The sequence below is a fragment of the Rhinolophus sinicus genome, linkage group LG12 (assembly GCF_036562045.2).
Source record: "Rhinolophus sinicus isolate RSC01 linkage group LG12, ASM3656204v1, whole genome shotgun sequence".
Classification (NCBI taxonomy): Eukaryota; Metazoa; Chordata; class Mammalia; order Chiroptera; family Rhinolophidae; genus Rhinolophus; species Rhinolophus sinicus.
Genome location: NC_133761.1, coordinates 23,739,039 through 23,981,048, shown reverse-complemented (window position 1 = coordinate 23,981,048; position 242,010 = coordinate 23,739,039). Strand labels below are relative to the sequence as shown.

Below are 242,010 nucleotides of genomic sequence, written 5' to 3'. Positions count from 1 at the left end.
CAGAGCATAGTAAGAGCCCCAACGCAGTGGAGGTGGTCGGGTTGGATCTTTTCAATTAGGTTAGCTAGAGAAGACTCAGATGGGAATTAGGGTGGTTAGAGAGGACTCAGGGTAACAGTTTAGCTGAGAGTTGTAGTAAGAGATGGAGGTGACCAAAATTAGAGTCTGGGTGAAAACATACCTGGTGGAACCCACAGCAAAAACAAAGGCCATGACACAGAAAGGACTTGGTGTGTTTCAAAAATGGAATACTGAAGAGTGAGGTTCAAGACTTTGAGAAGGGCCAGGTCATGATTAAGATAAGGAATGTGGATTTTATCGTAAGGGCTCTGAAATCTCCTTTGCTAATTATGTCTCATCTTTCAGGTCTCTTCATTTTGTAGTGCCTTGGGGTCTTTTACCTCTTCTCTATCTAGGCCATTGCCCTAAGTGTCCAACCTAAGGGCTTTAAATGAAATCTGCGCATTGACAACTCCCAAAGTATAACCCTATCCAGACTCGTAGTTAACCGCAGACTCACATATCTTCAATTGCCTACCCGACATCTCCACGTTATCATGTCTAAAACCAAACTCCCCCATGTAGCTCGTCAAAAGCTGCAACTTTGACACTCTTCTCCAGCTCAGTGAATGCCAACTCCATCTGTCTAGTTGCTCAGACCCCAAACCTGGGAGCCATCTTGACTTTTTCTTACACTCTATTTTGAATCCACCAACCAATCCTTAGGTTCTAACCTTCAAAGCAGATCCATATCCAATCAGTTTAAACCACCTCCAAAGTTAATCCCTAATCCAACCACCTTTATCTCTTGCTTTGATTTTTGGAATAGCCTCTTTACTGATCGCCTTGCTTCCCCTCTTTTCTTCCTGTAATTTATTCTCCATACAGCAGCCAGAGTGACTTTTAAAAGTCAAATTATGCTCAAAACCCTCCAAGCCTTGTTATCTCACTCAGAGTAAAAGATATATCATAAAATGTCATAAAAAGCCCTGGATCATCTGGACCTGTCTGACTTTTCTCTTCCTCTTGCTTACTCTCCCCCAATCCTAAGTAACCACTAGTCTTTCTGTCTTGTAGATTTCCCTATTCATAACTTTCATGTGAATGGAATTATATCTTATGTGGTCTTTTGTCTGACTTTTACACTTACTGTTTTCAAGGTTCATCCAAGTTGTAGAATGAACAAGTACTTAATTCCTTTTTATGACCAAATAGTATTCCGTTTCATGAATATACCACATATTGTTTACCCATTCATCCATTGATGAGCATTTGAGTTGTTTCTATGTTTTGGCTGCTATGAATAATGCTGCTATAAACATTCGTGTACACGTTTTTATGTGGACATATGTTTTCCATTATCTTGGGTATATACCCAGAGGTGGAATTGCTGGGTTATATAGTAACTCGATGTTTAATTGCTCAAGAAACTGCAAGACAGTACTCTGATTTTGCAAGACGTTACCACTAGGGGAAACTAGGTAAAAGGTACACAGAATCTCCCTGTATTGTTTCTTACACCTGCATGGGAATCCATGATCTCAGAATAAAACTTCAATTTTAAAAAATGATTCCTAGATTTTGGACTTATGAAACTGGATACCTACTGGTGACTAGAATATGGGGCTTGTGGGGGAGAAAGGCAAAGGAATATGTATGGGTGCTAAAATTAGGAATTCTATTTTAGACAGAATAAGATCCCTGTTAGATATGTAAGAGGTGATATCTAGAATGCAAGTAGAGACACTATTTTGGATCAGCTAATCACTTACCATGCATGTAACCTTATAAAAGATATTTTCAAAGATTTGGGAGTATGATATGGTCTGGCCATTATACCATTTACAGTATTGTTGGGAAGGTAAGGCAGAATTCCCATGAAGCAGAGAATACATAATAGTATAGGCTGCTAAATTGTGGGGAATAGTCCTTGTAACCTGTAACAGCTGAGAAATGATAATCTGAAGTTTCCAGGAAGCCCAGACACTAAAGTTATCATAGAATATAGGAAAAGAGGAAGTTAGAGAAATAGCAAGAACTGAGGCTTCACGCAAAAGTGAGCTTTGACAGATGAAGGAAAGAAGCAGGTAGCAGTATGGAAACTTGCCAAAAAGGAACAGAGAGCATCTTTAAGAAGCAGAGAGAAATAAGATGCAATTTAATTTGGCAAACATTTTAAACTTTTATCATATGAAAAGTGCTAAGCTAGGTGTTAATGGGAATATATAATCAGAGCTAGTTACTGGCCACAGAAGCTTTCTGTCTAATAGGTGACAATTATCCATTCATTTGTTCAATATAAATTGAATACTGACAATGTGCTAGGCTCTGTTCTAGGTTCTGGGAATTCAGTGGTAGAGAAAACAAACCACCTTCTCTATAGAAGCTTATATTCAGGTGGAAGGAGACAAATAAAAAATAAAAATATATACTTTTTTAGTTGGTAGTAAGTGCTATGCAGAACAATATGCAAAGTAAAAGAGAATGATGGGGAAAGTTTGCTGATTTATATAAAGTGGTCAGGGAAGGCCTGTCTGATAAGGTAGAATTTGAAAAGAGACATGAAGCAAGTGAGGGAGCCTGTGGCTCACCAGAGGAAGAAAATTACAGGTGAAGGAACATTAAGTATAAAAGTGCTGAAGCAAAAGTGTGCTTTTTGTTTGATATCCTTGAGGAAAAGCAAGGAGTCTAGAAATTCAAGAGCTGATTAGCAAGAGGAAGTGTGGTCTAGAAGATGAGTTCAGAGGGAGTGATGGGCCAGATGATGTCATGCTTTGTAGGCCACGGTAAGGACTTGGGTTGTATTCTGAATGAGGTGGGAAGCTATTGGAGGGTTTTGAGCAGAGAAGTCACATACTCAGAGTTATGCTTTAAAAGATCACTTTGAGGGATTGGGGGAAAGGAGACAAGCATTAACAAAGAGACCAGTTTATTAATAGACTATTGAAATAATTCAAGGAAGAGATGATAGGGGCTTAGAAAAGAGAAGTAGCAATGAAAGAGTTGTGAACAGAAGTGAAATTCTAAATGTATTTTGAATGCAGAGCTAGCAATATTTGCTAATGATTAGATGAGAGAAGGGCCAAAGGTCTAAAAGAACTGAGAGACGATTTGCTAAGACAAGGAAGGGTGTGATAGATACATGTTTTAGAGGCGAGAAACCAAAGTTTAGTTTGGGACATATTATGTTTGGGATGCCTGTTGGATAGCTAAGTGGAGATATTGATTAGGCAGTGGTACATATGAGTCTGGAATTGAAGAGAAAGGTAAGAGCTGGAGGTAGAAATTAGATCTTGTCAATGTGTTGAAGAAATTTAGACCCATGGGACTAAATGAGATCAGAGAATGAGGGCGATGGGAAGGGATGAGCAGGGCTAAATGTTAGGCACTTCAGCGTGTGGAGGTTAGGACAGTGCAGATCAAGTAAGGAAGCTGGAGGAGTGGCCAGTAGGTGGAGGAGAGAAGAGGAGGAGCAAGAGAAATTAGTGTTTCAGGCACCAAAGGAGGAGAGTGGTCCAAGCAACACGGAGCAATGGACTATGTCAAATGATGCTGTTAGTTCAAGATGACAACTGAGTTTTGCCTGTCAGCTTTGAAAATGTGAAGGTTATTGATGACCTGGATAAGAGCAGTTTCAGTCAGCAGCAGATGAAAAAGTCTGTTTGGAGAGAGCTCAAGAGATGGGAAGAAAGGAAGTGAAACAACATATGTAAACAGATCTTTTGAGGAATTTTACAAGAAAAGGGAAGCAGTGAAATACAATGAAAGATATGGCGTCTAGGGAGGGTGTTTTAAAGGATGTGTGTATGCTGAGAGACATGATATAATACTTATGTAAATAACTGTAATGGAAAGATAAAGTATTATGCGAAGCTGCAAGGAACATGGGAAGATCGTGGGGTCCCAGTCAGACTGTGCTCAAACAGAGATTGATTCTCAGTGAGTGTAGAAAACAGGCAGGAAGCTTGACAGATTGTATGTCTTTTGTATTGGGTCTGCTGACTTTCACAACACATATGGAAAAGAGTATTGCATGTGGTTCAGGAACAATTTGAACCCTGTAGAGACATAAAAACAGGAAAGTATAAGAAGTATTTGAGAAAGACAACTCGGGAAGTTAGCTGAAGATTGAATGCTATCAGGGAGGATATACTAGAAAAGAAAGACCAGAGCCAAATAGTAGAAAGCTTATGTGAGGAATTTGGCATTTATCTGAGGTTATGAAGAGCCTTAAAGTATTTTTTGAGTATGAGAGTGAATAATCTTATCTGTGTTTCAGGAAGGTAACCCTGACAATGGCGTGGACTGTGATTGTATAGATGAAATGCAGCCAGGCTGTGGAAGGTCTTCCAAACCATGCTGGGAAACTTGGATTTGGTCAGATAGGCAATGGGAGCCACTCATTAAGTTCTTAAAAAGAAAAAGACATGAAAACAGTGGTGTTTTGTCCTTTAAAATTAAACTGGAAATGATTTACAAGATGGATTAAAGTGGTGACAGATTGGAAACTCTGCTGATTTGCCTGGCTTTTCTTCTGGAATTTTCCTTGCTGGTTTGTGAAAATATCTTGTTTCTTTTTATAAGAGAGATTTAGTCCCGAATATGGAAAATCTGACTTTTTTGCTTTAGTCTCTTTCTAGTGTTTTAGTTAAAAAGAGATATTACAGGAGGAAGGACAGATAAGAGCTCACCTGCTAGTATGTAGGTGGTGTCAGATGAAGACTTTGATTCTCACACATGCATCAAGTATTATTGAATGCTTTCCATTCGCTGATCACCAGCTCAGGCTCTGGGGAAACAAAGAAAGGAAACTAATCCCAGGCACAAGGAGTGTGCAGTTTAATGGGGGCAGCAAGCATATAAAAAGTACAATAATTATAGCACAATATGGGAGACTCTATGCACAGAGGGCAGCTTGGCGTCCAGGGGAGGAAGTGACTTGCTGCCAGAGAAAGCTGGAGCTTCATGGAGAAGGCAACCTTTGACTACCTCTACCTGAATAGATCTTCAGCTGCCTAAGAAAAGGTGAAAGGATGTTTCAGGCAGAGGGAAGCAAGCACAAGCACACAGGCTTAGCCTTGAGAAAAAGCACAGGGTCATTGGTGACTTTGAGAAGGTCTCTGTGCCTAGAGAGTAGCATGTGTGATATCGAGTGGCAGGACATGTAAGGGTCAGTTGTCAAGGGTGCGGTGGACTATGCTGAGAAGTTTGAATTCTGTCCTGCAGGCCAGTTTTCCTCGTGACTCTTTTCCGTACATCCTTCTCTGACTTTCTAGTTCAGGCTATGATGATCTCTCACTCAGACTATTGCGATGGTCTTCCAAAGGGTCTCCCTATCCGTGGTCCTGCACCTGTCTACCTGTCCTCCACCCTGTTGTCTGGGTGACCTATAAGGTCTGACAATTAAGTTCACAAACTTGTTGCAATGATACTAACCTATTTTGATATCAGAGGGATTATTCATTATGAATTTGTACCAACTGGACAAACAGTTGACCAAGTTTACTATTTGGAAGCGCTGAAAAGGCTGTGTGAAAAAGTTAGACAGCCTGAACTTTTCGCCAACAATTCATGGCTCTTACATCACGACAATGCACCAGCTCACATGGCACTGTCTGTGAGGGAGCTTTTAGCCAGTAAACAAATAACTGTATTGGAACACCCTCCCTACTCACCTGATCTGATCCCCAATGACTTCTTTCTTTACCTGAAAAATAAAAGAAATACTGATAGGAAAACATTTTGATGACATTCAGGACATCAAGGGTAATACGATGACAGCTCTGATGGCCATTCCAGAAAAATAGTTCCAAAATTGCTTTGAAGGGTGGACTAGGCACTGGCGTCAGTGCACAGCTTCCCAAAGGGAGTACTTCGAAGGTGACCATAGTTATATTCAGCAATGCAGTATGTAGCACTTTTTCTAGGATGAGTTCGCAAACTTAATTGTCCGACTTCGTAAATGAACATCTGTGCTGTGATGAGTTGAATCGTGCCATTCAAATTTATCTGTTGAAGTCCTTAACCCCCAGTACTTTAGAATGTAACTGTATTTGGAAATAAGATCTTGAAAGAGGTAATTAAGTTAAAATGAGGTTATTCGATGGTCCCTAATCCAATATGACTGGTATCATAATAAGAAATTAGAACACAAACATGTACAGAGGAAAGACCATGTGAAGACACAAGAAGATGATAGCCATCCATAAGCCAAGGAGAGACCTTAGAAGAAACAACCCTGCCAGCACCTTGATCTTGGACTTCTAGCCTCCAGAACTGTGAGAAAATAAATTTCTGTTGACCACTTCTTCCCTTTTTAAGACCCAGATGAAGCGTCGTCTTCCCTATTTTGTGTTTCCCATTAGCAGAGCATATTTGAAGTAATCACTCCCTCCTGCCTGTCTCTGCTGGTGACAAACTTTCATCTCAGAGCCTGTAACATTTGAGCCCATTTTTAAAAATGTGTTTCCCCCTACTAGACTTTAGACATATTGAGTAAAGGACTATGAATATTCATCTTTATGCTCCCAATTCCTATCTCAGTTCCTGGCATATAACAAGTACCCTAGAAATGCTCTAGAAATGCATAGAGCCTGGATATCCAGATCTGCATGTGCTTGAAAGAAATTCTTCCATATTTTGCAATAGTGTACTGTCAGTTTTTAGAATGCTCATGTCTGCTAATTAGCTCTCTTGGATATTTCTAAATACCACTAAATAACATTATTCTTAATCTAATCACCCTTTTAATATACTGGATGCAGACGTCTATTGCATTTTTTTAAAAATATTTTATTGGGGAAGGGGAACAGGACTTTATTGGGGAACAGTGTGTACTTCCAGGACTTTTTTCCAAGTCAAGTTGTTGTCCTTTCAATCTTAGCTGTGAAGGATGCCATTCAGCTTCAAGTTGTTGTCCTTTCAGTCTTAGTTGTGGAGGGCGCAGCTCAGCTCCAGGTCCAGTTGCCCTTGCTAGTTGCGGGGGCGCAGCCCACTGAGCCGGCAACCTTGTGGTTGTGAGGATGCACTCCAACCAACTGAGCCATTCGGAAGCTCAGCGGCAGCTCAGCTCAAGGTCCCGTGTTCAATCTTAGTTGCAGGGGGCACTGCCCACCATCCCTTGCGGGACTCGAGGGATTGAACTGGCAACCTTGTGGTTGAGAGCCCACTGGCCCATGTGGGAATCAAACCGGCAGCCTTCGGGGTTAGGAGCATGGAGCTCTAACTGCCTGAGCCACTGGGCCAGCCCCTATTGCATTTTAATATGTCTGCTTTCTTTAGTTATATTTCCAGTTCATTTATTTAACACATTTATTTGGTCCCTACTCCGTGCCAGATACAGTGCTAGGTTCTGAGAGTAAGAAAACAACTAAAATGCTGTTCCTGCATAAAAGAACTCATGGTTAGGTGGAAGAGACAGATACATAAACCAATTAAGCTGCAGTGTGGTAAGTACAATGATAGAGGTGTGTATTCGGTATTAATGGAATGGTTTAATTAGATGGAAAGCATGAACACGTCTTACATCTAGGTATTTGCTAGGTTCTTTTTTGTTTGCTTGTTTACTTTTGTAAAATGATTATTCCTTCTTGGAGTATGTATCTTTAGCAGGTGACTTTTTCCTGACCTTACAGCCTTGCTCTGGAGGGACCTTATTGGAACTCTTTACGTACTGATTACACCTAATGCCTGTGTGACAATTTCCAGAAGCCTCAGTCCTGCTGTCATCCTCATTAAAGAATCACACGGAGAGAAGGCGCCTTCAGAGGACTTAAATTCCCTTCTTTCTTCACTTACCACCTCATATAAAGCTAGGATTGACAGGTAATTCTACTCAATTCTGGGACCTTGTAATATGTGAAGTGAAGGATATTGGGCAGAGGGAACCATCACTGCTCTTTCTCATCTGTCCCCAGCGCTAGGCCCTGGAATGTGGCTACCCCATTCATTAGGGGAAAGGCGCAATTCCCAATAGTTGGGAGTATCTGAGAGGAATCTGAAAGAATTGTGATGAATCTGAGTTGACAAGCTAACGTAAACCACTAGCCACTTCAGAAGATAAAATACCATGTAAATGTTCACATACTTCTAATTCTCTGTGTCTTTAATACAATATTCTGTGTCTGTATTATCTGTCTTTAAAAATTCCTGCAGTCCAAGTAAACACTCTGCCTGATTACCAGACCAACATGGTTGGTTAACGTACTTACTGATAGAAATACAGTGATACTGACATGCAGTACAGACTTCTAATAATGACAATTACCACTTGAACACATTCTCTTGTGTGATAACAAATAGCTTCAATTATCTGAGTTAAAATCTTATTTAGCATTTATTTGAAGATTTTGATGTGAAAAATATGGGCTCTTTAAGAAAGGAATTTGAAAATAAATGTTCCATGTTACTTTAAGTTATGCATCTCAAGCCAATGCTAGGATTTACTGGCTATGAGGGAATTAAGCTAGTATTGTATGCAAGTCAAGTTTCTTCTGATCTAGCCAAAAAATAAAAAGTAAATATTGAGATGATGTAGGGAGCCAAGCAGAATTTTAGCCTGGAACTCAAGTAGGAAAACAGGGTGTTCCAGGGACTCCAGAGGCTCAAGGCAGAGCAGTAAACTAGGAAGAAGAGTAATGCTGTTCATACCTGTAGTATATCCTCTGTCAGGTTGTGTTTACTTATCTATTTACACGACTGTCTCTTCCACTAAACTACGAGCTCTATAAGGTCAGGGATGAGTTGTATTTATATCTATACCCAGGCACCTTTTGGAGGAAATAAAGAAAAGGGAAAGAAGACCTGTAGGGAGCCCCAAAGAGGAATAACAACTGGGATTCATGGGAAGGCACTTGAAAATTTTAATATGATCAAACTAACCAGATGATAAGAGACTATCGATATGGTTAGAGAAGTCTCGCATGACTTTGCTATCTAGAATAGCTTCCCTCAACATTTCATCACCTGTTTATTTTCCTCCTAGTGCTTATCCCAATCTATAATGGCTTTATTTATTTGTTTACTGGTTTATACCTTTCTCACCTCAAGGTAATTCTGTGAAGGTGGGAACCTAATCTGAGGTTTTGCTCATTACTGCCCAATAACTTGTTTGTTGCACAATAACTCTTTGCTTTGAATGAATGTGATTTAGGTCAAATGAATACATCTGTGTCCTGAAAATTTCTTACATGATAAAAAAAAACTTACTTAAATACCAGGATACAGTGGGCACATGGGGAAGTAGAATCATTGACAAAAGAAGGCACATGAAAAATGCTTTGCTCCCTGGTATTTGATCTCTGAAAGGGAGAGCTCTCCTTTTTATTCTCCTAAGTGACAATGGAAAATTAACTCAATGTCAGTGAAAAAACAGATCTGGTATTCTTATCTTTGAAGGCTTTGTGGAGTCCCAAAGATAGCAGATGAGGGAGTTGTCACAGTTGTTAAACACCACTTATTTAACAATAGTGTTCTGTGCCTGCCACTTGACAAAAACTGAGTGCAGCCACAAGATACAAAGAGGCCAAAGAGAAAGACTGTAAAGCAGCAACAGGTAAAAAGCAGAGCATCTTTTCTGTAGTAGCCGGAAAAAATCAGTGTAGTAGCTGTGCTCCTTTATTTTTCATTTCCTTTTTTGATTTTTAAAATAATTTCTTAAAAAATTTTTTTTTAAATTTTCTCTTTTTCACTTGCTATTTTTCTTAAGGCATTGTCTGTCGTATTTATTTGCTCTTCTATTTCTATGGGTTCATCTTTGTGAAATTACTTTTTTTTCTTTTATTTGTATTTCTTATCTGAGTTCTGTCACCTCAATGCCAAGCTTTTGTAAGTCTGATTTACCATGTTTTTCATACCTTGATTCATTTTCTTCGTGTCTTTTAGGCTTGTTCTGAAATGGTAGGTTACAGTTTGTAGGGATGTTAGATTGCTCCGTATTCTTTTTTCTTATAATAATTTTGTATTGGATTTTCCCCTACATGCTCTCCTTGTGCTCCTTTCTCTGGGAAATTGGTGGGTTTTTCTTTTTTTCTTTTTCTGAACTTTTACAGTGAGGTGGATGGAGATAGGCTTTTCTGACTTCAGCACGCTCCCTCTTCTGTTGTTTTCGTGCAGTAGTCAAAACCTTTGTAGCTCGCTTGGATTCCCTGGCCCAGTCTCCCACCCCCTAGACCTTTTCTTCACTTTGTCTGTCCCACTCGTCCAGGTGCTGCTGAGATTTTATTCCACTCGCAGCAAATTCTCCTCCTTGTTGTGGGGCCAAGGTCCAGTTCTCAGCACCGGCAAGTCACAGACGTGCTCTGCTGCTTTGGCCCCTGCCGTCCTGTCGGCTGGAGCGTCGCCCCACGCAGGCTGCAGGTTGCTGAGCCCGGAGCGGCCCGCGTGATCGCGGCGGCCGAGCGCACCTGCCCGCACCTGCTGCCTGCCACACCTGAGCTCACCTGTCCGCGCCTATCGCCGCGCGTGGGCTACGTGGCTGCGGCCCGCTGGCTTCCTTCTTGCGCACAGACTCTGAGAATCTGCGACTGGTGGGGGTTTGGCCCCACCCACCTGTATTTTGGCGTTCCTTAGCTTCGTTGTACATTTTACCCAGGCGTTTTGGCTGCGCCAAAGAGTTGCTCTGTTTTTGTCGTTGTTTGCTTGTTTTTGTTTTGTAGGAATTCAGAGATTTAAATCTTGAGCTCTGCCATCTCTTCCGAATCTCAGTCAACTGCACTTAAAGCTGGAAGAAAACCTTGGGCTAAGCAAATATGTCCTTCCACTCAGGCTCTTTGAATTAAAGATCGGTCCTAAATATTTATAAATGTACTGCTGCAATTTATCCCTATCACTACTCCCTATACGTGTACGTAGCAGCTTATTTCTTTTCTAACCAGGTCTGTTCAGTGCAGCTTTGCCCTCACTCTCCATGACTGATTTGTATAATCTCCCTAACATGGAAACATGACCATGTCCCTCCCCTATTCCTACGGAATCAATCCTGAACTCTTTGGCAGGGCACGCAAGACCCACCGGAACCGGGGCCTTTCTCTTGTCTGACCTCCTGTGCATTCATACTACTGGACTGTTTGTGATCACACACGTATATGACATCGTTTCAAGACAGTGCTTTTGTGCATCTTACTGCTTTTGCCTGAAATGCCTTCCCAGTTTTCTTCTGGCTGATTCTTATGGAACGTTTCAAACTTAATTGACCTCCTCTGGGATCTCACAGCATCTTGTACTTCCTGTCATTTACCAGGTAAGATATATAGGATCTGCTGAAGAGTCTGTCTCCTCCACTTGACAATAAACTGGGAACCGTATCTTTTTCACCTTTGGGCCCCCGCATCATGTACAGTGCCTTGCACATAAATAATAGAACATTTTCACTGCTTCTTGCTTCTACCTGTTTTTTTCCTGAGTCATTGTACCTGCTCATTTTTTTTTTTTTAATTTACTTCCATGGTACATTAAAAGAAAGAAATGATCAAATTTCTCTCTCCGGTTCAGGTACTGAGTTCCAGATCATCTATTCAACTGTTTGGGTAACATCTGCACTTCCATGTCTCCCAGGAATCCAAAATCAAGATCCGGCTCTCCACTAGTGTCCCGTTTCTCCATCAAGAGCACCTTGTTGATCACGCCAGAAAACTGAAGTCACGTCAACTCATTCTGTTTTGTAAACTCCCCAAACATCAAAGCCTTATTGATTCCACCAAGCCTATCTCAGATCCATCCTTTTCTCTCATTATCCACTGTCACTGCACCGGTGGAGGCCTTATCATCTCTCACCTGAAGCCATTTAAAATAGATTCCTAATTGTATTCCTGTATCCATGCTTGACTTTCTTTAATCTGCTTTACATACAACAGACAACATTACCCTTTGAAAATGAAAACCTAATCATACTGTCTGTCCTCTGCTTAAAACTAATCAATGGCATTTCATTGTTCTTAGCACGAAGTTTGAAAATCCTTAAATTGGCCTCTAAGTTCCTGTTTACCCTTTTGCTCACTGGCTTCAAATTTCTCAAATTCAGCCAATTCCTTCATATCACCCAGTTACACTCTTTCCTCTGCCTCCTCCCTCCATCCTCCTTCCCCCTTACCAGGACAAACTCATACCTTAATTTAATATGGTAAATATTTTTTCTGTTCTTCTTTATAGTTATATTACTTACAGGTGCAACACTAAACGACATAGTTTAGTTTTGCTTTTTTTTGAACTTTACCTAAATGAAATCACATTGTATGTATCCTTTTGCAACTTATATTTTATATTCAGCATTATGTTTAAAGAATTCATCCAGGTTGATGAGTGTGTAGTTTGTATCCTTTCATTGCTCTATAATATACCACATTTTCTTAAAATCCGTTCTGGGGTCAATGAACTTTAGCATTGTTTCCACTTTGGGGCTGTAATGAACTATGAATGATGCTGCTTTGAATCTTCTTATATATTTATCCTGCTCTACCTGTGCACCCATTTCTTCAAGGTATGTACTTGCGAACTTTGCTAGGTAACACCAAACAGTTTTCTAAAATGGGCATTCAAGATTACATGCCTATCAGGAGCGTATGAGAGCTATTGTTGCTACACATCTTTGCTGACCCTTTTTAATTCATGCCAAGCTGATAGAAGTATATTTTGCACACACTTTTTATTATAACTTGATGCTTTAAAAAATAACAACATAGCAATATATGGTCAATTGTTTACAAAGATGGCCACAACAATATCTCCCACCCACATGCCCTTCTGTAATGTGATTTTGTAACTCCTCCATTAAAAAGACTGGCGGCTTCTGCTTTCACTCTCTTGGGATCCAGCTGCTATAAAAAAAGGCACAGGCTAGACTACAGAATGATGAGAGACTACGTAGACAGAGGCCAAGCCAGTTATTACACCTACTGTAGTGAAGGTACCAGACATAAGTGAAGCCATCTTTGACATTCCAGCCTCAGTCAAACTGTCAGCTGAATACAGTTGCATGAGTGAATACTATGTACAGAAATAATAAATGGCTGTTATTGTAAGCCACTAAGTTGTAGAGATTTTGTTATAAAGCTATAGATAACTGAATCAGTATACCCAATTTAAATACCTCTAGTTTTTAAATTGTACAGGTTGTCGCACTCTGCTTCACTGATGGCAATCAGTTGAAATTTCAGGAGATTGGAAGCCTCAGTAGCACAGATTTTTGAAATCTGGAGAACAATGGAGAGTTTCTAAGTTCTTATTTTTCTTGGAAAAAAAAAAGAAAGAAAGAAAAAACAGCTACTAAGCTACTAGTTTAGGGTTGGGATTATTTCATAAAAGAAAGGGCAGTTCAAAGTCCTGATAGTAGAAAGAGCATAATCTCAAAATAGAGGATAATTCTTAAATACATTTAACTTTATGAAAAACTCACTAAGCACTTCTTAATTTTCATTTTGCCATGGACTGGTTAGAAACATCGTTTGGGAGACTAGCTCAAAGAAGGAAAAAAATAACACTAATACTTAAAATTACACAGGGACAGAAAATGTCATACATATTCTTCCTCAGTAGAAAACTACCTAGATTTCTCAATGAAATTATCTTAAAAGTTGGGAGGAATGGAACATCTAGAGTTCTGAGTCAAGTTAGGCTTCCTTCACGGGTAGAGTTTCTCCAGATGGAGGTGCTTATTTAATTTCAGTCTCAGGGGCCATATCCCAGCTTTATTGATATTGAATACTGGGAGCATGGCCTACGAATCAACTTTATAAACAGTATCCTCAAGGAAGACTTATATACCTAAAATTGAAGAAACATTGTCTCTTAAAAGTTCTCTCTCTGACGTGGTGGGTGGTTCATAGCAATAACATAAAAATTCATCAAGATGTATACTTAACTTGTATACTTTATATAAATTGCACTGCAGTAGTAAAAAGTAAGAAGAAACAAAAAATACGAGGAATTATACATTGCTTTAGCAAAATAAATACACCTATTATTTAGTACATGTTAATTAACACTTGCCATAATTTATGTTTCTGTTTTTCTGACGCAGATTACTTTGCATTTTTATGAGCAAATTTAGGCACTGGTCATTTTAGAAACAATATTTTACATACTTTTGGTTTGCAATATACTAGTTTGTAGTCAAATTTATTTGTCTGAAAAAGAAGCCATCATTTTGTTTTGTTTGATAGAGGTAAAATTCATTATTTTAGATTTTAATAATTTTGTATTTCTTCAGGAATTTCATGTTTCAAGTAAATGGTACTTTTAAAATGCTGTATCTTTGTTTTGTGAATATGAAAAAATGAAAATTTCTGTACAAAGGAAGGAATGAAGGGAGAAAGGGAGGAAAAAAAGGAGGGAGGGAAGAAGAAATGGAAGGGAAGAAGGAAAGAAAATGGAAGAAGCCAGTGCCCTAAGGACAAAATATTCTTGCCCATTCTCTCAAAACAAATCCCCTCAAATGGCGTAAGGTATTTTGCATGTTTTGACTGTTAGTTATATCTCTAGTTGTTTATTCTCTGATTCCCATCTAGAACAACCTTCTTAATTGCATAATAGCTTATCGTAACACTTTACATTTGAAAATATTTTGTTGTTTGTACTAGTGTATATCTATAAGCTTTATTATTAATGTCATTATTGTACTTTAAAATACATGACTTGCTGTGTTGGAAAGAGAGAAGCAGGGACTCACGGTAGGGGCAGAGCAGCACCTTTAAGAATTTGTGGCCTCTCATTTTGATGCCTGATTTATCACACACCTTCACAATTTTACTAGTGTCAGAAGGAGGCCTGTTTTCTCTTGGAATGCTACATTCTTGGGGGATGAAGTGTTCAGAGTCTTAACACTGTATTGGAGTGTCTCGTGAGTATTTAGCATCTGGATACAGCCGTCATCACAGTAATGAGAGATAGAACAGGCCAGAACCGACTCTGTCCAGTGGAAAAGCAGGATCAACACCAAATCTACTATGGCTTTTTCCAGTGTTGCAAAAATAATGGGTCAACAAGGCACCTATACGGAATACTTCTGCAGCCTTACATTTAATTTATGTTATTGTCACCCAACCTACATACAGTTAGGAAGTTACTCTAATAATTAATGATATGACTATAAAAATTTAGAGGATTATGAACCTTAATTTTCACAGTAACAGTTTCAGACAGTTATTGTAAACTCTGTTTTTCTCATACACATTTAATAGTATCTTTTTAAAATCATAGTGCTAAAAATAATAAAAGGATTTCTCAAATATGATAAATAACCCACGTTTGCTTACAATGATTTCTTTGGTATTATCAAGAAAGACAAACTGCTAAACTAGACGGGCCATATAACTATTTTGTATTCATAAAAAAAACAAACCTTTTTGTTGTTTTCATTATATAAATCACACATATAAAAATTATATGTAATAAAAAGATTGAAAAGTTCAGATAGGCTTAGAATAAATAATTAAAATCTCTGGTAGGACCACCACTTAAAAATAACCTTCGTTAACATTTGTATGTAGAGCTACATCAAGAGTGAGATTGCTATGGGTCACTGCATTTATTTAGAACACACAATGTACTAGACCTTGCTTTATAACTATGAGCTCACCTAATTCAAAGAACAATTGTATTATGTGGTGCTATTATAAACTCTATTTTACAGAAAAGAAAGCTGAGAAAGAGAGTTATTAAACAATTTGCCCAAGTCACCGTACAAGTAGGTGGCCAAGCTGGAATTTGAGGACATGCAGTCTGATTTTGGAGTCTGTATTCTTAGTCACTTGCTAAAATTACACCTACCAATATATTTTTGAAACAGCTTTAAGGAGCTTTAACTGACATATAATAAACCACACGTATTTAAAATATATATTTTGATACGTTTTTTTTTAAACCATCTTAACTATTTTTAAGTGTACAATTCAGTGGTGGTCCATATATTTACCCTGATGTGCAACAGATCTCCAGAACTTTTCCCCTTGCAAACTGAAACCCTATATCCATTAGATAACACCTCCTCATTTCCTCCTCCCTGCAGCCTGTGGTAACTGCTATTCTACTCTGTTGCTATGAATCTGACTACTTTAGGTACCTCATATAGATGAAATAATATAGTATTTACCCTTTTGTGATTGGCTTATTTCACTTAGCATAATGTCCTCAAGGTTCATCCATGTTGTAACATATAACAAGATTTGCTTCCTTTTTAAGGCTGAATAATATTTCAGTGTATATAAAGATCACGTATGGTTTATGCATTCATCTGTCAATGATATATTGGTTACTGCCATTTCTTGACTATTTTGAATAATGCTGCTATAAACGTAAAAGTATGAATATCTGCTTGAGATCTTGCTTTCAATATTTTTGGCTATATACCCAGAAGTGGGATTGCTGGATCACATGGCAATTCTATTTTAATTTTTTGAGGAACTGCCATAGTGTTTTCCATGGCAGTTGTACCATTTTACATTCCTAACAGTGCACAAAGATTCCATTTTCTCTACATCCTTGCCAACACTTGTTATTTTCTGTTTGTTTTTGTTTTTTCTTATAGACATTCTAATGGGTATAAGGTGATATCTCATTATAGTTTTGATTTGCATTTGATTAGTGATGTTGAACATCTTTTCGTGGTTCTTGGTCACTTGTGTGTTATCTTTGGAGAAATTTCTAGTGAAGTCCTCTGTCCACTTTTTAATTGAATTATTTGTATTTTTGTTGTTGAGTTGTAGGAGTTTTTTAAAATATATTCTGGATATTAACCCCCAATATATTTTTTAATAAACATGGAATAATAGTTTTCAAACTGTTTTGCAAGGTTTTAATATATTTTGAATATATTAAATATTACTTTGCTAAAAGATCTATATTCTGTCACACAATAATTTTTTAAGGGGGGAGGAAAGAGACTTTTCACTTTATACTCTTTTGTGCCTTTAGAATTTTGTGTCTTATAAATATATCAATAATTTAATTAAAATTAAAGATATGTCTACTCTATGACCGAGCAATTATACTCCTTGGTATATTCCCAAGAGAAATGAATGCATATGTCCACCAAAAAACATGTACAAGAATATTCATAGCTTTTCTCTTCACAAACAAAATCTTACAACAACCCAAATGTCCATCGACAAGAGAATGATTATATAAACTGAAGTATATTTGTTTAATGGAATACCACATAGCGTTAAAAAAAACAAAAAACAAAGCAAAACTATGATATAATCCATCAGGGACATAGTGTTCAGCTAAAGGATTTAACAGGGAAGAGTAAGTACTGGGTAGTTCTATTTATTTCAAGCTCAAAAACAGGCAACATGAATCAATGGTCATAGAAGTCAGAATAATGACTATTTCAAGCAAGGGTGAGGCAGGAAGGGCTAGGAGATTGGAATGGGAGGATACTGACTGGGAAGAGGGGTAAATTCTCATCAGGAGTGTTCTGTATCTAGAGGTGGGTGGGGTGGTTAAATGAATATATACCATGTAAAATATACACATGCAATGGATATGTACATATGCAAAATCAATTGAGCTGTATACTGTAAATTAGTGTATTTTACTGTCTACATGTTGATATATTTTTAAGTATTTATAAAGCATGACAGGGCGGCCAGATGGCTCAGTTGGTTAGAGCACGAGCTCTGAACAACAGGGTTGCCAGTTCAATTCCCATACAGGCCAGTGAGCTGCACCCTCCACAACTAGATTGAAGACAATGAGCTGCTGCTGAGCTTCCAGAGGGGCGACAGGGTGGCTCAACTGCTTAGAGCGCAGGCTCTCAACAAGGTTGCTGGTTCAATTCCCACATGGGATGGTGGGCTATGCCCCCTGCAACTAAAGATTGAAAATAGCAGTAGACTTGGAGCTGAGCTGCATCCTCCACAACTAGATTGAAGGACAATGACTTAGAGCTGATGGGCCCTGGAGAAACACACTTTCCCCTAATATTCCCCAATAAAAAATTAAAAAAAAAAAAAGCATGACAAGTATATATTGCTAATTTTAAAAAAGGAAATAATTTTTACAAATCTCATCCAAATGTCAAATGATCTCACCCTTTACATGGATATAAGCCACTGCAACTCCACACTAAGAGTCAATAAGGGGAAAAAGCAATAGGGAAAAATACTAAGAATTTCTTTAAACTAAAGGAAAAGTTTGAAGCAACTATTGATTGTAAGAATAAAATTCTGATTAAACCAATTATAAAACCAAAACAAAACCAGAATTTTCTATCATGAACTTAATGCCTCAAAGACTATAATTCAATGCTTCAGCCCACAAGAGGCAAAAGGTTCTTTCACAAATTTATTAAACATCTTTTAGAAATGTAAATGAATAAGATGGAACTTAGATTGACATTTTATCAGAGGACACATGGTAACCAGGAGAATTCGGTTTGTGGAAAAGTGGCAGCTAGAAATGGAAGTGACGTGGGCAATATTAAGTAAATAAGATTTATCTGGTCCACAGAGATGCAGAACAGTGATATTTGTAGGTAAAAGGATAGAAGAACCAGGTAATTAAGAGAAAAAGAGGCAAAGAAGAGACAAGGTTCTAGGCATCCGGAATATTTACAAGTGAATTTAAAAAGGCATCTAATAGTCTAATTTTTAATGATCCCTCTATTGTAGATGTCCTATGCTATTAGTATTTTAACTTTTTGCTATTATAAATTAAACTACTGATCATATTTATTGATTTCATAATAGTTTCGGTATTAGTTTCCTGAGTCAGCTGTCACAAATCACCACAAACTTGGTGGGTAAAAATAACAAATTTATCCTCTCATAGTTCTAGAGGCTAAAAATCTGAAATATGGCTGGGCCACACCAGTCCTAGAACCGTAAGGGAGATAATTTTCCTTGCGTTTTGTGGCTTCTGGTGGCTGCTGGCATTCCATAACTGTGACTGCACCATTCCAATGTCTGCCTCTGTTCTGTGGTCACATTGCCTCCTCATCTTCTGTGTGATCTCCCTTTGCCTTAATCTTACAAGGACACTTATCATTGGATTTAGGGCCCACCCAGATAATAAGAATAATCTTATCATCTCAACATTCTTCTAGATTCGCATTAGCAAGACCCCTTTTCCTTATAACATCACATGCAGAAGTTCTGGGGGATTAGGAAATGGACATAGCTTTTGGTGGGCCACCATTCGACCCGCTACAGTTTCATTAAGATAAGTTCCTAAAATCAATTTTTAGCTCAGGCTATGGAAAATTTAAATTTTTTAAATAAATATTTATCTAAATGTTTTTAGATAAATATTTCCAAATTGTAATTTAGAATGACTTTGAAATGTGCTTTAACATTCTTAAACATACATGTATTATGTGTGTGTTTGCATACATACCATGCAAAAACATGTATATTCCATACAAATAAGAAAAGAGAAAATTAGAGGTTGGGGAGAAAATACAAACAGAATAGTGGGGGCTGTCAGAGTTGTCCTCCCTGACAATTTAAGTTCTATCCATGGTGATTTTAATAAAACATACTCCATTATTTTAGGCCTGGAGATGTAGCCAAACTTGTGTGGTTTTTATTTATTTGATTATCTCTGTCTTGTGTCTGTCTGGAAACATGTTTTATTTTCAAATCTTTCCATTTTTGTGTAACATGATTGATCTTTGATTATGAGATACTATTTTTCATTAACAAGAAACATTTTTTTTTCTATTTTCTTCAATTGTCACATAACCTTTACAATGTAGAGCATAATCTTTTGAACTTTTAAAGTCACTTGATGAATAAGCTAATAAAAGCTTTATGCAAGAATGTATGTGTGTGTGTGTATGTATCCTGTTGGGAGGTAGAATACCGTCAGGATTGGGTATTTCTTTTCTTAAATACAATTGAAAAGTTCACCAAAAAGGAACTATGTCAGGATAAAAGTCATTTTCAAGAGTATTTGGGTAATAATCATGGAATTGCATTTTTAAAACTTCAAATAACAATAAAGTTTCTTGACAGAGGGTCAATTTGCAGAACTAACACATCCAGTTCAGTGTGACTCCTTTAAAGCTGGAGGCTTATTTCAGGGATGTGACTGTTGCTCAAAGTCAGGATTTGAACATCTCTCTTAAAACTGCTTTTACCTTGTAGATTAAAATTGATAAAAATAAATCAGATTCATTTATTTGGTAAACCCCTTATATTTCGTCCAAAATTTTAATTTATTTTTAAGTTGGACTATCTGTTGGACATGGTTCTGAAAAACATTTGTCTGGTTCCAAACATCAAATCCACTTTCATGGAAAAAAAATTCACCACCAGAGAGGATAACCAGTATGTTGCTACATTTTCCAAAAATTATTTAGGCAATATCATTAGAATAACTATATGGCCTCCTGAGAAGCTTACTTTGAGAGAGAGAGAGAGAGAGAGAGAGAGAGAGAGAGAGAACAGTCAGAAGTGTTATTTGTGGTAGGTTTTCATAAATATCCTGACACATTGCTACAAAAGTAACACAACAGTGTTATGGGATACTAGTTTTTATGAGGAAGAAGCCACACTCAAAATTTTTCTAGTCGAAACTTCTAACTTTACACAGGAAAGGTGAAATTCAAGAAACTTAAACAAGTTGCAGGAGGGAAACTGCATTCTTAGTTGGTGATGGAATTATGGAGGTTCAAGTTTTTAAATTTGATTTTAGGGACATTTTTTAAAAACTGCAATATGGTATAGATGCAGTTGCGAATTGGGAAGTCGCTAGTGAAGTTCAACCTGTAGATGTGTTTACATCGGGTAGAAAATTTTAAATACCTGTCTGTGGGGCAATAATTCTTGACTTCAGATTAGCAACAGGTATTAGTCATGAATGAAACACACAGCCTTTGGATAAGGTGGCCAGATTTAACAAATAAAAATTTGCATTTCAGATTAAATAATGCTTAAGTTTTTACTATGTCTCAAACATTGCATGAGATATATTCATGCTTAAAATATTAATTTATTTGGAATTCAAATTTAACTGGGTGTCCTATGTTTTATCTGGCAAACCTAGCTTTGGAGCATATAGGCATACATATCAAAATATCATACATATTTTGATTCTGGCCTAACAGCCAGGTGTAGCAGAAATATTTACTATTCACTAAATAGCCTTATGTTCTCCCATATTTTGCAGCTTCCTTGAAGTTAGGCAGAGCCATATGACTAGTTTTGGGCAATGTGTCATGGTTAGAGTGATGTGTGTCAGTTGATATATATATATGTGTGTGTATATATATATATATATATATATATATATTCATGGGATGTGGAGTGCAGGATAGGGAATAGAGTCAATGGAATTGCAAGAGCTATATATGATATCAGAGGGGTAGTAGATTGCGGGAAGGGAATTATCACTTTGTGAGGGGTGTAATGTCTAACTGTTACATTGTTTTGTATACCTGAAACTAATAAAAAAAAAAATGTAGAGGCCAGGAAAAGTAAGAAAAGCTAAAAAACAAACAAACCAAAAAACAATGGCCAGTTACACAGGAGGAAAAAACAGTGTACGATGCCTCTTAAGCCAAAACAAACTTTTTCAAGAAATAGGTTTGATCAATTATTGTCAAATGTTGCTCTGGGAAAGGTACAATAAGCTGAAGACTAAGGATAGACCCCTGGATTTAGCAAGAATTAGTGACCTTGAAGATTGTATTTTCAGTGGAATTGAGAAACAAAAGCCTGGTTACAGGGGGTTAAAAATAGGAATAGGAGGAAAGACAGTGAAGATGGTGAGAATAGATGCTTTTAAGATGTTTTTCTATAAAAGGGAAGAATAGGAAAAGAAGGTAACTTACAGGAAAAGGCACAAAGGATTTCTTTAAGGAGGCAGACATTATAGTGTATTGAAGGAAATGACCCAATAGAGAGGGAATGATTGAGAAGGCCTAATTATTCTTTGTCATAGATGCCTAACAACAAGTACTCAGTAAATGCTGGCCATTCTGATTATTTTATGCTACTTTTAAAATCAAATCTTCAAAATTATAAAATCATCTGTTTACTTTCTTGAATTTTTTATTTCTAGTAAGTTGCCAGGTAATCTCGCCAATCTACCCAAAATTTAATGTCTATAAATATTTCTGTGAAAAATAATAAGTATACTGTTTCTTATGACCATGTGAAAACAAAATTACACACATTTTTGGGAGAGAAGAGTTCATGTGGGCTAGTCTATGCATCTGAATATAAACCTGTTATTTCCACAAAATAATTTAGAATTATGATAAGGTTTATTATCACACAAAACAAAGAAATCAAAACGATAACACACGGAACGAAGAATAAATTCAATGGAACTGTTGCAAAGTATTAAGCACAATTTGAGTGTTCAGATAAAAACTCTCTTTTTTAAAAAGTAACTGTGGTGATTGGGTAACTAATCAGGGTGCCTGGGATTAGACCTAATACTTTAGTAAATCTAGGATAGAGACAGAGGTTATGGTGTATAGTTTTTGCTATTTTGAACCAAAGAGACAAAAGTGAACTTCTTTACTTGTAAAATTGTTCAATTTATGTGTGAGGAAAAGCCATGACTATAACCAATCAGAGCCTTTGTCCAAGTAAAAGATTACAGGGAATTATTGTCAGATGCTGGATTTTTTTCCTTCCAGAGAAATGACAACCCCATACCTTGAAAATTTCAAGAGCAGTCTTCCAAAACCCCTATAAAATATTAAACTAACACACTTGCAATTTTAGTACTAATCAGGAAATGCAGAAATTGCAGGACTCATAGTTATATTAACTTAAGTTCACAGGGCACACGTGTAGGACTTTTTATTCCAAAGCAGCCTAGATTGAGGAGTTAATGTTTCTTTGGGGACTGAACACTCGCTTTTTCTATCTTCTCTGAATTAAGATTTCAAAACGAAAATAAGTGTTTGCATACTTCATTTAAAGTATAAATTTCTTAGCATTGCCAAGATGTCTGGCTGACCTCTGATTTTCTATCAATGTTCAAGGGAGGGTATTACATGAGAAATCATCTTGAAGCAAATTCAAAGACCATGTCATGTACTAGGGCTTTTATATTTTTTTATATGTGTACTGCAATAATTTCATTTTCTGACTAGGTTCCATAACATGGTTCCATCTGTTAAAAATAGAAAAGTATTTAATTTCTAAGAGCCAACCTCCAGTTTTTCACTTTTTATGCTACAACTTTAACGTTGAACAGAAAAGAATCATGCAGACAATGTAACATTTGATTTACTTATTTTTTTCATTAAAACTTTCCTCATGCTGTGTTTATTTTTTTAATTGTCCAAATATTTTTTATTGGTTTAAATATTCTGGAAAATATGATTTGGGAGCTGATAAAATGCTTCTGAAAGCCAGGATGGCATGTCAACTTACCAATGTAAAAATGGGCATAACTAAAATATCCCTAAGTTTCAGATTTTTCAATTGAGAAAAAATACATTCCTTTTAAGAAATATGGAGAATCAACCAATGTGATTTTTCGTATGGGGACAGTCTGAGGAATACATCTCAGAATTGTCCATCCAAGGGATGGAAGAGTGGAGTATTTCTTTAGTGATTCTTGTCTTAATGCCCTCATACTTCCAGGTGTGTGTGTGAGTCAAAATTTAGCTGAGCGCCCGGATTCCCACAGACATTACAGCAAAAATTCCATGATGCAGATGCCAGAAAATTGCAGTGGATGTGAGGTGCTGTCATGTAATGCCTGTATACACCTGGTTGTCATAATAACACCTAAGCTAGAAGTACATTAAGAGAATGTGAGGTGGGGTGCAAGAGGCACCTGAATACCCTCATAATGACTTTTGGAAAAATAACATAGCATAATCACCAATAGATGTGGTAACTTGCAAATAGATGGTTAAGGTGATACAGGAATCCCCAAGATTTATAAAGGTGACTATAAGTAAGAATACTTATGTCTAATTAATTATATTTAAATAAAGAAATGACAGCCTATAGTTAAAGAATGCAGCCCATGTTTTCAAATATGCATGGAGCCTATTAAGAGGAAAGGAAAAAAGTGCTATAGAAGTTTTGTGTTCCTTCAATATAGTTACAAAACATTATCTTCTAAGAACTGGTCAAATATCTACTCTGTCCAGCAGCATGGTCTTTAGTGAAGAAGGACATCAGGCAATCACAGCTTAACAGCGCTAACTAGGAATATCATCTAACTACCTTTATCTACTCTGCTTCCATGTTCAACAAACCGCCTTCCGATTCTACTGAAGCTTTCTCATCAGTAGGTCTACAGGTATAAAACGGACTCGTTTTCAACCTGAGTATTTGTGTTCTCTTCATAGTCATATTTATCATTGTAAGTTTAAACACTGGACCAGGGTGTATATGGTGGGTAGTAATAGATGAAGAAGGCTGAGCATAGTTAAGATATTGTTTTAAAAAAATATCAAGCATGGATGTGACAAGGAAACTAAGATGATATGACAGGAAGAGGATTACATTAAGTTCTAGTAAAAAAACAAACAAACAGGTGAGTGAACGTTTCTGGTAGAACAATAAATGGCTTACAAGGAGTAGACAATGTAAAGAGTGCTGACTCTTCTTCCTGGCTCTGTGGACAAAGTGAAGGAAGTTTGGGAGACAATACAGTTTTCAATGAATGGGAGACAGAGTGTTCGACAAAAGTTTCCAGACTATAGCTTGGCTATTTTGACAATAGAAAGGGGCACTACAGGATATTATAGACCAAATTATACTAAATTTTCAATTGGAGTGTAGTGTAATGGTGCCTTCCACCTCAGCAAAATTGCTTCCCCCAGTTGGTGATTTGATTTGATCCATTGTCAAAAGTCTTTGGAGATTGGAAATAAGTGCAATTGCAAAGCATTTGGTAAACACAAATTAATATGAAACTCAACATTCGCAACTTTCCAGCAAATGTCTCTGAAATAAGTGGTGTAGTTTGTGTAAAATTTCATAGAGTGGTTTCTTGGTATATTGAAATGTTTTTCTCTTGTTAGTGATGCTTTCATTGTTGGCTTGATTCACTTGATATTGATGATCTACATGTAATAAAATTTAAGCAGAGAAACTTAATACAGTCTGAATTAGAAACCACAGCTTCTTTGGGACCTATTGTATCATGTTGCAGCATAACATTCTAATATACATAATTTCCTAAATCGTACATTGACTTCAGGGAGAACTTAAATATTCAGCTCAATTTCTCTTAAGTGTCCAGAATATAGTTAACAATATAATGTCCTTCATGCAGAAGGTAGAAGAGTTACCCTCCACACCCGGGTTTGCCAGATGAGCCAGAAAATGAGGCAACTATTTGAAAAAGCTCCCTGGCAGAGTTGTTTTCAGTACATTTTGATTGGGATACGCAAGGAAGAAGAATCAACATTTCCTGAATGCCTACCCTCTTATAGAATTCTAACACACTTTAATCACTAAAACTAATCTGCAAGTACGAAGGTATTCATTATTCCCGTTTCATTTTTAAGGAAACTAAGCTTAGAGGTGCTGCTGAAGTTAACACATCTGTGGTGGAACTGAGACGAGAATACAGCCTGGTCTTCATTGTATTCATACTTGTATACTTGACCAAGGGTGTCGCATCCAGCGCAACACAGGCAGTGAGGGAACGAGAAGGGGTGGCAAAGGATTAAGAAAGAAACAGAAATCTAGAAATGTATGCAATAGGGGCCAATGGTCTCATAGCCTCAAAGGACTGAGAGCCCCGAATTGGGCCACCCTGTGGCTTTTATCGATGTACATACAAGGAAGTAGCATTGTTTTCTCCACGGTCTGTGAGTCTCATACATCATACCAGAAAACTGATTTAAACCAATCACCCTTGCTTGCAAGCAGCCAGAATCGAAAGTCCCATGATGTCTTAATGTGGCATATGCCTCCCCAGGGACAAAAACTTTATGCTGAAACTTATTGATAAGAATAGAAAGAGAACTGATGTTATCACACCACTGAATCAATTCCCAAGCAGGTTGTGGGAAGGAATACAGCCACAAAAGCAGAGGCTCTCCTTAGATAGGGGAACGTGGGGGACTGTGACGACCTCTATCGACCCCATGAGTTCTCCTGGTGGTCTCCACATGACTGTGCCTGGCTTAGGTCATTCCCCCCATGGGGAATCTTACCCGTCATTGGCTATCCAGCCATATTTTGGGGCCAAACATGGAGACATAAGATGTAAGCACAAAGGTGAAGCAAAGTCCCTGAAAGGATCTGTCTCACAGACTCTCCTTTCTTTAGGGGTAGGTTTAAGGGGACAGATGGGTAGGCTGCTGCGTGGCAACAGAAGGGTCTATGTTCAAATCTATGAATGTGAGAGATCTCTGCACAAATGGGTATCTACCATCATAGGTATTTTAGCATCATTCCTTTAGATGATTCTTTCAGTGTTGTCAAAGTAGACATGCACATAAGAAGGGACAAAAATCTCTGCTGTTTCCTTAAAGATAAGAAGGGGGTTAACAGACCGGTCTTTGCTCTCTGAGTGACAAGAGGTATGTGGTTTCAGGAACCAAGCTCTTACATGTTCACCAACTGTAAACACCTGAATGTCAGACGCCATGACTTGGACTTGCAATTTCTAATTTATACCTGGCTTAAAACAATCTTGCCCAGAATCAAGCTAGGGTCATAGTAGGTTATGTTTTAGTTGCTGAATTTTTTTTACTTCCTCTAAATGCTGAAGACTCAAGCCCCAAATTATTTCAATTGTTTATTAAATAAACCAATGCTCACTCTAAGACAGTCCTTTATTTATTTGATATAAATAAATGAAGAAAACATTTGGCAAATGCTCACTCTTACAGTGAGTTGGGTTTGGCTTTTTCACTGAGTGGCGAAGGAGTTGGATAAGAATATTTTCAGTTGGCAGTAAAGAGAAGGAAGAATTCTCCATTTGCTTCTTGACGTTGTGAGTTTAAGGAATGCTTTTTTGCTGTTATCCTGACAGACTAACAAATCAAGATAAGCAATAAGGGGTAACCTACAGTTTTCAGTGGGAGACCATGGGTAAAAAGACAAGAATATTTTCATTCCCAGAAAGGTAAAATCTGTCAGTAGAAAGAAGGAGAACTCTTATTTTGAGACTAAAGGATAAAATGTTAACTTCGTATAGCTTCACGGGCAAACAGATTATAATTCAATTTAACTTCGTGAAAGAGTTAATAAAATATGAGAACAAACTAAGATAACTACTTCAAATGAAAAACTGAGAAGTTCCTTTATAAAGGGGTGTAGTATGCAGACTCTCAAACAGCCCCCAGTGGCCCCTGCCTCTTGGTGTTCTCATTCTAATCCCTTCCCACTGAGTGTGGGTTAGACTTTTAATGAACAGAATATTGTGGGACTAATCGTATATGTCATATAAGGCAGTGTGGTCTCTCTCTCAGATCATTCACTCTGAGGGAAGCCAGTTGCCCTGTCGTGAGCATCTCTGGTGAGGTCCACATGGCAAGAAACTGAGGCCTCTTGCCAATAGCCATGTGAGTGAGCTTGGAAGTGGATCTTCCAGCCCCAGCTGACAGCGTGAGTGCAGCCTCCTCAGAGATTGAACCAGACCCATCCAACTAAGCTGCTCCCCGATTCCTGGTCCTGAAAAACTGTGTCAGATAATAAATGTTCATTATTTTAAGTCACTGCCTTTTGGGATCTTTTGTTGTGCAACAGAGATAGCTAATACAAGGGGGCAAGAATGAAGATATGGAAGTCTCGCCTGGAAAAGACAGGGCCACGAATTCATTTCACTACAAAGACGAGACCGGACTATATCATGTTTGCGTAGGTCCGTTAAGGCAAAGAGAAGCACATATATAGTGGAGGTCTGTAGAGTCAGCATGTCAAGGCTTAAGGATTGGAGAGCCCACAAAACTGACGCACTTTGGAAAAGTATGTACCTAAGAATTTAACCCCAAAGTTTACTAGAGGATGCAGGTTAATTTTCCCTCAATGAAGGCAGCTACAGAGAAGCTAGAATTACCTCACCGTTTTGGACTCTATAAGGTGTGTGACGTGGAAGTTGTCCTAGTTATTAGAATTCAGTCAATTAAATAGGCATGCTTGCTACCCTCGAGGAACTTATATTTTCAAATGGACAAGTTGACATGGACAAACATATAAAAGGGGGGAACTCTAAATTCTAAATGCATGTTCCTCTTCCTCCTCATCCTTCTCTGCCTCCAGCACAGCTCAGGCTCTCAGCACCTCATGTCTAGCACTTAATTGCTACCAGGTTGTTTCTTGTACGTTAGCCTTGCTTCTTCAGCTAGACTGTAGGCTGCCGAAGCAAAGGATCATGTCTCGTTCAATAATCCTCCTTCAACCACAAGTTCTTCTTATTTGAAATGTGAGTATATGTGGACTTATTTCTGTATACCTTCCCTGAAACCACAAAAATTTTGGATCACTATACATGAATCATTTCAACTTGCCACCATCTTGGTTCTTGTGAGATTCAAAGCCTTCTGGGTTATTTGTTTCTACCCTCTTCTGCCTCTCTATATTGTTGGTTACATTCTCTCCAATTTTTGCAGTTATATTATTATTTCCTTTATACTACGGGCATTATAATGTGGTGCAAGAAATATGCTAGCTATAAGATAGACATGGACCCTTATTTCCTGTCATTTGCTACCCATGGAGCCTGCACAACATTAAGAAAAAGTAATTGAACAATAGTGCACTTCAGCTGAGGCAGCTCTGGAAATTTGAAGGCAGTACCCGTGATGGGTCATGATATTCCCCAATGAAGGATCCTATTTTTTGTTCTGATCTATGCAGTAAGTGATATTTCACACCAAAAAAGACGTCATAAGATCTTCCCACACAGACGCTTTTCAGGACAGAAGGAGGCGCTCACATAAAAGGATACAAACAAAGAACACAAGTGTTAGAGAGACAGAAAAATGAAGTATCTTTACAGCAAGCAGCTAGCAATTGTCATAGCATAGTGAAGGGAAGCAAGACCTTAAAACTTGGTATCTAAAGATATTCATTTGAAAATTTAAAAAAGACATTACCACATATTTTAAATGACTCACTAAATTCTATAAAATGACTAACTCCTTCTAATCTGTTAGGTGTCCATTTAAAGCTGTTTCTTCTAGGAATCCCTCCCATGTAGTCCCATAGTCCTTTGTTCCCATAGCATAAATTAGAGTAATTTAATATTTAATTGTCCATTTCCATCTGGTAAATTGTGGGATTTTAATGAGAGCAGGGATCTGTCTTTTGTGATTTTGTACCTCCAGGGTCTATCTCAGTGCCTTACACACTGAATGGTCCCCCAAATACTTTTGTAATGATAGAGGTATAAATATATGGAGGTAAAGGAGCATTTAAAGAAAAAAATAAAGTTTTCATATATGTGCGTCCTTCAAAAAGATAGAGAAAACATCGGAAAGAAATTAAATCAACATATAAGCTTATTCAAGCATGTCTGATGACAAAAAAATTCTGCTAAGAGCACAAACATTTATTATTTTTCATTAGTTTCTTCATTTATTTATGACCTTCCTCCTATATACTCCACAATGCCAGATGTTACCTTTCCTATTTGACCTCTGGAGCCATACTGGAATCCTTTCCCTAGGTTTGGCCCTGGCAGAGAGACTGGACATTCCTGGACACACTCTCTTTCCTATCTCTTGCTTTGAAGGACATAAAGTATTTAGATAAGAAATAATGTGTATGACTTGTTTACAGGAAAACTTAGAGCATAGCTTGGTTGTAGCAGTGCTTTCAACCTCAACTTTGGATTCACTGAGGATCTCAATAAAATAAGGATTCTTGTGCTCTGTCAGTGCCTTCCAGCCAGACAACCAGGAGCACACCTATAGTTGAAGGAGGTTGGGCTTATTGATGCAAAGAGGGAGACCACACACCTTGGAGAACCACGTGGTGTCTCAGTAAGAGGGTGTTAAAAAATATACAATGGATTATTACTCAGCCATAAAAAAGAATGAAATTTTACCATTTGTGACAACATGGATGGGCCTAGAGGGTTTTCTGCTAAGTGAAATAAGTCAGACAGAGAAAGACAAATACCATATGATTTTTCTTATATGTGGAATCTAAAGAACAAGATAAATGCACAGAAATAGACTCATAAATGCAGAGAACAAACTGATGGTTGTCAGAGCGGAGGGCAGTTGGGGAGCTGGGTGAGAAAGATGAAAGGATTAAGAAATACAAATTGGTAGTTACAAGATAGTCACAGGGATGTACAGTACAGCATAGAGAATACAGTTAATAGTGTTTCGATCACTATGTAGTGCCAGGTGAATAATAGACTAATTGGGGGGATCACTGCATAAACTATATAAATGTCTAACCACTATGCTGTACACCTGAAACTAATATAAAATAATAGTGAATGTCAACTATAACTGAAAAAAATAAATAATGAAAAAAATAAAACTCTCACTAAAAATAATACAAAAAAAACTTATTACAATATTTGGGTATGTGTTAATGATTTTGGAGAGGATCCAAGAAAGCAGGGCTTTGCTCTGGAATAGTTACTGTCAAAAAGCAGGAGTAATTCTGTGATTGGGTACCTACATAATTCTTACCTAGAGGATGGAAAGAACCAAACAATGTTGTAACTCTTAGGCACAGCCGGAGGAATGAGTCGCAGGAGACCAAGATTGGTCTATTAGAATGTGTTGGGCATGTTTGAGCTGCCAGTCAGGCTAGAGCAGAGGGAAAAGATCCTACCCTCCTCGAGCAAAGAGGGGTATGGAGTATTATAGGAGGTGAGTAAACGAGGTTGTTCCCTCTTCAATGACAAAGGGTTACGGAACATGACCAAGTCCTCCAGCTCCATCCCCTGGCCCCAGGTGACCCAGATCTGCCCAGGCCAGCTGATCACAGACCCCTAGGAGATAAAGCAAGACAGGATCAAGACAAGATGGCTTTTAAGATAAGGTTTCTGCTCCTGGCCTAAATATGGCTTACCAGGAACTGTAATTATTAGTAAAGAATCAGCAATCAATCATACCAGCCAGGGCAGGGGATATTTGGCCATTTTCGTGTTTGGACAATGGACCTGTTGTTGTCTTCACTGATACTTGATTAGGAATTGGTCACCATGGTCACAAAATGGCTTTGTCTGATATTGGTGTTCTGTGAAACTGGTTGTGTTCAACATGGGAACACCGTGGCATAGCTGTGAATGCCAGGACAACTCCTGGAGGGCAGGGACTGCTTTTAAATTCGTCATACGCAGTGAGAGAAACTGATTCACTGGTGGACAAGAAATCTGTATTTCTAATAAGATGCCTAGGTGAATCTGATTGATGGAATCTGAGGATCCGGACTTCAGAAACACTACTATGGTAGGAAATAAGGCTGAACAATAGGAGCGAACCGGACAGAGATCCCTGAAAAACAGGCTATTAAGTTTGAACATAATCCTTCCAGCAACAGCAACCATTAAAGGCATAGGATCAAAGAAGCAGCATTGCAAAGCAGGGTCCAGGAAGGTTTTTCAGTTGATAGTTAATAGAACAGTTAGATAGATGTAAGCAATGGGGTCACAGGCTGGGGATGAGCAAGGAGAATACAAGCAAACAGACTCCCAGCTAGGAAACTCATACAAGGGTCTGATTCTGACAGGACTATAAAGTGGATTAAAATACTGGCAGTTGGAATGGAAAGAAAGTATTGGATGTGAAAGACATTAAATTAGAATCTGAAATCCATTTACTGAAAGCCTAGAGAGCAAGGATTTATCTTCCTATTCTTAGGTCCTAGATCTGTGCTTGGGGGCACAGTGTGCACCCAGGAACTATCTAAGGATTGAATCAATTAGGCAATGAATAGGATTATGTAGTATCTCACAGGATTGGGGAAGAGCATCAAGAGTGATCTGGAGACATTTTGGAAGGAAATATTCCTTCAGAAAAAGGAGCATTCAGTTTGGTTGAGTCTCTGTGACGGCAAAACTTCCAAGAGGAGACATCTAGCCAAAAGTTAGCAATGTGGGTTTGGAATTTGAATTCAAGAAAGAGGTTAAGGTAGGGGTGCAGGATGAATAAACGGGAGAATTGAAGTCATTGGAGAACATGGAATTTCTAAGGCTGGGGAGGTGAAAATGGAAGACAGAGTCAGCCTCCTCTTGGATTGGCATGGCAATTATTGTTTTCTACCCTGGAAGATGAGTTGCCTCTGGGGGAAAATATTTATATCTATTTTGGGAATACAGTGTAGGTCTTATGAGTTAGCAGGCAGGTTTTCCAGTACATTTCTGTCCCAAACAAGTTGTAATTTTTAAATGTATTTAACTTCTCTAAGTTAAAATTTCCTGATCTGGAAAAAGGAGATAATAAATGTAAAGCCAAGATCTTAAAGATGGGTCTAGAAAGGAAATTTACTGTATTTTGCTGTGTATAATGCACACTTTATTGCCCAAATTTGTGAGGGAAGAATAAGGATGCACATTCTACACGGGTAGTACTAATTTCATATCTATATAAATGTCTTTAATTATTTTATTTACGTTTATGAGTTAAAAGTGTAACTCTAGAAATCAATAATGATATCCGTGTGCAAACCAATACCCTGGAATAGGATAATCGGTTTTGTTGAACTTAAGATGAACTTGCAACAACAAAGAGTTCTTGGCCTTCTATGATGCATAAATATCATAAATTTGTTACCGGTACATAAAATTTCTTGTACCTTGTATCTGTTCTTGTGTTTTGTAATTATTTGCTACATAAAATTTATTGTACCATAATATGTTAAAAAATAAATGCTAAAATCCCTTTACAATACAACAAAAAACCCAAGTACCTAAATGTAAACAAATTAAAATTTGAATTAAAAAACTGAAACGAAAGATTTTTTCCCCCCTGAAATTTGGGCTAAAAACGTGGGTGCGCATTATACACGGGAGCGTACTATACATGGCAAAATACGGTAAATGCAAATATTTCATGGAAATGTATGAGTGATGACATACAGTAAGTATGGTGAATCTTTAGCTTGCTGTTTAAGATTTTTCAGACTTCCCAAAACATGACGTTATGCGTAGGAGTGACCGTCTTCAGTGACTATGCCCTTTCATGTCACAGGACAAAGAGCAAGAATTTAAACTTACCCAGTTGCTACTAAGAGTGGCACTTTTCAAGCATTCTCTAGAAACTGAGTAAGTAGAAAAAAAGAGGCAAAATCCTTTTGACTTGACAAGATAATATATCCGACCACTAATTATGTTGTTAAACCAAAGTAAATATATTTGAGATAGATCTTGCCGAGACCATTCTGAGTTTTGTAAAAACGTATTTCCCAGGCAGCGCACTTAAAACATGTCTTTCTCATTAACATCTAACAAAAAGGTGGCGCTGCTCTATACAAAAGCTCACCAGACCCTTAACTATTACCTGTATATTTTGTAAAATAAATGTCTTGACAATATCACTGAGAATCAGGAAAAAAAAATACCCAGGCTTTATTGAAAAAATTTGAGATTTACAAAAAAAAAATATTTAAAATACAATGCAGAGCACAACACAGGGTATTAGAGTACTTGTGAATCTACAAAGATTCCGATGATATACTAGAGGTTGGAAATACAGAAGCCTGAAGCATCTTTTCCATAATTAATTCATACACAGTCTTTGTCTTGCTTATCATACTGTCCATCTGCACATTCTAAAATTAAGACTTTTTTTTTCTTTAGACAAATTTTCACTTCCCATCTTCTTCACAGTAAGCCAGCCTACCGAGTTTACTGCAACAATTTGTGTAATCTATGGGAAAAGAGCACTGCAAAGCAGCGTCCAGGAAGAGATCCAGGTTTTAATTCAGGCTCTATCCTAATCATAAAAATGGAAGAACTAAACATTAAACGAACTATGCCAAAATATGTGTAATCTTGCTTAAGTGGTAAAAGAGATCCAGTAAGGCTAATATCATTCGTTTCACTTTATGCATAAGGAAAACTGAGGCTCAGAAAAGTTCAATTACCCATCCAAGGTCATTGACTAGCAACTAAGATATAAACATTGAAACTAACTTTGAAGTCCCCAGTTTTTTCCATTATATCAACTCCCATGACTAGATACTATTCGTGTTTCTTGGTTGTTGTTTGATACTGTAGTTATGGAAAAGCTACTACAAGTTAATAACCTCTTTTAGGATGTCAGGGGACATATTTATATAGATAATTTTAATAATTCACAGTATGAGTTAGATGTAAAGTACAGAAATCTGAAAGTATGTGTTCTCAGTGAGTGTATTTTAACAATATTGGAATAAATTATAATTAGCTACACTGTTCAATTTGGTCCTTAAAGCTTAAGGACAATTTCTTTTCTTTAGAGAAAAAAAACTTGAATTGCGACATTGATCAGTATCTATACCTTGTTTTCATTCATTAGCCTCCATTATTTTTCCTAGGGGCTGCATTTCCAATGCTGTTGAAAGATTTTAGATTTCCCGGTATTGCATTTTTCCAGGCTAAGTCTTTGATAGTCTCAGTCAAAATTCAATTGATGTCGTGGGTTGACTTTTTTCCCCTAACTTTTTATTGAAACAGTCTATTTCTCTGGAATACGTTAAGGCTGTTCTTACCCATTTCCTGCTGGGTGGGACTTTTTTTTGGCCATGCTGTTTGCTTAAACTATGAAGCCATTTCAAGTGGACGTGTTTTATCATCCTTTTTTCCTCCTTTAGAGGAACCTCCCTCTAATTTAAGGTTGTTAATAACCTCACCAAAGTGACATTTACAACATTTACTTCTTTATTTTTCTCATTGGAAACACAGAATGAAAGACAGTGGTTTTATAGCACTAGTGCTCCTTCCAACCTATTGAAACAGAAGCTATAAAGAATTGTTGATTATGTGTCTTTTCAATAAAATTGTCATAAAAAGGGAGTTATTTTAAAAATAAATATGAAGCTAATAATTTTAAAAAATACATGAAAAAATAGCTAGTATTAAATAAAACTAATCATGTCTTAAAATATAGCTCATCCATTTGAAGGTGAAAAATCAAAATGCCATTTCCTGAAGTTACTTTTGGAGAGGAAAAAGCATTGGGATTCAATCACTTAAATGAGTATTTAGACATATGCCTTATTATTGCCTCCTCCTCATTATTATCAAAGCAATTTATTCACAACAAAAATGTGGCATGTGTACCCATTTATATGTCATCATATAATCAAAGCAAGTGACATGCTCTTCTGGAACTTATTAATGAGGCACAATAAAATGACAGGAACTATATTAAGCCAACAAATACATTGGATCGTTGAAGGTGAAGGAAAAAAATGGACATCCTTTCCCTTTCACAGATGCAAATTTGAATGCTGTTTTGTAAAATTATTCCAATATTTCCTGCTCCATTAGGAAGGAGTCTCCCATTTTGAAATTCCCCTGAGAAGGTATCTTGACGTATTCTTAGCAAATGACCATTAGTTGCATTCCAGCATGATGCTAATGAAACCTTCTTCCACCATACCTGTTGCTCTAGCCAGCTGTCCTTCTAATGTGTCCCAATGTTCTAGGTTTATGAGGTCAGAGTGTGGGAGGGTCAGCCATTCTGATAAAACAACTCACAATGTATGTGACACTGATGTGAGTTAGCACTGTCCTCTCACACCATGTATGTAACATATAATCATCCTTTATTTTTTAAAAAAACTGAAGAGAAAGTACTGGATTGGTCATCATTAAACTGAGCTTCTAGTTTTAATTCAATTTCTAACTTATGAAGCAACAATTGAAAGTCTCTTAGTTTCTTTTGGTCTCAGTTTCCCAAACAGTAAAAAGAACTTTTAGGCTATACAAGTCTCTAAGATGTCTTACAGATTTGAAACTTTAACAAGCCATCTCCCCGCCCCAGAATCTGTATTTAATGACAGAAATCAACTGGAATAATTCTAAATTTATTAAGTAAAACACTGAGCAGCAGCAAGGGGTCTGGAGTCTTCTATCTGCTGAGAGATGTTTTGAAATTCTGTAAATTGCATGACCCTTTCTAAAAATCAGAGCATCATACAATTCCCTTTATCTCATTAGCATATGTGCCATGAGAATGAGTATAATTCCTAGTTATAAAACTGCTTGTAATGCTTCAAAATCAACTTTAGTGAACCTGCAATACATAGCTACCTATTAGAATGGCTAAATATGTCTTCTAAACAAACACACTGAGAGAGCTGCTACTTTGAAGAAAGAACAAAAAAATCAAGTGAAAAAACATTTCTTTTAAAGAAGGCCATATGTTTCTCTCATCTATTTTTAAAATTAACAAAAGAGAATATTAACTTAAGTCAATAAATTTAACAATGAGAAAGGAGAGGCAGAGATTAGAGAGGAAGCAAAAGTGAAAATGGAGAAAGAGAAAAAGAGGAAAAGAAAAGATATTCACAGAGGCCGAGAAACAGGCAGATAAGCCAAGAAGACAAGATTAACAAGATCAGTAAAAGTCTCGAAGAAGTTAAGTAGAAAGTCAAAAACAGACAGCACTCAGCAAATGGAACATGAGTCATTCTAAAAGAAAGGTTTTCATGGAGAAATAGCTTAATCAATGGCTTATAATGAAATGGATTTCGTAAAGTGATTAGCTTTAAGTAATGATGGGCATATGGAGGATGATAACCTCTTAGTATTTACCTCTGAGCCAATTGAAGAGGAATTCAGTGATTTCCCAATGTTAGTTATTTCAATTAAAAAATTAACTTCTTGAATGGGTCTTCCCTACACTATTACAAAATGACAGGGACTAAAAGTTGATGCCTCCTCTAGAAAGAGGATGAGAAAAATTTAAGACAGACTAGAAACACAATTTTTAAAAAGTATTTTCTTCTCCATGAGAAAAATAAATCAGTTATAATTTTTCATGGGAATGATTTCTTTACAAATCTTTTAGGTAATGTATAACAACTGTTAACATCATTTTTTTCATATTGTTAATTCAAAGTAGAATATTTCTGATATTAAGGAATTAATTGCTCACTTTTTAGGTATAGATGACAGCATAATTATTATATTTTTAAAAATCCTTATCAATCAGAGATATAGTAGATACGTATGAGTGAAATGACATGATTAATGTAATTTGACCAAAGATGTGTGTTTATAGATGAAAACAAGTGTCAAAATATTGATAGTAACTAAATCTGGGAAATGGGTACATAGCAGTTCATTGTACTTTCTATTTTTGTGTATATTTGAAATTTTCTATAACAAAAAAGTAAAGCCTCTTTCCTTTACTGAGTCAACTATATATAAACTATTCATTTGTTCAGAAGTAGCTCAAAGGAATGTATACTATCAGTTTCAGGGCATCACAAAAGACTCTTAGGGAATTTTTGTTACAGAAATTTCTTTGGTTCCTACTTTTTTTTTTCCTTGCAATAACTTCTACAACCTTATTTTTCAAAATCATCTAAGTTTTATTTTCAGAATTGCTGAACTGTGTTTTTATAAATTTCCACTTCAGAAACACAGGAAGTCTTAAGAAATGGATGAGAACCAGGTACTTAGTGTACAATTTTCCATTGTGTTTTATTTAGCCTAAGTCTCAGATTCTAAATGCAGAAGTGGAAGTATCTTTCTGCCTTGGGTAAAGATGTCTCAATTGTTCCATGAGAAACCTGGAGAAAGAGTTGCATTTGGAAGCCATGCTTTGGCTATCACCTGAGACTGGTATCCTAGGAGTGCTGTGTACTCAGTTTCCTGGAGAAGAATGCTTGCCTCTTACTCACACACTGCTTTATTTGCAAGTACAAGTCTCAGAGGAGACCACTTGTCTACCCAGCTGCAGAATGTGTATGTGATTATTGTATCTGTTTCCATGACAACTGAACTATAACCGATAAACTACACACACCCCAAACAGATTAAAATTGACTTAGAAAAACTATGCACGTTTATTACAAAATGTATGCTAAAACATCTTTCTCCTGTACCTCCTCTATTTAAAATGATAGCTTATGAAGTAGAATTTTCATAGAAATCATTCTCCCTAACGGAGTTTGTGGTAGTAGCATGATTATTGCTGAGTAAATCCTTAAAATGGTATAAAATAATCCTTAAAATGGTATAAAATAACTGACAGCAGATAGGAGAGTGGCTTACATACATATATGTTAAACATATATGCATAAGGGTAATGATATAGATATGAAAAACTGTAAGAGTCTTAGAAATCCAGGCCCAAATGTGTTTGAACATGATAAAAATCAATTGATTTCTGTTTTAAGATGATTGATGGTTTCAAAGATTTGTATATACTGACTTGGTAAATTTACACCAAAAGAAACTTAATAATAGATACCACTTATTCAGAATTTACTCATAACAATACAAATCATAGATATGGAGAAGTAACCATCAACAATCTTATAGAACATTAGTTGGTTGAAATGGAGATACACTTTTTTTCCTGAAATGTGACTACCATATCTAAAGAGCTAAAAGTGGTCATTTGGGGAAACTGAAAAATTGTGGAATGATAATTCTCTAGGTGGCATGTGTTTAGCAAAACCTGTTTGTTTGTTTTTTTTGGGGGGATGTCAAGGGTCAGGATTAAGCTCATTTGATAACATCAATAATTTAAAAAATTCCCTAGAAAAATAATTAATGGTAGTGTATACTAAGGGAAAAGAGCAAAACTGGAATTGCAGTTGAAAAATTTTGGATTTTCATCGTGCAGTGAATTTGTTCTCCATTAGGGATTTTGAAAAAACAACCTTCCCAGTTAGCAACAGGATACCTTATAGAGGACATGTCCCATGGAAATTTTGAACAGTTTATTTTGCCATCTTTTAAGTCAAAGGAGAATTGGAAGGTTTGTTTTCCCATTTGTTGCTCTGAAATTTATAGGAAGGGAAAGGAAGGTTCTTTGGGAGAAAGCTGAAACAAAGTTCCAATGTTCTAAATTCTGACTTTGGAAATGACTCATAGCTTCTAAAGTAGGACCTTCTAAAGGTCCATGAGCAGATGTATGGAATGTTCAATGGCCTAGGAATGGTGATAGCTGGACCTTAGTCTAATCTGTTCTGCCATTACCTGGCTGTGGATCTCAGACATTTCTGGCCCACAGTTTTCTCATCTGTCAGATCTCTGTAGGGGGTGCCAAATACTCTGTAATATTCCTTTCAACTCTAATTAAAATCAAGCTGTATGGTACAATGTTTCTGGAGGACTCAATCCCTATACAGAATTCTTTTCTCCCTAATCATCTTCCATTATTGGTCTAGGGGCAACCATGTGTCCAGTTCTAATCAATTAGCTGTTCCTGAATGAGATTCCAGAAAAGCTTTACAATGATAGAGTGGGCTGAAATGTTCCTTTGGGTCTTTTGAACCTGTCCCTTCTTGCCTGTGAAAAATGTGGTGCCTAGAGGTAAGGCAGCCATCTTGTCATCATGAGGTGACGAACTAAACAGTAAGAACAACAGAAGCAGAGACATGGAAAGAATGTGTGACCCTGATGGTTTCTTTGAGAGCTGTACCAACCTTGGACTGCCTGTATCTAGATTTTTGTTATATGAGAAAAGTAAACCCATGGCTTAAGCCATTGTAGTATGGTTTACCATTATTTGCAGTAGAATTTATGCCTAAATGATACAGCTTAATACAACAAATAGAATGAAAATGCTCTAATTGAAGAAGGTTCCATGTGAGGGATACAAAGATGAACACGATGATTGCCTCTCTCAAGATTAAGTAGAAAACAACAGACAAGACCTAAAATAGCCACAATAACAGACAGAATGCATTAGGAAGAGTTACCAATGACATTTTAAGCAAAATGAAGTCACATTTCATTTCAGGGAATGATGTAGGGAAATCAGGAATAGGTATATATATATGTATATATATATGTATATATATATACACATATATGTGTGTGTATATGTATATATACATATATATCTTAGTATTCTTAGAGGTTTATGCTGCCTTCTGATAATTACAGTATTGATAATTAAATTATTAATATAGAATTAGTAATTGGACATTAAGTTATGATCATTTGCTTAATTCTAATGATATAGAGATTATGTTCCTCACACTAAGATGTTATATTGTTTTAGTTTGATTTTAAAACTAAAATTTTAGCAAAATATTGTTTTTATAAAATATCCTTTAAAAGAATTCCACATTTTTGGAATGAAAATGACTATGGTAACCAATTTTCTTTTGCTTTATCAGCTACTGGCTCAGGCAACTACTCCCAGTGCTCTAATAATTTTCTGTTTGAAAAAATACATGCAAAACTCAATGCCTGTCCTCCCGCTTTTTACATACTTTCCTCTACTGTTCTTGATGCTACTCTTACTCTACCCTACGGTCCAAATCTTTTCCCAGCCTATGTAATCTGATAAATGATTCAATATAGATAACAAATGAAAATGGCTTAATGTACTAGTTGCTTTCCCTTAGTGTTTGCTTTTTCATATCATCTAACCCCGTGATCCTAGTCATGATAAATCCTCATTGTATTTCAGGGAAGCTTTAAAAACTAGTACCAAATACCTCGTATCGAAGCCAGTTTGAATTTAATTGGTCGGCAGTGGGATGTAGGTGATGGTAGGTTTAAAAGCATCTCAGGTGTTTCTAACATGCAGACAAGATTAAAACCATCAGTTTAACCTACATTCAATGTACTTGTATATCTATCTACCAGGTACCTGACAGTGTAATTTACTCTAAAAAAGCTACTCTCATTCTTGTGGAATTAGAGAACTAAAGCAAAACTCATTTTGCCCTTCAGTAAACAAAAGGAGTTTACTGAAAGAATACTGGATTTTCTCAAGAAAACCATAGGCAAGGGTGTTTCTATAGAGCTTCAATTCAGTATTAGGCAAGCTGACAGGGACCAGGTAGTGATGCTTTCTCTCAATCTCTCTCACAAACTGCTGTTTCTCTGCAGATTTTTGGTTTATTCTTTTTCCCTCGCAGATGTTTGATTCGTCCTATTCTTTTTGCAATTCAGCTTTCTCTACCACCCCAGTTATGAAGGAAAATACTATGGTTATTTACCCAAGGCCACTACATACATATATTTGTGCCTTATACCTGAAGCTGCATTTGCCTAGAGGACTGCCCTTTTATAGGCAAAGAGGTCCCTCTGGAAGGATACAACCTCACAGGCACATCACCCTGTGGCTGCCTCATAGTTTATTCCCAGCTGTTCCATATAGGAGACAGATCCAGGCGAAGATGCTTTTTTGTTAGACGTACATAGTCGCTGGAGAGAGGATTTACTAGCCCAGCGTGGTGAGGTACCCCAATCCTGATCTACTCGCCTATGTGGCAAGAAGCAGGCTAATAGGACGGAAGCACAGCTGCAGAAAACTCACCCCTGAATGGGGAAGGAGTCACTTATTTTAAAAGGGGATCATTTATGAGGTGGGAAGTTAACTGAAAAGGTGTTTTTGATGCCTCAAAGAGCTAACTTTTGAATATGGGCAATAAGTCTAACATTCAGATGTCTCTCTTAATCTTTCTGTCAGTGGAATAAGCATATATGAAAAACAAAAGGCCATTTCTGATGGTACGTTCTAGGAAAACATCATGGAAGGGATAGGAATTTTATGGACAATGTAGGGCAAGAGGCCAACCCAGACAGACAGAGGTATTATAGTGAAACAAAGGCTTCGAAGTGAGAACGGCAACTATTTCAGATTGATTGGACCATAGGGTTTATAACGCAGTTAGTGGGAGATAAAGTTGGGGTTACATTATGGAGATTTTTGAAAGTCAGGCTGAGGAGAAAGGATTCATTTTAGAAAATGTAAGGCTTTTAAGCAAACGTATATAATCAGACCAGTATTTTAGGAAAATTGATCTCTTTCAAAGTGTCTAGTAATAATTAAAGAGGAGAAGATCTGAAACTAGATGAGTAGATCAAATAAGAAGCAAGACAGGGTGTAATCTAGGTTGATGGCAGTAAGAATAGAAAATAAAGGCAGGGCATTCTTGAGACACATGGAATTTCAGGCAGCATGCCAGGGGCAAGAAGAGAGAAATTTGAAATAGGAAGCATATTCCCAGTGTTCTGGTCATGTAGAGTATGGTAAATCCAGTCCTCTCTACCAAGTTATTTTTTAAAGCACCCTATTGTATTTATTCATTTCACTGCATTCATTCCATCAGTCACTCACTCAACATACATTTATTGAGCACCTGATTTGATCAGACATTATAGCAGAAGGTGGTTCAGATATAATGAATAAGACTGGTCTCTTCTAATGAGGCTATAGACATGAAAACAATGAATGAGAAGACACCGTGAAAAGTGCCACATTACCTCATACGGCTGCTGGGAAGAATAAATGAGATCACGTCTGTAAAATGCTTAGTTAGGCACAGTGCCTGGTACCTAGTAAGCGCTCAATAAATAGCAACTATTATTCCATATAAAATCCCATGAGAGCAAAAAGAAGGAGTGATGAACTGTCTCAGGATATTGAGGACAGCTTCAGAGAGGAGGTGAGATCATGAACCAGGCAAAGACCAAGATGGACATTCTAGATGGAAGGACCCACATAAGAAAAGGTGTGGTGTGTTCTGAGAAGATGGAGAAGTGTGGCCTATGCAGAGTGTGGGATGTGTATTTAGGAGTAGCAGGTAGGTAGGGCATAGATTTTAGATAGCTTTCATGGGCCAGCAAAGTTTACACTACATATTAGGCAATCAGAAGCAATGATTGGATTTCAAACTGTGAGGGGGTGAGCAGATTGCTTATTAAAAAGATCATTCTGGGGACAGTTTGGAAGATGGACTAGGGGTGGGAAGTGAGAAACAGCGAAGAAATCACTAGTCTATTTAAGTTGTCCAGGCAAGTCCTGTTGGTAAGAGCATGAATCAGATGGAATAAAGCGGCAGAAAAAATGATGATGCATTGGGAAAACTCGGGTTTTTTTTTCTTCCTATGCAGGGAAAACACAGGCGTTGCCTACTGTGTGTCTCTTCCCTGTGAGGAGGTTTTTTCCCCACACCAAGCAATTCTCTGTGACACCAGCTGGATGTCCTATGACTTAAAACTCAATTCTAACACTATCTACATGGAGATAGTGTTAGATCCCACAGAGTTAGGGCTCAGTCCCGTAGGACTATTCTCACCCCCACTTCAGATGCCAATGACAAGTAATAGGTCCTCAGGTTACCCACAACTTCTGTCTGACTTGGCCACAAATTGGAGGTCCCCATGCCTTTCTCTTCAGATTCAATTGATTTACTAGAGCGGCTCACTGAATGGAAGGAAACACTCACATTTACCAGTTTATTAAAGGATATGATAAAAAGATACAGATGAACAGCCAGATGAAGACATATATAGGGTGAGGTCTGGGAGACTCCTGAGTACAGGAGCTTCCGTCCTGTGGAGTTGGGGTGCGTCACCCTCCAAGAGTGGATGGGTTCACCAGCCTAGACGTTCTCTGAAACCCATACTATTGGGATTTTATGGAAGTTTCCTTACATAGGCATGACCAACTGTTAACTCTATTTCCAGTTCCTCTCCCCTCTCCGGAGTATTGGATGTGGGTGGAAAATTCAAAGCTTCCAATCATGGCTTCCTCTTTCTGGTGACAGGTCCCATCCAGGAGCCCACACAGAGTCATCTCAATAGAACAAAAGATGCTCCTAGCGCTCTTATCACTTAGGTATTTACAAGGGTTTTTAGGAGCCCTACATCAGGGACGGGGTCAAAGGCAAATATTAGAAGAAGATATGCTCCTAGTGTTATCACATAAGAAATGATTTGCAAGGGTTTCAGGAACTATGTGCCAGGAACTGGGGGCAGAAACCAACACATATTTTCTATTACCTCACAAATGATGACGATTTTTTTATTTTACTTTTACAGCTTTGTTTTGATAAAGCATTTTTGAAACATCTCCAATAATCTATATACTTTTAAAACTCTAAATATTTATGAGATTATGTTTGAAAGCTTTTTTATCTAATTCAAAATGAACTGCATTTTCACCAGTTCACTATTATAATGGTAGTCTCTTCTAAAACATAGAAAAAAACCCCATACTTTAGGAAAAAAAAGAAACTTTCACAGATATAACATCCATTATAACTCCTAGGTTGGATTACTCGCAAATACAATGTGCAAAAATAATCTCATGCAAATTTTAATGTTGTATTCTGTGTAGTCATGACAATGTTTTGTGTAGTCATGACAATATTGCTTATATATTTCAAGATTGTGAAATAGATACATACAGTCAATATGTAAGTATTTTGGTTTGCTGATGAAGGACATCCTTTTCTTGCTGCATTATATGAGAACCAGTCCGATGACGTGGCCATAGCTTATGCATGGACGCACCAGCAGCTTTCCAGGTTGACAAGTTATAAAGTCTCACCTTCCTGACCCCTGGAAAAGGTCACTGGTTAATTTCCAGAACTATCTAAGGTCTTTTATTACTATAATTCTTGTGTAAAGTCTATACCCATTCATTGAAAATCCACTTAACTAAAATTTTCAAATAATGAGATTTTTTTAACACTCCTTGTATGTGAAAACCACCAAGAACTGTAAAATCCTGTATTTTATTTAAAAACAAACTAGAAAACAATTTTTTTAAATTAAAGTTTATTGGGGTGATAATTGTTAGTAAAGTTACATAGGTTTCAAGTGTACAATTCTGTAATAGATGATTGGATAAACAAGATGTGGTATATACACACAACGGAATACTATTCTGCCATAAGAAAAGATGAAATAGTGCCATTGCCAACAGCATGGATGGATCTTGAGATTATCATGCTAAGTGAAATAAGTCAGACCGAAAAAGTGGAGAACCATATGATTTCACTGATATGTGGTATACAAAACCGAAAACAACAAAGGAACAAGACAAACAAATGAAGAAACAAAAATATTTTAAATTGCTACTACTTTAGGGTCTTTTTAAACTAAACTTTTTATTTTGAGATAATTGACACGCACGTGTAAAAAAATAATACAGAGAAATCCCTTGTACCCTTCCTTTCCCAGTTCCCACCAGTGCTAACATTCTGCAAAACTACAATATTATATAACAACCAGCACACTGACATTGATAGAGTGTAGGTCTATTTTTGGGTTCTCTATTCTTTTCCATTGATGTATCCATTTTTTCCTCCATCAGTGCCATACTCTTTTGATTACTACAGCTATATATAATGGGTTCTAACATTGAGAAGAGTGATTCATCATATTTTATTCTTCTATGCCAAGATTGTTTGAGGTATTCTAGGGATTCATTTTAGTGTCTTTCATAATACTTTCTTTGAAAAATTAGAAATCCAGGTATATTACATATGGGAACACTTATTAACCCCAATATTAATTACTAGTATCTCACTCATTAAAATTCTGAAAAAGCAAGAATTTATTCTACTTTTAGTCCTTATTTTAAGGTGAAGTTACCATAAAATAAATTACAAAAGCAAGTTATGGAATCTTCTTTGTATACATTTAAACACCATCTATTCCTATCTATCTGTGTCATGAATGTTTCCGTTCTAACAATTCTGAGATATGTATTCTTTAAAATGATGTTAAATGCTAGAAGTTTTATCATGTTAAATCAATGGGGTGTTCTGTAAAATGCTCTGTTTTATCAACCTTTAGTCATATTTACCTACCTATAACCTTTATAAAGCAATAAATAACTGCAAGCACAGAACTTGAATAAATCCCCAAATCAGCTTGTTGAAATGCAAATTTGTCTTTAAAGAATCTGCTGTACCATTTACCTTTGGGGAAGAAAGGAGAAAAAGACAAACAAAAGCTTCAGTAAATTGACGCTCAGATATTAAATGTACTTAAGTATGGCGGCTCTACTTTTAGTCATGAGAATGCATATTCTCACCAGTGGTTCTCTCTCATAAGTTCCTGTTTTAACCAATAGGTCAGGATACATGAGATAAACCTGCAAACTATTGAATACACTTGCCAATTACTGAATTTCAAAACAATCAGTAATGTAAAATTTTATGCAACTTTTTCTAATCCATGATACTCCTAATTTCTTCTTGATATACAGAGCTTTTATATTTTTCCAGACAATTAAGATATTTATGTTGTCTTTAGCAATAAAACAGGCTTTGAACAGGGTCATCTTTTTTTACTAAAAAAAGGAAAATTCACCTAGCAGAAATCACCGCAGCATATAATTAAAAGAAACAAATACAAAATAAAAATATCACCACCATATGCAATGCTTTCTGTGTAGCTACTGAAGTCTTCAAACAAAAAGAGCTTTTAAAAAATTTTTATTTTCAACCACTTCATTGATACATAATTGGCATAAAACAAACGGCACATGTTTAAAGTGTATTAAAAATATTTAAGTTTTGACACATGCATATCTCTGTGAAACCATCACCACATGCAAGATAGTAAACACATCTGTCTCCCACAAAATTTTTCTTGTGCCTTTTTTATAACCCTTCTTACCTCACCTAACTCAGCCCAGACAACCACTGAGCTGCCTTCTGTCACTATACGTTAGCTTGCATTTTCTAGAATCTTATATAAGTATAAATGGAATCATATAAAGTATATTATTTTGTTGTTGTTTGACTTCTTTCACTCGGAATAATCATTCTGAGATTCATCTATGTTGCTGTATATATAGTAATTCATTAATATATATTCCTAAAGTATGGATGTATCACAATTTGTTTATCCATTCCACTGTTGAAGGGCATTTGGGTGGTTTCCAGTTTGGGGCTATTACAAATAAAACTGCTACGAATATTTGTATGCAAATCTTTGTATGAACATATGTCTTAATTTCTCTTGGGTATATACCTATGAGTGACATGACTGGATCATACAGTAGATGTTTGTTTAACTCTTTAAGAAGCTGTCCAGTTTTTTTTCCAGAGAGGCTGACCCACTTAAATATCCATGAGCGTTGAATGAGAATTCCAGTTGTTCTACATTCTTGCCAATACTTGGTACGGTCAGTTATTTTAATTTTAGCCATTCTGTTAGGCTAATTGTGGTTGTAATTTGCATTTGCCTAATGACTAATGATGTTGAGTATCTTTCCACATGCTTATTTGTTATTCATGTAGCTCATTTGTGATAAGTCTCTTTGCTCTTTTTTTAAAAAATTGAGATGTTTTCTGAGTTTTGGGAGTTCATTAAGTATTCTGGATATAAGTCTTATATCAGATACATGATTTGCAAATATATTCTCCTAGTCTGTGGATTGTGTTTTTATCCTCTTAATAATATCTTTAAAGAACAGAACTTTTAAATTTTGATGAAGTCCCGTTTATTATTTTTTCTCTAATAGATTGTGCTTATGGTGTTCTATTTAAGAAATATTTGTCTAAACCCAAGGCATCAAAGATTTTCTCCTATGTTGTTTTTTAGAAGCTCCATAGTTTTATATTTTTACATTAAATCTATGATACAATTGAGTTAATTTTTGTGTATGGATTATTATTATTTTTTTTTGCATGTGGATATTCAAATGGTCTAGCACCATTTATTGAAAAGATTTTTTTTTTCTCTGTTGAATTGCCTTTACACCTTTGTCAAAAATCAATTGCCTATACATGTGTGGGTCTATCTCTGGGCTCTCAGTTCTGTTTCATTTATCTATTTGTTGTATGCCAATACTGTGCTATCTTAATTGCTATACTTTTATAAGTTTTGAAATCAGATAGTATTTGTTCTCTTAACTTTGTTCTTCTTCAGTTGTTTACCCAGATAACCCAGGTGTTAATGACAGAAAGCAGTTGTTTTTAAATAATGTCTTAGTTATTCTAGTCTGTCCTGAGAAGATGGAGTGAAAAAATCCAGTTCAAGAAGGTTCTGTGGGCGATTTGCTTACAGTTAACATGGTGATGCTTTACCACTGCACTTGTATCTTAGACTTTGTTGAACATACTCGTTAGACAATGTTTTAATTCTTGTGGCTAAAATCCATATTAGTCTAGTTCTTGAAAAATACTAACTGTTGTAGTTTAGATAAGTGAAAAATAAGTGCTGAGTATAACTTCCAAAGGACATCATTGTCTTTTGAGTCCTTGATGCATTTAGAAGGAACCTGGAATGAGTTTTCATGCAAATTTATATTAAAAACTCAGCAGGACTAAGACTATTGTCTAACATGGCATAATATATTTATTTATGAGAATCATATCTAATCTTATTATTCAATTTCCTGTACAATCTTCAATTGTCTTTACCATCTTTTCAGGCTGACCATTTGCTTCAGACCATAGCGAGATATGATAAAACAATTGAATCTATGATTTATTGAGTACTTACTATCACAACTCTGAAAAATTTTTTCCTTCCTTCCTTCCTTCCTTCCTTCCTTCCTTCCTTCCTTCCTTCCTTCCTTCCTTCTTTCCCTCCCTCCCTCCCCACCTCCCTCCTTCCTTCCCTTCTTTCCTTCCTTGCTTTCCTTTTTTCCTTCATTTCTTTCTTCAAAAATGAGATTGTCAATATGCTATACCTCAATTTGGTTGGGAAATTCATGCATAGGAAACTTGCTTGGGACTAGAGCATTATAACGGAGGGCTTGGGCTTTGGATTCAGGCAAACTCATTTTAAATATTGATTTCCCTTTGTGCTAGTTATCTGGCCTTGATTATGTTATCAAATATCTCTAAACCTCAGTTAAGCATCTGGAAATTGGGGGTAATATGGTGTTTGTCTTGTAAGATTTTTAGAAATATTGTTAGATAATGTTTGAAAAACACTTAGGGTATATGAACTTTATGCAGGTATTGTTACACTCTAGATCAGTGGTTCTCTAAGTTGTCTGCATGTTAGAGACCTTTAAAAAATTTCAAAGCTCAGGCTACATCCCTGACCAATTAAATCACAATCTCTTGAGATGGGCACAGGGAACAGTAGGTCATTTTGAAGCTCCCCATGAGAATTCAATGTGCAGACAACGTGGGAACCACCACACTATGTGATTTATATAAATTATCATATTTAATTTTACAACAACTCTCTGAGTTGTGCTTTCATTCCTTTTAACAGATGAGAAAACTGAGGTTCACGTTGAGTATATTCATGAAGGTCATCCAGCATATCCCGCTTAAAAGATTCAAACCCAGCTGTCTGACTTCAAAATTCCTTCTTTTAACTACTTTGCTTATTTATTTAAGCAAAGTTCTTAGAGAATCATAAATTTAACCTCCAAAGTGCACAGAAGTTATATTGCAGAAGTTATATTGCAAATATCTGACCCATAGTTATGCATAAAGCAATAAGAGAATTGGGAACATTTTGTTGCCATTTGTGAGGGAGTCTACCATAACTTATTAATATAATCTTACAAAATCAATGAGGATTCTTTTTTTTTAATTGCAGTTTTTGCAGTTGTTTTTAAACTGTTAAACTTCAATTACTTTTGATTTTTTAAAAAGCTTTTATTTATTTTAAGTGTGTTTTTCCAGGACCCATCAGATCCAAGTCAAGTAGCTGTTTTAATCCAATTGTGGAGGGCACAGCTCACATTGGCCCATGTGGGGATCGAACTGGCATCCCTGGTGTTATGAACATTGCGCTCTAACCAACTGAGCTAACTGGCCGCCCCTAATGAGGATACTTGATCAAGGTTTCATCATCATATATTATGGAATTAACTTTGGTAGATTGCACAGTGGGGCTTGATATGTGCTTAATTTCTTTTCCAGTCTTTGCAGTAGTCAAAGTCCAAAACAACTAGTAAGAGCTTCTACCCAGTGTTTTTCTGAGAATAATTCCCAGATGTTCTGCATGTACAATGGCCAAGATACCCTGATGACTAGTTTCTGGAACAACACTCTGTTTCAACAACACTCCTATGGGCATGTAATTTTTTTCTCTACACACCTAATTTATGACATAGATGACCCAACATCACAGCTCTAGTGGGAACGCTACAACAGGTTTTGGGTAAGTGGCAGATGGCACTGGATATCACCATTAGCTACTGCTCTTCTAGGCTTGTAAACAAGTTACACAAACTGAACCAAAATGGCACTTGTGCATACATGATGACATAATTATGGGTGTAGACTTAATCTTAGAGGAGAATTCCGAAAGAGCTTATGTCAGGACAAATAGTAAAGACACTGCTATAGGGGTATTTTTAGGATTTTTTCACACCCACTGTAATTGCAAAGAACTCAATGTCTTTGACAGTACTTTTATTTTGTGAGAACTTTCTGCTTGACTAGTAGACAATTTCGTTCTTCAGTCTTACCTGGCACTTTGGGGCTAAGGACGTTCCAGACTTCATCAACTGAAACAACAGCAGTTTGTATTCAGTGTAATATAGTGATGTAAACCAAGAAGTTAATAATACTTTGACATTCTGGAAAGTACTTTCTCACCCAATAGCTCCAATACTACCAGATGTTATTTTCCAGGAGGCAATAAAGTACTTCAACAAAGTTGATCTTTTTAATTTGAGGTTTTCTGTTTTTAAAAAGGAAAACAGTTTTTAAAATATTGTTATAAAAATATTGTCAGCCATACAGACTGGTGTAATGAAGAAAGAAATCATCCGAAATCTCACTATGTAGTGATAACCTCTAGGTATGTATAGGTTTCCCTCCTTCCCTTCTTTCCTCTATTTGTCTAAAAACTATGTAATAAATACACATGTATGGGGAAAAAACAAATGTCAGAGAATGGATATAAAATGTAAAACAAAATTCCCTCCTTCATTCTTTTCCATCCCTGAATTAGCTTTTCAAAGGTTAAACGTTTGTTTTTCTGCTATTTTTTTATTTATCAACTATGGATATTATCTGTTGATTCCCAGCTTCAAAGGGGAGAATTTAGTCCACTCATGTTATTTCCTACTAGTTTTTCCTTCCTACCAGTTTTAATAATCATATTATTACTTTGATTTGGTTGGTTACTTACTGACTTTAAATATTATACTGAAATTGCTATTGCCTGTTCCATCAACTGGCAAGTCTGTCCTTTCACTTTTCATGTTAGTAAGATGATACTAACAGCACTATTTAAACTTCCACTTCTCCTGCCCATTTTTTTAAGCTTCAATTTCTGTGCTTTTGCAGTGTCAAGATTCATAATATTTATATTTTGTTCTGCAAAGATTCAAAATCAAGAGACCTGGGTTAAAATCATATTTCCATTACATGCAATCTATGTAATACAATTCCACTAAGCCTTGGGAGTGAGTATGTGACTTACCTTTTTCATTTTCTTAAAGGTGTTTTTTGATGAATAGAAGTTTCTAATTTTGATAAAGTCCAATGTATCATTTTTTCTTTTATGATTATTGTGTTTATATACCAAGAAATTGTTGCCTACTGTATGATTGCAAAGATATTCTTTATGCTTTCTTCTAAGTATTTTATAGTTTTGGTTTTTAAGTTTTCAGTTTATCTCAGGTTAGTTTTTTATATGCTGTGATGTATAGGTCAGGATATATAGATATCCAAGTCTAGCACCATGTATTGATAATATTATTTTCTTTTCCCCATTGAATTTCTAACATCTCAGTCAATTGGCTGAATATATGGGGAAGTTTACTTCTAGGTTCCCTATTCCGTTCAGTCCACCTATGTACCTTTTCCTATGCCAATAGCACACTGCCTACTTACTGTAGCTCCATAATGTCTTAAAATAGGTAGTCTAAGTCCTTCAAATTGTTTTGTTTTTCAAGATTATTTTGGCTATTCTAGGTCCTTTGTGTATTTCCATATACAATTTCATGTGAGGCTGTCAATTTCAACCAAACTCACACACACACACACACACACACACACAAACAAAACAAAACAAAACAAAACAAAACAAAACAAAACAAAACAAAACAAAACAAAACAAAAAACAAAACCACCCCAACACCATTATGAGTTGGAAATAGATCACTTTCAGGTCGAATGACATCTTTACAATATTGCCTGGCAACAATGTGCATGGTGTATTCCTCTATTTATTTAGGTCTTTCTTAATTCCTTTCTGCAGTTTTGTGATTTTTGAAGTAGACATTTTTTATATCATTTCTTAAATTTATTCTTAGGTATTTAATGTTTTTTTGACACTATTATAGAGTATTTATTTTTAAATGTTTTTTTCTATCAGTTTGTTCTCTGAATGAGTTTGTGCTATTTTCCAGTTGTTTGTTGAAACAATATAGAAACACTGACTTTATATCCTACAGCCTTGCTAAATTCACTAGAACTAACAGATTTTTGCAGAATCATGTTCTCTGTGAATAAAGGCAGTTTCATTACTGTTTTTCCCATGTTTATTCCCCATTACTAACTTCTTTATATATTATTATATCCATCTTTTCTTGCAGACTTTTAAACATATTTATCAGTTACTTTAAAGTCTTTCTCTGCCAACTCTAACACTTAAGTCCTTTGTTGAGCTCTGTCTACTGATTATAAGTCGTATTTTCCCATATCTAGTCATTTTTTTTATTGTTATGCTGTGAGTAATACATTGCAGAGTTTCTGGATCGTCCTCTGAAAAGTGTTAATTTTGTTCTAGCAGACAGTTAAAATATAGACAGATCACTTTCAATTTGGGGAAACTTGATTTTTACTTTGTTAGGGTAGATCTATGTTTTAGTTTCTGTGATGTAGTCTTTATTCCTAATTTCACAGAAAGCCCAACGTGTTTACCAAGGTCTTCTAATTTGGCTAAATTTTAACTCCAAAGTGCATCTCACGTATTGTGGGCAGCAGCTAACATCTCTGCTTAGCTCTTGGAGCCTTCTCCTGCTGTGACCTTCTCCTAGGCGTCTTAGATATTCACTGGCACAGTCACCAGTCAAGGCAGCCAACCAACAATTTGAGGTGAGTTTATATGCAGATTTCTGGTTTCTTATTCAGTAGTCCTTCCTTTTTTGGGATTTCCCCTTAGATTTTTAGCTGCTCAGATAATCCTAAACTCAGTTCTCTAAATTCTTAGGCCAATAATACTTCGTTTTCTTCTAGACTTCTATCCTGCCATGCTATACATGATGAACAGTGGGGAGGGCTATTTTTACGGGGTTAAATAGATGCTAAAAATTTTCCTTACTCCTAAGATATATTATTCCCATCCTCAATGGCCTCCACTGGCATATTATCATCAGTCCTAGCATATACACAGATTTCTTCCACTATTGATATTTTTTCAACTGACATAAAGAGCACATGGAAGTATTATTCATTTTTCTTTTTTTCTGTTTTATTAGTTTATTGGGGTGACAATTGTTAGTAAAGTTACATAGGTTTCAGGTGTACAATTCTGTAATACATCATCTACATATAACATTGTGTGTTCACCACCCAAAATCAGTTCTCTTTCCATCACCATTTATTGGATCCCCTTTACCTTCATCTCCCCCCTTGCCCTCTGGTAACCACTAAACTATTATCTGTGTCCATGAGTTTTTGTTTCTTCATTTGTTTGTCTTGCTCTTTTGTTGTTTTCAGTTTTATATTCCACATATCAGTGAAATCATATGGTTCTCTGCTTTTTCTGTCTGACTTATTTCGCTCAACATAATAATCTCATGATCCATCTATGTTGTCACAAATGGCTTTATTTCATCTTTTCTTATGGCAGAATAGTATTCCATTGTGTATATATACCACAACTTCTTTATCCAATCATCTATCAAAGGACACATTGGTTGTTTCCAGGTCTTGGCCACCGTAAATAAACCTACAATGAACATTGGAGCACATATATCTTTATGGATAAATGTTTGCAGAATTTTTGGGTAGATACCCAGGAGAGGGATTGCTGGGTCATATGGTAATTTTATTCTTAATTTTTTGAGGAACCTCCACACTGCCTTCCATAGCAGCTGCACCAATCTGCATTTCCACCAACAGTGTATGAAGGTTCCTTTTAGACCATAGCCTCTCCAACACTTGTTAGTATTTGTCTTGTTGATGATAGCCATTCTAACTAGTGTGAGGTGATATCTCATTGTGGTTTTTATTTGCATTTCTCTGATGATTAGTGATGTTGAACATTTTTTCATATGTCTATTGGCCATTTGTATGTCTTCATTTTTCAATCAGATTTTCACCTTTAGAGAGCCAATTGATATTAATTGTCCATAGTTTTCATTTCCCTTGCAATCTACTTCTTCTTTAGCCTGTGTCATACATTTTACTTTAAACCATTCCATTCAAACTCTTTTTCAAGGGTGACTATTGATATTTTACTAAATCCAAAGACATTTTCCAGGCCTCTTTCTTTTTGACTTCGGCCTTCTTAACATTTCTGTTACACATGGCCATCTTGTTCTTCTGAAACCCACTTAATGGTTAGCTTTGGTCACCTTCTATAACACTGAACTTGCATGATCCTCTTCCATTTGTCAGATAGTCCCTTCTTCAGACTCTTCTCTGTCATAATTCAGTTCTTAACACCTTGACCTTCACTCTCAATTTTCTTTTCCATTTTTGATTGACTGTGTTCTGGCTTAAGCTATTAAATCTATTCTTGATGTGTCACATCCAATATCTTCCAAGTGTATCGTGATATAAAGTATGTCAAGGGTTGACCATAGTTTGGAATATTTTGCTTACGGATTATTTTGAGTGTTTATTATTTTAATATGCATTGTGAAAGAAGGAGCAAACATTTTCCAAATTTATTTGGTGTGAGACTCCTCTAATACAGCATCTCATTTAATAAAACACATTTTGGGAAATACTGCTTAATATTTAATATTGTGAGTGCTTATGTCTCACTTTAATGTAATTTTATGCCAGAAACTGGGCATAGAATATTTCCTTTCGATATTCTACTAACTCAGTAGGTCTAGAAACACGTCTTCATTAACTTTCAACTCAACATCTCCTCTCAATTTTCTTCTCTCCATCACTGTCACCACAATGTTCCAGTTCGTCCCAATTCAAAAACCTCAGCATCATCTTTGGATTTTCCTTTTTCATTTCCTTTACCAGTTCACTCATCTCTTAATCATTCATTAGAGTGTTTTTTGAATTTGTACATACTGTCATCTCCGTAGTCCAAATTCTCATAACTTCATATCTGGAAATCATCTTAACTGGAATTGATTCCCCTTCCAACTTTATTTTTGTCTTATAATTATGTAAAATATTTACATGATTCCAAAGTGAGCTTTATATAACAAGAAATATTCAAAGAAATTCAGCTTCTATTTCTGTCTCTTGCATCCTAATTTAGTTTTTCTCCCTGTTGCAACCATTTGCATGGTTTGTTTCCTTTACTATTTAAAAAAACATTTTTAATAGACTGTAGTATATAGAGCACTTTTAGGTTCCCAACAACATTTAGCAGAAGATACAGAGGTTCCCTGTCTAGTCCTTGCCCTCAAACACACAGTCTCCTTCACTATCAAAATCCTGTACCAGACTAGTACATTCATTACAATCAACGAACTTATGTTGACACATCATTGTCACCCAATGTTCTTAACAAGGTCTACACTCACGGGCAACTATTTTACCAGAGTCTAAATGACTGAGATTTTACTAAAGCTTAACTGACCTGGGGGAAGGGAAATACCCAACGGAGGCTCACTAAAAGACTGAGACCTAATCACAAGACTGTATAATTCTTTCCCCACACCTTACCACTGCATCGCTAGAGCTCCCGTATAATATCAGGAGATTACAGTTAAGAGAAGTACACGTCTCAAATCATGTTTGAGAAGTTCCTATAAAAAGTGGAGAGAAAAGCAAGGACGCTAAAGGAAATGTATAGCCTCTGACACCACAGTTACTGTAAATGGTAAACACAGTCTACTGTTAGCCAGGTAAACATAAAATATGTGTTGTTTGGTAACAATTTGTATGATATATATATATATGTATATGTATATATATACATATATACATGTATATATATATACATATATATGTATATTGTGATATATATATGTGTGTATGATATATATATATATATGGATTGTGATTTTTAATCATATATATATATATGAAGTTATGAATGTGTGCATTGGATTGTGATTAAAAATGTGTGTCTTACTGTGGACCACAATCAAAACACTTGAAATCAATTGGCATAGGGAATCTTTTGATTGTGCTTTCTGAAACCAAATACTACTACTACCTATATACTCATTGCCCATTCAAATACAAAACATTCCAGGCAGCAACAATTCACTGAAGACACGGACAATGTGTGTTCATCAATGCTGCCTTGTTACTTTCATGAATACAATGGGGATTTCACAGGCTGGCACTTCTCAACCAGAACTTACTTAAACTCTTCCAGTCAGCGTAAGTTCTTATGTCCTAGCAACACTTTTCTCTTAGCTAACTTTGGTGCCCCCTGAGCTAGCAAAAGATACCAAAGGAGCGGAAAGCCCTGTGACCCTGACAGACACGTTCATCCTCATCCTACCTGTGCGAGCCCTAGTCTCCGCTTGCAACATTACTGTCTGTGAAGCATGCAGAGCTTTTCAAGTACAAATATAGCACATGACTTATATTTCCTTCAGCCCTGTGCCTCTCGGTAACTTAGTCTCCTTAAGGTACTATCCTTTATTGCTTCCTATGCCTACACTTTCGTGCTTGCTCTTAGAACTCACCTACACAAATCTCACCCATCTGTAAGGTCAAACTCCTCTTAAGTCAAATTCCTTTATGAAATTGTAAATAATCCCATCTAGTCCTCCATTTATTTTATCTGTCTCTAATGTCCAAAGAATTTATTTCCTGAACCATTCTTTTTAACAAAGTCATTTACCATCATGAATTTATTACTTAGTTATATCGCCAAGTATGATTCTTGAGACATCTGTTAAATTACAACTTCCTGAAGTAGATAGTCAGTCCTTTTATACCCCATTTCAGTCAATCAAAAACTGGCCTGCGGAGGTACTTAACTCCTTATTCAATGAATGGATTTATGAATGATTCATACATTAATTCTCCTTTAAGAAAGACATTGTGGGTATATATATGTTAATATCTTCTCCTTTCTATTATTTTTATGAATATGATGAAATATTTAAAAGTTCAGAAAACTAGTAATCCATGAGATGGGACCAGTTCTTCTGACCATGTCTTTCTAGAATTTAAAAATAATGCTGCTAATGTTAATTCTGACAATTTCAACAACATTTAGAAATATGAATAATGGGGTTAGTCAACCTTGTAGTCAGACGATAGACCTTCCTAAGTAAGGCTATTTAGACAATTCCTTCTGCATGAGGAGCTTCTAATTAACTTCTGAACTCATAATTCCCTGGGATTTTGCCACAACATTCACCAATCCAGTTCTTCTCTCAGTGACACATGGATGCCATTCAAAACATTTTTCTAAGTAAAATTTCCTTGTCTTTTTTCCCACCAAAAAAGTATTCTTAACTATAGATGAGGAAAATTAAAAGAATAAATAGTATATAATTGAGTCCCATTCCAGGTACATATTCTTATTACCCAAGTTGGCATACATTTACAACATTAAATAATCAATGTGCCAAGCATTCAACTTTGGAATTCTCTTTAAAAAAAAATAAAAATGCCAGGCTCTTTAAATGTCAGCATCCTTGGAAACATTGACTTATCTTCTAATATATACTAGAATTTCTGTTAGATTTTTGGGTCTATAGATATTTCTTGATTAGTTTTATTTTTTATAGGAAATGTAAGATTCCTGAATACTCCATCAAAAAATCCTGCTATCCCACTGAATCTAGAGTCACTTCTTTTGACTTTAGGTTAAAACTACTGTCCAAGTACCCAAACGACCAAGCAACTCAACTAGTATCTCTGTAAATTTCCACCCACAAATAATTCCGATTAACAGCTCATTTAATTATGTATATTCAAACCCTTACATGGTGTTCCTATATAAACCAATCACTTTTATAGACAATATAATTCTTCCTTCTCAACCCCAATATCTCTGTGGGTTAGAACATGTGTCACTAGCTCAAGTTCACGAGGGTGGTGGCTCTTCTGGGTTTAGCTGAGTTTGGTTGAGCTAGACCTTGTATCCACATGTAATTTTTTTATTCCATTGCCCAGGCTGAAGGAGTAAGCCAGTATCTTGGGGATTCTGTTCTCATTTTGGAGGAAAAAATCAAGAGAATGGGTGCCAAACTACGCAAAACATGCATGCACACTTCAAACTTTTATTGAGAAATTCTACTAGCTAAAGAAAGTAATATGACTTAGGCCAAAGTTACAGGAAAGGAGACAGTGTTCACAGAGAAGCATGGCAAATGTATGAAAGGAAATGAATATTTGTGAAATAATGGAATTCACCACAGCCTGCCTTCTTGTTCACAAATGTTCACCTCCTTTCTGTAAACAAAATGAATCATTCCATCCTAAAGACACCCCAAGATCTCTCTCAATCAAGACATCTAGCTTGAAGTCTAGGATCTTGAGTACACATCATGGCCAAATGTAGCTCCTCTTAAGCCAAAGTCCTATGAACTAAAAGACTAGTAATTTGCACCCCACATACCCATTAAAAATCATGGAACCCACAGTAAACACACTCATTTAGGAAGGGGCTATCTTAGCATTCACTGGTTCACAACATTCTGAAATCCTATTGAGCAATAGTTGTAAGGTCTACTAACCTGAGTGTAGGAAATTTTGCTTAATCAACTTCACTTGTTTCCTGCAGGTAGTTTCATAGTCTAATGTTCTTGATTACTCTTGACTTCACCTTCTGGGAGGTCCTTCCTTTTCCAATATCCTCTTTGGGAGAAATTGCCTTCTTTGGCTGCTGAACATGCCCATAGACAGTTGAGGGCTCAGGGGTAGTTTTATTGTTCAAACAATCACACCTTCTTTGAATTTAAGGCTGGTGGCAAGTTTGGCATTACAGGTCTTTCAAAAACGTTGGTTTCTTTGATATGTTTGTTTCCTGTTAATGCATTCTGCCAATAGCTAGATCCATAATTTAAAGATATTTCTCTAGGCTTAATTACAGATAATTTGCACTCTTTAGGTTTCCATTGGGCCAAATCTATGGTCTCTTTACCATGAGCCATTTTGTACAAGTGAAATGATTTACTAGGGATCACTTGAAAGGAATCAGAGGTCTTAACAAACGGTGTGGTGTCTTTACTCCCAACCCTCCACCTCCCCTTCCTTATTGTTATTATTAATTGGGTATACTTTTACTTAATAGTATGAAACTATGAACTGTTTATATTATGAATGATGACATAAACATTTTATAGGCACTTTATAATATTTTTGCAAAATTATTTTATAGATACTTTATAATTACAATGTTAATTTTGACTGTTCTTGTCTTCTGATCTTTATAATGGGCTGCTAGTGATAATAGATAATATAACTTATTATTTTGCTTGATTTCAAAATTTCTTTGAAATTATCCTTTAAATTGCGTCCATGTTATTATGGTACTTTCATATTCAGAATTTGCTCAAGTTGCTAAATTTCTGATGTGTTTTGAATCCCCTAAAATAATTAGAATTATTCCATGTAAGAAAATGTGCACACAACTGGAAAACAACTAGCCATGCCTTTGACTTGGTCTTTGCACTGAGACTTGTCTTAATTTGCAAATAGTTTACTGACTGAAGAAGAGAAACTGTTGCATCTTTCAAACATGTCTCTGGATTTCTGGATTCTCATTTTTCTTTCTATTGTTATTTGAAAAAAGGCCGATTATTTTCTGAGCTAATCTTTTTTTTTACAATGCCTAATAAGCAATTTTGGGCTACCAACATTCTGTCTTGAAAATTCTCTGCCAAAGTCAGAAGTTTATAGGTGTATTTTCTGCCTTTCAAGTTATCTCAGTTGACAGTTTTACCAAAATTTTCACCATGGCATAGGTGAAAATTGGTAGGTTTTCATTTTTCCAGCCTCCTTTAACATCAAGTCTCTTATAACAGGCATGGTAAAAAATACCATATATTTTAGTTTATTGTCATTGTTGTTACAGTAGTGCCTTGCTTTTAGGTATCAATTTTTTTATTAATCAGCTTTCATTGTGGTGACAAACAATCCTCACATCTCTGTAATTTACAACAACAAATAGTCATGTGTCACTCATGTTAGTGGGCCCGGTTGGGCTTTTTAGGGCTCAGCTTGCATTATGTGTCTTCTCTCTTTGAACCAAGTCTGAAGAGTAGCCACTATTTGATGCGTGTTTTTCTGACTGTGGAAAGCGGGAAGAAGAGGAGAAGCATCAAACCATACAAGTGCTTTTAAAACTTCTGCCCAGATGTGCTGGATGACATATCTGCTCACATCCTATTGGTTAAAGCAAACCACATGACCACGAAAGTTAACCAAAGTTAATGGGTGAGAGGAGCAGGTGCTGACCATAGAACAGGAAGGAAAAGAATAACCATGAACAAAAATTAAAATATACCCACAACAAATGTTCACTGAAGAGAAACTCTATTCCTCCCTGCTGCTAAAGACACTATAAAGAAAACAGTGTCTCTGATCTCAGAAAACAGTCCAGTGGAGAATTCAGCTGAGTAAAGAGGCAATTGAAATGTAATGTGAGGAGTGTAGGGGAACCTTGGCCACCCAACTCAGAATCAAGGCCTTAGGGAAGGCTGCCTGGAGGAAGTGCTAACAGAACTAAGAGCTGGATGGTGGGCAGGAGTTAGACATGTGAACGGAGCCCAGGAGCAGCAGACTGGGAGAGGGTTTCCAGCAGCTCAGCCTACAGGCCAGAGATAACTTGGGGAACCAAAAGACTTCAGTATTGCAGTGTAGAGACCAGTCCTATCGAAGGCACAAAACAATGTTTGAACATTTTATATTCAGAAGATAAATATTGACTTTAAAACTGTGGAGTCACGAGTCCCATAAACAGTCTCCGGAGAGGACACCGCTTGCACTGAAAACTAAAATAGAAGAGAAAAAAAAACAAATCCTGTGCCTTTTGGAGTTGGAATACTCCAGAGAGTGTGGGCATTTATGCTTATACACAGTCAGGGTGAAAGGCAGAGTAGTTTTATTAAACTGCCTTGTGGCCTGACACTTATAGCCCCTCCGGCAGGCTTTGTGGGAGAAATCCTCAGTGTTTAAAACTGAGTTGAATGCTGTTAAGGTGGTAATTATTTTACTATCGTGGCACCATTGGCAAGAGAAAACATGCCTTGAAGTTTATAGTTTATGTATCTGATCAGAAAATATAGTCGCTTCTGTCAATGAACTGCATTAGCCAGATTTTTTCGGAAAAACAAGCGATTGAAATGTAATTTCACTCAATCACTGTTCAGGGGTGTGGCTTTGAGTTTGGTCTCCCCAGTGTGAAGAAATCTGAAGAAAATCCCGAGTTTGTCTCTTAGCACTCTGCCCTGTGGAAGAGTCTAGCACACTTACAACATGGCTAGGACCCGCCGTCCTTTCGAATTGAACAGCTAGGGAATGTTAATACACTGATGATAAGCATAAAAAAAATAACATTTCTGGCTCAGTTTGTACTCAACGTGCCTGTATGTTAAGAGGAGGAATCTTTTAAGTATCAGCCATAAACTGCCTTCAAAACAGAATCTTGTAAAATATGTCTTTGCAAAGTAGGCCAGGATACAGAATTTTGAAATATTCACATTAATTTAAGACAATCTTCTCACTCCCCTTAAGCACCTCTTTAAGATGCCTGTCCCTGTAATGACCAGGCATAAGAAGAGAAGGTGTAGTCAGGAAAAAAAATCTAAAAAGAATCATCAGGAGGGATCAAATGTTGACATAATACTAATGCACTGCATGTGATCTTTTTATTACCAAAAACTGGAAACATGATGATACATCTTCTATTCACCGAGGATTTTATTGGTCTTGCTACAAAATTACCTCTTTTTCTCCTCCCAAGTGCTAATAGCTATCATTTATGGGTTGCTTAAACCAGCCCTCTGGGCACTGTGCTAGTCCATGTATGTACCTTCTGTGATGACAGCAGGTAAACATGTTTCTCTCATCTTACAGATGAAGATGCTGAGACATCACAAACATTAAATAATTTTTTCAAGTTTATCAAGGTAAAGTGGTAGGAAGCAAGATTCAAACCAGATCTCTCTGGCTGTAAGCCATAGTTCTGACCACTCCACAACCCTGCTGTCTGCACCTGAACTTGTTTCTTACACACTGTAAGGCATGGCAGAGAGGAAGCACACTGTTCAAGATGTGAATATAACCCAGCTACCTCTTTCACCCTGTTCACATTTTATCTTCTTTTTCACTTTGTAAAATGAATTTGCTCGTTCAAATGAATCTCTAATTAGATTGATTTCATGCAAGGTGATGAAAGGAAATAAAGCATTTTAGACAAATTGAGGAAGTATCTGGAAATAAGAAAGAGGCGTGGGAGTCATTCAGTTGCCATTCAAATGATTCTGCATAGTTGGTAGTGTAATCTCTTTTGGCTCGTGTTTTCTTTTAGAGCAAGTCTAATATCACAGACCCATACATCAAGTCAGCCTTGCTCACCTCCTCTCTCAAGAATGTTTAGCATAATTTAAAGCTTTAACTAAAAAGAAAAGGTTGAACAACAGTGAGGTTTAGTCATAGCAGACATTTGAATGCAGGTTTTTATTTCCCTGTGTAAGCACACAGAATGTTGTAATAAGGTTACTAAAAGGATCCAATTTACATGAATTTAAAGTCTCTGGTACCAGTACAAACCTTCCTCTTGTCCTCATTCATAATTTATCTACCAGGTAAATCATTTATTTATCAGACTTATCCTTTGGTATTTAGCTACATCTTATGTGAACTTTTTTCCTGTCTACTTGCCCATCTCCATTTACTTACAGAGTTAATTTCTCTTTCTTTTGTGTTCCCAAAGCACTTAGCATATTTCTCTATATAACAGCTTTTACACATAACACTGTATCTTCTTTTACATGTTACACTTTTTTCACTTTAGCAATTTCTTAGGGTCTACATGGATTTATAGATGTTTAATGAGAGCATCTAACAGTGTCCAGCACTGAATAACTGCTGAAAAAATAAACATAACATTTCTATGTCTTTATTTCATATTTGAAAAATGCAGGCTACAGCGTCAATGTAACCTCAAATGTGAGTCTGAATTTTGAGCAAAAGTTGAATTTTCATCTATATGAAACTAAGACTCCTAATTCATTCCTTTTTCTTTTTGATTTGCTCACGTATGCTTTCTCTTGCACTTGTGCACTTTTTTGCTTTTGTCTTTTTGTTTTTTGCTCTCTTTCCTGTTCTCTCTCTCTAACTCTGCCTGCCTTTCATCACTCTGGGTTTAGCTTCCTTCTGTAACAGGCTCCACATTGTGGCAGGGAAAATGGCCACTGGTACCAGGTTCAAACTGGTCAAGCTTAGCAACCTTAGCAGAAAAGGAACTTGTTTCTTCTAGCATTAAAAATGTCATCATCCTGCCTTGGTATATCTTATCTTACTTTTTGCTGGTAATATAATAATATGAATGCAAGTCAGGAGGATATACCTCAAGTATCTGAAACCTAATCTGTTACCTTCTCTAGTGTATTAGCTAAGTTTTTATTGTGATAATGCTGTGTAATAAACCCCCAAAATCTCAGCTCCAGTCTCCAAAGATTCTCCCTGGTTGTTCTAAAAGTGCTGCCAGCAGCTCTCAGGCCACACGCTTTCACATTAATACACTGTATTTGTCCCATTCCTTAACCTTTGATTTGAAGTCTTAGGCAGCATTCCAGTTGTGCTAAATTAGAACCAGTCGTAATTAGCTAATGCTAATTAGTTTAGACCGGAGCCACATGTGTCAGTCACAGAGCTATTTTCCAGAAGCACATGATCTGCTCACAGGGGTGATGGGTGGTTACCTGAAACACAATCAGGGAGACAGAACAAAAAGGTGATCAGAGGCTGCCAGAAGCAGCAAGTGTCCAACACAAAATATCAGGCCTACATTTTAGATTTCTTATTTCAGTTGAAGCTTGTGGTTTAGTCTACTTTGGTCCTAGGAAGAAGGATCAGGCGACAGCCATGATTTGACCTCTTTATTAGTAGATACCACTTCAAAGACTGAACTGAGAACATTTTCAGAATAAAGAAGGAAAGGTGAAACAGAGATAATTAGTAAGGGGTGATGTTTTCCTTACACCAATTGATCTAGTGATAAAAAACAGCTACTTATGTTTAAATTTTTTCCTTTCCTGGAAAGAATATAAGACATTCTGAATTTGAAACATCTGCTGGTACACCATTGTTCCAGTTCTGAAAAACAACAACAATCAAATGTTGGTTATGATAGTGGGGGAAGAGTTACCCAGAAAATTTTTTTCTTCATTAAAAAAAAAATCCAAATATGTATGTAAGAAATTGAGAAGGAGAAATGTTAAATAATATAAGAATTATGGAAGAAATTAATTCCATCTGAATTATCTGATGCATAAATACTTAAGGATGATTCAAGGAACAATTTTAGTGATACTGAAGACAAGATTATTACTACTTCCTGGTCTTACCTGTAGAGTATCTTGGACTCAATGTTTATTAAATGGGCTGCTATGATTTATCAATAAAGAACTTCCTTGTTTTTTTTTTTTTCCTTTTGATATTTGTTTGCAAGATGATTTTGAACTGCTCTGAAGAGTGTGAGTATCTCTCCTGGAAGGTACATCCCTAGAGATACTCTAGGGAAGGCCCACAACTGTCTGCTTGTTTATATTCTAGAGATGAAATGAAATAATATATGAGATGTGATTGAAATAGTCCTGGGTACATGGAAAGTGCTCAAGAAATGGCAGGACCAGTTCTCTTTCTTTGCTGCTGCTATTTCGCCTCATGTCACTTGAATCATTTTTCTATAAGAGCAAATTCTGTGTGTAAGTTGCTGCTCTGAGGATGTGGTGGCAGGAAAAGTGCAGCAACACCTTTGTCTGATCTCAAAGGATGAATGGAGGAGGCAGCTGGTTTCTCACATCTTTGCTGTGACAGCCCTCAGAGCCACCAGAGCCTTATCGGCAGTTGGGCAGTTGGTAGCTTCTGGAGAAAGAGTGCTTGAACATCTCCAGTATGCCCACGTTTTTTCAGGGAATAGTATCCATGTGTCTCAAAGTGAAAATTAAATCCAAACTTCATGCATCATCAAACACTTGCTGTTCCTCTTTGAAAACTTGGCGAATCTGGTGCTCATGAAAACATGGGTTAGTGAAGATCAGTGTGAAAAGCCAAATGACACATGTCTTCTTCCTTCTCTTTGGCTCTTCATTTTCATGGTCCCAATAATTCCCCAACAGAAGAAAAACAAGCAATGAAACAAAAAAGATATACAAATGATGCTAAGAAAGTACAGAGTTATCCCACAGATAATGACGGAAAACTAGTTTAATGCAATACAGCTTGTCTTGACAAATTAAATTCTGATCATTAAATGATAATTTAGAGGTTTACAATTACTACATTTTTACACTATAATTCATTTGAGTAAAAATTTTGTGGTAAGTTTTAACTGCATTATTTATGAAGAGCAGAGACTATTCCACAAAATACTTAATATTCTTTGATTTTTTATTTTATTTTAAAATACCTATAAATAATTTTTTTGAAGATAATGTTCAAACCATCAAGTGGAAACTATAAAAAGTAGTAACGGATATTTTGATATGTATTTATATTTATAGAAATGCAATCAAAATGAGATTTGATTTATTTATTTTTATTATGTTTCAGATTAAACCAGGGTGGAATAGCAGAAGCTGTGGAGTTAAGTTGTCAAATATTTTGAAAGGAGAGCCATCAGGATTTGTAGATGGATTAGACGTAGATGTTAAAAGAGAAAAAAGGAATCAAGGATAACTCTGATGTTTTCAGTTTGGATACCTGGAAAGATGAGTTTATTAGGGACTGAAGTAGGGAAAACCATGGACAGAGCATGTATGAGGTACGAGTGTAGAGAAAAAGAGGAGTTTGCTTGGGGACAGATAAGTCTGAAGTTCGATTCTACTATCTTAAGCAGCTTATTTCCCCACAAACTTATTTTGATTGTCTCTTGGTGTCCAGGGTATGCTATGCCTCAACTCAAACTAACCCATGAAAGAGGTTTTGCTCTTAATTAATAATTTGGTTTTTCACAAATTCCAATAGAACAACAATTTTGTTTCTGAGATTATCTACTTTGAACGATAAACATGTAAGTAGCAACATAATGTGCAATAACTACAAATTATTGTTATCATTATGTATTAAGCACTGTGCTAACTCCTTTACAAATGTTACTAATCTCCACAAACTCTAGGAGATGATACTTTTTCCTATCCAGATGAGAAAAATTTGAGGATTTAAAAGGGCCTGAGGATCACACTGTTAGTACTCAGCACAGCTAGTGAGGTCAGTTTGATTCTAAAGGCCATGGTAAAATATATTAAAATATATTTTATGTATTTATTTCTTTTTGGAAAATGGTAATATTGATTTTCATGCATGTATTCATTAACGATTTTAGTTTTTCATTCTCTCTTACCATTTATAAGCATATTTTAATTCAGTTTTATACTAAATAGAAGCAAGTATTCAAATTAATTAATCAAAAATAATATTTAACATTTATTGTGACCGGTTCCAATTTAAGAATTGACATGGCATCATGCCAACTATACTGAATTGTTATCAGAATGGAAAGTCATAACAATAAGTACTTAAAATATTGTTGAATTAACCGGAAAACACATCAATGATATATACTGAATAACTTCATTTTTTGAAAATCAGGTAAATCAGTAAAATTTTTTAGAAATCTGAAAGTGTGGGTCATTCCAAGAGATGGGTTTAATCGATTACAGACTTTTCATCAGTTTTGCTTAGATTCATAAATTGTAATTTATTGTGTAAAAATTACACAATATAATTTTCAAGAGGGTAAACCTAGTGAACAGGTACTGGGTCTAAATATTAAAATATTAATGTGGTCACATTAGTCCAGCAGGAAATTTCTTAGTAATGAACAATTGCCTGAATGAAAGAAGATTAATCAATTGCCAATTAGCCTTGAAGAAAATGCCAACAGTGGATTTTCCACAGAAAAGATCAGGCTCTCTGGGCTGTCCCGCTCACAAAACAAGACCAGAAGAGGAATCCTGTGGTGCCAAGAGCAAATCTGGATGAATCGTTAGTGGCTGGTCCTTTGACAAGTGTGGTTTCCTGCTCGGGACATTGTACTCCTGGGTCAAGTTTTGACTTCTGCCAGCCGGGCCAGAGACCATCATCAGGTCCTATGGAAGATCTCATGATGTCCCCCTTCTCTAGCATCTTCTTCAGAGAACATTTTATTAAAAGGAGCATCACTAGTGGCGCTGAGGGTTAAACAAAGTAGCAAAAGGGCAGACTGGTTCTTAGGGGAAAGTAAAATCTCACAGCTTTGCCTTGGTGACAGTGGGGGCTATAAACTGATTCTTTAAATAGAATCTTACTTATAGGAAGTTTTCATCTTTTTAAAATACACACTACAGGAGTTGCTTTTTTCCCTGTTTCCCCACAGTGTCTCTGGTAGACAGTATCCAATCAACAGAAATACGGAAAGCTACCCCAAAAAGAAAATAAAGAGGAGCCATGATAATTACCAGTATTCAAGGTGGCCAGGTGAATGAGTGAGGCTGACAGGCTTGATCTGTGTTTTCATCTCTGACTCATTCACTGTCTCTGTGCCTGTGTGGCAGAATTGGTATGACCAGGCAGGCCGCCCAGCTCTCGGAGTGTTTCCATCCTTGTTATCATCTCTTTTTGAATAAAGCCTTTAGTCAAAATTGACTAATGCGTTCTGTGTTTGGTAGCTTGCTGCCTGCCCTTCCCATTCTGCTTGGATAAGGCCAGCCAGAGAACCTTCTAGGTGAGCCAAGGAAGAAGGATGCCTCTCCTTCTCACACACTCCCAACTTGTCAGCTTGAGATAAAATTACCCTGCTATATATTTTGAAAGATTATTTGTTGAGAGGTGAAAAAGTGCTTATACTTTCACTCATTCCTATACGTCCATAATCAGAGAATTAGAGAAGTGTCCAAATTAGATCATTCTTTATCTGGCTCCAGTTAGCATTAATAAACAAACCTCCTTTACCTCTTATGTTCGTGTGCCTGACTCATGCAAGACCTGATGTGATTATGTACATTTCACGAGTATTTTCAAATGGGCTGAATCAATCTTGAAACCAGACTCTCCCCTCCTTCCCAAATTAGTTACATTTGACGTCAACCCTATTCTTTCTTTTCTATCATCAATGGACCAGCTTCCTTCCTCCCTTCATTTCTTGTTGATATTAGCTGCTTTTCTGGTCAGCTATTACTTGGCCTTCTGACGCCTTTTTCTACCAGCTGTTTTCACACTTGACATTTACTTTTTTGAAAACTGAATGCCTTTGCAGAAGCACTGTTTTCTTAATGGTGAATATATTCCCAAAGCAACATACGTTGAGATTCTGGAAATAGTATGCTTTAAAAAAAATAGTAGGCCTATTTGAAACAAGATTTCAGGTGAAATTGTGAGAAAATGAAAAATCAGGTCATCTCTCTTTAAAAAAACACTTCAGAAATTCTTAATAATAACCTAAATTAGTACTAACTAGTAGGTTAATAAGATCCTCTTTGTAAGTTAACATTATTTTCTTTTGTAGTTCATTGAATGTTAACATGGTGTACCTTCACTTTATTCGTAAAAAAAAAGTCTGCTTATTTAATGCATAGAATGCTGATTTCTTTTAGGGTGTTTTAGACTCTGGTTTATTTCCCTATTTCCAGTCTTTATAATTTTCTACAAAGATAAATGACCATTTTTTTTTAATTCTTAATTTAAAAACAGGTCATGAGAGAAAAGTTATGCCAGTGCAACTAATCTTTAGATAGCTAGTGCCAGGAAAGCAACATTCATAATATTGTCCTCACTGGCTTCCCTTTTGGAACTATGGTGCCAGGGAAAATGATTTACTGCCAGCCTGGACTGAGACTTGAGCTTTGTAGAAAAGATTTATTGGCATCGACTTTGCATAAAGCCATAATCATCCCTGAAAAGACATTTGTCACTATAAAACTTTATTTTCAGGTGCCTGACACTTTCCATAAAACTACGCTTCAAGTGGAAAAGTCATTTGGGTTTTCAGATCCATTATTCTAGTATTTCTTGATCATTTAAAGTCTATTACTTCTTGAACTTTTTGGACACATTGAGGTAGTGTTTCTGGGATCTATCGCTAGGTTTCCATGAGGCAGGGAATGTGTGCATTTTAAACAAGTGCCTGAGGAGATTCTGCCGTAAGTAGAAGAATTTGAAAGACACTCTTCGGAAAAGGGGTATGAAATCTTGTGCATAAATTCTGGCTCCACCCTTTAATATGTGTAACCTTGTATACTCATAACTTAGGTGGCCTCTCCACCTCATTTGTTTTCTATGTATATTCTTTACATTTGCTTTAATTGGCCCCGTATACTTTCTGTTCATATACTGGAAGTACATATAAGAAGCAAATGATACAGCTTAGCTCTGTTCTTTTCTCTTCAATTCATGACAATAATCACAAACCCACAAACAAAATTACATGTGTCTGTGCACACAAGCATGCACACTCAGCAGTCAGTCCAGGGTGGAGCAACACTGGGGATAGCAAATTGATCTCTTGATCAGAATGGGACACTTAAAATTCACTTGTAGGAAGCATCGATCAGGCCACAGCCCTGCGAATAGTCAAGGTTAGGAGACATAAACAAGCACCAAGGTTTATAGCGAGATGGACAGTCAGAGAGGTTCTGACTCGGGACACCAGTCTCAAGGAAGACTGAAGCAGCTGAAACATTCCTCAAGTAACAAAGACAGGCCTTCAGAGTTGAACAAAGGGTTTAAAGTGCTTACTGCACTTAAGGCAGCCTGAAATAGCCAACTGTTTACTTTGCCATATTCCTTAACTTGCCAAGAAATTGTGCATAAATTAATTAGTGCATCATCATTTACTCTTATCTGTGCCACAAATCAGAGGAGTTCAAAAAGTTAACCTAAAAGCACTTGTGCATTTCAATTGATTCCAAGTGGAGCGTTATTATAGCAATCGCTTTTTTATAAAATTATTGATAGTGAGTATGTTTTATAATGTGGACCTGTGAACTCTAACTGAGGTCACTTATTTGAAATGTTTAATTTCTGAATTTTATGTGATTATTGCATTCTGCTTCCTCTTTGAAACTCAGAGAGAAAGCTTCTTTTAGTCAGTTTTAGAGAAAATACTGTATATCATGAAATCACCCAAAAGAGAGAAACTACCAAGCAGTAGTACATTTTATCAGAATTATCCGTTTTGGTGTTGGTCCAAGACATAGTGGTTGAATCATTTATTTTAAAATGAGATATATTTAAAGGGGGTTTTGTCTTAGTCATTGTTTTATAAATACCCAAAGAAAATTTTCTGAAGTCTTACAAGTAACAATAAAAATCTGGTAAAGTTGTGCTCTTAATATTCAAATCTTATTTAACCTAATGGATTTAGTAAGGAGACAGATACAAATACATTTATGAATTAACAGTAGAAATTTTACATAAATATCTAGATCATCAACAAGTAGATTTGCTTAGACATTTTAATATGAGGCTAATATTTATTTTGATTACTTAAAATGGATTATTGATTATTAGAAGAGAAATATTCAAATACTAGAGATGAAAAGCATATGGAAAATTTTCTATGATTATCGAAACATAAAAGATGAGCTTGTCCTTTCAAACAATTAATAATCAATTAAATATCCAATATTTGTTGATTGACTGCCTTGGACACACTAGACACGTACATACAAAAGAACTCTCACGTGAAGTCCCAGGGCTGCCGCACTGCTCAGCTCCAGGGGAAGGTGTACACTGTGCACTGTGGGGATGGTGTCCAGTGGAATTAAGTGGGCACACCCAGCCTGTGGGGTTGGATGCAGCTGCCCTTCATGGCCCTTCCTCACTTAGCTTACAATCCATCTGAGTAAGAGAAAGAAGCAGGCTAGATTGGAGACAGATTGAGATACATAGAACAATAGTAGGAAGAAGGTATATATGATAATAGGATGAGAAAGAAGGGAGTAAAATAATTAAGATGGCACATGCCAAAGACATGGGCATGTCGTTTGTTTCTTTTTCCCTCAGGAGGTGATAATGAGCAGATTCTAAAATAACTTGGGCAGCCGAGCCTGTTGTGGAGGACACGCTCTGCGTAACAGGTTGTCTGTGGGCACTGAGAAGCCTGCAGATTCACGAGACTCACTGAGGCCCTGATAAAAATAAAATGATCCAAGAAGAAACTACGACCTTCAGTCATTGGATGAGATTGGGTTTTAGCCATCAAAGAAATTTCAGTTTCAATGTAAAATTACTGATTTGATACGTTACCTTTTATTTCTGTATTTTATTCACATTGATAATTCATAATTCAATGGTGAAAGCTCCTGTCTTATATTTAAATTTTTCCAAGAAAGCTAGGTGGGCATGGGGTGCGTTTTGTTTGGGGAAGGAATTGTGTGTGCAGTGCTACGGATAGGAAGGGGCTCACAAAGTCCAATGCCATGGAAAACATTCCTTGGAAACTTATGAAAGAATGCTGTCAGATGTGACGCTGAGCACGCAGTTGGAGAACGGACAGTGAGTGCTGTAGGTGTTTTACTCATCCTTTAGGCCTTGGCTGAGGAATCACTTCCTCCAGGAAGCCTGTCCCAATCTCTAAGGTTAGGTTACGTGCCTCTCCTGCACTTTCATAACACCCTGTGCTCTATCAGGGCACCCATTACGCTCAGTTGCAATATATGACAAAACAAGAACAACAATCATTTCATTAAACATTTTCCTGAATAAAACACGGCCTTAAACTTTAAGCAATTATCTCCTTTAATAATAACAAGCACTTAGTGAGGTAGGTATTATTATTACCCCCCATTTTAAAAATGAGGAAATAGAGGGAGAAGGAGGTTAAGAAACTGTCCAATGTCAAAGAACTAATACATCACATTGTAAAACTTCAAATCCAGATAGTCTGGCTACAAAGCAGGGAAACTGTCTTTTATACCTGATGCTGGCACAATGCTGCACACTAACATCAAATGGTCATTGAATAAGTAATTGAATAATTTCACAAAAGAGAGAGAGACACAGGAAGACTGGAGCTATAAAGAAAACTTGCTATGGAGAGGGTGGGATTTGAGCTGGGACTTGAAGAATGGGGAAGATTTGGATGAGTTTCTAGGAAAGTGGAGAGCATTAGGCCTGGAGACCTTGAACCAAACAATGAGAATAGGTATGTGGTGTGTTTGTGGGGACAGTGAGATAACAGTCTTAACTATAAAGGAAGAAGTATGTTCGTGGGCATGGAGACTGGATAGGCAGGTGGAGGTCAAATTGTAGATGGCCTCAGAGTCCAGGCAAAGGAATTGAGTAGGAAGCAGAAAGCCACTAAAAGATTGTGTGTATGAGAATGACATAATAAGAGGAGTTCTTAAGTAAAACATTATGCAAAAAAAGCAAGCATCTAGGCACATTGTACAGAATGCCTATTTCAGTTTACTAACAAAATGATTTCAAGGAGGATAGCTTTCCTTTTATTATTTTTACTCAGTCAACTAATGTTCTCTAGACATTAATAAAACTCACGTACATAGATGCTGCTAGTTTAACAAAATGCACATCAAGAAATAGATCTAAAAAACTACTGACTTTAACCACCCTTCGTTCTTGAATTTACCTGTTTATTCATCCAACAAATGTTTATTTGAGTATAATGGAGTCGTGAAGAGTCCAAGCTCTAGAGCCAGATTGCTTGGTTATGGGTCCAGGGTATGTCAGTTATAGGTTGTGGGATCTTGGGGATGCCATAGTTTCTATTGGGGATAGTAATGGTATCTGTTTTATAGAATTGTTGTAAGGAATGAATGAATTCATACATGTAAAATGTTGAGATCAGCACCTGTGACATGTAAATCTTATTTGCGATTTTGTTATAAATATAGTCTCTCTGCTAGATCAATACAAGTCTTCTCCTAAGGACAGACACTAATCCTTTTGACAAACATATTCACCCTTAAAGTTCACCTAAAACGAGTTTTAGCCCTCAAATTAGGGAGAATACACCTTACTATTGGCAATGCCTTGTTCCTAAAAAGAACTTTGATGAAATGAGAGGTGAATATTATTACAATATTAATTTACTGAGAGAATTCGCCCCAGACAGACTACATTCTGCAGTCTAGTGGCATGATACAGATAAGATTTATCTTTCTGGGTAAAAATAGGAAAGAAAAAGAGCAGAATAAAAAGAATCACAGGGAAAAGTGGGGGTTAGTGTTCTTATGCTAACTTGTTGACCCTGATAGCTTTGCCCCAAAACGGGGTGGGAAAGGACGGTGTGTGACGACATGAGACATAGAGGAGGAGGTGTGACAAGACTTACTTTTGGACTCTAAAAGAAGATAAGAATACAATTAATCTACCCTATTTGGAGTTCTTGTTTTCTCTTGTTACTTTCTTTTTCTAGTCTGTCTTTTTCTTTATTGTTATATCTGCCTTTTCCCCATTTTCAACCCTCATTTCATTAAGATGACAATTTCTTTCATTTTTCTTTTTCTGAGGCTCTCTCTTCTCTCTTCTGGGATCCTTATTTCACTATTATCACTCTTTCACATTAATTTAATCTGTCTGATAAGCACCCACCATCCATTTCATTCCGGCAGCATCTTGGGAAACACAGAAATGAGAAAAGGAAAGGCTGTAGTTCCCAAAGTGCTGTCTAGCTGAGTGGATTGGTGGGGGGTAAAGGGTGAAGAGACAGTCAGGGGAAGTGTCCGACTCTGGGCAACGAAAATCCTTGAAAACTGCAATTCATTGGTAGTTAACTTCTCCCTGTGTCTCAGAGAATCTCAATATCTCATTTAAAATACATTGATTCCACACCTAGTGATCTCGATCCTGCAGCTTTAGAAACGATGCTTTGAAATGATCTAGATAGGCATTCTGGTAATCCTAGGGAGAATAGTATACTGCGCAGGTTCCCAGCTACATGTGGCTGGAGGTTTGTATTGTGCCACTGTCTAGACTGCTCTAGGTTCTCTGCTACTTTCTAAAGTTAGAGCCCAGTTCAGCTGTTTTCCACCAACAAACCTAACAGGTTACTGACAAATTGAGCCCTGTTGTGGGGTTGGAGTCCTCGCTGCTGGAGCTCATCAGGGTTTCTCCAATGGATCATTCCAGCACAACAATAAGAGAAGCAAACATTCCTCTGAGCAAACTTACTTTTATTGCCCTCCTAAAATCACCAGTTTTCATGAAAAGGGAAGATTGGCAAGAACGTGGATAATTTAAAGCTCCCAGACACTGAACAACATGATATATCAGCTGTGGTTTAAAGTATCATGATGATGTTTTATTTCCTGGTTTTAGGGTGGAGAGGAACTTTCAGTTATTTTTATAAGCTATTTGAAGTCTGGTCAAGTTTGCTGCCTCCACTACACCAAAGCCTTGGAGAGATTAAGAGATGAATTTCTCGGGGTCAGTCATTCTCCAACATCAGCCTAAATGCCACAAGAGAAATGAGACAAAACCATCCTTGTGAAAGCCAGCGGACTGGTGCCCACGAGGGGATATGGCCACCCCATCTGATTCACCTATTCTTCTGCTTAAGCCTTGGTCCCTTCACTGAAACCTAGAAGTACTAACAATATTGTTTCCTATTTGTGGAGAACCTCTGGGGCAATATGGCAAAATGAAATCAAAATTAAATGGGAGGATCAGATTGGTTTTAAGAAAATAGGATGGTGCAACAGATAACATGAAGCAAGAAGGGAGGTTATCATTCAGAATGCATTTTAGAAGTTGTGCATGTTTCCCGTAGGAAAGGTTCTTTTTTGGATTACTTTGCGTTTGCTTTTCAACATCAGGTATACAGTATTAGATCACTGAGCCATACAAATAGTACAACTAACAGCCCATATTGATAACCAGGGGTGAACAGAAATGTTCTTATACGTTGGGACAAATGACTTGTTATTTGGGGTAATTTCTTAGGGTAGTACAGATCGTTTGGGAACAAGCAATTTCTTCTGTCACTTGATCTTCCCTAGCTTAAGTGGGCTTCCAATTAGAGTATCATTTAGTATGTCTAAAAGAATAAAGCTTGCCTGAAGCCTGAGGACTCTTATTTACAAAACAAAACAACAAAACAAAAACTCCATAGAGTATATTTTTTTCTACATTAGCATGGTAGATCATTTGCAAATCTCTGGTAACTTGACTAAACTATTTGAAAATAATCAAAGTAATCTCATTATTTCTTCATAAAAAAACACACTAAATGTAATTTGGTAAAATGAAATTAAAAGTAAATGGGGGGGATCAAATTGGTTTTCAGAAAATAATATGATGGAATAAATAGAATGAAGCAGGAAGTGTGGTTAACACTCAGAATGCGTTTTAGAAGTTGTGCGTATTTCCTGCAGGAGAGGTGCACTTTTTTGTATTTACTTTGCTTTTTCTTTTAGATACCAGGTACACAGAATTGGATCACTGAGTCATGCATAATATACTTCTTGCATGCTTCATTATGTAGTAGTTCTCTGTAACAAAGAAAAGAAAGGAACAGAACAGTAATATGATTTGCAATATTCCTAAAATAATGATAAAAGAAACACTATTCCTCATATTCCTCAGTCTGGGACTATGGAGTATTTTCTCCTGTTAGTCTCATAATGGGGACATTGAAATGCAAAAATAATAATAATAATAAAATAAAGAAAGAAAGAAAGAAAGAATTTAACAACACATTTCAAAGAGTTTTATCCACTTTGGCTCTGTGTGTTACGTTGAATGAGGTTAGGTTAAGTTAGCCCATGTCTGAATATAAGCATATATAAAGTAGAAACTTTGTGTAGCTCAACCTGCAGTACAAAAAATACCCTGAACTACCATCTCTTAATTTTTTTGAGTGAAAGATATATGCAAATTTAATGGCATTTAAATGGTACACCTGTCTGGTCTCAGACTGTCCCAGTTAATAACAACAACAAAAAGCACGATTGCCCATATGCCCCAACAAACCAACACATTTAGAAAAAGACTGTAACTTGGATGACTTTGCTTATATTCTTCTTGAATAACCAATAACATGCTGCTACTTCATTTACTGAACAAATCTTTGGCGTACCTATTATGTGCTAGGCACTGTTTTAAGCGATGAGGATAGAGCAGTGAACAAAATAGACACAATTTCCTGCCTTGATGATGTGAATGCGGGGAAAAACAGTTGTAGATGAGCTTGGAAAAGCAACATGGGAACAGATAGTGGAGAGCCTTGTAGAAGAGAAGAGGAACTTTGAATTTTACTGTGAGCAAGATGTACAGCTATTGGGTGGTTTTGAGCAGATTGACATGACCTTGTTTAAAGAGAATGAATCTGAGGCAAGGACAGAACCTAGGAGACCCGTTTAGTAAAAGAATCTAAGACAGACTAAAAACGAGAAAGAGTAAATCCCAGTCTCTTTCTCCTACATCACTCTCCCAAACTTATCATCTCTACTAAAACTTCTAACACTGCTCTTTCACATTCTCGGCTGATCCTTATTTCCAATTTCACTGAGAAACCATCAACTCTATACACTCTCACCACCACTTCTTTCTCCTATCTCACATCCATACCCACTTATCCTGCCTTCCCTTTGCCACAACTAATGAACTGTCCATGCTTCCTTTACTTATTCACTAGCCCCATCTCCTCTCAACTACTCAAGGACATCACTCCAGAATCTGTCTCTTCTCTCTGTTGCATCATCATTTTTTTAACGTCTTTTTTGGATTATTCCCATAAGCATAAATATGCTAATACTTTCCAATATTAAAAAAAACAAACACAAAAAAACCTTCTCTGGGCCCCAATCCACCATCCAGTTGTAGCTCTGTTTCCCAACTCCCCTTTACAGTAGAAAGCATACAAAGAATAGATTCCTCTCCTCTGTCCTCTCTTAAAATGCGCTGGTTGGGCTTTCACCCATACCACGCCACCCAAACTGCTATTGAGAAATCAGCAGTGACTTTCACGTTGCTAAATCTAATGGTCAAATGTCAGTTCTCAACCAACTTACTCTATCAGCAGCGGGGACACATTTTATTTGACTTCTGGCACAGCCACTGTCTTGGTGTTTTTGCTGTTTCCATTTCCTTTGCTAGTTTCTCTTAATTGGCCCCTGCATATGGGGCTCAGTTCATGGACCTATTTTCTTCTCTGACTACACTACTATTTTGGGGACCTCTTCTAGTCTCAGGACTTGAAATATCATCTATATGATAAAGACTCCAAATGTTATGCCCTAGTTCTGAACTATCATCAATTTTAGACTTGTCTATCTGTGATTGGCTATCGAATAGTTTTCTCCAGCCTATCAAGTCCAAGCTGACTCCTGATATTTCCTCCAAGCCTCCTGCTCCTTCCAACATCCTCATCTTCGTAAACGGCAACTGAATTCTTTCAGTGATTCATGCCAATACCCTGGAGTCGCTCACACACCCTGCCTGCAATCCAACACCAAATCTACTGTCTTTACTTGAAAAATTTCACAACCTTCTAAATACATCTAGAGTCTGGATAGATTTTCAGTTCTCACTCCCCCACTGCTACCACTCCAGTTCAATTCTCCATTATATTCTGAATAGGTTTTTACAACAGCCACTTAACTGGACTACCTGGTTCTATCCCTTTACTTCCTTATATTCTATTCTCACCCAGTGGCTTCCCATCTCACTTAGAGAAAAAGCCAAAGAACCCACAGTGGCTTAAAAAGTTTGACACAATCTGGCAACAATTTAAAAGACTGAAAAGATTAAGTATTGGAAGTTACAAACACCAAGAGTTTTCATTTTATTTATTTTTAAATTACAGTTTAATTTAATTTTTTAAATCTGCTGCTGAGAGTGCAATGGGTATAATCACTTTAGAGAACAGTATATCGGTATCTAATGAAGAAACTGCATGTTCTGACAGGAATTCTGTTCCTATGTTAATACCCAGAAAAACTCATATATATATATATATATATATATATATATATATATATATATATATAGAAAGTGACATGTACAATATTTTTAATAGAAGCATTGTTTATAACAGCAAAAAAAAAAGGAAACAATCTAACTGTCTATTAACAAGAGATGGATAAATAAATGTTGGTAAGTTTAAACAATAGAACACTATTAAGCAATAAAAATCAAGAAATGAAAGCTACATGTATTAACATGGAGGGCCACACAGAAGCATTCATCCATATTAATGTTTTATTTCCTAAACAGGGTAGTGGGTTCACCGGTGTTTATTACATTAGTCTTATACTCTCTGTCTGTCTGAAATATATCATAATTTTTAAAGGAGGTACATGGGAAATTTGTAGAATGTGGGAAGAGTTTAAAGGGAGAGTTTGTGGTTAAAAGGGAAATAGGGATAAACATATATAGTCATGGCTTGGGGCTGAGGCACTTAATTTCCATCCCCTTCCTCTTCATCCTCACTGTCCTTTTTTTGGTTCAGGTTTTCATCTTTTCAGTAGCCTCCTGTTTGTCCTTCCTCACTAGAGTCTTGTTCCCCAGAATCCAATTTTTTTTTTTTTTTAAGTTCTGGGAGTTTTGTATAAACCCAAATCTGATCATGTCAGTCCTTCTATCTGTAGACCTTAGAAGACTCTTCATTTCCGACAGTGAATATAAGTAAACTTATTAACATTAACATAGAGGGCACTGTGTAATGTGGTCCCAAGCATCCTTAACAATATCTGTTCCCAAATATCCTCATTCACCGCTCTGTATTCTTACTCACAACACCTACTGTGATCGTCCTTTTCTCACGCCTGGAAACCACCAGCAGGAGACAGTTTATGAGACTTCTTTCTAACTTCCATAGAGGCAGCAAGTTCTTCCTTTCTCGGTATTTCTATAGAATTTTGAACATATCTCTTTTACAGCAGTCATATTGTGCAGGATTTTTATCAGGTAGCTATATTTCTGTTTCCCCACATATGAGCTACTAAGTCAGGGATAGTTTTCTTTTTGTTGTTGTTCCATTTTATTTGTTTGTTTGTTTTAAATTTTTACACACCTAGTTCCTACCAAAATGCTAAGTACATAGAGAGAGCTAAATAATTATTTGTAGAATCAATGAAAGAATAAGTGGAGGTTTTATGTAGCAATGTTGTAGGTGATAAGACTAGGTCATGTGAGATATAAACACAGTTTTTAATTCTTAGTTATCGGGTTGCCTCTTCTCATTAATTAAATGCTATTTCAGCTTACACATATCTTCAATGCCTCTTGACTAGTTTCAGGAAAGTTAAAAAGATGCGGGCATTATTTTGTTCATGTTAGTTAAGAGGCGTCAGGAGTAGAGCTGGTCCCATTGCTAGGATAATCCAAAATTATTATAGTGATGGGAACCAGTATATTTGAATTCATTTTTGAAAGTCTGGATTCATGTAACATTAGCTTTTGTTATTAAAAGATATGCAAGATAACGTGGCCACCTTCCATAACCTCCAGATTTGAGCTGATAATACGTGGAGGTTTATAGTATCATTGCAGGGCCACACTAAAGCGAATGGGGACTATATTGGGACTATCACATCTGCACAGGAAAAGATGCTTTCTTTAGTTTTTAACTTTCTAATATCGAATTATTTTACAATTTGAAGAAAAATACTACTGCTTCTACATTGGTTCCCAAGACAATTGAATGTGGTAATTTACATTTTTGAAAACGTATCAGTTTGGACATTTACTCAAAATTGGACAAATTCCACATTTTAGAAATGACTAGCTATTATTTAAGCTCCAACTTCCAAGTAGCTTGAATATTAAGAACTGGTTTTAAAAACCAAACCCACAAAGTACTCCAGGAATTGTAAATCATTCTTCAATTGTCAACCACTAAGGCACTTCAATTTAGAAAAGAATCAAGAGACTTTCCAGTTATTCAAGTCTAAATGTCTTAACCCAGTTTCAGACTGAGGACAAAATACACTAAAGACACAAAAAGTGTAACAGCACTCACTTTTATTTATTTTTTTTTTTTGAGGGAAGCTGTCTTATATGTTCTCAGGTATAAAACTGAGTAACTAGTCAATACTAATAGAGGTGAGAGGGAAGCTGATGATATGAACAGAGCTGAAGGAAAGTTATCTAGATAATCAAAATATCAGACTTGCATTTAGATCCCTGAATAGTTTCCCAAATTTTTTGGAGGTGGTTACTTCTATCTTCTGCATTATTTCTCAAACACATTAGGATACTTTTACCATGTGTGTTTGCATTTTTGTTACTGCTTTTATAATTTACCCTAATTGAATGAAAAATGAGGGCATGAAGTAAACATGGGGGTTCTCAATTCTTTTTCTCCTTTAAACCCACTCCTTAAGTGCAGACTTACCCCCATGCTGAATCTTCTAACACTTTGTAGGAGACCTGGATCTAGCAATCATTCTTTGTGACCTCCAGACAATTGCCAGCCATACTCTTGTATGGGAGAAGTGGAGGGGTTTTGGAAATTGTAAATCAAAAGTTTTGAGAGTATGATCTTTTAGTTCTGCCTATCAAAGTTCCAGCCAAAGCAAAAATTCACCAAAAAAGTTAATTATCAGTTCTACAGTATTATTCTCATTGTTTTGATTTTTTTTCCCTTTATCCTTTTAAGATTCCCTCCATATATCACTTGGGTGAAGTGGCAATTATATGCTCTTTCCATAATTACCAGCTTTAGAAATGACTATTACCTCAGTGTGAATAGTACACATTACTAAACGCACTTTGTGGTAAATTTCAATTTGAAAAACTGGCTTATGATATTAGGACCTTTATTTAATTTAAAATAATTTTAAATTAATGGTAGTTGCTTCTAGACAAGTGAAACTGAAGACCTGAGAAGGAAGAAAAAACAACAACAAATTCTTCACTATAAACACATTTGTACTATTTTAATTTCTTGCCATATAGTTGCAATGCTTATTAAAATTTTTTGCTTCATTAAAATCCCATTTCAAACTATATTATAAAAACTAATTGCAGAATATTTGCTCTGTTAAACAAAGGTAGGAAGAATTAAAAGGCTTATCTAAAAGTTCCAGACATATTAATTAGGAAGAGAATCAAAAGCCAATATTCCAATGTTTCCCTATCCACTTGCTTCTCTTACACACCCCATCTAGAATTGGTTATAGATAAATTTCTGTTTCCAATACCCATCTCAGGAGGACTTGCTTTGTATTTTTATTCCTAAATAGCCAGACAATATTTATTTTATTTAAAGTGTAGTTTAACTTCTCTTGATTACTTTTGTTGTTGTTTGTTGTTGTTTTTTCAAAAAATGGTTTTCCCTAGTGACAACTGAAACTCAAGTGATGATTACAACAAAAGAGATTTTAAGAGTTTTTCCAGAACCAGGGTCATTGGTGATATTTCCATAAATCACACATAATCTCAACACAGACCATCTTACAGAGAAGACTCACTCTAATAAGCTTAATATACAGAGGTTAAAATAGGCCTGTTGTATTTATCTTTCACTGTGCAGCTTACCAAAACCAAATTTCTGTCATCGACAATTATTAATCATCCATATGCCCTGTAGAGCATTTTAATAAAGCATATTATGAACCTGGGTTTGGGGGGATGAGAGAGAGACACAAATGTGATCCCAATTTATGAAAAGAGATGGGGGTCCCTATTGCTCTACCACATCTGTTTGCCACATGTTCATAAATCACATCAATGTATTGAACATTTCTCCTACACCTTCCTGTCATTCTGGTTTTATAGTTCATAATTTTACCTCTTCTCCCCCCCAAACAGAAAAAAATTCTCATTATTTTATTTCAGGCTGGAGAGTGACATTTGACCAAGTTTGAAGTCAAGCAACTGCAGTGAATGTCTGTGGCTCGTGCCCAAGGATCCTCTACTTTCTTGAGATTTGTTCACAGCAGGCAAAACTGGGAGAAAAACTTCTTATTTATTTTAAAGAAGCAGAGAGATAACATGCATGATGACACCAATGGCCACTGCCAAACCAAGAAGAAAGCTGTATTTTGAGTCTGAATCTATGAAATAGAGTTGCCAAAAAGAAATAAAGATGTTTTCCTCTGCAAACAGGGTCCTCAGAAATACCATGCATGCTCCTCTTTTATTTTCATTTTCCAGGGACGCTAACGCATGTCTGCATGTAGCACAGTACTTGTCTCCCAGGAGTTTGCCATCTCTGACAACTATGACATGTAAAGATGGAGCAAAAGGATCCAAGGCTGCATTTTCAGACAGCCTATGTGACCTGTTGGTTTATTTAATGGGGGGACAGGGGGGTTAGTAAGCAAACTTAAGATACAAAGGAAGGCAAATGAGCTATGTGGTATAACATCGATGAGGCTGAGGTCTCTAGTCATTATCTCTGATTAGCTCCCCTGTCTCCTTGCTCCAAATATATAGAGCTGCTGAATAGATTGTAACAATGACAAAAACATGCATATCCATATCTAAGGTTAAAAACGAAAAAAGGAAAACCACCTGGTGCCAGAAATGAACAGAGTCCACTGAAGCCACAGCAAGGAATGGGAGCTGAAGGCAAATGGGCCATGAGGCTACTGGACCTGGACATTCTAAGTTATGAGTTTTTACCTGGGAGTAGACAGTTGGGGAAAAAGAAGTTGAGTCTGCAGTTCTGGGCTTATGGGAAGCTTTAGATGCATTCCCAGTGTAAAACTTAGAGCCTGGAAGGGACTAGACAAGTTCTTTCCACTGAACTGGGAATTTGGTAAGAAAAATGGGCTGCCTGTCCTAGGATGGTTGAATATTAATCATCCTGGAGAAATCTAAACTGATTCTGTGTGGGGACAGAGGGTTGAATTCACATATTAAGCTTGGTAAAGTAATCTTAAGTCAAGAAATTATTGTAAAAACTGGTTGAGAGATGCATTGGACTGGCAGAAGTAGACATAAAACAGTCCACAATAATGACTTCACAACCTGAATTATGACATAGCCTTTGAAAACAATTCAACCTGAAGATAGATTCAAAGTCTAAAATTTGAAGCCCTTTAGGAAACAGACCTCCATGAGAGCCAAGAGTCTCAACCAACAGGAGAATGCACATGTTAAAACCAGTAGAAAACGGAACAGTATGAAAAGAATTTTGCTTTAAATATTTAAAGACATAAATAAGGAAGAAATAAAAATCATAAAATCATAAAATAGCACCTCCTAAAACAGAAGAAGCAGTTTTGAGAAATAAAATCCTAGACACGAAGAACATAATATTTGAAAGAAAAACCTCAATTTATGAACTATACATAATATTAAAACATACATAAAGAAGAAATTAGTAAATTTGAAAAAAGATCTGAGAAATTCGCCTAAAATGCTATGTGTATGCAGTTAAGTAACATGGTACCTAATATCCTGTTATTCCTCAATTTATTAATTAATTATGAATTAATTGGTAAGTAAGTTTTGAGGTGTTAATAAACACCTCAACAATAATTTCAAAAAGGTAAATACATTTTATTACAAATAAAAAAAGTCACATGGTGGATGGAATGAGACTCTCTGACATGTGTCTAATAAATAATACATTTATTATCTCTCCAGAATGAGAGACTGGGGGAGAGGCAATACTCTGAAAATGAAAGAAACCATGAACCTTCATACTCAAAGAGAATAGTAGGGTAATTTTTTTAAAAATCCACATTTAGACACACCATGGTGAAAATTTAGAACATCAAAGATAAATTTTAAAATAAAAAATTAAGATGTATAAAGACTGAAACAGTTTACATTTATCGATTCTTACTGAAATATTACCACAAATATACTTCAGTAAGAAGGAAATTAAATATAAGAGAAAAGAATCAGGTAAAAGAATCAATGATGAGCAAACCAAAAAAATCAGAAGTATGTTGATAAATTCAGGTTTAAATATTTAAGTGTGTGTACATTAAACTAAACTAAAGAATAGCATAGATGATGGGAGGGGAAACATTTTAAGGTCCTTGTCTTATTTCAAGAGAAGGACAGAATTATTGATTCACCTCAAAACTTATTAGGTTAGGTATATATTAGTCAAATAGAATGTATAACTCAGAAACTTACCGAGATGTATTTTTATTATTTATTTTTTTCTCTCTTTTAATTTTATTTTTTATTAATTTCAGGTGCACAAAACAATGTAATAGCTAGTTAGACATTTATCATTTATATCCCTCACACTGTGTCAATCCCCCTCCACCCACCCACTACCCCTCTGACATCGCACACAGCCATTACATTTCCACTGTCTCTATTCCTAATGCTGTACTCCGCTTCTTGTAAATATATATATATATAAACTTGTAGTTAGCATTCATTATTGTTCAGCTTCAGCTTCAGGTGTACAGTGCAGTGATCCGGCATCTACATCTTCCCTGAGGTGGTCTCCCTACAAGATGTATTTTTAAAAGAGAGAGGGCTGGCCCGATGGCTCAGGTGGTTAGAGCTCCATGCTCCTAACTCCGAAGGATGCCAGTTCAATTCCCACATGGGCCAGTGGGCGCTGAGCCACAAGTTTGCCGGTTCAATTCCTCGAGTCCCGCAAGGGATGGTGGGCTGCACCCCCTGCAACTAGCAACAGCAACTGGACCTGGAGCTGACATGCGCCCTCTACAACTAAGACTGAAAGAACAACAACTTCACTTGGAAAAAAAAAAAAAGTCCTGGAAGTACACACTGTTCCCCAATTAAGTCCTGTTCCCCTTCCCCAATAAAATCTTAAAAAAAAAAGAAGAAAAAAAAAAGAGAGAGACAAGGATGGGAATAAACCTGACCAATAGAATAGATGAAACAACCAACCCAACTAAAACAATAGATGAAACAACCACTTATCTGTCTGGGTTTTTTCATTGAGTGTTATAGCTTACAAAAGCACATCAATAAAACCAAGGTATTATAAGCACTTTCAGGAATTATGATGAAGATGAAGTTAGAAGAACTATACATAGGATGTTTTTGAATACGAAATGAGATAACCCACTTAGACAAGATAAACACACAGGAAGGAACAACATGAAAGAGCTCAATAAATGACAGTAGGTATCATTATTATTATGTTTAAACATTAAGAAGTTTAAAGTTCCAAAGTTAATCAGGAGGAGAATCCTGCATCTTCCTTGATAGTAATGTCCAATGTGATTACAAATTAACACTCACTTTATAGGTAATTGGGTTATTTTTAGCAAGAGCCAGAAGGCCGAAACAATAAAACAATTCTGACATTTATCATATAGAAATAATAATGATAAACAGCACAATGAGGTAAAAGAATAAATAAAGTCTTGCAATTGAATTTGAAGGGATTGCAGATTCATTTGAAAGCTGCTACCACTTTTTAAATGGTGGGAGGAAATTCAGCTTTGAGATTATGCTGCAAAAACAATAAACATTTTCCACATTCAAAAGTGCTTTCTTTATTCTTAGAAATCTTACATAACTATATCTCATTTTCACAGAATTTTTCATATTCTACATGATTTAATAATTTTTGAAGACTTGTTTTTTTTTTTTTTCTGTATGATAGAGCTTAAATAATGTCATTCATCACTGGCTTCCCCACATACCTACCATGTACCTTGCACATAGTTGAAATTCATTGAAATTAATTTGTGGATGATAAGATGAAAATAATTCTTCTAAAAATAACCGACATTTGTGAAAAGAGCTGCTTAAATTCAGAAGCACTTTTCCGCTTGTCATAGAGAAAGACACCCATTCTCCTTACCCTTCGTCTTACACCACCAGACAGGAGCCAAGAGTAAGATTTATCAAGACATATATGCTTCCAATTTTTTAAGTTAAAAGCTTTCGGGAGTAGATCCTTTTGACGGGAGCATCAAATATCCCTAGTTTTGAAGGTATCAGACACATTAAGTCACACTGCCCCATTATTCAGCCTTGAAGCTGACTCCTTTGTTCTTTATTCAAGAAGTATATTACTTGACAATAGACACTAGAATCAAGAATTGTAATGGATTTGGTTTCCCTCCAACCACCTACTGTACATACAAAGAAAAAGACAATAGATGTAGAAGATTCAGTGACACACATTCTTATGGAGGCCGTCAGTGTTTAGTCCCATCTGCTCTCTCCCATCCCCAGACGACTTCTGTATGTTTCTCATTACCATGCAGAAGAGGAGTGCGGGACAAATCACTGTCTAAATATTATTCTCCATTAAGCCAAAGACAGCTTTATTTTGAAGAGTGACTTAAAATCTGCACCTTACTATATGTATAGAACTCCTTAAGTGCCAGATGGTTTCATTTCAACATCAAGTTGCTGATCTTCCCATGACACTGCCAGAAGAAAGTTTGGGACACCTCTTCACATGTTTCTTGAAGTAGCCTCTTGATACCAAGGAAGCCTCTCCAGATGTAACCCAGTAAAGATAATACCTTGCAAACCATAAATAAAATGGCCTCCACTAAGCTCACATCAGGAGGCTGTCAGCCTGTAGGAAGGCTTTTTTTTTTCCCTCCAGCAAAACTCAACAAATAAGATAGCAGAGAATTGAAGATAGCAGAGTATAGTTCTGACTCTGCTTACACATTAGAATCATCCCAGATCAACTGAATATGAATTTCTAAGGAAGAGGGGTCAAGACATTGGTATATTTTTAAAAATCTCCTTTGGTGATTCTAATGTTCAGCTAGGCTGAGAACGAATGTTATGGGGCATAATGGCAGGAAGATCGTACTTTCTCCTTAAAATGAAAAATCTGCACATGCTTATGGTTTTTACAAAGATAGTTATAGATAAGCAAAAAGGGGAGGGAAAAAAATCCACGTGTAATCTTGATTTCTAGAGATAACAATTATTAAAACCTTGGTGCATTTTCTTCCAGATTCTTTACTTTGCATGCCTGTGTGAAAACATATGTGAATAATACACTATTTTGTTTCTTGCATTTTCCACTTCACATATCATAATAAATGTTTGGAATCATGGTTGCTTTGAGAAAATGGCTGATAATGTAGGAAAAAAATGGTCAGTGCAATTTAGCCTTTATTTATGTAATACCTGATTCCAAAAAATCTAATTAGAATGACCCTATAAACAGGAAAGCATTAACTACCTTTTTATTGCCTGCCTTCCTTCCCCTCTTCCTTTCTTCCTACTGTCTTTCTTTCCTGCCTGCCTTACTGCCTTTCTTCTTGACTCCCTTAGTTCCTTCCTTCTAGTTTTTGACAAAATTAATTTATGAAAGACATTGAATGTGAAAAAAATTGTAAACGTTGTACATTGCTAGTGGAAATGTAAAATGGTGCAGCTCCTTCAGAAAACAATTTGGCAGTTCCTTAAAAAGTTAAGCACAGAATTACCATATGACATTGTGATTCCATTCCTGAGTGTCTATCTACCCAAGAAAAATAAAAGCACGTCCCCACAAAAAAACTTGTATACAAGTGTTCATAGCAGCAGTATTCATAATAGCCAAAAGTTCAAATAACCCAGATTGCTCTCAACTGATGAAATGATAAATAAAATGTGATGTCTATAACGTGCAATATTATCCATCAATAAAATGAAATTAAGTACTGATACATGCTACCGCATGGATGAGCCTTGAACACATTACACTAAGTGAAGGAAATCAGTCACAAAAGGCCATATTTTGCATGGTTTCATTGATACAAAATATCCAGAATAGGCAAACTTATGGAGACAAAAGGTAGACTAGTGGTTGCTTAAAATGGTGGGGGAGGGATGGAAAATGGGGATTGATTGCTAATTGATACTGGGTTTCTTTTAGTGAGATGAAAATATTCTAAAATTACATTGTGGTGAGGGTTGAACAATGCTATGAATATGCTAAGAAACGTGGAACTGTACACTTTATTTGGGGGAATTGTGTGGTGTGTGAATTATATCTTAATAAAGCTGTTTAAAAAAAAGAGAAACTTCTTTCACATCTCAGTGTTTTAATGTTGATCATTGGTTAATTCTCTTTAAAGAGATTTATCCCCATTAGTTACTCTTCCTTTCCTGTCTCCATATAGCTCTTTTATAAGTAAGCCAATGGGGAACTCTTTACCATATCCTCCAAGAAAAAATAAAGAATTATAATACTGGCTTAATTCTTGTTTAAAAGATGTTTGATACTACAAATCTCAATGTTACTGCAGGCTCAACTTTAAATCCATAGCAAAGGGGGGTTTGAGTGAAATCTGTGTCACTGATGCTGTCAACATTCTTTTGATATTAAACTTGAGTTCTTGGAACATAACACCCAATTAGCTAAGTTTCTGGTTTGTCTTTTTTAGTATCTGCTGAAAAAGTTCTCATTGAAAAATTCCATTCTCATGATTTAGTCTCCTAAAAAAATAAAGGTACATAATAATTTAGATGGGCAATGGGTTGAGAGGTGCAAAAGAAGAAGTTGGGTTGCTAAGACTGCTGTGGGGAGTTAAGAATTTGAGTAGCATTTTGTATCGATAAGGAGGGACATATTAGAGCAGCAAATGCCTACTTCTCCCGACTGTATATTGTAGTTAATTTGATTAAAGTCAGCTTGAGCAACAGTGTAGCACTACGCTGGCCAACTCAATTGTCATTTGACATTACACTTGGACACTTCGAAAGAGCAATTGGGTACTTTTGGGGATTTTTCTTCCCCTTTTGCTTTTAAGTGGTACAAAATAATGTGAATTTTTTCTGGCCAATCATAGACTGATTGAGTATGTACAGTAAGAAGTCAATCACCAGCTAATCTCCCAGGGCAGACATCCCAGAACTGGTGGGTAATGTCCTTAGAATTAAAGTACCAGTCAAAGCCCTCACAAAAGGGGGGTAAAGGGTGCATTAATCTTACCAAAAACTTGAAAGCATTTCCCATCATTTTTTTATTTGAAGTGATTTAAATGAAACTGGGAAGAAAAGGTATTTTAAGGTGTTGTATAGTCTGTGTTAAGATAGAGGGGCCCATATGAAAGTTATATTCACAGTTCACTCAAGAAGGGTCTTCTGTATCAAAAATGAATAGAATAGAAAATACATAATATAATATACTATGACAAATTATTTTTGTCTCTTACAGAGGATATATATACCCTTAACTCAGGCTGTGCCTATTTGTATTTTTTTTTTTTTTTAACAAAGGGCCCTGAAAAACTGGTCCTTGCCAAAATGTAATCCTATAAGTTAGTGGTCCTCAAACTTTAATTGATTTTACTTTTTAGAGCCGTTTTTGTTTACTGAAAACTTGAGCAGAAAGTAAAACGAGTTCCCATATACCTTCTTTCCACTGCCCTACCCTATATACAGTTTCCCTATTATTAACATCTTGCATAACAGTGATGCATTTGCTACAATGGATGAACAAATATTGATACATTATGATTAACTAAAGTCTATAATTTACATTAGGGTTTGTTCCTTGTGTTGTATAGTTCTATGGATTATGAAAAATACATAATGCCATGTATCCACCATTGCAGTATTATACATAATAGTTTCATTGCCCTAAAAATCCTGTTTTCCACCTATTCATCCTTCTTTTTCTCCCTCCAGAGCCCTGTCAATCACAGATCTTTTTACAGTCCCTATAGCTTTGTCTTTTCCAGAATGCCTTATAGTTGAGATCGTACAATAACTAACCTACTCCGATTGACCTCTTTCACTTAGCAACATGCATTAAAGATCCCTCCACTTCTTTTCATGACTTGATAGCTCATTTCTATTTATTGCTGAATAGTACTCCCTTCACTATATGTACCATGGTTTGTTTATCTACTCACTTATTGAAGGACATTTTGATTGCTTCCAAGTTTTGGAAATTATAAATAAGTTTTTAACTCATTTGGATAAATGCCAGAGTGCAGTTGCTGGAACCTACAGTAAGACTATGTTTAGCTTTGTAGGAAACTGCCAAATTTACAAAGTGGCTGTACCATTTTATATTTCTACCAGAAATGAATGAGAATTCCCATTGACCCATATTCTCACCAGTATTTGGTGTTGTCTGTGTTTTGGATTTTAACCATGCTAATAGTTGTATAGTGGTATCTCGTTTTAATTTGCAACTCCTTAAAGACGAATGAAGTTGAGCATCTTCTCATATGCTTATTTGCATCTGTATATCTTCTTTGGTGAGATGCCTGTTCAGATCTTTTCCCCACATTCTAACTGGGTGGTTTGGTTTCTTATTGTTGAGTTCTGGGTATTCTTTATATATTTGTATACCGTCCTTTATCAAGTACGTGTTTTGCAAAGATTTTCTTCCAGTCTCTGGCTTCTCATTCTGTTTTCACCCTCATGCTAGTATACAGCACAATAATAGGCAAGAAGTAGAATCAATAAGTGTTAACTGAATGAACAAATAAAGTAACTAGGGTCCACTTTTTGTCAGCCGTTCCTACTGCTGGCCAAAATTTCTTCTAAGCATATGGAAACCTAATCACAGATGAATGGCTATTTTTAAAAATCCTTTACTTAAAATGCAGAGAGTTTATTGAACAACTGAAAAAATAAAGGTTTGAGTACTGAATGAGCTTCAAATTATCTCAATGCCTACTATTGGGATGCTCAGTAGTGAGGAGAGAGTAACAGCTCATTTGAGAACAAGAAGAATGTATCTTTAAGAACTGTTTCACAGAGGAAACTTTAAAGAGTTTGGAGTAATTTAAATTTCAGTATAAAGCAGGTCACTTGAAAAGCATTTTTTTTTTCTGAACTTTTGGTATAAAACCTAGTTTGGTTTCATTAAGTTTTTCTCCAAAAATCCAATGTTTCCTAAAAGTCAGTTTTTCAAATCTACATACGTAAGTTTAAAACCTGTTGTAACAGTTTGCTTATAAGATGAATACGTCATTAACAATAGGGAGAGAGGCTATTCCCCACTAAAACCTGTTACTGCATTTTGAAAAGGCTATAATAGATGTGACACAAGAGTTGAAAGCAGTGTTTGCCAAAGTATACCACTTGATTTTCAGATGAAAAGATGACTTCTTTTAAAATAGGTTCTCTGGTCAAATTAGTTTTGGAACAGGTTCATTCCTGTTGTAGAGATTATAATGAATATATTATAGCATATGAAAGTCTTAAAAATATGCAATGAAAAAACAAACCCAGATTTTAACCAATTTGGCTATAGAACCTTTTCCTGATTTATTAATTTCCTCTGGTATCAATTACCATCCTATAAAACACACTTTAGGATATAATTTATTAAAACACTTTTCTCCCAAATAAACCAATTTTGGAATTAAAAAAAATTTTTTTTCTGAAAACCAGGCAGGGTAGAGCTGAGCTAATGACTAACTCTTTATGCTTGTTTATTTTTGTGTGTTTTGTGGCAGATTCTGGGGAAGGGAGGTAAAACAGAGACACCAGGCAATCTATAATGAGTAACACAGAATTCCCAATTCTCCTTTTGCCGATATATTTTTAGTATATTTGGTGTCTTTAATGAAACAAATATAAGAAGATTAAGTGAGTGTTGTGGAACTATGGTGGTAAAAGACAAAGACGAATAGACACCACATGCTAGGTTTGGATTTGCATATTGATTTACATTCACCTGGAATATCATATATTTTATCACATATATATTTATATATATATATGATCTTATATCTATACTTTTCCTTCTTCTGACCAAAGAATTGTGGAAGAAAGGATTTCATTTCATATTTGTTTTGCACAGTACATGGGAGTTTAGTGTATATACAGAGGGTGTCAAAAAAATGTATGCATTTTAAGAAAGAAAAAGACCGTATTAAAATTACACTGATGGTAACCACTTTGAGCACCTCTTGTAATTGCAGAAGTCAAACATGACTTGTATTCATCTTTTGTTATTGGTATATTATTATTACAATTTTAATACAGTTTCTTTCCTTTCTTAAAATGTACATACATTCTTTTTTTGGCACCCTTTGTATTTGGTGATAATATCAGCCTCCAGTAAAACGTAGTCAACACATTATTTAAGCACACTTGTAGCAAATAAAATTCAACTTTAATGCTTTCTCATCTGGAAAAGACTTGTATTACATCGTGCTAAAATAAAAACTTCTTTATTTGTTAATGTAGGAGTCACTCTGACTCAGTTTGTTTTCAGAATGATGTCTTTGAAGAAGTATCACAGATTTAACACAAACAGTCCAAAGCAATGGAAGACACATTTAGCACACCTCATAAAAGATAAGTCATGTCGCACAGTGCTTTAGAAGACAGACAGCTAGACAACTGATTTTAAGGTATTAATCAGCATGGAGCACATTAAAATCAGAAGTCTGTCTTGTGTGAGAATAATTAGCCAAGAACCATATGACTTCATTCACATGTGTGATATAAAACTGAAAGCAACAAACAAAAAGACAAACAAACAAAGAAACAAAAATACATAGACACAGACAACAGTTTTGTGGTTACCAGAAGGTAAGGGAGGGTAGGGAGGGTGGTAAATGAGGGTAAAGGGGATCAAATATATGGTGATGGAAGGAGAACTGACTCTGAGTGGTGAGCACACAATGTGATATATAGATGATGTATTATAGAAACCTTGAAATCTATGTAATTTCACTAACCATTAAATTTAAAAAGAAGAAATTAGAGCACTGCATCTTAAAGAGAGTTAAACTGAAATAGAGTGACTGATGTGTTAATCATGTATTGACTGATAATTTTGAAAATGCAGTACTTATCCTGGCATACATAGCCCTTGATAGTTTGGATAAGACAGAGACTCCTCAGGTAACTAATAAAATTATTTTATTTATAATAATTTGCAATTATTTTCATTAAGAAAGAAAAGTGGTATTTTCACACCTATACTATGAATTAGTGTAATTCTTCAGGGAAAGAATTACATTAAGAAAAAAAGAATAAATAAAAATTAAGGTGAATCACTGGTATAGATCAAGTGGTTGAACTAACTGAACTCTCAGGTTCCTTAAAAAACCTTAAGGTAGAAACTCTTATAGCGTCATGAAAAGCACATGATTTCTTGAATTAGACTCTGAGTCTTGCTTCTGGCACTTCCTATTTCTATGACTGAACAGTTTATTTCATTTCTCCGAGTCTCATTTTCCTAATCAATAAGATGGGTCTTCAAAATAAAATACTTCTCTTGAAAGCTACTGAGTGAACATGCAGTGTCTAGAAAAGATCCAAAACCTTCCACTGAGAAAATCATCAAACAAAACAGGTCACCTACGAAGGTATCAGGAACCAGAGTGACATCAGACTTCTCAATACAGGTAACAACACTGGAAGTTAAAAGACAATGTAACAGGCCTCCAAAATACTCAGTAAAAGTTATTTGCAATCAAGAATTCTGTACCTGACCAATCTCTCCATCAAGTATGAGTGCATAATAAACACACCTTCAAATATGCAAGATATAAAAGTTCGAATGGACCCTTTCCAGGAAGTTACTCTAGGATAATTTCCAGAAAACGAGAGTACATCAAGAAAGAAAAGATTATGCTCAGCAAATTTCCTGTTAACCAGGCTCACAAGAAAATGATGTACAACCCAGAAGTCCATTTCATTAATTTTCAATTGGTCAAGTGCCCTGGAACACTGTTTATCATCTGGCTATTGTACTCTTTCCCTAATGGAAAATCTACATAAGAGATATGATCATAATCAGAAGGTTGTTGCTTTGCAAATATGAATCAAAGACAAATTTTCTATGATGGTCAATACATCCATGTCTACTGTCAGGATATAACAGATGCAAAAGCCTTTTGAGGTACTCTCATCCCACTCAGGATAGCGGTAAAGAAATGTCAGAATTCTAATTCAATGCATTATTAGTCTGCACTTAATTGTCACTTTCTTTGTTATGCCATTCTTTCCATTAACTGGATTAAATCTATAGATTAGCCTTTATTGGAAGGGCTCCAAAATGTTCTCACATATTTAGAAAGTATCTTTTTAGAGTGGATTGCTTGTGCACTTCAATGACGGTATGTATGATTCTTACTTCTTTCATTCAAAGAAGATAACTATTTTCAACTCCTTAGAACCTTTCGCCATAGCCCCTTATGTACTGACTACATATGTGCCCTGACAAACTGAATAAAATAAACAAGAATACTCAAATGGAATAATCACAAAAGAAACTTGTAATTAGTAATTTTTCTCAAAATACCTTACTTAGAAGATATTTGATTGCAAGGAACAGAAGCTAGCTCGAGTAAAGAGTGGTAAATTACAGTGATAGATCTAGTATTCTAGAAGCTACACACAACCAAGTCTCTGAATGGGTGACATCATTGGAGGCCTTACCAGCCAGAGATTTTGGACCATTACTGAGCTACACTATCTTTGGAACCCAGCTACACTGCATTCTAGTATTTCACTATTAATATGACTTAACTACACTACATATGACTATTTTTCTATTTTCCAATCTCGTTGATTTTAAAACATGTATAATCTGAAACCAAAATATATCTACATATTCTCCACCTTCAAGTCCTAGCCACTTTTACAATATCACACACATGCACACACACATACTCACACCACATGCACACACTCACGTACATGCACTAACCATTCAAACTCAGTCCCAAAACTGGCCAAGAAAAGCAGAAACAACAAAATTCGGTATAATTTAAAAAAAAGAATACTTTTTGACAGCAATATATATATATAAATATATTTTTTAGAATTGTAGACCAACATTTATTGACATGGAAAGTTGTAAATATTATTTTATTAAATTAAAAAGCAATCTACAAAAAAGCCTATGAGTTATCACATGAATTCATTTATTTATTTATTTAATTTAAATATACAAACATTCATAGAAATTTTTTGTATGCAATTTAATTCTTTACTTCAACTTTATAAGCGGATAATCACTTGTTTTACACTTGCTTATTCTTTTTTTTTTCATTTTTTAAATTAGTTTCAGGTGCATAAGACAAAGTAATACTTAGACGTTTATCATTTATATCCCTCACACTGTGTGAACTCCCTTCCCCCCACCCACTATCCCTCTGACATGTCAGAGCCATTACATTTCCACTGTCTCTATTCCTAACGGACTGCAATATTTTTAAGTCTCAGGTTAGAATGCATTAAACAAAAGTACAGGGTTGAGCCAAGGTTTCTATGTAGTATCATTACATTTAATGTATTCTATAACCATGGATGTTACAACCACTAATCCCAGTCACCTTGACCCTTTGTATCATTAGTCACAGTGAGGACCCTGTTGTAGCATGAATGGATCAATGCAAATCCACCCCAATCACTGAAATACTACCTCAAATTGCATGCTTTACGGTTGGTAAGGGTTAACGTCTTGATTTATAAGGAGTTAATTATAACCACCATTGAAACCAAGATCAAGGGCTGAAATTAAAACGAGCTAAAAGACAATCTAAAAACGTGAAAAGACTAGAGAGCAGAACAGCTGGAAGGGAAATGCTAGTGGGAAGAAAAAGGTAGGAAGAAAAGCCAGTGTTCAGATGGAGGAGGATAAAGGGAGTAGCAAAGTACAGAGATAAAATAAATAAAATATTGTAGATGTACTGTACTTTAAAAAGTTGAGCTAACTTCATATATGCTGTTATATTAAGGCCCTGTTTAAAAAGACAATGATCTGGGAACCATTTTTGAGAATTCCGTTCTCTTTACCTTATAATTGTATGTGGCTCTTGAAACAGAAACAAGGGGACCACATAGCTACACTGAATGACATGAAACGTGTTTCAAATGAGGGACTAATACTTTCAAACATATATAATAGGCAGTTTCTTAATATGGAATGCATGGTCTACCAAATGGTCCATGGATAGAATTCAGAAGATCTATACACTTGGATGGGAAAGATTATACGTATCTTTATTTTTAATAACAGCCAACTAAAATTTAGCGTTGCCTTCAAATAAGAATGTAAATAACAAACTGCAGTAGTATTAGTAGTATCTGGAACTGAATCATGAGTAGATATATATATATATATATATATTTTTTTTTTTCGTAGCACATTATAATTGTTGCAGATAACTTAAACTACCATTTATGCTTATTACTTCTTTGAAATTACACTATTTATTAGACCTGCTCTTGGACATTATCAAATGTATCAATAAACAAAAAACACTTGTACTACTATATCACAAATTTGTTTTCTTTTTAATATTTTCACAACTGTATTCCAATATAATTGGTTTTCTTTGTACTGCTTTGTATTTTACTTTGGGCATCTAAAAACATTATTGTGAGAAATGTTTCACAGGCTTCACTAGATTGCACTAGGAGCCATGGAGCGAAATCTCAAGATTCCTGATCAAAATATCAGTGATATAGTAAAGACTTCCATGTCAATAAAAATAGTTTTTTATTTTATAATACAGATCATTTTAAAAGAATGAGAAAATAACAAACAGTATAAAAGTATAGAAGTAAAAAGTAGGAGTCTCCGAATGCACAGACTTCCACTATCCAGTTCACTGTTTGGTGTGTATCCTTCCTGACATTTTCTATATATATTAAAAATATCTCTTATTATAGAACTTTTTAAAATGTATAAACAGAATCACAACATATGCAATATTCTACAACATGGCTTTTAAATTGAACAATATATTGTGGATATTTCTCAACAAAATTACATACAAATTTACTTCATTTTTAAAATGGTGTCTTTTTTTGTTTCTTTTTTATCTTTCTTAAATTTATTGGGGTGACATTGGTTAGTAAAATTATATATGTTTTAAGTATACAATTATATAATACATCATCTATATATTGCACTCACCACCCAGAGTTCTCCTTCCATCACCATGTTTGACTCCTTTTACCCTTTTCTACCACCCCGCCCTCTTACCCTCTGGTGACGACTAAACTGTTGTTTGTGTCTATGATTTGTTTGTTTGTTTGTCTTGTTCCTTTTTTGCTTTCAGTTTTATATCCCACATGAGTGAAGTCTCGACTTTCTCTCTCTGACTTCACTTTGCACGATAATCTCAAGATTCATCCATGTTGCTGCAAATGGCAGTATTTCATTTTGTCTTATGGCCAAGTAATATACATATATATATATATATTATATATATATATATATATATATATAGTCCACAGTAATATATATATATATACACATATATTCCATATATATATATATATATATATATAGTCCACAGTAATATATATATATATACACATATATATGCATATATGTGTATATATATATATATATATATACACACACACACATATATATGTGTATATATATATATATATATATATATATATATATATATATACATTCCACATCTTATTTATCCAATCATCTATCGAAAAATACTTTGGTTGTTTCCATGTCTTGGCCACCATGAATAATGCTACAATAACATAAGGATACATATATCTACAGATAAATGTTTTCATATTTTTGGGGGTAGATACCCAGAAGAATTGCTGGGTTGTATGATAATTCTATTCTTAATTTTTTGAGGAACCTCCATACTGTTTTCCGTAGTAGCTATACCAATTTACACTCCCACTAGCAGTGTGTGAGGGTTCCTTTTTCTCCACAACCTCTTCAACACTTGTTATTACTTGTCTTGTTGATAATAGACTTTCTAACAGGTGTGAGGTGGTATCTCATCATGGTTTTGACTTGCATTTTCCTAATAGCTAGTGAAGTTGAGCATTTTTTCATATTTGGATGTCTTGGGAGAAGTGTCTGTTCAGATCCTCTGCTGATTTTTTAATTGGATTGTTTGTAGTTCTGTTGTTGAGTTGTATGTGTTTTTTAGATACTTTGGTTATTAGCCCCTTATCGGCAGTATTGTTTGCAAATGTCTTCTCCCATTTGGTTGGTTGCCTCCTTGTTTTGTTGATGGCTTCTTTTGCTGTGCAGAAGCTTTTTAGATTGATATAGTCCCATTCATTTATTATTGCTTTTACATCCCTTGCCTTTGAGGTCAAATTCATAAAATCCTCTCTGAACCAAAGGTCCATAAGTTTAGTACCTATGCTTTCTTCTATGCTATTTATTGTTTGTTAGGTCTTATGTTTAGGCTTTTGATCCATTTTGAGATAGCAGTCTGCCTTCACTCTTCTGCACATGGCTTTCCAGTTTTCCCAGCACAATTTATTGACGAATCTTTCTTTTCTCCATTGTATGTTTTTGGCTCCTTTGTCAAAAATTACCTGCCCATATATATGTGGGTTTATTTCTGGGTTCTCAATTCTATTCCATTAGTCTGTCCGTTTTTCTGCCAATACCATGCTGGTTTGATTATTACCACTTTGTAGTACAAATTGAAGTCAGGAAGTGTGTTACCTCCAGTCTTGGTCTTTTTTTTTATAGGATTGCTTTGGCTATTCGGGGTGTTTTGTGATTCCATACAAATCTGATGTTTTTGTTCTATTTCCTTAAAAAATGTCATTGGGATTTTGATGGGGATTGGATTAAATCTGTACATTGCTTTGGGTGATATGGCCATTTTAACTATGTTGATCCTTCCAATCCATGAACACAAAATATCTTTCCACTTCTTTTGTCTTTTTCAATTTCTTTTAATAATGGCTTATATTTTTCAGCATATCAGTCCTTTCCATCCTTTGTTAAGTTTATTCCTAGGTATTTTATTCTTTTTGTTGCAATTGCAAAAGACATTTTTTGTTTTCATTTCTTTTTTTCTGAAATTTCATTGTTAGTATATAGGAACGCAATGGGTTTTTGTACATTGATTTTGTATCCAGCAACTTTATTCTATTTGTTTATTGTTTCTAATAGTTTTTCGGTGGATTCCTTATAAAGAATCATGCCATCTGCAAAAAGTGACAATTTAATTTCTTCATTCCCAATTTGGATGTCTTTTATTTCTTTCTCTTGCCTGATTGCTCTGGCAAGGATTTCCAATACTATGTTGAATAACAGTGGCATCCCGGTCTTCTTCTTGGTCTTAGAGGAAAAGCTTTCAGTTTTTCACCAGTGTGATATTAGCTGAGGGTTTGCTGTGTATGGCCATTATTGTTTTGAGGTACTTTCCTTCTATAGCCCTTTTATTAAGTGTTTTATTCATAAATGGATGTCATATCTTGTCAAATGCTTTATCTGCAGCTATTGATATGATCATATGATTTTTTATCCTTTATTTTGCTTGTGTGGTGTATCACATTGATCAATTTATGTATGGTGAACCATCCTTGTGCCCCTGAGATGAACCCCACTTGATCATAATTGTGTCATAATATTTCATGATAGTGTTATAGTTCAAATTATGCTATTGGCCTTCTATTAATGGGTATTTAGATATTTTCAAATTGCAATAAACATTTTATTCACAGAGGTGATGTTAAAAGTATTTAATAATCCTTATATCATGGGCACTGATCAATAAAAGTGGATCCCAGCTTTAATGGTAGGGGGAGATTCTAGCAGCCCCCTGCTGAACCAGGCATTAATCTCTTTTCGCTGGGTCACAGGCCCACTGCAGAGGGTAGGGTAGCTAAGGTATTGGATGAGAAATTCAAGGAGGTCAGTGCAGCAACCATTTTCAAAAGGCTTTCTGTGTTTTAACAACCACCACAGCTATAACTTGCCTACTGGTTGAATATAAACTCAGACTATACATATATCTCTGAACATTGATGTGAGTGTATCTATTGGTTAAATGGCTAGAGTGCAATTGCTAGATCAATGAAAATGTATATTTATATTTAGATGAAAAATGCCAAATTGCCTTTTTAAAAAGTACACTAATTTATTCTCCTTCTAACAAACCTTCATCAAATATATCATTTTTTTAAATCTTTGTCTATATGCACACAGAAATTTTAATACTTAATATTATCAAATTTTAATCTTTGCTCATTATGTTTATAGAAATTTGTATTGCTCTTTTATTCTGTGTTTTTTAAAAATTATAAGTGAAGCTGAGTGTCTTCTCATGTTAAATGATTAGTGTGTTATTTTTTGTTGTTGTTGTTTTTTTTTCTGGAGGCCAGCCACTGAGTCCTTTGTCCAGTCTGGTAGTGAGCATTCGTTTGTTTTTTATGGATCTTCAAATTAGAGTTTTAAAAATATGCATTAAAGAAAGTAGCCCTTTGTTTGCCATATTTGTCATGTTTCCTTTTTCCAGTCTTTTTGTATCATTTGGCTTTACTGATTTTTTAAATATAGAGAAAACTTTCATTTCTATGTAGTCAAAATTATCAGTCTTTCCCTTTTGAATTCTGGATCTTGTGTCACTTTTTAAAAGCCTTTCATATTCCAATTTTATTAAAAACAGTCATCTGAGTTTTTTAAAACTACTTTTATGGTTTTAGTTTAAATTTTTTTGATCCATCTGGAATTTATTTTAGTGTAATGAGTGAGGTAGGAATCTAACTTAATTATTTTCCAAATGGTTAGCCAGTTGTCCCAACACTATTTATTGACTAATCAAGTCTTTCCTCCACAGATGATACTAAATTCTCAAATGTACTTGCATTCATTTTTAGATTTTCTGATCTGTTCCATTGATTATTTTATTCCTGTTCCAGTGTCATACTCTTTTAATTACTTTATTATGTTTCTGTTACTCTTTTCTTTCATATTTTTCTCAATAATTTCATCCAATCATCTGCTTAAAAATTTTTAAAATTTTTTTTTTCACATTTCACAAAATCAGTTCTATAACTGGAATCAGAGTGAATTCATAGATTAGAGATAATTGATATCATTACAATAATGAGTCTTTCCATAAAAGAAAGTTATATCTTCCTAATATTGACCTCTTCAGTAGAATTTTATATTTTTCTTTATTTTTTAAGTTTGTCCCTAGATTTTTGATTGTTGATTTCTATTGTAAATTGGATCTTTTATTTCTATATAATTTCAAGCCAACTTTTTATTGTGTATAGGAAAGTTAGTTATTTCTTTGTTTATTTTTTAAACTAGTATGCTTACTGAATTATAATTGTTTCCCATTATTTTACTTTGCTTTTATTGGACCTGCTAGAAAAACAACTGCACCACTGGAAATGCTACCAGTACCTTCTTTCTTGCAATATTTGAATTTTTCAGAATCTTTTATTTCATTTTCTTGTCTAATCTCATTTTTAAAAATAAGAAACATGTCAAAGTAATAGAAAATAGATGGGGAATTTCTCCAGGGATAAAACTGTATCAACATCCTTGGATAAAATAAAATGCTAAGAATAATTCTTCTTGTTCAGGGAAGCTACTTTTCTACATAGTCTTCAACAAATGAATCATTCTTGGTCATATTTTCAAGCTCAGCATACACCTCCTGCCCTATAATTGTTCTAATAATTTTAAAATAAAAACATTGATAGCTGTGGACAGCTATAAATAACCAAAATGGAAGGCATTCACACCATGCTTTCAAAATGCACTTGTTTAGTTTTACTTTGCCAATAACTTAAACCATATGTAAAGGGCAAATTCTCCTGCAGAATCACATTCTACAAGTGGCATGCACAATAAATGATAGCGTTTGACAAGTTTTTACCAGTTTATTTCTTTTTAGAGACAGAAAAGCCAGTTGCTACAACCAGTGTAAAGTGAAAAAACATATACCTTACCAATCCAGGGATTTTTTTTTTTTTTGGCCTGTGTTAAATCATGTTTATACAACAGTAGCTTTGCTGGACAGGTTGCCGTATATCCTCTCCTATTCCCTTTACTCCTGTTACAGAAGCTGTAGAGTCAGTGCATAGTGGTGCTGATTAAATGCCATTTGGTGATGAGGCTGATAACTTTTAGGGGCTTGAAGCTGAAGATATTGATAGACTTGCAGATGTTCTGATTCCCTTGAAGATCAACTTGAGAAACTGAAAGCTGAGCTTCACTGCATTTAAATTCAGGCATCTCAGCTGGGATGCTATTGGGCAGCTATAGGAACAAGATGTGAATAGGAATAATAACACACACACTGATTACCTAAATCACTAACCCCCATGAGGGGGTGGAAGTGAAGGTACCTAAGGGTACTTAGATTTAAAATGTGATTTTTTTCCCCCCACTGGATAAAAAGCAACACCTCTGATGTGCTTATGTGTTCATGGCCCGTTTCCTGTATATTGAATACTTGGGCGTGTATCATAAGCAGAGAGAGATGAGAAGATGAAAGTGAGGCATGTTAGAGGTGAAATGAAGGCAAGGTTATCATTGCTTGAAGGATTTGGAGTTCTCCAGCTTGTTGATTCTACCCAATTTCCAGGTGAACACAAGTGGCTCTTTCCTACACTCATCGTGAAACTGTATTTTCTCCCTTTTAGGATAGAATTAAGTGACTGATTTGTTTATACTCAATATGTTATTTCAATTTCTAGTGAAGATTTAGTCCTTCTCTTTGAGGTTGCTATCTGACTAACTTATGAAAAATGTTAAATGATTAAATTTGGTGAAACTGTAAATGGTCAAGATCCATGTCAGGTGATCCTGTAACCAATTATAAATAGAAAGCTTTTCATAAGAACCAGGAACATAAGAAAAGTGACAGAGATGAGAAAGGACAAAGTTACAGTCTATATTTTGAGTGTCGAAAATGTAAAGGTAAGGTAAGATAAGCAATGATGTTATCTGAGATGGTGCTGGATAGGCAGTTATGTGTGCTGTGGCTATCAGGTTACACTTGATATCAAGTTCTAATAAATTAAAAACAGACAGTCATCCAGACAGTGATTTTCAATTTGTTCAGTTGACTAAGCAACCATCACCCTTGGTACTCTGTCCTTCTAGCCCCAAATAGTTACACATTTATGCCATTATTTGACCAGGAACAATTTTATTATCAGAAACTGGAACTGTATTATAGGAATGAGAGTTTCTGAATCTCAAAAATAGTGCATAAAATTTATAATAAAAGTACATATTTAGGAGGATAAATATTACCTATCCTAGTTACTTAATTTAATGTGAAGGTGAGTAATAATTCTGAATTTAATAATTTCATGTCAAATTATTTTGACGTCTGAGAAAAGATAAGGAAAAGCAGGCAGCAAAATGTTAAAGTGTTCTAGAGAAATTTAACCTGAGAAACACTATTCACTAAACTGAATTCACGGGGATTTTAATAAGGGAAAAAGAAAAGTTGAGATGGAAAGGGTCTTTCTTCATATGTGTTTTTTAGATATGCCCAGTAACTACTCTTTGTATTTATGGTCTACTTTTTTTCGAGGAGCAAAATATTGAAGTAGAAATAAAATGACTCTAGAACTTCTTAGGCAATTTAAAAATTCTATGCTAGTTAATGTTGTTTGTGAAAACCAACCCCATGTTTTTAGTACTGGGAAACTCTGTTGATGCTTTAATGAAGAAATTGAGGACTCATCAACAAATTATCCTAGTCAAATTATCCTACTGTGAAACCTACATCGGATAATTACCCCTCATGCTCAGATCATCTGATTAGTGTTTCAGTCCTCGATCCTTAAATATGAGCAGATAATCAAGATTACTGCACATCTGAAGAAAGGCTTTAACATGGAACATAAAAAAAGCAGAAAAAGTGCCGGTCCGGTGGCTCAGGCAGTTAGAGCTCCATGCTCTTAACACCGAAGGCTGCTGCTTCAATTCCCACATGGGCCAGTGGGCTCTCAACCACAAGGTTGCCAGTTCAATTCCTTGAGTCCTGCAAGGGATGGTGGGCAGCGCCCTCTGCAACTAAAATTGAACATGGCACCTTGAGCTGAGCTGCGGCTGAGCTCACGGATGGCTCAGTTGGTTGGAGTGCATCCTCTCAACCACAAGCTTGCCGGTTCGACTCCTGCAAGGGATGGTGGGCTGTGCCCCCTGCAACTAGCAAACGGCAACTGGACCTGGAGCTGAGCTGCGCCCTCCGCAACTAAGATTGAAAGGACAAAAACTTGACTTGGAAAAAAGGCTTGGAAGTACACACTGTTCCCCAATAAAGTCCTGTTCCCCTTCCCCAATAAAATCTAAAAAAAAAAGTAATAGTAAATCTTATTGCTAAATTTGAAAAAAAAAAAAAAAAAAAGCGGAAAAAAAAGGAGAAAAAAACAACACTTTGGAGGAAACAGAGCCTAGGCAAGAAGAAGAAAGCTTGACAATCATTAGTATCCTGGGAGGTAAGAAGATAGTGCAAATGTGAGATAAGCAAGAGCTCTTAGAAATTCAAAACATAAAAGCAGTTGAAAGTAATAATAGATGGAAATACAGTTTAGCAAATCTCCCAGAGATTATAGCAAAAAGAATAAGAATTGGCAGGTAGAGGAGAAAAAGAATGAAAACTTACATGGAGATTCAGACAATTGGCACAGAGTTCAATGTCTGAATTTGACTTTATGACCAATACATTATAAATTACAATGAAGAAAAATGAGGCAACTATTAACTCCAGGGAAAATGTAAAGATTAATAGTAAGGCAAAGTAATCATAGCTTTTTCAATGGCACAACTTTGAATAGCATTTACTGAGTTATACTAATGTGAATACTGAACAATGATCTAACTAAAATTGTGCTTTAACTGTAGTGGAAGAATAAGAGATGGGAAACAAGTCAGTATGATGGGACAGGGAGAAGAAAGAGAACCACATCCTCAGCTCCAGTCAGATGTCAGTAGTTGATGGCTAATACTGGGGGAAAATAAGTAGCATCACTACTATGTATTTTTAGAGATATGAAAGTAAATAACAAATATAATCTCTAAAAGTAGTGTTTTTCATAATAAAATCTCTATGATCTTTGTAGAAAAATTTACCTCTTTAAATGATGGGTATGCATAACTAATAAAAAGAAAACATTCCTTCATTTTAGATTATTAGAATTTTCTTATGACTAATATTACTTGAGTGTAAATTAAAGTCCTTTTCTATTGAGTTTAAAAGCATTTACATGCAGTAATTCTTAAGTAGAACACAGATTTTTATTATATATAATAATGTCTTCTAATTTGCGTATTGTAAAATTCCATTAACTCATCTTTAAAATCATCTCTTACTTAATGGATTCTGTAACTTTAGGAGCTGGGCATTTTCCCCAACTTAAAATGAAGTTTCAGAGAATGAGAGAAATTTTTAGAATTGCCTAAGATCTCTTAGGAATTTTAGGAGAGTAACAAGATCAGAACATAACATTACCAGTTCTCTGTCATCATGCCACAAAATCATGTTGAATTTTCACAAATATTTAAAAAATAATAAACAAAAAAACCTCCAACAATTTGAGGATCCCAAAAGAAAAAACAAACACAATAATGCTGGCATTATTGTAAACTAATTGTGCATATTTGACAAGGACTCATGAATTCCTGTCAGATACAAAAGTAGAGAAGTCAATTTCCTTCAAAGCTGTGGCAATCCACAATTCAATAAAGACTATCATGAATAAGTATAAAGAGCAGAATGAGCAATAAGATTTAGTGTATAATCACTGAATAAATATGGTCCAAGGCTAATTACCATATAACTGAAAGCAAATCAGTGAAGGGTAGAGAAAGCTACACACACACACACACACACACACACACACACACACACAACAAAACTTTATTCCAATTATTTTCCATCGGTGGAACTGATTATTTCTGGTTTTGATTGGATAGGACCTCAGCTCACCCTTCTATATTTTTATTTTCAGTATTTATTTATTTTTTTGAAGTGACAGGAAACAATCCTTTATAACACATCTACAGTTTACAAAGGACTTTCATTTCACATGATCTCATTTTACCCTCAGAACAATTTGTAAAGTAGAACTTTTGTCACATTTCACAAGTAAGGAACTGCTGCTCAGAAACGATACTATCACTTCACTCTTATTATTGCTTCTCAGGAAAGGCTTTTCCTTCTGTATTTCTCCTTAAATACAGATGATTATAGGCCTCTCCTCTTCTGCTGTATCCTCTCATTAGATGCCCTCATCTATTTTCATGGTTTTAGCCATCACATGTAAACTGACATCCACCAATTCTATCATTCACAGCCCAGATCTTTCCATTGAGCACCTGACTTATATACAGAGGGTGCCCCAAAAAATGTATACATATTTTAAGAAAGGAAAAAACTGTATTAAAATTGTAATACAATAAATGATGTTAACAGTCATTTGATTAACACCATTTTTTGAGCGAACGTCATACTATGCATTGCTACCAGAATTCAATTCAACTTTGAAAAGCAATACATAGATAATATCTCTTAAAATGCGTACATTTTTTGGGCATCCCCGGTACACACAATGCCTGCCTACAATCTCATGTTCATCAACCACGTCTAAAATGAGGAGCACTGCTAGCAGTCCCAGCCCTACAGAGAAAAGCCAGTAGCCACTGCTAGGAGGGAGGAGGCGGGGCTTCAGAGGAGGGACAAAAGCCCCCGGAGCTCAGAGGTATGTAGGTGAACCTTAAACACTAGGCATTTTTGTTTTGACTTTTGATTTTTATTTTAAATCTTTTTATACTAAATCTTAATTTCAGGTTGCTTCAAATCTTTCTTTGAAAGTGAGAGAAGTCAAATATATAAATCTGAATGATGCTTACAGGAATCCTGTATGGTAGACAAGCGAAGTATTTTCAGTCTAATTTTACAATTCAATCACTAGTTCATAGATTTGTTCAAACATTTACTGAGCACTTTTTATGTGCCAGGCATGGTGCAAGGCGCTGGGTATAACAATGATTAAGACAAACTTCCTCCAGGAGCCTACAGTCTAATGGTAAACTACTGAGTAAACTGAGGTACAGAGTGGTAAATGACTTAGCCAGGGAGATAGAATTAACTAGGTACTTGGAAATGGGGGACAAGAGCTGGAGAGAGGGCAGGGTACAACTAACTCATCATAAGTAAACTCCTTTGATGGAAGAGCAAGGCTGCATATAGAAACATATAACAAAATCTACAAGCAAAACGTTAAAATAATTTCCAATTTTCACTGTAATTGAATTCTTGTTGTGCAATCAATTAAGCCACTACATGATAGCATTTCCACACTCGCCCCTACAAACCACCGGTCTGCTCAGACACAATAACCGTAGGTAGCTAGAAATCCAGTTCTAGCACTGGGAATCATACTGAAATTCTTTAATTATATCCAGAAATTTTAAACGCATAACATAGTTATGATAGTTCTACATGTAGAAGTTTGGAAAAAATTCTCCTCTAATTCTCATTCAGAGGATTCTAGTAAGTTATAGATACCACAGAAATTAGAGAATTTGTGTTACTCTCCATATTTTTGGTTGTACACTTAGATATATTTCATAAGTAATCTAAACATTATAGATATATACAAATACATCACATTTAGATGTGTGTGCACACTCATCCAATGTGTATCAGCTAATTGCAGACATGAACCATGTAAGGCAATTTCTTTTGTGATAACGACACATGATCTTTGAAGAAAGGGGCAGAGGCCATGAATAACTATCCATGTCATGCCTGGCCATCTGTTTCAGTGATACGCTTTGTGATGAAGTTATTTCAGTAGGCAGGATGTCTGTTGCATTGACAAAAAGCAGTGAATAATTATTAAAAGAGTTGTTTTTGAATGTGGAAACAATAATTATCCAGGAATCTAAGTAATGAACTACCCAGACACTACTGGCCTTAATGCTGCTGACTGGGAAATCAGGGAACTAACTTCACAGGTGATTTCTGGCTCTGAGAATCAAATGTGATGCATAATTCATTCATCCATACAGGATGTTCCAAAAACACTCAATACAGGAATTCTCAAATCCTATCAGTTGCTCACTTCAAGCAATTCTTCACTTTGTTGTCGAGGATTTTCTTCTTTATCAGGGTGTTCTGAGTGTTAGCTTTGAGATGAGAAGGTCCCTCCACCTTCAGACATTCTATTACTTGAGTGATCCTGTGCCACTTCACGTAAATAAACATCAGCGGGCCCTTTGGTGCTCGGTATTGTACTGTGTACATCTTCTCTGGGAGCTGGAACATCCCATCTGGTTTCTGCTAGAGCTTTAACTGCAATAACAACCTGTTCATGGAAGGCTTGAATGCTACGAATATCTTGATATGTCACATATGCTAGTCTTTCATTTTCTTTGTCTGGTGGTAACGCAAACAACTGCTGAGCAAAATCCTTCATTAACTCATCTAGAGCATCTTTCATGGATGGTAAATCACTAAGTTCCTCCTGCAGCTTTCTCCTGTTGGGGCACTGCTCCAAAATTGCTGAGATCAGATCCTACCCATCTAATAGGTTCATATATATATATATATTTTTTTTTTTTTTTTTTTTTTTTTTTTTTTTTCCCAACGAAGTCGATTGCAAGACATTGGTGTGTCATTACACTCTTTGTTTTTTGTACTCCCAGTTTGGTTGCAACCTTATTTAAGTCAAGAATACTCCCCAGGGGCATTTCTGACAAGATCCATACATTTTGAAGTTAAACCAGGGGTGCATCAGAACAAGTCTTTAGAGCTTTTCTAATGGGCACATATTGTACATTATCTTCTAAACGAATCCTTATTTTGGATGGCAGCAGGCCCCCCACGTTAATGGGGTCTCGGCACCGGAAGCGTACCCGCTCCTCGTTTGTCCGGGTCCAGGCAATCTCCCGCGCCAGCAGCTGCTGTTGACGTGCGCTGCCCAGCCAGCTGCCCCTCAAGCTCGCACCCCCGGGAGCGCTCCCCACTGCCTTCTCCTGCTCGTGTGGATGCCGCCGCCAACCTACGGGCTCCCAGAGCCACGCGGAAGCCGGCTCATGCTCTGCCGAGGTGCATGGGGCACTGCCCACGGCCCAGAGGTATAATGCAGACTGGAGGAGAGCAGGGTGACCAATACTCTTCCTCAGCTCACCCTTTTAGATAAGAATATTATTTACATCTAGTTTATATGAAAGCCTTCCTCTTTAACAAAATATTTAAAGAACAGAAACAAGGGAGTAGATACAGATTTGGCCTCAGACTTCTCATCTGTAAAACTGGGATAATAATAGTACCCATTCCACAGGTTGTTGGGAGGGTTAAATGAAATAATGTACGGAAGCAATTGACATAGTGTTTCAAACCATTTTAAAGGTAAATTCTAATTTTACTGTTTCTGCTTAGTTCTCTATACTGGTCTTCTACTTAGAATCCCTTAATGAAAATATCAATATTTTTAAGTGATGGCAGGGTCCTTAGGTATAGCTTGGAAGGAGAAAATTGAAGGGGAAAAATAAAGAAGAAAAATTACACTGTATAATATATTAAGAGAAACTTTCAATTTGTTGGGTGTGAGGGTCCACACAGGAGGTTTGGGAGTCCTGGACAGGAAGGAAAGGAGTGTAGTGGAAGAATGAAACATATCCAAAGATGGGGAGACGGCACAGTTTAAAACAACCTTCTAATGATTACTTTTCCTTCTTCCATGTTGGGCATATTCCCCCTCCCTAAACGTTTTGTTTAATAAAAAGCTGGCTACTCACCCAACAGTCTTTTGTTAGTGCAGCTTTGGGAAATGAACAGGGGGTTAAGGATACAGACAAAGAGAGGTCACAGAGGCAAGGCAGTGAATGGAGATTGGGACTGGCAGTGAGAGATGGCTGGATCCTGCAAGTCTCTCCCATGCCCCCACCACCCTAAAAAGCACCTGGGAAATTGTGGAGGGTCCTGATTTTCCCAGTGTCTACAGAATAGGGAACTGAGCCAATTTGTCTGAATACCCTAGAAGGCTGGCAAATTTGGCCTTCTCAGTATTAACATCATTAGCTCTCTTTTCCTTCAGCTAAAATAACTTAAAACACAAATACCGATGACAGATGATAGCTAGCAGCAGCAGTTCCCTAAGCAATGACACATAATGAATACGTTTTGATGATGTAGGGGTAATGGATAAAAAAAAGTTCAGAATGTTTAATGTTTTATAAAACTGTTTGACAAGCATTAGCTCAAGCAATTATCATAAAAACTCTGAGGCTGTAGAACCTGTTTTTATTTTTAATGAGAAAAGTAGACTCAGAAATGCTAAGGAACTTGCCCAAAGGACCACAGTGAGTATAGACTTTCCACTACAGTACAAAAAAAATCCAAACCTTAGAGAGGAGGGGAGAGGATAAGTCTGACCTACTTCAAATTTTGCCTGTACCCCTTCTGAACAGATAAATCGACTTAAAAATTGACTATATGCTTAGTATTATTGCAGCTGCCATTTAAAAATATTAATAAATGTAATTTTGGTAATCCAGAATTTTTTTTAAATTTTGCCAAAAATTAATGTACATTCTAAAAGAGGTTACCTTCCAGCATGGTTATTTTATCAATGTTTCTACGAGAAATATTCCCTTCCATGTTGGTTCTTTTTCCTGTGATATTTTAATGAAATAATTATTTTAATAAGCCAAATTCTATAAAATGGAAATCTTTAAGCCAAAATGAAATAGAAGCTGGGCTGTAAATATATCATCATATTATGAAAGTACTCATGGAAGTATGGGGTCTAAACACAAATGAGGCAAAAATTTACTGCAATTTAAAAGCAAATACTCCAGGGAAAGCCAAAAGAAGTTAAACTTAGGAAATGGACCATTAAGGGGAAGAGACAACTACAGTTGATAAGTTATGTGTTCATGATAGAAATATATTGGCTAATACATTCAAAAGTCTATGCATTAATGAATGCCCAATACGTGGCTCTTTATCATGTCTTTGAATTTTGGATTTCTTATAATGACCTTTTGGAAGTACAGTTTTGGTACCAAATTTCTATTTTCCAAGTATGCAATTTTCCCCCATTGGTGATGGTTACTATTTATATGCTTGCTTGGTGTTGAAAAAGCCAACTTTTCCTTGCCTCCTGGTTTCTAGTCATAAGCAAAATGAAAATTCATTGACTGAACACTGTCGGATGGTAATCTTAGTTTTTGCCTGTTTTTTCAGGCTTCCCTTAGTATTTGAGATAATATGGTATCATTTTTATGTTAAATTAATAGCTTTTTTGCTAACATGCTGTAGTTGTGAAAGGTTTCCTGTACTTGTGTTTTACGAAGATTCAGTAAAGGCGCTGTTCTGCCAAAAAAAAATTATGCCAAAAAATTATGAAATAATGGAGCCAAAAACCTGTACAATCACAGCATCTTATTAGCAACAATGTAGAATAAACACAGAGTAGAGTGAGCAACAACTACAGGAGAACCCATTATACTTCTTCCATTAGATTTCATTACCTGGGAACATTCTTCTTTGACAGTTTCATCTGTAATCATTTTATTTACTAGAGTTCAAATAAAAGTGATTTTTAAAAGCTTATCTATAAAAATCTCAAAGTGGCAATTCCATCAAAGAAGACAGCTGGGGTATAGTGGTTAAGCATTGTTCGACTACTTACAAGCACATTACTAACCTTCCTGTACCTCACCATCTTTACTGATAAATGAAGATTAGGATAGTATATATACCTCACAGGATTATTGTGAGGCATACATGAGAACCTGAATGGTAAAAATAGGTCTTGGCACATAGCGACTCAATCAACATTTGCTATTTATTGTTTCTGGTTTTCTCTTTAGCATAATTTTTCATGTTGAATGTATTAGTTAAAATATTTTTAGCTGTAATTTTTAGGCCAAGTTAGCGTGGTCTAAACACGTAGAAGTTTGTTTTCTCACTTAACAAGAAATCTGGATATAGGCAGTTCCCTCAGAGGTTCGACGATGTTGGGTATTAGTCAATGTTTCTGGAATTCTTTTGGTTTCTGTGCCCCCAACCCCTTTCCATGATTACAAGATGCTATGGCATCACATGAGAGCATTCAAAGCAGGAAGGAAGGACACAGGCAGAAAACAGACTTTCTTCTCCCAAGAAGATTTATTTTATGTCTCATTTTCCCAAATTAGGTTGCATGGTCACCTGTAGGCCAATCAAGAATGAGATTCTTATGACTAATAGAGACTAGTAAGAAATTATCCCCTGGGTCTGGTGCTGGGGAATTGTTACCCAATCAAAATTGTGGTTTTGCTTTTGTTTTTAAGGCAGAAGAATGGAAACACATTGACAAGACAAACGACAGGCTGATTTGAGTGTTTTGTTCCAACGCTCCCCTGTGATAAAGCTTGTCTAACCACATAGAGCTGAATTATTACTGGTCTGCTAGTTCTTTGTTATTTCAATACATAGCAGAAGGAAGCCAGGACTCATTTGTTTTTTGCTTCTGCACAACAAAATAAAGAATGGGTCTACAAAAGTGTATAAGGAAATTTAGTATATGTCAATAGGCCCTTTTCCTCAGCGGTGGTTTGTTCATTTTCCCTGAATGATCCAGGCTAATGTTCTCATTCCTAACTGTATTCTATGTTTATCCACACTCACTCAGCATAAGTACAGGCAGACTTTTTGTTTGTTTTATGTGTTTTTAAAATAGATTGGGCAATAAATAATCCCTGTCTAGTATGAATTACATATATAACTGAGAGAAAAGGTTGTTGTTTTTTTCTGATTATGTAAGATATTTTACAACTCTCATTTTTGAAGTTCTGCATCCATCTGATTTCCAAGAGAATTACTCATAAATGAATATTAAATGGGTGGAAATGTAGGTGAAAATTGTATGTAAAAGAAAAGAATGGGAAACCATACTTATTTGGAAATAATGCAATTAGTAAATTTGAGGGTTTAGTTCTTTACTAAGAAATTCAAGGACTTTGAGTACTTTTCATTGTAATAGCCAAATATGAACCTGTCTATTCACAGAGTAAAAATTATGTGAGGTTTATCCTTACGTTTTGTATTTATTGTATTTTTATTCTGTTTTCCACTAGGCAGGAGTTCTACATCAGTATTCTTCATTCTCTTTTACTCGCTGCTGCCTTTATAATGCACACCACGAGTCTCCCAATTTGTTGTGGGTGTCCCTTTACACTAATGGTGTGTAAGGTATCATAGCAGCTGGCAGTGATACAAATATTCATGAGAACATCATGTGATCATTAGTTCATTTTATCCCCATTTGGCTGTTCCAATCCCATGTAGCTAGTACTGTATTACAATATGTTACTCCATGAAACTGGTCCAAAAACACAAGAACACTGTGATAAAGAATTGAAAAATATTTGAGAGGTGTTAACACAGAAACGGGATTTTCTGGTCTGAAAGCTTGTAAATTAAGATGCATGATTTCTTCTCCTAAAAGGTTTCACAAATGATTTCTAGAACATAAGGATTTTTCAGCACTTTTGAGAAAGTAATAACAACTGCAGTTTCTGACCAAAGAATATATTGACCCAACTCTTCTGTGGACTAGGAAACCTATAAGAAGCTATGTCATTCACTCACATGAGAACATGTTGATAAGAAAATGTATGGGCTAGATATCTAGTCAATGGTTTCTTTTAAGAACATAATTCAGTTCAAAACACTCTGCTAAAAATTAAACCAAAACCCATGGATAAGTAACCTTCAATCCAAGGCTTCATTTCTGATGAGGAGAGAACAGAAAAAAAATACGATGGCCATCAGCCCTGAGAAGTGTGGTGACTATATGCAGAGACTGATCTGTGGTCTCCTAGCTTTAATTGGCCTCCTGGGGTATGTAGAATGCTGTGAGTTTGTCACACTTGTAGAGATCTTGGCACAGACTATTTACAGCTGTTTGGAGCCTTAACATACAATAGAAAGGGCCTGCTGGGCCTGGCATTTGCTGACACAGCCTTGGAGTCAATGGAAAAGTCTGGCTTGTCTTTTGAGATCCTCACAGTGAAGGATTTGCAGACTGTAAAGTATACAAAAAGCTAAGAATCAACCTTAGCATAGCCAAAGATCTTCTCGGCAGGGCTCCAGGGAGTCTGGTTAGTATACTTTTTCTGCAGAGCCCTGGAACATTTTCACCTTCTCCACTTGAATAACGTCCTCCACAATAAAAGATTTTTACAATCTTTTGCCTACATTTGCCACACAAAGAGATTACGATAGAAGACCCCACAGCAGAGTTGGTGACTGACTGGCAATCTGTCGGCTGAATCCAATGCACAGGCGTTTTGTTGTTGTTTGGATTCTCATAGTGTTTCATTTTGCTTTGTTTAGTTAATTTTCATTAGTTGCCAACTTTTAAAAATCAGAACAGTTCACGTTAAAAAAAAATTCCAGATTATTTACTTCTCCGGAAAAATCAGATCTGGCACCATAAAGTCTGAGTTCCCATTTAGCAACAGATAACTAGGGCTGGGTAGCAGCAGTTTTGCCCTTTGGAGGGGGCATGGGTCCCCTCTGGAAAGCCTCTTGCATTTACATTCCCTGCCTGGAACTACTAGGCCCTTAAATTAACAACCACTATAAATAGAACATGCCCTTAAAACATGGATTTCAAACATAAAGAACAATGAGGAATAAGGAATATTACACAGGACATAACCACCTTTTAGCTTGCTTATATTTCCTATTTTGCATAAGATTTTTTAAAAAATCAGTAAAACATTATATATATAAATTTAAGCTCCTGTTTATTCTTCCCAAATCTCAATCCTCTTTCTTTTTTTTCTTTTCTCACTCTCTTTTTTTTTTAAAATTCAAGTTTACTAGGGTGACCACTCTTAGTAAAGTTACATAGATTTCAGGTGTACAATTCTGTAACACATCATCTATATATATATCACATTGTGTGTTCACCACACAGACTCAGTTCTCTGTCCATCTCCATATATTTGATCCCCTTTACCTTCATCTACCCCCCCCCACCCTCTGGTAACCATTTAACTATTGTCTGTGTCTATGAGTTTTTGTTTCTCATTTGTTTGTCTTGTTCTTTTGTTGTTTTTGGTTTTATATACCACATATCAATGAAATCATATGGTTCTTGACTTTCTGTCTGACTTATTTTGCTTAGCATAATAATCTCAAGATCCATCCATGTTGTCACAAATGACACTATTTCATCTTTCCTTACCGCTGAATAGTATTCCATTGTGTATATATACCACATCTTTATCCAATTATCTATCAAAGGACACTTTGGTTGTTTCCGTGTTTTGGCCACCGTAAATAAAGCTGCAATGAACATCGGAGCACATATATCTTTACAGATAAATGTTTTCAGATTTTTTTGGGTAGGAGAAACATTGCTGGGTCATATGGTAATTCTATTCTTAATTTTTTGAGGAACCTCCACACTGCCTTCCAATCTGCATTCCCACCAACAGTGTATCTTTCTCTAACTACACAAATAACTATTATTCTGACTTTAGCTTTTTCATTTTCATGCATCCTTTTTTAGTTTTGCAATATAGCTATTGGTGTATTTTTTAAAACTGTACTCTTTTTGCAAAGTTTAATATATGTATCCTTCTGCACCTTGCTTTATTCACTCAAATTTACATTATTGAGATTTATCCAAGCTGAAACAAGTAGCTCTAGTTAGTTCATTTAAACAGATCTATAAGTTGTTTAAATTTATTTTGTGAAATATTTTTTGTCTATACCTCAGTTTATTTAATCCATTTTTCTATTGTTGAAAATTTATGTCATTTACAATTGTTGACTATTTCAGACAATGTTGCTTTGAACATTCTTGTGCAGACTTTCTTGCACACGTGTGCAAGACTTTATGATATACATAGCAAGGAATTCCTGGACCTGGAGGTGTACTTATCCTGTTTTCTTGAATATTGCCAAATTTCTCCCAAATGTTATTTTATATAATTTGCCCTCCTATCAGCAGCATACAACAGCTCCTGATACTCTTTTTTCAAACTAACCCTTGTCACTTTTTCATTTTTTGTCCATTTAGTGGGAGTAAATATTACTTTGTTACTGTTTTAATTGCACTTTCCTTTTTTGCATTGTCTTGATTACTAGTGAGATTGAACCTCTTTTCAAAAAGTCATTGGTTTTTCAAGTTATTGAGATTTACCTGGTGTGGTGTTTCTTTTCTTTTCTTTTCTTTTTTTTTTTGGTCATTTTTCAACTGTTGCTTTATTTTTCTTATTGATTAAGATGGACACTTGATATATTCTAGATACTAAATCTTTTGTTGATTATATGCATTGAAAATATGTTATCCCAGGCTTTGGCTCATTTTTCAATTTTGGTGCCTTTCATATACAGTAAATTTCAATTTTAATATAAAAATTTTCAATACATTAAGTTGTCAATACAATTTAATTTAAAAATTGTCAAACAATACATTTGTGCTTTTTGAACCTTGCATAAGAAATTCTTATTTAAGCCTATGTCATAAGATACTCTTACGTATTTTCTTCTAAAACGTTTGCTTTTCACATTTAGGTCTTTAATCAACTTGGAATTTATCTTTGCACATAAAAACATAACCTTATTTTAGTTTTAAGTATGGATATCCATTTGTCCCAGCATAATTTATTGACCAGTCCTATGCTTTCCCCAAGTTTATAACTCCACGGGTGAATACAGAGGTTTGAGGCTCTCAGTTCTGCTCCATTCATTGGTTTATTTGTCTGTTGTTGTGTCAATATCACACTAAGTTACTATAACTTTAATATTTTTTGATACTTTGTAGGGAAAGTCTCTCCATCTCTGATTATCTTGATTCCAAGTAAGAAAATCATCAGATATTGGAAAATTTATCAAGGATAAGAATAAACTTTTCTAGATAGCTACTTAAAATATATATAGTATTCTTCACAAATTTTAGGAAGATAAACAAATGCGTTCCTATGGATGGACAGCTTTTCCAAGTGAGCTGGGCCCCAGGTTCTAGTCTAACTTAGATTCTCTAGGGGTAACATGGCTTCTTGAAAGTAGAACTGTGCCTCTCACAGTGGTTCTACCCTGTTTCCATAAGTCCAGGCCCTTTCTTGTTTATGAACAATTGTGGGGGATACGGCCGTGCTATCTGAATCTCAGGACTCCTTTTTCAATGTCTATTGCCTTCTCCCCTCTCAGTGACCTACCTCCCCACCCCCAGAAATCCTCCACTTTCTCTATAGGCTTTCTCTCACAAATTTTCAAGTTTATTTATCTTCTAGAAAATGATAGCCTTCAAAAAGATAATAGGTTTAGAATATTGGCCCTTTGCGACCTAAAACTTGTACACCCTACCTTCAGACCCCAGGAAGTCTAGTCCTTAAAAAACATGGTGCGATTCACTGCCTCCCCAGAGACTTCATATCCTGCTCCAAATGCATACTTATCTCTACAGGGCAAGGGTTGTAACAAATTACACCAAGATCTCTACTACGCTGGCTAGCATGGAAAGAAAATAAGCCAGAATTGGGGTGGGAGCTGGAACTGGAGAAACCAACTCAATAGTGAGGTCTGAAGGCACAGTTCAAAAGTCATGATACGTCCTTTATGATATAGGAAGCCATTCTGTCCTATGTTACAATCTATAAATGGGGAAGGGGAGGTTCCAGGAAACAATCAATATTTAAAGTAAGGCACATGTTTATATCTATTCATGTAGAAGACATTAATTAAATTTGTTAAGAGAACAGGTAAACAGTTGAGCCATCATCCACCATCCATATCCAACGAGTTCAACAAGTCAGCCTCAACCCCTTCTGCCATATGCTCCTCAGTCAGTCAGTAAACTCAGCCTTATTATTTCAGTTTTCAACAAGTCTAGAGGCAAGGCGTTCCAAAGTTTTTTACTCAGCAGCTCAAAAAAAATTGTCAAGGACCTGGTATTTTTCCTTCTTTCCCGTCTGCCATCCTCACATGTTGGATCTTGATAACCAAGTTTACTATTTGGAAGTGCTGATAAGGCTACATGAAAAAGTTAAACGACCAGAAGTTTTCACCAACAATTCGTGGCTCTTGCATCACAACAATGCACCAGCTCACACAGCACTGTCTGTGAGGGAGTTTTTAGCCAGTAAACAAACAACTGCATTGGAACACCCTCCCTACTCACCTGATCTGGCCCCAAATGACTTCTTTCTTTACCCAAAGATAAAGGAAATATTGAAAGGAATACATTTTAATGACATTCAGGACATCAAGGGTAATACGATGACAGATCTGATGGCCGTTCCAGAAAAAGTTCCAAAATTGCTTTGAGTGGTGGACGAGATGCTGGCCATCAGTGCATAGCTTCCCAAGGGGAGTACTTCGAAAGTGACTGTAGTGATATTCAGCAATGAGGTATGTAGCACTTTTTCTAGGATGAGTTTGTGAACTTAATTGTCCAACCTTGTATACGGTATAACCCCTCATGCAGCACATTTAAGTGTGTTTCTTTCCTGCTATACTGTATGTTCCTGTCCTGGTCATTGGTGCATGCCTACTGTCAAGCACAGTAATTGGCATATCGTCGGTACCGAGTAAATGTTAGCTACGTTAACAGAGCCCACTATGTGGTTTGTTCCCTGGGGATTCCTCTCAGAAAACAAAACATCACAATCTCTTGAGCACCCCAGTCATCCCCCTCCCTTCTCTCTTTTGTTGTCATCACTTCCATTTACTCTCGCTTCAGCTGCTGCCTCGGAGGTTAAATCTCTGGATTTCTCTAGGTACGGTATTTATAAAGGATAAATATGCTCTCTGTAAGTGAATGCCCCTCAAGACATTTATTTTCTGTACCCATGTTTCAGCATTCCCAATCTCGGAGACAGATCTTTTAACCTAAACATTGCCTCAGAGCTGGCAGATCGTGTCCAGACCCACTGAACTCCGGCTCACTATAAAACTCAATAATTTGCTGTCCTAAAATACGGGCAGCGGGGTACAGGGCCCGTCTGCTGCTGCAAGGAAATGTTATTGGAGAAACTCTAATTCTTAGTGACATATTTCGCATATTTCCCTTAGCTTTATTGTCGCATCAGGCAATAAACTGAAACTGCCTTCAAGTAGTGAAATAAAGTAGCTGGGAAATAAAAGTCATATAGACAGTATACTGGCTGCTATGCGTTTATCTTACTCTTCTTTAAAAATTCAAATCCTATGAGAAGAAATAAACAGAAAAAAAATAGTTACTGTTGTCAATAAAATAGATGCCAATTCCTGATGTAGAGTGACAGTTAAAGGAGAAAAAAATAGAAAACTTGGGACTTTGGGCAAATTATTACAAAGAGACGAAGAATGAGATTTTCAAGCCAATGTGAAGCTAGAGCAATGCCAACATAACTACTGACATTACTGGCTTAGTATCAGTGTATTAACAGCTGTCCTGGTGAGGTTGGCTTTTCGTACTGATATCCAGTTGGCATTTAGTTGAATGCAATAAACAGGAGTGATTAGAGTGGGGAGAAAGGGTGGGGTTGCATCGACGGTCAGACAGAGTAATCTGTGAGATGAATGTAGCTCAGATATTACATCTTGCGAATGTTGGACATAAGTGCAAGAAACGTGTTGTAATCAAGATTTCAGTCCTGTTAACAGGCAGATTTATTGAGGAGCTAATGAAGTTTAAGCTCTAGGCTCCTTTCACTCACACATGTAGGTCACTTCTAAGGACCAGAACCTAATTTGTCTCCATTATCTTTTTTGTTTTAAAGGTTTCCTCCTCTCCAATTATATGAGCTCCAAGCTCTAAAATACCTACATCTTTCCCTGCCAGTCACATTTAATTTTTAAAGCTCTCCCAAAAGATATCAACCAACATTATAATGAAACACTAATTTAAAAGAGAGTGTGAAGGACTACAATTCTGACAAAGAAATAAACCATGTCCTTCAACAAGTATTTATAACCCCTGATGAAGAGGTTTAAGATTCTATGTCTTTAAAGATATTACAGTGTAACTGAGGAATCAAGACATAGGCACATAAAAATAACTATTGCAATTAAAATAGAAAAATGGGAAGTTGTCAATGAACACATATTTATGAACTGTGAACTCTGTGTCAGGTACAGTATTGACACTTGGTATCCAATAGTTTATAGAACAGACATGATCAGCCTTTGTGGAACCCTATAATCGAGTAGAAGAGAAATTTTAAAAGCAAGTAAGTGAATAAATGGATTCATTAAAAGTTGTGAAAAGTTCTCTAAAAGAAACTATCAGGGTTCTAAGACAGAGATTAAAGAAATATCTTTTAGATGGGGCAGTCAGTGAAAGTCTATTTGAGAAAGTGAGAAACCTTAAAGGAGAGAAGAATCAGCCATGAAGAGATGAAAGAAACTATGCTTTGAGCAGACATGGCAAGACCTGAGGTGGGACATAGCTTGGCTGTCTTGGGCAATAGAAAGGAAGCTAGTGTGGGTAAATACAGCAAGAGACATGAGACATGAGATAAGGCAAAAGACCCTGGATATATTTTGCTGGCAGATGGAGACTGGACTTTTGCTATATTACATCTCTTAACTTTTAAAGGGATGGGATTAGAAAACTGACCTTGGTTCTTAGAACACAGCAGTCCAACTAGTACAAGATCTAACCACTGCTTTGCAACAGTTAGTTTATAAAAGTTTCAATAAAGGGAAAAAGGTTAAGTATGTGTTGCTTTTATAAAGTTCTTATATTTCATTTTCTGTCTAAATATATATATATATATATATATATATATATATATATATATCCTTGCTGATTTCGTTTTTATTATGTTAGAAAATGGTGAAAGCCCACCTTTGTAATTGGATGTCAACACTATCATCCACTTGGGTTATAAAAGAATGGGTAAGGCTGTGCTCCACCCCATCTTTGGGAGAAGTTCCCAACCATGTTCACAGACCTTAACCATAGATGCCTCTTATTTTATTTTCCCATCTTAAGATAGGGGAGGAGTACGATAGGAATAGTAATTTCAACTGTCCAGACTTCTAATATAAAGAATGAAATCTTACCAGCTGTGGTCTGAGGCACTGTGTGGGCAAAATTTCATTAGTGTTTAATATTGACTTGGATAAAGATAATAAAAGGAATTGTGGTGAAAACCTTTTGGCTGACTTCTTTCTCTTGGAGTTCTGAATTCCCATTTTATTTTTTTATGAAAGGACCAATCAATTAGGGCTTGACAAAGAGGAGGTGGACAGGGGCTTGATTATACCTGGCCTTCAAGCCAATGGCACGAGATTCGATTTTGATTTAAACGCAATGGAAAGCCATTGAAAAGTCTTAGCTTGGAAAATTATTTGGTCCAGTCCATGTTTTAAGAAGCTGTATATTCAGAGAACAAATTGATGGTTGCCAGACGGGAGGGGGGTTCGGGGGCTGGGTGAAAAACGTGAAGGTATTAAGAAGTACAAATTGCCAGTTATAAAAACAGTCATGGGGATGTAAAATACTGCATAGGAAATATAGTTAATAATATTGTAATAACTATGTATGGTGTCAAGTCAGTACTAGACTTATCGGGAGGATCACTTTGTAAGTTATATGAATGTCTAATCACTATGTTTTACACCTGAAACTAATATAATATTGTATGTCAACTGTAATTGAAATTTTTTTAAAAAAAATTTAAAAAAGAAGTTCTGTTTTAAGAAGAATCATAGACAATAAATTCTATATGTGTGTGCTGATCACAGAGAGGGGAACTTCTGCGTGGTGATAAAACTGGGACTTTAAATGATGGATGAAATTAGATAAGCGGGGAGAGAATAAGCGAGGGTGTTCATGGTATGTGCAATGAAATGAGAAAAGGTTTTGAAGCAGGCTGGCATGAGGAACATAGGGAATATACCCATCTGACTCAGGTTATTAAGTTCTGATCAAATTATAATGGATGGTGTGCATCAGACTTAGGAATATTTAGGTAATAGGAGACTGAAAATATTATATGCATGATACAATGGAAGTAAAGCTTCAGAAACATGAGTTTGGCAGAAATGTGAAGGGAGGATCTATTTGAAAGTGGAAAAGAATGGAAAAAAACTAAATAAGAAAAATCTGAGCAATAAAATACATCTGAAGTAAGATATGTATTTTCTTTTTTAACTTCCAGTTAAAACCTAGATAAGCTTGGCAATGGTGGTGTTTTTCTTTGATTAGCAGGCTAGGGAGAAAGAGCAAGACCAGGATAAATGCAGCTAGAGCTAGGGCCAGCTGTGAGACAGGCCCTAGGGAAGGTGAAGAGTCAAAACCCCACTGAACACGGTACCCTGGGCATGGGTATGAGTCAGTTGTATTTAGCGAATCTAATATAGGAGATGGGGTATGGTGGCTGGTGTCGTGTATATGTGTTGATATCATTGGTCGCTGTTGGAGTCAGGTAAGTGGTCCCAAGCGGGTGGGAGTGGAGGGAAGGCATCAAAAAGAAAGGGGACTGGCAGGCTAGGTTGTTCATTAAAATCCATGGTGGAAGTTAAGGAATAACTTCATCATAATGAAAGTATCCAGGTTGCATTTTGGGTATTCTGACCTCAATAAGTAAAATATCAATTAAATATCCCGCCCGTTGAGGAAAGGGGGCCCCTAACATTACAAGCCTTGGTTCCAGTGGCCTCAGGGCCGGGACTAATCTGAGACTGCTGAATGAAGGGAGGTAGGTGTATAACGCAAAGGGCCCAGGGACCTGCACTCGTGGTCTGGGTTCTCTCTGCCACTTTACTAGTTGGATGACAAGTTGTAAATCTTTCTGAACCTCACTTTCTTTTCCTAAAATGTGTGGCTACTAATACCTAAATGGCACAGTTGCTATGATAATGTTTATAAAAGTGCTTGATACAGAAAATGATTTATTAAAAGGCAGCTTTTTAAAAAATTAATGATATTAGAAAAAATAGCCTGGAACTTGTATCAGTTGTTACCCCAATGGACTATTATATAGCCTGAAATATAATATAACCTGAAAAATTCATTTCCCCAGTGCTATGAGATAAAGAAGTAATAAGAATAAATGAGTATGTATTATATCTCTGCCTACCGGGCCACAAGCGGGCATATACTGATGGTAAATACTAAGGAACATCAGACATAATGGTTCAGAATGTGGAGTGAATCCTTGGTGAGCTGGATCTTTATGTTCACCTCTGGAACATAAAGAACATTGGTGTCTTATGGCATTTTAGAAAAGGCGGCTCAGAGTCCATGGAGAGACTATTATAAGCATCAGCCCTTATTAAAGACATTTGAAAAATGACAGCATCAGGTCACTCACTTGGCAGTTGGTGGGGGGAAAAAGAGGGCCACATTGATGAACGTGCACACAGAAAAGTCAAGTATGCTTATAGGAGAAGAGACTGTAAAAGACATCATGATATGCTACTTTGGGGTATAATGAAAGTAAAATGATGTATAAAAGCAAAGTTATTACAGAAAAGAAGTAGTGGTTATTTAGCAAGTTATATAGTGGAGCTACTGAAAGTTCCTAGAGAATAAAGAAAGGAGAAGAAGCCATTGTCTAAAGGAGAGGTCCTCCCAGGTGTTCTCCTAGGATGTGTTCCCCCACCACTGTAGCACTTAACCACCCCAGAATGCAATTGACCATCTGGTTGTTTCCCCCATGAGTTCACAAGCTCCACAAGAGGAAGTCGGTCTAACGTGTTTAATATTCTTGTTACTATCCCCAGGGTCTAGCACAGTGTTTGGCACATAGTAAATGTTCAATAAATGTTGGATGTTAAATGAATACTCAAGGTGGCATCATAGAATATACTGTGGCAACTCGTGGAAAATGAGGTAAATAAAAGAAATTTCATAGGGAGAAAAAAAGGAACAGGCAGTGCAGCACATAGGCAGATAATGTCTTTTAAAAAAATGCCCATGTTTCATGTCTAAAAAATGGGAAACCAACTTTTTCATCTGTAACCCTGAAGTAAAAGAGAAGAGATAAAAGTGCAATTAATTCTAAGTTGTAGCTGAGTACACTTTAAAATTTAAATTGTAGCCATAGTGGATAGCAATCAGATTCAAGGTCAATTTATGGTGAAAATAGTTGTTTAGTTTATGACTTAAAAAGATATATACCATTGGATATTTTACGTATATGATCTAGTCTTAGAAAAATTTACATGTTAAGGAAAAAGAATCTTCAAGTATAAAATTAAAGTTTAATCAGGAACAGTAAAAACAATATGGCTATTAATTCAGCACTAAAGAAGACAAGACTTAAGGCCCAAAAGCCTCACAGACTAAGTTTGACAAATGTGACCCATGAGAGAGGTAGGATGACCTGGAGGTGTTGGAATTGGATGTACACATCTATTGCTATATGTTACAGCTGGATGATTTAAGAGACCCCAAAGCTAATGAATATCACAAGGAACCAGAAATTCCCTTGATAGCCATGTATACATGTGTAAAATAACAAAGAATCTGAATGCAAGTGCTTGTACTTCATCACTCGGTCTGAAATTCTATCCAATCCATTCAAGTCCAGAGAAATGTGCAGTTTTAGCAAAAATCAGTCCTACTCTTGAAACAAAATATTAATGTTACCACTGATGCACCCACATTTTTAGGCATTCTTCATTTCAGATGTTCTTAATAGAACTCTGACATTGCATCTAATCAATCCATATTAAAGGGCCAGCAATAGGACTTGACATTTCTTCTGGAAAATTACATGTGTTAATATAAAATCTGGGTATTTGCCATAGAGTTATTTTGTATTAAGTGAAAACTGCTGCTTAAGAAAACAAAAAAATTTGCCTGAAGAAAATTTGGAACTTTTATCCAGCTTAATTTGGTACTGAAATTCAAAAAACGAGACAGGATAAATACATTGCTTTTTCTATGCTGATATTTGTGTCAAATGAAATTCCTTTTGCAGTTTGTGTCCTTGTGTTTGCTATGATACAGTTTATCCCATATTAAGTCCAACTTTAAAACAATAAGGTTTTTGAAAGTAATAAAATTTAGCTTGAGGGAAAAATTACCAGTGAAACTTTGGGTGGATGGGGTAATTGGACAATCAGACACAGTACACAGTATCTTTCTAGAAAGACTAGTTATATTGTGGATAGTTTATATATTCTTCTAAGATATAAAATATTATTATATATACCAAGAATAATTGCAACTCTTATTAGTTTCAGCTTGGTACAACACATCATTAATGTTAGAATCATCATTTTTTTATCAGTTTGGACCAAGATGGCAGAGCGGGTAAACACTATGCTTGCCTCCTCTCACGATCACATCTAAATTACAACTAACTACAGAACAGCCACTGAGAATTACCTGAAGTCTAGCTGAGCCGAAGACCTAAGGACATACAGAAGAAGCCACCTAGAGACTGGTAAGAGGGGCAGAGACATGAAATGGACTGGTTCCACACTGGCGTGTGATTGTTAAAAATTGAGAGGGATATCTCATCTACAGAAGTCCCCCATGAGGAGTAAAGGGTCCCAGTTCCATACCAGGCTCCCCAACCCAGGGTTCCAGTGCTGTATAGAGAAGTCCCCCCACAACTTCTGGCTGTGAAAACCAGTGGAGATTGTAACTGAGTGATATGGAAGGCTGCTGGAGTCCAAGGCAATTGTCTTAAAGGGCCTGCACACAGACTTACTTGCTGACGGACTCACTTGCTTGGAGCTCCAGCACTGGGGTAGAAGTTTGAAAGGTGGCAGGGACATATAGGGAGGAACTGAGTTGTCTGGCTTCAGGGTGAGTCCTGGGGGGCAGCTTTCTCCCAGAGAGAAGTGCTGGCAGAAGCCATTGTTTCTTTGTTGAGCCCTCCCCCTCTCCCAGTGTGCAGATGCAGGTTGGCTGCCATATTGGAGTCTCCATCAACTTGCCTAACAATGTCCATCCACCCCACCCTGGTGATTTCCTGAGATTCCCCCCCCCAAACTTGCAAGCCCACTCAAGCCCCTTCCAGTGGCTTTTCTATATACACAGCCTCTCATGGCTCATGCTGTGGACTTTCCTAAAATCTCTCAATGGTTCACAAAACCTAAATAAGCAGCATCCTGCTTCATCATGTCCTGTGACTCTTGCTGAACAGTCCAAATCCTGGTACTAGTGGCAGCTGGCCTCAGTTCACAGCTTGGCCTCTTGAGATACCTCCAACCCCAGTGCAGGTGGCCTCCATATGCAGGTTGCTTTGTGGCTTATGCCAGGTGGCCCTAGGCAGGGCATAGGCTTCTGCTGAACTTAGTCTGTGGTAGAGTCCCTCCTATTGTAGTTGAGCCTTGGTTGCTGTTTACATTGTCAATGAGAGGCTCTACCAGCTCAGGTAACAGGAGAGATTGCACCACTATGCCACACAGGACACCTACTAAATAAGTCCACTTTATGAATACCAGGAGGCATAGCACCCCTACCTAAAACATAGAAACAAACACAGGGAAGAAGCCAAAATCGGGAGAGAAAGAAACATGTCCCAAATGAAAGAACAGAACAAAGCTCCAGGGAATAAACAAACAAACAAAAACAAAAACAAACAAACAAAAAAACTAAACATATGTAGACAAGCAATCTACCAGACACAGAGTTCAAAACACTGGTTATAAGGATGCTCAGTGATCTCAATGAGAACTTCAACAAAGAGACAGGAAACATAAAAATGGGGATAGAAAACATACAAACATAAAGAATACAAAAATGAAATTAAGAATACATTAGAGGGAATCAACAGATTAGATGAAGCAGAGGATTGAATCATCAATTTAGAAGATAAGGTAACAGAAAATGCCCAATCAAAAAGCAAAAAGGAAAACAAAACAAAACACACCATAAATAAAGCTGAAGTGAACATCAGAGCACATATATCTTTATATATAAATGTTTTCAGATATTTTTGGTAGATACCCAGGAGAAGAATTGCTGGGTCGTATGGTAATTCCATTCTTAACTTTTTGAGGAACCTATAGTGGCTGCACCAATCTGCATTACCATATATAAATATGTATCCTTTGCCTAGAAATACATGTAACTTTTTTCTCCTTAGATTATTGCTCAAAATAGAATGCAATTTACTTCAAAATCTTGATTACAACATAATTAGTGATTTTGCTAAAATGGTAAAATAAATTTTGTGACATAGATAATAATTAAAAACTAAAAAGAAAAAAGAAATAAAAAAAAATGAGGATAGTTTAAGGGACCTCTGGGACAATATCAAGCATTCCAATACTCACATTACAAGGGTTCCAGGAGAAGAGAGAGAGCAAGGAGCTGAAAACCTATTTGAACAAATAATGATGGAAAACTTCCCTAAGCTGGTGAAAGAAATAGACATACAAGACCAGGCAGAGCAGAGTCCAAAAGAAGATGAACCCAAACAGGCCCACACCAAGACACATCATAATTAAAATGTCAGAGGTAAAAGGCAAAGAAAGAATCTTAACAGCAGCAAAAGAAAAGCAGTTAGTTACCTACAAGGGAGCTCCCATTAGAATGTCAGTTGATTTCTCAACAGAACCTTTCCAGTCCAGAAGGGATTGGCAGAAAACATTCAAAGTGATGAAAAGAAAGGACCTACAACCAAGTTTACTCTACCCAGCAAAGCTATCATTTAGAATTGAAGGACAGATAAAGAGTTTCCCAGACAAAAAGGAAGCTAAAGGAGTTCATCAACACCAAACCAGTATTACAAGGAATGTTAGAGGGGATTTCTTTAAGATGAAAAAATGTACATAAAAAAATATGAATAGAATGACAATAGCTACATATATGTCAACAATTACTTTAAATGTAAATGGATTTAATGTTCCAATAAAAAACACAGGGAGGCTGAATGAATAACAAAACAAGACATATGCTGCCCACAACAGATCCACTTCAGATCGAAAGACACACACAGACTGAAAGTAAAGGGATGGAAAAAGATACTTCACGAAAAAAAAAAAAAAAAGAAAAATCTGGGGTAGCAATACTAATGCTAGACAAAATAGACTTTAAAACAAAGATTATAACAAGAAACAAGGAACGGCCCAATAATCCCACTTCTGGGTATTTATCTGAAGAAACCCAAGACACTTCTTTGAGGGTAAGTGTGTATCCATATGTTTATTGCAACATTGTTTACAGTGCCAAGATGTGGAGGCAGTCTGGGTGTCCATCAATGAATAAATGGATAAAAAGGAGGTGGTACATATATACAATGGAATACTGCTCGGCCATGGAAGGGAATGGGTTTTTGCTATCTGCAGCGGCATGAATGGACCTGGAGGGTATTGTGATGAGCGAAGTATGTCAGAGAAAGAAAGATAGATGCAATGTGATTTCACTTATATGTGGAATCTAAAGGACAAAATAAACAAACAAACAAAACAGAAATAAACTCATAATACAGAGAACATTTTGATGGTTGCCAGATGGGAGGGATGTTGGGGGTGGGTAAAAAAGGTGAAGGGATTAAGAAGTACAAATTAGTAGTTACAAAATAGTCATGAGGATGTAAAGTAAAGCATAGGGAATATAGTCAATAGTATTGTAATAACTATTTATAGTGCCAGGTGGATACCAGTTGGGATCAGTTCTTAAATTATATAAATGTCTAACCACTGTGCTGTACACCTGAAATTAATATAAAATAATATTGCATGTCAACTGTAATTGAAAAATTAAAAAAGGGAGGAAAAGGTGAAGGAGAATAAGAGGTTCAAATTTCCATGTACAAAACAAATAAGTCTTGGGGATGTCACATGCAGCATGAAGAATAAAGTCAATAATATTATGATGGCGTGGTACAATGTCAGATGGTTGAGTGTATGGTCATCACTTTTTTAGGAATGTAAATGTTGAATAACTATGGTGTACATCTGAAACTAATATTGTGTTAGCTATATTTTAATAAAACTCTGAAAAATTATTATTTTCAAGGTTCGGACATTTAAAAGGCATTGAGTATATGATGTATCCCCTATTTAATAATTACATTACCTAATATACTCTAATTTATATTGGGCAAAAGTTGATTGCTAATACCATTAATTCAATCCAATCTATATTTGCTCACTTTTTATAAGACAAAAACATTAGCTCAAATAAAAATCTCATATTGGCAGAGTCACATTTAATAATAGATTAGATGAACATGAAAGCTCAAAAGTTGTATGCATCAACCGTCCATGCTTTATGACAACTCAGTACTGACTTGCCAGAGAGAGTCTGTTTTGCCAGAACCTCACTAGCTTCTTCTTCTCTATCCAAGTTCTTGAGTTTGATAGCTTCAGGAATTAGCCCTGGATCTTCTCTCTGTGTCTTAGTCACTTAACAGTGCTGTACATAGCATCTCCAGCACAAACCACTCATCCAAACTCCAAATGCCCTTTATATTTTCACTTGGATATCACATGTCCATTTTAGAATCTATTCTCCACAGTTATATTTTTAAAATGTGAATGAAATCGTGCCTTTTTTTCTGGTTAAATTTCTTCAGTGGCTTCCATTTCATTTAGCCTAAAATTCAAATTCCTTACCATGGTCCGAAAGGCCCTGTTTGATGATTTCTTTCTAATTCTTCACATCATCTCCTCATTGCTCGTAGCTATCTTGATTTTCCTTTACTTCCTTGGAGGAACTCTTTCCAGGCCTTTACACTTGTCTCTGGACTGTTCTGCTTTTCCTGCAGCTGTTCCCCCATTCTTGATTTTCCTCAATGTTGGGTCAAGGAACAAAGACCACCCTCGTAGAGGCTTTCTCTGAACCTCTTCCTAAAGTCTCTCTTCCTATGTGCTCTCCTCACCCAGACTTTTTTTTCATCTTAGCACTAATGACAATCTGAAACCATCTTGATATATTTTTCAGTATTTTGAAATCTATAAACACACTTTTGTTCTCCCACCCTGTCTAGTTGCACCCTACTCCATTCAGCTAGAAGCCTCTACCATCTCAGAGATTAGGGTTGCTATAGCATGAATATGAGAAAAAAATGGAATCAGGATTCTGTTTATTTCAGCAATAGCATTTATAAAACACAAAGAGTTTTGATTTATAAGAGTTTGTAGGGAAAAAATGGGGGGACTTGAGGAGTGAAATGTCTTTTCCTGAAGTTCTGAAGGAGTTTCAGTTTATCCATATGTGACAGTTGTAAAAGAAAATGTATTGAAAATTATTGATTATAGTAGAAAAAGGATTATGGAAAAGTGTAAATGAGGAGTGTAACCGAGGTAGAGATAAGTAGCCTTAATTAATTTGACTTTCTCCATGGGGTGGGCTTAAGGCAGGGAGAAACTGAAAGCCATTTCTACTGCCTCTAATAGAGACTCAGAGTGATACTCTCTGGGATTGACTTTTAGATTCTTTGTCTACTAGCAGAGTCTTTGAGTCAGATGCCATAGTTGTCTTCCCTGTAAAATGAAGATAGTATTTCCTACTTCATAGAACCTTGAGGATTAAAGTAGTTAATACATATATAGCACTCAGAACAGGGTCTGACGCAGAGTAAGAGCTCAGTATTTAGCAGTTTTTATTACTATCTATCTAACAACCTCTCATTTATAGTTTAAAATTGTAGTTAGGCCTCATCTCTGCTCTGAAGACTTTAAGTCTATCTCTTTTCTAATTTTCCTCTCCAAACATATATACACACAAAGTATTTGCCTCTCTCTGTTGTTAAATTACTTAAATCACTTAATCTACTTAAATTACTCAATGTCATGAAGAAATTCACTGTCAATCCAAAATTGGTAAACTACCAGTAAATAAAGATGGGTTAAATTTTGCTAAATTACTCCCAATTCCTTTTAAAGGAAAAAAGTTTTCTGTGATGACAGTTTCTTAGAAATAAATTTAAATAAATTTGTAGAACTGTAAAATTTTACATTACAGGTAAAGTTTATTTTCTCAAAGGTATTTTATCAGGCACACTGTTAATTTTTTAAAAGAGCTCGAGAGAATTTATATTCCATTCTTAAACGTTAAACTTTTGTAAACTAAAAATTTCTAAGTGATTTATTACTGGGAAGGGCAGTATTCCCTTCTTACATTTTGAATCGAATGTTAATGTCTTCATCGTATACTTATGGCATCATTATTTTAAGAACACAAAATCACACACCAATTATTTTCAATTGCATGTTGCCGTAACTTTTTCCCTCTGAGAGACTGTTTTACTTTAAAGTACATCACATTCACTTGTGGGAACTTCTAGAAATCCCACTAATTAAATGCACATGGAAAAATTAGTATTCCAAGGTTGCTTTATAGGTTATACTTAGATAATAGATTAGCACAAGTGGAGCAAGAACAATAAAATAAACCGTAAGTCAAAGGAATGATAAATTTTAAATCTGTGCCCTGAGAGGTAAAGTATACCTTTTACCTTAAAAGATTGTTACTAACCATTTATTCTATAGAGGCTTTAAGAAAAATACATATTGAATCAATAACTATAGTTCTGGAATTCTTTATAATTTGTCAAACAAATTTATATATATATATATTTATATTTATATATATGTATGTTTAATCTCAGAAGATGACCCTGGAGTTTCTAATCTTCAGTAAGAGTGATTTAGCTATAATGTAAAACTCGAAGCAATTCTATTTTGGTAAAGTGTGGAATTGCATCTTTGGTCCTAGTAATTAACATATCAGTGAGCTAAACAATTTCATTAATTTAATTATGACCTTTTCCTTTATTTATGAAAAACTTCTCTCTCTTACCCACCTTGGTGTTACTATTGGAAACATAGATTGTTTACATAACTATTCATTTCTTTCCCAAGTGGCTTTGTTGCATCTTCAAACCTTATTTAATCTCTAGTCTTGGAATGTCCTCCCTCTTCATACCTCATTTCCTTACCAGAAATACTTTTCTTTCTGCATCAAAGTTCCCCCAAATCTCACCTTCTCCCCAAAACTTCCCAAACTGTCAACAAAACTATAATGATTTTCAACTTAAGTCTTACAAAGTGGGCCAGTTTGATGTAAACATATTGTCTTTTTCTGTCCAACCCTCTCCTCCACCACCCAATGACCCCACTCCTATTACAGAAGTCTGCCTTGAATGGCCCTTAGCCTCTGTTTTCTCATCAACCTTTACCTGTCTTGCATTCCATTCCCTCAGGGCTTTCAGTTGATGATTAGATCATCTGAGAAACTAATTTGAGCTGATGTAATGTTATGAAATACCGTGTTTCCCTGAAAAGACCTAGCCGGCCAATCAGCTCTAATGCATCTTTTGGAGCAAAAATTAATATAAAACCTGGTCTTAAACAAATGAGAAACAAGAACTCATAGACATAGACAATAGTTTAGTGGTTACCAGAGTGTAAAGGGGAAGGGGGTGGTAGAAGAGGGTAAAGGGGATCAAATATATGGTGATGGAAGGAGAACTGACTCTGGCTGGTGAACACACAATGTGATTTATAGATGATGTAATACAGAATTGTACACCTGAAATCTATGTAACTTTACTAACAATTGTCACCCCAATAAACTTTAATTAAAAAAAACAAAACAAAACAAAACAAAAACCTGGTCTTATCTGACCGGGTATAATATAATATAATATAATATAATATAATATAATATAATATAATACCGGGTCTTACATTAATTTTTGCTCCAAAAGATGCATTAGAACTGATTGTCTGGCTAGGTCTTATTTTCGCGGAAACAGGGTAGTAGTGCCTATGGTCATGTGATAGGATGAGTATAAAACACAGAATCTGAGAATGTATGAGCTCAGAGGGCAGAGATCATCAGTCACTATGCAAGGAGACTGGAACCAGCTAGTGAGATTCTACTACAACTAGAAAAAAGCTTCATCTCTGATTCGTTTTATAGCTTACTACATATATACGTGTGTGTGTGTGTGTGTGTGTGTGTGTGTGTGTGTGTGTAGTTTTGGCACTTCAAAGAAAACAAATTTGATGATTAGTGAAAACCTTCATTCAGAGAACACGGTGTTTAAAAAATTCCATGGAATAAATAGGTGTTATTAAAACTAAAATTTAATGCATTATAATTAAGCAAGTAGCCATTGTAACATAACTTCTGATTAGATATTACTTTCCTTGAGCATGTTCTGATGTACCGACCTACAGGCCAAATGACTTCATTCCCAGAATGGCAACTTCCCAGCATGACACACCCTGGAACGTATTATTGTGGTTTCAAAATGGTCTCTGTAGTGGCAAATTTGTCATAATTAAATGTTTTACAGAAAATAGTAACATGCCTATTAAAGTATTAAGTGAATATTATTCCTAATTATACATTTTGACATGTGTGAAGATTTATATCTATATAATTTAATATATTGTTTCCATTTTATATTTATTAATTATATGGTAATTTACATAAATACACATACATAAGTCATATGATTTATATATCGTATATAATTATATATGCATATATAATTTTAAACTCATTTTAACTTTTTCCAGATTTAGTTCACACTCTGTCTCTACTTTGACCCCATTTTATTTTTAATTTATTTAGCTGATACCTTACTTCAAGATATAAAACTTTTGAGAAGACTGATAGACCAAGAATAAAGCAAATGTGGTCTTTATGAATTTAAAAAGCAAATAAACTAACATCTATGTTAGTAAGGACAAGGAGTAACAGGTAAGTTCTCTCACTACTGGTGAAGATGTACATTGCTACATTTTTTTATTCTGAATGTCAATTCAGTCTTTATAGCAAATGCCTTAAAACTGTACACACTTTTTCATCTAAAGGTATCCTCTTCTAGAGATTCTTCCTAAGGACATAATTAGATAAAAGTATAACGTTGCACATCTAGTGATGTTCATTGTAGCACTGTGCATCACATTAAAATGATGGCAAACATCTAAAAGTACAAAAATGAGCTTGATTAAATATACTATGCCATATAGCTACAATGAACAGTACACGCTTTAAAATGATTATGCACGTTACATATATTAATATCGGAAATGTTTATATGCATTCATTGAAAAAGTCATATTATAAATAAATATATATATAGTATGACCTCATTTTTAAACTATGAATTTTTACGTGTATATACACCACTGTGTGTGTGTATACCCTTCTTTGTGAAGGAAAAAAGTCTACATTTATAGCACTAATGAATTTTCCATGATGAAGAAAATATTCTATAATCTGTGTTCAATATAGTAGTCTCTAGCCACTTGTGGCTGTTGAGCACATGCAGTTTGCCTGGTGCAACTGAAGAACTGAATTTTTAATTTAATTTAAATTTAAACATTACATGTGGCTAGTGGCTACTGTACCAGGTAGCGCAGATCAAGACGGGTATATGTAATTATTTACTGTTGTTTATTTTTTTCTTTTTTCTTTTCTAATTTCTAAGGTTTACAAATTACATGTATTACTTATCTGATAAGAATAAGGGTTCCTTTTTGAGGGTTCATGGAGGTAATTCAAGCATAGGTCTGAGTCAGAAGACCTGGATTTGGCTACATTAAATTTCTAAGTTTGTGTAATACCTGAAACATCTCTTATGATATTATAATTTCATGGTGCTTTAATTAAATTATTTAATGTTTATGCCAATGTCTTCATTTAGAGAAAATTAAGAGTAAACAACCTTTTCTTTATCTTGGAATTTCTATGTGGAAAATGAAGGAATGGAGAAAAAATAAATGTAAGAATACTGAAATCAATAATGATTATGATGTTTATGAACTAGGAAATGAAAACTAAAAGGATGGAGTGAAAGAGCCACCACATTTACCAAAAGCAAATGAAATTACTTGAGACAGAGTTCTTAATGTGAATGAAACCTTTGACATATGTCTTATAGTTAACCATTAACCATTTTAATAAGGCATACGTAATAAAAACAAAAACATTTGTCTAAGACTATCTCACTGATTAGATGAGTTATCCAAAACATTAATAGAAGCTATGCACTCCCATTTAATTAAATTTCACTAATTAAATTTTAAAATCCACATGACTACACAATAAAAATATAGCATTTTGTATGCCCAGTATGTAGTAACATAGTTAAAAACTAGTTCTCTGTTTTAAGAGACTGGTAAAGGATCTTCTTAAGATAATATTATGTATATTTATAAGAACCCGACTCAAAAAGTTCTTAATGAAAAGGGTCATTGCTTCATAAGATCAACAGAAATGCTCCGACAGCGGTACTTTAAAAACCATAGCAAAACTTTAAAAACAGTTACTTAGAAGTCTGATGAACACAAAATTATGAATCTTATATTCATAAATGAAATCAGGCATAGAGTATAATGGTACTTGGAAACTAACGTTTAAAGCAACTCAGAAAGCTCTGTCTCTAAAATGCCCAGAGGAAATAACGTATTTAAAGACTACTGAATGTATCTTAGGGTATTCTTGCAAGGTTCAAGTAAGAAACCAAAAGAAGTAAGCTATAATTATGCAGAAAAATAAACAGAAAGATGTTTTATATTAAGTATGAGAAATAGAAAGAATATCTCAACTACCCTAATGATTAGATTGAAGTGTTTTATTTACTTTTAATCTCTCAGAAAAACTCATTTGTGATTTGATTTGTCTAGGGGGCTACAAATGGATGAAAGAATGCACTAAAATATATGAGAAAATAGATATTTTTCTAAACTGAGTTCTCAATTTGCAAATTCCAATTCTTTTTTTTTAATGTTTTTCAACTTTATTACCCAAGATAATTGCATCCTTTTTCTTTTCTTCTGTTCTTTAATTTTCTCCCCCTCAACTGCAGTAAATTCTGGCAGTCTCCACCTCTGAGATAGATGCCAGCCTGGGGATTTCTGTGCTCTGCAGTTGCAGTCTCTTTCAGGGCACTTGAGGGCTAAATAAAAGCAGTGAAGAGTGGTTATGCCACTTTAATCAATTCCTCCTTGTTGCCATTTGGAATATGGTATAACAGAGAATTATGGGAAGAAAAATATTTTTCAGAATTATAGAGGATAGGTAGGGGAAAATATGCATATCTTTCGTAGAAACTGCTGTTTTAAAAACATCAGTATATACACAATCAGTAAGGATCAGTATTTACCATATTTTGTTGTGTATAATGCACACTTTTTTGCCCAATTGTGAGGGAAAAATATGGATGCACATTCTACATAGGTAGTACTAATTCCGTATCTATATAAATGTTTTTTTATTTATGCTTATGAGTTAAAAGTATAACACTAGAAATCAATAATGATATTCATATGCAAAATAATACCCTGAAATATGATAATTGGTTTTGTTGAACTTACAATGAACTTAAATGACGGAAGAGTTCTTGGCCTTCTATGATGTGTAAATATCGTAAATTTGTTACCGGTACATAAAATTTCTTGTATCTTGTATCTGTTCTTGTGTTTTGTAGTTATTTGTTAATAAAATTTCTTGTACCATAATATACTAAAAAATAAATGCCAAAATTCCTTTACAATACAAAACCAAGTACCTAAGTATAAACAAATAAAAATTTGACTTAAAAAATTAAAACAAAGGATTTTTTCTGAAAGTTTGGGCCAAAAACGTGGGTGCACATTATACACGGGAGTGCATTATACACAGAAAAAAAAAAAAAGGTAACTGGAGAGTATTTTATATCTCTTCCTTTTATTGATTCTTGTCCTTTCGGCCACTGAATAAAAGGGTAACATATAAGGTAATAAATAAACAAACTCATTTTCATTCTTTGCTACTTGGTTATGGTTTTGGAAAACTGTTTGCCAGGGTAGAAAAAGACACTAATCACCTCCTGATATGAGTAATTGGGCCTGTCCTGACAGTCCTTCTTTTTTTCTTTCCTTCCTCCTTTTTTTATTTTTCAATTATAGTTGACATTTAATATTACTTTATATTAGTTTCAGGTGAACAATGTAGTTGTTATCTATTTATACAATTTATGAAGTATTCCCCTGATAAGTCCAGTACCCACCTGGCACTATACATAGTTATTACAATATTATGAATTATATTCCCTATGCTGTACTTTACTTACCGATGATTATTTTGTAATTACCAATTTGTACTTCCTAATCCCTTCACCTTTTCACCCAGCCTCCCAACCTCCCTTCCATCTGGTAACAATCAGTTTGTTCTCTGTATCTATGTTTTTGTTTTTTGTTTGTTTTGTTCTTTAGATTCCACATAGAAATTACATCATACGGTATTTGTCTCTCTGTAGCTGACTTATTTCACTTAGCATAATACTCTCTAGGTCCATCCATGTTGTCGAAATGGTACGGTTTTTTTATGGCTGAGTAATATTCCATTGTATATATGTACCATATCTTCTTTATCCAATCATCTACTGATGGGCATTTAGGTTGCTTCCATATCTTGGTTATTGTAAATAGTGCTGCAGTAAACATAAAGGTACACATCTTTTCAAATTATTTTCATTTTCTTTGGATAAATACCCAGAAGTAAATTGCTGGGTCATATGGTAGATGTAGTTTGTTTTTTGAGGAACCTCAACACTCTTTTCCATAGTGGTTGTACCAGTTTACAGTCCCACCAAGAGTGAATGAGAGTTCTCTTTTCTCCACATCCTCACCAACACTTGTTTTTTGGCAAATTCCAATTCTTTCCTCTTAGGTTTCTTAAGGAATTAGCTGACATCATCACATGCCACTAACAATTATGTTCAAGACATGGAGAGACCGGCCAGATGCCAGTGGGCTAGGTTACAAGTGCTTATAACCACTAGGGGTGAAAATAACAATGTTGGAAGCTAGAGATTCACAACATCAACTACATAACTCAGAAAATACCAATACATATTTGAAGATATTGCTTTGCAGTTATTGAGACCATAGATAAAAAAACAAAACAAAACAAAGACCTATTTGGCCCTTCTTCTTTCTTTGAATGTTATTAAAAATGACCATAATGATTATTTTTAAGTTTTTGAATATGAATAAGAGATAGTAATATGATAATGATTTGTGGTTTAGAAAGTATTTTGCACGTAACTTTTATAGTTCTATTATAAAACTATGAGTTAAGATTGATTAAGATGAGAATTTTACAGATGGAAATGCTCAGAGAATTTATTTATTTAAGGTAAGCGGTATTGGTGGGGCTTGAACCTAGGTTTCTTGATTTTAAAGCTGGTCTCCTGGCCTTTATGACTACTTTGAAGCAGAAACATACCAAGGACATAGTGTGTTTATTGATCAAGGTAACTTGTCTTTTTGCAGTCCCAGAGCTAGGAAATGAAGGCCTAATTAATCTTTTCTCCTCACCCTCCCACTCCTTCCTCACTCCCCCCACTGCACAGGTAGCATGGCTACTTCCTGATACCCAATTATTCTTGCTTTGAGGTAGGCACACATGCCCTAAGTTTGGAATACAGCAGATCATTACCATATACTTAAAAAATAAACTCCAGTCTAGAGCTGCTGAATCTTTTAACAACATGTACTATCAAACCCATATGTAAGCATTATTATAAGCTGCTGTTCTGAAATGTCAGGAAACTATTGTCCTGGGACAGCAAATCATCACAGGCACATAATTACTTAGTTTTAAAGCAAAACTTGTAACAGGAAAGAGACAATTTGGTGTGTCACTTGCAAAGGTTCTTCTCTTTTCCTGAGAATTCTTACACCGAAAGAAACAAGCCCTTTATGCTAGGCAAATGAAAAGTCATCCTGAGATTGACCAAGAGTTACCTGTGGTTGTATAATACAAGAGCAGACAGTAAGTTTGAACTGTCCAAGTCAAAAATAAAATATAAAGTAAAGCTGCATTTACGAGGGCGCGCGCGCGCGCGTGTATTCAACAGTTACATCCTGCTTTCCATGAGTTCATAGATATGTTTTGTATTTCCTCTGGAACAAGTGATGGTTAAAGCTCCGATAATGATCTCCAAGATTTCCCACATAGTTGAAGCCTTCCAAATGTATGATGGGACACATGAGAACATAAAGGGTTCCACTGTCTCCTTATTCTTCGTGAACAAGGCTAGTTCATAAAGCAGGCATGCTTACCCATTTTCTTATTTATGTGGAAGGAATTTCACAAAAGCTATTTCCAACCAGTGAGATAATTTAAAATAATAATCATATTGTTGCTGAGGAACACCTTTTAATTTAGTTCAGTCGCTCTCTGAAGGATAAAGTTGAAATCTGATGTATCTGCGCTGTGAAAACAAGTGTTTTTTATAATTCTGACAGAATATACATCCATTTTCCTTATTGGGAAAAAAACAACAATCCAAAAGTAACTTAATCACATATTAAATCATTTTAATTTTCATGTTAATAATGTTTGTAATATCACTAACAGTGACATTGAAAGAGTAAGCATGCAATAAATGTAGAATTCATGTTCAAATTAATATATGAATTAGCTTTTAATGTTTGAACATCTTCTGAACATTATTATGTTAATGCTTAACATTAAGCTAAGTGTTTTGTCTACATTATCTTGGTTACCCCTCATTAATAACTCTATGAATTTAAAAAGGATTATGTTTGTGTTATACCTTTATTCTCTATATTAGCACTTCCCAGTGTGTTCCATAGATCATTACTTCTACAAAACGCCCAATAAAAAAGAAGGCTCTTGGTCAAAATCTGTTTTGTTGTTCCTCTTGGAGATTTAAAGTATACTTTATAAAGGATATGAGAATTAACAGGCTCAAAAGAAGAAAATCAGTATGATCTTTTCAACAGCTACAGAAAATAATTTAACAAAATTCAACATTCATGATGAAATCTCCCAGCAAAGTAAGAATAAAAGGGGACTTCTTGAACCTTATAAAGAGCTTATAAAAAACCCAGAGTTACTCATCTGAATGATGGAAGACTGAATGCTCTTTCCCTAAGGTTAGGAACAAGACAAGGATGTTCCCCTCACTAGTTTATCCAACACTATCCTAGAGATTCTATCTAGTGAATTGAAGCAAAATAAATAAATAAATAAATAAATAAATAAATAAATAAATAAATAAATAAAATTCATCCAGATTAGAAAATAAGAAATTAAACTTCCTTTATTTGCAGAAGACATGATTGCCAATACAGAAAACCTTAAAGAGTCTATAAACTAGCACTAATAAGTGAGTGTAGTAAACTTGTAGGATAGAATATCAACTATAGAAAAACCAATTATATTTCTAAATACTAGCAACAAACAATTGCAATTTAAAATTTGAAAGAAGCCATTGATAACAGCATAAAAAATATAAAACACTTAGGGATGTGTCTCTTCAAAATGTGTAATATTTATATGCTAAAAATTAAGAAACATTAATTAAAGAAATTAAAGAATGCCTAAATAAGTGGAGACATACACCAAATTCATGGATAGGAAGAAATATCTTATTTTTAAGATGTCAATTCTCTCCAAATTTATCTCTAGATTCAACAAAATTTCAATCAAATTGCAGCAGGTTTTTCCGTTGTCAAGCTGATTTTAAAACTGTTAGGAAACACAAAGGATCCAGAATAGCCAAAATCGTTTTGGAAAAGAAAAAACTTGGAGGATTCACACGACCAGATTTCAAGATCACAAAGCTATAACACTACAGCAATGGGTATGGCATTGGCCTAAGCATACAAATATAAATAAATGGAACAGAGTAGAGCATATACATATATATATTCGATTTTTCACAAAAGTGCCATGGAAGTTCAATGGGGAAATTGAAATTTCGATTGTTTTCAATTGCTTGGGAAGACTACAGTCTTTTCATACAATTATCATATGACTACCCAATGTCAATCCTAGGCACTTTCCAAAGGAAATGCAAATATATGTCCATACAAGGACTTATTTATGAATATTCATAGCAGTTTTATCCAGAATGCCATAAACAAGCAACTCATCAAAGCAGAAACAAGTTGTGATGTATTCATGTAGTAATTTAATACCATTTAGTAATAAAAATAAATTAATTACTAACACATGCAACATAAAGATGAATCTCAAAATATTATGCTGAGTGAGAGAAATCAGACATAAAAAGGGACAAACTGTATGAGAATATGACCCAGAAAGAGCAAAATTATGGGGACAAAAATCAGAGCAGTATTTGCCATGGGCTGGGGATGGGGGGAGGGGAGTGACTGCAAAGCAGATGGAAGGAACTTTTTGGAGTTATGAAAATTTCCTCTATCTGGACTGTGGGGCAGATGCACAACTGCATACATTGGTCAAAACTGGTAGAACTACACATTTAAAAAGGGTAAATTTTACTGCAGGTAAATGAAACCTTAATGAACCTAACTCAATCAAAAAAACTCAGAAATACTTCAGTAAGAAAATGGTTTTCTATGATCATATTCTACTGAAAATATTTTGCTACTTTTTAAATCATTATATAGAAGTCTTTATAGTGTTCTATACTATACATATATAGGATATTTGTATCTTATATTCTAATACATTTGTTTTACAAATATTTATATTTTTATATTTATATTTTAAAAATGAAGAAAAGTTTATTAAAGTTATTTTTGAGGACTGCAGATATAATAGAGATATAACATTCCATGTGTTTGAGTGGTATAGAATATTTCCCAAGAGAAAAGTGTTTTGCATTTAAAGAATGACTACTATTTATTAGATACTGCAAGAGCTGTTGAGAGTGTAGAGTTCAAAGACACATTTCTTGCCTTCAGGTTGCTCAAAAATAAGTGCGGGAGATAGGCAAGCCAACTATTATTGAAGATTCAGCATGAGACATCAAATAGTAGAGGTGTTTACATAGTGATATGGAAGCACTCAAGAGGCTCCCACAGTTCTAATTCTGTAAGGGGCAGGAATACAATGGCTCAAGGAAGGGTTCCTTGGTGATGTCTGAAGTATGGAAGGACAGGCTGAATTTAGCTAGGCAAAGAATGCAGGGTAGGGAGGAAGGAACATTGCAGTAGAAGGAAAATCATGTACAATGTATGAGATAGCATCTTTGAGAGAAAATTCAAGTGGATCAGTATTGTTGAAATACAAAGAGTTTGTGGATATTTTAATCTGGGGAATGACATCAGATTTGGATTTTAGAAGGCAATGCAAATTGTAGTGTGAAAGTGTTGGTGAGGTAAGACTGAAACAGAGAAACCAGTTAGGAGGCCCTTGTGGTATCAGAGATGGGAAATGACTAGGGTGTAAACTTGGCAGTAGTAATGAACACCGAAAAGAGATGACATGGGATAGGAATATTTAGAAGGTAGATTTAGTTTTATTTGAAGACTGAGTAGACTTTAGAGTGAGGTTGAAGGAAGATTCTTTCTGGGTCTTGTTACAAAAACATTTAAGTGCAGTTCCAGATAAGAATCCTTCTCAAATTACTAGCACAACACAATGTTTATACATTTTTATTCCCTACAATTCCCTGCAGTGTGCAACTGTCAGGTAAGTCTCAAAAAATGTTTGTTGGATGAATGACCAAATTAAAGAATTTGAATAGCAGAGAACTAAATGTTCATAATTTCAGATTTTGAGAATAGTCACGAGAGAACTTTTTAATAGAATTTCAAGAAACTACAACTGCTTCCAAGGCCCAAAATGTACAATTTCCTCTAAAGCCATAAATCAAAATATATGAAAGACTTTATAAGATCAAAGGTTCAAGAGAACAATCCAAGATGGCGGGGTAGATAAACACTGTGCTTACCTCATCCCATGAATACACTAAATTATAGAACAATCAATCTGGAGAACCATCTGAAGTCTGGCTGAATGGAAGTTTTACAACTAAGGATACAAAGAAGCTTCATTGAGACTGGTAGAGAGGGCAAGACACAAAACAGGCTGGCTCCAAATCTCTATGTGGTGGTTGAAAACTGGGAGGGCGATCTTGGCCGCAGAGGTGCCCCACAGAGGAGCAAGGAACCCCTGCCTCACACCAGGCTCCCCATCCAGGAGAACTAGTGCGAGAAGAGGAACCCCCACAACATCTACCTGTGAAAAACAGTGGGGATTCTGACCATCCGGTGGTATGGCAGGCTGTGGGAAACACAGCTGTCCTCTTAAAGGGGCCGTGCACAGACTCACTCACTCACAGGTACTCATCCTGTGATCCAGCGGAGGGTCGGTGACTCAGGGGGTGTTGGAGACATATGGGGGACAGACTAAAGTGTGTGCCCTCGGGGGCACCTAGAGGACAGTGGCATTTTCCTTGTGAGGGGTCTTCCTCCCATGCAGCCAGCAGGTGGGTGCCATCTTTCCTATGTTGAGCCCACCCTCTTATGGTCAAATCCGAATCTGATTGGACCGGTGAGCTCCAAAGCTCCACCCTGCTGACTTACTGAAACCCCTCCACACCCAACTCTGTACAACAGGAGGCTTTATCAGCAGCTGAACCGTTACCAGAGCCAGCAACTGGCAGCATGTGGCAGCAGGCCTCAGTGCGTCCTAGCTTTTTGCGAAGCTACCCCAGGCCCAGTACTGGTGGCAGGATCCTCAGGTCACAGCGTGGCCTATCCCACATGCATCCAGGTACAGCACAGGCAGCGGCCAACTGTGGATCGGTCTGTAGCTCATGTAAAACCTCCCGAAAGCAAAAGCCCTGGACCAGATGGTTTCACTAGTGAATTCTACCAAACCTTCCAAATCCTGCTCAAACCAATACCAATCCTGCTCAAACTCTTCCAAAATATTGAAGAAGAGACAGTACTGCCTAACTCATTTTATGAGGCCAATATTACCCTGATACCAAAACCTGGGAAGGACAACACAAAAAAGAAAACTACAGACCAATATCTCTGATGAATACAGATGCAAAAATCCTAAACAAAATTCTAGCAAATCGAATGCAACAATGCATTAAAAAGATTACTCATCACGACCAAGTGGGGTTCATCCCAGGGGCACAAAAATGGTTCAATATATGCAAGTACATCAATGTGATACATCACATAAACAAAATAAAGGACAAAAATCATATGATTATATCAACTGATGCAGAAAAAGCATTTAACAAGATACAACATCCATTTATGATTATAACACTTAATAAAATAGGTATAGAAGGAAAATACCTTAACATAATAAAGGCCATATATGACAAACCCTCAGCTAATCTCATAATTAATGGTGAAAAACTGAAGTCCTTTGCTCTACATTCAGGAACATGACAGTGCTGTCCCCTGTCGCCTCTGCTTTTCAACATAGTGTTGGAAGTCCTCGCCAGAGCAATCAGACAAGAGAACGAAATAAAAGGCATCCAAATTGGGAATGGAGAAGTTAAATTGTCACTCTTTGCAGATGACATGATGCTATATAAAGAAAACCCTAAAGACTCCACTAAAAAGCTATTAGAAACAATCAACGAATACAGTAAAGTTGCCGGCTACAAAATCAATGTACAAAAGTCCATTGCATTCCTATATACTAACAATGAAGTCTCAGAAAAAGAAAAAAATTCCTTTTGCAATTGCAGCAAAAAGAATAAAATACCTAGGAATAAACTTAACCAAGGATGTGAAAGACCTATATGCTGATAACTATAAGACTTTTTTAAAAGAAATTGAAGAAGACACAAAGAAATGGAAAGACATTCCATGCTCATGGACTGGAAGAATCAGCATAGTTAAAATGGCCATATTACCCAAAGCAATACACAGATTTAATGCAATCCCCATCAAAATCCCAATGGCATTTTTTAAAGAAATAGAACAATAAATCATCAGATTTGTTTGGAACCACAAAAGACCCCGAATAGGCAAAGCAATCTTAAGAAAAAAGAACAATGCTGGAGGTATCACACTTCCTGACTTTGGCTTGTACTACAGGGCTACAATAATCAAAACAGCATGGTATTGGCATAAAAACAGACACATAGACAAGTGGAATAGAATTGAGAACCCAGAAATAAAACCACATTAATATGGACAGATAATTTTTGACAAAGAAGCAAAAAACATACAATGTAAGTGAATTAAATGCTCCAATCAAAAACATGGGGTGGCTGAATGGATAAGAAAACAAAACCCTTACATATGCTGCCTATGAAAGACTCACTTCAGCTTGAAAGACACACACAGACTGAAAGTAAAGGGATGGAAAAAGATATTTGATGAAAACAAAAAATCTGAGGTAGCAATACTAATGCTGGACAAAATAGACTTTAAAACAAAGGCTATAACAAGAGACAAAGAAGAATCCAGTAATCCCACTTCTGGGTATTTATCTGATGACCCTCCAAATGCTACTCAAGGTCACGTGTGCATTCATATGTTCATTGCAGCATTGTTTCCAGTGCCAAAATGTGGAGGTGACCTCGGTGTCTGTTGATGGAAGAATGGATAAAGAGGAGGTGGTACATATATACAATGGAATTTTGCTCGGCCCTGGAAGGGAATGGGTTCTTGCCATCTACAATGGCATAAATGGACCAGGAGGTTATTGTGCTGAGTTAAGTATGTCACATACAGAAGGACAGATGCAATGTGATTTCACTTATATGTGGAACCTAAAGAACAAAACAAACAAACAAAACAGAAACACACTCACAGATACAAAGAACATTTTGATAGTTGCCAGGTGGGAGGGGGGTTAAAGAGGTGGGTGAAAAATGGGAAGGGATTAAGAAGTACAAATTGGTTGTTACAAAGTAATCACAGGGATGTAGGGTATAGCAGAAGGAATATAACCAATAATATTGTAATAACTATGTATGTGTCAGATGGGTAATAGATTTATCAAGGTGATAGATAGGAGGGGTTGGGGGACAGGGTGAACAAGGTGAAAGGATTAAGAAGTACAAACTGGTAGTTACAAAATACTAATAAGGATGTAAAGTAAAGTATAGGGAATATAGTCAATAATATGGTAATAACTATGTATAGTGCCAGATGAATACTCATAGACTAATCAGGGGGATCACTTCTCAAATTATACAAATGTCTAACCACTATGATATATATCTGAAATCAACACAAAATAATACTGAATGTTAACTGTAATTGAAAAATAGAAAAGGGGGGGAAGGTGAAGGGGAATAAGAAGTTCAAATTTCCAGGTATAAAACCAGTAAGTCATGGGGATGTAATGTGCAGCATTGGGAATATAGTTAATAATATTGTAATAGAGTCATAAGGTGTCAGATGGTTGCTGGACTTATGGTGATCACTTATTTACGTATATTAATGTTGAACAACTGTGCTATAAACCTGGCACTGATATAATATTGTATGTTAGCTGTACTTTTTAATAAATTTTTTTTTAAAAGCCTAAAGGCTGAATACCTTTATTTTTGATACCTAAAGTATGTAATAAATCTGAAGACAGTTACTAATAAAAAATATAAAGCTCCTTTAGTATTATCAAAGTTATTTAGTGTACCTTAAATCTTTAAAATATTTCAAATTTGTGTATCTTATAAAGAAGTGTTGAGACCAAGATCAAAATGGCGGCATGAGGTGAGCCTCAGGAAATCTCCCCTGGAGTTTACAACTAATCGAACAACTATAACTCCACAAAGGACTCCCTGCACAGCAGACAGACAAGGCGAAGAGGCCCACTACTGAATTCACTTAAAGGTGGGAGAATCATGCGAGCGGAGGAGGAGGGAAGGGAGAAGTGTGGAGACAGAACCGCGCGGGCACAGGATGCAGACCTAGCTCAGTGCTCCGAGCTCGCTGCATCCCAGAAGTACTGCAGCTGTGGGAGAGGGAAGAACTCGGACTGCTAGGGCTCTGCTTATGGCCCACAGAGCTGAGGGGACAGTATATAACATGGCTGAACCCAATGTTCACGGCAGAGACCTCGGAGCAAAGACTGAGAGAAGAAGGCTGAAAACGGTGGTTTAAGCCCTCACTGCTGAGCAGAGAATGAAAGCCTTAGGCACTGAGCCTAGCTGCCCACTCCCTACCCTCCCAGAGCTCGCCCCGTCCCCACCTGCCTGGTGCTAGAAATGGAACAGTAGCAGTGTCAGATCAAAAGAACAGAATATTTGCTTTTCTGAGAACTGTGGACCACACACACAGATTCGCAGCCCAACTAGTTCCGGCAAAGGGGAGGGAGCTATGGAAGCAGGACTGGCTGTGGTGGTGGTCGCTGCCGTTGCTCTGGGCCACCTCTCACTACTCACTCCGCCCCTGTTCCCACCTATCTGGGCGGATCCCTGCAGGAGTAAACAGAACTGCTGAAACACATGGTCCCTGAATCTGGTGCAGGAAGAGATTTGGAACTTCAAAAGCTCTCTGCATCCCCACATGGACGAGACGCCCTATGACCCAGGCGGACTGTTAACAAAGGAGAAGCCCGCCTTCCAGGGAATCCCCCCATTGTATGAGAAGCTAGAGTAGTGCAGAGAAAACAACACTACAGTGTGAGAGAGAAAAAAAGGCTGCAGTCAGAGAGAAAATAAAACATTCTACCAACACGTACTGGAAAACAAAAGAAAGACATCTTCCTATCAACCTGTTGCAGAAGCCACTCCTGTAGATGTCTAGGAAGAGAAATAATATATTATTAATTGCCATGAATAACCAAAGCAACAAGACAGCTCAGAAAGAAAGTGAAAAGTCTCCAGAAAAGGAACTTAAAGATATGGAAATATGTGACTTAAATGACAGAGAATTCAAGATTGCAGTTCTGAAAAAACTCAATGAGATGCAAGAAAACACAGAAAGGCAGTTTAATGAACTCAGAAACACAATCAAAGAACAACATGAACATTTTACCAAAGAGATTGAAATTTTAAAAAGGAACCAAATAGAATTTCTGGAGATTAAGAACTCAATAGAAGAAATTAAGAATGAAATAGCCAGCTTAGGAAGTAGAGTTGACCAGATGGAGGAAAGAATCAGTGACATCGAAGATAGAAACCTGGAAATGACACAGATGGAAGAAGAAAGAGACTTGAGACTTAAAAGAAATGAAAGAACTCTACAAGAACTTTCTGACTCCATCAGAAAGAGCAATATAAGAATAATGGGCATACCAGAAGGAGAAGAAAGAGAGAAGGGAACAGAGAATATATTCAAACAAATAGTCGATGAGAACTTCCCAAACTTGTGGACAGAACTGGATCCTCGAATCCAAGAAGCAAATAGAACACCTAATTACCTCAATCCCAACAGGCCTTCTCCAAGGCACATTATATTGAAACTGTCAAAAATCAACGACAAAGAAAGAATCCTCAAGGCAGCCAGGGAAAAGAAGATGGCAACCTACAAAGGAAAGCCCATTAGATTATCATCAGATTTTTCAGCAGAAACTCTACAAGCTAGGAGGAAGTGGAACCAAATATTCAAACTATTGAAAGAGAGAAATTATGAGCCAAGAATAACATATCCAGCAAAGATATCCTTTAGATATGAAGAAGGAATAAAGACCTTTCCAGACATACAGAAGCTGAGGGAATTTTGTAATACACAAACTGCACTACAAGAAATACTAAAGGAGGCTATTCCACTACCATCAATAGGGACAATTTGTGTCAACCAAAACATAAAAAAGGGGAGAGTAAAGGCCTAAACTGGAATATGGGAATGGAGAAAATAAGCATGCTGAAGAAAATGGAATACTCTAAATATCAAACTTTCCTTTACATAAACTAAAGGATAACCACTCAAAAAAATCCAGAACTGAAATATATACTGTAATAAAAGAAGAAACAGAGGGAAACATCATAGAATACCACCACACAGAAATAATAGACAACAACAAAAAGGCAAAGAAACAATGGAGACACAGCCTTACCAGAAAACTAAAGATAGAATGACAGGAAATCCTCACATATCAATAATCACCCTAAATGTAAATGGACTGAACTCACCAATAAAAAGGCACAGAGTAGCAGATTGGATCAAAAAACTAAACCCAACCATATGCTGTCTCCAAGAGACACATCTCAGCTACAAGGACAAGCATAGACTCAAAGTGAAAGGGTGGAAATTGACACTCCAAGCAAATGGTATCCAGAGAAAATCAGGTGTAGCCATACTGATATCAGATGAAACAGACTTCAGGGTGAAAAAGGTAACAAGAGACAAAGATGGACATTTCATAATGGTAAAGGCGACTATACAACAAGAAGACATAAGAGTCATCAATGTTTATGCCCCCAATCAGGGACCACCAAAATATACCAAGAAGCTACTAACAGAACTAAAGGGAGAAATTGACCAAAACACAATTATACTAGGGGACTTAAATACATCACAGACTGCTATGGATAGATCATCCAAACAGAAAATAAATAATGAAATAGCATCCCTAAATGACACATTAGATGAAATAGACATAAATGACATGTATAGAGCACTTCATACTAAAACATCCAACTATACGTTTTTTTTCTAGTGTACATGGAACATTGTCAAGGATAGACCATATATTGGGACATAAAATCAGCCTCAACAAATTTAAGAAGATTAATATCAGACCAAGCATATTCTCTCAACACAAGGCTTTGAAATTTGATATCAACTGGAAAAGAAAGTAGGATAAAACACAAATACATGGAGATTAAACAACACACTTTTAAAGAATAACCGGTCAAGGAAGAAAACAGAGGAGAGATCAAAATGTACATAGAAACAAATGATAATGAAAATACATCCAACCAAAATTTCCGGGATTTAGAGAAAGCAGTTTTAAGTGGAAAATTTATATCATTAAAGGCCTAGCTCACGAAACAAGAAAAATCCCACCTAAATAACCTCATGTTACAAATTAAAGAACTAGAAAAAGAACAAATGAAACCCAAGGTCAGCAGAAGAAAGGAAATAATAAAAATCAGAGCAGAACTAAATGAAATAGAGAACAAAAAGATAGTAGAAAAAATTAATGTGACAAAGACCTGGTTATCTGAAAATATTAACAAAATTGATAAACCCTTCGCTAGGCTCACTAAGATAAAAAGAGAGAAGACACTAATTAACAAAATCAGAAAAGAAAAAGGGAAAGTTATCACGGACACCACAGAAATACAAAGGATCATCCAAGATACTATGAAGGACTATAAACCACCAAATTCAATAACCTAGAAGAAATGGACAAGTTCTTAGAAACATATAGCCTTCCTAAGCTGAACAATGAAGACTGGAAAATCTAAACAGACCGATCACAAGTAACGAAATTGAATCAGTCATCCAAAACCTTCCCAAAAGCAAAAGTCCGGGACCAGATGGCTTCACTAGTGAATTCTACCAAACCTTCAAAGAGGATCTAATACCAATCCTGCTCAAACTCTTCCAAAAAATTGAAGAAGAGACAGTACTGTCTAACTCATTTTATGAGGCCAACATTACCCTGATACCAAAACCTGGTAAGGACAACACAAAAAAAGAAAACTACAGACCAATATCTCTGATGAATACAGATGCAAAAATCCTAAACAAAATTCTAGCAAATCGAATACAACAATGCATTAAAAAGATTATTCATCACGACCAAGTGGGGTTCATCCCCGGGGCACAAGGATGGTTCAACATGTGCAAATACATCAATGTGATACATCACATAAACAAAATAAAGGACAAAAATCATATGATTATATCAATTGATGCAGAAAAAGCATTTGACAAGATACAACATCCATTTATGATTAAAACACTTAATAAAATAGGTATAGAAGGAAAATACCTTAACATAATAAAGGCCATATATGACAAACCCTCAGCTAATCTCATAATTAATGGTGAAAAACTGAAGACCTTTGCTCTACATTCAGGAACATGACAGGGCTGTCCCCTATCACCTCTGCTTTTCAACATAGTGTTGGAAGTCCTCGCCAGAGCAATCAGGCAAGAGAAAGAAATAAAAGGCATCCAAATTGGGAATGAAGAAGTTAAATTGTCACTCTTTGCAGATGACATGATGCTATATATAGAAAACCCTAAAGACTCCACCAAAAAGCTATTAGAAACAATCAACGAATACAGTAAAGTTGCTGGCTACAAAATCAATGTACAAAAGTCCATTGCATTCCTATATACTAACAATGAAATCTCAGAAAAAGAAATGCAAAAAACAATTCCTTTTGCAATTGCAGCAAAAAGAATAAAATACCTAGGAATAAACTTAACCAAGGATGTGAAAGACCTATATGCTGAAAACTATAAGACATTTTTAAAAGAAATTGAAGAAGACACAAAGAAATGGAAAGACATTCCATGCTCATGGATTGGAAGAATCAACATAGTTAAAATGGCCATATTACCCAAAGCAATATACAGATTTAATGCAATCCCCATCAAAATCCCAATGGCATTTTTTAAAGAAATAGAACAAAAATCGTCAGATTTGTTTGGAACCACAAAAGACCCCGAATAGCCAAAGCAATCTTAAGAAAAAAGAACAATACTGGAGGTATCACACTCCCTGACTTTAGCTTGTACTACAGGGCAACAATAATCAAAACAGTATGGTATTGGCAGAAAAACAGACACGTAGACCAATGGAATAGAATTGAGAACCCAGAAATAAAACCACATTAATATGGACAGATAATTTTTGACAAAGAAGCAAAAAACATACAATGGAGAAAAGACAGCCTCTTTAATAAATGGTGCTGGGAGTATTGGAAAGCCACGTGCAAAAGAATGAAACTGGACTGCTATCTGTCACCATGTACCAAAATTAATTCAAAATGGATTTCAATAGTGACTTTTGAGTATATTGGATAAAAATTAAACATGAGTCTTCATAATACTGTAATATATGTTATATATAAATTGAATATAGAAATGAAAAGATCAGCTGTATTTACAACTTGACTTTAACTTATTCAATTACAGATAAAGAATCTAAGGTCTAAAGAGATTCAATAAATAGTCCACGGTGGCCAAGCAATTTTCTTCAGCTTTAAAGGTCTATCCTAGCTCTAAAAATCTTTTATCCTATGATTAAGAAGAACATCTATAAATAGGTTAAAAGTAATAGTAAGAAAAATACAAAATAAATTGACTATAATTTATCAAAATAAAAGTAGAGTTTGGTTATTTAAAATGTAGCTATGAATAGGTTAAAAATAAATAAAAGTATATCAGTGTGCATTATTAATATTAAAAATATTTAAGAGTGTACTATATTCCAGGAACTCTTCCAGGTTGTGGGGATACAATAGTGACCAAAACAAACAATAATCCCTCTCTTTTGGGTTCATATTTTAATGAAGGGTGACGGAATATAAGACTGAATAAGCAAACTGCATCACATCGGATGGTTAGAAGTGCTATAAAATAATAGAGAAGAAAGGGATATAGTAATTGACAAGAGTGGTGTAGAGGGAGAGTTACAATATTCTAAATAGGATCATCGGGGAAATTCTCACTAAGAAGGTGACAGTAAAGCAAAGACCTGAAACAGGAGAAGGAACAAGCCATGAAATGACTGGGGTAGGGGTGAAGGACAAGGGAAGAGGGACACTGCCGGAAGGTGGGAGGATGCAGGGAAGTGACTTTTTAGGCAGAATGAAAAGCAAGTGCAAAAGCTGTGAGGTGGCACCATTTCTAGCATGTTTCATGAACAAGAGGCCAGAAGAAGACGGCCAATGGGGCTAAAGCAGAGGGAAGGAGGGATTAATAGGCAATTAGAACAGAAAGATATTAGAGTAGCAGGCTGCTGCCAGGCCTTATATTTAAGATGAGATAGAAGCTGTTGGTGGATTCTTGAGTAAAGAAATGATGTGATCTCACTTATCTTTTAAAAGACCCACTCTGGCTTTTATATGGACTATAAGGGAACAAAAGGTTAAGCAAGAACCAGTGAGAAGGCAGTGGCAATAATCCAGGTGAGAGATGTGGTTAGAAGTGGTTAAATTCTAGATATCTTTCAAAGGCAAAGACAACAGGATTTGCTGACAGATTGGATATGGGGTATGAAATAAAGACTATAAGGTTTTTTTTTGGTCTGAACACCTGAAAGGATGGAATTGCCATTACTGAGGAAATGGAGACTATGGGAGACGCTGGCTTGGATGGGGATTGAAGAATGTAATATCAGGAGTTCAATTTCAGTCATATTGATTATGAATGCTTTTTAGATATTCAGTTAAGAATGTCAAGTAGGCAGTTAGGTGTGTGAGTCTGAAATCAGAGGAGAGATGCAGTGGGGAGAACACAAATTTAGAAGTCACCAGCAGATATATGGCATATAAAACTATGTATTTGGTGGATATTATAGTGAAGATGCTCAGTGATTCAGCGTTGGGGCGGTCTAACATTGCTAGGTCAAAGAGATATGGAGGATCCGATTAAAAAAGGGTTTAAGAAGAAGTGTCCAGGAGGGCAGGAGGGAAACCAAGAGAGTGTGTCCTGGAAACTACTGCTTAAAATGCTGCTCATTGGTCAAGTAAGATGAGGACTGAAAATGAACCACTGATTTAGAAAGGTGAAAGTCATCTGTATTCTTGATAAGAGATATCTGGGGAAAGCAGTGAACAAAAGTCTGACGGGAGAAACCACAAGATGTTTTTATGTTTATGATCCATAAGAAAGAGAAATGACCAAGCAGGAGAGGGAAGAATTGCTGGAATGATAGCATGAGATGAAGAAAGGGCATGGAATCTATTAACAAATACAGGGGTTAGCCTTAGATAAGAGCACAACTCACAAATAGGAATAAGAGAGAAATCAGAATATATACTGTTTATAGAAGACAGCTTATGTTCATTTATTACTACAACTTTTCTTAGATTCATGTTTTATCTTTTATTTCTGAGCTCATTATTTTAAAAGTAAATTAACTCCTTTTTGTTTTATTTTTGTACATATTTTATTTTTATCCATAATAAAACAATGGCTTTCCAGATTCTAGAATATCTCTTTTCAGTCCAAAGACCTTGCTTGCAGCTCAAGCTATTCCAGTGTGCTGTAATACTATTCCAAAAGGCAGAAATAACTCAGATTCCTATACGACATTCCAAGCCTCTTTACCGTTTTTCTTAACCAACGAAAAAGTAACCAGCCTGCCTCCTAAGGGTATTCTGTTAACAGGGATACCGTGTTTCCCCAAACATAAGACCTAGCTGGACAATCAGCTCTAATGTGTCTTTTGGAGCAAAAGTTAACATAAGATCCGGTATTATATTACATTATATTATTATATAATACCTGGTATTATATTGTTATATAAAACTGGGTCTTATAGTAAAGCGAGACTGGGTCTTATATTAATTTTTGCTTCAAAAGACGCCATTAGAGCTGATTGGCTGGCTGGCTAGATCTTATTTTTGGGGAAACACGGTATGTCAAGATAATATTCTTTTTACTCTATATTATTTTCATCAAATATAATCTTCATGTATATTATTTATTCCAGGGTATTAATACTCAGTGTACATAAATTCAGAGAGATAACACTTGGCATTTGTTATATTTAGGCTAAATAAAATACATTTGCCATCTTTCCTATGATTCATAAATTGGAGCACATAAGGTGCTATCGGTAAATTACTCAGACTTTTCAAATATTTTTATTGATTTAACAATAAATAATAATCTAATAACCTAATATACCAGAACTGCTACAGTTTCAAAAATTCAAGTTGTCTTAAAGATAAGTGAAAAATTACATGTTTTTCACAGTGTTGTAAATTTGTATCTCCCGCCTACACCTTTGTAATTTATTGAATATATATACATATATAAATTGCCAAGAGAATAGCTTGTATATTGGCTGTATTTGAGTTTTAGGTCCAACAAATTTAGTCTGCTAAAACGAACAAACAAACAAAATAGGAAATTCCACATGTGCTTTGATGGTACTACAGGATACTTGACTATACAGCAGTTTTATTCATGAGCTATAAAACATTACCACCTTATCTGTCAATAACATCTATACTAAAATAAACACAATCAGGGATAACATGAAATACAACATTAAATAAAATTACAACCTTTTCTTGTTTCTAGAAAATAATCTTTTGGCTATTAGTACATTTCCAACAAAGAATGTATATTATCCTGGTACAACATGTGCTGCTGACTTTTTCCCTTAAACAGAATGTTAGTTAGGGGTAACATAACAAAATGTCACAGACTGAGTGGCTTAAACAACAGAAATTTATTTTCTCACAATTCTAGAGGCTAGAAGTCCAAGATCCAAGGTGTCTGCAGGGTTATTTCTTCTGAGAACTCTCTCCTTGGCTTGCAGGTTGTGATCTTCTCCCTGTCCATATATGGTCTTCCCGCTGTGTTCTAATCTCCTCTTGTAAGGACACCAGTCATACTGGATTACCGTCTACCCTAACAACCCCATTTTGATTTAATCAGCTTTTTAAAGACCCTATCTCCAAATACAGTCACATTCTGAGGTTTTCGGGGTTGTGCTTCAAAATATGAATTTGGGATACAGAGGGCACAGTTCAGCCCACAACAAACACATAGTTAGTTACAGAGAAAATGCATAACTTGGAGAAGGCCTTAATATATATTTTTCTTTTACGTAGTCGTAATATCTTAAAGGTAGGCCCAGAAAATTAATTTATTGAAATTATTTTTATTACAATGATTAAAATGTTCATTCCTTATCATTTTAAACAGAATCATCACTCAGTGTTCTTTGAAAAACTGAAAATGGTGGAACAGATTACACAGATTTCTTTATAATTTCATATGTCTGTTCTTGTTTGAGTCACACAACTCTGGAAAATTGAAACTCAGAAATCTGAAAAACAGGATAGGTCTAAAACTTTGTCTTCTATTCTTCATTCAATGGCTGTTTACACTATGCAACATTTAGAAAAGAGAATAGCACATGGAAGTTTTTGTGCATGAAGATTTGGGAGACTTAGAAAGTCAGCTTAAGCTATAAGGGTTTTCTAGAAGAATGACTTAAGCCCACAGTTGCACAATGCTTTTGCAAGGACTGTAAGAATGGTTGCTTGTATTTATGGTATGGGGTCAGAAGCAGGGTGAAATTAAGAAGAAAGGAGAGGCTTATTTAGTAAACTACTAAGCTGGTTTTCTGACTAACATGAATACTTATATTAGCATATACAGAAGGTGCCAAAATAATGTATACACATTTTAAGAAAGGAAATAACTGTATTAAAATTGTAATAATATATAGCAGTAACAAAAGATGAATACAAGTCACGTTTGAGTTCTGCAATTATAAGAGGTGCCCAAAGTAGTTACCATCAGCATAATGTTAATATTGTTTTTTCCTTTCTTAAAATGTGTGTGTGTGTGTGTGTGTGTGTATATATATATATATATATATTTTTTTTTTTTGCATCCTCTTGTAGTTTACAACCAGACTTTCCTCAGACTTTGATAAAATATTCTGAAAGTTTTGGCCAGTGTGTTAAAAGTTCAGCCGACTTCCAGTGGTGGAGAGTGACTATGATAAACTAAAATTCTGTATTGTAATTTTTTAAGGGCTGCAGTTTAAAGAGCAGCACTACATTTCATAGGAGCAGTGGCAAACACATGGCATTTTCCTCCTCTGGAGACATCCCTAGAGCTTCATCACTCAGCTTGATCAAATTAACTGAATCATTGTTCCACTCATTGAGCCAGTGTGTTCATTGCCTAAAAATTCACAACTCTGCCAACTGTGGCTACCATTATTATGGTGTGCTTTTTCTTGTTGGCTAATACCATGCTTTTTGGTGAGGAAATTATAATTAAAGTTTCTCTATGTAAGTTCAGGAAAATTCGTCATGGTAATTTTTTTCATCTTGAAATCCCTAAAGTATTTATACCCTGAGGAAAAACTCACGACCTAGCAAGAGTAATGAGCAGAAGCATCTTTTAGAAGGGCATCTGAATTTACACTACATGAAGTTAGGAGAAAACTTCCCATTAAACATGCCTCTAATTTCCTCATTCTGCTGAAGCCCTAATAAAGTAAGGAATAAAAAAGATGCAAAAAGAAAAAAAATGAAGGGAGATAAAGATGATGAAAGATTTCAACAGAATTCTTTGGGAGATGGAAAGCAGATGGAGAATAGTGTTCAGTAAAGAAAGCTATAACCTGGGTGTCTACATTATCCACGAGAAAAATGCTTTCTGTCTTTATCTTCTTCTTTTTTTGTTTTTAGTCTAATTTTCCCTATAGAAACCTGGAACATGGAGGCTCAAGGTATCGGGGAAGTAAATCTCAGTGCTGAAAACAAGGAGAGTGGTTGAAAGTGGCTACATCATCAGATTTGTCTACTCCACACATCCCTAAGCGAAGTAATTCCTTCCCTATTTTATCCCCACCTTCCAGCCTGCAGGATACCAATGTTTTGGTTTCTAGATGAATTAACACATCTAAGAGGGTCTGGATCAGGGACACTAGTCAGTGCAAGGTATGGGAAGGGAAATGGGTGTTAAGCCAAAAGTATTCAGTCCAATTTTCATGCTGATTGGTGGGACTCTAGTCCCTTTCTCTATGCTGACATTGAGGCATATATTCTCCCAAATGGGAGAACAAGAGAATACTTTTCTGGAAAACCAAATGACTCCAAAGGAAAGACCTATTGAAACTGATGTTTAAGAGATCCTCATTAAAAAAGAAAAAGCAGGTTTATTATACCAATCATCATATAGTTGAGACAACTTATTCATAAACACACGGTGCTTCCATAGGGCATTTTATGATGAAACAGCCAGCCAAGTGACACAAGACATTTGAGGAAAGTCTTTAAAATGAAAGTGAGACATTAGAGTTGATAAAGAGAAAACAAAATACCTAGGGGAAATAGAGACACTAAAAGGAGTGGAACATACTTTAAGAAATATTCTCAGAGAGAAAGATGATTATTTTAAGTGTAAAATAAAAAGAACATGCTATAAAAACAGAACAGAGAACAAGGAAAGTGGGAATAAAAATTAAGATAACAATAAAGAACAACTCAGTAGGAGATTTGGAAGATAGTGTTGAAGAAATTTCTCAGGTAGTATAACAAAAAGATCAAGGAGATGGAAAACAAGATGAAAAGTAAAGCACTTAGAGGATCCAACAAAAGATCCAACTTTCAAACAAGGAAATGGAGGGAATGAAATCATCTAAAGAATTATACAATAAAATTCCCCAGAACTGACATGTATAGAGAACAGTCAGATTGGAACGGGGGTAGAAGAAAAATAAAGGCAGAGGAAGAGGAAATTGGAAATTGAGCAGTTGGCAAACAACACTGAAAAATCACAGTAAATTTAGACAAATGAAAACCTAATAAAAATTGCCAAATGAAAATTGTAGGTAGCTACAAATTATAGGGGAAAAAAAGGAAGGGTTGTATAAGAAGGAAAGAGTAGTTGTTTCCTACTTGTGCAAAATGTCCTGTTAGCCCTACTTGACCTACAGTGACAAAATATGTTTTAGTGGTCAGAATAAAATAAACCCTATATAGGAAGGATGGAGAAAGGGGAAAGGAAGCAGTAAGAGAGATAACATTGTCGTACTGAGACAGCAGTAAAATATATTATTTAAAAATATGGAAATACGAGAGGAAATAAACAATTGAAAAAATTCAGCATTTGGTTTGGGAGAGGAGGATTGGCATTTTTATAACTTTGTTTTTAAAATTAAAGTTTATTGGGGTGACAATTGTTAGTAAAGTTACATCAATTTCAGGTGTGTAATTCTGTACTACATCATATATATATCACATTGTGTGTTCACCACCCAGGGCCCGTTCTCCTTCCATCACCATTTATTTGATCCTCTTTACCCTCTTTTACAATCCCCCACCCCCTTTACCCTCTGGTAACCACTAAACTATTGTCTATATCTATGAGTTTTTGTTTCTTCATTTGTCTTGTTCTTTTGTTGTTTTTGGTTTTATATACCATGTATCAGTGCAATCATACGGTTCTCGACTTTTTCTGTCTTATTTTGCTTAGCATTACAATCTCAAGATGGATCCATGTTGTCACAAATGGTACTATTTCATATTTTCTTATGGCAAAATAGTATTCCATTGTGTATATATACCACATCTTCTTTATCTATTCATCTATTGAAAGACATTTTGGTTGTTTCCATGTCTTGGCCACTGTAAATAAAGAGGCAGTGAACACTGGAGCAGATATGTCTTTAGGGAAAAATGTTTTCAGATTTTTTTGGGTAGATACTCAGGAGAGGGATTGCTGGGTCATATGGTAATTCTATTCTTAATTTTTTGAGGAACCTCCACACTGCCTTCCAGAGCAGCTGCACCAGTCTGCATTCCCACCAACAGTGTATGAGGGTTCCTTTTTCTCCACAGCCTCTCCAACACTTGTTACTATTTGTCTTATTGATGATAACCATTCTAACTGGTGTGAGGTGGTATCTCATTGTGGTTTTATTTGCATTTCTCTGATGATTGGTGATGTTGAGCATTTTTTTATATGTCTATTGGCCATTTGTATGTCCTCTTTGGAGAAATGTCTCTTCAGGTCTTCTGCCCAATTTTTAATTGGATTGGTTGTTTTTTTGTTGTTGAGTTGTATGAGTTCCTTATATATTTTGGATATTAGCCCCTTATCAGAGGCGTTGTTTGCAAAAATCTTCTCCCATTTGGTTGGTTGCCTTGTTGTTTTGTTGATGCTATCTTTTGCTGTGCAGAAGCTTTTTAGTTTGATATAGTCCCATTCATTTATTTCAGCTTTTACTTCCCTTGCCTTTGGAGTCAAATTCATAAACTGTTCTTTGAATCCAAGATCCGTAAGTTTAGTATATAATTCTTTTAGTAAAATCTGCCTTAATAAAAACTATGTACATACATTTGATAAAAATAAAAATCTAATTAAAATTAATTCAAAAGGGAAAAACCAAGATTACAACAAAGGTTAAGGGAGTAGAAAATGAACAGGCAAGATTTAGACAGTTCACATATATGTAAAATTTAAATAGCATAACAGAATTTTAAATGTAAAGCTGGACACTATTAAGTTTTTAAAAATACGGTCAAATGATATTTCTCTTATTTCCATATTACATTAATGCATATATTTACTAAAATTATGCTTTTGTTTGGCATCTTTACATTTACATAAAATATACACTAAATTTTTAAAACCAAGAACAAAAGATTCAAACTGTCATTCATAGCATTCTACTAAGTTAATAATAGTAACTCTATAACACTGTATCTCTGCAAAACTTTGTTTTCAAAGTGAGGGTAGGGAAAGGCTCAATTCCCACCTTAGTCACTGGTTGTTCTAAGGAACAGAGATTCATTCAAACTAGGTAACTACTAATAGGGAATTTTTTTAAAGGATAAAACACTATTTCAAAAAGTCAAGGATAGAGAAAGGAAACGAAATTCCATCAAGATCCAAGGTTGTTGACTTCATTATCTCTATTCTCTCTCTTCAGGGCCACAGGGACTATTATCTCTCCTCCTGGTGTGTGTCTGAATCATTACTTTCTCTTTGGAGCCCATTTCTGTTTCACTTACACATGCCAAACATGGCCATTCCAGTGTCAGCTTTATGTGATCTCCCTAAATGTCTCAAAGTTGCTCACTAGAATTTCTAAGTCCTACTTCCAAATGCTTGGAAGACAGAATCTGATTGGCTCAACTTGAGTCAAACCTACAACTGATCCAATCAGCTGTGGGCTCTGAGTGTGTGTGTGTGTGTGTGTGTGTGTGTGTGTGTCTCCAGATGTCATAGACCTGATGCTCACTCAGCAGGAATTGTGGGAGAAGAGGTTGACAAAAAGGAAAATTGACTAACACATTTGCTTTACCTTTTCAGCTCTCTTGACAAGACCAGTTCCTCCAAAAAGAGTGGAGACTCAACTGGAGTGACTGACAGGGATCCGAAGTGAAGTGGTAAAACGTGAAAAGTGTAAAGAAGAATGTATGTCACTCTTTTTGTTTTTGATAATTTGCACTAGAATTCTAAGGACATTAAGGGGAAATACCAAAGAGAAGAGAGGGGGAAAAAAAACTGTTAGCAGGGCTTATCAGTAGTGTTTTTATGGGTTAAAAAGGTTCAGTTATAGGTTATGTGTGGGAAGAGTTGTGAGACCGGTGTGATTATAATCTCACTGCATTCTACATCTTCATAGACAAGTTAGTGTAGAGTAGGTAGTTGCTTACTTTATAAACTTAAGAAACCATTTGGGTTTCCTGGATATCAGGCTGAAAATTCAAGACAATTGCCTGCAGATTTTACAAATTTAAAGTAGATGGATTAGTAAAGTGTAGATTAAAATGTAACAAGTAAAAATTATCTTTGCTTCTTCCAAATATATTATTTTTAGATATACATCAGGCTTCTATTTAACTTTCATCAAGGAAATAGTACACAGTTTGTTAGATCATCCTGTACTAGAGCTGAATGACGAATGGCAAAGAAAATAGAAATGATGACTTCATTACAGTGATTATTTTAACCACTTAAAATTTATTTTATTCATTTGTCAGGTACTGTGCTGTGCTTTCACAGCTATTTTCACATTTAATCTTCTTAACTATCTGAGATAGGTATTATTATCTTCTATCAAATGAGATAGTCAAGCACTTACGCAAGGTCGTATTATCAATAACTGGTAAATCCAGAAACCAGGGCAAAGTTTTAGGATTCCAAAGAATATCACTGTTTTAGAATATTAGCTGCAATTGGGAAAAAAATCAACTAATTCAATCAAGCTTTTTTAGCAGTAACCCTGACAAATGGCATGTCCTTATATTTGTGTCATATATTTGTTCAGATTATTATTTACATGCCTCTAATTGCATTTGGATGTCTATTCCTGAGTGACAATTTTTTAAAAAACAATTGTTTCCTCATAGGTTTGTCCACTGGTAATTCAAAGATATTATTTCAGAAGCTCAACTACCAGAATCTTTCAGCATAAAGTTTTTATATTTTATTGAGTATACATACTTCTCCTTCCTCAAATAAGATATTCTTTGTATTTTCTAATTTAAAAAACTGGCTCTATAAGTTAGCTTTATGTAATTACTCGTAAGTCACTGTGGTCTAAAACTTTAGAGAATGCTCAAAAGCAGACCAGTGTACTCTGGTTGAACTTTTGTATTTCAGTTAATTGTGCTTAGCATGCAGCTCAGGTTGATAATCTCGTCTGTGTTGACACTGAAGTATCTACTCATTGATATTAGGCTGTCAGTTATGACTATTTTCATAAGTGATAAACCAAATTTAGCTCCTGATAGTTCAAAAAACATTTAGCTGTTATCATTAACATGTCTGAAAAAATGATTATCAACATTATTTTATTTTGTTTTTCATTTCCTGGAATATTTAGAATGGGAAAACTTTTGTTTAATGGTTAAAGCTGTTATTAGCTATTTATGAACTTAAGAAACCATTTGGGCTTCCTGGATATCTGGCTGAAAATTCAAGACGATTGCCTGAAGATTTTACAAATTTAAAGTATATGGATTAGTAAAGTGTAGATTAAAATGTAACAAGTAAAAGTATATTAATACATAAAAACCTTCAAGACTAGTTTACATTTTTTAATATATATGGTGGAAATCTGATCTTTTATGCCCTATACTCATATTGAATCAAGCTAGATTAATGATAATAATCATAAATACCATTTCTGGACACAAAATTAATTATTCCCTAAATTAATATATTATATTAGGTAGTATCATAATTTGGGCAACCAATGCATTAAAATAGGTTACTTTTCACAAAATTGATTTTACATATTGTATATTTCAAACCAGAGTTAAATGTGTTAGACTCTTATTTTCCAATAATGCTGATGAAGAAAAATACACTGTGTAAAAAAAAAGATAATTCCTCTTGAGAGTTTACATCGTACAGACATCTGTTATTCATGAGATTTCTAATTTTTGTTACTGCCTATGGATATTGTTGAGAGGCTGGACTTTAGCTGTGAAATTTACCTGCAAAACTGTTTTATAACCGAAAATAACATGCTTTTGCTTTCAGTATTACTATTGTAAGAAAAAAAATGGACTAAAACTAGAATATTAATGTCTCCTTTATTTTTCTTCCTAAGGACAGCAAGGAAGTTACAATACAACCTAACATAAAGAAAGAAAGAGAGAGAGAGAGAGAGAGAGAGAGCGAGAGCGAGAGAGAGAGAGCGAGAGTGAGAGAGAGAGAGAGAAGAGAGAGAGAAAGAAAGCATAGATTTGTGAAGGTATAAGTCAGATTCAGAAATCTCTCCCAGCCTGGAGCATTACAACAGACACAGCATGCAGGCAGGAACTGAAAGGGAGTCTCCTGTGTCATCAAGGGTCTAGATTACAGCATCATTGATTTCATCTTTTCCATCTCCTAAATTTAATGGCTTTGCTTTCACAAGGCTGCTATAATTTATCCCATGGGTCCACAAAATATGAAATTTAAAATAGAAACACTGCTTCTGTTTTCTTTATTGTCTTTCCCATTTGTTGATACCACATCTATTGGCAGAAAAAACAGGACCTTCTGCTCCAGGTCCAACAAAAACACACTTTATATATCCTCTATTTTGTCAATGAGATCGAGAAGTTTTGCAAGTTGTTAAATGAAACACTAATAATACATTTACTTTACTTTAGTGTAACATATTAACCAAAATGAATTTTGCTGAATTTATGAGACAAGGGCTATATCCAAAATAAATTTGCTAGAAATACTTTGTCATGAGATACTTCAACTATAATTTTATTTTTCTTCTTAGATCAGACGAACCCTTTGCCAAACATGTTTTAAAAATAAACAAAATTACAGTAGTTCTCACTTTCTAATATGTTCACTTCTTCAGACATTTACTGGGAAGGAGTAAAAAATCTTGAAGAGGGTAATAGGTCCCAGCTGAGAATCATGTGCCAAGATGCTCAGTGACTTTTTTTTCTTTAAAGACATAGATAATAAGGATAGGAAACAAGTTTTAGCTATTTAGGAGTGTTTCTTTTTTAAAAAAATCTATACATTACCCCTTTTAAAATAGATGAATTACCATTTCAAATTGCCTTAACTTATCTGAGAGTAAGAAGGGATTTAAGAAGTTATCAACAGTTCTCAAATGTGTCTTCCATGTGGTGCCAATTCAGGTAGAAGTTGTCACTGACCTCTGGTAAAGAAGTTAAACTCCTTTCCAGGGACTGTTTTTCAGTGAATCCTTTAACTCCTTTGGTGTTCAAGTAGCGATTTTAAGATGAAATGATGTGAAACTAAGTTGTAGCTGTTACTTTTAATGTCTTCACTTAGCAAGATAAAGGTACGTTATATTGGTCCCCCCACCTTTTCCTTGAAATTTTACTGGTTCATAAAGCCCCAAACTAGTGAGCACTGATCTAATAGAGCTTCTGACTTTCTACAGATACTTACTGAGTCTCTTGGGACAGATCATGGACATGACACATACAGGTATTGAATAGAGCTTAGAATCTAGTGATAGACACAAATAAGTAATGATAATAATACAGTGGAATAAGTCCTTTCAGGAAGAGGAAAGTCATGGAATAGTGGAGCATATGAGCAGGGCCCCCAGCCCACATCTAGGGAAGTCAGGCAAAGATTTCTCTACAAAAGCAATAAAAAATATGAGCAGGGTATATTGGCCTGGTGAGCAAAGTATCTCCTTTAAGGTATCTAGGCACTTGGAAAAGCAAACCAAAGGGTTGCTTTGTCATTATGGAATTAGAACAAATGGCTATAATTAGAGCCTGCTGAACTTTGATGAAATAATCATGTCCCAGCCAATGCAACAGTTCTTTAGTGAGCAGCAGATATTTTCTCTTGGGACATGGTAGTGGGATAACATTTTTGAGGCAAAAAGTGATATTCTCTCTCTGAGAGTGAAACTTGCCTCACTCTCCTCCAGACCGAATCATTGTCTCAGAGGGAGAAAACTGGGAAAGCAGAAACCTCATCTCTCTGGTTTTGGTTTTCAAAACCCATCCAAGTGGATATATGGTCCTGCACCAGAGATGGGTGAGGGGGACTGCCTCTTAACATGCTACGTGCATTCAGGATGCCCCACCACCACTTCTGAAAGCAAGACCTGGGCCAGCGCTGCTCTCAGAGTTCCCATCCACCCTCAGTGGTCTCAAATATTAATGTGAATGTGCTGTGAGGGCGACACAGTATCTTTCCTGTTCACTGAAGACTCAATAAATGTTACCTAATTAAAAAAAAAAAAAAGAGGATATACACAGGTGCCTCTGGATAAATCACAAGTACGGCAACATGGCAATGCCCAGGGAATAAAGCACTGAGGATTTGGAGGAATCTCCCCTGAGACTAAGATATTACTCTCGCAGGGCTGGGAAATGGAGGCAGGAGGAGTAGAGAAGAAGAGAGTCAAGGGCAGTTGATAAACATAGTTTGGTGGCTCCCAGGGAAAGATGCCCTATGTCCAGTCAGAGTCTCATGGAGGTAAGAGCACCCAGGAAAATAAAAGGCTGGAAGGTATGTCTAGAGAGGGAACCTTAAATTTCCATGTGATCCAAAAGTAGTTAGGAGTCACAGGAGGTGCTTGTGGAGAGAAACAAGGTCTAATACTGCCAACTGGAAGACCAGGTGGGCTTCCCAATGCCTTGAGACTACATTAGCATGACTGATATGTAACTGGTATGGCTGTACTTAATATATTATCAAAGTACTTTGTATTCATTGATAAACAGCCATTTACTCAGAATCACTCACTCACCCCAAACTAAAGGCTTAATGCCTGGGATAGCAGGGGAGGCTCCAGCATGCTGTAAAATCACTAAAGCCAGTGTCTGTATCCTTTCTGATTGGTTGGTATATCAGATACCTAGTGTATGACATTTTACTGGCCAAATTGGCAGTTTAAAGCAGTAATAAACATCTGTTATCTCACACAGTTTCTGTGGGTAAGGGATTTTGCAGCGGCTTAGCTGGGCTGTTCTGGCTCATGAGCTCGCAATCAAGACAGCTGGGTCTGCAGTCCTGACTGGGCCTGGGGAACCAATTCTAAAATGTCTCACTCACATGCACATGACACACAGGTTAATACTGGCCATTGCAGAAGGCTTCACTTCCTCGTCAGGTGGACCTCTCTGTGAAGCGCTGGAGTGTCCTCACAATATGGCAGCTGAATGAGTGTTCTAAGAGAGAGCAAGGCAGAAGCTGCAATGTCTTTTATGACTTAGCCCGGAAGTCATATTCCATCATTTCTGAAATATCCTATTGACAATATAAGTGTAATGCAGGGGCTCTGGTCCCACTCCCTGCATTAGAAAGCAGGATATGGTGAGGCCAAAAAGGGACACCAACAGAGCCATGGATGAAGGGTTCATACCACTAGTCTCACTGGTGGCTGGGTTGGAGATACAGGAAGCAGGCTCCACACAATGCGCAATCTGCCATCTGCTTCTCTGCCAACCAACCAACCAACAATCCCCCTAGTGTAGCCATGGCAGTTATATTAGTGGCTAATGGTTAACTGGTGATAGATGATGGCCGACTAGTCACAGCTGATGGCCACCTGCTACCCGAGCCAGCACCTTTCCACGTGAGGTCAAGAGCCTGGAAACTGCTCTCTGGGACTGTCCCCACAATAGGTCATCCGTATTCAGTGCAGGAGGGACTACACAGGGTGTACTAACCAGGAAGTGAAAACTGTTGGGGACCATCTTAAAGGCTTCTACCACAGTTAGTGACCTTGCCCTATGGGTTGTTAAATATTTTGAGTATCACTTTCACTCATGAGTCAGAGGAGCCCTGAGAAAAGAAGGCAGCACTATGGGACAAATTTCAACCTTACTGAGATTAAATTTTTGTCTTCCTCCAAGAATGTACTTCATGTAGAAATTGAGTTTTATAAAATTGCAAATTTTGTCCTTGTATACCTGAATTTGTGTAGTGAGATTCACAGCAACTGTATCTCATGTAAATACTCCCTGAAATTGACTGCCAAAGTTTTCTTTGTCACTCCTCTCCTGTTGCTGTAACTTTCTTTAAAATGTACAATCTTTCAATAACTTTGCTGTTCACGTGAGTCTGGGATGTACTCTGTCTCCTTCCATCAGGTACTAATTTCATTATATCATTCCTCTGGCAGCCCAGAATACAGACCACTTGTCATGTCCTTCCTCAAAGGGCATCTGTGCAGCACAGAAAATGCTAACTGGGGCTGTCTTGACATTTGGAAGGGAAAAGAGTAGTAGGGTGGCAATGAGGGTCTTTTTGGGAGGCAAAGTATTGATAAAATTTGGCCTTGCTTAAATTTATTAAGAAGCAACCATCAATGATAATATGGCAGCTACCCAATGAATTATCAAGGGGCATTCTCAGTGTATTGTCTTTGGAATTTCCTAGTACTTCATGGAGATCTTGAGTTCTAGAATTTTAGAAATGCTATTTGGAAAGCCATTTTTCAGAGTTATACTGTTATTCTTGGTAAAATGTTAAAATTTAAAATTATTTGTATATATTTAGAATGAGGGAAAAAAGAAAGAACTATGAAGTTCTAGGTAATTTATCAATGGCAGTAGCATTAATTCCCAACCCAAGAAAATAAATAATTACTGACTTTTGTCTCATAAAAAAACAAGCAAATTGTCAAGCCTCTGTGGGCTATATATATTCTACTGTGTCTTTTCAACACAAGGCAACCATGGCTGAGCTATTAATCATATACCAGAAAAAGACACTCTGTGGAGTTGAATGTAATTTCCATGTGAAATAGCTTCTGAATCTAGCTAGTACTACAGAAGAACACAACCTTCTACCTCTCATCAAAACTGAAAGATTATACTCAGAATGAAAGAATAATAATGGCTACTGTGGTGGCTACAGAGGTGCAGTTAGAATCACCCTTCAAGATTCACTTGCTATTCAGCAGCAAGGAGTGCAGGGACCTGCCAGCCTCTAGCTATTAGAGCCGTCAAGATTCATCGCAGCTTGAAAGCTGAGGCCACGCCCTTGTAGGCAGCCTCTAGCCAATGACTGAACATGTAGGGGTCCTAGGACCTCGCCATTTCTGCCCAGTGTAGGCTTCCTCTGATGGGTAACCTTTGCCCTGGAGCTTTGCCACTGAGTTGGCTGATACTCCATGAGATCTAAATCACGGTGTGAAGCTCTTTCTGTCCAATCCTGGTTCCTACTCTTTTCTTTCACAGGTAATAGATGAGCACTGTGGTCTGAAAGCTTTCCTAGTCCTATTCTGCTTCCTCCCCCTTTTATCTTTGACATGGAGTGCCCTCTAATAAACCTCTTGCATCCATAACACTATCACAACATCTGCTTCCCAAAGACCAAAATGATACAGCTACTATTTACTAAGAACCTACTATGTGAAGGAGTATATCATAGTGTTTGGGGGAAATTATTTAACCAACTCCCAACGGTTCCTTCATCTGTAAAGTGAAGTTGTTGTAAGAATTAAATGAAATAATCTACAAAGAGCAGTTTGTACAGTGTGTGATATACAGTAAGTACTTAATAACTGTGTGTTGTGTCATATGCCAGATTCTGTGTGAGGAATTTCAAGTTTATTACTTCTAATACTTGTTATAATCAGCAAGTATTATTACGTTCATTTTACATATGAGGAAACTAGGGTTCCATGAAGTTAAAATAACTTGCTCAAATTACTTAATTTACATAGCTATTATAGAATGTGTAACCTGGAATTAGAGCCCAGCAAGTTTCATGGAAAAGAGCAATGTATGTATGTTGGCAAAGAATCCATTGCTGTTACCTACAGTGTAAAGAGCTCTACCCCTTCTATGACATGGTATGTAAAATTTGAATTTAATACAAACCACTCTGAGGATTCTTTCATAACTGCAAGTCAATGCTCTTAATTCCATCACATACATGACATTAGAATCTGGCAATGGGTGCTCAAGACTAAGCATTTGTTTCAAAGCTTAGAAAGGCAATATATAATGCCACTGCCACTCCCTGATGAGTACTGGACAGTTATTATTGTAGAATGGCTCTCAATTTGGGTTTGTATGATGTTTTTCTAATGATTAGGTTGAGGTTATGTTTAATATTCCATAATCTTGCTATTGCTAGAAAAATTACATCAACTGAAATCATTCCTCCTCTGCTTGTCCCTGCCTCCACCCCACCCACAGGACAAATGTTCAAGTCCATTATTAAAACATGGAAAAGAAATCTGTAATAGAAACATAATGAGCAGAAGCAAGTTATTAAAACGCTAAAATTTTGTAGTGAGGTGGCAATAATTTGAACTGAGTGGCAGCTTTTGCAGCACACCTATATTGTTCCTTAGCTCAGTTTTTCAGATAAAAAATGTTAAGTATAATTTTAAAAATTGTTAATTTTTTTTTTTTTTTAAAGCATTTGAGATTGTGCTGTCTGCTCAGGAATGAGGAGATAATGGATGGGGTTGATGGAATGGATTTAGGGGGAGGTTGTTTTCTTGCATTCTTCCAGAAAACCAATCTTTTTTCCAAATAAGTCCATAGGGTTGACTAGATAAGCCATCCCACATGCAAAAAAGCATATGATCTGAAAGATGAGATGGCCACTTTATCCCAATGTGTCTACCAGACTTCAAACCAACTTTGGCCAAGAGTAGTCAGAAAGACTATAGAAAGAAAAAGATGACCAGTAAATGACCTGGTGCCCTGGTGGCAGATAAGGTGCATCAGAAACTACAGGTCTGAGAGGATAACTTACTCACTTGTGGCTAGAGTGATGCTACCAAACCACCAAAGAGAGGGACTGTTAACAAAGTGTCCTTCGATAGATGATTGAACAAAGAAGTTGTGATATATATACACAATAGAATACTATTCTGCCATAAGAAAAGATGAAATAGTGCCATTTGTGACAACATGGATGGATCTTGAGATTATTATGCTAAAAGAAATGAGACAGAAAAAATTGAGAACCATATGATTTCACTGCTATGTGGGCTATAAAACTGAAAACAACAAAGGAACAAGACAAACCAATAAAGAAACAAAAACTGATAGACACAGATAATAGTTTAATGGTTATGGAGGGGAGTGGTAGATGAGAGTAAATGGGATCAACTATATGGTGATGGAAGAGGAACTTCCACATTGGTGAACACACAACGTGATATATAGATGATGTATTGTAGAACTGTACACCTGAAACCAATGTAACTTTACTAACCATTGTCACCCCAATAAACGTTAATTAAAAAAAATAAAATTACATCTGTAACAGAATAACTTATAACTATAAAAATATGTAAGATAATATTCAGTATATTTTTGCATGAGTTTACCCATAATACAATTAGTTTCTTGTGAATAAATACTTTTTTCAAGTAAAGAACATTTTTCAAGTAAAGAATTCAGTTATAGTTGTACTGTAGAAAATGGAGTCTAGATGGGCTCTAGAGACCATCGGGTCACAGTTACAGGATATAGGGACTCCTGGATGTTTGATACCCAAAAGGGATGTTTATGAAAATATATTTCTGCACAAGGACTATTATATATGCACAGATGTATGTGTGTATCAGAACAGAATAGGCACTTTGGGGAAATGAAAGAAATACTGCTAGAAAAAGTAGACTCAAGTATGGTTATAAATCTCAAAAAAGAAACAGCTCTAATTTATTGCCCATGTGGGAGAAATTCTGGGTGTATTCTTTCTGGATGTACTTTCCTCTTCACTGTTACAACTATGGCACAGAGGGGTAATTATCAGTTTGTGAATTCTACTGTGAAAGGACCAAAGTGACCTCATTGGAAATGTTTCCCAGAGACTCTCCTTTGCTTTCTAAAATAATATAATTGGATGTGAAATAAATGGCTAGCACATTTTAAAACACGTATACTGTAAATGACTGCAAACTTGGAAAAATTAGAAATGCGTAAATGCTATGGTTGTGTCAGCAAAGGGGGCATAGGCTTTTGCGTTTTGGGGGAACATATTAAGTTACGTAATCTTTTAAAAATGTAATAAAAAACAATGTTCAAAAGGTTCCTAAAACAATTCCATGTTAATCTGGCTTTTGGTAAATAAAACTCTAAGGAAAACTTTCCTCCAAACGTGACTGTGTGACAGTGAAAATTTATTGACATGGAATGAAGATGAAATAAGTAGTATTTCCCCTTAAATACAAAGGGATTATGGTTATGATTCACTAACTAGAAACAATAACAAGATTTAAAAGCTATGGTAATTTTTATGAGTTGTAGTGAGACCAATTTACTTTGAAGGGTAATTGTCAAAGTAAATAGAGGTTATAAACTGCTTCATACTGTGGGATACTTTAATTCACTATGATTAAGACAGAACAAAGCAGATAGTAGATTCTAAATAAATGATTTGATAAAGATGTTGAATACTGCAAAATCAATTATGTTATCCTTTAAATAATGTCCATTTTATAAATGCCATACGGTTTATTAAATTTAAGAAGTCACTTTAGTCTTTCATAATGTCTGGAGATATAAATTGAATTAAGTAAACCCTGACCATAAAAGAGAAGCACTCTAAAGTGCTTTGTGGGCCAATCTGGCTTGATAGATAATCAAAGCTTATCCCATATCAAAGAAAATGTGGGCTTATTCAAAGTTATTCCTTTCTGACCCTAGTTCATTCTGATGTACTATCATTCTAACTATTCAAACATGATCTTGCAGGGGAAAAAAATGAAATTCATAAATAGCTTTACACAAAAAAAGCACATCATAGAGCATAGTCCTGTGCCTTTTTCATTGTGCTTTTAAGATCATTCGTGAGATAGTGCTTCCAATGGTGTCTGACACAGCACACACTAATATTTGGCTGGTTGATATTTGTCACAATATTGGGCAGTGTTCAATGAGAGGAACTGGATTATATACTTTTAACATGCATGAATGAAAACTCTTTTCAAAGGAGAGGGTGAGAGGTAAAACTTGGAGAATATCTTGTAAAGGTGGATTTGTAGAAAGCATGATTGATGTTTATGTTTTCAACGGTTATGGTTTTACCTCTAGTAGATTTTTTATTTAGTTATAATTAAATTATAAAATGTTAAAGAATATTAAAAAAAGAATATTTTATTAGCTATATGAAATGTTGTAATATATCAACAATCACTTTCCCCACTTCAGAGAATACTATTGGTTACAAAATTTCCCTTAAATATATTTTCCTGTAAATATTTTATCTTTCATTTATGATCTAAACAACTCATCTCCTCCCTATGAACTTCCCATCTTTGTTACTTACTAGTGTCAGGAACTTGAGAAAATTATTTCACATCAGGGACTCAGATTAGAAAACATGTGCAGTGTCCACTTGTGCTTTTCCAAAATATGGGTCCCTTTTCCATTAGTGGGTCAGAGCTAGTATTTTTATAAAATAAAATGGAATTGACTCAATTTGAATAGAAAATATAGAAAACAAGATACATTATAAGGCTAGCTTGTAATTTTGTTGTTTTTTTTTAGTTTTAAATACATGTATGCATACTGTGTGATGATGCAAAATGTATTCCTTACTATGGTTGCAAGCAAAAAATTTTCAAAAAGTGTTCTAAAGAATTGTAAGTACCTTCTAAGTCTAAATGAAATTATTCTAGATTCCAGCTCAAAAATTCTGTAAATTACCTTTTTAAATCTAGTATCAGATATGGTTTATTGCCTGACAGACAATAGTAGCTAGTTACAATGGCATTTAGCTAAAGTGACTAGAAAATATTTACTCCCTCAATTAGCTATAACTGCTAATATCGATTGTAAGTTTTTAAAAGACACCTTCTTCAGCTTTCACTCCTTCAAAAAAGTTCAACAAAATGTTGGGAATCAACAATTTAGTACAAAAATTAATTCGTATGTGTATGCCACAAATATATACTCGTATGTAACGTACTGTGGTAAGGAGCTGGGAGATATAAAACAAATGGGCATGTTCCTCACACTCATTAAGTTCCAAATTTTTAGGAAATCATCAGCTATAAAATAAAAATGTCCTATCCATAACCAAACAGATTTACACGTGTACTACTATAAAATATTATCCTAATAATCACTAATATGAGCTGTCATTTTTTGAGTATCTAATTCATTCATTCATTAAACAAACATTTACTGTGCTCCTGGTGTTTCTATAGGTTGGATGTTCCAAGGTTAAAACGACAAAGTAGGAGGTCTGACAATTAAGTTGGTGAACATGTTGCAATGATGTTACTAACCTTTTTTGATATCAGAAGGATTATTCATTATGAATTTGTACTAAATGGACAGTCAACCATGTTTACTATTTGGAAGTGCTGAAAAGGCTGCGTGAAAAAGACGATGTGAACTTTTCGCCAACAATTCATGGCTCTTGCATCACAACAATGCACCAGCTCACACGGCACTGTCTGTGAGGGAGTTTTTAACCATTAAACAAATAACTATATTGGAACACCCTCCTGCTCACTTGTTCTGGCCCCCCGTGACTTCTTTCTTTACCTGAAGATAAAGTAAATATTAATAGGAAGACATTTTGATGCCATTCAGGACATCATGGGTAATATGATGACAACTCTGATGGCCATTCCAGAGAAAGAATTCCAAAATTGCTTTGAAGGATGGACTAGGCGCTGGTGTCAGTGCATAGCTTCCCAAGGGAGTACTTCGAAGGTGACCATAGTAATACTCAGCAAAGAGGTATGTAGCACTTTTTCTAGAATGAGTTCGTGAACTTAATTGTCCAACATCATACATACTCTCAAGGAGTTTATATAAAATGGAAAATACAGCAAGTGAACAAAAATATATCATATAGTGATAAGTGTCATAATAATGTAACAGGCATTAACTAGGGCTTTTTATTGGATAGTCAAAGTAGGCCTCTATGACTAGATACATTTAAATCTGAGATATGAATGACAAAAAGACAGCCACTTACCTGGAGAGGAGCATTCCAGGAAAAGGGAAAATATGGGCAAATGTCAGACCCATGGCAGACAGGAGTTTGGCATGTTTGAAGTAGGTGAGAATGGCTGAAGTCTAGTGATGAGAGACAGAATGGTAGATAAAGTAAGAGACGTAGGAGGGAGCCAGACAAAGTGAAACCGTATAAACCATGGTAAAGTGTTTAGAGTACGTTTTTATCGCCAGGATCAGACATTGGAGAGCTGTAGGCAAAGGACATTTGTGATTTTTTTTTTTAAAGACCAGTAGGGCTGCTGTATAGAAAATAGATTTTACACAGCAAGAATGAAACTAAAAAGGTTAGGAGGCTATTACAGTTATTCAGGTAAGAGGTAGTTGTGGCTTAGATTAAGGTAGTAGCAATGGAGATGAAAGAAAATAGATTTTGGGGAATGTTTTGGAAGTACAATGCAGAATTTCCCGAGAAGACTCGATATAGGGCAGTTGGCAAAGAAGAGAATCAAGGATACTTCCTAGAACTTTAGTGTGTGCAAATAGGCAGATGGTTTCATTAACTGTGATAGGGAAGAGCAAGCTGGGGGACTTGGTGGCAGGAATCCAGAGTTCTGTTTGCAATATGTAAACTTTGAGAGGCATATTATCCATTTAAGTGAATATGTCAAGAAAGCAGAACTGGGTTTCAGGGCAGAAACAGGACTCCGGGCTGTAAATAACTATTTACATAGCTATTTAAAGCCACAGAACTGGTACCTCTATGATAGTGTTATGCAATAATTCGTTTAATCTTGATAACAATTCCAGGTAAATATTTTCTTTGTATATAGCTATAATTAGCCTTTTCTTAGACATTAGCAACTCTGATGCTCAGAGATACCATGCAGAAAGGCAACCAGTTACTAATTGTGGAGCCTGGATTCTATCCGATGGAGTTTGTATTCTTACCATTATATCAGGTTGTTTTATTGAAGCATTCGAATATGTGAATTGCTGAGTGAAGGATTTTTAGTTTTTTAAATGAGGTTGTGTTTTTTTTAAGGTCTTTTTAGTCTGGAGAGAATGAAGCTCATTCAGAATCTGAGTTTATAAATTCACAGGTGCCATTGATAGTTCTTTTTTTTTTTTTTAACTCTATTCCCTTAGCTTGTGGGAGATGACTCTTTTTCTTCTTTCTCATATCTTGATTGCCTCTTTTCAATGGAGCCTTCACTATGGCTATTATGCAGGAATTTTTAGCCATCTTTCCTCACTTTACCTATTCCCCCTTTACAATTTCATGTTCTCATTGCTCCAAATACTAAATATGTGCTTATGACCCTCAAATTTTTTGTTGTTGTTGTTTGTTTGCACTTCAGACATTTCTCCCTGTTCTAGTAGACGAGATCCAAAGGTTCCTGAAATCAGTCTGGTGAGAAAGGGTGGGGAGGGAGGCTCCCCGTGAGGTTAAGAGGAATGAAGTGTAGGGGCTGGATGGTCTCATTCGTACATTTATTCAATAATTCATTTATTTATAAGCACTTACATATTGGCTGCTCTTACGGAGTTTCAAATCTAGAGTGGAGGGAAACTGGTCGCACGAGTATGTTAAGGCTGTGGGTTGGCAATGAAGACGTTCATGTGACATAAAAAAGCCCTCGGTCACTGGAACACAATTTGCAAAGGCTGAATCCCACTTAGTCTCCCAAACAGATTTAACGAAAATTTTGACGTGTATCAGTTTAGTTGAATATTAAAAAGGAAATGGGAAGCGAATCCTATTTAGGAAGGAGAAAATGAGGGACAAGTGATTCGGCGGAACGTTGCGCTGCAGCAGGCCAGCAGAACGAGGAACTAATCAGGGATTGCGAAGAGAACACGTACACCTACGTAGAGAAAAATGAGAAACCTCAAGTGGCCCACATTAAAAACCCAGCATTTGTTAAAGAGCTGCGGTAAACAGACACCTCACCCCAAGCAAGTTCTGCCGCGGGTCGGGCCATCAGCGCTTCCTCTGCATCCCCGCGCGTCGCGCACCGCCCAGCTCGCCCCTCCCACTTCCGGAACAGCCCCGCCTCAGAGCCGCGTACACGTGCGCCGCGAATCCCGCCCCCTCCTCTCTCTCGGCGAATGAGAAACGGAGTCGTAATTCGCCACCGCCCGGTCGCAGGTCACGTGATCGCTTCTCCCCGCCCTCTCGCCCAGTTGCCTCTGGGTTCTGAGAAGATGGCGAAGGTCTCAGAGCTTTACGATGTCACTTGGGAAGGTAACTGCGGGCGGGTTGAGCGCGGAAAGTCCAAACCTCTGGGGAGCGGATCGGGAGATCTCCTGCTCTAGGAAAGCTGGATGCTCTGGTCTGTTTTCGGCATTAGGGCTCCCTCTGAACTGGGTGAGCCGAGGAGGTGGCTAAGGTGGAGGTTGAGGTTGACCTGACCTGTTCCTTGGCCCGACCACCCACCGGAGTCTGCGGTATTCCGGTCTACCGCTTGTGCTCATCGGTGGACTGACCGACCTACCTCCGCGCCGGTCCAGCCGGTCCATTATGAGGCGGGAGGGACCTGGAGCTGCTGGGCGACGCGGAGGCGGCGAGATAGGTGTTTGCTGAAGCTTCTTTGCAGCCAAGAAATACATGACCTGTAAGGCCTTTATCAAGTGCTGTTTAAGGGTTACAACTTTGTGCAGAAAAGATGTGTAGAAGACTCATGAACAAATATGATTGTCCTGCATGACACTTTACATTTCGATCCCTCTTCAGAACTGGGTTTCTGATTTCTTCGGTTTTAAATTATTCCCAGTACCACTTCCCCTCTAAACACATCTACACACACAACACGACTTCCTTGTTATTCTTTACTAGTAATTCTTTTTCTGAAGAAGAAAATAACTGGTTATCTGGGATATGTGCACAAGTGTGATGGACGTCTTTCCCTATCCTGGTTTAATGTAAGGTAGAGTGTGTTCTTTAAATCTGGAAGTAGCCAAACTTTGGACCAATTCTGTAAGAGATTTTCCCTTCTCAAAAACTTGAGCGGGAGACATGCTTGAGAGAAGAGTCTTGAGTTTCTCTAAACCATGAATTTTTTATAATTGAAATTTATATTCCCAGCATGTAACAGCAGACTTCAATAGCTTATTTTTTCAAGGAATGCCTTCTTCCAATGTTTAAAGCAATGGCCTGATAACATGTGGACTGCAAGTTACATCCACTGTTGTTGAATAAATTTCTCCCGTATTACGAAGGTGCAAACATGTATGGGAAAAGGAAAAATTCCTTTATACTTGAACTGACTTCAGTGATTTATTGTTGGTTTCATGGCCTCTAGCACACTGTGAACCTGTTTCTACCTGTATTGGAAGATTCCATTACATTAAAAGTATTAAGTGCTTAGTGATAGATTTTGGATATATCAAATTAAGTAACACATAGTCCCTACTTTCAGGGTGTTCACAGTCTAATGGAGAAGACAGACCTGTAAATACATAGTTTTTAAAAGGCTTGTCAGGATATATTCCCTGAAGCTATATGGTAGATATGTGGCATTATTTTTAATGCTTTTTAAAAAATGTTTCAAATAGTTCATGCTTTATAGAAAGTGATATTTTGAAGTTTTGTTCAATATAGGTTTTTTAGATGATAGTATCATATATAGAATCTTAAATAATGAATAGGTGGGTAACCACCAGCAGACAAGGTGCTTTACCTAACTTGGATCTTTTTCTGTGGGCATTCCAAAGAGGAGTAATGTAATTAGACTTAGAAAAATAAACAATAGCTACTTCACAAGTTTGTTGAGGAACGAAAGAGAAAACATGTTAAAAGTGCTTTTAACTAAGTATTATATAAAAAGATGATCTGTTCCTGCTTGTGTCTCTTGCTTCATCTTAAGCTATTCTCCTCCTCACTCTATCATCGGGCAATACTGGCTTTTGTTGAATTCCCTAAATGTATCATCCTCCTCTTGTATTAAGTCCAGACACATGCTATTTCTTTCATTAGGAGTGTTCTTTCCTCCTTGCCCCTCTCTTGCTCCCTTTATACTTTGTCATTTCTCAGAATCCCCCTCAAAGGTCACATATTTCAGAGAGCTTTCCTTGACTACCCTACCCCAAAGCCCTTTCCCATCCTGCCACGAAAATTAAAAAAAAGAAAAAATGAAAATAAAAACACCAACAAATCCTACTTTTTTTTTTTTAACTAACTGTATGTTTTCATACTCTTGAAGCACATACCCAATTATGTTAAATTTTAAAATTTTGTGTCACTAGAATGAAGGGAGGGACTAGACGTATCTAGTTCTAGTGCCTGCCATAGGAGAGGAACTCGGTACTTATTTGTTGACTAAATGAGTTGTAAATGGGATTAATAATAAACATTAACAAATTGTTACAAAAAAGACCATAAATCATTTTTCTAGTGTTGGAATAATTTCTTTAGTATCTTAGATAGACTTACTTAACTACTAGGACATAGTTTGCTCATTTGTAAAATGAGGGTTTAGACCTTTCCAGAATTAAAATTCTGTTTTTAAGATTTTTAAGAAAACAGTTGTCTATATTTTTTCTTTCAGAGACTTATGATAGCAGATGTTTATTGTGAGAGGATAATGGGAGAACTACAGGGATAGTTTTTTGTTTATATTTTTTTTAGGAGGGGATGTCAGTTGGGCCTTTATCCTTGAGAATTCCATTAAATAGCATCATGAATTAAAGTCATAGAAATGGTTAGTTCAAAGAGCATTGTAATTCTTGTGATGGGAAAAGTGATCATGTGTCTATAAAAGACTTGTACGTCTGACATCCTCCTACTCTCTTGGGTTCTATGAAGAAAGTAGAGTATATGGTTTATTTATTGAGCAAGTTGAAAGTTATTGAGGTTTCTTATTTATATATAGAGGAGTTATTACTTAGGGGTTTGGAGGTGGAAAACAGTTATAAAGAGGGTATAGTCAAGTTTCTTGAGAATAGAGTATTTGGGCAGGATATGGATAGAATGCCTAGCACAATGGCTGGTGTACAATAGGCACTAAATAAATATTTGTTGAAAAAAATACATGTTTACGTACACACTCAGTTTTGCATGTAATTTTAGGAAATTCACAGCCCTCTTAACACTTATTCCTGTAAGGAGCCTGTTGATCTCAGGTTTAATAAGCACTGATAATAAATTAAGAAGAGGGCTAAGGAAAGAAGCATTGGGACACCAAAAATTAAGGAGCAAATTGATGTGGAGAACTCAACTCAGCAAAAGAAAGGTCTGGAAAGTAAGAGAGGGAACTTTAATGTTATTAAGAAACTAATGAAATAATTCTGTATAGAAGGAGTGATTTATAATGGCATATGTAGAATAGATGTATAAAGTACATACATACATTAGACCTGGTATTAGGTCACCCTAGAAACCTTACTGCAGTGATTAGGGCATTGAAAACAAATTGTGGTTGTTTGAAGGATTGATTAAAAAGAGAGGAAATAGAAACAGCATAAAAACTAACATTCTTCATTTTTAATAAATATTTTTTCAACAAATATTCGTTGGAATTTCTAGAGTGATAAGAGTATCTTTTTGTATACTACTGAGATTAGCTTCAGGATGGTTGCTGGTCACCAAAAAGACCAAGGCATGATTAAGGGTTTGAACTTTCAGTCCTACCCCTTGTCATTCTGGGAGGGGAGAGGACCTGGAGATTGAGTTAATCACCAAATGATTTATCAATCAAGTCTACAGAATGAAACCATAAAACCCCCTAAACTATGGGGGTTGCAGAGCTTCCAGGTTGGTGAACACCTCAAGGTGCTGGAAGGGTGGCTTGCCCTGAGAGGGCGTGGAAGGGCCTCTGCTCCCTCCTTCCATCGGGCTGTTCCTGAATTGTATCCTTCATAATAAACTAGTTATAGTAAGTAAAGCACTTTCCTGAGTTCTGTGAGTTTTAGCCAGCATAGAACCTGAGGAGGGGGTTGTGGGAACATTCAACTTCATAACCCGTTTGGTCAGAAGTAGAGATGGTCCTGACTGGTGATTGGTGTCTAAAGTGGGGGGACTGAGCCCTTAACCTGTGAAGTCTGATGCTAACTAACTCCTTGTAGTTGGTGCCAAGATTGAATTGAATTATTGGATACCAAGTTGATTTCACAGAGTTGGAGAATTGGTTGGCATGGGGAAAACTTCCCCGCACAACAGTTGGTATCAGAAGTTTTCTGTCAGTAGAAACGGACTTAACTGTATGAAAATATGGGTTAAGTAAATACACTAGGGTGACAGTAAACCCAACAGCTTTACAGATAGTATGCTGCTATATTGTTTTGATCCTACTTTCCTAACCTCATTTTAAAAATAATATTTTTAGTCAGATATTCATCACTGGATTTAAATACAGTAGCACTATTTTTTTTTCTGATTTCTGTTTGCTAAGTGAATAGATTTTGTTGGTTTCTTTCCCAACATTAGTTTTATATCAGTGATTAAATGAGTGACACTGTTGCTATTACATTCCTTTAGTAGTTAAAACCTTATGCAGGCTATAAAATTTGATGAGTTAATGGGATAAAGCTTGGAGATGTATGGGTTGTGTGTGTGTGTGTGTGTGTGTGTGTGTGTGCGCGCTTTAAGCTGCTCTTGTCTGAAAAGCATTTGTGTTCACTAATTCTTTCGCAGTCTAACTTTATTTCTTGGGATCTTCATGTCAAGAACCATGTGTTTTTAACCAGGCACAGGAAATATATCTCCATGGTGGTTTTGGTTGATTTTCAGATTACAAAATATTATACAGTAACAGTTTTAAGAGAGATTTGAGATCATTTCCAGCAAACATAAGCTCTGTATTTTAAAACTGTTTAGTTAATAAATTTGTGTGTCAGAATTTCAAGGAAATTATACTGCTGCTCAACTTAAATGCTTTTTGAACCTCCCAATATACAACATAGTGTTGGTAACTATAACTATAGTAACCATGCTGTACATTACATCCCCAGAACTTACTTATTGTGTAACTGGAAGGTTGTACCTTTGACCACCTTCAACTATTTCAGCCACCCCACCACCCCTACCTCTGGCAACCACCAATTTGTTTTCTGTATCGAAGAGTTCAGGTTATTTCTGATTGCACGTATAAGTGAGATCATATAGTGTTTGTCTTTCTGTCTGACTTATTTACACTTAGCATAATGCCCTGAAGGTCCCTCCACGTTGTCATAAATGGCAGAATTTCCTTCATTTTTACGGGTGAATAATATTACATTATATACCAGGATGCCAAACAAATGTATACAAGCAGACACTTTGGTCAGTGTTGCTCAAGCAGTAATTCGCCGTAATCAGAAATGTCTGGATGCTGATGGTAACCACTTTGAGTACCTCTTTTAATTGCAGAAGTCAAACGTGACTTATATTCATCTTTTGTTATTGGTATATATTGAGTATTACAATTTTAATACAGTTTTCCTTTCTTAAAGTGTGTATATATTTTTTTGGCACCATATATATATCTATATATATATCTACATATATCTATATATGCAGATATATATATATATATATATATATATACACACACATACGATATATGCATACGTACATATGATATATATATATCGTATATATATCACAACTTCTTTATCCATTCATCTGTTGATAGACACTTAGATTGTTCCATGTCTTGGTTATGTAAATAATGCTTCAGTGAACATGGAGGTGCATATATCTTTTCAAGATAGTGCTTATGTTTCCTTCAGCTAAATCCCCACAAGTGGAATTGCTGGATCAAATGATAGTTCTATTTTTAATTTTTTAGGGAATATCCGTATTGTTTTCCCTAGTGGTTGTATCAGTTTACATTCCCACCAGTAATGCATAAACATTCCCTTTCCTCCACATCCTTGTCAACACTTATGTCTTGTGTTTTTGATCATTGCCATTCTAACAGGTATAAGATGATAATCTCATTATGGTTTTTGATTTTCATTTTCATGATGATCTGTGATGTTTGTTTGTTTTTGTTTGCTATTGAGTTGTATGAGTTTTATATATATATATATATTTGAATATTAATCCCTTACCAGATGTATGATTTCTGTTTTCTCCCATTCTATATGTTGCTTTTTCATTTTGTTGGTGGTTTCCTTTGCTGTACAGAGCTTTTTAGTTTGGTGTAGTTTCATTTGTTTCTTTTTGCTTTTATTACCTTGGCTTTTGCTGTCAAATCCAAAAAGTCATCATGAGGACTGATGTCAGGGAGCTTACCTCCTATTTTCTTCTAGGAGTTTTACAGTTTCAGATCTTATAATACATTCAGGTCTTTAATCTATTTTGAGTTGATTTTTTGGGTGTGGTCCAGTTTCATTCTTTTGCATATGGCTTTCCAGTTTTCTGGACAGTATTATTTTTTAATATTTATTTCTTTTCTTTTTCAGTTACAGTTGACATTCAGTATTATTTTACATTAGTTTCACATGTGCAACATAGTGGTTAGACATTTATATACTTTATGCAGTGATCCCCCTATTAGTATGTACCCACCTGCACTATACATAATTGTTGCAACATATTGACTATATTTTCTACAGAGAACAAACTGATGGTTGCTGGAGGGTAGGTAGGTGAAAAAGGTGAAGGGATTAAGAAATATAATTTGGTAGTTACAATATAATCACAGGGATGTTAACACGTTTATTGAAGAGACTATCCTATCCCCTTTGTATATTCTTAGCTTTTTGTTGTAAATTAATTGACCGTATATGTGTGGGTTTACTTCTGGGCTCTCTATTCTGTTCCATTGAAATGTATGTCTGTTTTATGCTATACCATACTGTTTTGATTACAGTAGCTTTGTAATATAGTTTGAAATCAGGAAGCATGATAACTCCAGCTTTGTTCTTTTTTCCCTCAAGATTGCTTTGGCTATTCGGGGTTTTTTCAGATTCCATACAAATTTTAGGATTGTTTGTTCTGTTTCTATGAAAAATGCCATTGGAATTTTGATAGTGATTGTACTGAATCTGTAGATTGCTTTGGGTAGTAGGGGCATTTCATCAATATTAGTTCTTCCGATCCATGAGCATGAAATATCTTTCCATTTATTTGTGTCATTTTTATTTATTTATTTATTTTAAATCAATCTCATCGTTTCAGTTTACAAGACTTTCAGGTACAGGGTTCTTTGTTTAAATTTCAGTTTTCAGTATACAGAGCTTTTACTGTACAGGGTTCTTTGGCAAAATTTATTCCTAGGCATTGTATTCTTTTTGATACAGTTATAAATGGGATTGTTTTCTTAATTTTTCTTTCTGATAGATCATTATTAGTGCATTGAGACACAACAGATTTTTGTATACTGATTTTGTATGCTACAACTTTACTGAATTTGTGTATTAGTTCTAAGTTTTTGGTGAAGTCTTGTGCTGCAGTAAGCCATGATTATCTGCATGCACTGTCTCCCAACTTTGGGGGTAGTGGTTTGCTCTGTGACTTTAATTCTCTGATGGATCTAAGAGTTCTTGGATTATTCAGTTTGTTCATCTTTTTTCTTGTGAGAATGGGAATGATGACTTCCATGGTCTTTACATGCTGGTCCAGGAACCAGAAATCCTGAGCATTTTTCATAGAATTATTGGCCATTTGTATATTACTTCCTTAGAGAACTGTCTATTCATATTCTTTGGTTTTAAATTGGATTAGTTGTCTCTTTATTATTTAGTTGTAAGAGTTCTTTAGATATAGTCTAGTTACAAGTTCCTTATCAGATAGATGATTTGCAAAAATTTGCTGGTATTATGTAGATTGTCTTTTTCATTTGCTTAATGGTGTCCTTTAATTACGGAAATTTTTGGTATTTTATGAAGTCTAGCTTATTTTTTGTTGTTGTTGCTTGTACTTTTGGTGTCCTTATCTAGAAACTATTGCCTAATCCAAGGTCACAAAGATACGTATCTTCTAAGAGTTTTATAGTTTTAGTTTTTATATTTAGGTCTTTGACCCATTTTTATATGTTAATATTTATAAGTTAATCTTTTTTATGGTGTGAGGTAGGTGTGCAGCGTCATTCTGCATGTGGATATCCAGTTGTCCCGGCACCATTTGCTGAAAAGATTGTGCCTTTCTTATTTGTCTTGGCACCCTTGTTGAAAATCAATTGAATGTAAATGTGAGGGTTGATTTCTGGTCTTTAGTTCTATTCTGTTGAGTTATGTGTTTATCATATCCCATACTATACTGATTCTATACTGTATTGATATTGTAGCTTTGGAGTAAGTTCTGAAATTGGGCAGTGTGAATCCTTCAACTTTTTTTGTTTTTGTTTTTTTAAGATTATTTTGTCTGTTCTGAGTCCTTTGAATTTACACATACATTTTAGGATCAGCTTATTACTTGTTACCTTTTTTAGCTTGGTGTTTTAGGTAAGACAGAGTTAACTTATACTTTGAGTATAGTAGCTTTTGTCATGCTAAATGTATTAAGTTTTTCTCAATGCCTTTACTCCTTGGCTTACATGTCTGTGTGTGTGTATACATTTTAATGTCTTGAGATTCTCTCTGTAAGTAAACAAAGGAAATAAATAAAGAAAAATAAATAAGATTGTTTAGGTTAGCAGAAATTAATTTAGAATTAGAGGACAGAATGGAAGAAATTTGCAAAGGATAGCTCCTGAATCAGTGTTCTACTCTAATACTACTTTTTGTTTTATTTCAGGCAGATGAATTCCTAGACCACTTTTAAGATAATGTGAATAGCAAAACACATCCCATAGTCCAAGATAAATGATTTTTAAAAGTATGTTGTAAAAGTGTATTGTAAAGAGGTACTAGTTTCCAAAGCACACATTTTAATCATTATTTTTCTACCGTATTTCCAAACATAAAAAATTGATATGGTAGCAATAATTTATTTTTAAGTATTAACTCAGGTTTTCTAAGAAACCTAGTGAACTTTGATTTCTTTAAAGCCTTATTCTTTAATGGAAAACCACATCACCCTTTTACTTAAGTTTTACTGTTTTTATCTGAAAGAGTGGATATTATGTGTCTTTGTTTTATAAGACCATTAATCGTTGATTCTCATACACGATTGTGTAAATTAGAATGAACTGTGGTGTTTTAAAAAACATGTAGTTGCCTGGTCCCCACTTTCGTGAGATCAGTCTATTAGGAGTATAATCCAGATTTTTATTTAAAAAGTCCTGCAGGTGAATAGACAGGTGGGTATGAGAACATTGCTGACTAAAGTACGTTTTTGTGGACCTTCAGTGTGTTAGTCAAGATTCTGTAGGGAAACAGAACCAATAGGATATAGAACCGTGTGTGTATGTACAGAACCATATATAAATGGAGATTTATTATGAGAAATTGGTTCATTCGATTTTGGAAGCTTTGAAGTCCCAAGATCTGCCATGTGTAAGCTGGAGACCTGGCAAAGTTGGTGCTGTAATTCAGTCTGAGTCTGAGTCCAGAGGCTGAGAGAGAACTAAGGGAGTCAGTGGTATAAATCCCAGTCTGAGGGCAATGGGAGATGAGGTGAGAGGTCCCACCTTAACAGCGAGGCAATAGTAAAAAGGGTTGAATTCCTCTTTCCTCCACTTTTGTACTATTCCGGCCCTCAGGGGATTGGATAATGCCCACCCTCATTGGGGAGGGAAATGTATTTTACTGGGTCCATGGATTCAAATGTTAATCTCATCCTGAAATACCCTCAGACACACCTAGAAATAATGTTTAATCTAGGTACCCCATGGTCAGTCAAGTTGACCATAAAATTAACCATCACACTCAGTTTTTACATAATTTTTAAAAAAATTATAATATAACTTAAATATGTTCAAATATAAAACTAGGTACTATTGCCTTATGTGTATTGTTTTTGTACAACTTTGAAAACAATGAATGGTTTCCTATCTCCCTCAGTGTTTTCCAGTATGTTTCCCAGAGGTTTTATAGTTGGAAGAAGATTCCCCAGTGATTCTCATATACTGTGTCTTGTGAGAAATCCTGCTCTATAGCACTAATTTTGCCTTATTTACATATTTTATTGTTTTGTTTTAGTATTATTTAATGATTTTATTTTCTGTTTCTCCATTTAGTTGCAGATTCTTATGAGGCTAGCATACCTATTGCATTATTATGTATTTGATGTCCAAACTGATTTTCTTTATTTGAAGTATTGCTAAGTCTGATTGATTTATTGTGCAGGGATGCAGTTTGACTCTCACATATTATGGGTACATTTACAAATTGTCTACTTTTATTTTTCTCAGTAGTCTGCTTCAGGGAAAGAATTCTTACCTATTGGTGTAATCATAATCACAAATACAGGTTTGAGCACTAAAATTGTGGGCGTTCAGTTAAAAGATATGTCATCATGATGATACAGAATATTCATATGTATCCCTATCTATCTTTCAGATATCATTAAAAGAAAAATGTAAAATTAAAATTTTCTCATAGAGAACTTATGAATAGATCTCAAGAATGTATTTGTTATTCTTAGTTTTAGAAACACTGCTGTAAACGTTTTTAAATGCTGTATTTTGCTTTCTCTAAAGATCTGTATTCAGAAGTGGAGAAATTGATGAGAAAGGAGTTGGGGGGTTGTGAATATGGTTAGGAAAGAATTTCAGACTCAGCTATTTCCTTGCTCCCTCAATCAAGATTACTATATATAAGACCACATAGTTAGGTAAAGTTCTTCATGTCATTTCTGATGTATCGTTCCCTTTGATTCTCTATCACGTAATGTGAATTTTGGCTTCTTAGTTATATGCTGTCATAGTTATTTTTTCTTTTGATAAATTTGTTAACTTTTTCCCTTATGAGATTTTAACCCAGCAAAGATTAAGTATTGCATATGCATACTTAATGGGTACTTAATGAATTGACTGAATCAACTCAACTAAGAAAAGCTACTATAAATATTCATTAAAGGAGAATTAATACATAGATCATTTTCTTGTGAATGTATTTGTTATAATTAAACTTCTTCTTATGTTTTATTGGCTGTAATTTTAGGTATGTCTTGGACCATAAAAGTATCTGTTTGTGCCACTAGTTTTTACTTTTGTATTTAGGTCAAATTAAATCAGTATGTTTTTGAAGTAAGTTTTTCTATAAATACTTTATACCTTACTTTTTTCCTTAAAAAATTATACTGTAGTAAACTTTTGCTGTTATATGAAGGGAAGTGACTTGGATAGCAATTATAAATGCATTTAAAACCCTGCCAGTTTAATCTTGATGTTTCTTTTTCTTTTTAAATAGATATGATGATGCTATACAGCTATATGATCGAATTTTACATGAAGATCCAACTAACACTGTAAGTTAGCTGATTGTTTTGAAGATCATGTAAAGTTCATTTCAAAAGGCAAAATTAATTCATTTTGAAATACTGGAAAAATGCATATGGAACCATGTTTTTTATCTTCTTTTAAATATTTCATGATTGGCCATTTTTAAAAATAGATTTTAAAGTCTTCTGTAAAATTTGACTTATGAGATATCTTAATTAGAAAGAAGCTAGTTGAAATTAGGAAAGAAAGAATTTTATGTGCTTCCATAAAAGCCCAGCAAAGCTTAGTGTTTTTGTAATATTTTATTGAAGTTTAGGAAGTAGTAACTTGACTCATTTGTGTAAACATTTTAGTTGCCTTAATGAAAAATGAAATAAGTCATTTCAGTTACTAGTATATGGAATTAATGAAGGTGTTCTGTTTTGATTTTGCTTTTTTCTGCCTTATATCTGAATAACTATAAGTGTGTGTGTGTGTGTGTGTGTGTGTGTGTGTGTATTTAAAGAAAAACAAATATCTTTAATGTATCTTAATTTTGAACAAATATTTATATAGTTTACTGGACAGAATATTTGTTCCCAATATACTTATATGATGTTATTTGTTTTAAAAATACCCTGGTGGAAAAAAAAGTTCTTATTGAAAACATTTTAGTTTACTATTGGTATAATGTCTTCCTTCAGATTTGCCTTTAACTAAATGAAAAGTTTAAGAGTGAATGTAGATAACCCCTCAGGTATTTTAATGTTTTATGTTATGTCCATGCACACATGTGCTTGCTAAAAGAAAAATATTTATAGAATTAAAAAAAATGTTTGTATTTGTATTTTACTGTTTTAAAAGAAGAAATTCTTGTAGTGACACATAAGACAAATACATGAAGGTTGTCTCTTATTTGGCAAGTAGTTCATTAAAAATGCACATTTTAAAAAATCATAATATATGATTATGGGTTACAAAATGCAGAAATATTAATAATTGAACATCAGTAACTTGATTCATTTTTAATAAGTTATTTATGCTAAGTTGGGAAATGATTTACTATTGAAGTGTGCAATTTCTAGATAGCATTTATAACAGGCATTCATTGGTCATGAATCTCTGATCTCTGCTTACCCCTTTTGTTATTTTATTTTAATACTTACGTATATTGCTTAAATGGTAATTTTTTTCCAGCTTTATTGAGATATAATTGACCAGTAGCATTATATAAGTTTGTTACATAATGTAGTGATTTGACATCATCTGTATATATTGTGAAATGGTTTTATTTGTGCTTATAATATCGTACCCCAGGGAAACTTCCTAGGTTTTTGTTTGTTTGTTTGTTTGTTTGTTTTTATTGGTAGATATTTGAATGGCAAAGATTTATTATTTTGTGAAGATCTCAGAATATAGAAAATTCAGGGAAAAGTTTTGGCATAGCTGGAAGCCTACCTGTTTTAAAAAACAGAAACAAGAAACAGTTTCTGTTAATTTTTTTCTGGCTATTTCCAATGAAAGGAAAGTAAAATTGGAAAGTTTTGAATAATTTCCTCATCTTAACTATTCGAATGGCTTGCCATCTGTCTTAATAAAGTAATCGCTTATGAAAAGCACCATTTTTCGTTTCCTGAAGATTTTCTCATGTACTTATTTCAGTTATAAGATTTCACCACAGTTTCAAAGATAATCATTTTTCATGCAGCCATGTATTGAAAAAGTAAAATCAAGTTTCTGAAAAAGGTTGAGTTTCATATATTTTTCTCATACTAGGTTAAAAATCAATAGCTTGTAATTTATGTTCTTGGATTTGGGAGACAAACATTTTATTTTTGTGTCAGTTTAAGTTGAGGATAATAAGGTATTTCACTTTTTCAAGATCTAAGATAATATGTAATTAAATATTGTTCTTTTTTTTGTAGTACTTTCTACTTTTTATGGCTTTAAGCCTGGCTAAAAGAGAAATCCAAACGATTCCCTTCATAGACTGTATGAAGTGGTAGTAACTAAATCCCTTAGTTGTTAGTTAGGTAAACAATTAGAACAAGGTGACTAAATTCAGCTTTGCTAAATGTATTCTTTCTTCAAATATTATCTTTAACCTTTCTTCAGGCTCTTCTGTCCTGTAAATGTTTATTGAGTGTATTTCATGAGCCACCAAAGTGTTGGTGTTACTAAGAATAAACATACTGTTTGCTGTTATTATATCCTTAGAGAGCACTATCATAGACATTGAGGGACATACAAAGCCATGTAAGACCTAGAACTAGTAAAGTGTAGTAAGGGAAGACTGTACTTATATTACATAGTTAAATTATTATGTAGAAGACATCACAGTTCATCTTTCCAAAGTAACTTTAATTTATCATCTCAAAGATGGGAAAGTTCAGTTGTATCATCTATAGTTACAATTCAAGCTTTTATACTATAGTTCTTTGCATTGTCTAAAAGTGATTATACAATTCTTTTATTGGTCTTGTGCCTCCATATTCCTAGATATCCAGTATAGAAATGAGGTTGTTCATTCAAGCTTTCAGTAATTCTCTTTGCCTCTCACATGAATTTATCATTCTTTCATAAAACATTTGTTGAGTGCTTGCGATGTACTTGGTGGTGGGAACAGAAGGATGAATTAGACACCAACTTTGACTTTGCTTTTAGGGAGACAGTATGATGTAATGAATGAACAGATTATGGACTTTGAAATAGACTTATTAAATCCTGAATCTTTGGTGACTTGCTGTGTGATTTTTGAGCCTTGTAGGCCTTGAAAGATGAGTGTGGCTTGAGACAAAAATGGTGGGCTCTGGAAAGAGATTATATTTCATGAATGGCATGAGTAAGCTTTATCATGATTAAAGCACAAGGCCTACCTAGAGAAGAAAGAATAAAGTGATTAGAATGGAACTTTTCAAATTTTTCTTTGGAAGTTTTCAGATTTTTGCTAAAATGGGACATCTTCTCCCACCTGTTTTTTAAAAGTTGTGAAATATTCTTTGAAAACGTAATTCATACCCATGTTAAAAATTACAGAAAATACATAATAGATTAAAAGAATATATGGTGAAAAAAGTCTTCTCTCTCTGATCTGAAGTCCTCCTTCACTTAGTCAAACACTGTTGACAATTTCTTGTCTATTCTTCCAGAGAATGTTTTCTCACACACACACTATGTGCACGTGCATATGTGTGTATCTCTTTTGACAGGGAGAGTTGCTGGAAATGCAAATGGTGGCCTACTTTATCTAGCAATATATTTTAACGATCACGCGCGACCTGTCAGCACATCCTTTCATCATCCTTTGAGTAGCTGCATAGCAGTGCGTTGCATGGATGTGTAGTGTCTATCTTGATGAAAAACGGTCTCTGTAAGTCTCCTTAGGGGAATCCTTAGGTTGATTCTGATATCTTCCTCCCAGAAATAGCACTGCAGTGGATGCCATTTGTAAGAGTCCTAGAATGAAATATCTGAGTCAGGAGGTTCCATGCATTTTCAATTTTGTTATATGTTCCCGAATTTCCCTCCACAAAGGCTTTTTAGCTCTCTGTACTCATTTCTATGGTGTGTGAAGAATACTTCTTTCCCTGTATCCTCCCATATGGCTTACTACCAGCGTTTTTTGTTTACAGCCTTTGCCAGTCTGATTGGTTAAAAATATCTTGTTATAATTTGTGTTATGAGTGATATTGAATATCTTTTAATATGCTTTAAAAGTCATTTGTGTTTCTTTTTCTGAACTGTCTCCTTTAACACTTTTTTCTTTTTTAAAAGATTTTTATTAAAAAATATAGCTAACATACAACGTTATATCAGTTTAAAGTGTACGCCATAGTTGTTTAACATTTATTTACCTAAAGAAGTGATCATGATAAGTCCAGCAACCATCTGACACCATACTGTGCTATCACAATATTATTCACTGTATTCCCCATGCTGTACGTTACATCCCCATGACTTATTTGTTTTATACCTGGAAATTTGAACCTCTTACTCCTTTTTACCTTTTTCCTCCCTTTTTTAAGTTTTCAATTACTGTTAATATTCAATATTAGTTTATATTTCAAATGTACAGCATAGTGGTTAGACACTTGTATAATTTAAGAAGTGATCCCTTTGACTAGTACTCACCTGGCACTATACATAGCTATTGCCATATTATTGACTATATTCCCTATGCTTTACTTTACATCCCCATAACTATTTGTAACTAACAATTTATACTCCTTAATCCCTTCACCTTTTTCACCTTGTCCCAAAACCCCCTCCCATCTATCACCCAATATTACTTTGTAACAACCAATTTGTACTTCTTAAATGCTTCCCTTTTTTCACCTATCCCTTTAAGCCTCCTCCCATCTGGCAACCATCAAAATGTTCTTTGTATCTATGAGTATGTTTCTGTTTTGTTTGTTTGTTTTGACATACTCCATTCAGCACAGTACCCTCCATGTCCATCCATGCCATCACAGGTGGCAAGAACCCATTCCCTTCCATGGCCGAGCAATATTCCATTGTATATATGTACCACCTCCTATCTATCCACTCATCCATTGATGCACACCCAGGCTGTCTCCACATTTTGGCTATTGTAAATAATGCTGCAATAAACATATGGATGTACACATCCCCTCAAAGTAGTGTTTTGGATTTCTTCAGATAAATACCCAGAAGTGGGATTACTGGGTCCTTCTTTGTCTCTTTGTTATAGCATTTGTTTTAAAGTCTATTTTGTGTGATTAAAAATATTGCTACCCCAGCTTTTTTTGTTTTCTGGTTTTTGTTTTTTTTATTCCCATTTTCATGAAATAACTTTCTATATCCCTTTACTTTCAGGTCTGTGTGTGTCTTTCAATGTGAAGTGAGTCTGTTGTAGGCAGTATATGTAAGGCTTTTGTTTTCTTATCTGTTCAGCCCTCTGTCTTTTGATTAGAGTATTTAATCCATTTACATTGAAAGTAATTGTTGATAGATATGTAGCTATTGCCATTTTATTCATATTTTTTATCGTGCTCTGTTTTTTTCCTTCTGTCTTAAAGAAGGCTCTCTAACATTCCTTGTGATACTGGTTTGGCTGTGATGAACTCCTTTAACTTTTTCTTGTCTGGGAAGCTCTTTATCTTTCCTTCAATTTTATATGATAGCCATGCTGGGTAGAATAGTCTTGGTTATAGTTCCTTGCTTTTCATTTTAGATATTTTGTGCTAATCCCTTCTGGTTGAGAAATCAGCGGACAGTCTAATGGAAGCTCCCTTATAAGTTACTAGTTGCCTTTCTCTTGCTGCTTTTAGGATTCTCTCTTTGTCTTTAACCTTTGGCATTTTAATTTTTATGTGTCTTGGTGTGGGTCTGTTTGGGTCCATCTTTTTTGGGACTCTGCACTTCCGGCTTTTATGTCTATTTCCTTCACCATGTTAGGAAAGTTTTCTGTCATGATTTCTTCAAATAGGTTCTCAATCCCTTGCTTTCTCTCTTCTCCTTTTGGTACCCCTGTGATGCGAATGTTGTTACACTTGATGTTGTCCCAGAGGTCTCTTAAGCTAGCCTCACTTTTTTGGATTCTTTTTCCTTTTGCTGTTCTGATTGGGTGTTTTCTTTTACCTTGTCTTCCAAATTGTTGGTTCGATCCTCTGCTTCATCTAGTCTGCCAGTAATTCCTTCTAGTGCATTCGTCATTTCAGTATTGTATTCTTCACTTCTGACTGATTCTTTTTTATTGTTTGTTTTATGCTTGCAATCTGTTTGTTGAAGTTCTCACTATATCCTTGAGAATCCTTATAACCCTTTTAACCAGTGTTTTGAACTGTTTGCCTCCATTTCATTTAGTTCTTTTTCTGGTGTTTTCTCCTGTTCTTTCAGTTGGGATGTATTTCTTTGTTTCCTCATTTTGGCTTCCTCTCTGTGTTTGTTTCTGTGTATTAGGTAGGGCTGCATGTCTCCCAGTCTTGACTGGGTGGCCTTATTTAGTAGGTGTCCTGTGGGGCGCAGTGGCACAGTCTCCCTGGTCACCTGCACTTGGTGCTCCAGGAGTGTCCTTTGTGTGGGTTGTGTGTGCCCTCCCGTTATATTTGAACCCTGATTATTATTGGCATGTCAGTAGGTGGGATGGACCTTCAGGTGACTGGATGTGGGGTTTGGCCACGTCCATAGCTTATGCTCTCCTGTGCAGGGGGTTACCACAGAGAGCGGGATTCACCTTAGTGGGCTCTGGTGTTTGTTGAGGACGCCCTTTGTGTATGCCATTTCTGGGGCTAATTGGGAGGTGCTCTGCTGTGGTCTGAAGCCAACCTCTGAGTATGTTGGTTCTGGGGCCTCTTGGGAAGGCTCTGGTGCAGGCCCAGTTCACCTGCCTGTGACCAGTGAGGGTCTAGCTGGTAGGAGCTACAAAGCGATCCATGGTTGGTCTCTACCTATGTTGGACCTGGAGGCACCTGGGAGAGGCCATGCTGCAAACCGAGGATGGCTGCCCCAATACCGGGACTGTGATAACTCCGCAAAAAGTTAGGACACAGTGAGGCCTTCTGCCACTTGCCGGCTCCCGTAAGGTTCAGCTGCTGATAAAGCCTCCTGTGGTATGGAGTCGGGTATAGTGGGGCCTCAGTGAGTGAGTAGAGTGGAGGGAGCAGAGTTCACCAGACCAATTCAGATTCACATTTGGCCTTTGGGACGGGCTCAACACAGGAAAGATGGCGCCTGCCTGCCAGCTGCATGGGGGAGGACCTGTTGGTTCATCTTATAGAATGACTGGGAATACAACACCAAAGTCTGCATTTGTGAACAACCTTGTATGTTACACTTCAAAATTTTAATTTTTGTTCTTAGAAAATGGAGAATGAGTCAAATTTTGACTAGGAAAATAAATACCAGCAGATATTTTTAGAAAGCTTTGTCAGTAACATGGCAGATTATTGGAAGAAGGTGAGAAGAGATGAAATAAATTATTTGAGGACTGTTCTCTTAGGCCAGAGGTTTTGGTGATCTAAACCCAGGACAAGCGGAATTGAAGGGTGTGGAGGAATGGATGAAAGTGTATTTTGTAATGAAAGCATACAAATAATTAAAACTTAGGTGTGAATGTTATTTTGGAAAAGAAGCTCTTAAGTGAAAATTTTAGTCACTAGCCTATCAAAATGAAGTATTGGACGAGGCTCACTGTGAGCTTCTATCTTTAGATTAACCCAACACCAGTCGGTTTTTTGTTTAATGGCTTTTAAAATAAAGGTAGGCTTTTTATCCTTTGAAAACTCCTTGACAGAAAATGTTATGTCCACTGCATGGGTCAATGCCTTTTATTTGGTAGGCCTTTAATCAATACTTGTTGAATGAAGGCCTTTCAGAAAGAAAGTACAATAATTACTTTCTTTTTAGTTGAATTTCATATTTCATATTTTGCCTTGAATTTTGAACTGTGTACTGTGATATATCAAATATTTGAGTTTTTATTTTGGAGTTAGATGTAATTGCTTTTGTGCCAAAGGTGAAGATGCTTTTAGAATGTGACACTTCCTGGAGTTTGGGGCATAAATTTTGGAGGCAGTTGAACCCAGAATTCTGCTTTTACTCTGTTGGTTAATGGTCTGTTTTTTTCTGGGTCCCAACGCCTGAAGTGGGGGGCGTTCTAGGTTGTACTTTGCTGGTAGACCTTAATCCCTTTAGCCTTTTCTAGGTAGTATTTCTCTCTAAGTAGTCTATTTTTTTTTAAGATGCGGCATGTCTTTCGGGAAAAATTATTAACTAGCCCTCTTGTATGTGATGTTATACAAAGGTTGTAACAAATTTGAGCAAGATTTATTCATGGTAATAAATACTTTGTGAAGGTTCATATTTTATAATAAAAATCCTAACTCAATTATTAAAATCACTTATAAAATGTGGAACAATTTTCATTTTTAAGACTTCAACTGACTTGCAAAGATTAATTTAAACTAGACATTTAGAAAATTTAGAACATTGGCATATATTACGGGTGAAAAAAGTACAACAAAAAAATACAAATGGAAATTGATAAATGTTCAAGAGTCTACTTAACGTTTAGTCTAAGGCTCTGTTTTGTACTATATTGACATATAATTGATGTAGAATCGACAGCACATTCTTAAATTATACAATTTGATAAGTTTTGACATTTGTGTATACCTGAGAAACCATCACCACAATCAAGGAGCGAATAAAACCATCATCCTGCAAAATTTCCTTTGCCCCTTCCATTTTTGTGTTCCTATAAATACTATTGAGCTGTCTTGTGGGATACAGTTAAGTTACTTGCGAACAGCTTGATCCTTTTGGGTCTTTGTTAGACAGGTCCAGGTCAGTGTTTATACCAGGGCTAATCCCCATTTCATCCTCTGGGTATTCCCAGTACCCCAGGAATCATGGCGTTTTCCAATCTGGATAGTTGGAGGAGGCACTGTTCCCAGCCCTGTGTAAGCTCTGGGCCCTTTCCCCCCAGATAGTTCTTCCCTTGGCCGAGGGTAGTTTCTTCACACACTTGCACTGATCGGTACAAAGCCGAGGACTCAAGGGGAACCTTCAGAGTCCTTATTCTGTATTTTTTTCTCTTCTCCAGTACTCTGTCCTATGAACTCTATCTTCTTTGATCTTCCTGGACTCTCAGCTCCTTCTCTGGAACTCAGTCACACTGGCTGCCTGGCTCTACCTGGTTTTTTCTGCCTGCACAGCACTCTTGAGCTTTGTCAAGGCAGTGAGCCAGGGCAATAAAAATAGGGCTCACCTAATTTGTTGCTTGTCTCTTAGAGATCACTGTCCTTTGTTGCCTCCTGTGCTTTAAAAACGGTTGTTCTATATACGAGTATTTAGTCTAGTTCTTTGGTTGTTCTAGGCGAGAGGATATATCTGGTCCCTGTTACTCCTTGGCCAGAAATGAAATTCCTGCCTAATGTTCATTTAAAATGATCATGATAAATAAAGATTCGTTCTTATGTCAGAACCTCGAAAGGGCTGTTGTTTATTATGTGACTTAATAGTATTGTTGCCTGTGATGATAGTGATTGCTACGCAGGTTTGTTTTTTTTGTTTTGTTTTTAAGCTGTCATATAGTTTCATTAGGAAGAATGGCTTTGCATAGTTGAGTAGTTAACCACTTAAAAGTTTGTTCTAAACTTTACAATATTGGGAGATAAGATACTGTATCTCAGTTTTTATGTGATTAAGAGATTTGGGGGCATGTTTCCTAAATCGATTAATAAAGCTTTATATTTAAAATCTTTTCTTATACCTCATTGGTGTGTTTGTTAGGTGTAAAACTCTTAGTTAACAAATTATTTAATTTGTAATATTTTAGATTCTTCTAAGAAGTTTCATAAAAGGATCTAGGGTAGGAATCAGAACTTTCAGATCCTACTAATTCTACCTCTTGATGCATTTAAGTTGTTTAAACCTCCATTTTCCATCGTTTATAAAATAATTGTTTTTTAAAAAGATTTTTAAAGATCTTTGAAACACTAGAACAGTGCTTTACAGACTGTAGATGTATTCTCTGCAATGCTGCTGACCTAAAAATATTGGTGTGTGTTCAACAGTAGAGGAATGGTTCTGTTCAATCACTGAGAAAATGAGTTAAATAAAGTTAGATGAGTGTTTTTAGTGCAACCTTCTTCATGAAACTCATTGTGCCTAAGTGTCCTCACCGTGTTCATACCACACATCTTACTATGACCACAGAGATATTAGTTGCTTTCATGTTTATATTCTGACTTCTTGTCTAATTTTAATACAATATTTTCAAGTTTCACTGTTATCTATACAATATCTCACCTCAGCTGGTGCAAATCCTATAAAGATTGGCACATCAGTATCAAACTAAGCAAGCCTGTGCCAGTTCTTTAAAGATCTCAAGGTAGAGCTTTTGGCAAAGGCTTAACACAAACCAAAGGGTAAGCACATACCAAAGGTAAAAAGAAAAGGTAAAATTCATTTAATTTATATTCAACATGTTTGTTGCTTTACATTGACACTTGGAGATTGATGGTGTTACCGAGGTGGGGACCGGCAGGGATGTTAAATATTTTGCTCTTGGTTAGAAAGCTAGTAAGTGAAAAAACCTGGACTCTGCTCTACCATACTGCCTGTGGAAGAAATAGTGTCATGAAAAATGAAAGGAATAAACAATTAAATGTTTCAAATTTTGTTGGATTGGTGAAATTAGATATTATATGTCCAAAAGAAGTTAGTTTCTTAATTATATATTAACTTACCTTCATCTGTTTTCAGAAGGACTTGGGATAAGGCTTTCATTTGAAGTCTTAACATTTTTCTTAAAGGCTTTAGGATTGAGTTACTTTTAGAACTTTATTTTTCTTATGAATTCTTGAGACTTTCTAAACTTTCATTTATTATAGTGCTTTCATCATTTTTACATAGTGAAATTATTCCAAGTATAGTTGAGTACCTATTGTGTGGCAGGCATCATGTTAGGCCTTCGATATGAGCCACATATTCAAGGATATACATTTTTAACACATAGGTCACTTTCTTTTGTTACCAAAATACTGTTATCACTGTTATTATAAATACTGCTCTTGGTCTTACTGGCAGCCTCTTGATTCTCTCTGGTTTTTTTGACTTTCAGTTCTTCAGAGCAAAAGCCCCCAACTTGCTCACCCCATGACAGGTAGCTCCAAAGAGAACCCATTCATTTTATTTTCCTTGTCTGCATTTTGTAGTCTGTATTATGTAATAAAGCAGTAGCAATCGTGTTCATAATTAATAAGCTTAACCTGGCCCTTGTGTGTTTTATTGTTTAGCCTCTGCATTGAATTCAACTGATGGATGGGATATAAATTCAGTAATTCATACAGTGGGCTTCAGTCCCTGACTGTTCACTCCAGCCTCAAATGTAGTCTTGCTTACACACAAAGTTGCTATCTGCTGTGTCTTTGCTCCAATGTTTCTCCTCTTATAGAGTGCCCTCCACACAGTTTCCTTTTTTGCATTCTTAATGTCTACTTGCCCCTTCTGTTTCAGTGCAGGCATCACATCTGGGACTATATTTGCTTCCTGCCCTTCCACCTCTTCCCACTCTACCACAAACCCTTGATATCGCTGTCATTGTTTTTTTTTTATTTGATGTGTTTTTTCTCCTTATATGTTCACTGTCTAGCACAGTACCTGTCAAACATTAGACATGCAGTACATATTTGATGAATGCACAAATAAATGGCATTGATTTTTATAGTTATCACTTAAACTTTAAAATGCAAGTTTTAAATGTTTTGTCTGTTATAAAATATGTCTTTCGGTACTTATATTATTCATTTGAAAGACTCATAGGTAGATTTTTCTCTTAAAACTGAAAAACGTTATCAGAAGCCATGCTTGTATAATGACTTTCAAGTGGCCATGGTGAGATTTTTTTTTTCCTAATCTCCACTGTCCCTCTATCTCTTAAGATACAGATCTTATGAATGAGACAGAGTAAAGGACTTTAGTCTGGATAAAGATTAGGATTCCCTGCTGTCTTGTAATTATCAGAATCTGGATGGTTATTTATTTGAATGAAATGATGCATACATTGTATGCACCAAAAGTAAAGCATATGTGATTGTTAGAGGAATGTTTGAATTCCTCCGTGGGATGTCATGGGGTATGTTTATAAACTCCCACTAAGCAGTAGTTCTACAATGGAATTTCACTGGCATTGAGATAATAATTTGCAGTCAAATTACCTTCTTTACAAAAACCCAGGGAATCATGAGGGCCTAATCCTTTATTAATGTCAACCCATAGGCTGCAAGAAAGCGTAAGATTGCCATTCGAAAAGCCCAGGGAAAAAATGTGGAGGCCATTCGAGAACTGAATGAGTATCTGGAACAGTGAGTGTCCTACAAGAGGATTGTGTTTTGTTATTCTGATAAATCTTTTTTAATTAAAATGGAATTTGCATTTGATTTTCCTTTTTGCCTACATGCTATTTATTTACTGATATCTACACACTTACTTTTTATCCCTTTCCTCTTACCAGATTTGTTGGAGACCAAGAAGCCTGGCACGAACTTGCAGAACTTTATATCAATGAACATGAGTAAGTGGTTAAACACACGTAAAATTTTGTTAGGAGTGCAATTTTCATCACTATGTAAGTTCAGAATGCATAGTGGTTTATGAAGATTTGGTGACATAAATGAATCATGTCATTTTAAATGAACAAAATAAGTAAACAATTAAATGAAAAACAACATCAACAATTTGTTGGTTATAGTATATGAATTGCTTTTAACTAGGTCACTTGTGTTTTGCTAAATTATTTTTGTTTGGGAAATAAGTTTTTCTTTTAAATGCATTTGGCATTCGTTGGAATTAGAAAGGCCTGCGTTTGCTGAGCTAAGGTTATTTTTAGTGACTCAAAATTGTGATTTTTTTAGAGTTTAAATTATTCTTATATACAAAGAGTATTATACTCCCTGCTGTTTAAAAATTCTGTTGCCCGGGTAAAAAACCAAGAATAATCAAGAATGTTGAATGCTGTAGGAACTCCCTTATTGGATATTTAATGTTTTTGTTAGCTTTTTTTCTTGCTGCAGTGACAAGAGGAAATCCCGGTGTGAGAGGATTAGCCTGGTCTTAGTGCAAGTTTTCTAATATCACAGCATTGATGCTAACCTCCATCTACAGGCAGGATTTTTTTTTTTTTTTTTTCTGTTTTTACCTTGGTTCTTCTAAATCTGAAGTATTTCACATTGTTTCTTTCCTTTTTTTTTTTTTTTGAGAGAATAGAATCAGATTCTCGTATGCATATTCTCACTATGCATGAATAGGTAACCTCATTCCCATACTACAAATAGCTGACATAGGAAATAGAATAGCTTGAAGACGCTTGTGTCTTTTCTTTGCCCAGGGCTATGTATGTAATGTGAATAGAGAATTAAGATAGTTATGTGCATAATTCTAATATAAATTGGAGCTAAAATTAAAATTGTAGCTATCATTTAATGAATGTGTGCTATATTCTGGGAAGCATTCTCCAATTCTCTACTATACTCTGGCTATCAGATTCTCTTTGTTTTTCCTTACAAAATTATTTCCCGAATCATGTTCAGTATAGATATATGTATGTTGTATGTTCACATATGTACACATACTCAGGATTCTCTTATGTGAGAATGGTAGTACTTTTGGTTTAAATGGAAATGTTTTTCATAGTTTTTATTTAAGTCAATATTTGTTAGGTATACAGTAAACAGTTTAAATAACATGAAGCTGAATTTTCAGGATGCAGTAAAAAAATTAACGTTAGTTTTATTTTGTTCCTAAAACTGATGACAGCTGTTTAAAATGGTTTTGTACATTTTGAAGTTCTTGTGATTAAAAGCATTTAAAAACATTTCAAATCATTACGGAAATTTTTTTATTTAATGAGATAACTTAATGCAGGAAATTTGGAAAATCTGATAAAAAATAAAGAGGAAGGCAAAAATCCCATCATTCTGCCATCATTCTAATTAACGTTAGTTTGTATTTGTTTTTTTTAATACCTCTTGAAACAAACAAATCTGCAATAGAATTATCTTTTGTAGCCTAATGCTTTTCACTTAGTTATATTTTGTCAAAAATTTCTTATCACAGTAAACATTTCGCAGTGTGATTTCAGAGGCTTTATGTTATTGCATCTTGTTAATGTTTCCTAGTACTAACTAATTTCCTAGGGGAATATAAAAGTTGTTTTTCTTTATCTTCACTATAATACTGTACTGATTATCTTTATTTTAATTGTTTCCTTGGGCTAAATTCTTAGAAGTAAAATTACTTGATTAAATGATATGCACATTTTCAGTGGTTTTGATAAATTGTTCCTAAATTGTTCACTAGAAAGGGAATATCAATTAACTCTCCTGCCAGCAATTATTAGAATGTCCCTTTAACAGCACAGGGTACTATCATTCATTTTAATCTTTGCAAATTTGGATAGGTGAAAATTGGTTACACCTTGTAAAAATTTTTTTCAAGAGATTTTTATATCAAAGAATAGGCATCTTTGTTCTTTCAGAAATATGTCCTTGTTTGTTATATGTCTTTTTCATATTGATTTGTTTTAACTAAAGAAACTTGATATTTTTAGATGGTCAGATATATCAATTTTTATTGCTTTTATGTTTTCTGTCCTCAGAGAGTTATATAAAGATATTGTCTCTGGTTTTTTTTCTATTTCTTTCTCAATTTTACTTTTTTTGCATGTGTTTCTAATATTTCTATATTTAGTTCTCAAATAGGTTATATTTTTAACCTATCATTAAATTTATTACTTGCTTCACCTTACAATGGCCACATTCATTTTTGCTTTGTTTTGAATCTCTAAAGAGTTTGTTGAGGTAGAGTTAAATGTATTCTTAAGAGAAATGAACTGAAAAATCCCTAAGAAATTAAGAAAAACAAAGAAAAGCACCTGAAAAATTTCTTTTCAGAGGAAATAATTGTGTTCAGCCTTCCCCTTTATCTTGTATCAAAAAACGCTTTTTGGTCCTAAAGCTAGTCATTCAGAAAATGACCAATATTTTCCAATTGAACACTTAGAAGGAATGTTCAGAATTAGGGTGAGTAGAAATAAATATCTTCAGTTTTTTGAAACTATATGAACATCAGAATCTATTCACTTAATTCATTTGACTTGTTTGGGCAAGTCACTGGAGTAGGTAGAATTTTTTTTTTGTAGAAGTGGTAAGTTATTGTGGAATGTCAGTTTAGCACAGTTTTGTGGACACAGTGGCAAAAATGTAGCAATTTAGGGTTTACTAGATATATTTGACATTTCTTCATATGAATAGTTATAAGCTATTTTAAATACAATAAATCACAGGCAGCATTGTTAGTCTAGAGCTAACATTTTTTTTACTCCAAATTTCCACAGTAGAATGTTCATACAAGTCTATTCAGTGTTTTTATGTAGAGAAAAGGGGGATACAAAATTCTGCCACGTCCTTATGTCTTTAAGTTACTTTTGATTCTAATATATAAATTATAGTGTGTGTTTAGTTATGCAGCTGGTATATGTCACACCAGTTGACCATATTGAGATACTTTACTTGTTTTAAATATAAAAAATTAGTTATAATTTATACATTAGCACTAATATGTATTATAAACAAAAATATGTATTTTAAATAAAGATATTTAATTTTTTTAACTTGATTTGTAGTTAAAATTAGATGTTATAACAGCATGGGGCACTAGTTGTATAAATTAATTATGACTGTGATTATGGTTCCTTTTCGTCGGTCCAGCCTTACTGTAAAATTCTATAACAAATGTAATTATTAAAATCCTATGAGGAAAAACCATAATATTGATAAAGCAATCTAGGGACAAAAACTGTAACCTGTACATATGCTTTTGTGAGGAACAGAACTTTTTCGAAAATTGTAATTACTTACTCTAACGCAATAATAGTGGTTGTTCTATTTTAAATAAATTGAAATTACTTTTATTTCTCTAATCTTAGTCTCATTGAATCATTGTATTAGGTTGGTGCAAAAGTTATTGCGGTTTAAAAGGTTAAAAATTATTGCAAAAACCGCAATTACTTTTGCACCAACCTAATATATAATGAATTAACTTTTTTATGCCTCTGGAATGGTGCTGCTCACGTACCCTCCTTGGGAGAACTGAGAAAAGAACCACTCAAATCACTTTCCGTACGGCTTAGTACTCTTGGGCAGTCCCAGCTGAGAAAAACTGGACTAGACCATCTGTTGCTCCTTCCAGCTCTAAGTTTATTTGATTCTGTACTCAATCCACAAAATTAGTTTGATTTTATACTTGTAAAATTGGGGGAAGGGATCCCCCTCTTGTATGTGATGCTGTATCATTTTTGCAAAAAATATCTTGGTATTCATTTTTCAGTACTAACTCTTACCCACCCATTTTATTTTTACGTTGTATAAGAATTAGAGTCACAGTTGTGCTTAACCTATTTAAATTTCTAAGAATATTTATTCTTAGCATTAGTAAGAATTTTGGGCATCATCCTAGTAAAAGGAACACATTTAGAAGGAAACTGCCATTTTGATGGTAAGGTGTTAAATAGAGATGGTAAGGTGTAAATAAAATAGAGACCACTTTTTCCCTTGTAGAATGATAAATAAATATCAAATAGATAAGTAAATATAATACTTTTGTTTGAGACATTTAGTCATTTGTTCACTTATTATATATCTATCATATGTCAAGAACCAGTGCTAGCTTTAGGATATAAAAATGAAAAGGGCTAAATAAATAGCTTCATGATCTTTGATGAGAGTCTATATATAAGATCCTTCATAAACCTAAAATACTGTGAGTTTTGGGTAATGTGCAGGGTGTTTTTGGTTCCTTGGGCCTTTTGGGTTGATTGCTGTACCTGTTTTGATGTTACCATTGACATCTTCATCACTACCATCACCACCACAGTTTTCATTGTGGTTGTAGCGCTTATGGGCATAGTGGTTAAGACTGTCTACTGACTGGGGTGGCACAGCCTCGGTTTCAGTTTAATCTCTCTGCCTCAGTGTTCTCAACTATAGAATGGCGATAATAATTTCCTACTTCCTAGGGTTTTGGTAGGATTAAATGAGCTAATACTTGTAACACCTAGAGAAATAATACATAATAAGAATGTAATAAAAGTTATCTCTTAGTAGTCACGTGTGTGAAACATGTATATTTTGAAAAGTAAGTATGTTAGACATTAGTGTAAAGATAGGTACCTTTGTAGATTGGTGACCAATGCCAAAAATAACTGTAGATAGTCTTTTTCTGTTGGGTACTCTAATCACCCCCTTCCTGGGAATAAATCTTAGAGAACACCTGTGTTCTTTAGGATTACCTGTAAATAGTGAGGATATTCACATGGCTTTAGACATATAAAATACATTAAAGGGAATTATAGTCACATGGTGTAAAACCATTTTTCCGGAGCCCTTTGCAGCAGTTCTCTCCTTAGATTTTCAACCACATTTTTGTTTCTCTACCACATGATTAAATAGTAGTAGAGTGCGTATCAAAGCCACTAGCGTGATCTATTTCTCATGGGTTTAGAAATTTATAACTTCATTATAATTTTGTATTTAACAGTAAACTTAAGTAATGCAAAGTTTGTGTAATGGAATATGTTGGTAAATATAAGTTTGTGAGGGATTTTTAGTGAACAGAGAGTATTTGATAAAATGTTTAATTTCTCCTTGCTCTTCAGCTATTTGACTATTTTATTAAATGATCTGTGGACTTCTAGAAGTTGTTTTATATGTAACCTGCTCCAAGGGCTTGAAGCCTGTGTTGTTAATGATGTTTGGATGTCACAGTAGTGACCCAGTTTTAAAAATGTGTTACTGACTGTTCATAGGTTGCTTTAGGATTTAAGCTTCTGTTTGTTTATTTATTTCATTAAAAAATTTAATATTATTTGTATTTAATAATTCAGGGTAAGTACTTTATTAAAGCTATTTTAAAGTATTTAGGGAATACAATGTCTAACCACTAAAATTGTTTTAAAATTATTTTAAGGCATAACTGAAATAAAATTTGTGACTTTTAAAATTAATATCTTGATATTTTTCAGCTATGCTAAAGCAGCCTTTTGTTTAGAGGAGCTTATGATGACTAATCCACACAACCACTTATATTGTCAGCAGTATGCTGAAGTAAGTGTTTTCAGAAACAATTGTATGTGATTTTATTTTTGTTGGTGTTGGGTATTATGGAACTAAGATTATGTCCTTAATGTTAGGCAAGTATATAAATATTTAAAACATCTGATGAAAATTGACTGGTGGAAGTAAAAGTTTTAAATTTTTAATGCTGTAATGGAAATACTGACTTATCAGTTAAAAGCACTATTTAAAACAGTGAGATTCTTTGTATTTTTTACTTGTATAGTGTTTTCTAATTTTGAATTTTGCCACAATTGTCACCACTTAATGGCGTCTAAGACATTTATGATTTTGATTTTGATTTTTTCTTAATTTTATTCAATTATTGGGGTGACATTGGTTAGTAAAATTGCATAGGTTTCAAGTCTATATTTCTATAATACATCACCTATATATTGCATTGTGTGTTCACACCCAGAATGAATTATCTTTCTATCACCCTATATTTGCCCCTTTACCCTTTTCTACCACTCCCTGGCCCCCTAACCCTCTGGTAACCACTAAACTATTGTCTGTGTCTATGAGTTTTTGTTTGTCTTTATTATGATTTTTCAGTCTGTACTGTAGGAAATTCATATTAAGGTCAGTATTTTGGGAAGTAGGAAGTATTTATCTTATTTGCTTTACTGTTAAGGATAGTGATATAATTGAATGTTGTCAGGTTAAAGGACTTCATTATTAAGGACTGTTAATAGAATAGTTCTGGGGGGGTAGGTTATGCTTTAAAATTTAGGTTAGCTCTAACAACTTTAAGATGAATTCTTTAAACATCTTACATTTGTTTACAGAATATCTGTTTTAATTACTAATGCCTATGGAATGATGAGACATGCTATATTTCAAAGTAGTAAAATAAACAGGTTTCATCACTGCACAATTTTTAACAGGTTAAATATACCCAAGGTGGACTTGAAAACCTTGAACTTTCAAGAAAGTATTTTTCACAGGCATTGAAACTGAACAACAGAAATATGAGAGCTTTGTTTGGACTTTACATGGTGAGTTGAGATGCATGTTTAATGTCATTTTACAAAATCTGTCATTTAAAATCCATTAACCTATCCAATCATTTCCCTCTTGAGATTTTGTTTTTTGGGGAGTTTTTTGATAAGCATATGAATATTCTCTAGTTAATTGAGTAATAGGTTATAAGGCAGTTTTATTTTTAGATGTTAATACATCCTAGCATTGTAAAATATTTTTGTTGTGTCAGAAATGAAGTCTTCCCTTATAAAATTAAATAGTAACTGATAACAAACCATATTATCTATTTCTTGTTTTATGCCCAGCATTATTGTATTTCTTACCTTAAGTTATAATTGTATGAGATATTTTTAAACTATGCCAATAAAAGACGTATTAGAAATAAAATCTCTAGTGTCAAATTAAAATTTTTTATGGTATAGAAAAACAGTTTGGAAATTGTGTGAAGCATATAATTACATATTTCTATTGTTTATGTATATCAAATTATGAGCTTAGAAAACTCAATTAAGAAGGGCTTTGGGATTGGAAGAATTTGTTGTGCTTTTAAATACATATAAAATGAGCCTTTCTCCGCAATCAGAATGCCTGGAAAAATAAACTTTTCTTTTTAATAGGGCAGTTCCTTCAAATTTAATTTTCCTAGTCTTTTCATGGACTTTTGGATAAATATCTTGGTGGGGCTCAGTGAAAAAGAATTGATTGCAGAGTAGGAGGCAGGAAGAAACAAATGACATAATTTTTAGGAAAGAAATGGAATTTTACCTTTAAGAGCTCTGTTAGATAACTAATAAAATAACTTCAGATACAATTTAAGATACCCTTTCTCTTCCCATTACTTCGGATTATTCTGCATTTTAAAATGTATTTTCATTTTTAAACACTAATCTCTTTGAACTTTATTTTTATTTTAACAATTGTTTTGGTACAAGTTTTAAAAACTCTTTGTTATCATCCTATTGCAACTGTGACCCTTACATGTTTTTGATTATCTTGCTAGAAAAAAAGGCATTTTGTTTTTGATGGGTTTTTTTCTTCGTTTTGTTTTTAGTCCGCAAGTCATATTGCTTCTAATCCAAAAGCAAGTGCAAAAACAAAAAAGGACAACATGAAATATGCTAGTTGGGCAGCTAGTCAAATAAACAGAGCTTATCAGGTTAGTATTGATAAACTTTATATTATGATATAAGTCAGTTAATGTGTTGTATTTCTTAGTAGTTGTTTTTGTTTCTTCAAACTACAAAGCCAATGTCTCATTGGACTTTTATGCCTTTGGTCCTTTATCAGATGTGTTTTAACTGTGTAGAATTAACTTGTAGTTGTAGAATCACTTTTTCCCCCCCCAAAAGGAATCTGTTACTATTATGATTTCATAATTAGCCTTGCCATCTAGAAGTCTCAGTAGTTCTGCATTTGGCAAATAAAAAAAGTTCTGAAAATGCAGAAAGGGTAAACAAATTGCAGGATGCATTTCACAAGTACATTGGGTAGATGAGTGTATTATTAATCAGAGGTATCTCAAGTAATTAAAAAAAAGAGGAAAAAAAGCCTAAAAGTCAAATGACCAGATTATATATATATAACAAAATTTATGTACTTCGCTTACAAGTCAGATCTTATCTGATTTTCTGAAGCTCATCTCTAGGAGATTCTTCAGGAAGGGCTCATGGAAAAACATATCTTCTTACATCTTGCATGTTTATAATTTATCTGTCTATAGTCTTTATATTTGAAGGACGATTTGGCTTTTTATACAAACTTTGGCTTACATTACTAAGTCTCTTAAACATATTGTTCCATTGTTTTTTAGGATAAAATATTGCTGTCAAGAACTCTGATGCCCCTGAGTTTTAACCTTAATAAGTGACTTAGACTTTTTGTCTGGTTGTCCAAAGGAATTTTTTCTTTATCTCTAAAATCCAATAGTTTTACTACAGAATGTTTTCATTATTCTTGGGTCCATTTTCCCAGATACACAAGAGGCACTTTTTAATATGTGGATTCAGTCCTCTTTTAATTTGAGAAATTTGCTTTTAGAATTTTAGTTTTAAATGCTTTTTATTTTTTATTTTTATTAGTTTCAGATGTACAAAACAGTTAGACATTTACACCCCTCACAAAGTGATACCCCCAGTCTGCTATCCCTCTGACATCATAAATAGCTGTTACAGTTCCATTGACTGTATCCCTATTCTGTACTCCACAACCCGTGACTATATATACTATATATACGTATACGTATGTGTGTGTGTGTGTGTGTGTGTGTGTGTGTGTATGTGTATTTAATTATAGTTGACATTCAATATTCTTCAGCTTCAGGTGAACAGCGCAGTGGTCAGGCAGCTACACTGTCCTGACATCAAATCATACTACAAGGCTATAGTAATCAAAACAGCATGGTACTGGCATAAAAACAGAAACATAGATCAATGGAACAGAATAGAGTGCCCAGAAATAAATCCATACCTATGTAGTCATTTAATCTATGACAATGGATACTTTTTTTGTTTGATTGTTTAAGTTTTCTTTTTCAGGTTTCCAATTATAAGCTTACTGGCTCTCCTTTCCCGCCTCTTATTGTGTCATTCATTTTCTTTCAAATCCTTTTCTGTCATTTTCTTTTTTTCCCCTCCATAATAATTTTCATGGAATTAGTTCATATTCTTTTTCTTGTTCTTCATGTTTCAATGAGATAGTTTTCCTGGCTTATTATGAGGAGGATTTTAGTAGAATAGGGGGACTCCGAGATAGGATATGATAACTTTCCCAGCTTGACTATTCTGTATCTTCCTCTTCTTCGTTAAGGAGAACTAAAATATGACTTCTGTGTCTATCCACTCCTTCTCAGAACTAGGTCTGGTTCAGAAAGATTTTCTGGCTCCAGCCAGAAAATCTTTTTCGATCTATCCTTAGAGCTCTACAGATCTTGAATTTTGAGGTGTTGCTCTCAGCATTAAATGTTACATTTTGCTGTTCATTGTTTTGCTTTCTGGTATTGACTACCTCTGGGCATAGTTTCCTCACTGCCCCCCTCACCTTCCTTATCTGAACCGTCCTTCCCCTCTTACCCCAGTGTTTCTGTCCTGGTTCCTTTGGTTTCAATTTCCAATAGTTTTCTTTAAGTATGAGGGGTTTTTTCTGTTGTTGTTTTTTGTCTTGTTTTGTTCTGTTCTTCCCTTCTGAAAGAGGGTATCTGCTGCATATTTCAGAGATTTTAAGGCTTTCGACTGTTAAACTTCTTTAATGTTAACATTTGCATGCAAGTTTTTGCACTTCAATTTGGAGCCTTTCAGATTGTCCTGGTTTTGCGGGCCATTCGCAAATGCATCAGTTTGGACTTTTTTCCTTCCTGTCCCTTGTAGAGTAGTAGGTTGTCCTCTTTTACTTCCTATTGCTCCTACCACACAGCTGTTGATCTTTTGTAGGTCCTGCTACTGTTGTTGATACAACCATGTTCTAGGGTTTTGGAGAATTGCCCACAATGTAGTCATTTTGAAGATGACTTCTTTGGTCTTGTTTTCTGTTATTTTGTTTTGATTTTAATGCTGTTTGTTTCTTTTTTTTTTTTTTTTTTTTTTGTACTCTTGCTTGGAGAAGGTTGGTGCCACTCAAAAAATTCACTGCCCCCATGATCACATCATTTAAAGTAACTGTATTTTTATTGTGTATAATGGAGAATATCAGTTCTGTTGGCACTTAAGTCAGAATGTTTGTAAATATTAGCCAGGCTGTGCTTCTCCAAATGCAGTTTGAGATAGCTCAGCTTTATAATGGTGTTTCTCACAGAGTAGGCTTAGAGAGAGAAGTTTAAAGATAAGACTTGTATAATATAAAATTAATGGAATGTAGAGTACATCGTTGTTTTTAAGACATTTTTGAAGAAGCAGCTGGCTGCTCTGAGAGTGTTTTTGACATGGGGTGACTATATTTTTTAAATCAATTTTTATTAAGTTACAACATATGTAATAAAAAGAAACCCGTCATAAATGTACATTTCAGTGAACTGTACAGGTAAATGTATCCAGATCAATAAGTAGAAACATTACAACACCCCAAAGCTGTCATGGTACCTCCTCTCAGTTTCTACTCCTTCTATCCTGCTCAAGAGTACTGATTTATAATCCTGTAGTTTTTGGCTTTTTTTTTGGAACTTTATAGAATTACATAGTATGTATTCATTTTTGTCTGGCCATTTCACTATTATATGTATGAGATTTATCCTTTTTTGCATCTGTAGTTCATTCCTTTTCATTGTGCTATGTATAGTCTGTTGTGTGAACATGTTACATTTTATTTAGTCAGTTGATAAGCATTTGGCTTATTTCCTGTTTTAGGTTGCTGTTATGAATAATAATACACTGAATATTGCTCTACAAGTCTTTTGGTGTACATATACTTACATTTCTGATGATATACCTTTCAGTGGAAATACTGGATCATAGGACATACATATATTTAACTTTAGTAGATAAAGCTTGTTTTCCAAATCAGTTGTTTATAGCCCCACTAGCAGTGTTAGAGAGTTCTCATGGTTCCACACCTTCACTAACACTTGGTTCTGTCAGTTTTTATAATTATAGCCATTCTGTTATGTGTAGTCATGGTTTTATTTTTCATCTCCCAGATGACTAGTGAGGTTAACAGTTTTTCATGTTTATTTGTTATTTGGATATCTTATTTCATGAAGCCTTTTTCATTGGTTTATGACTTTTTGTTTTGTTTTCTGGTTTCCTGAGTATGAACCTTGTGTTCGTTATATGTGCAGCAATTCTCTTCAACTCCTTACTTGCTTTTTGCTCTCAAATGAATTTGATGAATGAAAGTTCTGAAGTTAAATATGTTCAGCTTAATCATTCATTTCCTTTATAGTTTGTGTATTTTGTATTCTGTTTGCTACTCATGGACATAAAGACAATCTTGTGTGTCTTTAGAGTCTTTTTTTCCTTCTGCTTTTTACATTTAGATCCAGAATCCATTTGGAACTGTTTTTTTTGTTGTTGTTGTTGTTTTGTTTTTTTTATGTATGATGTGAAAGAGGAGTCAATGTCCTCCCATTTAGCTATCCAGAATGTTTCTGTCCATCTATGGACTCTGTCATGAGTCCCAGTCCATGCAATCTAGTACTGTGGCGCAGTTAAGAGAAGAACATAGATGCTAGATCCATGTCCTCTGGCTTCAAAGATTGGCTCTGACATTTATTAGCTATGCGACCTTGGATAAATTATATACCATCTCTGGGCCTAGCTTTTCATCTGTAAGATGGACATAATAAAAAGTTCTCTGAGGATTAAAGAAGTTAATTCATAATTTTTTACCAAATCAGTAATACACATTATACTGTGCTTACTAATCACATGTTCTAAGTTCACTTTATTATGCCTGCTATGTGCATTGCAATTATAATAGCAGTTATAATAGCAAACATTTATAGAAAATTTATTATAAGCTCTGTACTTTTCTTGTTTTACAAATGAGGAAATTAAAGCATGGAAAAATTAAATAACGTTCCCAAGGTGACATAGCTGTTAATGACAGAGCTGTTTTCAAACCTAGGCAGTCTGACTCCACAGTTGGTTCTCTTAATGGCCTCTATAAGGAGGTGTGAGGTATAAATGTATCTGAAGTTGTAATTATAGTTTCTAACTCCCTTCTCAATTATTTTCTCATATGGACAATTGATATTCAACCCTCACTTGTTTTTCATTTCATTTCAGACCTAAAGTTCTCAATAATAACTAAGTTCAGAGTTTTGTTTTGTTTGGGTTTTTTTCTTTTCTTTTTGTCTTTTTTTTTTCCTTGTTTCTTCAGTAATACAAGACCAGGCTAGCATGCCCTTCCTTGCCTAAGACGAACTTTATCACTAGATGTTGACTCCATGATTTCAGTAATTTAAGCTATTATTCAAACATCCAAACCCTCCCTATTCTTTAGTAATGTTTGGCTTCCCTGCCATTCTCATTTAAAAAGAAAATATATCTTATTAGATCCATTCTCTTTTCACAAATTGATTTTATAAAGTCTCAGTGTTCTTTGGAAAGAGCTCTGAGAGCATCACTTGTGCTCTTCATCTTTGAGTTTTGCACTGTAAATTCTACAGTCCTCAGATGTTGTACACATCCTTACTGAAGATATGATTTCCTTTTTCTTGACTCTATAGGACAGACTAGTACAAGGAATTTTTGTCAGTCTCTGTCCTCTTGGATACCACTTCAGGAAGATAACACCTCTCAGTTGGTCATGTCAGGTTTCTGTATAGCAACTTCCAATACTCCTCAGTTAGGAATCACCCATCATGCAAAGTTTATTTCTGCCTCTGTCCCGAATAACAGGTTTGAAATAAAATCTCTTGTTGCTTTTGAAGCTTACGTATTCTGTGCCTTTCCTACAGAGGTTCTGGGTTCTCTTTCTGTGAATCAGATTCCATAAATATTTGTGTCTTTTGCCCTTTGCTAACTCTAGGTTAAAATAATGGCTTATTTCCTTATAATTCTGTAGGTAGGCTGTTTGGCTTGATCTCAGTTGAGTAATTCTGCTAGTCTCCCTGAGCTTATTTATATTTCTGTCCTATGCTAGTGGTTGATGGCCTCACTTTAAATATCTGAAAGTTGGCTCTCTGTCAGCTGGGAGTGCTGGGTCTTGTGTGTCTCGTTTGGCAGGCTAACTTGGCCTTAACTCACACGGTGGTCTCAGGGTTCCAGGAGCAGCAAACAGGCCAACTCCAATGTGCAAGGACTTTTGGAGCCTCTGGACGTGTCACATGTTGCTATATATTCCACTGAGTAAAGCAGATCACATGGTCAACCTAGATTCAGTGGATGCAGTCTTTACCTTTCAATGGGAAGATAAATATGTGATAATTTGGCAATTTATTACACTGTTATATAACTCCATAGTCCTATCCTGGTTTTAATTATTTTGCCTTTTTCTTTTATCTGCTTTATTGAGGTATAATTTACATACAATAACGTGCACACATTTTAAGTGTACAGTTGAGCTTTGACAAATGTTACTCCCCTCTCACCACCACCTCATTTAAGATATACAGCATTTCCATCACTCCAGAAAGTTCCCTTCTGCTACTTTGCAGTCATCCCCATCCTACACTGCAGACAAGCACTGATTTGATTTTTATCACTATAAATTAGTTTTGCCTGTACTAGAACTTTATATAAATGAGATCATAGGTTACTCTTTCATGCCTGGCTTCTTTCACTCAGTATAATGTTTCTGAGATTCATCCATCCACTGTTCCATTTTATTTATCCTATTACTTTGTAGACCCATATTATTTTCCACAAATTGTGTAAAGATAAATTTTAGCCAACTTATCCCTACTATAACAATGGATAAATCATTGACCTTCGAATTTGATAATCCAGTTTTTATTATTTGTGTTCATTTTGGTGAGTTTTCTTTAAGATCCAACAGGGAATTATGAAAGAAGAATTTACTTAGGCAAAATCTAACTATGAAAACAAAAACAGAATTTGTGATTAATGTGGAAAAGCATAACTTTCAGAGATTGACATTTTAGTAACTAGAAAAATCTCTGGGATCTAATTGAGAACTTCATGACTCATGTCTAGGCATATAAACAAGTATAAAGAATATAATAAATATTCCTTATTGTAATGTTTTTCTAGGCATTTATAAATTAGAGAAAATTAGGTTTTAAGAACTGCTTTTCTTTGTTTCTACTTAATAACGAAACAGAATATGGCTGCTACTTGCTCTTCAATTAGGTAATTGGTTTAGCATGTTCAGTAGAGGCAGGCAAGTTTGATTAATGCTCATGAAAAACTTTAATGTGAACCTACGCACAATAATTTTCCAGATAAATGCTTCTTGGTACACTGTTAAATTCATCTGTGCTAGTGATCCATATGTTATTTATGATTGCAGAGGTGATTCTGTTACTATCCTTTTGGGAAATAGAAAATTAAATCATGATTTGAGGGAAAAATAGGATTCCGGTTTAATCAGTTAAATTGCCATATAATTCTGGAATAGACAAAATAATTGCATGTCAGGCAAAATTCGAAGTGATATATTTATATTTCCAACTTTCTTTTTATTTGTTCTGACACAAATAAGTTAGTTTGGTTTATTCTAAATAGCACTGGTTGTCAGTAGTGTTGATACACAATCTTAGGTGATTTTTTTAATTAGCTAATTTAAAATATCACAAATTCATATTTACTATTATTTTATTATGTTTAAGTACAAACCAAGAAAAATGCTGCTATGTTTTAAAATACGTATTGTGACTTCAGATCTGCAGAAATTTTTCATTTTTCTTTGTGAATGTTCTACGTGGTATCCTATTTTGTACCTCCTCCTCCAGCCCATCAAAGCTTTTTTGTAGAATTAGACCATTAAGTATCTGATTAGGACCATGCCTGTTTACTTTGGATAGGCAGTGGTAAAAGAAAAGGCTTTCTGTTCTTGGTAAGTCCTTGTGAAAGTGAATTTATCAACTGCATAATAGGAGTAATAAGCACACCCCACATTCTTTACTCGCCAAAGGAAATTATGAAAAGGAACGGTTTTAAATGTGGTGTTGCTGTTATTATAGTTTGTTGTTATGACTTGTGTATTTAACTTTTGAATTCCTTAAATTAGTGATGTCTTATGAAAGATAAAATGATCTTGATTGTTAGGAGAAGCTTTTCTCTTTCTCTGGCATTTCCTCTAGAAATCCCCTTCATTTACTCTATCAAATCAAGATTCAACCACAGAAGCTAATGGTTTAGGAAGTAGGGGAATCACAATGTTAAGCTGTGGCCAGAGAGGTCAGAGGCAGGTTACCAATTCCTGAAACCTATTGCTTCTATGATGTTACCTGTGCTTGATCACTTAATCTTTCTCAACAGGTCATAAGAAGTTTGCCAAATTAAGTTAATTACAAAAGAGAAGGAACACATCGTAAATCAAGCACTAAGTACTTAAGACAGCATTGGTATTTGAAAGAAAGATCAGTCACATGAAAATGTATTGACTGCTTAGATGTTAACTTGAAAATACTATATGTTGTTAATGGTAAATGTTAATCAATACTTTAACCAGAGGGAAAACAGGTAATATAGATATAATAAACCTACCCTCATAAGGAACACTTATCTAGTAAATCTGTAGTATTAAATCAAACTGATAAATGATGGGAATTGTTGGTTTAGTTAGAAAACTCATTTTGAAATCAGCATGGGGTATTCAACAGTGTTTCCCCCACTGATTATGTGCTCTTTATTTAATTTAATATGCCATGAATTTGCTTTTAAATATACAAAGATAGTATTTAGTGTGCTATATTTTGTGTTCATTGTAAAATCCAATTCCAATTTGGTTTTATATAGTAAATTACAACTTAAACTAGAAATGCATATTTTAAAACATGTTTACATCATTGTAATATGTAACAGAGTTTTATTTGACTGGTCTTTGCTGCAGAAACATGATAATATCTAGTCAACTAATAAATCTGGAAAAGTTTTAAAAATTACGACCAACTTTAAATAATCATAGAGATAGCTTGCACTTCAAAATGTTTAATAAAAAGCACTTTATATTTTACCTTTGTTTGAAATTGTAAAAATTTGTTTAGAGGCCAGACAAGTAGAAATTTTCCCCATTCCTACACAAATATAAGCTAAATTTAATTTATAAATTATGCTTTTTATTTCATATTTTCTGGTTGAAAAAGGATAATTTTAAAATCAAATCTGTTTTTGTACATTATCATGCTATATAAACATTTAAACTGCCCAATTATGCAGTGAAATCTTTATACATTTCAACTGAAGATGAAACCTTAATGAATATGTCCTTAAAACCCAAATTTTGTTTTTATTGAAGAAAAAGAGCATATTTGATTTCATGCTGGTGATAAAATAGGTAATGTTAACTCTCTTTAGCAATGTGAAGGTAAGATTGTGATTTTGAACCTGCCATTGAAATTGAGCCTAATTGCATTTTTTAAAAATTAGTTTGCAGGTCGAAGTAAGAAGGAAACCAAATACTCTCTTAAGGCAGTTGAAGACATGTTGGAAACACTGCAGATTACCCAGTCTTAAGGTTTCAAAAACTCTTTCACATTACATTTCACAACTGCACAATTGAACTTGTTAGCCTGTGACTTATTTACTAAATGCCCAGTGCTATTTATATACTAATTTTCTGTGAAGGCAGTTGTAAAGAATGTGTTTATATAAACCTGCAAATACTTTTTACTGCTAAGCAGGAAGATGAAGAAAGTCCATGGGAGAAAGATTTAAGAGTCTTATCGATTACACATCATTCTCTTCATATCACATGTATATAACTGCTTTCAAACCATAATCTGATGTAGAAATAACCTCGTTAAATAAACCTTGATGATTTATTAAACTTGCATATGGAGATTATAAATTATTTTTGTTATACTTAGTAGTGAATATATTGTTTTAGAACAGGATTACTAGTTAACTCCAGTTTATTTGTGATAGGAAATACATAGCATACATAGCTGACAGAAGCAAAATGCTGGCAAATTATTTTGACTCTCTTTATAGTGTTAGGTAGGATTTTGCTCTATATTTCAGTAGGCTATTGTTTTATGTACTATAATGTTATTCTGATAAATCATGCTGAAATGTCATTCTCCAAAATTCTGCAATATCTCTTTGTAAAATGTTAGTCTTGTCATAGGACATAATTGAGATTTTTACCTATAAAATGCTTTAAGGTTCACATATGCTATAATAATCAAATGTAACCTTTATGAAAGTTACATTTATCAAACTTTTAACTGTAAATTACTTAAAAGGATATTTAGTGATCATGGAGAATAGGAATTAAAGGGATTTCAGTTGCTGAGTTATTTTTACTTTAGGGAAAAATAAAAAAATCTGGAGTATTTTAAGAAGAAAATGTTTACAGTTTTCATATCTAATTACCTCCTTAGTTATAATGAGAATTTCTTCTTTTTTTCTTTTCATACTAAATAACCATTATACTACCTTCAACAGTATTTTGCATGTTTCAATAGAATAGAAAGAACTTTGAGCATTAAACACTTTATTCAGACATAAATAAGTTTTAAAAATAGGCAATTATTCAGATCAAATATTTATTGTATTTGTAATTTATGCATATAAATTACATAGATCTAGATTATATGCATAATCTTATTTATTTACTTATTTATTTATACATTCCAACATTATAGAGAAACTCCTGCACACTTGTTATTGCTGGATTTAGACAAATGGGGGTCATAGAGGAATTTTCAACATGAAAATCTTTAGGAAGGAAACTCATTAATATCAGCTTTTTAACCTTTTGAAGTAAATTATTCTCCCTATGTAATCTAATTCTTTCATGTTGCAGTCCTTTTCATTTTATTCTGCCATAAGTAATGAGCAGATGTGAAATAACTCTTCCTATGTAAAGATAATTCTTCTCAACAAATCCTTGTTATCACAAGATGTACTCATTTTGCCCATGAACTGCATTTTCAACATAAGCAGCCATTTCAAACGTGTTCGCTACAAAGGAAGTAGTGCCCACATACTATTCCACTACCTTTCTTCTCTCTAATCTCCCATCAGTCACTAAAGTAGTGTTTTCTTTAGCAATTATATTTGTGTAATAAGTAACTTAGTGCTTCTTACAACTGTCAGCCTTAGTTTCCCTTTATTTTTTCTAGCTTTAATAACCTGCTTGTCAAGAATTTTTTAACTTATTAAGTACGTTGTTAAGTTGAGGTCTATAAATTATTACATATTAAATGTACTGATAATCCCACAGTGGCAGACAGTTACCTGCCGAACTATTACCTCCACTTCTTCCATGTAAACACTATCCTCTGTTGTTCAGATAGGAGCAGAAATCCCTGTTCCTTTGGGAGATTAGGACCTTACCCCAACCCCAGGTGCTGCATCATGATTGATGTAAAACAGAAATGGTTTCATTCCTATGGTCTGTGATATGCCAGGCAGAACTTTTTTCAGTGAAGGACGTATTCTGTATTTGTGCTGCCTAGTATAGTAGCCATTAGCTGTATGTAGCTATTGAGCTTTTGAAATATGGCCAATGCAAGTGAGAAATTTAAATTTAACTTCACTTGTATTACAAGTAAGTAGCTGAATGTGACTCCTGGCCACCACATTGGACAGTGTAAATATCTAGTTAGGGTTAATGAAATGAACAGAAGAATATTGGGGAGGGCCTTTCTTTCTAATTAAAAAGGCGAAGCTTTGTGAGATGAAGCTTTTTGCTGCTTTCTCCTCCTCCTGTCTGTGAATGCCGACTACATGCCTAGAGGTACAGCAGGTGCCTAACAACCCTGAACCGCAAACCTGAGAATGAAGATACATTTCAAAGGCGTTTCCTTAGAAAGAGTAGGGGGAGTCTGGGTCCCCATTAGCAATGGTGAACATCGGAACTGACATGAGCAGTTGCCAGCTTCTGCACTTACTACATGAGAAAAATAAACTCTTGATTGATTTCTGTATTTTAGTCATATATGTTTCTGACTAATATATCCACCATTCAACTTTTTTTTTAACCATGCAAAACTTATTTTAGACATGCTCGGAATGCTGTTTCAGAATATAATCACTTAAAGTTAAGTAGATAATTACATGTAACAAAAAAGTAATATCTTGTTGCAACTTAACACCCAGTATTTAAGCCAACAGAAGTGAGAAAAAGGCACATTAACATAGCTTTAACCATAAGGATAATACTGACTCTGGAGCAGAGAGGGTGTAGAAAAAAAAGAGAGAGAAGACCAATGTTTTAGTATGCTGGAAGCATGCAATTTTTATTGACAAATGTTTCAAAGAACCTTTTTTTCCCCTAATGCAACAATCCACTTATTCTCAAAGTAATTCCATTTCACTTCATTTCATAGAACTATAGGATTTTAGAAGGGACTAGAGATGATTTAGTTGTACTTCATTTTAAGATGAGGAATCAAGATTCAGAGAAATTAAGCTCCTGTGTGACAAAGCAAGGAGTAGGAGCAGGATGTCAGGGATTCCTAAGTTAGTGCTGTTTGTAGTATACTCTGAGGCATATATCTATTCTGTGATAAAGTGTTCCCATTTTAGAGTAATAAAGATATACTCAACGGACATTGCTTGTTAGCAGAACAGATTAGAATTCAGATTTTATGACTTCGTTGAATTTAAATTAAATTACCCATTTAAAATGTTACTTCATTTATAGTCAATGTGAAAACCGTTTCAGACTCCTTAGAGCTGTTTTCACTTTGAACCTCTGATGTGTCCTAGCTCCCTGTTTACTCTTGGTTAGTACCCTCTTGTTATAGGCTGCATTGTGTCCACTCCACCCCCCAATTCATGTTGAAGTCCTAACCTCTGGTACCTCAGAATGTGACTGTATTTGGAGATAGAGTCTTTAATGAGGTAATTAAGGTAAAATTAGGTCATATGGGTGGGCACTAATCCAATATGATTGATATCTCTATAATACGAGATTAGAACACAGACACACAGAGGAACAACCAAGGAAAGACCAAGCGAAGATGTCCATTCTACAAGCCAAGGAGTAATTCCTCAGAAGAAACCAACCCTGCTGACGCCTTGATCTTGGACTTCTGGCCGCTAGAACTGTGATGAAATAAATTTCTGTTGTTTAAGACACCCAGTCCACTGTGTACTTTGTTAAGGCAGCCCTACCAAACTAATACAGCTCTCTCACTATTTTCACAGAGGAAAAAAAAATTACCAGATAAAAACATAACCAGTATCATGTATTCTTATACCCAAATTTACCTTTTTTTCTTTTGCAGTAGAAGAAAGTGGCTGTACCCTTTTTTGAGCTGTTTCCCCATCAGTGTCGCCCTCCTTTTTTTGTACTTAGGCTATACTTCATTTTCATGTATTTACTATACTCCCTTCTATCGCAAAGCATTCTGCCATCCCCAAAACTTCACATTATCTCTTCATACTTGTCCTTAAACTGTTTTCCTATTATTTCCTCTCTCTTTTTTTTCAACCAAATTCTTCCTATTAATGCTATTGTAAAAATATACTCAATCTGATACCACTTTTTAAAATATGTTCCCTCATTTCTATAACCCCCCTCCAGCTACTACCTGATTTCTCTCTTATGTATAGCCAGCTTTCTTCAGTTGTCTCAACTTGTATCTGTTCTCCCCTTCGCATTCTTTCCATTGCTCCAGTCTAGCACACACATCCCCACCCCCACCATCATTCCTTTCCTATGAAATAGTTTAGTTTCATGTCACCAATGGACTTCTTCTGTCTTGTAAACCATGACCATGTTCCATCTGTTCTATGCCCTTATACATTTCAAATCTGTTCATTTCTCACTTCCATTGCCACCACCACCCTAGTCCAAGCTACCATCACCTGACTCCTGGACTGTGACAGTCACCAGATAGCTAGATTTCATGTATCTTTACTCCTTCCCAGTCCGATCTTCCCTGCAGTTAGAATGTTACTAACATCCCTAATGATGCCATTTTATCCTCCCCTTCATTAAAACTCTTCAGTTGTTTCCCATTTGTTGCTTTAAACGTGGCCTCTGAGATTCTGTATACTATCAGAACCAGGAAGGAGGATTCAGATTTCTTTAAGAATAAACGATCTACCTCTACTCTCACTCTGTTTCTGAATTTAGCCACACTTAAATTCCTTGGAGGGTGTTGTGCTTCCTTCTGCCACAAACTTGGTACTCTTAGTTCCCTCTGTATAGAACAAAGCCTTCCTTAACTCATCTTCCAGGGTTAGGCCTTTTTTTTTTTTTTCCTAATGTTTTATTTTAACATACTTATAAGATTCACAAGAAGTAGCAAAAACAGTACAGGGAGTTCCTATGTATTAGTTTCTTCTCCCTATTATGTTACATAACCACAGTACATTGTCAAACCAGGAAACTGACATTGCAACATTAACTCAGGTACAGACCTTATTGGATTACACAGTTTTTACATGTTCTTTTTTTCCTCTTTATGAAATGTTACAGGTGTGGATTCATGTTACCATCACCCCAGTCAGGATATAGAACTTTACAAACTCCCTCTTGCTACTTGTTAATAGTTAACACCCTCATCTAACACTAATAGCTGGCATCCACTGATCTTTTCTCCATCATGATTTTGTCATTTTAAGAATGGTATATAAATGGGATAATACAGTATTAACCCCCTTCAGACTGGCTTATTTCATTCAGAATATTTCCCTTTAGATCCATCAGCATTTGTTGCATGTTTCAATAGTGTCTTTTTATTGCCAAGTAATATTCCATCACATGGATGTACCACAGTCTGGTAATACATTCACTGCAGAAAGACATTTAAGGGTTTATTTCAAATATGCAAGGCTACTTCCGTATTTGAGACTTGGTCAATGCAGTCCGTCATATTAAGAGAAAAATAAAAATAATGTCATGATCATATCAATTGATAAAGTAGTTGACAAAATTCACTACCCATTTATGATTTAAAAAACAACAGCTAAGTAATACAAGGAACCTTCCTCAATCTGCCCAAACACATCAACAAAACTTACAGTTACCATCATATTTGTGACAGACCAAACGTGTTTCTCTTAAGATTGGGAACAAAGCAAGGATGTGAATTCAACCACTTCCATTCAACATAGTGCTTGTGTTCACTGGTGCAGTATGGTAAGAAAAGGAAATAAAAGACATACAGACTGGAAAGGAAGAGTAACTCTTTACAGATAACCTGATGGTCTACATAGAAAATCCCAAGAAGTCTCCAAGACCATCCTGGAACTAATAAGTGAGTTTAGCAAGATCACAGAATGCAAGGCCTTCAAAAATGAATTGTATTTTAATTTCATTTACAATCTCAAAAAAAGTATAAACATTTAAAAACATGGACAGGTTGTGTTTGCTGACAACTACAAATGCTAACGAAAGAAGACCTGAAAATTGGAGACATACCATGTTCATGAGTTGGAAAGATAACGTAAGAAAGATGCCAGTTGTCCTCCAAATGATCTACGTATCTATAGGTTTGATACAGTTTTTATCAAAATCCCAGGCAGTTTTTTTGTAGATAGACAAAACTTTCTAAAATATATGTGAAAAGACAAAGGAACTAGAATTGCCTAAACAACTTTGAAAATAATAAAGGAATGAGACTACCGGATATTAAGAATTATATAGCTATAGTAATCACGATAATGTGTGGTTTTTGTCAGAGTGATAAGACACAGCAGTGGGACAGAATAAGGAGTCCAGAATAGACCCACACAAGTATGACAAATTAGTTTTTGAAAAAGGTGCATACGCATAAGCACTTCAGTGGAGGAATTGTGCTGGGACAATTTAATATTCAAAAAATGGTATTGGAATAATTGACATTCATAGCAAAAGCCCTTCTACCTGGACCTTCCACCTTACTAAAAAAACAAACAGTCAAAAAAACCTAAAAATGGGTCATGGATCTAAATGTAACATGTAAAACTATAAAATTTTAGAAAAAATAAGAAACCTATGAGCTAGGGCTAGGCCAAAATTCAAGTGACATCAAAGGTGTATTTTTTTTAATAAGTTGGATTTTGTCACAAATGAAAAATTATTTTGAGAAAGACTGTTAAAGATGATGGAAAGACAAACCAGAGACGATCATGTTAAGACAAGCCACAGACAAAATATATGCAAATGTATTCAGTAAAGGTCTTTTGTCCAGGATATATAAAGAACTTTCAAAATTCAATAGTAAGAAAAGAGTTTAATTAGAAAATGGGCAAAAGACATAAACAGAAACTTCAACGAAGGCTGTAGGGATGGCAAATAATCATATGAAAATATGTTCAACATTTGCTATTAATAAGGAAGTAAATTAAAGCTGTGACATACCATTGAACATCTATTAGAATGGCTAAAATACTGGTAATCCTAATGTGCGATGATTATGTGAAACAACTTGGAAATGTCAAATGTTTAGCTCTAGAGGACAGTTTGTTATATACTTTTATATTACCATGTACCTTTCATTTGGAGCATTTATCATTAATTATATTTTCAGGTGATTGTCTTCCCCAGTAGATTCTTAGTTAAATGAGGTCAGAGACCATATCTGTTTTTGTCCACTATTGTCGTTACAGCTTCTAGCATTGATGCCTACACATAGTACATATTTGAATGAATTAAAATAAAAGACTGCACATTATACTTTATCTAACAGACCTTCCAGAAGTAGTTGAGCTTCACTTCATTTAGTTTCCGAGTAAAAGAAATTACAACCAGGAAGTCACTTCAAAAAATCTAATCTGCATATCATGAACAGTATCATGGTTAAGACTGCCAATGAGATCATACAAGGTGTGACCACAAAATATGGTGAATGTAAATTTAAAAAATTGTTACAATAAAAGACACATTGCCATTAATTCCCCTCAAATCCCCCCCCCCACTTCCAACACATTTATCCTATTGTTCTTGCCACTTTCTGAAGCAGTTCTGGACGTCCTCTTTTGTGAGTGTCTACTTCATCCTCCATCATGACAACACTCTGTGTCACACATCGCTTCTGGTATGGCAATTTCTGTCAAATAAAAACATTACATCATGTCCTCATCCATGTTATTCACCAGATCTGGCACCGTGCAACTTCTGTCTCTTCCACAAAGTCAAAATGACCATGAAAGGAAAATGTTTTGAATCGATGCTGGACATCGAGGCAGCCATGACAACACAACTAAAGATACGAAAGAGGTCTTCCAGAAATGCTTCACAAAGTGGCAAGAATGATGGGATTAGTGTGTTCGAAGTGAGGGGGCGTATTTTGAGGAGGATTGATGGCAATGTGTCTTACTGTAACGATTAAACATTCACCATGTTTTGTGATCACATCTTGTATATATGCCACATAAATAACAGGAAAAAAAAGAACCCAATACCTGACAATTTGCTCTGAGATATATAAGCTGGGGTCATTCTCAATAGCTGCAGAATTGTCCCCAATTCTAAGGATATGGTGAATGGCCAAGAGTGATTAGTGGGCTATTGAGAGTTCTAGTTAACGATGGTTCTCAAAGTTTGTTCATTATTGCACTCATTTGATCTCTACTAAATGAGAGACTCCAGCAATTTGTGTTTTAACAAGCCCATCAGGTATTTCTGAGGCCCACTAAAATTTGATAACCATTGGTCTAGACTAGACTCAGTTATTTGAAGACTGATTGGAAGAAGCAAGTGATTCTAGATTTCTGTGTTACTCCCTTTGTTTCTTTCATTGTGTTTGTGTATAGCATTATTTGTGTTATCCCCTTTTATTCTGCTTTATTTGTTTTTCCCAATTTGTGATTTTCCTACAGTCCTGTTTTCCCTAGAAGCTATAATAAAGAACTGAGATATACATACTTGTTTTGTATATTGAATGGAATATTTTTTCTGTGTAATTTTAAAATTAATATGTATATAGAATTATTGCTTTTATTTTCTTTCTCAGAAGTCAACCTGAATGTATTTGATTTATATTAGTTACCCTCAATAGCTTTTTAAACTTTTTTTTAAGGGGGGAATGGAGGTGGGTCAGTAGTCTCTTAAAAAAAGAAATTCTGTCTGGCTACACTCATATACTTGTACGCAGATGTTCATATATACATCTTTCCTCTATCCCCTGTATATATGTATATTTGTAATTATTTTTGCACCCAATTATATTAATAATAACAATAGTGGCGTTTCTAAGGTATGAGCTTTGTATTATAGTGTGCATAGTAGGAAGCAAAAATAATATCAAGTCCTCTATTTTATACTCATTGTTTCTTAATATAAAAGTGTGATTAATAATTAGATTTTGATGACCAAAACGTTAAGTTAGAAACATATTTGAACAGACTGTTTCAGCCACGAATGAGTGAATTCCAGTAGGGTCAATTGCATCACTACTATTTAATGTAAGAATATTTAAACATTGTAAAAGGTGCAACTTATTTTCAAGTCTTCAGGTCCTGGAAAAATTCCTCTACTTCAACAAAGTAAGAGTTACCAATTTGGCAAATAAGTCGCAGATAGGGAAACATCTACTTGCAAATGTCCAAATAGTAATTAACCTTTCTAAATAGAGAATGGATAGTAACTTTGAAAAAAATCTGAGCTTATGCCTAACTAACTTGAGAGCTACATTACTAATAATTTATTTTAATTGTGAATTCAGTTCCTTTTTTGGCAACTTAAATATTACATAAAAACATGGGTAACAATTATGTGAAAATGTGGTTTTATCTGATGGATGACTGAAAAAGCTGAGGTTTATCAAAAAGCATTCTTTAAAAACTCTAGGTAACAATGTATACCATAATATCACATCAATTTAAAATCAATTTGAAGGTCTCCAGTGTAACTATAGCCAGTGGTTTCAAGAGTTAGACTCAAGTGACAGCTGATTTTGGATCCAATTTCACTCTACTGGTCTACGTGTCACATTTAGTATGACAGAGAGAACCAGAGACAACACAGCCCCATTGGTTGATAATTCCCCAATCTCCCCACTCACCTAACTTGAAAAAAAAAGACTGGTATAAATATGGCTTGAGGCTTGTGAGGACAGTCAAAGTTGGGTGGTTACATATAAAAAGGATTGAAGAAAAACAATAAAAATAGTCTTGCTAAAAAGAACTTCAAATCATGTGATTTATCTCTGATTTAAGAAAACTAATGGCAGTCAGGCAATAGACATGGCAAAAAACAAGTGGTTATATCACAAGTGGCACCCAAGGGTCAGAGCCCTGATGCTTGTACAAATTCAGTTTTATGAATATTAGAATGAGAGGGAGTTTTAAAAAATAAGTTAAAGATGTAAAAATCATTGAATACAATATTATTTCTTTTCATTTTGGGGGCTACTGCTTAATGTGTCATTTTTCTTTATGAGATTTCTTTAAATAAGGTTTTTCTCACAACACAATATTTACTTGTCTAAAGAATCGTAATGGAGTATTTTGTGTTACTAATTATATTCTAATTTAGGTTAAATTAAGTTTGAACTTTATTTTCTATTAACAAATCTCTAATGTCAGTGGATTAGTTTTTGAATTCATAATATTAACAGTCATTGATTAGAAATAAAAAAGCTTGATTTTCAGTTGTATTTTTTTCCTTCTACAAACTTATAGAAGTACGCCACCTAGAGTAAGTTTTATAATTTTTAAAGTATTAAAACTGCTTGGCTGGTTTGATGTTATTTTAAACTTCAAAAAGTAGTCATATTTTAATGAAAATTAAGCTAAATATTATAATAACTGTGGAATTTTTATATACTTTTTTTTACATGCTCTCAATCTTGCTGTATATGAGATAGAATATTTTTGTTACTAATTCCAGAATAAGCAATTTACCTAATATGGCTCTTGAGATGGATAACAAATTGAAGAATCATTATTTTTAAAACCTGATTCAATAACACTAGAACTGATTTTAATATGTTATTACTAACTGAAATAATTATTATAAATATTAAAATACTTGAGAGACATTATAAATAATGAGTTTTGTATGTATACATAGATATACACGCATTGAACATTAATTTTGGAGTTTTCAATGAATTTAAGTATAATTGTAGAAAACTGCCTTGAGTAAGTTTTGATGCTAGAGATCTGAACATATCAGTAGGTAAAGGTTTTAAAATGCTAATAAAATGTGAATGAAAATAACCGTTTATTTGGAATCTTATGGTTGTTCAGTTGGATATGAAACATGCTTTTTCCTTTGGGGAAAAAAAAAGTCCAAAAGAACAGGTTAAAATTCATCCATAGGCCTATATATGTTTATTGAGAAAACATTGTGTAAGACATTGAGACCTATAGGCTTCTTCAACTAGGCAATGTTAAAAACCGTTGACATTTTCTTTTTTCCCCCTGCTTTATTGAAATATAATTGACAGATAACATTGTATAAGTTTAAGGTGTACAATGTGGTGATTTAATACATGTATATATTGCCAAATGTTTACAACAATGAGGTTAATTAACTTATCTTTCACCTCACATAATTACCATTTTGTTGCTATGATGAGAACTTTTAATATTTACTCTCATAGCAGTTTTCAAGTATACAACACAGTAGTGTTAACTATAGTCACCACACTGTACATTAGATCCCTGGAACTTATTCCACTAATAGAAAATTTCTGCCCTTTGACCAACATCTTGCCATTTCCTCCAACCCCCAGCCCCTGGTAACCATCAATATACTCTCTGTTTCTATGAGTTTGACATCTTTAGATTCCGTATATAAGTGAGATCATACAGTATTTTTCTGTGTCTGATTTATTTCATTTAGCATAATGCTGTCAAGATCCATCCACGTTGTCATAAATGGCAGGATTTCCTTCATTTTTATGGCTGAATTTCATTGCATATGTATGCACCACGTTTTCTTTATCAATTCATCTGTTGATGAACACTAAAGTGGTTTCCATGTCTTGGCTATTATGAATAATGCTGCAGTGAACATGGGAGTGCAGATATCTCTTCAAGATAATAATCTCCTTTCCTTTTAATGTATACCCAGAAATGGGATCATTGGATCACCTGGTAGTTTTATTATTAATTTTTAGAGGACTCTCCATGCTGTTTTCCATAGTGACTATACCAATTTATGTTCCTACCAACAATGCACCAGGGTTCCTGTTTCTCCACAGCCTCTCCAGTGTCTCTGGTCTTTTTGGTGGTAGTCATTCTAACATGTGTGAGATGGTACCTTACTGTGATTTTGATTTGCATTTCCCTGATGATTAGTTATGTCAAGCAGCTTTTTATGTTCTTGGTGGCCATTTGTATGTCTTCTTTGTAAAACCGTCTATTCAGGTGCTTTGCCCATTTTTTAATTGGATTATTTGCTTTTTTTTACTATTGAGTTGTATGGGTTCCATATATATTTTGGGTATTAACCCCTTCTCAAATATATGGTTTACAAATATTTCTTTCCCATTCCTTAGGTTTTCTTTTCATTCTGTTGACTGTTTATTTTGCTGTAGAGAAGATTTTAAGTTTGATGTAATCTCACTTGTTTATTTTTGCCTTTGATACTTGGTGTCATATCCAAAAGAAAACGATTTCCACGACTGATTTCAAAAGGTTTTTTCCTATGATTTTTGTCTAGAAGTTTTACAGTTTTAGGTCTTATACTTAAGGCCTTAATCCATTTCAAGTTAATTTTTGTAAGGAGTATAAACAGTTCCAATTTCATTCTTTGGCATATGGTTGTTCAGTTTTCCCAGCGTCATTTATTGAAGAGACTATTCTTTCTCCATTGAGTATTCTTGGTTCCCTGTCAAATATTAGTTGACCGTATATGTATGGATTTATTTCTGGGCTCTGTATTCTGATCTGTGGATCTATGTGTCTGTTTTTATGACAGTACTATCCTGTTTTGATGACTATAGCTTTATAATATGGTTTGAAATTAGGAAGTATGATGCTTCCAGGTTTGTTCTTTCTCAAGATTGCTTTGGCTAATCAGTCTTTTGTGGTCCATACACATTTGAGGAGTTTTTGTTTGTTTCTGTGAAAGATTCCATTGGAATTTTGACAAGGATTACATTGAATCTGTAGTTGGTTTTGGGTAGTATTAACATTTTAACAATATTAAATCTTCTGATCCATGAACAAGGGATATTTGTGTCTTCTTTAATTTTTTTTCTTTCATCAATGTATTATAATTTTGGTGTGTAGATCTTTCACTTTCTTGGTTAAATTTATTCCTAAGTATTTTATTGCTTTTGATGCTATTGAAAATGAGATTGCTTTTTTTTTTAGATAGTTCGTTGTTATTGCATAGAAACACAACTGATTTTTGTATGTTGAGTTTGTATCCTGAAACTACCGAATTTTTACTAGTCCAAAGAGTTTTTGGTGTTCTTTAGGATTTTCTATATATCAGATCATTTTATTAGCAAACAAAAGCAATTTTACCTCTTGTTTTCCAATTTGGATACCTTTTATTTCTTTTTCTTCCCTAATTGTTCTGGCTAGGACTTTAGTATTGTTTGAATAGAAGGGGTGAGAATGTCTTGTTCCTGATCTTAGAGGGAAATTTTTCAGTCTCTGTTGAGTATGATGTTATCTGTGGGTTTGTCATATATGGCCTTTATTATGTGATGTATATTACTTCTATACCAAATTTGTTGAGAGTTTTGGTGTTGTTTTTTTCTCTTATGAAAGGATTTTGAATTTTGTCCAATGCCTTTTCACATCTGTTAAGATGATTGTATGAGTTTTGTCTTACATTCTATCACATTGATTGATTTACATATATTGAAACCATTCTTGCACCCCAAGGATAAATCTCTCTTGATTATAGTGTATTTTATTGTCCTGTTGAATTTGGTTTGTGAGTATTTTGTTGAGAATTTTTGAGTGTATATTCATCAGGGATATTAGCCTATGGTTTTCTTTTCTTGTAGTATCTTTATCTCTGTTTGGTATCAGGATAATGCTGGCCTCATAAAAATAAGTTTGAGAGTGTTCTCTCCTCTTCAATATATTTGGGAATAATTTGGGAAGTATTGGCATTAATAGTTCTTGAAATGTTTGTTAGTATTTACCAGTGAAGCCATCTGGCCCTGGGCTTTTCTTTGTTGGAAGATTTGATTACTGATTCAATTTCCTACCTCATAATTTGTCCAGAGTTTTTATTTTTTCATAATTCAGTTTTGGTAGGTTGTATGTTTCTAGGAATTTATCAATTTCTTGTAGTTTGTCTAATTTGTTGGTATATGATTGTGCATAGTAGTCTCTTATAATCCTCTGTGTTTCTGTGATATCAGTTGTAATGTCTCGTATTTCATTTATAGTCTTATTTATTTGAGTCCTCCCTTTTTTTCTTGGAAAATCTAGCTGAAAGAGTGTCAGTTTTGTTTATCTTTCACAAAACTGTCTCTTACTTTCATTGATCTTTCCTATTGTTTTTCTCTTCTCTGTTTCAGTGTTTTCTGCATTGATCTTTGTTACATCCTTATTTCTGCAAACTTAGGGCTTAGTTTTGTTTTGTTTTTTCTAGTCCCTTAAGGTGGAAAGTTAGCTTATTTTTTTGAGAGCCTCCTTTTTTAATATAATTATTTATTGCTATAAACTTTCATCTTAGCACTGTCTTTTCTGCATCCCATACATTTTGGTACGTTGTGTTTCCAATTTCATTTGTTTCATATTTTCTAATTTCTCTTTGATTTCATTTTTGACCCATTAGTTTTTCAGGATTTTGTTAATTTCCATATATTTGTGAATTTTCTAGCTTTCCTCTTATTGATTTCTAGTTCATATCAATGTGATTGGGAAAGATACTTGGTATGATTTCAATCTTTTAAATTTGCTAAGATTTGTTTTGTGACCTAACATGTGATTGATCCTGGAGAATGCTCTGTGTGCACTTAAGAAGAGTGTGTCTTTTGCTATTGGAGTGAATGTTCTCTATATGTCTAAGTTTTTGTGGTCTAAAGTGTAATTTGAGTCCAATGTTTCTTTATTGATACTCTTGTCTGCGTGATCTATCCATTCTTGAAAGTGGGGTATTGAAGTTCTCTATGATTGTGTTGTTGTCTGTTACTTCAGATCTGTCAGTATTCACTTAATATATTTAGGTGCTCTATGTTGGGTACATATATATGTACAGTTGTGTACTCTTAATGAATTGATTCCTTCTTGGTCTCCTGTTACCATTTTTGACTTACAGTCTATTTTGTGTGATGTAAGTATAGCTACTCCTGCTCTCTTTTGGTTTCCATTTGCATGACATCTTTTTCCATCCCTTCACTTTGAACCTATGTGTGTCCTTGAAGTTGGAGTGTGTCCCTTATAGGCATGATGTAGTTAGGTCTTGCTTCTTTTTTTTTTTTTTTAATTCAGCTACTCTATGCCATTTGATTGGAGAATTTAATCCATTTATATTTAAAGAAATTATTTATAGGCAAGGACTTACTATTGCCATATTTTTCATTGTTTTCTGGCGCTCTTGTAGTTTCTTTTTTTCTTTCTTCTTCTTTCATTGTCTTCCTTTGTGAATGGATGATTTTCCATAGTGATATGCTTAGATTATCTTCTTTTTCTGTTGTGTGTATCTAGTGTAGGTTTTTGTTGTGTGTTTAACCTGAGGCTGACATAAAACATCTTATAGATGTAACAGTCTATTTTAAGCTGATAACAACTAAACTTTGTATACAAAAACTATCCTTTTACTCCCCCCCCACATTTTGTTTTTGATGACATAATTTGCATTTTTTATATTGTGTATTCATTAATAAGTTATCGTAACTATAGCTATATACAACTATATTTAATACTTTTTTCTTTTAGCTTTTATTGTAAAGTGGTAAACACACCATCATATTACAGTATTAGTTTTCTGATTCTGATTATGTACTTAACCAGTACCAGTATGTTATATATTTTCATATATTTTTAAATTCACATTACTAATAGTATCCTTTTGTTTCAATTTGAAGAATTCCTGTCAGCATTTCTAATAAGGCAAAACTAGTGGTGATGAACTCCCTCCGTTTTTATTTATTGGGAAAGTGTTTATCTCACCTTCATCATGTCCTTCATGAAGGACAACTTTGCCAGGTAAAGTATTTTTGTTGACAGGTTTTTTTTTTCTTCTTTTAGTACTTTAAATATATCATCCCACTCTCCACTGGTCTGCATGGTTTCTGCTGATAAAGCCACTGATAGCTTTATCAGCAGTTTATGGGGATTCCCTGTCTGAGAGAATTTGTTTTTCCTTTTCCTGCTGTTAGAATTCTCAAGTGGTTTGTTAGCCTCATGAATTTGAATGTCCAAATCTGTCCTTAGGTTTGTGAAGTTCTCAGACATTATTTCTTATTTAAGCTTTCTACCCCTTTCTTTGTTTTTTCTCCTTCTGGGACTTCAGTGATGTGTAGTTTATTTCTGTTAATGGTGTCCCGTAAGTCCCATAGGTTTTTTAAATTCCTTTTCATTCTTTTTTTTCTTTTTGCCATTCTGACTTGATAATCTCAAATGACCTGTTTTTGAGCTCACTGTTTCTTTCTTCTGCTCAGGTGGTTCAGTCTGCTATTGAAGTTCTTACTGACATCTTCAGTGTATTCACTGTATTCTTCAGTTCCAAAATTTCCTTTTGGTTCTTTATTGTTTCTTTGTTGAACTTCTCATTTTGTTCTGCTGATTTCATTGTTTATCTGTTGTAGCTCTCTGAGCATCTTTAGAAAATTATTTTGAATTCTTTATTGGGCAATTCCTGATTCTCTATTTCTTTGACATCACATACTGGAAATTTATTGTGTTCCTTTGGTGATGTCATATTTTCCTGATTCTTCACGATCCCATTAGCCTTGCATAGATGTCTACACATTGAACAAGCAGTCACCTCTTCCAAATTCTGTGGACTCACTTTAGTAAGGAAAGACCTTAACCTGTGTCAGGGAACACACTGGAGCATGTTGTAACCCTGAGTCCAATGATTCAGGGCAACAACGGCAGGTGTGTATGGCAGCTCTGGGTCCTGGGGGGCATGATGTCTCAGTAGCTCAGGCTTCTGCTGTCCATAACATTGACAATTATGTGGTCTTTGATGAGCACTGTGGGGGATTTGCAGTGGATAGAAAGGTTGTTATTTCCTCAGCAGTACTTCCAGGTCCACTGGCTAGGGCCTAGGGCAGGCAGTGGTGGTGGCTGGAGCCAGTACTATGCACCACACAGCTGTGGAGGCCAGCTGCAGGTGCCTATGTAGTGATAGGCTGATTGCAGACACACATGTAGTGGTATGCATCAAGGGCCGGGGCCAAGTGTGGGTACACTGGCAGGGGCCCTGGCTGTCAGTGTGCACTCCTGTGGCTGCAAAGTCTTGTCATGGGTGTGCACATGGCAGTGGACATTGGTGACAGGATTTGGGCTGAGTTATCCAAGTGCACATCTAGAGGGGCTAGCCTCTAGCATGCACACAGTGATGGGGTCAGCCACGGAGGTCTAGTCTGGTGTCTTATACACTCATGCAGCTGCAGAAGCCACGGTAAGATGTTAGTGCAGACCCCAGGCTCTGGCAGAGAGGGAAGGGTGGAGTGGAGAGAGGAACTCAGGCATCTGGCATCTGTGAACTCAGAAACCTGTGGGGTGAAAACCAATGAAATCTGCAGGGGGTCTTTGCAGCTGTACTGGTTTCCTCAGTAGCAAAAACTGCTGGGGTTCTCTGCAAAGGAGGTCACTGAGAACCATAGGCACTCCCACTGTCTGGTTGATACTACTCGCCCCTGCCCTTCGTCTTTCTTCCTAGCCGTATCTATACGTCTCAGCTTTGGTGATCTCTGCACGGGGTGAAACTGAAGTGGATTCTTCATGCAGTGTCCCGAAAGGCTGGGGAAGCTGATCTCTCGCACTGCTGTCCCTTTCTTGTCAAGGGAACCTTTTCTAGCTGGGAGTTTCTTCTTGGCACTGAGCGATGCCTGCCTGGGGGATGGGATTATAGAGGCAAAATGAAGCTGTTCTTTCCTTTTTGTGCAGTTGTTCTCAGGTTTTTTGTTCCACCATGTTGCTAAAGTTTCTTAAGTGGGTTCCTGAGTTCTCCGGAGTTGTTTTTGTTAATGGGTAACCGTCTAATTGTTGAACTTTGTGGGGAGAAGGAGGCGGAGTTCTTCTACACGGCCATCTTGGTGCTGTCACTCGTCAACATTGACATTTCATAGTGATTATGATGGGGGAAAATTTCATAAACTTCAATGCGAAATATTTTGGATTTAAAACCAAAGCTATTTGGAGAGGTCATGAGCCTCTCTTTTATCTCTGCCTTAAGAGATCCTGCTCTAGTTTTTGTATCTGTTGATACGTAATGCTTGGAATTTTTGTTTTAGGGACTTCAGAATCTAGAGCAATTGTGGGCAAATGATGTGTCTTGTAACATCCCACAGGGATCTGAATATCTGATGAAATACTGCTTTATTAATGTCCCATATACGTGATTTCTACTAACTAGAGGAAAAATTCCTGCAGAGTAGAGGTCTTGTCTTCAATTTTCTTTCCCTACAGCATCTAGCATATATTGTTGCCACTGTGGACGCTTATAAATATTTGTTGTTTTCACATTTTGTCCCCAGGACAACTGATGCTGGTGGGGAGGGTCACTCAATTGCTAAATTTTAACACCCGAATTAGTTTATCAGACTATGAATTTAGTTAGCAAAGTTTGAAAACTGTGCTTTTTTAAAAACTGAGTATGGCAAATTTTATTTAAGGCATAGCAGGACCTCTTTGATAGCAGTTATGTATTGCAGTAGTTTAGAATGAAACGTTTATAAAATTTCTCAGCCCACTAACAATATGAACCAGACAGAAAAATGACCCATTGAGTAATAATAAATTAAATATCAGTGTTTTTTGTTTTTACAAAACAAACTAACTTATTTTTTTAGTTACAAGGGATGCATGCATTTTATCTATAATATAGCTTCAAGATTTTAAATATGCTGCCCAGAATATCTTCTAGTTGCTATGGGGAGTTCTGTTATTCATCAAAGTAGGGTTTCCTACTTGGCAGCATTATGTATTTATGATGGCATCTGTGTTTGCTGGTTGTTGCATTTGCAGTGGAACTTGTATTTCAGCCAGTTGAAGAGGGAGGGGAAAAGAAAGCAAATTAAACTTGACTTGTTGGCAATGAAGTAGTAGCTTCTTGTTACTTGGACCCATATATTCCAAGAACACCAAATACAACTACAGTTGTGTGCCATAGTTATTCTACCTATAACTGACAATTTTTGCATCATAATAAACTAGTATAATAATATAAAACCCAAAAGTTAAAAATTAAATATTATGTCAGCAGTTAATAGGACATTTTTCAAGTGGAAATATGGGAAATTAGCCTATGTAGAATGATGCTTTTTATTTATTTATTTGGGTCAAAAATTCATCATTGTAATTAATATCATTATGTAAGATTCCAGTTACTTAAAACAAGTGAAAATTTAAATGAACTAATTAAAAAAATATTTCCTCAACTTTTAAAAGAGAAACAGAATAGAAAATAAAAGTCATTTATATCTTGAATTTCTTTTTAAAAACAACTTTTAGTATATGTTTTAGAGTCTGCACATTTAATTCAAGCCAATATTCAAAACCTATCTGTATCTACCACAAACCGGTGATATTTAATGTTATTAAAGATTATCTTCAGGTATCCTAAGAAGTACCTTTTTAATATTAAGACCATAGAAGCCTCTTAATATAATATTGATTCTTAAGATAAAGAACCAAAAATTAGTTCCTTAATGTTGACATTAAATTATTTCATTATAATGTAGATTCGTAGATTATGTTCATTGTAATTTTGTAATTTTGAACACTGGCATTCTCTGAGGCAAAGTTTAGTTAAATATCTACAAAGTTAACTTAGAACTTTGTGTATACAATTGTATTTTTGGTTTTTGGAAGCGTATTAAATGAATACACTGGTGGTGCCAGTATGTATAAAACAGAAGGCAATATGGAGACAAAAATGTATTAATATTTAGAGCTTGCCTTCAAAAGACTTAAAATTTAGTTTCAAAGACAATGTATAAGAATAAAAGTCTATTAAAGTAAACAGCAAATAACTGTCCAGTAGGACAATATAAGAGCAATTCTTATTGCCTAGTGACTAATTATGTTAATGCTCTACGGGCTTAGATGAGGATGTCCCTGCAGGTCAGAAGGTTCTGTAAAGATTTCAGGGATGGGGAGAGACTTGGTCTTGATCCTAAAAGATGGATAGTTTTACAGAGTTGTTGGCATTCTAGGTGGGGGCAACAATTTATGCATCAGTCTTAGGAGAAAACCATTTTCTAGAGGCACAGTGAGTAGACTGTTTACGTTAGGATGAGTATTTAGAAAAGTGAGTACAGTAGTCCCCCCTTATCCACGTTTTGCTTTGCACAGTTTCAGTTACGCATGGTCAGCTGTGGCCTGAAAGTATGAAATGGAATATTCCAGAAATAAGCAATTCATAAGTTTTAAATTGTGTGCCAGTCTGAGTAACATGATGAAATCTCATGCCATCCTGCTCCGTCCTGCCTGAGACATGAATCATTCTTTTGTCTATCATATCCACACTGTATATGCTCCCCACCTGTTAGTCACTTAGTAGCCATCTCCGTTATCAGGTTGACTGTCGTGATATCTCAGTACTTGTTCAAGGAACCATGATTTTACTTAATAATGGCCCCAAAGCAGAAGACTAGTGATGCTGGCAACTCAAATATGCCAAAGAGAAGCCTTAAGTTCTTCCTTTAAATGAAAAGGTGAGTATACAGTACAATAAGGTATTTTGAAAGGGAGGGATAGAGGGTTGGAGGGAGGGAGAGAGAGAGAGAGAGAGAGAGAGAAAGAGAGACCACATTCACATAACTTTTATTACATATGAGGTTTGACAATTAAGTGTGTTTACATTGGTAGCACTGTACAAACAGCTCGGTAAGGTTTCATAACCTTGGTATATCAGTGTCTCACAGCTGTGTTCGTGTCAACATGTGGTGGTGTCATGCTGAGTGGAATTCATTATTGTTGTTGAATTTTTTGTGTGCTGTCGCGAGAATGTCTGAGCTTGAATTAAAGCAACAAACAAACATTAAATTTCTTGTTAAACTTGGCAAGAGTGGAGGTGAAATCAGAGGCTTGTTAGTCCAAGTTTATGGGGATAATGCCATGAAGAAAATGACAGTGTACGAATGGATTAAATGTTTTTCTGAGGGGAGAGAATGTGTCACTGTGGAAGAGAGGTCAGGGCAACCGGTAACGAGCAGAACTGATGAAAACATTGCAAAAATTCATTGAATTGTGCATCAAAGTCATCGGCTGACTGTGAGAAGCATAGCAGACCAAGTAAACATTAATAGAGAAACAGTTAGGAAAATCTTAACTGAAAATCTTGGCATGAGAAAGGTGTGTGCAAAAATGATCCCGAAGGAGCTCACCGATGAACAAAAGCAAAGGAGAGTCAAAGTTTGCCAAGACCTTTTGGAAAGGCAAGACCATGTTTTGGGCCATGTTATCACTGGTGATGAGACATGCGTGTACCAATATGACCCTGAAACAAAGCATCACTGGTGATGAGACATGGGTATACCAATATGACCCTGAAACAAAGCATCAAAGTACACAATGAAAGTCAGCCAATTCTCCAAGACCAAAAAAGTTTTATCATCCAAATCAAGAGTCAAAATGATGTTGCTAACCTTTTTTGATATCAGAGAGATGATTCATTATCAATTTGTACTAACTGGACAAATAGTTAACCAAGTTTACTATTTGGAAGTGCTGATAAGGCTGCATGAAAAAGTTAGACGAAAACGACCTGAACTTTTCATCAACAATTCATGGCTCTTGCATCACAACAGTGCACCAGCTCACACTGTACTAAATCTGTGAGGGAGTTTGTAGCCAGTAAACAAATAACTGTATTGAAACACCCTCCTACTCACCTGATCTGGCCCCCAATGACTTCTTTCTTTACCAGAAGATAAAGGAAATATTGAAAGGAAGATATTTGATGACATTCAGAACATGAAGGGTAATGTGACAACAGCTCTGATGGCCTTTCCAGAAAGAGTTCCAAAATTGCTTTGAAGGATGCACTAGGCACTGGCATCGGTGCATGTCTTCCCAAGGGGAGTACTTCGAAGGTGACCGTAGTGATACGTAGCAGGGAGGTATGTAGCATTTTTTCTAGGATGACTTCATGAACTTAATTGTCAGATATTGTTATAATTATTCTATTACCAATTTTGTTAATCTTTCACAGGGCCCAGTTTATAAATTAAACTTTATCACAGATGTGGATGTGTAGGAAAAAACAGCATATACAGAGTTCAGTAATAGCCGTGGTTTCAGGCATCAAGTGAAGGTTTTGGAATGTATCCCCTGCAAATAAGGGGGGGGGGGGCTACTATATAGAGAAAGAATGGTGGGAAGTATTAATATATTAGAACAAATATGTTTTTCTAGCACTTTACAATATATAAGGGGTTTCTATGTAATTTTCATTTAGTCTTAAATACCAGTGGTATCTTATCTTTATTACTCTTATTTAAAACATAGATATAGAACTAAGGCTATTGGGAATTATTGTTGTAAAATATAAATGTAAGCTTTGAGGATCTAAAAAGAAAAATACAACAAAAATCAGGGTAGGGTGAAGATTTGGTGCAAGGAGGACTATGATAATCTGTTTAATCTCTCATTGCAAGGAGACAGTTTAAAGGTAAAGCACATAATTTCAAAAGGGACATCAAAGATTTTAATGTTTTTCTTACCTTTAGAGAGATCTTTTATTTAGTAACCTGTATTCTGTGGAGGTTAAATTTTTATCTGAATTTCAATAATGCCTTCCATATATTTAAAATATTTTTAAATTAAAAATAATCATGATTATTCCATTTTTATTCTAAAATTATTTATATCTGCCCTTCTAAAGTACTCTTTTGCAAACTGCACATATTTCTAAAGATGTTCAATAAAACTTGGTGATGATTGTTTTGGGCGATGGAATATTGGTAGATTTTTTTACTTCCTAGCATTTTTCAGTGTATTTTCTAAAGTAAATGTGCATCATTTTTTTTCTGAAACAATAAAAGCATTATTCTTATAATTAAAAAATTCCATGCAACTACTGTTCTGAGGAATACACTTTGGGAACCACTTATGTAGACAATTATTTCCTGACCTTTTTGGATGAATGATCTCTTGCACAATAACATATGATTTTGCAAACTTAGGAATTTCAAAAATTATTTTCCAATTTTTTATGGCATGTAACAAAGTGATTTAGCAGAAAAGTTTTTGTAAATTATTGTATTTTGTTCTCAAGTGATGACGTAAAAGAAAAGGTTGCTACTTATTAGTTTTATGTCTTCACAAATATATTATAGATGTTAGTGGTTTTTATTTCCAGTTAAAATAAAGCCAAATTGGATATAGTCATCACTATAATTTATTTTATGAGCATTACTTGTTGAGGTACAAGAAATACTCATGTGCTTTTAAAGAGTTTTGATCAAACAGATTGAACTAGTGGATCTGAAGAAGATCATTTTGGGGCAAATTGGCACATTTATCATGTCTGTACTCACTAATATGTAACACATTTTCTTGTGTTATCTTTCTTTAAGCAATAAGTGATTATGGGTATAAATCAGGTAATATGGGAGCAAAAACAGATGATTAAAAACTAAGTGATGATTAATAGCCCATGATGACCAGCAGTGCTCACTGAGTTATAAGCTGACAGTTACTGTATCAGGAGCGCCTCCCTCTGATTTCTGATAATCACTGTGCATTCTTACAGTGCTTCCACTCCCAAGTGTTCTGTTTTAGCTGGATATTTAAAAAATATTTTTTATTTACATTTTTAAAAGTAGATACTGAAGCAGATACCATGCTAACTTTAACGTTATGATTCCTTGGAAGACTTTTGTAAACCCTTGAGGATTACTATTTGGGAAACAGCCAAATAGGAACTGATACAGGTATAGGGTTCCTCCCAATTCTTAAGGAAAAGAGAACAAGAGAGGGGAGAGCAGAAAGTTAGGGACTGAATTTAAGGCTTATTAAAATTTAGGGGGTGGAAGAAGAAAAAATAGTGAAGGATGGAGAACTAAGGAAATATAATGGTTACAGAGCAATAACCATTGAATGAATGCATTATAACAGACTATCTCATTTCATACTCAAAATAATATTAACCTCATTTAAGTGAGAAAGTTGCAACTCAGAAAGATAAATAATTTGCCCACAGTCACCCAGTAAATGGTGGAGCAATGATGAGTCAAAGCAAGATCTGTAATAAAGCTCATGTTTTTTTCTCCTCAGCATTCCATCTCTCTAATATTCAGAGAGGTCAGAAGAGAATCAGAAGAGGGTGATATAATAAAATTTGAAGAAAGAGTTTTCAAGAAGAAAGTGCTCTGCATTCGCTATGGCGGGGAGATCAAGCAAACTGAGATCTCAGAAAAGATCATGAGACTTGGCAGGGGCATCGAAGGACCAGTTCTAGGATCCAGAAGATGCAAAGCCATATTCTCTGGAGTCAAGGAGATATGTTTGTTTCCCACAAGACTTGTGTTTTATGTTGTTAGTGTTGTGTCTTACTCATTTTTTTCCTGGTATCTCTGAGGCTTAGCACAGACTTTTGCCCACAGTAGACACCAGACTAAGATCTTAGAAGTGGGTGGCTGATGTTGATTGCAGGTCAGAAAGGTCTTGAAATGCTCTGTGGAAGGTCCTGCTGGATTAGGAAGAGCCCTGTGAGTGGTGATCCAGAGAGGAACTGATGATTGGAAGATGGTGATAAATGAAGACAACATGGATGTTAGATGATGAAAAACAATGATGGGTGGTAGGTATCTACATCATCAAGTTCTGTCTCTGGAGTCCAAGGAGAAGACTGTGCCTCCTACCTCTCCCTTACTCTGGGTCTTCCTGAGTCACTGCTATCAGTCAGTAATGCCACCCAAACCCAAAATTTTTAGATGAAGTGGGGTCACAGAAATTTTGGTCTATCTAAATTGATGACAACTTACATTTTTAAAGAATTTATTATATGAAAATGTACTAATGCTGGTAAAATATTTTTTTCAGTAGATGAAGAAAAACCATTTAGGATAACTCCATGTACATTTGTGAATTAAAAAAAAGTCATTGAAAAATAGGCAAATTACATGAATAGGTAACTCATAGAAGGAGATACTTGGCAAAATACAGTTCAATTACAGAACTATTTATTGAATAAACAACAGGCTATGGTAAGGCTCCAAAAGGAGAAACAGGAAGTAGCCAGATTTATCAGCAGCCTTGTGTGTCATACCTTTGAGCTTGGACTTTATCCTGTAGATCACGGGAATCTACTAAAGTACTGTCCACATTGAAGTAACATTATCTTATTAAGCATTGCCGTTGCTGTACTGGAAACACACTTGAGCTGGTAGAAAAAGGAGGTGGGCAGACTAGTCCAAGTAAGGGGGGATAAATGCAACTACGGTAGGAATAAAAGGGCTAAGAGAAAATGGGCAGATTTAAGAAATATTAAAACTTAAAAGTAGTAATACTAGATGAAATGTATATGCTAAAGCTAAGGGATAGCGAAGAGTCTAGGAAAAATTCTGTTTTTCTTGGGTGATTACCTCAATGATATAATGCTTGATAGGAAATAAACAAGGGCCAGCATATGCATTTATTACAAGTTTTGAAATTGAGTCTGTAGAGCTACTTTTAAAAATATATTCTAAATGTATTTTTTTTTATTAAAGACTTTACTTTTTAGAGCAGTTTTAGGTTTACAACAAAATTAAGAGGTAGGTACAGAGATTTTCCATATGCCCCCTGCCTCTATACATGCACAGCTGTCACTTACCAGGATGGTACATTTATTTTCACCAAGGATGAACCTACAGTGACGTGTCACTATCACCCAATGTTAATAGTTTCCCATAGGATTCACTCCTGTGTTGTACATTCTATAGTTTTGGACAAAAATATGATAACATATACCCATCATTATAATGTCATATAGAATAATTTCTCTGCCCTAAAAATTCTCTGTGCTGTACCTATTCATCCCTCCCTCTGTCCCCTGACCCTTGGCAACTTCTTATCTCCATAATTTTTCCTTTTTAACTGGAGCTACATGGAGTTATGAAGTTTTGTATTAGTCAATTAGTTGTATATGTGATACCATCCTTCCTCCAAACTAGAATCATAAATAAGATAAAATTTTGATAAAATTTTAAAAATTGCTTATAAGAATAAGTGTTTATTAATACAGTCATACAAAAATAGACATGGAAAACTATTTCCATCAAGTGTTTTGAAAATACAGTTGTTAAGGTTCTGGCCATTAGATTCAGTTCTGGTGGCATTTAAAATAAAAAAGAAGATTTTGATTAATTTTACTTAGAGAACTTAGAAGGGGTATAGGTGTTATTTAATATGTCCCTTTTGTGTCAGGTAACACAAGTTTTGATTTAGAGATTCTTTACCATAATATAATATCACTTCCACTGTGTAGAATTTCATGTTAACCATAGAAAATAAAGAAGCTCATTACAGTCATATAGAAGTTTTCCTGTGTAAAAGAATTCTAACGTTCTGTTTTTACGGCATATAGAAATGCTGTTTCAGAAAGGTTAAAACATTTTGAAAAACTCATTTAGTAACATGAAAATATATATGGAAAAATGACCAACCAGTTTCTTTACTTTGGTATTGCCACTTAACCAGATTTGATAGAAAGTCAGTTCATGGAAAGTCTGTTTGTGCACATTCAAATTTGACTTTATTTTGTCTATTAGAGGAAACTGAATAAAAGAAATAAAACAAAGAACAACAGTTTGTGGCACAATGTAAATAATGACATTATATTACAAGATTAATAAACACTTTTCATTTAATTTTAGGTTTTGATGCCACACTTAAAACATTGCTATGGCTCAACATAACTTATTGAATCCGGGTAACAAGGATATGAATAAGATGATTAGCATTGTAACAAGGGCCTGAAATGAAATATCACTTGGAAAATAGCAAGCTGGGTATTTGCCAGGGAAAAAATTAGAAATACAAATAAATACTCCATCAGAGCCTTGGTTTTGAAAATGAATAAGTAAATATATTGGCATTTAAATGTTATACTTATTAGACTTTTATTTCTAAAGAACAAATAAGAAAAGAGGATCTGGATTTTTATAGGGGGGAGTAGAAGCTATTGCCCCCTTTCCATTTTAAGTATGGATATGTCTTCTCTTGACTTCAATTTAGGACTCTTTCTTTTTGCATTAAAAGTTCAGGTAGACCAATCTAAAGCAGCACATTACATCAGAATTACATCAAAGGGAATCTGGAACAGATAAATGTCTTTTAGGACCTGAGTTATATGTTCAAAAATACTAATCTTCTAGTTTCACATAGACCAAAAGGCTTCATATTTTCCTTTCAAAAGTAGCAGGGCAGAAAGCTTTCGTGGGTTAGGACTGCAGAGTAAACAGAGTAAAAAGCTCAAATCATCGATAGTCTTACTTGCCAGTATGGCTAAAATAAAATATGTCATTCTATAAACAGAAATCATATTGCCTGTAGAAAACATTCTATATCACAAAGCATTGCCTTTTAAATAATTCAAATTCCCGG

General features: G+C 35.4%; 1 protein-coding gene, 1 long non-coding RNA gene and 1 pseudogene across 6 annotated transcripts; 1 reads left to right on the top strand and 2 right to left on the bottom strand.

Annotated features, from left to right (window-relative positions):
- Window positions 1-4,691: 4,691 nt before the first annotated feature.
- LOC141567790 (uncharacterized) lies at window positions 4,692-175,062 on the bottom strand. 2 transcript variants are annotated; one of them, XR_012490616.1, is made up of 6 exons: window positions 174,983-175,062; window positions 174,557-174,896; window positions 173,051-173,151; window positions 165,197-165,312; window positions 5,676-5,707; window positions 4,692-4,789 (listed from the first exon to the last, which is right to left on the bottom strand). It is a non-coding gene; the product is annotated as an uncharacterized LOC141567790 (long non-coding RNA). The 2 variants fall into 2 exon arrangements; XR_012490615.1 differs by lacking the exons at window positions 4,692-4,789; window positions 5,676-5,707 and having other exon boundaries at window positions 162,359-165,312.
- On the bottom strand, window positions 107,607-107,924 carry LOC141567892 (transcription factor E2F6 pseudogene; annotated as a pseudogene).
- Window positions 175,063-186,206: 11,144 nt separating the features above from the next.
- On the top strand, window positions 186,207-241,204 carry EMC2 (ER membrane protein complex subunit 2). Of its 4 annotated transcripts, none has more exons than XM_074316265.1 (8): window positions 186,207-186,307; window positions 198,006-198,091; window positions 198,241-198,300; window positions 203,806-203,887; window positions 204,784-204,894; window positions 205,932-206,036; window positions 214,864-214,951; window positions 218,365-218,526. In XM_074316265.1, the coding sequence occupies exons 4-7, from the start codon at window positions 203,840-203,842 to the stop codon at window positions 214,948-214,950; spliced, it is 351 nt and encodes a 116-aa protein (XP_074172366.1). In that variant the 5' UTR covers window positions 186,207-186,307; window positions 198,006-198,091; window positions 198,241-198,300; window positions 203,806-203,839; the 3' UTR covers window position 214,951; window positions 218,365-218,526. The 4 variants fall into 4 exon arrangements, with proteins under 4 accessions (XP_074172366.1, XP_074172367.1, XP_074172364.1 ...); XM_074316266.1 differs by having other exon boundaries at window positions 218,360-218,526; XM_074316263.1 differs by lacking the exons at window positions 214,864-214,951; window positions 218,365-218,526 and adding an exon at window positions 238,699-241,204.
- Window positions 241,205-242,010: the final 806 nt, after the last annotated feature.

What these genes read in the sequence shown, in the direction of transcription:
- EMC2 (XM_074316263.1), top strand. Translation starts at nt 203,840, where the DNA reads ATGATGACTAATCCACACAACCACTTATATTGTCAGCAGTATGCTGAA. An exon ending in CTTTGTTTGGACTTTACATG is followed by an intron (nt 204,895 to 205,931) that starts GTGAGTTGAGAT and finishes TTTTGTTTTTAG; the next exon opens with TCCGCAAGTCATATTGCTTC. An exon ending in AAATAAACAGAGCTTATCAG is followed by an intron (nt 206,037 to 238,698) that starts GTTAGTATTGAT and finishes TTTTCTCCTCAG; the next exon opens with CATTCCATCTCTCTAATATT.